Below are 265,043 nucleotides of genomic sequence, written 5' to 3'. Positions count from 1 at the left end.
CGTGCCTTGGACTTTTTTACGCAACATTTGGAAAAATATGTGAAAAGAACACATGCCCGTTGTAGAACATTTAGAAAATGCGGGAAATTACTCAGAAGAAAATAAATCTCGTTTCCTGTGATGCCCCCACCATCGCTCCAGTGACGGGCCGTTCATAAGTGTCCTGATCATGAGCCGGGCAAGCCCTACGTGGAATGCAGGAAAATGAACAGAACGTGTCCTCTCCTGAGCACTCTGGTCCTGGCTTCTAAGCATAGTCCCTCGGAGATGGAGGTCAAGAACCTTCCCCCACTCCATTCATTTCCTCTGCTGACCCATCCATCTAGCACCCACCGTATGCCCATTCCGTGCCAGCCCGTGCCGGGGGCATAACCGCCCTCCGCAATATTGCTGGGTTTACGTCCATGTCTCAGACCCGCACCGTGCGGCCAGGGTCTCCGTCTTCCGTCTTGCTGGGTGAGGGGACCATCGCCCCACCTCTGTGCCACTCTCTGCCTGTCCAGACTTGCTCTAAATAAACGACTGGGCGTCTTTCCGTCCCTCCTGTTTACTTAGCCATGAAGGGTGTTGTTGAACGCAAAAGCCAAAATTTCTGCTGACAGCAAGGCAAGTCACCGAAACGTGTCCTTTTAGGGTAACAAATGTTTCTGTGTTCCAGCAGAGAACAAAGCTTTTGCGCTTTTTAAAAAAAAATCAGGTCAATTACTATATTGCTTTTAGCTTCTCGATCTTGACGGATTGAGTACTTACCTCAGCATATTGAGGATCCTAGGACAGCTTTCCTGGTGACCTTCTCCCTCCCTTCTAAGGAAAATCACTGCCCTAGAATTTTTGAAATCTTCATGAAAGCAAAATGTCTGGAGTGAACAGTCCTTAAAAAGATGTGAAAGCATATTATTATAAGATTTTTCCAGCGATAAAATGGGGTTTATGCGCCCGACAAAACACACAGACGCGTACACAAAATGCTGTTGTCAGGACATTAGAAACAATTAAGCCTCTATCCTCTTTTTACTTTTAAAGGGTTCTGTGTAATTCTAAGGTTTGTTTGCTTTTATTTTTTCATCCAATTGTACAACCTTTGATCAGCTAGCTCTTTATTTTATTTTTTTTTAATGTTTATTTATTTTTGAGAGAGACGGAGACAGAATGCAAATGGGTTGGGGGCAGAGAGAGAGGGAGACACGAATCCAAAGCAGGCTCCGGGCTCCGAGCTGTCAGCCCAGAGCCTGACGCAGGGCTCGAACTCACGAGCCGTGAGATCACGACCTGAGCAGAAGTCGGATGCTCAACCGATGGGGCCACCCAGGCACCCCATCAGCTGTCTCTTTAAAAAGTTATTATTGTATATAATACCACCGGGAATAATCTGTAACCTTGGCTGCTCCCTTTAAGCTGGACACAATGCTAAGTGCCCTGCCTGCCTTGTCTTGTGTCTTCCTTACAATAATCCTCACTTTGAGGTAGGTGCCGCTGGCCTATTATTAACCCCATTTTACAGACGAGGAAACTGAGTTTCAGAGAGTCGAAGTAACTCTCCCACGGTTACAGAGTTAGGAATGGAAAGAGCTGATCCTCGAACCCAAGCGCCCTGACTCTAGAGGCGGCAGACTGAATCCCCACACGGTCGTTGAACTTTGAATAAAAAAGAAAAAAATCACGTATGCAACAACAAAATGGAATTCATGCCTACGGCTTCCGTTCAGAGATAACCACTTAGCGCCTCCGTCTTCTTCCGTTAAAAAATGTCTCTCCTACCATCATAGAATGAACAGGTGTCGGAAGCCTACTGTGCTCATCCGTGAGGGCGCCGGTGCAGTGGGAGAGCGGGTCCGAGAGGCACTGGAGGCCCTTATGCCTTATAGGCACCCAGGAATGTGGGAGAAGAGGCTGAGAAAGACCCAGAAGTGGCGAGCGTCCCGCAGGGCGGCGGAACCACGACGCCTGGCTTTCTTTGCTAACAGGTGGAAGTCACGGTCACCTGTACCAGATACACGTTTGCAAGTGAACACGTTCCCTTGAGAATCAGGCCCTGACGAATCGTAAAAGGAGTCGAACAAAGACACTATTCCATAGAGAATGAAACGTAGGTAACTTCCTGCCGGCCTGCTCTCCAGGCTAGTGGGACGTTGAAAGGACACATGGGCATCCATTCGCCTTAGTTCCAAGGTCTTCCTCACCTTCCCACTGAGGATCCCGGCGGCAGAGCCCTCCCCACCTTGTCCACCTGCCAGATGGACCTGGACCTTGGCACCTTCCCCCGAACATCCTGCCCCTGACAGGTGTCTCTGCCCCCTCGCCCAGAGACGTGCTCTCCGCTCCTCCCGGCTCCCCAGGGCCCCGAGCACCCCCCCGCCTCCCCTTCCTGCAATTAGGCCCCTCTAGCCCCCCAGGACCCCAGGACCCTCACGCTTCTTCTCAGAGACCCGATACAGATGGATGATTCTGGAAACAAAGCATCCAAATTATGAGGAAAAAAAAAAAAAACCCACAACGGCTATTAATATGGTTAACGTATCCATTTGTTCGTTGGCCAAAACATTTCATTGCACTTAAAAACGCTATGTCACTGTATGCCTATCTGGAGCAGGTTACAGAGCGCGCCCGGGAGGAGCCGTGCCCACCGTAAATTAAGTGAGCTCCTTGCAGCCAACGATTTCGAAAGCACAAGAATAAATATGTTCCCACGTCTTTGCAAAGCAAAGCGTTTGGATGTGCGGTGAGGGTGCGTTTAAGAGGCCGGAGGTCACGGGAGACGAGGCCGCCAAAGGCAAGACCTCCCGGCCACGGGCTAACTTCTGTCCCCCTCCAGTGACGGAGAGCAGAGAAGGGCCCGTCCCAGGGGGGGGGCATCCAGGAAGCAAGAAGGTTGGGGGCGGGGGAAGGACAGGCTGATCCAGCCAGCCAGCCAGCCTTGGTCTGGCACATCAACTTGTTCATGGGGCTGAGCAGGTGCCTGGGGGAACCGCACTTGACCCACTTACCCCGAACATACCGGGAACGGCATCCTTTTCCTTTGAGGCCTGTGGCCATGCGTCCAGGGGGGCCATCAGCCCACAGGCTGTGCAAGCACTGATGTTTCCTGGGCTAGGGGGGATGGAAGGAGGGGGTTGCGGAGGAGGGGACCCTCTGAGACCCTTTTCACCCCTTACAGAAAGTGATTCATGACCTGACAAGGTGCCATGACCCCTCAGCCAGGCGGCTTTTCAGAATCCCTGAAGAGGGTGACTCCCCCTCCCGGGAGGGGTGCTGAGGACCCTTCCCGTGTATCCTTCCGGCCCCAGCTCTTCTCTGGGCTCTGGACTCAAACCCCCAAACATCTGCAGCGGGGTGCCCCCAACGCAGCACGTTCAAGGCTGACCTCCCCTTTCCCCCCCCGACCCCTCCTCCTCCTCCTCCACTGCTACCCATTTCCATTCCTGCCTCCCCTTCTGCTGCACCACGCAGACCGGAAATCTTGGGGTCACTGTCCTCCTGCTCCTTTGCGCCCTGCACCCCACCCCCCACCCAAGCAGGCTCTGCACCGTCAGGCTGCGAGATCATGACCTGAGCCAAAACCAAGAGTTGGACGCTTAACCGACTGAGCCACCCGGGGCCCCCCCGCCCCCCGCATATGAGCATATTCTTCCTGAGTTCTTTCTTTTTTTAATGTGTATTTATTTTTGAGAGCGAGAGAGGGAGACAGAGAATCCAAAGCAGGCTCCAGGCTCCGAGTTCAGGATCGTAGCAACTTGAAGGTTACTCGTGGCAGCTTCACTTTCACCCGGGCTCATCTCGCGTTTCTTCCTCAGCCTCGCACCCCTTCCTGCCCTGGCCTCTGAGCTCCAGAGGCAGGGACACAGCCCCGGAAAGCTAGTCTCGGTGGGATGAGAAAGGACAGTGAGCTCTGGCCGAGCAGTTTGTAGCGGAAAGACCTGGAAGCTGAGGGCAGGTTCCTTAACTCCTTCAAACAGGAACGTGCTTAAGTCCAACCATCACCCCAGAGCACCTGCTAATCACAGAAGGAAAGTGTTCCCTTGTGACAGACATGTCTGCGGTGACCACCTTAACCCGGCCATACGTCCTGGCATCAGCCAGGGAGGACAGCCAAGCGTAAGGAGCTCCCAGTGAGCCCCTCGATGAAGCGTTCTTACCAAAACTATGTGTAACCTGAGTGTGATCAATGCGTTAGACCCAACTTCCAGAAATAGAGGGGAGAGGGGGCCGCTTGGGAACAAGGGGATCAATCTGGAAGGAGGAACAGTCGACAAATCAGACAACCTGATCTGATCTCTTTCCAAAGCCTGTGTCATGGGGGTAGGGGTGGGAGGTGGGGGAGGAGGTTCTGGGTGGGAACAGAGGACTGTTGGAGATTAAAAAGTAACGGAACACGGGGCTCCTGGGTGGCTCGGTCGGTTGAGCGCCCACCTCGGCTCGGGTCATGATCTCGCGGTCAGTGAGTTCAAGCCCCGCTTCAGGCTCTGTGCTGACAGCTCAGAGCCTGGAGCCTGCTTCGGATTCCGCCTCCCTCTCTCTCTGCCCCTCCCCTGCGCACGCTCTGTTCTGTCTCTCAAAAAAAAATGAATAAATGTCAAAAAAAATTTTTTTTAATCTTTATAAAAAAAAGTAACAGAACGCAATCGGCAAATGTCATATGTGACCCTTCATTGGATCTTGGTCTTTGGAGAGCTACAATACTATAAAAAGGCATTCTGGAGACGTGGGTATCAGATGAATGGGGAATCAAATGATAGTTGGGAATCGTTCTTTATTTTTAATCACATTTGGTGTGATAATGGTTTTGTGATTACACAGAAAATTATCCTTGTGTTTCTGGATGTCTATGCTGAAGAATTCAGGAGGAAATATCATGGTGTCTAGTTTATTTTGAAATGCTTTGGAAAAAACTACATTCATATATAAAGTGTATATATATATATATATATATATTCAAATATATTCATGACAAAATGCTAGTAATTCTGAGCCGAGGCTTGCAATTTTTCCACTTGTTTGAAAAATGTCCGGGGCGCCTGGGTGGCTCAGTCGGTTAAGCAGCTGACTTCGGCTCAGGTCACGATTTCGCGGTCTGTGAGTTCGAGGCCCGTGTCGGGCTCTGTGCTGACAGCTCAGAGCCTGGAGCTTGTTTCAGATCCTGTGTCTCCCTCTCTCTGATCCTCCCCTGTTCATGCTTTGTCTCTCTCTGTCTCAAAAATAAATAAACGTTGAAAAAAAATTTTTTTTTAAAAAAGAAAAAGAAAAATGTCCTAGCCGAAAGGTACAAGCCCCTTGGCGGGGGTGGGGGGCTGAGACCCCGGCACGCGTTCCGCTCTGTAATCCTGAAATCAGAATATAATAACGTTTCGTCTCCAGCGAGGCACCCGTCCCTGCAACAGAAAGGACTCAGCTGGGAGAGCTCAGCTGCCTGGCGTGTATGTCCCTTTGTGGTGACAGTCCACAACTTCTGTGCACCGGAAAGGGCAGAGGGAGGTGGGAGGCGGTAGGGCAGACCTTCACCGCTGACTTTTCCGGATCCTCAGGACCCTAGGAGTCCAGGAGGGAGGGAGGGAGGGAGGGAGGGCAGGATCGTCCAGGTAAAGACACAGAACTGAGTGTAACTGCAGGCTTTAGAGGTGACTGACCAAAAACAGAGGTTCCGGGGCTGGAGCCCCTTCAAAGCTGTTCCCGGTGACAACCAGCTCATAACAGGGCCCCCCGGGCCGGAATCCAGCCCATCCATATGTCTTCCTGGGGCCTTCGGTGGTGTTTGCTCGAAACAGCTTTTTCAATCTGAACACAACACACATACTAAGCTACACACGTCTCTTGCACAGATTCGACACAATGTGGAACCAGCGCCCCCCCCCCCCCCCCCCGCCGGCCGAGAGACACAGATCGAGCGACATGACCAGCCCTCGGGACCCACTACACACCCCCAGAGGTAATTGTGCTGGCTTTGATTAGTTCTGCCCATTTTTATTTACTTTTTTTATTTGTAAAAAACGTTTATTGGGGCGCCTGGGTGGCTCGGTCAGTTAAGCGTCTGACTTCGGCTCAGGTCATGATCTCACGGTCCGTGAGTTCGAGCCCTGCGTCGGGCTCTGTGCTGACGGCTCGGAGCCTGGAGCCTGTTTCAGATTCTGTGTCTCCCTCTCTCTCTGCCCCTCCCCTGTTCATGCTCTGTCTCTCTCTGTCTCAAAAATAAAAATAAACGTTAAAAAAAAAAAACGTTTATTTATTTTTGAGAGAGAGAGAGAGAGAGACAGGGTCCGAGCGAGGGAGGGGCAGAGAGACAGAGGGAGGCACAGAATCCGAAGCGGGCTCCAGGCTCCGAGCCGTCAGCATAGAGCCCGACGCGGGGCTCAAACTCATGAAACCGTGAGATCATGACCTGAGCTGAAATCAAGAGTTGGACACGGGGCGCCTGGGTGGCTCAGTTGGTTAAGCGTCCGACTTCGGCTCAGGTCACTATCTCACGGTATGTGAGTTCGAGCCCCGCGTCGGGCTCTGTGCTGACTGCTCAGAGCCTGGAGCCTATTCCAGATTCTGTGTCTCTCTCTCTCTCTCTCTCTGACCCTCCCCTGTTCATGCTCTGTCTCTCTCTGTCTCAAAAATAAATAAATGTTAAAAAAAAAAAATTAAAAATAAAAGTTGAAAAAAAAAAAAAACTCATTTCCAACGGCAGTTAAAATTTTATCGGAACTCTTGTCCTCAAACGAAAATCTCCTCGTGTGAGTTGGACAGAAGTTGTTGAGATAATACTTGTAATCACGGCAAGCACTTGAACGGACTTCCTTCATGCCAGGGACTCTTGTAAGCGCCCGATCAGTGAGAACTCACTCGTGCAGGGCTCACAACCAAGCAATAGGGAGGCGTTATCATTTTCATTTCACAGGTGAGGGAACCGGAAGGGAGCGCAGAGAGGTTAAGAAACTTGCTCAAGGTCACCCAGCAGGGAAGCGTTAAATCCCTGATTTGAACCCAGCACTCCGGACACAAAGGGGACCAGAGGCGGGTGGAGGAAGCTTGGGGGGCAAGTGGCCGGAGGGTAGGGTGAGATTAATAATAGAGTCAGGGGACGTGGGGAGACAGAGAGAGAAGGGGGGAAAACCAGCACGAGCTGGAAGGATCCTTTTGGAGTCTGGTTTATGAGAGGTGCTGGGGCGGCCCTGGGGTCTGAGAACTGGGGAGTCAGGGGGAGAGGGGAGAGCGTGCCCATCCCTAACAGGGGCCCTGGGGTCTCCTCCAGTGGGCTGAGTGTGAAGACGGGCCCCTGGGGCCCTGGCGTGTTGGGAGTCCCACTTACATACTGACAGTGGAGCTGTCACATTGAGGCAGGGAGTCCTATCCCTGCGTCCTACCCTTTGCCACCCTCGTTCCAGGCCCCGTGATCGCGTCTACAGAACACCTGGGTTTCACACATTGCGATCTAAAAGCCACGACCCTAGACCACCTCTGTCCCTCTGGCTCCTCTGCTCCTGCCGGGACTTACCCCCTTTACCCCCACGGCCAAGGCCACGGAGAGCACGCTGAGGCCCGAGGCTGCTGCCACCCCCCCACCGGGCAGCCATGAGAGGCCCGCGCTCAGACCCTCCCCCCTCCAGAACCCTTGCTCAGACCTCAAAGTCTCTGCCACGTGCAGATCCCAACCAGCCAGGTGACCTTGAGCAAACCTCTTGCCCGCACCTCCGGGCCTTGTCTGCAAAACGGAACTGAGAGTAACTCCCCTTTGGAAGCCAAGAGCCTGGGGCTGAGAACCTCTTAAGAAAATTAAGAAGAGCCAGGGGACACTGAGCACCTACAGGAGAAGACGGCTGGGCAGGCCGAGCCATCACCGCTTTGACTGCCCTCATCTGACCAGGGAGAACACGGAGGCCCAGAGAGGTGAAGAGACCGGCCGAGGACACACAGCGAGGGAGCGCAGAGCCGAGGCTAGGACGCCTGGCCTGGCCCTTGTTCCTCTTCCTCCTTACCCCCGGGGAGCCAAACCGCACTGGGAGCCTCTGCTGTGGGGTGTGACCTCTCTGAACCCCCACACCCCCATACATCTTACAAACAAGGAACGCGAGGTTCAGAGGGGCTGAGTCCCCTGCCCGAGGCCAGCCAGCCATCCACATGGGAGCTGGGGACCCAGGTGCATGTGACTCCACACTAGCCCAGCACGCAGCCAGCTTCCACCCGGTGCTCAGACGCTGGGCTTCTCTGCCCCCACCTGTCCCCGGACCCGTGATTTACCAGTAGGTTCCTCCTGCAGCCTTTATCTGCGCGCCTCCCCCTCATCAGCGCCCCCACCCCCACGCCCAGGAGCCTCCAGGCTGCGGGGGCAGGTAGCTGCAGATGTCCCGGCCCCAAGTTGCCCTCTGCTCCTTTCGGGTTCTGTCCCTCCTGGGAGGGGAGGGCAGGACAGCTCTCCTCGCCTCCCAGGCGGTTGGCAGAGCTGTGGTTGCTGCTGTGTCTTCCGGCAGCCTGGTGATGGAGAGATTATTTCTAAGCCATTCCCGTCCCCCCCCCCCGCCCCCGCCCCCGCGCCTCTTGCAGGACCACACTGGCTGTCCCCGTGGGGCTCCGAGTGCAGAGCCTGCCGTTGAAGCAGGACAGCTGGCTGGCTCCCAGCACGAGCCCCTAGGACTCTCACCTCTCACCGGGGAAGGGGCTTCTGGGTCCTTCTAGAAACCCCAGCCCACTGCCCCAGGGCCGTTCTGCAGCTGCGGGAGAGAGAGGTGCAGAATGAACGTCCCTCTGCTTCCGGGAGGAGGCAAGGGAAGAGAGGTTGGAAACTAACTCTGCCAGAGACTGCCGTGCGTGGGGTTTTTCTTTTCTGGTTCATCTCCACCACAAACCTGGCTCTTCCCTGGCCATCGGGACACGGGCTCCCCTTGCCAGGTAGAGAGAGAGCGGGAAAAGGGCTCCCAGAGACAGGAAGGTGAGTTCAACTTTGGGGGAAGAAGTTAGTGTTTGCTGCAGGGGTGGGGGTGGGGGGGTGGCTCGCAGGACGTGTGACATTCTGGGCCAAAGCGCTGCTGTTTTGAATGAATACCTTTCCCTGCCCGGGACAAGAGCTGCGTGTGCCGGCTGGGGCAGGGGGGTGGGGGAGTGGATTGCAAAGTTGGGTTTGTGCAGTGAATGCAGACAGGGCAGGATTTTTTTGAGGGGGGGGAGGGGGTTGTCTAGAAAGACACACACACACACACCCCCACCCCCCCCCGGCTGGGAGACAGAGTCCTGGGTTGGACTTGGATTCGCTCTGTGACCTTGGATGAGTCACTTCGGCTCTCTGGGTCTGGGGTTTTGGACTGGGAAACGGAGAGCACTTGGGAAGGACTCCCCGGATTTCAAAATAGTTCTCTCTGCAGGCTGCTCGCCTTCCTCTGGCCACACGCCGTAAAGGAAGTAATGCATACAGAGTAACAGAACGCTGGGTGGTGAGCAAGTGTGAAACGCGCAGGCTGTGATTTGACTCTTCGCTGCCTGCCCGAATCCAGCTGGCGCTGAAATTGAGAGCAACTTTTGTTTCCATTCAGCCGCCGAGTTTTTGTCTTGATTGGAGTGCGTTTTGGAATGTAAGGTTGTAGAAGCTCTGGAAACTGCCCTGGCTAGAAGCGGGAGCGTGGGGAACGGTGGCAGGGCGCTGAGGCCGGGAGAGGTGGCAGAGACGGTTTTTTAAATGCACGGGTTACATCTCAAGCCCTCATTCTAAGCCAAGCGCTTCGAATAGGTCTGAGATGGAGCGCCCATTAGACGTCCCTTCGCTTTGCAGAGAACAGAGAGGGGGAGTACCGGCTCAAGGTCACACAGCAAGGGTGGCCGAGGCAAGCACCCCGGGGAACACGGAGGGGGGGCGTTGTCGATGGCAAAAGTCCTCCAAAGGAAGAGGCAAACGAGGCCATTGCGGCGCGGCTCCTGAGAGTCAGACGCTGGGCTTAAGCACAGTCACATCCTGTTACTGAACCTTTCTGGGCCTCTGTTTGCTCATCTGTAAAACGGGGAATCGTTCACCCTGTGGAATTGTTGAGATGCGTTACTATAGAGGAAGCGTGTCGATTGGTGGCCGGCACCTCAGAAGCGCCCAGAAGCGTTCTGAATAAACACTTCCTGGACATCACTGCACGGAACCCTCCCCGTGCCCAGTGAGGTGGGGGTACTCAAACTACCCCAGCTGTCCAGACGAAGCAAAGGGCTCAGAGAGGCTGAGCAATCCACCTGCTGTGGCAGTCCGTAAGGGACCAGAACCTGGCAGTGAACTTGAGACACCCTTACACTCTCAAGCTCTATTTTAGCAGCTGCACCTCCTAAGATTGGTACAAGTCTTGTGCCTGGCATGGGTGGAGTTAGATGGGAGAGGTGAAGCCACGTGCCCAAGACCGCAGAGCCTGGAAGGGGCACAGCTCTGACCTGGGAAGGGACGTCCTCATCTCCTTGGGTCACTGATAGCTCCCAGGCACGGAGTAGGTGCTCAGTAAGTCTCTGTTGGAGGATTTGAAAAATGAACCCTGCAGATGCAGTGGTGAAGCTGCATCCGGGGGGTCGAGGACCCCGCCCTGAGGTTGATTTCTCCCTCTTGTCTTACCTTCCCCCTCCCCCCCCCCCCACCCGGTGCAGGACGTCTCCAGCAATGTCCATGCCCTTCAGGGCCAGGGGCGTACCTCCCGGACACCGCCACCGGGGCTCCTGCAGCCCCCTGGGTCAGCCGCTGCCCGGCCCCATGCAGCCGCGCTCCCTTAAGGGGCTCTACTACCGCAGGGCCCGCAAGGTGGGCGCGCTGGACGCCTCCCCCGCGGCGGACCCGGAGAAGGAGATCCTGGTCAACGTCGGGGGCCGGCGGTACGTGCTCCCCTGGAGCACGCTGGGCGAGTTTCCGCTGAGCCGCCTGAGCAAACTCAAGTTCTGCCGGAGCCACGAGGAGATCGCGCAGCTCTGCGACGACTACGACGAAGCCACCCGGGAGTTCTTCTTCGACCGCAGCCCCAGCGCTTTCGGCATGATCGTGAGCTTCCTGGCGGCCGGCAGGCTGGCCCTGCTGCGGGAGACGTGCGTGCTGTCCTTCCGGGAGGAGCTGGCCTACTGGGGGATCGAGGAGGCCCACCTGCGGCCCTGCTGCCTGCTGGAGCTGCTCCGGAAGCTGGAGCAGCTGCGCGAGCTCCGCCAGCAGGAGGCGCTGCACCTGCGGCGCGAGGCGCGGCGCCCCCCCGGGGACCCGTCGCGCCGGGGGGTCTTCATGAACTGGCTGCGGGAGACGGTGGAAAACCCGCGCTCGGGGCTCCCCGGCAAGGTCTTCGCCTGTCTGTCCATCCTCTTCGTGGCCACCACGGCGGTCAGCCTGTGCGTCAGCACCATGCCCGACGTGAGGGCCGAGGAGGACAAGGTGAGTGCTCCCCGCCCCCGGGGCCCCGCAGGCTCCAGGCCCGAGAGGCTTAGGGCCCGTGGACCGGGCTCCCCTATCTTTTTTTTAAAAAAAATTTTTTTTTTTTTCAACGTTTTTTTTTTTTATTTATTTTTGGGACAGAGAGAGACAGAGCATGAACGGGGGAGGGGCAGAGAGAGAGGGAGACACAGAATCGGAAACAGGCTCCAGGCTCCGGGCCATCAGGCCAGAGCCTGACGCGGGGCTCGAACTCACGGACCGCGAGATCGTGACCTGGCTGAAGTCGGACGCTTAACCGACGGCGCCACCCAGGCGCCCCCCCCGCCCCCCTATCTTTTAAAACAGCGGAGAAAGATTATCGCCCAGCGCGGGGCTGTGTGCCCGGTTAGATCAATGCCATTGGGAACGTTTGGGGGGAACGTCTGGGGATGTTTTTGGTTTTGCTTTGTTTTGGAGGAAAAGGCGCATGAAGAGCCTAAGGCCGGCAAAAGTCACGAGGTGGCTCTGCCTCTTGGTGGCCTCTGTCGACAAAGCCACCCCTGGGCTTCGTGTGGGTCGGGCGGGCCCAGCTTGCCTCTCCCCGCTCCGTGACTGCAGGCACATTGGTTCCCCTCTCTGAACCTCAGTTTCCCCCTCCCGTAAAGGAGTCGCGTCGCTGTGAGGGTTCACACGCTCCGTGCACGTGTCATGTGTTTACTGAACAGCTACTCTGTGCCACGAGCTGTCCCTGGCCAAAAATCCCTGCCTTCTGGAACCAGTGTCCTCAGGGGCATCTGGGCTCCACATTCAGGTGGAGAAAGTGAGGCACGGGGCGTTTAGCTTTCTTGGAGTTACAGAGCAAAGGCCCTCAGTTTTCCTGCTTGTTACTTGGCCCCTGAGCCTCCCAGTCAGGCTCCCTGGATGGGGAACTCCGAGCTGAGTAAACTTCTAAGTGACTCTGCCCCCCTCCTTCCTTGCCAGGGGCCAGGTAGTCTGAGAAATGAGATACGAATTCGATATTTTGTTGGAAAGTTTACTGGAGAGCTTCAAACTGAGAACTGGATTGTTTTCCTAATTTAAAATGTTGTTCCTGTTCTGCTCTTACATTCCTCCATGGCTCCCCATTACCCTAGTTATGGAACTTGCATTATGGTAGACAGGGAACTGATAAATAGAACACACGTATAAGAAAATGTACCCTGTGTATCCACAACCGTTGTCCGTGTACAAAACTTCTCTTAAAGACAGAGCCCAGGGCAATCTGGTAGGATCAGAGAACTTTCCAGAAAGAAAGGACTTAGATGGAGAACCAGCCCCTGCCTCACACAGAGTAGGCTCTCAAATATTTGCTGAATAAAATGTATCTTGTGCAACCGATAAATGTTTTGCCCTAAAGCAAACCAACCAAAACGTTTTGACTTTCAAATAGCTTTTTTCTCCCCCGGGAGGGGGGGGGTTGGGGTGGGGGAGGAGGACTATAGCTCCAAACAGAGACATTGTTTTATTTTTTTTATTTATTTTTTATTTTTTATTTTTTGTTTTTTATTTATTTTTGGGACAGAGAGAGACAGAGCATGAACGGGGGAGGGGCAGAGAGAGAGGGAGACACAGAATCGGAAACAGGCTCCAGGCTCCGAGCCATCAGCCCAGAGCCTGACGCGGGGCTCGAACTCACGGACCGCGAGATCGTGACCTGGCTGAAGTCGGACGCTTAACCGACTGCGCCACCCAGGCGCCCCTTATTTGTTAGCACCAAATGATGTGATTTTAGAGCTTGCTTGTTCACAGAAATATTTACACGTAGACACTGCAGTACAAAATTAGGACAAAAAAAGTGGCCTCCGTCCCCCGTCCTCACAAGGGTACTCTTGATCCCAGCTGCTGAGAAAGGACCCCTAGATTTCCATAAACTTGTTCCTCAGGGATTTCCCGGAAGCCAGGATTTAAACCCCCCCCCCTCCCCCCGCAGAGGGACGAGGTCTTTTCAAAGCCTAATGCTTTGAAAATGACTCAGGGTGTGAACCCAGGCTTGGTTGGTTGGGGACTCAGGAGATCAAATCAGAGGTCGCTGGGAGGCCCGCAGGACCAGCAGCCCCCTCCCACCGCCCATCTGGGCCCAGGAGCCAGGCTGCTGGTTCTGCTCTTGGGGCAAGAGGGCTTGCTGCCCTCAAAAAAAGGGTGTTTTTTTGTTTCTTTTATTTTTTAAATGTTTATTTTTGAGAGAGAGAGGGAGACAGAATCTGAAGCAGGCTCCAGGTTCCGAGCTGTCAGCACAGAGCCCAACGCGGGCCTCGAACTCACAAGCCACGAGATCGTGACCTGAGCTGAAGTCAGAGGCTTAACTGACTGAGCCACCCAGGCGCCCCTGTTTCCCTGTTAAGATAGTCATTTGGAGCTCGGGGAGGCTGGGGAGGCTGTCTTTGTTTTTTCCAGGCCGAGTCCTTACATTTACATAAGGAGACAATGTTCTTTTCACCACTGCCTGGGTATTTTGTATTTACCCTCGGGGACGGGACGGTTAGCTGGCCAGCTGCTTCTGGGGGCCATGCTGTCCTGGGGGACAACATCCGCTCAGATGAATTGACACCACATGAGTGGATAGGAGTGCCAGGACTGGGACCCACAGACCTCCTCCATCAGGCTCTGTGCAGGGCTGGGAGGCGGGCGGTTGGGGGGGGGGGGAGGGGGCAGCTTTCCTTTTGCTTTATCTTCTACCTTCTTCCAGCAAAATCTCTTAGAGTCAACTTGGCAGTTGGGAAGAGGGGTCTGCACTGGAGGTCGCAAATTAAAACGGAAGCGGGAGTGGGAAGTGGGGGGGGGGGGGGAGGCAGGGTAGACAAGAAGGGCTGAGCCGAGTCCCTAAAGCAGTGGGAATGGTGCTGGTGCCTGAGAAGCGCTTAGTGAGTGTTGGTCTGAGGAGACACTTGACAGGAGATCCCAGCAACCGACCTTCCATTCCTTCCACAAGCTACCGAGGGCCCACACGCTGCGTTCTTCTAGGTGCTGGAGGCAGGAACGCAAATTTACCTTCTTGGTGCGATTGCGGTCTTGTGTGGGGCCCCGCGTCTACGAAGTTCCCGCACTTTTCCACCGCTCCCTCCCCAGCCCTCCCCCGTCCCCAGCCCCCCCCCAGCCCCCACCCCTCCGCTTTCCGCCTCCACGGACTGCCCCCTCTCCACACATTTCCGTGCACGTGGAGTCACGCACATGTGGCCTTTTGGGACCGGCCTGTCACTCAGCGTGGTGTTCTCAGGGTCCGTCCGCGCAGCAGCTTGTGTCTCATGCTTCTCGTGGCCCAGTAATAGTCCGCGGTCTCAGCCACCATTTGCTGAGACACCCCTCCAGCCTCCCCACGGGTCCGTGGAACCCATGCCGCAGCGGCCAGTCGTCCCCTGCCCCTCTCTTGAATCCTGCCTCTGCTTCGTAAACGGCACCTCGCTCTCAGCAGCTGCTCTGTGTTCAGTGACATTCGGTGGTTGCCCCGGGGAGTTCTTCTTACCCTAGCTTCTTGGGTTTGGGGTTCATTCCCCTCCCCGCCCAGCCTCCTCTCCCTGTATCCCGGGCCGGCAAGAAGTATTCCCTGTTTCCTGGGCAGGACCCGCTTTTCCTGACTCATTGCAGCTGATTCTTCCTGTTTCGTCACGCTCGCCTGTCTCCATGCCCCTGGCCCCCGTCTGCCCCCCCTGGGCCCCCGCTTCCGGAGCCCCTGTGTCCCAGGGCTGGGGAGCAAGGCGGCCGGGATGGGGGAGGAGAGAGAGGGTCAGGAAGGGGCATCACGGAGGGGAGAGAGGGCAGAGACCCAACTGGCTCCCAGGGGAAGCGCAGAGGCCGGGAAGAAGAATGAGTCAGCAGGGCGAGGAAACAGCCCTGGACCCAAGGCCAAGGCCAGGGCACAAGTGGAGGAATTCACAGGCAGAAGGGAGAAGGCCCGAGCTGCTGTGTGGATGCGGGCCAGCACCGAGCTACCAGGAGGCAGGAGGTGGCCAATTCTGGCCATATTTCCGAGGCCCCGGGGTGTGAGGAAGGCTCCAAGGTCAAGCCCTGGGCCCCAGGTCCCTCCCAGATGGAATTTCTGGAACTGGCCGTCCCTGCCCCTGCAGCATCTGCGGGGGCAGCCTGTCTTTATGGGCCCCCAGGGACAGTGGCCTTGCCCTCGGGAGGCCCTGGCCGTCCTCTGACCCCAGAGCCCCTTTACACAAGCCCCGCTCCCAAGCTCGGGGAGAGGGTTTGCGGCAAAGCTGTGGGACCCCTCAGTGGCTCGCCCAGAGGACCCGACCAGCTCCGGCTGGAGCCTGGAGCTGGTCGGGTCCTGCCTCCTTTTTTATGAAGCCATTATAGTCCACATCCCAACATGCACCCTTTTGAAGTGCACCCATCAGCAGCTGTGGAACAGTCACTGTCCCAGAGCATGTCGACCCTCCCGCAAAGAAACCCCGTCCCTGCTTCCGGCGGCTCCCCAAGTCTCCCCCGCCCTCCCAGCCCCTGGCGACCACGAATGTCCTTCTGTCTCCCTGCGTTTGCCTTCTCTGGACGTTTCACAGAAATGGAGCCCTGCGGCGTCTGGCCTTTTGGGTGCGGCTTCTCTCACGGCGCGTGAGGCCGTGAAGGTTCACCCAGGCTGTCAGCACTTCGTTCCTTTTCGGGGCTGAGTGATAGTCCGTCGTGCGGAGAGAGCACGTTTTGTGGATCCGTCCGTCAGCCGACGGGCATTTATGCTGTTTCCACTCTGGGCTGCAGAATAACGCAGCTATTTTCCGGTGCTTGCATGCTGGGTATATACCGGTGCCTTCTGATATCTGCCCACGAGCGGGATTGCAGCTCGGGTAGCAAACGTGTGTTTAATTTTGGAGGGACCACCCCCCCCCCCCCCCGTTTTCCAAGCAGCTGCGCCGGAACACTAGAGCCTGTGACATCTTCACAGCCTCGGCAGCCCTTGCTGTGTCCTGTCTTTATAACCCTCGCCTCCCCACGGAGTGTGGACTGCCATCCGACTGTGGTTTTGATGTCTGACCCTGATCTGTGCTTCGCCTTTTCGCGGTGGAAAATGCCAGGCGTTTACAAAGCAAGTGGAATAAGGCTGAGCCCTCACGTACCCATGACTCTGTTTCCACGATGAATCAGTCTTCTCTCTCCCCTCCCTGCCCACCCCGATCGCTGATTCTCGCTGGCGTTCGTCTTGGTTTTACTCTGCAGTCTTATAGGCCCAATGGACATACGCTGAGACGGGCCTTGGCTGTGCAAGGAACGGCCAGTGCACACCCGTGTGACCCACACCCCGCTTCCCCGAGCACAGCGCCCATCTCCCCAGGGAGCTGTCCCGTGTCCCTCCACAGCCGGTCCCCACCCCACCCAGGGGTGGCCGCTCTTTCGGAGATTCTGTCCACCACCTCGAATGTCACATAGACGGAAACGCTGAGGGCGTGTTCTTCTGCGTCAGGCTTTCGTGGCCCCACATCCTGAGCGTGAACGCCCGCGGCGTGGCCTGGCTCGCCCTCTGGTCTCCATTAGGCCTGATTCACCCTCTTCACCGTGTGGAGGAACCAAAACGAGAGACGAGGCCCTCCAGGAGGGTGACCAGCCGTCCTGGTTTGCGCGGGACTCCGCGGGGGCGGCGGGGGGGGGGGGGGGGTGTCCGGTGACCTGGGACTTTCTGTGCTCAAATCAGCAAAGTTCTGGGCAAACCAGGATTCGTTGTTCACCCTACCTGCAAAATACAACCAGAAGCTTCCTCCGAGAGAGAGAAGAGGTAACTTTTTCATTTCCTTCCTATTTTTCTCCGAACGTGGCTGGCCTGGGAATTACTTGCTCAACTCAGGCCCCATAAATCCCCGCCGCGAGGGGGGCATTTCTTGGAGGCCCAGTGTGGGGAGGGTGGTTTCAGGGTTTGGGCAGAGCAGCCGTGCAAGGCAGAGTTGAGGACAGCTTGCTGCAGTGCAGGGAGGTGGCCGCAGGGAGGTGGGGGCTGCGTGCCTTGAATAGCCAAACGCCAGCACGGAGGCGGAGGGAGGGCCCACAGAGGCTTCTCCACCTCTCCGGAGTCACTTTCTTGAGCTGTTGGGTCCCCGGTCTGGAAGGGTTATTCCCAGGCTACCAGAAGTCCCTGCGCCAAGGGCAAAACGCCCAGAAGGTCAGCGACAAAAGCAGCCTCGTGGAGACAATCCGGCCCAGAGTCTGAAACACTTCCAGGTGCCCCTGGGTCCCCTGGAGGGCTTGCCAAGGTGCAGATTCCTGGGCCGCACCCCAGGGCTTGATTTTGTGACCAGAGCCCAAGAATCTGCATTTGCGACAAGCCCTCTGGAGGGATTCCAATGCAGGGTGTGCCGAATCGGCTTTGAGAAATACGGCTGCTGTTCTGAGCTCCTTCTTGAAAACTGAAGCGCAGAGAGGGGCAGTGGCCGCTGCAAGGTCACACAGCGAGTCTGCAGCTCCTGGGGAGTCAGGGTCCAAAACTCGTGAGCACTCCCAGGATTGTGAAGCAAACCCCAGGCGGCGCAGGGGGGACAACGGGTTCGCAGCCGAAGTGGAGCCACAGACGCTCTGGGCTCCGTGCCCTCAGCAGCCCCCTCCCCGGCTCCCGCCTCCACCCCTTCAGTAGACCAGACAGAGGTCCAGGGAGAAAGCTGCCCGGGCCCGGACAGGCAAGTCGAGATGGGGACAGAGCACCCGTTTCTCTTCCTCTAGCGGCCAGACATAAAAAGCATTTCATTTCCATTCAGTATTCCAGGCCCTAGAAATAATTTCTTTTTCCACTTGAGAGCTTTTAATCCAAAGAAAACTACAGTTGTCAACATCATGCTTTTCACTCAGGCAACTGGCTGTGGTCACTCATTCGTTCCTTCATCCATCATCGCGATGTGTGTGTGTGTGTGTGTGTGTGTGTGTGTGTGTGTGAATACTTGAAGTCAGGTTCTCAACTCTGGCTCTTCACTAGAATCATCCATGGGACTTCTGGAAAGTTCTACTGCTCAGGCTCCAACCTAGATCAACTACATTAGAATTTCTAACGGTGCCTCGGTGGCTCAGTCGGCTGAGTGACTTCAGCTCAGGTCACGATCTCACGGTTCAAGGGTTCGAGCCGCGTCGGGCTCTGTGCTGACGGCTCGGAGCCTGGAGCCTGCTTCGGATTCTGTGTCTCCCTCTCTCTCTGCTCCTCCCCAGCTCGTGCTCTCTCTCTCTCTCTCAAAAATGAAGAAACATTTTTTAAAAATTAGAAAAAAAGAATTTCTGGGGTCCTGCCCCAGACATCAGGATTTTCCAAGCCACCAGGTGAGACTTGCGAGTCTTGTTGAGGTGTAAAGTCCGATTCCTTGAGGGATGGGGTGGGGCCCGAGATTCTGGGTTTCTTCCCAGCTCTCCGGGGAGGCTGATGCTTTTGGTTCAAGGACCATACTTTGAGTGGCACAGGGGCTCGTGGAACTTTCTGTCAGGAGCCAGAGGTGGGGAGCACTAACCATGCGACAGCCCCCCCCCCCCAAGCCGGAATCTCCCGAGGGAGACAGACCCTGTGTGAATAGTTGCAGTCACACATCAGAGGGCTGTACCCGGGACCCGGGAGCCCTCTCTGCCCCGCCAGCCTCTGAGCTCCCAGCAACGACATCTGCTTCTCGATCACGCCACCCAGAGAGCCTAGGAGCCCGGCACAGGGGGGAGACCTCCATGCATTTTTGTGGGATGAGTGAATGAGGGGTGGCAGGCGGGGCAGTCGCCAAACAGCGTCTAGCGGCTGAGAGCGCGTCTCCTCTCTGCTTGTGAGCTCGAGCAAGTCCTTTCGCTGCTCGGAACCACGTCCTGGGCACAAAATGAGGTCGCGCTGCCCGCTCACGGCATCACCGTGTGGCCCACGTGACAGAACTAGGGTGGCTCACGGTACACAACAGGGGCTTCTGTCAGTGAAGGTGAAGGTTGGCCGCTGTCACAAAGAGGCCCCAAGCAAGAACGGCTCTGGGCAAATAGGTGTTGATTCCTCCGGCAAAGAGAGAGAGGGGTGAGAGGGCAGCGCTCGTCTAGCGACCCAGGATCGTTTCCACCTCCCTGCCCCCCCCCCAGTGCTGCCACCCACCCCCTCATGCAGCGTTCTGTCGCCTCCCCAGGGTGAGTGTTCTCAGAAATGCTACTACATTTTCGTCGTGGAGACCGTGTGCGTGGCCTGGTTTTCCCTGGAGTTCTGCCTGCGGTTCGTCCAGGCCCGGGACAAGTGCCAGTTCTTCCAAGGGCCCCTGAACATCATCGACATCCTGGCCGTCTCCCCGTACTACGTGTCGCTGGCCGTGTCCGGCGAGCCCCAGGAGGACGGCAGCTGGCCCGGCGGCGGCTCGTACCTGGAGAAGGTGGGGTTGGCGCTCCGCGTGCTGCGGGCGCTGCGCGTCCTGTACGTGATGCGGCTGGCGCGCCACTCGCTGGGGCTGCAGACGCTGGGCCTCACCGTGCGCCGCTGCACCCGCGAGTTCGGCCTCCTCCTCCTCTTCCTCTGCGTGGCCGTCACGCTCTTCTCCCCCCTGGTCTACGTGGCGGAGAACGAGTCCGGGAGGGTGCTGGAGTTCACCAGCATCCCCGCCTCCTACTGGTGGGCCATCATCTCCATGACGACCGTGGGCTACGGGGACATGGTCCCGCGCAGCGTGCCGGGTCAGATGGTGGCCCTGAGCAGCATCCTCAGCGGGATCCTCATCATGGCCTTCCCCGCCACGTCCATCTTCCACACTTTCTCGCACTCCTACCTGGAGCTCAAGAGGGCGCAGGAGGAGGTCCAGGCGCGCATCCGCCGCCTGCAAAACGCCGCCACGGCCAGCGAGCGCGAACTTCTGAGTGACGTCGACGACCTGGGCCCGGAGGGCCCCGCCTCGCCCGCTAAATACCTGTAACTCCAGGCCCTGCAGGGAAAGGGCGCCCTCTGCTGACCGGGCGAGAGATCACCACGGTGGAGACCATCTGGTGGGACGTTTCTGGAGCGCCAGGAGCGCTCCCACAGCTGGGAGGGGCGCACGGCCACCGGGCTTGGCCTGTCGTGACGCGGGACCCCTCTGGCCACCGCGAGTCCGGCGGACCTTATCGACGCTCCTTGCTTTCTCCTCTCTCCCCGCCCCTCGCCGAGCACATCCGCTCTTTGTTAGGTCAGTCAGTCATCCCGCAGTCTCCTTCCTTCCCTGTAGGGCTCCACACCCCAGGCTGCGTTCCAGATGCCCACAGAACCGAGCCTGCAGGACTCCATTCCTCCCCTAAGACCCGCTTTGCGGGGGCCTCCCTACCACCAGGGACTGGAGGGTCCGGTCACTGCGAACCCTTCTGATCAGATCCCCCCACCACGGCGCATCCTATCGTGGGCTCCCGCAGGGCTCAGTATGTCCCCTTTACCCCAAGATGTTCCATTTTCCCAATGCCGCTGCCTCCCCGCCCCCCCCCCCCCAACTCTGGAAGCTCTCAGCCAAGAAGGCAGAAGTGGCCTCTGCGTTAACCCCTCTGGGCCAGCTGCGCTCTGGCTGGGACGTTCTCCAGGTGGCCAGTTCTTGGCCTTGACAGAGGCTCACTCTTGCAGGACCTGCATTGCCCCTTGAGAGAACCGTTCCTGCTGCTGGATCCCCCAGCGCTGCAGAAGCCGCCCCTTCCCACCCTCAGCCGGGCCACCACGGGGGGCGGTATAGCTCCGGTGCGGAAGTGAGGGCACCCTTCCGATCTGCCCCTTGCCGCCTCCCCAGACCGGGCCCTAGCTGCCAAAGGGTACGTTCCTCAGCTTATATGTAAATGTGTTTGTCTATTTATCCGTTCGTTCATGAACTCACAGGCCCTTTGCGTCCCAGGGAGGAAGCGGATGTAGGACCCAGCGGCTCCAGATACGGGCAGGGGGTGCGGGGGGCCAGAGCCATGAATCCCGAGCAGTCAGCCCACACGGAACATGCATGTCAAAGTGCACGGCTTTGCAAAAGGGCCCAACAATTTTATCAGCTCTTCAAAGGAACCCATGCCTCCCTGTGAAAGGATACGAAGTTGTTAAGTAAATCAACTCTCGTATTTTAAAATGGAGAGACCAAGGCTCAGAGAGGGAAAGCCACCTGCCCAAGGCCACACAGCCAGTTTACTTCCTTAGATCTGCCCCTCCGGAGTCCCAGCGGGACACTCTCTCTAGTGTATCAAGCTTCAGTTCTTAGGCTTTTCTGAAACAGTGCCCAAGCCCTCCCAGAAAACGTTCAAGGTTAAGCGTGTGGCAAGGATGTAACTTTGCCCCGCTACCCTGAGCAGAGTAAGCAAGGTGGTCTTGGGGGTATGTCGGGCACCAGCTGTCACCCTTCCTTTGTCCTGTCACAGTGGACAGGCAGCTGATTTCACTGGGCCTTCCTTTTCTCACTGATGCTGTGGAGAGGTGGGACCAGACGGTGATTAAAGCCCCTCCCGGCTTGGACAGTGTGGGATTCTGGGAAGCCGAGTTCATTGCAACAATGTATGCCACAGAGGGGCAGGTTGGAGACCAGAAGAGAGAGAACACAAAAAAAGCAAGCCCTGGGCCCTGACTATCCACAGAGCTGCTCCCTTAGCAACAATCAAGTAGTTCAAGTTTGAATCGAAATTCGCTGAGATGTCCAGCTACCCTCCCGGTTCCTACCCAGCCACCTGGGCTCCTCCTCTCCGCCCCCCTCCCCCTCCTGCCTGGCTCTGGGCTGTACCTACCGGCTCCAAGCCTCTCGCCGGGAGTACTGAGCATCACTTACTGTATAATTACTGGTCACCAGGCAACTGATGTTTTCACATTTTATTTGGGAAACATCAAACACAAAGAAGTTGCAAGAACAGGAAGTGTGTACCTCTGAACACCTCTTTTTTTTTTTTTAGTTTTTCATGTTCATTTTTCAGAGAAAGAGAGCACGAGTGGGGCAGAGAAAGAGAGGGAAACACAGAATCTGAAACAGGCTCCTGGCTCTGAGCTGTGTCAGCCCAGAGCCCGACGCGGGGCTCAAACCCATGAACTATGAGATCCTGACCTGAGCCGAAGTCGGACGCTCGACCGACGGAGCCACCCAGGCGCCCCTATTCCTCTTTTTCTTTTTTTTTTTTTTTTAACACGTGGTACCATTTGCTTTATTATTTGGAATTTTTTTATTATATACAAATGGTAGGTTTTTCTGGACCATTTGAGAGTAAGTTGGCTACAGCATGGCCCTTCGCTTCTAGAACTTTAGAATATAGTCCCTGGAAAGCCTGTCGGGAAACCATCTGTCCGAGAGGGGACTGGGAGTCTCTGGAGGTGACAACCAACAGAGCGTGTGTATGTACGTGCATTTCACAATGCCAAGTGTCCGTGATTTCTTCGGGTTCTCAAAGGAATCCATGATTCCCCCCCCCCCGAAAATAGGAGAGGAAGCTCTAAGGTAAACCACTGCCTTCGTTTTAAGCTGGAGAGCCAGGGAGACCCGGAATACTTTGCGGGAGAAGGGGGCGATAGCTGTTCTAAGAGTAAGAATATTTTTTTTACAAAACCACAGTACGGTTACCAACATGAGCACGTTTACCTTCAATGCAATGGTTTAATCTAATCTACTGTCTGTTCCAATTTTGTCAGTTGACCTAATAATATCCTTTATAGCTTCTCCCCCGACCAGGATGGGTCCAGCATCGGCTGGATAAGGCGTTTATGCGGCCTATCTCTTGAGCCTCCCATAATCTGGGCTGTTTCCACAGCCTTCTGTGGGATTTCTGACACGAAAATTTTGGATGAATATAGCCCTTCCTTTCTAAAAAAAAATTTTGTTTAACGTTTATTTACTTTTTTTTTTTTCAACGTTTTTTATTTATTTTTGGGACAGAGAGAGACAGAGCCTGAACGGGGGAGGGGCAGAGAGAGAGGGAGACACAGAATCGGAAACAGGCTCCAGGCTCCGAGCCGTCAGCCCAGAGCCCGACGCGGGGCTCGAACTCACGGACCGCGAGATCGTGACCTGAGCCGAAGTCGGGCGCTTAACCGACGGCGCTACCCAGGCGCCCCAACGTTTATTTACTTTTGAGAGAGAGACAGAGACAGGTGCGAGCGGGGGAGGGGCAGAGAGAGGAGACAGAGAATCTGAAGCAGCTCCAGGCTCTGAGCTGTCAGCACAGAGCCCGACGCGGGGCTCGAACTCACAGACTGCGAGATGCTGGCATGGGAGTGGAGAGGCAGAAAGGGAAGGCCAGGCCTGCACAGGCCACCTGTGCGAGGACAGTGTGTCCCCCTTGCAGATGAACTAGTCCGTGAGGCTTGGAGCTGGACTTTTCTCTTCGCCTCTGGTCCCTTCCCTCCTTCCCCGACCCTGCCAGCTGGGAGCAGTGTGCCGCACAGATTCTCAGAACCTGCCCGTTTTATGAGTGCGGACGAGAAGCCTCGGGAAGGGGGTGTAATGTGTCAATTCACACAACCTGAGCTGAAAGAGCTGGGATGGCCTCAGCTCTGTGCCTCACGACCCTCGGCCAGCACCTGCCCGACCCGGCATTTGACCTCTAACCAAGGGGCCCCTCCAGGAACGTGATGTCAGCTAAAAATGAAACAAAGGGCTGTCCCCCAGAGCCCTGTGGCTCCCTGGTCATCCGAGGGGCCCCGCCTGAGACTGCACTCAGCCCAGCTCTGCCTTGGCAGTGGCCTGCACCAAACAACACGTGAAAAATGTGGCGAGACTTTGATAAGTCACCTTTGCTCTCGGGGACAAAACCAAGGGCGGCAGGGAATGGAACGAATTTGGGCGCCCCAAGCTACAATTAGCCAATCTTGCTGTTCCAAAGGCTTCCACTGTACTTGGCCAATGACCAGCTTAAAATAAGATCCCCTGGGGAGCTCGGCAGTCCCAAGCTTCAGGGGTCCCCTGCCCGCACCACCCCCCCCCCCCCCCCGCAACTCCAAGAGAAACATTAAACGATATTAAAAAGTGATGTTGTGGCTTCTCTGCTGTATCGGGGCAGGTCTGGTCACGGGGCCGCTGGGTGAGGGGTGGTAGGGGTCAGGGGTCATCCACCCCTGGGCCACAGCTAAGACCGATTGGGAGGGACAATAGTTGGTTTCCGGGCAGTATTGCTTAACTGTCTGCGATGTGCAGGGTGTTGTTCTAGCCCGGCAGGTGCTGGTGTGGTCCTGAGTAGAGAGGAAGCCGGGACGCAGGAAGTCAGACCACAGATAATTCCAGAAGGAAATGAACTGGACCAGACCAGCATGGCTCGTGGTAAGTCCTAGGAAGGAAGAGCACAGTTTGAGGACGCCAGTGACGTGGGGACATGCTGGGGCCCAACGTGGACAGGCTTCTGAGGAGGTCTCACTCGGTTCTCCCAGGTCTTTGGGTTCCCCCAGAAGCAAACCCTGAGTCAAGGATATACGTGCACGTGGTTTGTCCGGGACCCTGGTAAATACTGGCTGGAGAGAGAGAAGCGAGTCAGGGAAGGGAAGGCAGTACACCCAGGGTGTGGGATCAGCCCCTCAGGCTGCTAGAGCTCAAGCCCGTCCGCACTCCAGTTGTCTGGGAGACAGTGTACCCAGGAAAACGCCAAAGGTTTATTGTATGAAAGTAAATTTCCTGTCATCCGGATGCGTATTCCGGTGTCCCAACAGGTACAGCTTAAACACTTTTTAGGACAGACCCAGAAATACCACTTAGGGATGTTTCGTTTCCAAATACGGGAAACCCTATTTAGACTTCGTTAAATAAGCAGGCAAACAGACAAAAGGAGACAGACTGGCTCTTATAACTGAAAACCCAGATGGAGTCAGGTAGGGCTTGTTCCAGGTGTTTGGCCAATGTCATCAATATCAAACAAGCTCAGATTCTCTGCATCTTCCCTCTGCCTCCCTCGGTGTGTCAGCTTCACCCCCAGGCTCCCCTCATGGCTACAAGATGGCTGCCCAAGCTCCAAGCCTCACAGCCCTCATTCCATCAAGCCCACGGAAGGCAGAAGCCTTTTGTTCCCCCAGAATCCCAAGCATGTGTTTTCATTGAGTCCTACTGGCTGAGTGGTTTACTGCCACAGCCCTGAAACAATTTCTGTGGCTACACTGATGGGTTTACTTGAGTTGGGGCTCGCCCTGGAGCCAAAGATAGGCTCAATCAATCCGGCCCAAACCACATGGCTGAGAATGGGGAGGGTGAGTCTTCCTGGAGGAAAATTGGGGCACCGTTCCAAAAGAGAAGGTGCTGGGCAGGGACCACATCATTCTGGACAATCACAGCGTCTATAGGGTGCTGGCTGCCCCCACCTTCTGCCCCATCACTTCACACACATCCCTGGATTCTCATGGTACCCTCTGAGGAAGGTATGATTATCCCCATTTTACAGACAAAGCAACTGAGGCTCAGGGAAGTTGGGTGAATAGCCCGAGTCACCTGGCCAACAGTGATGGATTCCGGATTTGAACCCAGTCTGGCTGGCTCCAGACTCTATGCTTTTTTTTTTTTTTTTTTTTTTAACGTTTATTTATTTTTTTGAGACAGAGACAGAGCATGAATGGGGGAGGGTCAGAGAGAGGGAGACACAGAATCCGAAACAGGCTCCAGGCTCCCAGCCGTCAGCACAGAGCCCGACGCGGGACTCGAACTCACAAAGTTGATGCCCAACCGACCGAGCCACCCAGGCTCCCCAAGACTCTCTGCTCTTAACCTCTACTTCCTACTGCCTTCCAGAAGCCCCTGTAATATATATGTATATTCCCAATGGGCTCTCTCTCACGATAGACATGGTGCTAAGATCTAATCCTCCCTGTAAGACAGTATTCCACAGGGAGGATATTCGGTCTTTGAAAGAAGCAGGCTTCCTGGTCCAGAGGGAAGTCCTGGCCCTTGGTTCTGCTCTGGGTCTCACACACTCACCAGCTCAGCTCGTTGGTGGGTTTCAAAGTTTATTTATTTAGTAATCTCTGCACCCAACGTGGGGCTTGAACTCACGACTCCAAGATCAAGAGTTGCACGGTCCTCCGACTGAGCCAGCCAGGTGCCCCAAGGGTGTTAAATATCTGTCAAAAAGCCCCCGGTCTCTGAGAGTCTCCCCTGTGTGAGGCCCCCGGCCAAGACTTCATGCACCTTATTTCGTCCACGAAGCGACCTCTAACAAATGAGAACATTGAGACACGGAATGGTCCCACAGATGGTAAGGGCAGAGTTGACATTGACACTCAGCTTTGCCGGTTCCAGGGCCTGTCCCTGTGTTACCAACCACCTGGAGGCTGTCCTTTTCCCTTCCTGGTGGGGCCGGAGGCGGAGGCTGCCACAGGCTTGCCAACATCCAGTCCTCTTCCACATTTCCAGTTTCCCTGCAGGTAGGGGAGCCACGGCCAAGGTTCCGGTTGGTGGAATGTGGTGGAAAGGGTGTGCGCCATTGTGGCACGGGGCTACACGGTCCTCTATGCTTTCCCTCCTGCCTTCACCCCACGAGCCCTGCAGATTCAGAGCAATACTCCAGGCCCTAAGCCAGGCGTCAGTAAACTACATCTGCCTCTCCTGTTTTTGTAAATAAAGTTTTATTGAAACACACGGCCCTTTCATTGCCTACAGTGCATTGGGGGCTATCACCACAGAGTCAAGTCGTTGCAATAGAGACCGTAGGCCCACAAGTGGAAATATTTACTTTCTGGGTCTTTATGGAAAGTTTGCTGGCCCTGCCCTAAGTGGTGTGGCCCCAAGATGGCCATCTAATCCCCTGCGTCAATTGCACCAGCGGGAGAAGGGTTTCTCCCGAGTAAGCCACGGAAATTGCGGGGTTGTATGTCACAGCGTTTGGTCCACCCTGCATCCTGTTTCCTGTAGCAGCTTGTAAAGGCGTCCTCAGGTCAGAGGTCCACACCAAACCCTGGCCGCTGGCTCTGGCAGGGGTAAGGAGCCTCTGTGCCCAGTCACGTTGGCCGGGACCAACATCCACACGCGCTGTCTTCTCGACCAGCACCAACTCTAGGCAATGAAATGTTTTTCTTTCCTAATGGCCCCAAGACACTTGTTCAGTCCTGTACATACATCTCAGAGCCATCAGCCTGTGTGATGGCCCATTTTTTTTTTAAATTTATTTTGGTAGAGATAGAGCAAGCGGGGGAGGTGCAGAGAGAGAGAGGGAGACAGAATTCCAAGCAGGCTCTGTGTCGTCAGCGAGGCTCGAACTCACCAACTGTGAGATCATGACCCGGGCCACAATTAAATGGAAAATTTCAGAATCTCGTCTGACATCATACTCGAGCCCGAGGTTTCTATTCTCTCTCTGGAACCAACCCCTGTAAAGAGGACATCCTATAATTCATTCATTTCCATTCAATGCTGGTTTATCAGGGATCTTCTATGTGGGAGACCCCTGCCCGGGGACACCGGGAGAAACAAACAGGGGGCCCCCTCCGGGAGCTGGGAGCAAGACAGGCCTGACAACAGCCGAGAGCCAGGCACACCACTCTGCTACCTTCCCAGTTCAACCACGGAGATCCCCACAGACTATGGCATCAGTGGCTGACTCACTTGCAGGGGGGCTTTCTTTGAGTCGTGCCCAGCGAGATCACATCACCTCGCGATTTAAATACGGGGGCAAAACTTCACCCCCAGGGGATCAGGCCAAGAAGACATGAACAGACTCTCCATTTCCAAAGCAGCCTTCGTCATCGTCCTCGCTGTGCGAAATGAGGACTGTCTTGGGAGGAAGGGCTCGGACAGGCAGATTTATGCCACGTGGGAACAAATGTTCCTTACTTAGCAGAACACAACAGAGTTAATGTCACTTTGAATAACTTGTTTACCCAGTGATTATGTGATGGATGGAAATCAAAAGCCTCATTGCATGAAACTGCAGCGTGGGGTGGCTACTGTAGGCACCGCCGGGGTACAAAAAGTAAATCAATTTAAGTTATCTCCCGGGGACAACAACGTGTAATAAACGGGCTAATTAATAGGCTTGGGTGTTTTAAAAATCCTCTCGTCCCTGAAAACAGTAACCAAGAGAAATCATTATTTCAGAGTCGGCCCCTGAGAAGTTTTCTTTTAGAGAAATAAGGCCTAATGGGTAAATTACCCAGCAGTTTCCTCGGGCAAATGAGATAACCGGAGCTTACCTGGCTTTGGGGCCTCCCCCCTGCTTCAAACTGGCCTGGGCGCAAGCGCATTCCTGAGCACCAGGGGCCAAGGCAGCCCCTCCCCACCCTCCCCCTCCCCTCCCCTCCCTTCCTCCTTCCCTCCCCCTCCCTTTCCTCCTCCCCTTCCCTTCCCTCCCAGCTCCTCTCCTCCCCTCCCCCTCCCCCCAGCAGCTTCCTGGGTGTTCTGCAATCACACCAGCTGGACCACTTTCTTTCAACTGCACCTCCCACCTCGAGACCACGACCAGGCAGCCCTCCTGATTACTTGTCTAGATGCGGTGACCCAAGTACGCTGAGGTTAAGTGGCTGGCAGAGGCCACACACACCCAGGGGCAGAGGGGTGGTCTGGAGGGAGGGGACACCATGCCAGGATTTCAGCATCAGCACTGGCCTGGCCCCGTTGACCCAGCTTTCCATGGCCCCCCCGGGGGGAGCAGTCTGTGGTCCTGAGGCTTAAAAGGGCTGTGGGTGCAGGGAGCCTCGGGCCGCAGGGTGTGTGGGGCCAGGGAGTGGGGGGGGGGGGGGGGGCGGCATGATTTCAGCCATTCCTGGCCCCAGGTCTCCAGACGTCCCAGTGGCCCGTGCACCTGTTCCGTGGACACTGTCCAGGCTGGCGGGGTGCCCAGGTGTCCAGACACGTGCAGGTGCGAGGATGGTCTTCCCTCCCGAGGCCCTCAGGGTGAGCCCCCCTCCGCCGGCTCCCTGCAGCCCCCTGGAGGGAAAGCGAGGAAAAACGCCCACCAGGCCCTGCTAGGCCCGCAGGCCCAGGCAATCCTTCCATTCACCCAGGCGGAACAGCTGGGGCGGCACCGCTCTGCACGACCCCCTCCGTCAGCTCCCCAGGGCTGCCATAACAAGTACCCCACCCTCGGTGCCTTAAAACAGACAGTTATTCCCTCCTGGCTCTGGAGGCCGGAAGTCCGAGGTCAAGATGCCGGCAGGGCTGGTTCCTTCCGGAAACTCTGGGGACAAAACCAGCCCGCGCCTCCCTCCCGGTTCTGGTAGCGGCTGGCCATCCTCGGCGTGCCTTGGCTTGTGGTCCCAGCGCTGGCGTCTCAGCGTCCGTGTCCACACGGCCTCCTCCCTCTGTGTGTCTGTGTCTCCTCTTAGAAGGACGCCAGTCATGGGATTTAGGGTCCCCAGTCCCGGCCTCCCCTGGAGCAGGCAGGCAGGACTGAGCCACAGCTGGCACCACAATAAAGTGACTCTGTGTTTACAAAAACCAGAGGCCCAATATGGAGTCGCTTAGCCTGAGTTCCCACACCGAGGTTTGGGGTTTAATTCATAATCTCACTGCAGTTTCACTCTCCCTAGAAAGGTAGCCTTAACTGGTCAGTCAGGAATTTTTCAACCAGAGCCAGTGAGTCGGCGACCTGGGTCCCCTCTACCCCCCCAAAGAAAGAGGAGGTAATCCGAATGATAAGACACTTTGCTTCTGCCCCTAGAAAGTTCCATGCCTGGGATAATCCTTTTTTGTTTTTTTTGTTTGCTAATAACATTCTTGCTCTTCCCCTCCTTGTAGAAAAACTTTCCATCTTGTCCAACTCCTTGGAAGCCCTCTCTGCTTGCTAGGGGGCCCCGCCCCACTCATAAATCTGGAAGTGAGAGGGCTGCAGGTGACCCCCTCCTTCCCAAAAAAGCCCAGCAACAGCTAGAATCCCCCAGAAACTGCACTTTTATTTAAGTCCCGGTGTGCCGTAGTCCCCACCCCCCCACCCTGTAGGCCCCTCCCTGTAACCCCAATTTCTCCCATGCACCCCCCCCCCCCAACCCTTCCCCAGAGACAGCAGGGTCCAGCTTGGCTCGGGGACCTCGTCCGCTTCAGCAGGTCAGTTTCAGTCTCTGAATTTGTCCACGAGTGGTTTTGAGGGCCAAGCCCCCAGGCCCTGCTGGTCCAGGAGGAGAGACAGCTGCCTGCGAGCGTCCTGGTAGGGTCCGGCCTAGGACAGGACAGGAGAGTGGGGGGGCGCGTGCCTGCTGGGGGTGCGGGACCGAGGGGCTACAGGGGTGGCAAGGCGCTGACCTTGGCTGCCTCATAGGTCTTCAAGGCCAGGAGGCAGGACTTCCCGAGAGCTCTGGCAGCCTGGCGGAAGGCCCGGAGAAAGGCTGCCTTGCAGAGGCGGGAGGGAGGCCCAAGGGAGGTCCTGGAGTTGGAGAGAGGAGGTGTGAAAATCCCAGATGGCAGAAAGACTATCAGGCCCGCGCCACGCCTCTCCTGCCACCTCCTTTCTCGCCCTGGTGATCTTGGGTTCACGGGTGTCACAGGGTAGGTAATGGAAGCACTGGCCACGGTCCCAGAGCTAGGACTAGAACCAAGCTGGGGACCAGATATACTCTCCCTCCCCGTGGGCAGGGAGACAGGGACCCCTCACCACCAGCCCGCCCGTCGGCCTTTCTTACTCGGCCTTCACACGCCCGGTGGCCACATCCACAACCTCAACGTCGGTGTCCCCCAGGCTCCAGTTGAGGCTCAGGCCATGGCAGGCACTGGGGGTAGGATCCGAGGGGGCCACAGGGGGCCCTGCAAACAGGTGCAGCGTGGTACGGGCATAGGGCCCCAAGACCCCGTCTAGGTTGGGCCGGGTGTGGATGGCCCTGCTCAGAGTTGGGGGGTCGTGGCAGGGGTCGGCTGTGGGGACAGAGGCACGGAACGAGGTCTGAGTCACACACACCCCACCCAGAGCCCACCTTCCACCCTCACCACAGCTCCCCCCCCCCCGCCCCCTCCCCCACCAGGGGCCTCACCCAGGACCAGGCTGGTGGCGTAGAGGGGAGGCAGGAAGTGGGCGAGCAGGGCGCCACCCAGCCCTAGCACGACCCAGCGTGCCAGCTTGTCGCTGGTGGAGAGGCAGCCCACGTGGGTGTCGCGCAGGGCGGGCGCTACGTAGCTCACGGGCCTCAGCTCCCCGCAGATGTGGGCCTGCATGCGGGAGGACGGGCTGTGCAGGAGGCTGCCCTCAGCGGACGGTGGGAGGCTGCAGGGGGGCAGGGGGAACGCAGGCACCGGACGCGAGAGTCAGGGCTGTCCTAGCCCCCCCATCCTGCCCTCCCCGATGCAGGCAGACCGAGGGACCCCCCCACCCCGGACCCCCAACATACTAGATGTCATGAGCAGCTCCCTTGGGGGTGTTGCTGATGTACAGGTGCAGGAAGATCCGGGGCTTGAGGGCAAAGGGGGGCCCGGGCCCAGGCTGGGGGGCCAGTACCGACCGTTCCTTGCCCTTAGGGCCACCCTGTGTCGCCAACAGGAGCTGCCGGAACAAGAACCTGGGAGAGGCAGGTGGCGAAGCAGCTGGGGCCGTGGGGCCCCGCGTCCTGCCCCGGGGCTGCCCCCGAGTGCCTGCCCTGCCCGTCCCTCACCTGCGCAGGGCCCGGCGGGCCACCACCAGCCCGTGGCCGTCGTGGAGCTGCCGGCCCGAGAACTGCAGCCGGCGGGCACAGCTGCTACTGCCTGTACCCAGCGCCACCAGCTGGTAGACCTCCTTAGCGTGGCCCCTGGCGCCGGGGACCTCTGTAAGGCGAGGAAGCGGAGACATGCCAGCCAAGGCAGGGGGCCCAGGAGGGGGGTGGGGGCTGCGGGGCGGGGCAAGCCCTACCTCTCTCCAGGATGACCGCAGCCACAGTGCCCTTACAGGCCCAGTATGGGGAGGTCTTGTCCACCAGACGGTCAAAGCCGGCGCTGACCACGGCCGCGCAGCGCTGCTCGTGGGTCAGGATGTTCTCTGCATGTGGGGGGGAGGGGGGAGGGGGGAGGTGGGGGCCCCGCAGGCTGTGCCCCTCTCCTCACCACGGGGGCCGGGTCAATGGGGGCCCACCTACCTACACTCAGAGGATGGAGTGGAAGACTGCTGGGGGTCTCTGGGGACTCTGGAAGAGAGACAAGGGGGCAGGTTGCCATGGGTACCAGCGCCTGCCCTCTGGTTTTTTGTCCTTCTGGAAGCCAAGAAGTTCCATCGGTGGGAGTGTGATCGGATCATCTTCCAGAAACCCCAAATTCCTGGGCTGCCCCTGGCCGGCCGGCCAGCCCTGCACCCCCGGGGGGGGGGGCAGGCTTCAAAGGAATTAGGGCAGGGGTCAGCTCACATCCCGCTCCCCGGCTCCCCACAGGCCAGGTCCTGATGCCCAGATGGTCTCTGCGACACCCCAACCGTGCACACGCCCCCACTGGGGTCACCGGCCCCCCTCACCTGGGCTCCCCAGCTGACTCCGGATGTAGCGGAGGGCGGAGAGCGCCGCCTGCTGTCTGGCCTCCGGCTTGCTGCTGGCCTTGACAGAGGGGCAGAGCAGGCCATCCACCTCTGCACACACGGAGAAGGGGAGGCAGGGGTCTGAGGAAGGAGGGAGGGGGGTGAAGCTGCGAGCCCACGGTCCATCCCCCAGTGGGCCCATCTGAGCCACGGCCCCCCTCAGCCGCTTCCTCCTCACCCCACCCCTACCCTCACTGCCACCTATTGGCCGTCGGGCAATTTTGCCACAAAAGAAAACCACGAAAAATAAGAGGGGGGCATTCACTACAAATGACATAATGACACGTGAAAAATGAGTAGCAATATTAAAAAGACTACCACAAAATACAACACGTTTGAATGCACTCCAAACGTGTAGTGTGGATCCACGGCAGTCCTGCACGAGGAACGGATTTCGTTCTGGGGACCGTGGCCAAGGGCTTGTGTTCAAAGCCCCGCGTTCACGCACGGCATCAAATGGTTTTATCTGCTCGCTGATTCTGCTCCTCGGTCGGCAGCACGCTTTCTCTTTCTTGGCTAAAACGTCTTCCTTCTTTAAGAGAGGAATCCGTTTCCAAGTACCGGGCTGCCTGCAACGAGCCGAGGTCTGGACTCCTGTTGCGGAAGCCTTAGCGCAGAGATTCACTCCCTGTGGGAGGACATCCGGAATGCCCCCTGGCGGGTGCAGGAGGAGCCCTGGCATCGGAGAAGCTCCTGGGGCCGGATTGACCACAATGGGGCAAGTGAAGACACCTGGCGGACCACCCCCCCACAACCCCGCCTGCACTCAGGCCTCCCCCCCCAGCTAACGGTGCCCATGGTGGGACAGAGCACGGGCCTCCCGGTGCACCCCTTGGTGCAGCCAAGGACAGGAGGTTACCACGTGCGCTTGTGCCCAGAATCATAACCTGAACCCGGTCCTGGGGAGACACATAAACCCAAATGGTAGGACTTTCCACGAAACCACCAGCCTTTAGTCTCCAAAAACATCAATTTTCCTGGAGACAAACACGGGCCGGGGAGTGGTTTCACATAAAAGGAGACTGAAGAGACGTGGCAGCTACACGACAGGTCACGCCGCGTGCGAAAATGGTTATTACCGAGACAACCGGCAAAACGCGGGTGTGAGTGGTCGTTAGGTTACAACATTACATCAGTGTTCTCGTTCCCGAATTTGATCACTCGCCGTCGTTATGTAAAATAATGTCCTTGTTCTCAGGAAATACACTTAGGCATCCAAGGGGTAAACTAACTTTGGTCAGAAAAAAAAAATGTATTTATATATACATTAAGAGGGGGAGAGAGAGACATCCACAAAACGAAGGTGAAAAGGCTAACTGGATCTCGGTGAAGAGCTTCTAGGAGCTCTTCCTTACTATTCCTTACAATGTTACCAAATAAAAGCTAGAACTAAAAACAGCGCCCACCCACATAAACAAGGGGCAGGGGTATCCTAAGCAGAAGGGAGAGGCGATATAACCCCAGTGGTTCACACAGTGCAAACCGGCTACAGCCTCTCTGGCCTCAGCCTTCCCGTCTGTAACGTGGGGACAATACCATGCCTCTCTTAAGGAATAGTCATGAACGCTCAATGAGTTCATGTGGCCGAAGCCCTTCCAACAGGGGCCTGGCTCATGGCCCAGGACCCAAGAAGGTGAGCTATGATCGTCTGTGCTGAACCCGTCTTCTTATTTTCTGCATTCTTGATGCTTCTGAATTTGGGGCTTTGATCCTGGAGACCGCCTCTCCTAGGACTGGCTAACTCCTAGAGAGGACAAACCACTTCCCTGCAAACGCACCTCTGACACAGAAACCAACCAATCCAGAGCTCGTACCCCGGCCACCAACCCTAGATCACCCCACAGACAGGTACTGGGCAAGTAGGGATCCCCTCATAAGCCCAAAACTTACTCAGTGCCTTGCTTTGCACAATCCTAGGCTTACCCAGCGTACCTACCCTGCCTCAACCATTCCTTCCCAAGAAAACCCCAACAAAGGCCCTGCGTTTTTCTCTCTCCCCCCCCCCCTTCTGCCTCCCAACCAGTTCTGGTCCTGTCCCCTGTGGCCCTATGTGGTGAGGTCTGTCACCTTTTCCTACGGATCTGAACTTCTTCCTCTTTGACGGTCATTTCCACGCCTGCTGCCTTACCACCCATGATGAAAAGAAGACCCAAGTACGTTTTTAATACGGTACCTTTTGGGCTATTCACTTGGGGTTCTCTTCGGCAGTTGTACAAACGCACCCAACAGCTGGACAGATAACTCTCTTACCATCTCCTTAGAAACTGGGAATGCTCTGGCATAGGGGAACCTGGTTTTGGGACCTGGGGTCCTGCTCTGTGTGTCTGTGTCAGAGGTGTGGGGGGGGATACACTGGGGAAGAGGAAAGGACAGGGTAACGAGTACAGCTCCATCCAGGGCTGCCATGATCACACTGGGCTTGAGAAGTCACTCTGGGAGCTACAATGTCGGCATGGCAACTGTAATTGCATGGACTTAGCCCTCAGAAAAAAACAGTGCAGAAAGGCTGGGTGGCTTGGGCCAAATCCCTTAACCTGCTGGAACTTTCAGAGGGCGACTTGCTGAGACCTCGCCAGTTGGATGTCTGGGTGGGGCACACAGCAGGTCTCCAGCAGGCGGGCTCCAGGCTCAGGCCCAGCTCATGGTCCCTCCTCCACCCAGGGAGCGCTGCGATCGCGGGCCTTGGGGCCTCACCTGCCGTCTGGTCCTCTCGGAAGACCAGGGAGACGCCCAGACTGGCTGCATACTGGGTGAGCAAGGCCACGGCCTGGCCTGGCGGCGGGTCCTTGAGCTGCAGGCCCAGCTGTCCGGCCGCCTTCTGGAGGTCCCCGGCGGGCCCTGCGGGCAGGACAGAGACCCTGGGGGACCTCCCCATCCGTGCCCCCAAGTCTTCCCGTGCCCGGGCTGCCCCCAGCTCCCTGACTCCGGTCCCCGCCCTGGGCCCACCGTCCAGTGCTGCCGAGGCCTGGGGCTGCCCGTCCCTGTCGTCGTCGTTCTCCACACGGGGGGCGACCGCAGGCTCCCAGGGGTCTTGGCCCAGGCTGGCTGAGGGCTGCCAGGGGCTGGGCCTGGGGTTGATTTGCAACGACGCCGCCAGGCGAGGCTTCCTGCGGCCGCCGTCATCCGTGCCTGGGGCGGCGCTGGCTGTTGAAGCCATGGCTGAACGCGGGGACCCGAGGGGACAGCTGACCCAATCTCGCTCTGATTGCGCCCTTTTACGCACGTTGGCGCGGCTTCACGTGAGGAGCACGGGGCTCGGCGGACTTTGCCTGGCAAGCCCCGCCCCCACCTCGCTGCTGGCCAATGAGAGCCTGCAGGGCTATGTCGGACAGCCTGCCCAGCCAATTGGAAGGCCAGCCTCCTGGATCTCAACGGCCAGGATGCGGGGCCCCGGTTGAGCGATCTCGCCCTTCCTGGGCGGGGGGCGGGGGGACTTCAAGCAAGGAGTCTGGAGGGGAGGAAGGAGAACGAGGTTCCCGTTACGTGTTCTCCCAACCCCGAGTGGTCCTGGAAGTGAAGACCAGGGAAGGGGCCTGGGGATGCGCATCCAAAGCCTCACCCTTGCTCCCGCCCCAAGATGCCCCCAACTACACTCATCACACCAGACCGCCCCCAACCAATAAGCTTGCGTGGGGTGGGGGTGGGGGGAGTCCTTAGGTGTTATCAATCGGAGCAGCTGCCCAGCATCTGAAGGATCTGCTTTGGAAAACTTCACTGGAGGCCTTCCCCAAGCCTCTAGCCACAATTAACCATTTGGCACCCCCGGCATTTTTTTTTTTTTTTTTTCGAAGGGGTTTTAAGTTGGCTTATAAAACTACCACCGGACAGTAGATAAGGGACTAGGGATGAAGGAAAACTAGCAAAAACAAGATGAAGTTAGAGATGAGGACAATTTACACACGGTCTATGATGCAGTACGCAATTGTTTTAAGGGGCCACAAATTTAACTGAGTCTTACCGGAGCCAGCGAACAGGAAAATGTGACCACTCGGTTCACAGTCCGGAAGATCTGTCGCCGTTGCCGCTGCTGCTATTGATTGCCACCTTTGGGTCTGACGGTGCTAACCAGGGAGAGTGGATGCTGGGGCAAAGAAGGAACAGTTGGTGGATCCAGGGACGTTTGACCTGGGAAGACGGGCAGGAAAGATTCACGCGCACTGGAGAAAAAGTTCTCAGACACTTAGACTGAAATCAGACCCTTAGAAATTGATCTTTTAAAAATAATCGTTCTCAGGGATCCTGGGTGGCTCAGTCGGTTAAGCATTTGAATCTTGATTTCAACTCAGGTCATGATCCCAGGGTCCTGGGATAGAACCCATGTCGGGTTCCACACTGCGTGTGGATCCTGCTTGGGATTCTCTCTCTCCCTCCCTGTCTGCCCCTCCCCTGCTTGTACTCTGTCCCTCTCTCTCAAAATAAACATTTAAAAAATATTAAAAAAATAAAAACAATGGTTCTCAAAGTGTGGTGCCTGGATCAGCATCACCTGGGAATTCATTAGAAATGCAAGTTCTCGAATCACATCCCAGACCTACTGAACCAGAAACTCTGGGAGTGGGGCCCAACAAACTGGTTTGATAAGCCCTCCAGGGGATTCTGTTGCACGCTCAAGCTTGAGAGCTATTGGGTTAAGATAATGGTAAGATTTATGATTGCATGGTAGTTTTTAAAGCGTGACCCCCCCCCCCCCACACACACACACACACATAAGTGCAATCAGCATCCACTGGGAATTTAGCAATGCAAAGGATCGGGTTCCACCCCACCCAGTAACTGTTTTACACGCCGGTCAAATGATGCCAAGGAAGCTAGAACTTGAGGAGCAGTGCTTAGAGCTATATTTGCTTGACCACTGGGAGAGTTTCATGCACTCTAGGGGTACATGTATCGCTGGTTATAAAGCCTGCTTTATACATCAGATGTGAGGACAATTCTTTGGATTTCTACTCACTGATTCAGCGCTTGGTTCATAGTAAGTGCTCCGTACTCAGGAAGTGTTTGTTGAATGAATTAATTTAATACTGAACAGCAAGCCTGCAGAGATGGGATTCGAATCCGCATCAAACTGACCTTCATTACACGGACCCGAGGGGACGGTATATACTTCTACTGTCCGAGGTGCCGCCTCCATGACCATTCTCCCTCCACCCGGGAGGTGGCGCTCCGCGGCGGCCGCGCAGGCCAGGCTGGGAGGCGGGACTTCCTGCCTTCAAGGGAGCACTTCCGGCCCGGCCCGGAAGACCGTTAATACCCGTGGTGGTGCCGTTCCATCTCGGGCGCTGGAGTCGGGGGGTAGTTTGCGGGCTCCCTCGTGGCGTGCGGGTTAGGCAGGTGCCCCGCGGAGGTCCAGGTCGCCGATGAGCACAGCAGAGCCCGGGCCACGTAAGTGCGCGCGCCGCCCGGACGGCGGGGCGGGGGGAGTCTCCGGGCTGCGAGCGGAGCTCCGGCTTGGTCTGTGCGCGAGTCCGCGGGCTCCACGCCGTGTGGCTTTGGGGACAAGTTCCCCAGCCGCCGCACAGGGGGCTGGCAGCTCCTGCCTCGGGGTGCGGTGAGGATCCCACAAATGCAACGCGTGGCAGCAGCCGTCCGGCACACAGCGGTTCCCGCGGGGCCTCTGCCGGTCGGAGGTGAGGGCGGGAAATGAGGCTGCCTCGTCCGGGGGGCTTTTCCGAGCTCGTGGGCTCCACCAGCGCCCTCTGCCTGCCTGGGTTTGTTTGAGGCTGTTTGGATCCTTTCTCGTCGTTCATTTCTGGATTTGTTCTTTCAATTTATGTGCACGAATCGCTACTGTGGAGCGTATACCGAGGCCCTGGGAAGAAGTGAAGTCCCTTCCCCGTGGGGGCTGTTGGAGCAGTTTTGAATCAAATAGCTGCATCTGTAAATATCTAATCATACATCGCAGTGCGTGCTCTGGAGAAAGTGCAGGGTGTGGGGGGTGGAGAACCTGCCCAGGATTTTGTAGGTGGGTGGGAAGGATGCTGATGTCGATTCTCAGCGGAGAGATGGGTGTGCAGTGAAAGGCAGTACGGCGAAGAAATCCCTAAGGAGGTCAGTGTGCTTGGAGCCCAGGCACAAGAGATGAGCTAGACGTGAGCTGGAGATGTGTTTGGAGACGTGCCCACGCTGGTTTATCAGGGATGCAGCCCCCTCTGGGAGGCATGGGTACTCCCTAACTGCCTTCAGGACAGAAGGTCCCGGGGAAGCCAGTGTTTTGCACAAGGGTTCACTGAGCCGTTCTTTGATTCCCGCCACTGCCCTCACCTGTTCTGTTGTGGGAAAGGGGAGGACGGCAGCAGCCAGCCCCGGGAACCCTGCCCTGGGAGAGCTCACAGTCTGGCAAGACTACCTAGAGTGAGGCTGATGTGCCATGAGAAACACATATTCGTTCATTCGAGAAGCGTTTATCCGCGCTTCCGCGTGACAGGTGTTTTGCATGAGATGCAGGGGTGTAGGGGGATTACAGAATAAACCCGTAAAACGCAGTGGCAGTTCCAAGGGACAGTTTGTATCTGGCAGAGCCCTTTGACGTAAATCTATTTTTTATAACTTTTATCCTTTAGACATGAATTTACTATTATTTAGTTTTTTAATGGTTTTTTTTTTTTTATTATTCATTTTTGAGAGACAGAGGAGTGCTAGCGGGGAAGGGGCAGAGAGAGAGGGAGGCACAGAATCCGAAGCAGGCTCCAGGCTCCGAGCTGTCAGCACCGAGCCCGATGCGGGGCCCGAACTCACGAACCGTGAGATCATGACCTGGGCCAAAGTCGGACGCCCAACTGACTGAACCACGCAGGCGCCCCAAGGCATAAATTTCTTATTAATCAACACACAGTTGCATTTTCTGCAAGGTACTGTACCCGACGGTGGGAAGACAGATGAAGAGGACTCCTTGGCTTTGGGTGAACTTGAGTTGGTCTTGGGAGCGTAGCCTGGGATGCAGGGCGTGTAGCCTGCAAATGTGTGGTTATGACGCGTGACAGCTATGGTACAAGCTGACCCCTGGCCACCGGGAACCCCGCAGGGCGCTGTCAGGTTCAAGTCTCTGAGAAAGCTCTCGACGCGTGGTTCTTGTTTTCCAGGATGGACTTCCCCGGCTCGCTCCCACCCACGTTGTTTAGGACCGGCCCCCTTGGTGTGAGTAACACCCCTGACCTGTCTTTCATGTGCAGCTGGAGAGACGCGCTCACCCTGCCTGAGCCCCTGGCCCAGAACTCCCAGGTGAGGATAGCGGGGACAGCCCCGGCAGCAGCCCCTCCACTGCCCCCCTCCTTTTCCAGCATTCACACCCACCGTCAGGATGCAGGGTGGCTTTGCATTAGTGCAAATCTGCCAAGACACAAATCTGCCACGCAGAACCTCGCCTTGGGGTTACGGAGGATGCCCTACTCTCCCCAGAGGGTTTCCTGAGCAGGAGCTGTCGCCTCGCTCGTCCCCCCCGCCCCGCTCAGTTTTTCCCACATTTGCCCGGCAGATGCTCACTGATGAGCCCCTCCAGGGTGCCGGGTACCTTTTTAGGCCCTGAGAATCCAGCGTGAGTAAGTCACATACACCCCCTGCCTCTGGGACTAAGGGTTCGGCTGAGTGAGAACAGACCAGTGGGGAAAGGATAAAATCATTACCGAGTATGATAAGGGCTCTGAACCAGCACAGTGGGGATGAAGGGGGGCGGGGCGGGGGTGCGTGGGAAGGGATGAGGCGGAAGGGAAGGAGAGGCCTCTGGGACAGGAAGGACAAGGCTCTTTGCCTGGAAGCCCGAGCCATCTGGCTCCCCCTCGGAGACAGGCTGCCCAAGGATTATGCCAGGTGGGCGGGCCTGTGGGCTCCCCAAGTAAGTAACCGCGTGGTGTCCCGAGCAGAAGCGAGAGTCAGGCGGCACTCGGGTCACCGGTAGTGGCACGGGGGCTTCTTCTTTGAGAGCCAGCGCGGCTGTGGGTCAGAAGTGCAGATTGGCCCCAGGCTCCTGGCCTTTTTCTTGGCTAGCTGTGTCCTGGGGCCAGGCTCCCTGGGTCTCCATTTCTTCGCCAGTAAAGCACAGGGACCGTTGTACCAGTGAGTTAATAAATGACACATGCCAGCGCCTGGGACCGTGCTCACGGTGTTGTCGGGCTTGTGTTTCCTCAGAATGGGGTGTCGTGCACGGCCGCAGCCCCGCTCTGGGAGCCGGAGACCCCCGGGCCCCTTCCCTTGCTGCCTCCTGGTCCCGGTAAGGATCTTGGTCCTCCCAAGCTGCTCCCATGTCACTTCTGTCCCCCACCCCCCCACCCAAAGGCCTTCCCTCCGGTCATCTGGGACACCTGGCTCCACTTCTGGGCCCTTTCTGGTTCCCGAGACGAACCCCTTCCCCAGCCTCACTGTTCCCTCAGATCCCTGGGACCCTGGGGTGACCGCCCGGGACCTGCTTTTCCGGGGAGGTATCCCGTTCCGAAGAAAGCCCCGGGCCGTGCTGGATGTGACAGAACAGGTGGGTAGGTGCACGGTGGCCAGTGTCGTGTGCCAGGGCTGTGCTTAGTGACCTGGCCTCCTCTCCTGCAGCTCAGCCGCTTCCTGTGGGACCACGGGGACATAGCCTTTGCGCCCCTGGGGAAGCTGATGCTGGAGAATTTCAAACTAGAGGGAGCACGGGTGAGTAACCCCGGTCCCACCAGGAGAGAGGCTTCCCCGCTTCTTGGGGTAACGTCGGCTGTGCGAGCTTGACAAGGCCTTTCCACACAGAGCCATTCTAAGAAGAAGACAGTGGTCAGTGTGAAGAGTCTGCTCCAGGACCTCGGTGGACACCAGCCCTGGGGGCAAGTGGCTAGTGAGAAAGGCCGGGCTCAGTAGGCCTAGCTGGCGGGGGTCGGGGGGGGGGAGGGGGGGGTTGGGTGGAAGGAGCCAGGGCACGGACGTAGGTTTCTGTCACGGTCGTTTCCCCTGCCCCGTGCAGTCATGAGCCATAGTCCACACCCAGCTGGAAGTGGAAGAGAGAATTCGGTTCACGGACCGCAGGCATGGCTGCATCTGGGTGCTCAAGTAACGTTAATAAGGCTCTGTCTTTTTTTTTTCTCATCCACTTGGCTTTGCTTGGCTTATCCTAGACGAACTGTTTCTAAGTGTCAGTGAGAGAGCTTTTGATTTCGAGGAAGAAACCCGGTGTCTTTCCTGGGGCACCAGCAGAAGTTCTGGGAAGGGCGTGGTTGGCCTGGTCTGTGCGTCTTGCTTCTCTATGAGGCAATCACTGTAGCCAGAAGTGACATGTGACCACCCTTGCAGCGTGCGGGGCGGGGCGGGGGGGGGGGTGCGTGGCAGGAATAGGGTCGTTTCCCAAAGGAAGAGATTCTGGGTCGATGGAAACCGCACCTACTGGCCTGGCCTCCCTTGGGATGGAACCTAGTCTTCCTCTCTGTCACTGCCACTGCCGCAGCCTCACCTCCTGCCCTTCTTTTGTCCCCAGGTGTCCCTGGGCTTCCCTCAGCTTCCGACAGCGCCGGTTCTCCATCCTCGGGGGCCCCGTCCTGGGCACGTCTGTGGCCGGCCTGCTGGGAGAGCTGCTGCATGAGGAGCTGGCCACGCGGTGGGAGCGGCTCCTCCTGGACGACGCGTTTACCGGGGGCGCGTTGGCCTGGGTGCCCGGAAGGACGCCCCAGGTGGGACAGTTGGTGTACCCTGCGGGAGGCGCCCTGGACAAGCTGCGTATCCTTTCCCGCCGGGCCAGAGGGCGTGAAGGCGGCTCCCCGTGGGGCGAGAGATGCCCCCGGCATGGTCTCAGGGCAGGATGTCGGGGGCTCGCGGTGACCAGAGCTCACACACTTGTCCTTAGCGAGAGGCCCAGATTTCCAAGAGGTCAGCGTGGCCCCAGGTGGTGACCCCCAGGCCCTCGGCGACCCTGGCCACATCCAGCTCCGAGGGCCTGTCCGGCAGGTGGTGACCCACACCGTGCAAGGGGAAGGTGAGTCCCTGGGACACCCCCTTCCTCCGTCCTTTCCCCCTCACTGACCGGCCTGCCGCCTGACTCTGACCCTGACCCTCTCCACCCCTCAGCCCTGCTGGCTGTCCGGTCTGACTACCACTGTGCCCTGTGGAAGGTCAGTAAGCAGGGGCGCCCCGCCCCCCTCCGGGTGCTGCAGATCGGGAAGGGGGCCACAGGGATCAGCCTCAGGTGAGGGGCTCAGACGGGCTGCTCTGCGAGGGGGTGGGCGTGGGAAAGGGGAGGTCAGCTAACCCCAGTTGTGCCCCGCAGCCCTCACCTGCCTGGGGAGCTGGTTGTCTGCAGCCGTTCGGGAGCCGTCTGTCTGTGGACCCCCCAGGATGGGTATGCCCCCTTCCTGTGGCAGTCCTCTACCCCGGCGCGTCCTGGACCCCGGGCCGTGTCACCCTGGTACCCACCCCCCCATCGGTCCCCGTCTCCCCGCCCACGGCTGGCCCGTCTCCCCAAGGCTGCAGCAAATTTACAAGGACCCCGAGACCCTTGTGTTCCGGGACCCCTCTCCCTGGCGCTGGGCAGACTTCACGGCCCATCCCCGGGTGCTGACCGTGGGTGACCGCACCGGAGTGAAAATTATCGACACTCAGGTGAGGGGAGGGGACCGGCACCGGCACAGCAGAGGGACAGAGGGGATACATGGGGGAGGGCAGGGCCGGGGAGGGGGCTTCCCCAGGGGGCCACTGGTGGGGGGGACTGTCAGGGGTCTTGCCGCGGCCCCCGGCTGCGCGGGGGAGCTGACCTGGGTTCTTCCCCCAGGGCCCGCCCGGGTGTGGTCTGCTGCTCTTTCGTGGCGGGGCAGAAGCAGCGTGCCAGAAAGGGGAGCGTGTCCTGCTGACCCGGTACCTGGGGGGGTGCGGCCCCGAGCCCCTGTGCCCCACGTTCCATCTCATCCTGACCCAGGTGAGCGGTCCCTTCCCTCCTCCCCCTTACGCCGTCCCAGACACGATGGTCAAAACAGGAATCACAGAGACGACACCCCGGAGACTCTTCCGATGAGTTGATGAGCCCCTGAAATGTGCTGACCGGTGGGTGGGACCTCCCCGCGGGGAGGACACATCTGAGCAGAGCTTTAAGGCAGCCCCAGGGATGGCCCAGCTGAGGGAAGAAAGGCGTGGGGTGTCACAGGGCGTCTGAGATTCCCCCGAGGGCCCGCCCCCCGCATCCCCCAGGAGTCTTGGGGTGTTAGTAGGTGTGTGTCGAGCGTAGGTTCCAGGCTCGGGCGGGTTCGGGGAGGGCCCAGTGGGTTCCTATGTGACAAGACTCCTCTGCGCCTCTCCTGAGAGCCTGTCCCTGTGTGGCGCTCGGGGTGACTGACACACCCGGGAAATGCCTCCCATATGACGCTAGCCGGGGGTGGGGGGAGAGGCGGGCAGGTCAGCCACAGCGCTGGGTCAGCTCTGGGGCCTCGGCTCATCTTGAGAGCCGGGATACACGGGGGACACAGAGCTACCCGTCTCATCAAACACTTCTCTCGCGCCTCGGTCGCGTGCCCCCTTCGGTCATGGGCAGTCACCCGTGGCCCCCTGGGTCTGGTCGCATCCCCTCGGTCGCAGTGCCCCTTGGTCGCGGCCTCCCCCACATTCACCCCCATCGGATGCCCCTGCAGTCTGGTCATGTACCCTTGGTCGTGTCCCACCCCCCCACCCCCCCACCCCCAATCACATACTCAGTCACAGCCCTGGGTCTCTCTGTTTCTCGTCGCCCCCAGTTCTCGCTCTACCTGGTGGATGAGCGCCTCCCCTCGGTGCCCCTGCTGAAGTGGAATCACGACCTCCCCTCCGCCCCCCTGTTTGCCCAGCTGCTGCCCCCGCCCCAGCCCGGGCACGCACAGCCACTGCTGCTGGGGGGCCAGGGCGGGCACCTGCGGCTGTTGCAGCTCGCAGGTGAGGGGCCGGCCGGGGCCGGGGGCAGGGGCGCAGGATGATGGGCGGCCCCTCAGCTCCCCGTCCTTCCTCCAGGAACGGGGGCCTCCGCGCCCCGGCTGGCGGGCCCCCCCCAGTCTCTCCCGTCCAGCAGCGACTCCCTCTCCGCGTTCCCCCTGCTGGAGCCCAAGAGTCAGTGGCGGCTGCAGGAGCGTCTGAAAGCGCCAACCCTAGGTGCGCTGGGGCAGGGGAACGAGTGGGGGTGGGGGGACTGCACCCCCCCCCGGCCCCGGCGTCACCGTCACTCCCATCTCCAGGTCTGGCTGCCGCCCTCCTGCCCTCTGCCTCCGCGCCGGTCCTGTTTCTCTTCCAGCTTTCCGCGGCTGGGGATGTCTTCGACCAGCGCCTCCGCCTCCAGGCGGACCCCGGGCTCGCCTCCGGCGCCCCCGTGGCTTCCTGGACTCCCCAGGCCACCGCCCGCTGCGGCCGGTGGCTGAAGGCCCTGCTGGAGGTACCCCTGCCTCCCCCCGTGTGGGCAGCACCCAACTTCTCCCACCGCCGTGTGCTAGGCTGCGTGGAACCGCGGCAGATGGAACAGAAGGTGCCGGAGGGTCTCCGTGCGGCCATGGCCGAAGGGCGACTCCTGCTGCGGAGGGACCTGGGCGCCGTCCGCTCTGCGGAGCCACCCCCTGCCCCCGAGCCAGGCCCCGAGGACGAGCTCAGTGCGCGTTTGGAGGCAGCCTGGGAAGGCCGGGCGGCCGCCTGGTGGGAGAGCCGGCAGGGCGGGAGCTCGGGGCCCGGGAAACGGCCCAAGCGGCACAAGCGCCGGACTCAGCTGTCCGGCACCTTCTCCTCGCTCAGTGGCCGCCTGGACCTCTCGGACGCCACCAGCCCCCCCCGCAGCCCAGACCGGACGTCCCCTGAGGCCGGGCCTCGACCACCGGTGACCCCGCCCTCCCAGGAGCTGACCCAGGAGCCGTGGGCTCGGGGTGTCCCCTCGGAGAGGCAGCAGACGCTCCGGGACTACATGGCCAAGCTACCGCTCCGCGGGGACCCCCCAGGAGGCGTCTCCTCACCCCTGTCCCAGGCCTCCAGCGTCCGGGCCACCCCCTCCAGGCAGCAGCCCCTCCAGGGTGGCTCAGCAGAGCGGCCGCTCCGAAGGCACACGCTGGGAGGTGCCGCCGTGCCCTCTTCCCAGACCTCCAGCGGCTGGGCCACCCCCTCCAGGCAGCAGGCGCCTGTCCCCTCCGGTTCTCAGCCGAGGAGGAGGAAGCCCCGCATGGGCTTCTGAGGCCCCGGGAAGCTGCTCCCCCACCCCGAGAGCCCTTCTTCTCCGACAGCCGCCCCTTCCAGGCTGGAGCCCAGGAAGTGGAGAGAACAGTCTCCAGGGGGCAGACCTTTCTGCTTCCTGGAGGTCACGGGACTGCAGGAAATACCCCAGAAATGATCGGGAGCCAAGTCAGAGCCACGGGGACAGCAAAATAGTCGTTTCTCCCCGTTTATGCTTTTGCTCGAAGTTCCTTCCCGACCGCATGTTGCAAAGGCCCCGGTGGTCTCGTCGACCCGTGCAAAGGCCTGAAGGTCCGTGTTGTTGGGATTCGTTCCCTGCAGGGGACAGTGTTGCGCTTAAAAGCAGGGGCCCCGTCGACATTGGGGTCACGGTGCGGGTGCCTCGCCGTGCTCAGGGAGGCTGCTGGTGCCAGTTAGTTGGTGTTTGTTGAGCAGTTTCGACCAGGATCTAATGTTCTCTATGGGGAGACGCTCGGTCCTGCGTTTAGGGATTGAATAAACTCGGCCGCTGAGCCCGAGCCCGGCAGTGTCCCTTTGCGTGGCTTTTGACGTGTAACGTGTGAATTGACGTCCTCCGAAGCATGTGGCTCAGTGAAAGATCCTGCTGTCCTGGGGGGAAAAGGGGCCCCCAGAATGTCACAGGACACCAGGACTTCGCCCAGATTTCTTATCACACGTGAGGAGAAGACTGGTCCTTTTCTCGGGGCACCTGAGGGAAAGAGGCGCACACGACTCGCACAGATATTAAATAACACCCTGACTCGGTGGGTCCTGGCGTGTCTGTAATGCTCGTGGGAGACGTGCGTGGTTACACAGTTCACACCGCGGAGGATGGGGGGGCGGAGGGGGGCGACACGTGCTTTGAGTGGGACTGCAGTCCCACTTGGCCGTCTGCACTTGGGGGGGGGGGGGCGCCAGCATGGGGGGAGCTGGGTACCCGGCGCCCTCAGCAAGGGCTGCTCTTTGGAAGCAAGGGGAGGCCGGCCAAGGGTGGCTGCGCCCACGGGGGACCCTGGTCACAGGCTCACCGTCCCCGTCAGTCTAGGGGCGGAAGGGTCACCTTGGGGTTCAGTCCGAGCCAAATTCAGTGTCCTCGCGGCCTCCCGCCTCGGGCTCTGCGAGCTCCGTCTCCAGCCGTGGCCCGTTCTTCTCGGCGATGTTTCCTAGTCGGGAGAGAGGGTAACTGTGTTCTCTGGAGACGTGGTCAACCCCCATGTCTTCCTGCGCGTGGGCCTTGAGGCAACCACGTGAGCTGGTGTCGGGAAGGGAGCCTGGCAGGGGCGCCTGGGGCCCTCAGTCGGTTAAGCAACCGGCTCCTGGTTTTGGCTCAGGTCGTGATCGCACGTTTTGTGAGTTCAGGTCCCGGACCAGGCTCGGCACTGACAGTGCGGAGCCTGCTTGGGGTTCTCTCTCCCTCTCTCTGCCCCTCCCCTGCTCTTGTGCGTGTGTGCGTGCGCGCTCTCTCTGTCTCTCTTTCCGTCTCGAAATGAACGAGTGAACTTAAGGAGAAAAGGAAGAAATCTGGTTACCAGCTAGTGTTGGGTGAGAGCAGGAACCGTCTGGGCTCGACAGAGAGCCAGCGACAGTTCCTGAACTACTTAGACCCACCCCGTTTGCCTGTTACCCGCTTCCCCAAACGTGCGTTTCCCCGGCCACGTGTGTGGGCCCCCGGCGCCAGGCCAGGCTGATGTGTTGGTCTGTGACTTCACGTGCCCCCCCCCCCCAGCCGGCCGCCCCCTGCCTGCCGAACCTCCCTTCCCTGCCGGCACTACGCCACTCGTCCGCGCGGAGGACGCCACTCTCCGGCCAGGGGTCGCTGTCATCTTGTCCCACGCTCCCCACCCCCCCCTCGGAAGCCTGGGTCTGGAGAGGCCGAGGATCGGGCAGGGGCGGGGAACGACAGACACAGGCTCCCCAGGCCCCCGGAGACGCCCGCTTGCCCGCCCAGGAGCGTGTCAGCTGTGCGGCCGTCCGCCCAGGCCAGCGAGTAGCAACGTCAGAGCCATACACGGACACGATCTACAGTGGTCTCCGTGGTCTGTTGTGATTGGCCCTCTCCAGCCCGCCGGCCGCCCTCCCTGGGTCTGGGGTAAGCGGGTCGTGTCCCCACCATCCGAGCCTCGTAGGGTGGCGTTACCTGGGGGAGAGGCTGAGAGTAGGCCGCTGTCCCCGTCCTCACTGGAAGGGGGCGGTGCGGTGTCCCTTCGGCAGGTTGGGGGCGTCGGTGGTTGGCCTGAGGGTCCCTCGTCGTGGAGCTCTTGAATCAGTGGGTGTGGGGACTTAGCGTCCCTAAGACTTGGGGTTTCGAAGACCCTCTTTGCTGTTGCCACTTTCAACATGCCTGTAAAGGGCGTCTCAGCCTTCCTCGAGGTGTCCTTGGGGATTGCGAATATGTTTGAAAGGGTATCTGGGATGTTTTCCAGCTCTGGGAGTGAGGAGTAGTCCAGCTCAGGGTCACTGTCGTCACTCGAGCTCGAGATGGCTGTCACCTTTGGAGCGCACACCTGTTGAGAGAGAAAAGACGTGTGAACGTTTCTGCTTTCACGGCGGTCACGGTCAAATGCCCGGCGCTGATTCATAAAATACTGTCGTCACGCACAAGAAAGGCGTGCGGGAGCCCAGCACCGTGCCCTCGGGCAGTCGGGCGTCAGGACGGATGCCCTCGGCCAGCCGTCCGGAGCCCCCGGGGCGGAGCCGAGCTCCCCGGCAGGGGCGCGGTCCTCTGCACCTCCTGTCGCTGTGCGGCCACGCTCGCCTCGCCCGCCCTGTGCCTGCCACGCCAGCCCTCCCGGGGCTCCAGTTGGGCTCCGCTCTGAGCCTCGGCCTCGGGCTGCCATACGCTCCACCCGATGTGGCCCCCTGGGGACGAGGCCCCCACGAGGACTGTGGTCTCGTGTGTGTTTCCTTCCTCCGTGATGAGCTCCTGGACGGAGACGGTGTCTCACGCTTTCCTCTCTCTCGGGCCCCGGTGATGCTGGAGGGAGGCGGCTCCGGTCCACCTGGGGGACCCCATCCTGCCCTGGACGCTCGCCTTCCCCGTCGGGAGTGTCGCTGTAGGACAGACGTCCCGAAAGCGAGCGTACGGTACCCGAGAAGGACAGAGACGCGTGGTCAGGTAGTTATGTATGAGAAGCAGGTACTGGACGTCGTGACACGCTGTGCCCTCGGGAGGACCTCACAGAAGCGGGCGACGGTGGCAGCCGCCCTTCCTTTGGTGAGGGACGGCCGAGGGCGCAGTGCCGTGGCACCGGAGCGCCTGACTCGCGCCAAGGGGCCGTGCCCCGTTAAGTGACAAGCCTGGGGTGACGGGACACGAGGTTCGTGCGGGAAGGCGGGGCTGATGACCTCGTCCTGGCCGTCCAGAGGCTCGCCGGCGTCCTTGTCCTCCAAGTCGGGCAGGTCCTAGAAGAGCAGAGAGTCCCCGTCACCAGGCGACGCGCACGCAGGGGCGGCAGGGGCGTGCGCGCGGCCCGTGGCCCGGAGAACTGAGGAAGGACCCGACGGGCCACCGTGCACGCTCTCACACACGCGTCGGGAACCCAGACCGCAGCGATGACAGTGACCGAGGTCTGCGGGAATGGCTACCTCTCGCCCCGCTTCTCTGTGGCTTTAGAGACACGGCCCCTTCGTCTGGGGAAAGTGACGGGGCCCGAACCCAGTGCACCACGAGTGTACCGGTTCCTCACTCCCTTCCTCTGTACAGTGGGGTTGATGATGGCACCTACCACCTCGCAGAGTTTTGGAAGGTTCAAGCCATCAACACACACGCCTTTGAGACCAGTGCCAGGCAGAGTAAGAACCAGAAGTATTAGCCATCTTCCCGTACACAGCGGGTTCTCCAATTAATCCTGTTTTGTTCCTTAGCATCCATAGGCTCGGAAAACTAGAGACCCACTCTGGACGTGGACCGCGCCGCGTAACTCTTACTGACTCGCGTGCAGTCGTGAGGTTTGCCAAGAAGGAGGCAGGGGCAGGCGTAGCTGTGCGCATGGGTTTAAGCTAAAGGGGCCCGCTCGTGCCCAGAGAGGCTGTCTGGTGGGCATGGAAATAAAGGGGTGAGAAATGCCACCCCACCTCTTGGCCTGCCCCCCACCCCCCAAACACACTTCCTGGGGATTCTGACAAAATGTGTGAATTCCCACGCTTCCCATTCCTGCAGGCCAGAGCATTTACGACCGGTCCCCAAACGGAACATCTGGCAGAAGGGGTGTTCTCAAGGCCAAACGGGCCCTCGGTCAGGAAGCCGGAGCGGCCACGGGCCAGGACGATGGCATTCGCCGCTGGCTGGACAGCCGTCCCCGGAGGAGTAGAGGCTCCCGTGATAAATGTCACGTTCTCCACAATTCTGCATGAGGCTAGCGGGACGGGATTGCTTTGCAGTGTACCTCCCGGGGAAACCTCTGGGCCAGCCCGGCTCAATCTCGACCGTGCCCGTGTACGAACCCCCGGGGAGGTCGTGTTAGAAGGCGGGTCTGGTCACGAGGTCCGGAGTGAATCCTAGCCAGCTTGGGAATGTCAGGCCTGTTGGCCGCAGAGCGCGCTTTGGGGCGTGAGGGTTTTGAAGGTTTGGATGTGATCTAATAGCAACTGTCAAGAGGACACTTCTCTCCAGATGCAGCTCTCTACGTACATCGATGAAGAGCTTCTCCTTTGCCTCCGATTTGGTGGTTCCCAAGTCTTCCTCTCCATCAAGTCCCGTGCCTAACGCACCCTCAGTGGCCGCAGTCTGGGGGGGCGAGTCTAAGAACAAGCACAGAGTTATTAACCTTGGGGCTAGTTGCACGCGCGGTGGTTGGGCTGACAAGCCCAAGAAGAGGGGGAGGCCAGCCCCTGGGACGGAAGCCGCGAGAACCCCCAGATGAGGACGGGGCTCTGTCTAAACCAGAGGCGAGAGGAAAAAGCCTCCCTCTTGCTGGAACTCGGCAGCGACTCCGGCAAGATAACCGTACCAGCCGGTGAGCGGCGCAGAATACGCAGGCGCCTGGGAGGAGGCCCTGTTGGGGCCAGAGATTTATCAAGGAGATAAAGGCCGACTGGGGAGACGCGGGGGAGGCAAGCTCGAGAGTCCAGGGTCCCGGCCCTGCCCAGGAGGGGCTGAGCCCACCACCCACTGGGACCGCCTGTCCCCGCTCACGGCACGAGTGTCAGGTGCCCGCTGATAACGTGGGGTTGCCGGGGACCGTGGAGTGGGGATGGGTTCCTCTTCCTCCTCGAGGCTCCTACTCTCCCAGGTCCCCCAGGCCCTATCCGTGGTCCCCCAGGCCCTATCCGTGGTCCCCCAGGCCCTGTCTGTGTCCCCCATGCCCTATCTGTGGCCCCCAGGCCCTATCCGTGGTCCCCCAGGCCCTATCCGTGTCCCCCAGGCCCTGTCCGTGGTCCCCCAGGCCCTATCCGTGGCCCCCAGGCCCTATCCATGTCTCCTAGGCCCTATCCGTGGCCGCCAGGCCCTATCCATGGCCCCCAGGCCCTATCCGTGTCCCTCAGGCCCTGTCCGTGGCCCCCAGGCCCTATCCATGTCCCCCAGGCCCTATCCGTGGTCCCCCAGGCCCTATCCGTGGCCCCCAGGCCCTGTCCGTGGCCCCCAGGCCCTATCCGTGGCACCCAGGCCCTATCCGTGGCCCCCAGGCCCTATCCGTGGTCCCCCAGGCCCTATCCGTGGCCCCCAGGCCCTGTCCGTGGCCCCCAGGCCCTATCCGTGGTCCCCCAGGCCCTGTCCGTGGCCCCCAGGCCCTGTCCGTGGCCCCGTCCTCTGCTTGCTCTTGAGTCTCATGGCTGCAGGCAGTCGACATCAGCAGCTCAACTTTTCTTGTCACACTTAGGTCCAGTTTGGCTCAGAGCCACGTTGGACACCGATTTAGCATGAAACGAGGAGGCGGGCAGAGGGTTTCTGTGGTGGCCTCTGTGGACGGCCCCGGGCTGGCCCTCTGGGCCTTCACTCACTAGGCCCGGCGGTCACAGTCTCCACGTGGCCATCCCTGTGGCTCCTCGGAGGAGAGCCGGAAGCTCCTCCGTACTTGTAATTACTGCCGTGGTCTGCCTCCCCACCCGGCCGGCCCTTCCTCCCACACCCCTTGTCCTGTTCATGGCACTGTGGTCGTAGTCAAGGCAGGGCCAGGGTCCTTTTGCTTCCTAAGAAACGATCTGCTTGGGCATCGTTCCGGGAAAAGGTGGGGCAGGGAAGAGACGAACAATTATTGGGCACGTCGCTTCCGCACCGTGGCAGACAGACCATTTTCATTTCACGGGGGGCTGAGACAGGCTCAGAGAGGTTTTGGGGTTTGCTGACGGAAGGGTCGGACGTAGCTTTGATCGCAGGGTGTCTGCAGAAACAGCACCGCTTTCCTGCACGCGGTGTGTCTCAGGGAAACACGGGTCATTCTCAGACCGTTTTCGTGACCGCCGGGACTCGGCGGACTCCTCCAGGGAGAGTGTAATTCGAGGCGGAAGGTGCCGTATTTCCACGGTGGCGGTGACGGCGGGTGCTGTGCCCTCCGCTCTCCTAGCGGCTCCCTCTGCCCCGAGATGCAGACTTCCGGTGGGGCTGGGGCAGTGACTCAGGCGACCATGCCCGGATCTCAGAATCTGCACGGGAAATTCAGCAGGGCTGGTCACGTGGTTATCTCTTGGTTCCCTCCGTCCTTCAGTTACGAGGCAAGACTGTCTAACGTAGGAAAGGTGAACGGAAAAGCAGTTTTCTGAGCATAAGGTTTTTCCGTTTAGATTTGCCTTTCCTGGGGCTGAGTCGTTTGACTCAAAGTGGAAGGAGGATCTCCGCGCTCTGCCAGCCCAGCTCCCCTCTCAGGATGCGCGGGGGGCACAGAAAACAAAGGCCGTGGCCCTCAGCGGCCCGGAGGGTCAGCTTCCCCGTGTGGTCACGCCTGTGTTGTGCCTTTTAAATAACAAGGCCTGTCATATGTCCACCTGTCGGAATCCTGGGGAAAAACCCTTCTGGTAGGCCTTCTCTTCGAGGGAACAAAGATGACCAGGCCCTGGGGTTGACGGCTGCTGTCCGGCAAAGCCAGGTCGTGGGCATACAAAGCAGCCCGGGTGTTTCCCAAGGAAAAAGTTATTCAGAACAAGTCCTGCTTCTTAGAGAAGCATTCCAGCCTCGTGGCAAAGTCTGAAGAGCGTGACCGGCGTCTGAAGAGGGGCGAGCTGAGCACCAGAGAACGTTTTCTTTCCCTGACCGAGGCCCTTCAGATGTAACTCATCCCTGGGCAATTCTTGGGTCTCAGGCGCAGCATGTCAAAGGCGAGGCTGCGAGACGGGTTTTTCCCACGTTACTGAAGACGAGGGCGTGGCTCTAAATCCCCGTGGATGGTGGGGCAGTATGGGGGGGGGGCGGGGAGCAGGGTGGGCCTCAGCTGGGTGAGTCGTCGAGGCTGGTCTGCTCTGTTCAAATCCTTTAGCCGGAAAAGGATTCACCCCTGCCTGGCACTCGGGGGTGTGGCCCTGCCCCTCTGGCTGTATCCTCGATGGTCTGGGGACAGGGTTACTCCTTGGTCTCTCCCAGACCATGGGGACCTTCCTTCTGGGATCCCTGTGTTCTGGTCAGACCAGTTCAACTCCCCGGCCAGACCCCCAAGGCTGCTCAGGGGAACAAAATGTTCCCCGTCTCTCAAGGCCCTATAGACGGGGCATTTTCCAGGTCTGGCTCCCTTCACCAATGCCACAGCCATAGGGCAGCGTCGTGGGTGAGTCCCGGGTTTATCTGCTAGTTAAGCAGGACCCAAGGAACGCGTCCGGAACCTGCCAGGCGGCCTGCTGTGCCCAGATCTGCGTGATTATTTTTTTTAATTTTTAAATTTTTAAAAAAATTTTAAGAGAGGGAAATTTAAGAATTTCAAATTTAAAAATTTAAGAGAGAGAGGGAGAGAGAGCGAGCACAAGCGGGGTAGGGGCAGAGAGAGAGGGAGACACAGAATCCGAACCAGGCTCCAGGCTCCGAGCTGTCAGCACAGAGCTGGACGCGGGCCTCGAACTCGTGAACAGCGCGATCATGACATGAGTCGACACTGGACGCCTAACCGACTGAGCCACCCAGGTGCCCCAAATGATTATCTTTTAGATATAACGGATTCAGTAAAATACACCTTTCGTGTTTCCCCCGTGTCTTTTGACCTTGTTTACCAGAAAATGCAGTTATGGCCCCATTATGTTCCCATGGGCAGTGCTGCTCTAGAAAGTGAGACATGTATACTTCATCCTAGAGACACAGAATCGGAGGAGGTGGAAAGTAGCCCGGCCCCCACAGGCGCGTGGCTCAGAGGCCGTGGTCCCCGGGGACGCATGGGTCCCCGAGGGCGCACGCGTGTGGCTCTCCGCTCCTTACCTCTGCAGGCAGCTCCGGGGGCGGCCGGCTTCAGGGTCTCCTCCAGGGGCGCCCCCCCTGGCCCCTGGCCTTCAGTGGCTCCGGTGACGTCCACGGGCAGCTCCCCCACGAGACCCGGCTTTTCCGGGAATAGCTCGTCCTTGGCCTTGAAGCTTTCCCTGACAAACAGCTCCGTTTTCTGCCGCCGCCCTCCCTCCTCACCAGGCTCTTCCTTCCCTTCCCCGGTGGCATCCACGTTGTCCTTCTCGTCTGGCACCGGCTCCTTCCCTGAGCAAGAGAAGTCCGCAGGTGAACAGGAGACCTCCTGGGGGGACGAGATGGTCTAGACGTCTCTCGGGGACACGCAGCGAATTGTGAACGGGGCGTGAGCTCAGGGGACTGTCGGGGACACGGCAATGGTGTCCAAGAAAGCGAATCAGCGGAGCTAAGGGTCCCCAGAGGGGCCACTCGGAACGCCGTCTAGTGGAACGGGACACGGCCTTGAAGAAAACAGCTCAGGAGGCTCTGAGGAGATGCGCGCGGGAGCATTCGGGTTTCCGGACTGTGGGGTGTTCTACGTCCAGTGGCTCAGCACAACAGGACTCTCTCTGCGTGTGCGTGTGCGTGTGTGTGTGTGTGTGTGTGAACGCCGAACACCATCCAGTCTAAACGGACACAGCTGCTTGTTTCCCCATTCTTTAAGCTCTCCTGAAAATTTGAGAACTACCCAAATAAACAGTTTGGAAAAGGACAAAATACTATAGGAGAATGTCTACCTCGTGGAACATGTGTTATGCCAATTTCCCACGAGAGGCAGAAGGCAATAGGATCATGCCGGTGTTCTGTAGGAGCACACACGGGTCCCACGCGTGGGGAAGAGCCACGAGGTCCTTCTACGAAATACTGGGTGGTTCTTCCCGCACTTGTTATTAGCGCTGCTTTTCTGTTTTCTTTTTTTTTTTTCAGCTTATTTATTTTGAGAGAGAGAGAGAGAGAGAGAGAGAGAGTGTGTGTACGCAAGTTGGGGAGGGGCAGAGAGGGAGAGAGCAGCCCAAGCAGGCTCTGCACTGGCAGACAGAGCTTGACCCGGGCTTCCATCCCACCGACTGTGAGATCGTGACCTGGGCCGAGATCCAGAGGCAGATGCTCAACCGACCGAGCCACCCACGGGCCCCACTTTTCTGTTTTCCACGTGTGGTTGTAATTGGGTGAAACACAGCAAATGTCATTTAAAACCCCCCATGGGGACTCCAGCCCCTCTACTGGGTACAGGATGAGGAAGGGGGTTTTTATTTATTAAGGTGCCTTGATGACCGTCCCTAGGATCCTGCAGGCTAGTGTCGGGCTTGGGCCAGCACAGACCCAGGACCAAATCCTGGCGGGGGCATCAGGTGTGGGCGGGCGACTCTGAGTCCCGGATTCGGGCCAGTACATTAGGGAGGCAGCGAGGGGGTCGTTTACACCCAACCCGGGAGTGGACAGAATCTCGAAATCGGGTGAGAGAGGTCAAGGCGAGGAGACAGATTCTGAGATCCTAGAATAGGCCACAGGGTCTTTGGGGCCAAGAACCTTTCCCAGGCCTGCTCTGGTCCTGACAGGCCGGGAGTAGTAGCTTTCGAGTAGCTTTGGAGGGCTGAACAAGTTTCATGCAGGCACCCAGACTGTCAGCTCTGGTCCGAGCGAACCAGAGGGAACACGATCTGTGCCACAGAGAAAACGTGCTTCATTCCCGGCTCCCAGAACTGCGTTGTCAAGGTGGGACATGAAAAGGAATACGGTACGGATTGTGCTCCCTCCCACCGGGAGGGACTGCGAAAACATCATGCCCGGTGACAGAAGCCAGAGGCAAAAGGTCGCATCTTGCAGAGAGTTCCACATATGTGAAGCATCCAGAAACGGGCGGTTGTCGGGGGCTGGGGGAGGACGGAGAAGGGAGTCCCGGCTCACGGGTACAGGCTTTGGTTCCGGGGTGATGACGATGCTTTGAAACTAGACGCGGATGCGGGTTGCACAACGCTGTGATTGTGCTAAATTCCACCTCAAAATGATTCATTTTACGTTATGTGAATTTCATCTCCATTAAAAAAAAAACCAAACAAACCAAAAAGGTCAAGGGCCTCCGTGTTTTTCCATGGTGATTTGCACAGAAGGCCTCTCTCCCGCCCGGGGCTGCACCTCCCTGCCTGGACCTTTTGCCACGCCCCCTCCCCCCAGGAGCCACCAAGCTCATGACCCTAGCAGCGCTTCCATGACAGCTGTCTGCTGTCTAGCCCACCACCTCCTGTCCCCTGCCACATCCAGGCTGGTCTTCAAGGCCCTTTTGCCAGGATGTCACCCAACCTAGCTAACCTTGTAGGGTTTCCTAATTTACAACTTAAGTCTAAACAGAGGTGCCCGGCACCCCTCTTCACCTCGCCAGGGCCGCTGCAGGCTGCGCGGAGGGGCGGAACCGGGCGCTGTCCCTGCTGGGATCTGTGACCGTGTCCGCGTGCTCACCGTGTAAGCACACGTGCCCGTGCCTGGCGTTGGTGTGCAGACACCTATTGACGCCCCCTCCCCACAGATGGGCAGAGGACGATCTGTGTGCAGTGAAATAGAGCAATAGAGTAGTAATAGACAACCTTAGTATCCGTCTGACTGAGGTACGGGTTAAAGGCACTGACTAAGCCCGGCGTACAGATGCTGGCTGATGTTACTGCTGTTAGCGGCCCTACATGTGGGGCGCGTGAAATCCATACAACTCCACGTTGCTTTGATATGAATTCCGTGTTCATTTGTGGTAGACGGAGTAATGGCCCCACAAAGGCGTCCACATCCTAATCCTAGAACGTGTGAGTATGTGACCTCGTGTGGTAAAAGGGACTCTGCTGAGGAGATCAAGGACAATGGGGCGATGATCCTAGATGATCCAGGGGGGCTCGATATCACCACATGGATCCCTAAGAGAGGGGGGGCAAGGGAGTCAGAGCTGGAGAGAGAGTTGAAGGTCTTGCAGAGGGAGATGGAGGAGGGGCCACAGGCCAAGGGACGTGGGCACCTCTAGAAGCCGGAAAAGATGAAAGAACAGATTCTCCCTGGGAGCCTCCAGAAAGAGCGCAGCCCCGCCCACATCTTGATTTTAGTCCCATGAGACCATGTCAGACTTCTGATGTACAAAACTGTGATCATAAGTGTGTGGTTTTAAGCCCCTACATTTATGGTTATTTGTTATGGCTGTCATAGAAAACCAATGCATCATTTATTTTGGAAAACTAGGCTATTTTAACACAACTGTGCTTTCACCACTGGGAAGAGCTGGGGGCAGGTAGGTGAGGCCACATGCACATGGACCAGAGAGGTGTGAATGAATGGTCAAAAATAAATCAATCCCGGGGGCGCCTGGGGGGCTCAGTCAATTAAGCATTTGGCTCTTGATTTCGGCTCACGTCACCATCTCACAGTTGATGAGTTCAAGCCCTACAATGGGCTCTGCACTGACAGCATGGAGCCTGCTTGGGATTCTCTCTCTCCCTCTCTCTGCCCCTCACCCTTCTCACACACACTCTCTCTCTCAATAAATAAACATAAAAAAAAAATCACAGAGTTGAAAGACCAAGTTCGCCAGCCCAGATCTCTCTCTCTCCCTCTCTCAATAAATAAACATTAAAAAAAAAACCCAGAGTTGAAAGACCAAGTTTACCAGCCCAGATCTCTCTCTCTCTCTCTCTGTCTCTCTCAATAAATAAACATTAAAAAAAAATCCCAGAGTTGAAAGACCAAGTTCGCCAGCCCAGATCTCTCTCTTTCTCTCAATAAATAAACATTAAAAAAAAAATCCCAGAGTTGAAAGACCAAGTTCACCAGCCCAGATTTCTAGTCTAAACAGAGCCCCGAGCGTACCTTCCTCCTGGCTGGCTTTCTGCAGTTTTCTCTCCTCTGCCCGCTGCTTAATCATCGCTAGGGCTTCGATGCTGTCTGTGATCTTCTTCCTCTCTCTGCTCTCCCACCGCTCTCTCTCTTCTTTCTCAGCTGCGAGCCCGCCCCTGGCCCAGGCCTCGGCACAAGCTCTGTCAATGAGGACAAATAAAAACACCAGAAACTGGGAAGGTTTGAATTTTCGCAGGTTAAAAAGTCAATTCAAAACATACACTGTCCGACCAAACTTGCTCATTTCCCTCAAATCAAACTGAAGGCACATGGGACATGTGGCCACAAGGATTCCAGATAACACGTGCACACCTATGCCTTTGATGGTTTGCAAAACCCTCCCGATGTGATGCCAAAAGAAGCAGCAACAAAAGAAAAACAGAGAACTCGGGCTCCGTTGATATTAGAAGTGTTTGTAACACAAAGAATACCATAAACGAAGTAAAAAGACAACCCACAGAATGTGGGAAAGTATTTGCAAAGTATAGGCCTGCTGAAGGATGTGTAAATAGAATACATAAAGAACTTCTACAACTCGACACAAAGACAACATAATTTAAAAATAGAAAAAAAAATTTTTTTTTTAAATTTTTTTTTTCAACATTTTTTATTTATTTTTGGGACAGAGAGAGACAGAGCATGAACGGGGGAGGGGCAGAGAGAGAGGGAGACACAGAATCGGAAACAGGCTCCAGGCTCCGAGCCGTCAGCCCAGAGCCTGACGCGGGGCTCGAACTCACGGACCGCGAGATCGTGACCTGGCTGAAGTCGGACGCTTAACCGACTGCGCCACCCAGGCGCCCCCAATTTTTTTTTTTTTTTAATGAAATCAGAAGCCACAGATGGGGAGAAAATATTTGCAAGAAAGATAACTGGGAGATGGCATCTGTCTCGAACAAACAACTATGACAACTCAAAAAAAAAAAAAAACCACACACAAAAATAAAACAGGCAAATGACCTAGACACGTCACCGAAGAAGATAGGCAGATGGCAAAAAAGCTCAGCATCCTATGACATTAGGGAATTGCAAATTACATCGATGAGATCCCACATCACACCGACTGGAAGGACTGAAACTCCCAAACACTGACACCAGATGCTGGCGAGGACACCAAGCAGGGAGTCGCTCGTCGCGGTGCTGCTGCTCTGGAAGGGAGCCAGGCAACCTCAAGGCTAAACGTAATCTTCCCAGGGATGCCTGGGGGGGGGGGCTCAGTCTGTTAAGCATCTGACTTCAGCTCAGGTCATGATCTCACAGTTTGTGGGTTTGAGCCCCGCGTCGGGCTCTGTGCTGACGGCTCGGAGCCTGGAGCCTGCTTCAGATTCTGTGTCTCCCTCTCTCTCTCTGCCTCTCCCCTGCTTGCGCTCTGTCTCTGTCTCTCAAAAATGAATAAATGTTAAAAAAAATTAAAAAAAAAATAAACGTACTCTTCCCGTACAAGCCAGGGTGATGCTCCTAAGTATCCCCTCAACTGAGATAAAAAGAGATGTCCACACAAACACCCACACACGAACATTGGTAGCAGCACCCTTCACGATAGCCCCAAAGTGGAAACAACCCAAAAGTCCATCAGCAGATGGATAAATACAATGGGGCATTTCCAAATGGAATATTATTTTGTGACGTTGTTTTGGAACGGATCACTGATACATACTGCTGTGTGGACGAGCCTTGAAACGATTTTGCTCAGCCGATCACGAAAGCCCACACGTGGTGTGATGCCATTTATATGAAACATCCAGAAAAGAAAGAACCCACAGAGATCGAGAATGAGGGATATCAGCTAATGAGTAAGGGTTACTTTCCTGGGGTGACAAAAATATTCTAGAATGGGTGTGGGGGTGGGCACACAACCCTGAATACACTAGAAAGCACTGACTTGTACCCCTTGAATGGGTGAATTGTTCTAGGGGCTGGGGATACGGCAGCAGGTGACCCAAGAGGTGATGATACTCGCTGTTAGAACTGCCCTTTTATGGGGAAAGACAGACCCTAAAGAAGGAAACAAGTATGCCAGAGGCTGATGTGTCCACAGAAAAGAAATCCGGTTAAAGAGACCCCAGGTGGAAAAGGTGCTTCCGAGATGAGGGGTGGGGTCGGGAGGGCTTAACAAGGTGACGCGTGAGTAGACACCTGCAACACCAGTGAAGTGCTTCCGGGGCACGGAGAACAGCCGGTGGCTCGCTCCATCAGCCAGGGGTGGGCGCGGTTAGAACTAAGACCCAGGGGACTCGGGGCCCTGAGCCAGAGCGTGGGGTCTCACCGCCAGGGGTCCGGATCCAACCCCTGTTCACCCTTCCCTGCGGGGTCAGCCCTGCCCCGGGTGGGGCTCCCGCTCTCTCCTCTGAGCCCAGCTCTGCTCAAACCCCACGTGGAACAAGGACGCTGCGGTCACATTGTCCCCCCCTTCCAGGTGAGGAATGTGAGGCCGGGGACGTTAGCGAGCCCCTCCGAGCGGACAGAACTCAGACTGCCCAGAAGCAGGCGGTTTTGTTTTCTCACCTGGTTGGAGAGGAGGCTCTCACTTCTATTGGAAATATTTGTCTGTTGGATTTAAGTTTGCGAGTTCAAGAACATATTACCGGCAGCCCGTACTACTGGGGGCTTACTCTGAGAATCAAAAGGGACTTAAATTAAAAACACAGATGAAAGTAGTGAGTCCTGGGAGTCCTGGGTTCAATATTCTTAATATAAGGAAGAGCTCTTAGCAACCAGGAAGGAAAGGGCCTCCAAAAGGAGCGCGGGAGAAAGTGATGGGCGGAGACGATGCCCCTGCCTGACGCCCGACCCCATCAGTTACCCCCAAATAAAATGAGATACAGTCTTCGCTCTCCGGTTAACCCGGCAAAGATTTCTTTCACGCGGCTATGTCTGCTGAAGTTATGAACTTTACAAACTTGCTAAAAAACAATTAGAAAATACTCACAAGTGCCTTTGAAAAGGCTCAAACCACAGTCCTTAATCCAATAACACCACTCCCAGAATTCCGCCTTATGGAAATCAGCAGGAGCGAGGCCGGAGACTTATATTCGAGGATACTCATCAGGGGATTACGAAAAAGCCAATCTATGAATAAGCGCTTGAAAACAGGGAATTTCTTATTATAAACAGTTATGCAGCCATCAAACTTGTTTCCTAAGAATGTGTAACGATGTGCGGAAATGCTCCCAAGTCCGAAATTTGTACGAGTTTGCTGTTAAGTGTGCACAACAATTCTGTATTAAAATGTGAGCCACAGGCTCCCCCCCTCCTTACCTGTCCTTTGGGAAAACTGGTCTGTCATCCAGATAGGTGAGATGTTTTAGTCGTACGGTGACTGTCCTTCGATAGTTAGCGATGTGCTTGATAACGGGGTTTCCCATCAAATTCAGTACACGCTGTAAGCATGAACCAAAGCCGTTACAAAAACAGGGGTGTGACTGAAACGTTTCACGCGTGCGGTGCTCTGAGAGAACAAAACACGGTGCGTGTGCCCACGCCATCTCCTCGCGACTTTATCAGGGAAGCCGGAGGGGTCCCCTCACTTTTCTGTCCCCAGGGCTGATGATTATAGAGCAGCGCTTTCCTGCGCTTGAACTCCAGATCTGGAATCTCACCGTCCTTCCAGAACAGCCTCGGAAGGCACATCCGGAGGCCTCTCCGCGTCAGCGAGGGCCTTGTTTTGCTCAGCCAAGCCCTTCTGCTGACATTAACCTTGGTCTAATTGATCGTTTTCCCTCTTCCCCGGCCAGCACCCATTTGAAGAAAGCATACACCGCAGCTAGGCGGACAGGAAGCACTGACTTATGGAAAGGATGGAAAGTGCTGGATGTCGTTGGACCAGCGAGGCCCCCCCCCCCCCCCCCCCCCCCCCCCCCCGTCTTTACACACCGTCTCCTCCTTCCTGGCCTGCGAAACTCAGAGAACTAACTGAGCGGCCAAGGTGATATCCGGGAGCGCCATTTAAAACTAGTTTGCCTGGGGGCGCCTGGGTGGCTCAGTCGGTTAAGCGGCCGACTCCAGCTCAGGTCACGATCTCATAGTCCGTGAGTTCGAGCCCCGCGTCGGGCTCTGTGCTGACAGCTCAGAGCCTGGAGCCTGTTTCAGATTCTGTGTCTCCCTCTCTCTGACCCTCCCCTGTTCATGCTCTGTCTCTCCCTGTCTCAAAAATAAATAAAAAACGTTAAAAAAAAAACCAAACTAGTTTGCCTGAAGGCGTGAGTTTTCTGATCTAAAGTGGTTTGTGTTATTGGTGAAAATAAATAGACCATACGCTAGTTAACGTAGCATTCCCCAAACATCATTCTCATACCGCCTTCTCCATTCTCATGGTGTCTTCAGGGGCCAGCGCCGCAGGGCTGGGGTGGGGTGAGGGGGGGGGCAATACACCCAGGGGCAGGCACTAAGGGGCTGCATTGCGTGGGGAGGATTTGAAAGCGATCACAACGTCACTGTAAAGCAGACTGCTTTTGTCACGGATTGAGCTGTGTCCCCCCCCCCCCTCCAAATTCACGCGTTCAATTTCTAACCCCAGCATCCTCAGAATGTGGCCGAATTTGGAGATAGGGCCTTTAAAGAGGTGATTCAGATTACATGAGGTCATTGGGGTGGGCCCTTGTCCGGTCTGACAGGTGTCGGGGATTGGGGGATAAGAGGGGATTCGGACACACACGGAGGGAAGGACCTTGTGACGACGCAGTGAGCCGTCTGTCTACAGGCCACGGAGAGAGGCCTCAGGAGAAACCAGCCCCAACGACACCTTGATCCTGGACCTTCTACCCCCCAGAATCAGGAGAAAATGCATTTCTGTCACTTAAGCTGCCCAGTGTGTGGTACTTTGTTACGGCAGTTAAGCAACGAGAAAAAACAAAAAGTATTATACGACAGCTTCATATTATCGCCGTGTGCTGGCAGTTCTAAACTAGCCCTTCTTGACCAGCTACTCAGATTGTTCCTGAACTGTGATTTGCTTACCATGCTTTAAAGCGACCCAGGTTTGCCTTGCACATCGATGCCCTAAGCGGTGAACAGTGAACTCAGGGGTTTTGGGTGCCCCTTGTAACGCTCTCCTTGTAAATTTCCTTGTCATACTTTCCTTTCCTCGGTACACGTGACAGCAAGGGTTAAATCGTATCAGACACTGTAGACATAAACCCGAGTTCATGATGCCACCAGGAAAGAAAAGCCGTTCATTGTCACCATTAGTGGTCGCTGGGTTCTTGACCCCCTTCCTCGAAAATCGATGAATAAAAAGAATGAACCAGACCTTCATCCCGGCCTTTTCTGTGTGAACTACGCATGGGGGAGCCATTAGATGAGGGGGTTCCCGGTTGCAGAAGTATGCCAGCTAATGTGGCAGGGACATGTGGTCTGGACAATGGCCACCGCGTGGCTCCTGAAGGAATGGCTCATGGAGGCGGTGTCGTGTTCGCCAGTGGCTGCTACACAACCGGGGGGTGGGGGTGGGGGGGCCTCAACCGCCTGCAGCAGGCTGACGACATGGGGGGGGGGGCCACCAGGCTGTCTTCAAGTTCCACGCAAGAGAGACAACCAGACATGACAGGCCCCGCGCCGTGCCGCAGCCTGGAGCTGCACTGGACCGCTGGGACCTCCGGCCCCATCAGCATTTCACAAGAAACACGGGTCCAGCAGAACATGCTAAACGACACCACGGGGGTGCAATCAACCAAATCCGGAACGTGGCAAAGTCCTGAAAGGGGAGCCGGCTTCTCTGGCGGAGGAGTGAGAGGGGCCAGTGAGGGGTAACTGTGAGCAGTCAAGAAAGGAAGTTCTCGTCTGCCAGCGGCCCACGCTGAAACGTTTGGGGGTGAAATGACCCGGAGGCTGGGCATTCAAGCTACTCCAGCTCCAAACACCAAGAGGACAGACTGGGAGAAGGAAGAGCCCGGAGGAAAGGAGGGAAGAGAGGTTCGGTATCTAAAGAACGCAAGTCTTGAGCGTGTGTATGTCTTACCAAGTCAGGCATGCTCTCCAGGACGCCCAGGATTTCGGGATCACTCAGCTTATTGTGGGAAAGGTCGAGGACGCAAAGTTTCAAACACTCCTTTAGATGCTGAATGTCTTCCACGGTCTCTAAGTGATTGTGGGCCATCTGGAGCGTGTTCAGGACCGGCAGGCAGGCTGGAAGGTGAGGTGGGCAGAAGTAAGCAACAGGGGTATACAAATCCTCCAGAACCTCCCCCAGGGGAAAGGGGTGGGCGCAGGGGCACAGAGAAAGACCCCTGGGGGCGGGGGTGGGGGCATCTTACAGAGGTTTTCAATGGTCTTGATGAAATTGTTGCTCAGGTTGAGGGCATCCAGTTTCTGCAGAGGCTCTAAGTTCTCGATTTTACGAAGCAAGTTCACTTGCAGGAAGAGACATCGCAATTCGGTTTGGGCCTCCAGATTCTCGATTCTCTGTATCCCGTTGGACTCCAGCCAGAGGCAACGCAGCCCCGTGTACTCTTCCAGGTTCTCGATGCGATCGAAACCTGGTGAGAAGGAAGGGGGCGTCCGAGGAGCTCGGGGTCACCCTTGTGTATGCCTCCCTGCCCAGCATCCACACCTCCTTCCGCCGGGAACACCACGGCCACCTTCCTTGAGGGGCATTCCTCTCCTGGGGCTGCCCCATGGCTTCCTGGGGGGCCAAACAGAGTCTTAGCAGTTCACTGGGGGCCAGTCACACTTAGCCAAGCGGGGCCAACTTTGATAGCTGGGAGGTTTTGCTGGGTCCGCTGGAGAGAGGTGGTCTTTTCGCTGGGACGGCCAGTCGGGTAAGGTGGGGCCGAGCCCTGTAGCAACCACCTTCCCTTCACGGCCGGGAGTGAGTGGAGGTGATGGGGGGCCTTCCCGAAATGAGCCAGAAGCAGGTCCAAGCAGGGGAAGACAGCCAAGGGAAGCCGTACCATGAGCGTGGGGACCCGGCTAAGCCTGAAAGGAGTGCTAACTGTGGGTTTTGTTTCCTTCCATTTTTCAGTTTTATGAGCCAAACTTAAGGTTAGAAAACATTTTCTTTACTTTAGTAACTCATTATCAATTTGTAGTTCATCGTTCCTCTGCTCTTACGCAAAGCCTTTGAAAGGTTATTTTTTTGCCCAAAAAAGTTAAAAAAAATTTTTTTTAATGTTTATTTATTTTAAGAGAGATAGAGAGAGACTGAGTGCAAGCGAGGGAGGGGCAGAGAGAGGGGGAGACACAGAATCCAAAGCAGGCTCCAGGCTCCGAGCTGTCAGCATAGAGCCCGACGCGGGGCTCGAACTCACGAACCGTAAGATCGTGACCTGAGCCGAAGTCGGATGCTCAACCGACCGAGCCACCCAGGCGCCCCCCTGAACAACTTTTGATTAAAAAATTGTAGTATCGCTGATTAGCCAGAACGACCCAGCAAAGCTGTTCCTAGATTCCCGGCCCTCAGAAACGGTACCAGACATTGAATTTGTTTTCATCGCTAGGTTTGGGGACAATTTGGTCCATGGCAGCAGCAGAGAATCCAGGGACTCCTCCCTCCTAGCTCTTGTACCTTCTGACTCTCTCCCCTAAGTCCAACCTGTTGGGTCCTCTTCTTCCAACCTCTTAAAGATCGGTCCCCTCGGGATCCGCCCTGCGACATCATCCCATTCCCTGCGATTCCTACGTTGGGTGCAGAATTTTGGAGGGGGCAACGTGGAGATGAGGAGGCCAGTTAGGAGGCCCTGTGTTTCTTTAAGAGCCCTTGGGGGCCTTCCTGGCCTGGTCTGAAAAACGTAAAGTCCTTTAGAAAATATAAATCAAAGATCGCAACACGCTTCCCTGGTATCGGTACGGGCAGTGGCCCCCTTTATAAACTCCAGTCAGGGAAGACTTTTCGGAGAAATACTGCTTTTCCGTAAATCTCCATTCAACTCTGAAATTTCTACCTTGATATACTTTGAGAACTCCAGAGGATCCCAGCAAGACACTTTTGATAACTTCGGCCTGATGCGACACTTCTGGGCCAGGTCCTTACCTTAAAACTTTTTTTTTTAAATGTTTGTTTATTTTTGAGAGAGAGACAGAGAGCAAGCAGGGGAGGGGCAGAGAGAGAGGGGGACACACAATCCAAAGCAGGGTCCAGGCCCTGAGCTGTGAGCCCAGAGCCCGGTGAGGGGCTCAAAACCATGAACCGTGAGATCATGACCGAGCCCAAGTCAGGCACTTAACCGACAGAGCCCCCCAGGCGCCCCCAGGTCCTTACCTTTAAAGTGTAAATACAGCGTGTCATTCAATGCTGGGGTAATGTAAAGTTGGTGTTGCTTGCAGAGTTTCTGTATAAAACGTTTAGTCATTCTGTTCCATGAGAAACATGAAAAGGAAATTCGTTGCAATTTGTCAGCAATTTGAAATTTCAATTTGCAATACAGTCCAGAACTTCTCCCCCAAATTCCAAAATATCCTACATGCCTGATAACTAATTTTTTTTTTCTTCCTGGACTCTTTTAAGTTCTTTTTCAGTACGCCTTTTTCAGGGCCTCGTCCCATATCATCACTTTCAGCAATCTTGAAAATTGCCGTGTAGGTTCTAATAAAAATACTTTCGACGGTGTCATCAAGAACGGCCAGAATTTCTTTCTCCAGGTCTGGCATTAAAGTTTAATGCATTGTGGTTAGTTGTGCCACAGAGGCAGCGCCGTCCTGACTCCCCTACCAATTCTCAGACACCAGGGCCGGCTCTTTAACCTCCCCGAGCCTCAGTTTCCTTATTGATACAAAGGGGCGGTCACACGATCTTCCTTCCTCAGTAAATGTGCGCTGGAACTGGCAGCAGCATGCCCACATACCTGGGGCCGTGGTCTCCCTTGTCATCTGTCTGGTGTCCTAAGTGACCGTCTGCCCCGCTATCGCCACTCTGTTTCTGCTCGCTTGGGTAGCGTACGTCAGAAGGACCCACACGTGTTTCCTTAGGATCATTAATTGCTATAAAAAAAAAAAAAAAAGAGAGAGACTGGTTCTATAGAGGTCAAGAAGGGTAGAAAAAAAATTTGCCCAATTTCAGCTTGATTAGTATCTGTGTTTAGTATGGAACGTGGGTGACAGTTTGTAAAGCATCGGTAAGGACCGCGGGAAGTTTGCTTCCGGGCACGTCCTCTATAAAAGCTCTCGTACAGGTGTGCAAGGACCCGTGTGCAAAGATATTCATTTCTGCGTTACTTTTAACAGCCACAGAGTGTCAACAGTGCAAACATCCATCCATAGCGACTGGTTATATAAAACAATGGATCAGTAGTCTGCCTTGGAAAAGAAGCCACTGGAGCTACATCAATCAATATGGACAATTCTTGGGGCGCCTGGGTGACTCAGTCGGTTAAGCATCCGACTTCGGCTCAGGTCATGATCTTGCGGTTTGTGGGTTCGAGCCCTGGGTGGGGGTCTGTGCTGACAGCTCAGAACCTGGAGCCTGCTTCGCATTCTGTGTCTCCCTCTCTCTCTCTCTCAAAAATAGACACACATTAAAAAAATACGGATAATTCTCAGAAACGTGTATGAAATGAAAAAGCAAGTTTCGCAATAAGCCCAGGATAACATTCATACAAGTTTAAAACATACAAACCAATGCTCTGCACTGTTTAAGGATATATTACAGAGACAGAGGTGATTGAATTCATACAAAATTCTGGAGAAGGGGAGCAGAGAATGAACTGAGGGCAGGAGGCCAAAAGGAACATCAACTTTATCTGAAATGCCTTATTTCTTAAGTTTAAAAAAGACTTCAAGCAGAAATGATAAAGTATTGATCATTTTCAACTCTTAGGGACAGTGCCTGGGTGCTTGTTATGATGTTCTCTCTTCTTTTGTAAAAGTTCTCGAAAGAAAAACCACAGGAAAAGAAACAAAAACGGTGAAAATATCGTTGGTAAGAAGAGAATGAGCACATTCAAAGGCACTTAATTTTTTTTTTTTTTAGCGGTCAATCAAAACTGGCCAGTTCAAATGCACTTAACCTTTAAGAGCCACTGGCGACTGCACTCTGTGTTCCTGTGGTCTATCGAACCACAGTAAACACTCCGTGTGTGGGGCTGTGTCTTACACTCCTCTATTTCCCACTGCACACAATGCCCAGCCAAGAGAGGCACCAGATAAGTGTTTGCGGAATAAAGAGGAGGTGCTCCATATACGTAATGATTGATTGGTTGCATGAATGACAAGAGCTAGCGTTGATTAATGGCCCACAGTAACCCAGCAACCTAATCATGATTATCCCTGCTTACAGATGAGGAGACTGCCCCCAAAGAGAGGTTTAAACCCTGGGCTGGCAGCCATAAAGCTGGTTCGTTGCAGAGCCGCAACCCATACCCAGCGTGAGCAGCTCCAAAGCCTATCTCTTTCCAGACGGCTACAAGGCTTCCCTACAGCTCTTTCATACAGGGCTTGCCTGGACAGGTCAGTGCTCAAGACATGTTTGTTGACTGCGTCCAAAAAATGAAATACAAATCAGGTAGTTTGTCTCATCGTTAAAAGATTTCCCTTAGGAAATGGAGCGGCGAAATGGGAGCAGAGGGTGAAGGCTGTCTTCTAAACCCATTCTGGGAAACTCTGTGGAGGCAGTCACCCACTGACCCTAGAATCACCAGCTCGTCACTCACTCTCTATCACGGACCAGGCACTGGACTGGACATTGAATTCGATCAGGAAATCCTGCCCCAACACAGCCTGCGGTCTAGAAGGGGAGAGCCTTCGTCTTACACGGTGGTAGCAACAAAGAGATACGTTGAAAACATGGAACAGGTGGGCGATGGGGGAAGGGGGTGTTGGGCAAGGGCTAGCGCTCCGGAGTCGGACTATGCAGCATGAGTCTGTTCTGTCATTGACCGAATGAGGGTGATCCATTTGGAACCAGTTTCAAAACCTCTTTAAGTCCGTTTCCTCATCTCTATGAACTGGGGGAGGAGCGCCTGCCGCTGAGGGCAGGGTGTAAGGCTCAAACACGGTGAACGCTGGGCACGCATCCTTTAAAAAGTGTGTGCCGCTCCTGTTATTATTACTGTTGTTCCCGCTGGCTGGGAAGGTCAGGTGTGGTGCTGGGGGCAGCCCCTCGCCCCCCCCTCGGCTCCCTGGGGCGGCAGTCGGCACCTTCCTTGAGGCCCCCCAGGTCTGCGTCCCCGTGGTCGCTCGCCGACTCCTCCACGCTCGGCTCCTGCGCGCAGCCCTGCTCCGCCGGCCCGTCCACCACGGGCTCCGAGGTCTCGGGGAGCATGCTCATTCCGGAAGCACCGAAAGCCCCGTTCCGTGGGGTCGCCACTGCCCCCGGCCCCGCCAGGGAGGCCCCGCTCTCCTCCTCAGTCGACCACTCGCGCCCGAATCGTTGGCTGCCCGACGCTTGCCCGGTTTCCACGGCAACCGCCGCGCACGCGCAGTAAGGTGGGCCGGCACGCAGGGACGCCGGGGGCGGGCCCCGCAAAGGCTCCGCCCCCGGCGCGGGCGCGTGTCACGTGGGGCGCGGCCCGCGGCAGCTGCGGCGGCGTTGAGCGGGGCGGCGGTGGCGGTGGTGACGGGGGTGACGGGGACGGCGGCCTCGCGGCTCTGGCGGGACCGACTCGGAGACTGCGCCGCCTCTGCAGGTACCGCGTCCCCTGCCCCCCCCCCCCTTCCGCCCCCCGCGCCCGGCCCCGGGTCCCGAGCCCGCTTCGTCCCCCTCGGCCCGTGCCTCCCTGTGAGCCCCGCCACGCCCCCCGGGACCGGTGCCCCTCGGCGCCATCAGCATCCCGGACCCTCGGACCCCTTCGTCTCTCCGTTCCCTACGACCCCCGCCTCGGCACCCTCCCTTCCAGACTCATTCCTTCAGCCCCGCGGCTCCCCTTCCCCACTCCCATCCCGGCGTTGCACCCCGGGGGACCCCCGTTCTGGGCCCGCCCCCTCCCCAGGGACCCCGAAGGTCTCGCGCCCCACCCACCCCAGCTCGGCCCCTCTGCCCCCAGCCCCCAGCCCGGGGCTCCCCGCGAGGCTCCGAGAGTCACCCCTTTGTGCGCGCTCCTTTATTCTCATGTCTGAAGGACTTGGAGTGGGATTTGTTGTCGTCTTTGTTCTGAATTAGGAGTAATTGAGATTAAGGGAGCGCCTGAAGAAAGGCCACCACCGCTTCCCCAAGCGCGGTGGTTTGCTCGGGTGTGCTGGGCGCCGCCAGGTGCCGGAGCGGAAGGGTCCTGGTCCCTGGTTCAGAGGAGCGTGCAGCCCAGCCGCCCCAAGACCTGCAGCCCCCGCGGTGATGCCAGCCAGATTCCCGCCTGCGGGGGGGGGGGTGTCTCCCAGTGGGGCGGCCAGCCAGGGCTCTGGATTTTGTTAGACCTTGATTCGAATTCCCGTAAGGTCCTGCGTATGTCACTTTAACCTCTCTCAGCCTCAGTTTCCCCATCTGTAAACTGGGGGGGCTGGTGATGATAACTCTGCCTCCTAACGTTGGTGAGGAAACAGTGAGGTGTCAGGGCTAAAGTCCTTAGGGGACTCTTCTGCTTTGAGCCAGCTCTTGGTTCTAAGTCCCCGGCCACCACAGATAGCCCGTAGCTCACGTTGCGCATCGAGTTATAGCTGCTAATAGCTAACATTTAGTGAGCCCTTAAGTTCAGGCACTGTTCTAAGTGCTTTGTAAGTACGAGCCCCTTTAATTCTTGTGATCTCAGGCAGAAACTATGATGTCGGTGTTTACAGGTGATGTAAGGAAAGCCCAGAGGTGAACTAATTTCACCTTCATCCAAGACACAGCTCTTAGGATCCGACTCCAGGAAGTCTATTTTCAGCGTCTGTGGTTTTAGTCACTACAGGAATATTCCAGTAGCGTGGTGTTCAACAAATCGGCATTTTTTTTTTTAGTGCATATTAAACATTGACATAAAATTCATATTACAGAAAATTCACCATTTAAGGTTTTAGCCATTTCAAAATGTTCTTTGTAGCGGCATATTCACTGTCTCCAGCCATCACCACTTTTTAATTCCAGAACATTCCCATCATCCCAGAAAAAAAAAAAAAAATCCTACCCCGTCAGCAGTCACTCCCCATTCCCACTGCCCCCGTGCCCTGGCAGCCCTAACCATCTACTTTCTGTCTCTGATTTGCCTTATCTGGACAGTTCCTGTGGATTGATTCGTATGATTTGTAGCCTTTTGTGTCTGGCTTCTTGTACCGAGCAGAGTGTTTTCAGGGTTTGAGTAGCAGGGCGCATCGTACTTCGTTCTTTTTATTGCGAATACCCCACCATGTGGATTGGCCACATTTTGTTGATCCATTCATCTGTTGATGGTTGTTTCCACGTTGTAGCTATTGTGAATAGCGCTGCTGGGATTACGGCTGTACAGGCTTCTGTTGTGAGTGTAAGTTGTCTGGGGTGTATGCCCAGGAGTGGGTGCCACTGTTGTTTTAATTCCTCTTGCACAAATGGAGACCCAAAACCCAGGACCGTTGGATCTTGGACGAGGACTCCCATGTTCTGCTCTTTCCACTGAGCTCCCCGTGAATTCAGGTTAGCCGTAGCCTCCAAGTTGGCAAAGGAAGTAAGGAAATTCCAAAAAGTCATGCTACGCCAATAATAACTTGGTCAAAGTGCTGACCCAGAAGTTGAGAAGCTTCTTACGTTTTTTTTTTTTTTTTTTCTCCTCAAGAGTGAAATCCGAGCTGTGAACACAAAGCAGTATTTGATCTATTTGTTACAGAGATATTGTATATGCAGCATCATGCTAGGTGCTGAGGAGGAATTTTAAAGATGGGTGTGATCCCAGCCTCACACCATCACCGAGCTGCAGGAGAATTAAAGACGTAAATCTGAAAAGCAAAGTGGCATAGAACGTTTGTGAAAATAATACAGGGAGATTTGTTTATGTCTCGGGGCCGAGAGGGGTTTCTGAACTGGAGGATAACACAGCACAAACCATACAGGAGAAAGATTGATAAATTTGACTACATTGAAATCAAGACATTCAGTTCGTCAAAAGCACCGTAAAGAGACAAAACGTACGGAGAAGCGGTGTCTAGAATACAGAGTGAAAAGGAAGACAACACGGTAGGAGTAAGGGCAAAAGCCAGGAACAGGCGCTTCACAGATGAAGAGCCCCAAACAGCACAGAAGCATCAAAGGATGCAGTCAAGCTTATTAGTAACCAGGCAGCGTAAGTTAAAACCATAGCTCCCGTTTCACAGCCACCCTGTGGGCGGGAGGCGACGGTGCCAGCCATTGGGGAGGGGCGCTCCCTGACGGGCGTGGGGATTCGCCAGATAGACCAAGCCACTTGGGCAGTGCCTGGTTGAACATGTGCGCGGGTGCCCTGTGGCCCCAGCAGCCTGACTCGGGCACACCCCTTCGAGGGACTCTTGGGCACGTGCTCGGGGGATGCGCACGAGAATGCTGCCGGCAGCTCTCTTCGTGATTGTCGAGCCAAAAGCCCAACCCAAATGCACATCAGCGGTAGAACGGGTGTACGGGCCGTGGCGTGTCTGTGCTGTGTGTTTGTGTGTAGTGTGCAGCAGCGAAAAGTCTGACCTACAGCTCCCGGGGTACGTGTGAGTCTCGAGAACAACGTTGAGTGAAAGCGGAAAGTCACCAAAGAACATACACGCTTTGATTCCTTCATATAAAGTTCAAAACCAGAGAAAACTGAACACTTTCTTTCAGAATCCCTGCTGGGGTAAAAGTACAACTATTTTATGTTATTTTTTTTACAAGGGAAAGGGAATGGTGATGTCAGAATTCAGGAGAGTGGTTTCCCCCAGGGTGGCAGAGGGGATATGATCAGGGAAGAAGGGGGGGGGGGGGCTTCTAAGACTGGTTTTATTTGTGAAGGAGGGTGACCGCGTGGCTGTCTTGTTATTCTCTGAACTATGCATAATGGGTTTTAAAATGTGTGTATTTTTCAGTTTTTCAAGCTATAGAAAGATTAGTTTTTCAGACACATCTGCCCTCCAGAGGTCTGTGCTCTAGTTGGGGAACCAAGGGATGAAGGAAACGGTTAACGCAGGGTGGTGTGGTAAGGGCTACGTGGGCAAGACAGGAACTCGGGGCCTGGGCGGGGGATGGGGGGGTGGCTTGGTACAGTGGCCTGGGAAGGGGAAGGGAGTGGCACGGGGCTCCCCTTCATCCCAGGCCTGGCGTGTCCTCGGTGTTGTCCGTGAGTGCTGGCATGGAACTGGGACTTGAGCTGGTCTTGGGAGGACGGACCAGATTTGAGTGCAGAGAGCAAGACAGATGCAGACTCTATGAGAGAAGTAACATTCCTATGAAACGCCGTTAATGAAAATAAAGTCCACAGCCCTGGAGCTTTACAGAAAAGCTGGGCAATGCCGGCTGTTGACGGGGGGGGGGGGGGGGGGGGGGGAATGCTTCGGGTCTACCCCTCTCAGGGGAAGATCGTAGGAATCTCGGAGGCTCTTTTCCTGATCCTGCATACACTAGAAGGTTGTGCTTTAAGGGATGTGCAGGATTTGCAACTTGTCTCTTTACTGTCCTAGAAACTAGACTTGATGGTCTATCTATCCTTCCTTCCATCTGTCCATCCATCTTAATTTCCTATTGCTGCTGTAACAGATTACCGCAAACAGTGGTTTAAAACAGTGCAGATTCATTCATGCTTCTGGAGGTCAGAGGTCTGAAATCCGTCTCACTGGGCTGACGTGAGGGTGTCAGCAGGGCTCTGTCACTCCTGGAGCCTCTGGGGAGAATCTGTTTCCTGCCTTTGGCAGGTGCTTGAGGTGCTGCATTCTCGAGGTAACCCCTCTCCCCGTCGTCAAAGCCAGCGGCCTAGTGTCTTTAAATCCCGCTCGCTGTCTCCTTCACCTCCGCTTCTCGATCGCGTCTCCTCCGACTCTGACCTCCTGCCTCCCTCCTGTAAGGACACGTGTGAGCACGGTGGGCCCGCCCGGATCATCCGGGATCATCTCGCCTCGAGGTCCTTAACTTCATTCCATCCTCCAAGTCCTCTTTGCCACGTAAGGTGATGTATTCATGAGGCTTGAGGATCAGGATATGGACGTCTCCGAGGGTCGTTATTCAGCCCGCCACGTTGCCTTTGTTTGGTGGTGAGTTAGCCGTCTTTCCCCGTCATGCTTGCTTCATTGTCCTGGGAAACGTGGCCAGCCGGCCTGATGCTCCCCCGGGCCTCATTCGTTTAGGTGACGTGGTGGTGGCGGTGTTGCAGCCAAGACTTCTCTCTCTGAACTCCCGGAGGTTTTTGTGGGAGGTTTGCCTGCCCTCTTCGCTGCTAAGTCGCAGCAGCTAAACTCTGGGTCAGGAGGATGTTACTGGCCGCAGCACTGCTTTGAAGAGGTGACTTTGCTCCGTGCAGGTTTTTTTTCTTTTTAAAGCAGGCTCCATGCCCAGAGTGGAGCCCAATGTGGGGCTTAAACTCAAAACCCTAAAATCGAAACCTGAGCTGAGATCAAGAGTTAGATGCTTAACTGAGTGAACCACCCAGCCACCCTATTCTTTGCAGTTTTGACCATAATTTTCCCATGATACTTTTATGTTTGCAATATTCCCTTTAGAGGTTTTTTGTTTTTGTTTTTTTTTTTTTTTAACAAGGTTTGTTTTAGGACTTTTTTGGGGAGCAGTTTTAGGTTTAGAGTAAATGTGAGAGAAAGGTACAGGAATTGCCATATACTCCCTGCTCCCACCCACACAGAGACTGCCCCGTTGTTTTTGGTTTTGTGTGTGTGTGTGTGTGTGTGTGTGTGTGTGTATTTACTTTTGAGAGAGAGATAGAGCATGAGGGGCAGAGAGGGGAGGGACGGAGACACAGGATCCGAAGCAGGCTCCAGGCTCTGAGCTGTCAGCACAGAGCCCGATGCGGGGGCTCGAACTCATGAACCACAAGATCATGACCTGAGCCAAAGTCGGATGCTTAACCAACTGAGCCCCCCAGGCTCCCCTTGAGACTGCCCCATTGTTAACATCACTCACCAGAATGGTACCTTTTTTTTTTTTTTTTTTAAATGTTTATTTATTTATTTTTGAGAGAGACAGAGCACAAACAGGAGAAGGGCAGAGAGAGAGGGAGAGAGAATCCCAAGCAGGAACCACACTGTCAGCACAGAGCCTGATGCGGGGCTGGAACTCATGAATCGTGAGATCATGCCCCGAGCTGAAATTGAGACTCGGATGTTTAACTGACTGAGCCTCCCAGGTGCCAGCACCCTTTTTTTTTTTTTTTTTTTTTTTTAATCAAGGCTGAACCTACACTGAACATCATAATCGCCCAAAGTTCATAGATTACCTAAGAGACTTTTTATGTGTTTGATGAATTAGTCCTGGGACTGTTGCCTTGCAGAAGTAGAAAATGCCTAACAGGTGATAGGGAACTGCTCCCTTCCCGTTTGGGGGACAGTTCCGACTTTTCCTCACCTGTTTTTCTCCCATTTTGTTCACTGATGATTTAGTTTTCTGTAGAGGCCAGAAAACAAAGCTCTGTAACATTTTTTACAAGCAGACTGTGTAAAGCTGATCATTTGACCGTTTTCCTGTTGCTTTCCAAATGGGTTTTTCCAAGTTTCAGGCCAATACCTACCTGCGGGAAAAGTAACTAGTCAAACCCTCAAAGCAAGTTAAATGCAGATCAATATCATGCATATCTTGGTAGGCTTCTAGACTTAAATGTGTAATAAGCTCCTTTAAACCTGGGTTTCCATGAGGTTTCCTGGAAGCTAATGGCTTTGGGGGAAGTCTTAATTTCTTCCTTCATTAGAAAGACATTATTTTCCATCATGTACTACTTACTGAAGGGTGGGGGAGGAGGTTGAGAAGAGGGTGTCAGGAACGTCTGATCTCCTGTTATTTTCCATTTATTGTCCATCTGGGTGTGAGCGAATGTGTAGAAACATGTGATGTGTCTGAGAAGCAGCGGGAGTCGGTCATAAAGCCATGAGCTCGTAATTCAGCCTTGCCTGTCCCCGTCTGGAAGGACCAGGGCTCAGGGCCCCACACCTCCTGCCTGCATCACCACAGCCGCCTCCCTCTGCTGCCAACCTCCTTTCACAACAAAACCGATCAGTCCCCCACTTTGCCATAAGGAGCTTAGTAAGTCCACACGCTTCTGTTTGGCACGAGGGCCTTTCACAATCCAGCCTTCCCTCCCCAGCCCCCTTTCCACCCCTTGGTGGACATCCTGTGCTGTAGGCCTGGAGAACTTGTCGCCATTTCCTGGCAGGCTGGACCTCTTGCAGTGCCGTGCCCTTGCCTCCTTCTCTCCGCCCAGGAGGGCCTTCTACCCTCTTCAGCAGGGCCCTCGCCACACTGCCCCGGATCGCTCTGTTTGATCTTTCGGTGAATCCCTTGTACGCAGGGGCGGCAGGGGCTTAACTGTGAAGGCTCGTCAGTGTTTGACGCTTAGGTGATCATTGCTGTTCGAGTAGTTTGGTTTTCTGATAGACTTGCCTACAGACCAGTGACTATGCGTGTTTAGACTTTTGGGAGGTATTGTTTATTATTCACAAATAAATCGGTATTTGAATTTGTCGCTCTTCTGTGAGTTTGGTGGGTGTGAGTTAGCTCTATCCATGTTGAGCTGGATCTGGAGAACGATGACATTGCACTTCTGTCCCTCAAGCTGTAGACCAGGCCTAGAACGTGTCAGCCCTCTGATTCTCTGTGATTTAAAAAACAATGTAGCAAAGACAGTGCACGTTTAAGGTCTTTGCCTGTGGTGGAACTGTGATGTGAAATTCCGTCACGGTAGCCGCCTGGTAGGACGGCCGAGGGGGGTCTGATGGTAGAGCCGGGAAGCCAGACCGTGCCGGGTCCAAGGCCCTGGAAGCTGCTGCTGCCACTTCGCCTTTGGAGTTGCTGCGTCTTTCTGCTGCCCCTGAGCAGGAGGTCCTTGGTGGGTTTTGCACACGGGGTGTCTCTGCAGAGGGTTGGGGAAGTTTGCGTGGTGGTCCCCTCCCGCGCGGAGGCACGAGAAAGCGTGGAGGCTGAGAGGTGAGCTGGAGACCGGGTAGTGCGGCTTAATGTAGCAGCCGGCTGCTGAGCTCCTGCTGTGGGCCACAGCTGTGGAAGGTGCTGGAAGAACAGAGAGGAATAAGGTTTGCTCTCAGTCCTGGAGGAATTCAGCCTGCAGGGGGGTCTTCAAAAACAAAATGGTTTGGGACCATGTCCAGGGCGCAAGGAGGGGAAAGGTGTCGCAGAGGTCGCTTTGCTCTGCTCGTTCTTGAAGCACCTGCCCCGCTCCCAGGCCAGAAGGGGCTGCTCCACATGCCGCAGGCCACTTCCTCCCGCCACCTCCGCCACGGCCACACGGGTGCCGCGTGCCTGGGCGCAGGTGGGCAGCCTGAGTCTCCAGGAACGTGGACTAGAGGGGCCGGGCCTGCACAGGTGGCGCGGAGGAAGGTGGATTGTGGGGAGGGGACAGTTGGGGGCCCCAGGAAGGCCAGACGGACACCACGGAGGCAGGATGGCCAGTCCCCTCACCCTCCCGGACCCGCCTGCTCCCTGGCTGTGTCCTGAGCTCCCGGCGTCTCTGCAGAGTGCCGTGTTTCCTGGCTCACAGAGCTGGTTTATTTCCACTTTGCGAAATGTTCCTTAGGACACAAGGTCCGGGGGCAGCGGGGACCGTCCCAGCAGGGCGTCTCCGTGGACAGGTGAGTGTCTGCCGTCCTCCGGGGTGAGGAAATGCTTTGCTGCCTGCACTGGGACTCATGGCCGAGGAATTCACGTGTTTTCTTACTTTTTAAACACCTTGATCTTAGGTTTATATAAAGTTTTCCCAGCTGAGCTGTGAGGGCAGAAGGAAGCACTTTGTTTCACGTTAGTTTTTGTTCACAGGTCGGCCTTAAGGGGGCAGAGCGGAATATTCCTGAAGAGCCAGAGCTGGCAGCTGGGAGGTGAGAGGACACCAAGGTAGGTAATGGCCTCGGCAGAAAGTTGTGAGTCTCCTTTGTGGTCAGACACCTGTAGCTAGAGCTTTTCTTCACAAATGTTCAAATTCTTGGAGAAAATTGTGTCTGAGTTTGAGGCAGGAGGACGTCCCCTTTACCTGGCTTCCCATTAGTATGAGGACATTCGATGAGTCACACTTGCCCTTCTCCTCTCTAGCTGGAACCTCCGTGCAGTTAGTTCCACCCAACCATTGCTTTGGTGATAACCCCCTAGATCTTGAACCATAAGATTTAAATTTTCACATTGTTTTAGTATCTTACATATACACCCACCTGTATTGGGAGGAGAGATGTAATATTCTAAGAACCTGGATTTTTTTGTTGTAGTTTTGTTATTCCTAATTTTATTGCATTTTGATGGAAAAGTAGTAGTATATACAAGTCTTATTTTTTGCGTTTGTTTTCCTCGTGGGTTAGCATTTGGTTAGTTAGGAAAGAAGGCACTTGTACACTGTTAAAAAATTATGCCAGGAACTTCCACAGATGACGGTGTAAGGTGGTATCTCATCTTTACGTTCTTGGAAGGAATGACTGGTTGGGTCGCTTGGTTAGAATCGTGCACTCTTGAGCCGTCGCGGCCATCGTGAGCACCTTGGTAGCACATCAGGTCAGGGGCGTGTCCCGTCAGCCACCTGCCTCATCCGGGACTGGGCTGTGTAGTGAGATGCTGAGCAGGGACCCTGGGAGAGAGTGACACGACACTCCCTCGGTTCTAGCGTCTGGAACCTCGGAGGGGCATTCGTGGGCAGCGGGGGAAGAGTGGACCTACTTCGGGTAGTGCGGTCCGACAGTCGGGACCGACAGTCCCGACGCTGAACGCATTTCAGAGGATTTGGAAGTCACTCCAGAGGCTTGTGGCCTTCTGTGTGGCAGATTGATCGGGACAGGAGGGACCTCTTGCGGCCAAACTTTGTTGCTCTCGATACTTCGTATTTTAGGAAATCTCAGCCCGGGTAGTTCACGGAGAAAAATTACCCCAAAGGAGTGTTTAGGTGTTCTCACGTTATGAAGTATTTGGTTTGCGTAGTTAATGAAATTTACAGTGTTTCCTCTTCACGGTCGATTTTGGCGTTCTTGTCGAAGGAGGTACGTTTCTGTGAACAGAACTCTGGTATATGGCTTCACCAGTAGGAGATGAGATGGGCCAACTTCAGCATTTTCTGTTATTTGGGGAAAACATTCCTTTAAGGCCAGAGCAGCTTCATTAGTGATCTGGTGGCTGTGCACAGCTCACTGCTCGAGAGACCATCCGTGTGGTGGCGCATTTGGGAACCCCACTGCCCAATCATCTCCTCAGTTTTCTTTCCTATTTCTTTGTGACTTTGTTGGTTTGTAGTTCTGATTATACATTCACATCTGCATCAGTTTATATGTATTCAACACGTACCTATCTATATTCAGCAGGCTTTCTGTTATTTTGTGTGCCTTTTATCACAGTATGCTGTCGCTCCTATAATGTGTGCTGTTGCCGTGGCTAATTGGTTTTCTCCTGCGTAGCTCGTTTTCACTCTGCAGAACTTGATTGAGCTCAAATTACATTGCAGTGGAGTGGGAGGGAATTCACTCGCTCCTCCTTAAGCTTATGCCTATTTTTGATGCTTTTTTGGGGGGATTTTCTTAGTTTCAGGAATCTTTTTTTTTTCCCTATTTTAATGGGACTTCTAAAGAGGGCCCATTCCCAGAAATGTTCAGTATATTTTGGATTAAAGTCATTTGTCTTTTATGTAATAAATGCTATGTCCTTGTGTTTGTGCGTGTGAGTTCCTGTTAATTTAATTGCAGTCTCTTGTGATCTCTTTGATATCTTGTCCGTTGCAGACAGCACACGGTTGGATCTGGCATCAGCGGTCCCCAAGCCTGGTCTAGGACCAAGTTCATCAGCCTTGGTAGTGCCTGACTTTTGTCTGTCTCGGCAGGGTCATTTCTCATCACGGGCACACACAGACCAGTTCATATGGCATTTAGAATTGTTCTTTAGGGGCGCCTGGGTAGCTCTGTCACCCTGACAGAGCTCAGAGCTCTGACTTCAGCTCAGGCCACGATCTCACGGTTCGTGAGTTTGAGCCCCACGTCTGGCTCTGTGCTGACAGCTCGGAGCCTGGAGCCTGCTTCGGATTCTGTGTCTCCCTCTCTCTCTGCCCCTTCCTCACTCATGCTCTGTCTCTCTCTCTCAAAAGGAAACATTAAAAAAATTAAAGAAAGAAAGAACGAAAGAATTGTTTTGTTAAATGGCCTTCTCTTTTCTTGGGTACAATTAATTAACTCCTTTGTGAATCCGTAGCATGTGTCATGGTACCTGGAACATAGTAAGGGCTTTGTAAATGCTTGCTGCGTGGGTACTTACAAGAGCGAGTTGTGTTGGACTCTTTGTTCGGCCGTAGGGAGCAGGGCAAAGGTATTGGTGCCCCGGTGACCTCAGTAAGATAGAGGCGTCCTGCTCTGTTGTCGCTTAAGAAAACCAGTTCTGGGGCGCCTGGGTGGCTCAGTTGGTTAAGCGTCCGACTTTGGCTCGCGTCGTGACCTCAAGCCCCGCGTCGGGCTCTGTGCTGACAGCTGTGCTTTGGATTCTGTGTTTCCCTTTCTCTCTCTGCCCCTCTCCCACTCATGCTCTGTTCCTCTGTCTCTCAAAAATAAATGTTAAAAAAGAAACTTAAAAAACAAAAAAGAAAACCAGTTCCTCGGGTGTGGGGAGCACCTGTTTTATAAAAATTTATGTTTTGTATATTATTTATTCACAATATCATTTATGTGAACGCATATTACAGCTTAGTTTTGTCTCACATGGATTGTAAGCTCTTTTTGGCCAAGGCAGTGTCTTAATACTGCCTCTGTTTCTTCTACTCTGTCTCGGCGTGGGTGGTGGGCCTCTGCACTGGCTCGATTTGAAGAAAGCAGGGAAGTAAACACACCTCTCAGCTGTTACATGAATTAAAAGTCTGTCTGTCACTGTGCTGGGCGAGGAGCTTTTTTAGGGCGCAGAGCATATTGTGTTTATCTCTGTATCCACAACATGTAGCACAGTGCCTGAATTTTTGTAGGAATTTGATAGCTCTTGGTAGTTATGTTGACTAATCTCTTAAGAAGAAAAGGGCTTTATGAGCTGCAGATGTTAATGAGATTATAAATGGATTGGATCCATGGGTTACATGCGTTTGAGACATTACTGTTAGTCGAATGCATGATCGTCAAGCTCTGATGTCCTTAGACGTCTGTCTTCATTCAGACTCCGTGTGTTCCTTTAACTTAACTAAGCAAAGCACGGCTCTCTCCCTCCCCTCCCCCCCCCCTCCCCCGCAGGCTGCCATGGCTGCCGTTGACAGCTTCTACCTCTTGTATCGGGAGATCGCCAGGTCCTGCAATTGCTACATGGAAGCTCTGGCCTTGGTTGGAGCCTGGTATACAGCCCGGAAAAGCATCACCGTGGTCTGTGACTTTTACAGCCTGATCAGACTGCATTTCATCCCACGCCTGGTGAGCAGAGCAGATCTGATCAAGCAGTACGGAAGATGGGCAGTCGTGAGTGGTAAGAAACGTTCTAATGCTAACAGTAGAAGCTTTTCTGTGTGTGTTTTAAGTCGGGTGCCTTGCTCGAGCAGTTACTGAATTCTGTGGGAAGTTTTCACGGGAACATAGTTCCGTTGTGATCACGCTCACATTTTCTTACTGCCCTCCTCTCGGAAGGATTGTCCTGTGACGTCTGCCTCTCCTTCTGCTCTCCTGTGTCCGGTCCTGCCCCAGCCCACCTTCCTACCTCTTGCTTTTCCTTTGGCTCTGTTCTGAAATTGTCCTTAGAAATCGTCACCGCTTTCAGAAATGCTTCCCTTAAGTTAAATTTCATTTTCATTTATCAGTTTCCCAGGAAAGTACCTCCCAGCACTCTTTCAAGCCAGATATAAGCTTGAAAACCATTCTCTGCCGTGTTTCACAATCAGCTCGGTGGACGTGAAATTGCCCTTCTGGGGTTTATTTCCAGTGTGAGCCCTTCTCTGCTTAACCCCGGAAATGGGGTATTTAAGGTTCCCTGTGAAGGTTGCACCCGAGACGATCGTGCTCACGTGCTGTGACTTGGGTCGCAGGTGCCACGGACGGGATCGGGAGAGCCTATGCAGAAGAGTTAGCAAGCCGTGGTCTCAATATCATCCTGATTAGTCGCAACCAAGCCAAGTTGCAGATGCTGGCTAAAGACATCGCTGACACCTACAATGTGGAGACCGATATCATAGTGGCGGACTTCAGCAGCGGCCGGGAGATCTACGACCCGATTCGAGAAGCCTTGAAGGACAGAGACATCGGCATCTTGGTGAATAACGTGGGCGTGTTTTATCCCTACCCCCAGTATTTTACTCAGGTCTCCGAGGACAAACTCTGGGATATCATAAACGTAAACATTGCCGCGGCCAGTTTGATGGTCCACATAGTGTTACCAGGAATGGTGGAGAGAAAGAAGGGTGCTATTGTCACCATCTCTTCTGGCTCCTGCTGCAAGCCTACTCCCCAGCTGGCTGCGTTTTCTGCTTCTAAGGTAATGTCTTCCCGATTGGAAAATGGCATCAGAAGGCAATAGGACCTTTATTACGTGGTTTGGTCCGGTTTGCTGAGCTCTTTGTCAGCAGCTCTCATTGACTGTATTTTTTCCTGAAATGGTAATCAGCAAGCCTTTTTTCTCTCCTGAGTTTTCTTCCACCTTCCCCCCAAATTAAGTCTTGACCCCTGCTCTGTTTTAACAGGCTTATTTAGACCACTTCAGCAGAGCACTGCAGTACGAGTATGCTTCGAAAGGAATCTTCGTACAGAGTCTAATCCCGTTCTACGTGGCTACCAACATGACCGCACCCGGCAGCTTTCTGCACAAGTGCCCGTGGTTGGTGCCTTCGCCAAAAGTATACGCACACCATGCTGTTTCTACCCTTGGCATTTCGAGAAGGACCACAGGATACTGGTCCCATTCTATCCAGGTAACAGTATGCGCTCGGCTCTTGTAATTAGGTTAATGCATCCTGCACCTTTCTAAATGATACATGGCAATCTGATTGAGGCCTACCGCGGAAACGTGAGAATTGCAAATTCTGATTCTTAAACCTGACGCTCTTAGTGGTTCTGGTTAAGTCACTAAATTCCCTTTTGTGAAGTTATTATTTTATCAAGAACATCGAATAGTTTCATCTGTGTGATCCCTAAGAGATGAGATACGCTGCTTTCATATAGGTAGATGGTAGCAGTGTAAAAATACTAAGTATTTACGTGGGGATTTCAAAGTAAAACAGATTCTCGTAATGATTGAGAGGGTGCCTCTAAATCAGCAGTGTAACCCACGAACACGAAACCAAGGTCGGTCTGTATCTCACATAACCATCGAGCCAGCTAATGCCCCAGCGTATTCTGGAACTCATTTGTTCAAGAAGCATAGACTCTACTGTTGAGTCTCCTGTTCAGGCGTGACAGAGGTGTGGGTCTTTGGTAGTTGAAGGAGTAACCTGGATATTTGAAAATTTGGTTCCAGGTATTCGGTAGAGAGCTCGTGATTTGTTAGAGCAGACTCGTGGCGGAATTGGTAGGCACGCCCTCGTTTAGAATGGTTGCTCTTTGATATGTAGTTTCTTGGTTGCCGAGAAAGTATTTTTGAGACTGTTTGTGCGTAAAGATCGTTAAATTTGTCATCACCAAATTCTTAGGTAAGTAAATCAACAATTTTTACTTTTATCAAAAGATTTGGCGAAAAGTTTCTTTTTTTTTTTTTTTAAATTTTTTTTTCAACGTTTTTTATTTTTATTTTTGGGACAGAGAGAGACAGAGCATGAACGGGGGAGGGGCAGAGAGAGAGGGAGACACAGAAGCGGAAACAGGCTCCAGGCTCTGAGCCATCAGCCCAGAGCCTGACGCGGGGCTCGAACTCACGGACCGCGAGATCGTGACCTGGCTGAAGTCGGACGCTTAACCGACTGCGCCACCCAGGTGCCCCAAAAGTTTCTTGAATAAAAAGGAGTTTTACTTACGTGGTTGTTTCCAGGCCCTTCATTCCTGGAGAAAAGCAGAGAAAGGCAAAACAGTAGTTTTCGAGGCCAGCGAACGTTGAAGTTATGTGAAAAATGAAGACCTATCAAGGACGGGATGGGGCTTAGCCGTGGCAGATGTTTTGACTGCATTTATAAAACACCCACATTTTAATGATAATTAGTTCACGTTGATGAACTCTTCTTGAGAATGTATATTTTTCTGCCCAGAAAATCTGTTAATTCCTAGAGTAGCTTTTTGTACAGAGCTGTTAAAACTTTGCATGTTTGTCTGTTTTCGTTTCTATTTTACTCAAATTATTTTCAGCATTATCACTTTTTTTCTTCTTTTAAAAATTCTTTTATTTTTTTTTTTGAGAGAAAGGGAGAGCACGAGCGAGTGTGCACACGTGAGCAGGGAGGGGCAGGGGTAGAGGGAATCTTAAGCAGACTCCATGCTCAGTGCGAAGCCCGACGTGGGGCTCAGTCTCATGACAGAGAGATCATGACCTGAGCCAAAATCAGGAGTTGGACACTTATCCAGCTAAGCCACCCAGGTGCCCCACTTTTTTTGTTTTCAATTTTACAACAAAGATTTGATCGTTAATCACTGTTTTGTCCATAGTCGGATTCTCGGATAGCTTTAGATGCTGTGATTTTTTCTTTCTAATCATCATCTCTTCCGAATACGGTTTTCTCGGGTCGCAAAGATCAAATTTTGTTAAGATTTCCTTCCTCTGTCAATTTTTAGGGCCTGAGGAATTGACTGGGTGAGGTTTGATGTGCCCCACGTACCAACCGTATGAAATGTTGCTGTTTGTCTCCGTTAGTTTTCCATATTTCGAATGGAGCAAGAGTAGATACACCGTGTTGGGTTTAGAATCTTGGAAATCCTTGATGAAGTCGATGAAGGTAGTTTCGGGATCTTTCTGAGACCCGTGGGTTGCCGTGAGTGGCGGGGAGGGACACAGAAAACGCACGCTCCCCAGATGCGGCGGCAGGTGGATTGGGCCCGAGGAGGGAGGTGTATTTGTCAGTCCGTTTATGGCAGCAGAGACGTGGCTGTTCGTGAGTGCTGGGGGGAAGGGCTGTGTGGAGAAGAGTGGCCTACAGATGGGAGAGAAGGCGTGGTGCCGGAAGCGAGGGCAGGACCGAGGGCGCAGTGGAGGGGAGGTGACGTGGGCCTGGGGACAGTGAGGAAGGCGAGGAGGCCGTGGAGGCGAGGAGGGGCTGCTGTCTGGTGGCTCCTGTGAGGCAGGGGGCTTGGAGAGAGAGGAGGTATGGAGGGGGGTGTGGGGGGTGGGGAGGGTGCCGCGTGCGGGTGAGTGACCCTTGTGGGACCCGCTCCTGGGACAGCCTCTGGAGTAATTTCACCACCCTTTACTGAGAATGCAGTGTATTCAGCGATGGCTGCCAAGTGTACAAAAAAGGCTCTTTCTGATGCGCTTGCACAGAGGTCGGGGGGGTGGCGGGGGGAGGTGTCCTCATTCGTTCCCCGGGCCCCAGCCCTCGCGGGTGTCCGCAGAACACCGTCCGACACAGGAGCCGCGTTCGCTCGCGGCCGCACCTTTTCTGCGTTCTTGCCGTCCATGGAGTTGAACGATCGCCTCTTCCCTGCGTTACACTGGTTGTCTTAATGATTTGCGAGCAAAAACATAGAAAAAAAACGATTTGGACTTAAAACAGCTAGAAAGGAGTCCGGTGCCTTTCCTTTAATTGCTAACTAGTGTTCAGCGTCGATTCGGGAGCACTTCTCATCGCAGAAGCGGCACCAGGCGGTATCGTCCGCTTCGGAGCACAGAGCGAGGCCGACGGAAAAGCTGATAGCTTTCTGTCTGTGGGTCTTGACGTGAAGGCCAGAGATACTCTGGTATGTGTTAGGCTGGAAAAGCCATTAAGTCCACAAGTTGACCAGAAAGGGTCTTGCTCAGGGGCCTGGGGGCTGTGCTCCTGGTGGTCCGCTGACCGAGCCACGGGGACCGGCAGGCGGGGTGGGGCATCTGGGCTCTCTCTGCTCGGAATTTCTCCCCACGGTGGGCGTATTTGTTCACGCGTGCCGTGTGTCTGTGGCTATTGGAAAAAGAAGACGTGGCGTTTAGAGGAGAGGGGAGCCGGGGGTCGGTGAGGAGGCCCTGGAATTGCGTCTCGAGATGTGGTGAGGGGCCAGGGGAGGCAGGCCGGCAGCCGTGTCAGAGGTCACGGCCCCCCTTGCCCAGCCCAAGTTCCCGTGCCGGTTGCCGGCCGGGAAGGGGACTGCGCACCACACGGCTTCGGTGCTGCTGTGTTTCTTCCTTTGGAATAACTCTGGTGCGAGGATCCAGCCCAGGTTCTTTGGGCTCTTTTCCATCTTGGCTCTTCCCAGTTCTTACCCAGGCCCCACCCGCGCCGGTCTCTGAGGAACACGGCATCGGCATTTTCATTGCTGATGCAGGTTTGCAACCAGCCGAACACGCCCGTTTGCTATTGAGTTTCTCCTCTGGCTCCGGGTCCTCACGTCTTACTAAACAGCAGTCCCCGCGGGGACTACACTGCGTCCGGATCGGTTACTGTTGGCTTTTGTCTCAGGAGAAAAGCAGCTCCTTTCCTTGACCTAGACAGTGGGTCAGGGTCTGAACATGCACAGAGCCTTCCAGAGCCCGAGACCCAACCCTCCCTTCCCTCCTTCCCCGCCCCCCCCAGACACACTCACACTCACCCCCCTTGTAAACAAGTAGGTGGGTCGCCCCTTTAGTTTCTAATCTGCCAGTACACAGGGGGTGAAGTTCTTTCCTCTTCCAGTAGCTCTTTCCACGCTGCTACCCAGGGTGCTAGGACCCCACTCGGATAAGTTGGGAGATGGTGTGCCGGTGACGTCTCCACATGCAGCACGTCAGGACGGTGGCACAGTGCACCCCGATGCTGGTCCCCTTGCGGTAGACAGTGGTCAGGGGTGGAAATTAAAAACGAAGATTCTTAGGTGTTCATCCCTCCTTCACTGGATACATACTGCAAAAACGCATCGTAGTCCACCCTTACCAGAGGGGGCCTGAAGCCAGAGATGGTGCCGAGCCCTGTAGAGACCATGTCCTTTCCTGTATGTCCGTACTTACGATAAAATTTAATTGGTAAATTAGGCACAGTAAGAGATTCACAACAATAGTGATGAAATACAACAGTTATAACAACACTGTAATAAAAGTTATGTGACCCTGGTGTCTCTCTCTGTCTCTCAAAATACCTTACTGTCCTGCACTCGCCCTTCTCGTGATGACGTACAAACGCGGTCTCTCCGAAAATACCTTGCTGTTCGGTTCGCAGCCTTCTTGTTGTTGTTGTGTGCCTCTGTGAAGAGAGGGAGTGAGGTGAGTGACGTAGCGTTAGGCTGCTGTTAACAGGGTGAAAAGTCAGGAGATCGTCTGCTTCTGGACCACACTTGACCTTGACCTTGACCTTGACCGTGGATAACTGAAACCATGGAAAGCAAACCCGGGACGGCAGGGGCACTGCTGTACTTGGAAGAGGGGCTCCAGTTTTGGCTCCTGTCCCAGGCTCCTGTGTGTTTGAGTGCGTCCCTACTCCCGGCATCCTCTTGGACTTCCTGGAGCCGACTTCCTGGATCTCCTTGGATTTAGAACCTTTTGCTTTAGAGCAGCAGCTCCTGGGAAGAGGATCCAGGTATTTTCCCCACAAAATCCTGCTTTGCAAAGAGGTCCAGAGAGACCTTAGTTGCGTCCCCAGAAAGTTTCCCGTGGCTCCTGGCCGGATACTGGGCTCCTGTCTGTGAGGCGGTGGGCTGGTGCTTCTCTGGAACCTGCAGTGGACATCCGTGGCTCCACGACTGTCATCCCACAGGTCATGATACTGGACCCCCCTCCTGTTCATTGTGGCCTCCCCACAGTTGTACGGTACCCTGGGTCTGGGGTGACCTCTGTTATTTTCGTTCTGTTCAAGGCTAGAATTTTAGCGCTTGCCAGCCGTCTGCTCCTCTCTCTGTCTTCCTTTTCCTTTTCTTTTCCCTTCTTCAGAGGCCAAGTGTCCTGTGCTCTACCAGCCGAGCCAGCCAGGCCTCCCATTCATCTCCTTCCCTACCGTACTAGTAGAACTTCCGCTCAGCGCAGTCCTGGACGAACTTGTCAGCGTAGCGCGGGGTTTTTGTCCACCTTGGCACGGGTGGCATTCGGCATTGGATAATCCCTTGTTGTGGGGCTGGCCTGGGCATCCCTGGCCTCTACCCACTGGATGCCAGTAGCACTGGCACCCCAGTTGTGACAACCAGGAAGGTTTCTGGACATCGCTTTATATCCCCTTGGGTGGCAAAATGGCGGGGGTGGGAGTCCCCGGGACAGGGCGGCATCGGTAGGATTCTCCCCCGGAGTGCCCAGGCCGTCGTCCTCACGGCTCAGGTCTGTCCCACGGTCCCGGTGTTTTTGACTCACTTCTCTTGTTGAATTTCGCCCCATCCTGCGCCTCAAACCTTTTCCCACACGGTACTAGTCACCGATGCATTTATCCGTTTCAACTGCCTTTCGTTCCTGGAGTGGTCTTGTCCTTCTCAACCAAGTGACCACCCTATTCATCTCGTGTTAAGTAAAGATGGACTCATACTCCTTCCTGCATGTGCGTCTGTCCAGCCTCATTGGCGGGGGTCGGGGGGTTGGTGGGTGGTGAGCGTACTTACATTCCCATGGAGTCTAGCACAGGTTCAGATACAAAACTAGGTGTTTGGTACAAGAGCACCTGAGGGCTTTTTCTTTTTTTCGTATTTAATTTGGTGGTATTTGTTGCATTAAGTCATATACTGACATTGAAGTGTCTGTGCTTTGCATTCTAACCTTATAACCTTTTTCTCTTTTATTTTTAGTTCCTTTTTGCACAGTATATGCCCGAATGGCTCTGGGTGTGGGGAGCAAATGTTCTCAATCGCTCTTTGCGTAAGGAGGCCTTATCCTGCAAAGCGTGAAGCCGCGTGAAGGTTGGGAACTTTTGCCAGCTCGCGGGAGCCTGCAGTATTCTGACGTTTGGAAGAACACATTTACCTTCTGTGTTTTCTTTTATTACTGAGTATTTAGCATACTGTTGACTCATCGTCTGCAAAGCATACGTAATACTTTGAGAGAATGCTGCAGAGAAACCTCAAGGGCCACGTCACATGGATGGTACAGAAGTAAACAACGACTGAGGCACGAGAACTGGTTGGGGGAACCTAAATTTTGATGCTTTTTTTTTTTTTCCCCTCTAAGCTGTCCAAAAGCCATGCGATTTACGTTGTTCTATGAGCTGCAGCAATCTCGATAGTGAAATATAATACGACTTGTCAGCTCTCGTCGTTTCGAGTGTGTTTTTTTTTTTAAGGGAAATTATCTATTTCAGTAGATGAATTATAGTATTGATTTTCAAATGTTCATCAGGAAAGACTATCGAAAGGTGTGATTTTGTAAGATTGCTGGTGTAATTAGCAGTAGGACCCTGTATCATATTGTATAGCTCTGTTTGTGTGTGAAGACGCTCCACTTCAGGCGGCATTTCACTAGAGGCCATGTGCGTATGTGTGTTGTGTACATCCGGACAACTTGATTTATGGTTCAGTTACTTTGGAAAATACATCTTGTTAAGATGGCCTCACGTGGAACCTTACGGGGTATTATAATTCTAGATTACTCCTCTTCGTACTAAATAAGCCCACCCAATTTTGTGTTATAGGTTTGCCGTGTATAATATCATACATTCTGTTCTTGCTTTTTTTTTTTTTAATCTACTGTGAAATTAATTCATTACTAGATTTGGACCTATAACGGTTGACCCTCTGTCATCTCTCGATTTGTAATTGCTGTGGATAAGTAGTGATTTTCAGCCTCTGCCCCATTTTATAACTGAAGTTTAGCCCTTTAGAGCTTATATCTGGTTTTCATATCCTTTTCTATGTAATATTCTCTTACAGTGGCGTCATTGGAGTAAACGTCAAGTACTTATGGCATTGTTGTTAAAACGTGGTCAAATTATGTGTGTGATAATGATGTATGTATTAGAAGCTTGTTCTTGGTTCATGTAATGAGTTTACACGTTATAGTGAACGCTCTCACTGATGTGAAGATCGTTAGGCACAACCCCCCACGATAGGAGTTGGCGCTGAAACCTCCCGTGAAATAAATGTTTTTGGCTCGGATCTTACAAAGCCAGACGTTTCTGAGGACCGCTCTCGAGTGCTTTGGCAACCGTAGATCGCCACGTGGACGTGACGGTACGTGCCAGTTAAGAATTGGGGGTCTGTGATTGGGACGCTGAGGCAGAAACGAGTAAATGGGTTGAAATCAGGACTTGTACGGAATTGTTTTCTCCTGAGATGGTACTCCATTATGAGTCAGGCCAGAGCACGCTTCGATGTCTTACCCACGATTTCGCCAGTGCTGTTGCCTCAGTATTTCCAGATCTGACACGGACTCAGAAGATCAGTGATTGAGTTCAGAAGCTCTTCCACTGACAGACCAGGCCTTCGTTACACAAGAGGAAGACCTTCACACGTGAAAACTTAGTAGCGGGATCACGCGGCACTGAGCACGTTGAGGGAGTTAGCGTGGATGCCTTCGTCACAGGTGGCATTTTCCCTCCCCAGCAGTTAACATACGGTCATTAAGACTAGAACAGAGTTTGCTTTCATGCCACATTGACCTGAAGTTTCCATTGACATGTAGTAAGAAGCAGCAGCTTGATGTAAAAACACCCCGTTTATATCTAAGCTGTTATGTGGTGAGGTATCGAGTTGCCGTTATGTGATGAGAACAAGTAAATCATGTCCGTGGTGTTGTAAAATTCTCTACTTGGCAGGACGTTTGTAAGAAAGCTGCTGCAAAGCTTGTGAAAGATCAGAATGAAGAATGTTCCTTAGGTTTCTTCTTCGATAAAATACGTTTTCCCAGAGCTCATTTGAGAATCAGAATTGGGCCCACTGCGGATGGGATTTCTTAGGAAGAATGTGGGAACTTAAGAACCTTTGAAATAATCTGTGAATGGAAAATTTAACAATAAAAACTGTTGCTTCTCCTTCCATTGGAAGAGGTTTTGCTCTGAGTAATTGTATTTGGAATGAAAGATTTTTTTCCCCCATAGGAACAATTCCCTTAAAATTACCGAAAAATAATTGAATCTGTGAACACTTGTGGTAGTAATTCATTAAAAGCTGCTAATTCAGCAAGAAAATGGTCCATAACCGCATGTCTGTTAAGTCTTTCAAAACGAGTAAGTTGATGTTTTGCTCTCATTCTCCTGATAGGTTGAGTGGATAGAGCTAGGTTTTGATCATTGACTTTGGCGACATGGAGATCACTACTGGTTTTGCCCCGAGCCCTTTTGTCTGGATGAAAGATAGATTCTAGTGGGTTCAAGAAGGAGCGGAAACTGGGTGGCTCAGTCGGTGGAGCGGCCGACTTCGGCTCGGGTCACGATCTCGCGGTCCGTGAGTTCGAGCCCCGCGTCGGGCTCTGGGCTGACCGCTCGGAGCCTGGAGCCCGTTTCGGATTCTGTGTCTCCCTCTCTCTGACCCTCCCCCGTTCGTGCTCTGTCTTCCTCTGTCTCGAAAATAAATAAACATTAAAAAAAATTAAAAAAAAATAAATGAACTTCTAAAAAAAAAAAAGGAGCAGAAAGAAAAGGAGACAGCAAGGAGAGACAGTTCTGTTTTGTTTGTTTTTTTAAATGTTTTTAATCTTTATTTATTTTTGAGAGAGACAGAGTGCAAGCGGGGGAGGAACAGACAGAGAGGGAGACACAGAATCCGAAGTGGGCTCTAGGCTCTGAGCTATCAGCACAGAGCTGGATGGGTGGGGGGTGGGGTGGGGGGTGGGGTTCGAATTCATGAACCGTGAGATCATGACCTGAGCCAAAGTCGGACACCCAACCAACTGAGCCACCCAGGCGCCCCAGGAGAGACAGTTCTTTTGAGGAGTCTTGTTCTGTTTTAATCTCAGTTGCTTAAAATCTTGTCACATTTGGGAACCAGAGGGTTAGGTGGTATCCTCAATCTTGATATCGTGGGCCCTCCTAAACCAAGTCCAGTCTGTCTGTGTCTCTGTCTCAGGACTGGCTTGGCTGTTACTCTTTAAAATAGCATTTAGTCTGAATAAAGATTTACCTTCCCATGGAATTTGCAAATTCTTTATCATACACGTAAAACATGAAGTTATTTTAGAACCTGGAGTGGTGGGAAATGGCTAGACAAGGAGCCTAGGGCTCTCATCCTTTCGTAGTAGATTTCTAAAACACCTGTCTTGTGCCCCGGCCCCCTTCAGTTTGTAGGGTTCTCAGAAGCGGGCAGCATTGTCCTCTTGCCTGCTTTGGGGCTTGACCATCACATGACAAGGATGTTTTCAGTTCACTAGCCTACCCCTAGTTGGGTCGTGTGTTCAGTGGCACAGTGACTTAAAGGCCTGTTAAAAAAGAACCTTGGCTGAGACAAATTCACCCCACCGTAGAGCACTGAAGTTTTTTGTTTCAAGTTTATTTAATTTGAGAGTGTGCAAATGCATGGGTGGGGGGAGGGGCAGAGAGGGAGAGACTCCCAAGCAGGCCCCACGCTTGGTGCTGAGCCTGATGCGGGGCTGGATCTCCTGGTCATGAGGTCATGACCTGATCCAAAATCAAGAACCAGGCACACCCACATTTAAGTTTAAGATCAAGTGCCACCATTACATGGTGGCAGCATGGGAGTGCTTCACTTTGAGGATTTATGAATGCAAGAGTCAAGAATTCTCTGTAAGTTGCTAACATTGATGCAATCTCAGAATGGGGAGAAGAACTTCATCAGGTGTGGGCGGGTCTAGCGACAGTCATCATTGTTTATTGAACATGGGTGTGTCCAGCCCTGTGTGTTTCCTTTAACCTTCATCCTGGAAGGTAGGTGTAAATACCTCTCTGGGGCAAGGAAGGTGGGGTACAAAGGGCTGAGGTACAACTTGCCCAAGATCCCAAGGCTAGTTGGTGATGGTGTATTAATCTAGTGTATTAAATCAGCTTGGTTAAATAATGATAAAGGGACTATGAAGTGCTGTGCTTTCTTGTCACGTTGGTGCCATGCAGCATTATCATGGTGCTGTGGGAAGTTCTAAGATATAAACGGTTTATCTGATTATAGCACATCATTTTTTTACAGAAGCGTTACCTAAAACGTGCTTTTAGTTCCCCACTTGTACCCAGAGCCAACATGCAGGCCTAAGACAGCTCGTGATCCTAGTATCTAAACCACGCGGGCATCTCCGGGGAGGCCAACGTTTCCGAGTTTAGCGCACTGATCCTGTTTCTTCCAACAAGGAAAACCACTGGGCGTCAAGGGGTCCCCGCGAAGTGGGGCGAGGAGCGGAGTCCGGAGCGGGCAGGCGGGGTTGGGACAGGGATTTCGCACGTCAGGGGGTTGATCCCCGAGCCACGGGCGGGCCGCCTCCCCGGGCCCGTCGCGTCGGGCAAACCGACAGGGGCTTGCACAGTGCGTGCCTGGGGGTGGGGCCCGAGCCTGGCTCCGGCTCCGGCCCCCGTCAGTCCCCGCGAGGAGGGTGAAGGGGTAGGAGCTCGCAGGCGTTTGCGTCAAGTGCCAGCCGTTCCGCCAGGGTCATCCTCCCTGGTCCCCGGCTCCGCGGTGCCGCTTTCGGGCCCCAAGGCCCAAGGGCCCACAAGTAGCCACCCCGAGAGTCCGCTCCCCCGGCCACGGCCGGGTCCTCGCAGCCTGGCCACGCCCCCCACCTTCCGCCCCGTCCCGGGCCGCAAGTGTCGCGAGACCTGCGTCCGTCCTCCCGACCCGGGCCCGGCGGCCCCCCCTGCGGCCCCCGGCTTCCAGAGCGCGCACGCAGGCCCGCGCGGGGCACGCAGGGGACGCACAGCCGGTGGGGCTGGCGCTCCCAGGCGTCGCTCTCCCCGCCCCGGTCGCGCCGTCTCGCGAGAGTTGGGAGTAAACAGCCCCGAATGGAGACGCGAGGCGTGTTCGCTGCGGAGGCGCCGTTATCCCGGGCCCGCGGGACCCGAGCTTGAGGCGGTCGGAGGTAGGTTAGGAGGCGGCCAGCTGCCCGGAGCGACGCCCCCTCCCCGACTTGCGCGGCCTCCCGCGCGCCCGAGGCCTCGAGGGCGGGGGTCTGCGCCGGCGGCGGCCGGGGCCGGGGCCTCGCTGCGCGCCTGGACCCGCCGGGAGGGGCGCGGGGCGGGGGGCGCGGGCGGACGGACGGGGCGACGAGGGGCGCGGGCGTTTTCCCGCACCCGGGACAGCGCGTGCGTGCTCGGCGGGCTGCGGCTGGTGGCCCTGCTCGGTCCCCTCTGCGGGCTCAAGCGCGGTGCTGGCTTGCTCGCCACCCCCCCTCCCCCCAGTTTTCTTTCGGTGAAACAAACTTCGACGGCCTGAAACCGTGTGCCCGGCCTCCCTCGGCCTCCCAGCGCACCCACGGTCGTGGGTCGGCTCGCGCAGGGGGGGCCGCTGTCCCATTTTCGACGACCTCCCTTCTTTGCACTGTCCCAGTCTGAACACCTCGCCGAACACCCCGATTTTCAGGACTGTAGGAAGCTCGTGGGCAAGGGGGGCCCGAGTGACTCTTGGGTTCTGCTCTCAGGACCGGCCTGCCTCCCAGACCTGCGGGATCTTACAGTCTTGCCTTGCCCTGTCCTGTCGGTGCTACCTGAGACTGTTCTAGATGATCAATACCGTTTTTCGTTAAGACGTTTACCCTTGTTTTGGTGAGAGCCTCTGGGAATCTCGGCCCGTTGTGTCTGTGCAAATTAGGTTAAATATTTACGTTTACTTTAGGTTCTGGACGACACTTCGGAGGGAGATAGAGTGGCATGAGATCGCAGCGCTGAACTCCTTAGGATTTATTTTCCTGTGGCCCTCTGGTCTTACTTAGCTGTGCTAGTAAGCACCGCTCCCAATGGCGGGCTCTCAGTTTGCATTTGTATAAAAAACGAGGAGCGGATTCTTCCCACCTTTTTTTATGAGCAGCACACATTTTATGTAAATGCCTTTATGTCAGAGTTTTTTAGAGGCAAAATCTACATACCATAGAATTTATCTATTTTAAGGGTACTTATTCAGTGTTTTCCCCAGTAAACAGAGTTGTGCAGTCATTACCACAGCCCACTTAAAAAATGTTTTTTTAGTGTATGGGGTGCTTGGGTGGCCCAGTCGGTTGAGAGTCCGGCTTTGGCTCAGGTCATGATCCCACAGTTTGTGGGTTCGAGCCCCGCGTCGGGCTCTGTGCTGACAGCTCAGAGCCTGGAGCCTGTTTCGGATTCTGTGTCTTCCTCTCTCTCTCTCTCTCTGCTCCTCCCCCCGCTCGTGCTCTGTCTCTCTCTCGAAAATAAATAAACATTAAAAAAAACTTTTTTTTAATGTTTGTTTATTTTCGACACACACACACATTCTCTCTCTCTCTCTCTTTCTCTCTCTCTCTCTCAGTGGGGGCGGGGCAGAGAGAGAGGGAGACGCAGAATCCAAAGCAGGCTCCAGGCTCTGAGTTGTCAGCACAGAGCCCCACATGAACCCACGAAGCACCATATCATGACCTGAGCCGGAGTCACATGCTTAACCGACTGAGCCACCCAGGTACCCTCACAGCCCACTTTTAGAACATTTCTGTCACCCCAGAAAGATCGCTGGTGCCCATTTGCAGCCACTGCCCATTTCTGACTCCAGCCCCAGGCAACCACTGATCTGCTCTGCCTCTCTAGTCTCGTCTCCTGAATATTTCCTACATCGAGGTGGGATTATATGTGGCTTTTGTGTCCGGGAGTGGCCTTGCTAGGACTCCTGCCCATGAGGTCTCTCCACTGCCCTCCCCACGCGTCTCTTATAATCAAGAGTTGGTTGTGTCTGTGAAAAACGAGAAACTCTAATTTGGTGCTTGCAGAGCCTTTGAAGCACCCGGGGCCCCATGGGATCAAGCTGAAGCTCTTCTAAGAAGTTTTTAACCTTCCCTTCAAATTCGCATGTTGTGTGATTCCAGAGTGATTCCATCGCTCTGCCCTGCCCACTGCCTCTTCTGTGCGGCAGCCACTGTAATTGTCACAAACAGAGTAGTGAAAGCTGGGAAGGGTGAAAGTTTGGGTATACTGCACCTGGTTTCCATTAGCGTCCTAAACGGGGATTTTAGCGGGAGGTTCACGACTGCCTCTTTGCGCGAGGAGAGCGTGGAGATATTACTTTATATTTTATTGGGAAAGTTTGACAACTCCAATCCTTGGTGACTTGAAATATTAGGGATGGGAGGCTAGGGGCACCTGGGTGGCTCCGTCGGTGAAGCATCCGACTTGGGCTTAGGTCACGATCTCACGGTTCATGAATTGAGGCCCCGCGTCGGGCTCTGTGCTGACAGCCGGGAGCCTGGAGCCTGCTTCGGATTCTGTGTCTCCCTCTCTCCCGGCCCCTTACTGGCTCACGCTCTGTCTCTCTCTCCTTCAAAAATAAATAAACATTAAAAAACAAAACAAAACAAAACAAGATGGGAGGCTAGACTTTGCATTTGGTGTTTGGGTGGGTGGCGGGGACTTTGGTCTCTTTCGGCGTCTTGCCTAAGACAGGCCAGGAGGTGGTAAAAGGGGACAGGTCAAGTTTCCCTTCCCTGTGACCTAATGACGTGCAGCGGAGATCTGTTAACTATCTTGAGGAGGTCTTTGCTTAAGGAAATGAGCTTCAAGTAACGTGAGAGTACTAAGTCCAGAGGTGCCTCATGCAGCTAAGCCAATAGTGAATGACCGAAGGGGAAAGAGAGTAAGGACACGGGCACAGCACCTGTGAAGGAACAGGCAGTAAAGGGCAGTGTAGACCTGGGCCTCTTCACTCTGGTGCTGTTGACTCTTCGGGCTGAATTATTTGTTTTCTCCCCCTAACAAAGCGTGCTAATGGACAGAATGTGCCAGAAGGAATGGTTCAGTCAGGCTGAAGAATACACCTTTCTTTCAAGATAGTGTGGTTTGGCATTGCTTAAATGTTAGCCTATCAAACAATGGCAGCACAGCCAAGTACGCAATGAGTTACGAAAGTGGTACTTTTATAGCCAGGGTTTAATTGAACTGAATGCTACCCTTTCGTGGCCTAAACACAGTTCAGTTTTCTCTAGGGCTGTTTCAGTAAAGGCTCATTAAAAAGCTGGTGTATCTGCATAATCAGAGGACCATCGGGTGATACAAGTAGGTAGTTTTCCTCCCTCCTGAATTGCGTTCTTACTTGCAAAGAAATGATTTCAGATATGCTTTAGCTTATAACCACGATTGTAATCTTGGTGACATTCTTTTCTAATGCAAAGTAGGAGAACCTCAGAGCTGGTCAGACCAGTTGTTTGCCTGGGTAATACATTTTGTGTATTTTGACTCGTTTTTCACGCAAATCTCCTTAAGTGTTGTTCCTGGCATACGTTATTTGAACTGTTAATTTTCCACTTAGTATTTGATGTCAAATATTTTTTGATTACGCCTGTGTTAGAGGCATATAATTCTGGAAAATCCATCGCTATGCAGATACCATCTTTTAGGCCATACCTTTGTATGGGAAGTATTCATAGAAAGTAAATCCAGGAAGCCATGGGTCCAGTAACAGCCCTAACTAGGCCCAGTGAGTAGGTGATACTGCCCATGATAAGCCTGTTCAGAATGAATGAGTGAAAAGCTTGGCCTGAAGCTGGGAGGTAGACACAGACTGATTTTTTTTAACACGGTTTCTAGGAAATCTGTCCCTTTTAGGCTCTGCTGTCTGTATAAGTAAAACTAAATCTTTGGGGTTCCTGGCTGGCTCACTTCGATGGAGTGTGTGACTTGATCTCAGGGTCATGGGTTGGGCATAGAGATTATGTCCTTAAAAATAAATAAAATGTTTCAATTTATTAAAGAAAACCATAATCTTTAATTTATTTGGAATCTTTAGGCCACGGTCTTGCCAGAAAATTTGTTTTTCCATAAAACTGACTTTAGACGGTTTGATAGTTTAATGATGAAAGCGTAACGCATACTCTTTGTAAAAATGTAAATAAATAGAATTGAGAAAATAGCTCCCTGTAACGATACCGTTGAAGGGTAGAATGAACCACTGTTAACCGACTGGGTAGACACCTTTTCATATTCTTTTTTTCCTATGCATATAGATACATTATTTAAAAGTCAAGATTTGGATCACCCTGTCCGTGAACTGTTTCACTTAATATTTGCACGAACGTTTCCCCATATTCTTTGGGAAATCTTTCCAAGACCTATGGCCGCTCTAACAAATTTCTACAAACTTAGTGGTTTAAAACCACACATGTTTCTTCTTTCACGGTTCTGGAGGTCAGCAGTCCAAAATCAGTCTCCCTGGGCTGACATCAGGGCGTCACCGGGGCTTCGTTCCTTCTGGAGGCTCTGGGCAAGATTGTTTCCTTCCTTTTTGGGTTTCCAGGGGCACCTGCATTCCTTGGCTCCTGGCCCCCGTGCCCTGATTACCTCAGCCTCAGCTTCCAATATCTCATCTGCTACTTGGTGGAGGAGTAGCCCCGTGGGCCTGCCTCCCTCTTGCGATTACATTGTCCCGCCTGGATAATCCAGGGTCCTCTCCCCATCTCGGGAGCCTTAGTTTAATCACACCTGCAAGATCCCTGTGGCCGTATAAAGTAACATGTACAGGCTCTGGGGAGGAGGGTGTAGGTATCTTTGGGGAACCACTATCCAGCCTTCCAGAGGAACATAATCTGAAATTGCTACACAGCATTCCATAGTATTGGTTAGGTAATTAATTAGCTAGTCTGTTGCACCTTTAGATGGTCTTTAATTGTTCCCGGTTATAATCTTTGGGTATAAATCATTGTATGCTTTCAGATTCACACTTCTATGGAATGAATTTCTAGGGGAGGTTTTAGAAAAGCCGGGTAACCTACCACTTACAGGTATGGCCTCATGCCCAACACACGAGTTCCCAGCCCAGCTTTCCCAGTCACAGCTGTGTGGCACCGGGCGGGGTGATGAGCCGTGGGTGGGGGTGGGGGGTGGTCAGTAACAGGTGGTTAAGATGAAATGAGTTAATACATGCAGATTGCCTAGAGTAGCACCTGCCTCCTGATGAGTGCTTGGTGTGTGGTAGTGTTTGTTGTGTCACTGGGTTTGTTAGAGAAGGTTTTTGCTTCCATTTTTAAGACTTTTAATACATATTGATTGGTAAATTACAGTTCTAAGAGGTTAACAGGAGTTTTTTTACATTCACCAGCGACACATGAGAGTCCTCATTTTATTGGGTTGAATTCTTAAACATGATCTGTTTTATGCTGCGTGTCTCAATTTATGTCCTCAAAATGTTACTTGATTTTTACAGACACGCAAGACACATAGAGACAGACTATGTTTGTCTCTTTGTCTGTATTGGTTACCATAGTGGGAAAGGGTTGGAGGGGGCAGATGAAATAGGGAAAGGGGACTAAGTTATAACTCGTTGGGGGATGCAAAAGGTGCAGCCTGCCTTGGAATAACTTCATATGGTGACGGATGGTAGGTAGGCTTATGGGGATCATTTCCGATGTGGAAAAATATCAAGTCCCTGTGATGGACACCTGAAACTAACAGGATATTCCCCGTCAATTGTGCTTTGGTTTTCAAAACGTTACTTGGTTGTTATAATGTAAATTATGTAAACACTGGTGTCAGTTTTAACAAATCTACCCTGAATCTTTTCAGGGGCTCTGTCAATTCATTAGAATGAGAAATAGTTTGAATTTCACTTTGATTAGCTCAGTCACGTCTGTTGGGATGCGAGAACGTCATTCTGTATAGCAGTTGATGCATGTGAGTCTGTTTGACGTGGTATATAGTCTGATTATGCACACGGTGGGCAGCAGACTAATGGAAGAGATTAAAATTCCTTCCCCCTTTTAAAAAGTTACTACTCCCGTCCTTCTTATTCATTCCTAGAAGCTGAGGCTAAATATGAAACTTTTTTTTTCTTCTTTTTGCATACTTTGGAAACAGTTTCAACCTACTAGAAAGGTTCCAACAACAGCACAAAACTTTTTTTTTTTTTTTTTTGTCTGTGAACTATCTGAAAGTGAGTTGCAGACCTGATACCCATTATCCTTTGATACTTCATGGGGCATTTCCTGCAAGCAAAGTCCTTCTTACATAATCAGAGCACAGCCTTCAAAATCAGGAAATTAGTCTTGCTACACTCCTGCTATCTGCTTTCAGGTGGCCCCGTTCGGGTTTGCCAGTTGTTCACTAATGTCTTCACAGCAGAGGGACCCAGTGGAGAACCTCGAGTTCACTTTCCGGTCATGTCTCTCGAGTCCCCTTCCATCCGCAGCCGCGTCTCCGCCATTCCTTGGCTTTCATCTCCTTGGTAATTTTGAAAATTCCAGGCCAGTTCATTTTGAAGAGTGTCCCTTGATTTGGATTCTGATGTTTCCTCCTGAACTGATTCGGGGTGTGCATCTTTGGCCGGAACCCCACAAGTGATGCCAGCCTCTTGCAGTGTGTGGATGTGGTTCCATCTGTCCCACTGCTGGTTCACTTGGTGAAGCTGGTCTTCTGTAGAGTTACCCCTTTTCCCTTTGGAAATGAGGATTTTTGTCGGCAGGCGTTCTGGGACTATGTAAATGTCTCGTTCCTCCAACTTTCAATTTATTTATAAATGTCATCATGGACTTTTGTGTTTTATTCAGTGAGTTAGGATCTGTTATTTTCATTATTTATTTTGACGTGCAGATTGTCCCATGCCGGCCTCTGTGTTCCTCACACTCCCATTATTCTTTGAGTGCTTTCTCACTTTCTGGCACGAGATGGGCTGGACTCACCTGCCCAGTCTGGAACTAGCTTGTCTCCAAGGAGCCTGGTCTCTTGTAGCACAGAATGGCCTTTAGAAAACCAGTTCTGGGCACTAGATGGGCTCCTCTTGTTGGGGTATCACTGCTTCCGTGTCCTTGCAGTAGGCGGAGCTAGGAAATGTACATGCACATGTTCGTATGTATATATGTACACACACGTACGTATTTGTTTCCACATCTGTCTGTATATCGAGAACCTTGAGTTCACCCCAGTACTTCCCTACTTCATTCTGATCCTGCGTGGATCTTGCAGGTTTTTTCCTTTTTCCTACCTGTGACTTCTCTGCAGTAAGAAAGCTGCTTCCTTCCCGTTATCTGTAAGTATTTATTTGAACAAATCAATTTTCTCTTTCACTGCCATCACCCCTCTCAGGCTCCTACTCTCCTCCCCAGCTGCCTGTCTGCCACACACCTTTCTCGCCCTCTCAAGACTCCTTCACCCCACACCAGGCCACCATGGCTCTCCCACCAGCACCTACCTTCTTGCCCTCAACTCACTTATGCAAAAGGGGAAGGAGAAAAGCAAAGACAGAACTCTTGTTAGTTTCTTCTTGAGCACCTGGGTGGCTCAGTAAAGTGTTGCTTTTGGCTCAGGTCCTGATCTCACGGTTCGTGGGTTTGAGCCCTGCTTTGGGATTCTCTCTCTCCCTCTCTGCCCTTCTCCTGCACACTCGTAAACTTAAAAACACAGGTTGCTTTTCGTGTGTGTATAGTCTGTGTCTGTATTTACATGCTCTGTGCTTACTGCTACTTACCTGCTTGCTGCTAGATGGTGAGCCTGTCTTGGGGAAAATGCTCACCAGGTTTGCGCTCTGTAGTGAGAGGCGGGGGGGTGGAGGTGGGGGGATCCATTGTAGACGCAGGTGAGTAGGTGTTTTAGACGAGGAAGGTGCAGTCTGTGCCTTCGAAGGCCTAGGGGAGCAGTCATTGGGGACCGGTATCTTTAACACGAATAGGCAAGGGCCCAATGCCCCATGCCATTGTTCACCAGCCTCTGTACCCCCAGTGGCATTTTTGTTTTCCTCCAATGAAACTTATATTTTGAAGCCTTCTTATTCTAGGGTTGGGAAACCATAAACTTCAGTATCAGTGTCATAATTTTTATGGGCCATCGGTCTTTGAAAGGAGTGTTTTCTTAGCACCTAGCCATTAGAGGTGCCTGGGTGGCTCAGTCAGTTCAGTGTCTGACTCTTGGTTTCGGCTCAGGTCATGATCTCAATGGTTGGTGCGTTCGAGCCCTACCTTGGGCCCAGCAGTGTCAGTGTGGAGCCTGCTTGGGATTCTCTCTTCCCTCCCCTACTCACTCTCTTGACCTCTCTCAAAATGAATAAACAAAAAAACCTTCAAAGAATCGAAGCAGGTCAGCCATATCCAAACAAAACTGGGAGGGGTCTCCTGCCATGATTTCCAACCCTACCATTATCTCCATGGGATTTTTCTGCTCGAGGGTGTCTTCCTTCCAGCCACCGGTGGGTTTGGAGGCTGGAGCAGGCTGCTGTTCACTACTGTGGCCCTTTTGTGGAAGGAATCAGTGACCTTTAAATTGTTAAGCCAGCAGTCTCTTCTCATTTGACTACCCTTCATCATGGAAATTCTTTTTCACAGATTTTGGGGGATTTTTGTTTTTATTTATTTTTAAATGTTTGTTTATTTGAGAGAGAGCGAACAGGTTAGGGGCAAAGAGATGGGGTAGAGAGAACCTCGAGCAGACTCAATGCTGTCGGCACAGAGCCCAGTCCGGAGCTCGAACCCATGAACGCAAGTTCATGACCTGAGCTGAAATCAGGAGGCGGACGTTTAACCTGCCCCCCCCACCCCCACCCCCACCAGGCGCCCCTAGGGTGTTCGACCTCCCTCTTCCCTTCTGCCCTGAGCCATGCTTCCCCACTGCTGGTGCTCACCCTAATTTTCGCAAGTTCAGAGCTCCGTTCCCGCTCGTGCCCCCGCCAGCTTTTCCTGCCCGTCCTCCGTCTCGGTCAGGGGCAGACGCCATCTGTATTTGGGCGAAAGGTCTCCGTTCGTCCTTGGCTCCTTTCGTGTGCGCCCCCCACATCTGTTGTCAGCAGACCGCCTCACCACCTCCACGTCTGTAACCTGCTCCACGTCCTCGCCTCTCCTGCCCTGCCCGGAGCCTCTGGTCACATCCTGCCTTCCCTCCCTTCGGCCATGACCACGAGGCCCTCCCTGTCTGCCTCCCCTTCGGTCACCTGTCCCGCCCCCTCTCCTGACCCTCCCCCCTCCCTCCTCCCCCCCCTACTCTGGCCACTCAGGCCTCTGGGCTTTCCTCACACAAACCGGGCCTTCTGCACTTGGCTTCCCCACTGCCTGCAGGGCTCCGCCCCCCTGGCCCCCAGCTTCCTCAGAGCCCCCTTCCCAGCCTGGCGAGACTGGCGAGACTGGCGCGGCGCTCCCATCCCCACCGTCCTGTTCCCCTTCACCCTTTTTTCCTCTTCTCACAATAGAGGTAGATGTCACTGGCTAGATACCACATGTGTTACTCGTGTATCCCCCCCCCCACACTTAAAGAGAGAGACACACACACACACACACACACACACACACACACACACGCCCGCGCGCTGGGTCAGCGCCCTGAGGTCGGGGTTTCGGTTGGGTTTTGTTTGCTGCCCTGGTCCTGCTGCCCGCTCGGAGCCCGGCCGTCCGGCCGTGTGCGGTGTGGGACTCGGACCGCTGAGCCGAGCCGCCCGGCAGCCCCGCGGGGCTCCATTCTCCCTCCGCACGCCTTCCTCCTGGTGCCTGCTGCACGGCCTGCTCCGGGCCCGGGGCCGTCCCCCGCCCCCCGCCGGCCTTGCGTCTCCAGGTTGGTGTCGCGGGGCCTCCCTCCCGTGCGGGGAGCTTGCGGGTGCTCCCGGTCTGTGACGTAGTAGCTTGTTCCGGCTGCCCCTCTCCCCTCCCGTTTCCGTGACTTCCAGCCCTACCAGCCCCGGCTCTGCCGGAGCCCGCTGCCCTCCACCTCATCAGCAGAGGCCTCCCGTCGGACCCAGAACGACTCTCGGTGCGGTGTCGTGGCCCCGCGCGTGCACACTCCTGCGGTGGCGGCCCGCGCTTTGCTTAGCCCTTGGCGTTCACCTCCGGCCTCCCTGCGGGACCACACCGGACACTTGGAGAGCACGATACGAAATTGTATGGTGTCATGAGCAAACGTAGGCAGAACAGCTTAGGGACACTGCGGTGTCCCATTTTCCAGAACCTACAAAGTTTAATTTTTCTGTTTGGGAGAGAGCCTATTACCTTAGGCGTTTTTAAAGTTTAAAACCCCTCTAACCTTTTCTTCCCATTTCTCTGTCTTTTAAAGTCAGTCACCTGCCTCACTTGTACAAGAACATCAGCCATCTCTTCGATGTGGGCTAGATGGCATGAGGTCGCTGTCTGTACCTGTGGGTGAATTATTTTGGATCAGGTTTAATTAAAGTGGCTCTGACACAGTTAGGTCTAAGGTTTGCTCACTAGTATCGCTTGCTAATATTTGTAATGTGTAGTCCAAATACGTCTTAGATTGTTTGGCTTGAGGCAGGAGACGTGAAGGGATTTCTTGTGTTTTTTTTTTAAAAACTTGCCTTAATTGAATGAGAGACCCATTTAAATCTTTTCCTCTATAAGTTCATTTAATATAACATGAGAACTCTTAGTACCAGCGATGAGCTCTGTCTTCTTTGACCAGTAATACTGTAATTAAGTGAGGTATGTGCTTCATGTAATTGTATTCTGTGATATCTCATCACTGCAAGTGTCAAGTGTTAATAAAAATTGGGGCTCACTCCCAAGTGGATTGTGGCTTATTTGGTGTCCCCTGTTGCTTTCCTTTGGTCTTTCCGTTCTGGTCTTTGGTTTTAATTTCTTTGTTCTTGTGGTTGGCATTCACATTGCTGTTCTTCGTGTTGATATCGAAATAACTTCTAAAATTTCATTTCCATCTGACGAGCTCTGTTCAGCCATAGTCTCCAGGGCCAGAGAAGGCCTGCTTTTCAGGATCGTGTGTTGTGACAGCAGTGAAATCCTAAATATCAAACTTCCCAAACTTCTTTAGGTACTCTAGCTTTATGAGTATTTTCCTGTGTATAGATGCACATACAAATAGTTCCAGAAACCACAAAGTCCTTGTTGCTCTAAAACACCAGATTTCTGCCTGAGGAATGGATTTTAATAATTTGGTACCTCTCTTTAAAGGGGGCTGACTCCTGGTCCTAAGGGTGTGTGTGTGTGTGTGTGTGTGTGTGTGTGTGTGTGTGTTTAGAAACAGGTAGCAGTGTGAGGCCTGTCTTATTTCGTTGATTTGTGTTCCCCTTGCTGGATTATTTATGTTTCTGGTGGGATCAGTGAAAACTCAGTGGGATTTTTCTGGGCATGCTATTGCTTTGTGTGTGTGTGTGTGTGTGTGTGTGTGTGTGTGTGTGTGTGTGTGTGTTTTACTGCTGCTCCATTTTTCGTTGTGAAGAATGATCATTTCTCCTGCCATTCACGTATTGGGAAGGGATCTGTGCCTGCGTGAAATTTAACACTCCGATGACACTTTTCTCTGGCAGCACTTTCTCTCACAAGCTGTCCTCCCGTATCACTTCCCAGTAAAGAGGTGATCTGGTTTTATAACCTATTTAGTAGCTTAGATTTCTTCAAGGTGAGGCTTCATGTAAAATAAATTCGGTGACTGTGGAAACCCTTCTGTGTTCTCTTCATAGACTTGGCAGAAGAAAGGTGTCATTTAAGTAACTTTGCAGCATAGTTTTTTAAAAGACAGTGGTAAGTGTTTGACTTGTCTTTTGTTCTTAGAAGAAGAAATGTTCTTCTAAGAAGAAAATGTTCTTAGTAGAAGGTTAGGCTGTAGACCACGCTCCTGCCTGAAGAGTTGGAGAAATGTAGGGGGCTGGGGAGGAGCCTGGGGAGGACGGGCCGCGAGTGAGGAGGATGGTCTGCGGCAGGAGCGGGGTCCCTCCTCCCATCTGGCCGCCAGGGTGGACAGTGTTCCTGGCCTTGCCCGCCACGCCCCTTCTTCTCCGTGTCCTTTCTTATCTTTGACGCCGGCTTCAATCTCCTTTTCCCCGGGAAGAAGTGAGCAGTAGCTAAAGAAGGAAACGGTAAGGTGTCGCGCGCCCATGCACGTCTGTCTCGCGTCCTCACTGGGCATCTTTGGGCCCTGGCCCCCGCCCGGCTCGCTGTGTTTTGCAGGCCGCCAGGGCGCCCCGAGTGACCGCCGCCCGCTCGACCGTGGTTCTGTGCTGCAGATGGCGTGTAGGACTCACTTGTCTGGGCCGCAGTGAGAGGCGCCTGAGGCCCAAGATGGAGAAGAAACGAAGAAAGAAATGAAAGCCTCCTTTCAGGCCAAACCACAAAAGGCCATGAAATTTAACTTTTATTTACGTCGGACAAGACTGTAAAACGGCCGATCAATGATGTTTCGGCTCTTCGCCGAGACAAAAATTGACTAATAATCCAGGAAGAAAAAAGTGCGATTTGAATATATGAGGTTTTATGACCATAGTCACTTATGACCATGAAGCTTGTCAACATCTGGCTGCTTCTGCTAGTGGTTTTGCTCTGTGGGAAGAGACATCTGGGTGACAGACTGGAGAAGAAGGCTGCTGAAAAGGCCCCGTGCCCTGGCTGTTCCCACCTGACTTTGAAGGTGGAGTTCTCCTCAACGGTCGTGGAATATGGTAATGAGGTTTTAAATGTTTGCCCTCCCCCCCCCCCCGTTTTTTTTAAACTTAATTTCAGACATTGGCTTTTGTCGAAAAAGACCTTTCCTTCTTTTCCACGGTCATTTTAAATGAGGTGAGCTCACAGTGCTTGGATGTTCGCGCTACTGAAATTTGCTTTCCCAACATAGGTAGTTTCTGCGAGGCAAGGAGATTGGCGTTTGGAATTAGTTCCCTAAAACCTGATTCTTGGGAACAGATGCCAATTGTAGCTGCTGAGGGTGGGGAGTTGGGAGGTGCTGACTGCTTGTGTGGGGAGGCCAGATGTGAACAAACCAGTAGTCTGCTAGAATCCACTTGAAATTTTGTTACTGTTTTCAGTAAAATAAAACTGAATCTTTATCTCTGAATCCCTTTTTTGTATTCCAAAAACTTACACGCATCTCTTTGCCACATGTGTGAACTTGGGTTAATATTCGCTTTTTGAAAAATAGCACAGGTATCCCATTTTGTGTGATGTCAGGGGATTCGTACAGATCGTTTTAACTCAGGGCTCCGGAAGCTGCCATCCAGGGCATTTAAACCAGGCTTTCAGTCTTGCTCCTACCGTAGGTTTTGGGATCTGTAAAGTTTTCTTTTACCCGAGAAATGGTAGCCTAGCTACGATCTTCCATTATAATACATGGCCGTAAATTCTCATTTTTTTTTGTGGTCCTTGATTGCAGAATATATTGTGGCTTTCAATGGATACTTCACAGCCAAAGCTAGAAATTCTTTTATTTCAAGCGCCCTGAAGAGCAGTGAAATAGACAACTGGAGAATCATTCCTCGAAACAACCCATCCAGTGACTACCCTAGTGATTTTGAGGTGATTCAGATAAAAGAAAAACAGAAAGCGGGGCTGCTAACCCTTGAAGATCATCCCAACATCAAACGGGTGACACCCCAGCGGAAAGTCTTTCGTTCGCTCAAGTACGCGGAGTGTGAGTATTGTGACCTCGTCTCTGTCGGTTTCTGCCTCACGTGGGTTCAGAGAGAGAACGTGCATTTTCACAGGTGATGCGCCCCACCACCCTGCCCCTGACCTTCCCGTGCACCGTTCCACGCTGGCAGAATAGCGGAGAAATGGTTCGATACCCGAGTCCCTTCATCTGGTTTTGTCAGTTGTGAATGTCTTCTTGCCAGGAATTTAAAAAACGAAAAACAGGCTTCCTGCTGTTCTGGTGGGAAGAAATCTGCCAGTTTTCAGTGGAGGACGATAGTGGTCCTTGCTGCTGCTGGAAGGGATTTTCACCCGGTGCCCCTCGGCGCCTGCAGACCTGAGGCCCTGCGTCCCTCCGTCCTGAAGTGGGAGACGGTGTCTTTGACTCTCCTCTTGGGTTGTGATGTGCTTCTGTCGGTGTGGGGTTTTTTTTGGTTGGTTGGTTTGAGAGGCAGGGATGGGCGTAGAGAGAGGGAGAGAGAATCCCACGCAGGATCCGCACCGTTAGCGCAGAGCCCGATACGGAGCTTGAACTCACAAACTGCAAGACTGTGACCTCAGCCGAAATCAAGAGTCAGATGCTTAACCAGCTGAGCCACCCAGGCGCCCTTGTGTGTTTGTTTTTAAGGAATCTTGTAAAACATCCTTTCTCTGGGTTTCATTTTGTTTTTCTGAGCACCTCCTGACCTTGCCCAGGTTAGCTGGCCCTCCTTTGAGCCCTCAGCTCTGCGGGTGTGAGGACGGCAGCAGTTTGATGATTGTCCTTTCAGCTCGAGGGCTTCCTCCTTCCCCTTTGTCAGTAACTTGGGCTTGTCAAGATAGAGTTTGTTCTTCAATACTGAATTGCTTATTTATTACATAGTGTTTTCCAAAGCTTACTTATTACCAAAGAAAAGTTTTTTTTCCCATTTGTCATAAACTAGGGTAACAAATCGTGAGTTCCGGAATCATTTACTGTCATTTCTTTCATGGGAAGGAAGGAAATAAAATTTTGCTTTTCTCCCTTTGTCCGTCAGGTGCTAGGCCCGAGAGCCGCTGAGGTTTAGAAACAGCACCAGGCGTTGGGGGAGCCAAGCTCCTGTGCACGTAGCGGGACAAGCCGGCTCTCAGGGCGGCTGCGGAGTTCCGGGGTCTCGCTTCCTCGAGCTCTTTGTACCGGTCCAGATGTTTTGTAATGCCTTTGCTCTTTAAAACCTCAAAACAATTCAGGAAGATAAAAACAAAACAAACCTCGTACAGTTAGCCAGATATGTGCGTTGTACCTTTTTAGTGTAGACGGCTCCAGAAGGTTTCAAGAAACGTGGACATTTCTAATTTCAGCACAGCGGTCATAGAATCTCAGGGTCGGGTTCCCTTCCGTATGCCCTCCTCCCTGGTCGTCAGGTGTGGCGCTTGCCAGCGCGAGCGGGAACCGCGCGCCTCACGGGCCGGTCCTGTCGTCATCTGCTGCCTTGTGCGGGAAGCACCTTTCCTTTCAGCTTCCACTCTTCTCGTCCAGCAGACGGAAGAGAGGCCCCCTGTCTCCTAGGGTTCTCACGGAAATGAAGGAAAATCGTGCACGTGTGAGAGCTTAGCAGCATGTGTAGGATGTAAATAGACACGAAATGCTGCTTATTTCTCTGGCTCTGTTGTTCAGAGGCTCCGCTTTATTTTGGCTGGAACGTGTCCCACCCTGGATCCCATCCCTGGCTCTGTCCCTGGCTGTAAGACAGAGCTATCCTGTTTCCCACACGGCAGTGCTTATACTGCGAGAGTCCACGGGGCTGCCCTTGGCAGATTCTCCTCCCCAGATCCGTTAGCGGTCCCTGCAGTGATGAGGGTTCAAGTGCCCTCACCCTTTGAACTGCTTTCCTTCCAGTACTGTCCGGTTCTCCTAATAAATTGCTCTTCCACAGGGAAGCCCGGAGCCGAGCTCATTGCCTAGGTGGGGGGGTCTGGTCTGCGTCGGGTAGACGGCACCGCTCTGCCGTCGGCACCCCCGGCGTGGCCCCACGCTGTGGGTTCCGAGAGCAGAGTCACCGTGGCGTGTCGAGTGCGGAATAATTTCCGTTGCTCTGTGCAAAGAATTACTTAATGGGATTGACAGGATTATATGTTTTTCTGGCTCCCTGCACTTTCATGGGGGAGCCTGATGAGACAGGAGTAAGAAGGGAGTCGTTTGCTATAGAGACAGAACTTGAGGGACGCCTGGGTGGATTCTGTCGGCTAAGCGTCCCGACTCGATTCCAGCCCAGGTCATCATCTCACAGTTCGTGGGCTCATGTCCCACGTTGGGCTCTGTGCTGACAGCGCAGAGCCTGCTTGGGATTCTCTCTCTCCCATTCTCTCTGCTCCTTCCCCCCCCCCCCACCCCGTTCTCTCTCTCTCTTAAATAAACGTTTAAAAAAACACAAAAACTTCAGCGGTAGTGTGGACGTGCTCTTCTGAAAACTGATTCGAGATGCAATTTTTCTTCATGGTACCGGGGTCCTGAAAGTTAAGGGTGGCTTTCATGGTGTTTCTTTTGCTTTTTTCTTCCATCTTCAACAAAGTAAGGTAGGTATTTACAGATAGTGAAATTCATGGTTTTCAATGCGCAGGTTGGCAGGCGTTGGTAAGTGTGCAGTCGGCTGTCCATCCACCGGCAAAATCCAGATACGACGCAGCTCATCGTCCTCAGAAACCCCCCAACTCCTTTCTGGTTTTGCTGTTTGAAAGGGGACACTGGGGACACTCTGGTCGGCACGTTGAGGGTCGGGAGCAGTATACGCTTGGGAAAAGGTCCTACTGATGTTTGACCAGAGACCGGCCTGATGGGCTCACGTGTCTGTTGTTGTCCCAGAAGCCCAGTGCTGGGACCCATCACCAGTGGTCAGTGGTCAGTGGCCATTTTATTGTTGTTTTTTTTTTGTTTGTTTTTGTTTGTTTGTTTGTTTTAAACCTTCTGGTTCAATGAGAACCAGTTGCTGAGGAAAAATCAGGCAAATCTTATTTTTCCAGTTTTAGTCGCGATGGACTTTATTTCTTTAAACGTTATTTTATCGGCCCCGCTGTGCCTTCCATCAGTTAGAAAATCTCGGGCAGGGGACTGTTGGGGGAGCATAAGGATCGCGGACTGACGTCCCGTCGGTGCAGCCGCAGGGAGAGACCGCCCTTCCGCCACCCGGGCCGTCCAGGGGCGGTCGTCCTCCTTCCCTCCTGGCTGCCGGGTCGCTGGCGAGCGGCTCCTTTTCTGACCCCTGTCCCCTTGGCTCTCGCCGACCCCGCAGCGCCCTGTAACGAGACCCGGTGGAGCCGCAAGTGGCAGTCGTCCCGGCCCCTGCGCAGAGCCAGCCTGTCCCTGGGCTCCGGGTTCTGGCACGCCACGGGAAGGCATTCGAGCCGGCGGCTGCTGAGGGCCATCCCGCGCCAGGTGGCCCAGACCCTGCAGGCGGACGTGCTGTGGCAGATGGGCTACACAGGTGGGTGCCTCCGTCCCCGCGCCTGCCCCCCGCCGCTGCCCCCTCTGCCCTCTGCTGCGCGGGCGTCTCTCCTGTATCGCTTCTGTACCGTCTGCTCCACGGGGTACAGGCTGTGCATGGCACTGGGGACCTCCTCCTGGGAACTAAAACTCCCGACCAGCGCGGCCTTTCCTCACTGATGGATCACGGCAGAAAACTCCTCTCCTGACTGCTGTGGGGCTTGTACCCTGACCCAGACAGAAGTTTCTCCAGCCCCCATCTGTCATGCCGGTCTCGGGGTCCTTCCCCGTGTCCCCCCAGCCTTGGAGACCCTTAACGTCTCCCTTGATTTCCTCAGCTCCCGCCCTGCAGAATGTCCTAGACACTTAGACGCTCACGCCTGGTGGACTGACCTTTTATTAAGTGAGCATCACCTCGTGGTTTTGTCCTTTTAGGATGAGAATTCTTCACAGAACAGATTCTCTCTAATCAGAAGAGCATTTTCTGTCCCCCTAAGCCAAGTGGTTTCCGAGATAACGTGTGCGTCATTCGGACGTAAGCAGTAGGTGTCGGTCATCTCCGTGTGATCGATTGCTCCACGTAACGCCCATACGTAAACGCAGCTCTCACACCGGAAAGACCCCACCTTCCTGACGTCTCTTAGCTGTTAAATACCACGAAGGTCCTATAGTTTTTACTTAGTCTCTAGAATTTCTTGATCTGGCAGTATCCGTCTCAGCATCCGTGCCCACAGCTTTTGGCCCGTGTCCGAAGTATAGCCAAGTGCACAGTATAGTGCTTTTCCTTAAAAAGTGATCGTCCCCGCTTGCCTCCGGCAGCCCCCGTGTCAGAGGTCATTAGCGAGCAGCGTCCGTGAAGGCCTGGGAGTAGTGTCCCCTCTCCTGAGCGTGTGTGCCCTGTTGGTGGCCTTCGCTCTCCGTGGCCTCTCTGAGGAGATGAGGGCATGGAGTCCTGGGGGAAACCACTGCTTTGTGGAGGACGGAGCCCTGGAGACAGTTGAGGGGTGTCCCCAGACACGCCCTGAGAACCTCAAGTCTTGTTAGCCGCAAATCAATGGTATCCCCCCTCCCGCCTCCCCCCAGCATCCCCTTTTCCTCGTCTTGGCTCAACCGGTTTCCCTGGAGCGCCTGACCTGACTCGCGCAGGGCGGGCTCTGGGCCTCTGTGACAGGTCATTCTTTCGGAGTCCCCAGGAGGAGTAGATTTTATGGACAAAATCCAAAAAGGTGATTTGTCCAAACACGATCACGCTTGCTTGTGTTTTGGAATCAGGCGCTAACGTGAGGGTTGCTGTTTTTGACACTGGGCTCAGCGAGAAGCACCCCCACTTCAAAAACGTGAAGGAGAGAACCAACTGGACCAACGAGCGAACACTGGACGACGGTGGGTGGTGATGCCGTGGCGTGACCCGGTCTTTGTCCCTCGCTCCTGCCCCCGGTTTTATGGGTTAAGGGTACGGTTTTCCGTGTGCTGATCCCACAGCCGGTGCAGCGGTCGCTGAGACAAACCCAAGCTCGTGTGCCTTTGGGCAGAAACGTCTCACCATCCCGGGCTGTCGGGGGCGGGGGTAGAGTGTGAGCAGCGAGGGCTGTCTGGCGGAGGAGCACTTCCCGCCCGTCTGGGAGGGGGCGGGGTGCCAAGAATCGAGGCGGCTGCAGCGTGGCTCCGTTGGTCCGGGGCTCGGGGCAAGAGAGCCCGTTTGAATCGGCGGCTCGAGATGTTGTATCTCGGCGCATGCGATCAGCTGTGTTTTACGACCGTTCTCCTCTTGGTCTCCAGGGCTGGGCCACGGCACGTTTGTGGCAGGTGTGATAGCCAGCATGCGGGAATGCCAAGGCTTTGCTCCGGATGCAGAACTTCATATTTTCAGGGTCTTTACCAATAACCAGGTAGGTGTTTCCGAGGACTCCCAAAACTTGAGGAGCCGATACCGAAACGTAGAAAGTAAAACACGGGAAGACACGCGCTCATTTAGAAGCAGCAGCCGCCTCGATGCCGAGCTCCTTCCCGTGTCTCCCACGGGCCCTGCCGTCCCGCCACTGCCCCTTCCGTGTGGCTTCGCCCTTCTGCCACCACGCCTCCGTCGGCCTCCCGCGAACCCTGAAGACCCCACTCCGAGGGCCGTGGTGGTTCCTCCCCGTCTCGTTCCTTCCTGGGCCCCTGGGCCCCCACGTCCGTGGGCACGTTGTGCTTCCTAGACGAGAGAAGAAGGGCACGTTGGTGTTTGCCACCCCTGCTGTGTGGTGACGGACTCGAGGGCTGGCTCTGTACCACGGCCCCCGGTGTCACGCTGGGCGGTGTGCTTCCCGACCCCGCTTCCTCGCCTCCCAAATATTTATGGAACGGGGGAGGGTCTTCGTGTTTACTTACTTTTCAGATTTTATTTTTGCGTAGATGGTAAATAGCTCAAAAATATCTGAAGGCAACACGGGGAAAATCCCCCCAACCCTGTCCCCGCCCGGCAGGGGGTTTCCCTTACACCTCACGTCTCCCCCGTGACAGTTTCTCCATTTCATGTATCGCCTCTTCCTGGAATTTTTTTTTTGCCTGTACAAGCAAACGTAAACACGTTTTGTTTTGAAAAGCCTTTAAGAAACAGAAATCTTAAATTCTTAAACAAATACTTAAATCCCTTTTGTACTAGAAGTTTAATTTAGTATTTTATAAAAACATCTGAACGGTGATACAGAAAGCCATTTGACTCTGCCAGGAAATGGAACATCAGAGAAATAATTTTGTGAAATAACTTTTTTATGAGGTTTGCCCTTCAGTCTGTTGAGGAATAAAGAACCTAGACAAATACGTTAACCTACGTAGAAACTCTCAAAGGGAAGTGTCTTAGGATAAATCCTCTGAAGGAGGGGCAGTTACAGGCTTGGGGGTTCACCCCGGCAGGTGTACGTTAAGCTGAGGAGCTGGACGTTCAACCCGGAGAGACAAGCCACCCTCAGGATGCGGCTCTCCCTCGAGTCCAGCTGCAGGGACTAAGAATTTCCAGGTGCCAGAGTTTATATTTCGGAGCACTGTTTGTTCTTGGTTTTTATTTCTGAAATCGAAGTTAACGCGTCACGCTGCTTCAGAGGCTGTACTCTGCCCTTAGCAAAAAAACCCTCTTGTGGCATCTGGAGGCTCCCTGAGGCCCCTAAAGTCGTATTTGGCCATTGAACTAGGTATCCTACACCTCCTGGTTCCTGGACGCCTTCAACTACGCCATCCTGAAGAAGGTGGATGTGCTGAACCTCAGCATCGGCGGCCCCGACTTCATGGACCATCCCTTCGTCGACAAGGTGGGTCGTGTCCCCGCACAAAGGACCGTGCGCCTGATGATGCCTTCTGCTCTGAGCGCTTCGTCCCTGCTGTGCTGGTGGCCCCTCACCCGCGAGGCAATTGCCTCGTGAGGACGATGGGCGGTGGCGCGAGCTTCGGGGACTTGTGTTGGAGGCCGCACGTTGTGCCGTGTTGGTTTCTGCTCCGAACAGCGCCTTTCTGCACCTGCGCGGAGAGCGGGCTCCTCCGTGTCCATCGCAGGCCTCACGATGGACACGTTTTCTCAGGCCCGTGATGAGGCCCGTTTTCTCAGCACCGCGAAAACGCCGGTTGGCAGACATCCATGCCTGTGAGGGTCTAGTGTTACGTGTTCGAGGGCACTCTTCTTTTTCGAGGATTATTTCTAGGAGTCGTAGGTATTTTTGGATAGTTCTGTGTTGATTGTTTGAGAGCGGTATGTTTTCATAATTAAATGTTTGCTCGTCCCGTAGGTGTGGGAATTAACGGCTAACAACGTAATCATGGTTTCTGCTATTGGCAACGACGGGCCTCTATACGGGTAAGTATTCCCCACAGGGATGAGTTGGAGGTGCCTTTCCCCCCTCAAATAACTGTAGATCTGTGGTCTGACTCTGTGTCTGTCTGTCTGAAGCTCTGTATCGTGGGAACGTTCCGCTCACCACCAGCCAGACCGTGCAACGAACCAGGTGCCCGCCACCCACTGCCTCACTGGTCAGCTCGGGCCTGTCTTGTTTCTGTTTGTTTGTCTGTTTATTTTCTTATTTTGCCGTGATCAGTTTGGAGGCCCGCAGTTTCCGTTCTACTTAAAAAAACCAAAGCAAAACACCCAGAAAAGTGAAGCTGCTAGAAAGGAGTGGATTCTGCAGTGTTTAGCGAGGCCCGCTCTGTGCGAGGCCTGGGGGTGAGGCGGTAGACGGGACGGGTGCCTTCTTAGGAAAGACGGGGTTCAGACGCAGCAGGGCGGACGGAGGTGAAAGTGCGGGTGGCGTGACACACCCGGTGGCCTCTGAGGGTTGACACGCGGGGCCGGTCGGAGGGGAGCAGGGGGGACCGCTTGTGCCGGGTCGTCACGGTGAGCTGAAGCGGCGTGGGAGGCGAGACGTCGGCCGGCGGGTCGCAGGCAGTATGCCCGTGTCTGCTCGGGGGCCGCTGTTGGCTCTCCCCCGCGGCTCCGGTTTGTATTCCACGTGATGTGCGTAAGTCGTCTCTGGCGCTGACACGCTTCTGCAGCGGGACGCGCGTCTTCCTCCTGGTCGGGTTCCCGGGATGTGCGCGGTTCGGTGCCGTGCGGAGGGCATGAGGTAACCACCGAGGAGGAGGAGGAAAGGCAGAGGCCGCCTCCCCCGCTCTGCAGTCCCAGTGCGGGGGGGGGGGGGGGGGGGAGGACGTGCGCGCGGCGGCCCCGCGTCACTCGCCGCGTCGTGCGGCGACATCCCTGGGCGCGCGTGCCAGGCCGTGAGGGCTGACGGACTTACACAGAGGGCCCGGGCGCAGGGTCAGGCCGCACCGTATGAGGTCGCCATTTGTCCAGGTCAGAAACTGCCTGTGGGTGGCAGGGTCCCGGCCCGGTAGTTGTTAGTGATGTCATCTTCTTGTGCGGGGGCCCGGGGTTCTGGAGCGGCTGTGCTGCCGGGCGTCTGTGCCGTGTGTGACCCGCAGGGTGACGGGCGTCAGCCTCCCCGAGCTGCGGCTCCACCACGAGGAGCGTCCGGTACCGGGTCATCGCCTCCGGTTTTCTCGTTTCCCCGTTTCACGTGTTTCCCTTTGGCCGCCTTTCCCATTTCTGCCCCCCGCCCCCCCCAGAATCCAGCCTGTGTCCCACCGGGGCGATGTGGGGTCATGCTGTGGGACAGCGCAGGCCGTGGGGGCCTCCCGTCCCTGGGCCTCAGCCTCGCTGCCCGTCACGGAGGCCCGAGGCCACCGTGCTCGGGAGGACGGCCTCCAATGGAGGGCCCTGTGAACCCGGAGCCCCCAGGAGCGGTACCTTCCTTCTTCTTCCTCGGTGTCGGTTCCTGCTCGTCAGATGGATTCTAGCAGTTTTCTTATTCAGGAACCTGCAGGGGGTTGTCGTTGCCTAATCACGTCCACGCTTTTCTTTGTGGTTTTCAAACACTTCGGCCTCATCTTGACTTACGTTGTGTTGCTGTGATTTGTTTCACTCTGATTTCTTTGCAGATCTGTGCACTTGAGGTATTAAGGAGAACTAGGTGGTTTTCCTCTGCACCTTGTCTGGCGTGTGAGGGGCTCAGGACGAGGGCCTGGGGGGTCGTTCCCGGGTTCCCTGGGAGGAAGGGAAGCACCGTGCAGGTGATCAGTTGAGGACCGTGACTTCCTGAAGGTGGCAGAGAAGTGTGGGATCTGGTAGGGACGGGACGCACACCCTGGGAAAGTTTGAAAGTGAAATGAGAACGTGTGAGTGGGTGCTGGTCATGATCGCGTGAAGTCTCGTGCTGGTCAGAGGAAGGGTTCCTCTGATCGCAGAAGCACGAGGGCGAAGTGCGTCTTGGGCCGCAGGGTGGTAGATAGGTTGAGACGGAGGGAAAGAGAGAGAAGGTGCTCCGTGTACGAGATGATGGCCTCGGCCCAGCACACAGGTAGCAGAGAGCGTGGCCTTTGGACAGCCATGAGGAGCCTCAGGAGAACCTAACGCCATCTCGGGTATTTCTGGGAGTATTGGTCCTTACCTGAATGACTCATTTGAAATTACCTCTCGGGGCACCTGGGGGGCTCAGTCGTTTAAGTGTCCGACTTTGGCCCAGGTCATGATCTCACAGTTCGTGAGTTCGGGCCCCGCGTCGGGCTCTGTGCTGACAGCTCGGAGCCTGGAGCCTGCTTCGGATGCTGTGTCTCCCTCTCTCTCTGCCCCTCTCCCTGCTCGTGCTCGTGCTCTGTCTCTGTCAAAAATAAATAAACTTAAGAAAAACATGTTTTTAATTACCTCTCTTCCCTTGTGTTTTTGTGCCTCGTTGTAGCACTCTGAATAACCCTGCTGACCAAATGGACGTGATTGGAGTGGGCGGCATTGACTTTGAGGATAACATCGCCCGCTTCTCTTCAAGGGGAATGACGACCTGGGTAGGCTTGTCTTCACCAGTGGGATGTGGCACACAGAACCGTGTGTGTTCGCGCCCTGGGTGTGTGCGTAGGTGCGCGCACAGAAAGCCGCTGGGGAGGAGGCCGAGGTGTGGGTGCCTGCCCACAAGAGGTCTGGCCCCTCTGTCGTCTGCCGCTTTGTGGTGACATGCTAGGCAGGGGCTGGTTCCAAGTGGTGCTTCTGCGGCCGCTTCTTTGTAACAGACCTCTGAGTAACTCACTTTTAGGTTGGTCGGATTCACCCCCCCCAGCCCCCCGTCCTACCTGGGGGAAAGGTGAGCAGTCCTCCGTGCCGGGTGGCATGGTTTTTCTAGTGTCAGGAAGCAGGAGAAGCCAGTGAGAGCAGCTTTTCAGCTCTGCTGCCTTAGAAATCATTATATTTAGCTGGAAAAATAGAAGTAACTCCAGAAAGTTCATTACTTCAGTTACTTGGGGTTTAACTGTGCCTCTGAATCGTCCTGCTTTACCCACCCCCCCCCCCCCCCAACACAGCCCCCCGGAACAGGGTTGGAAGTGAAGTTAGCTGCAGCACTTGGGTCCTCCTCCCGGCCTCTCACGGGGCTGTGAATCATGGGCCACGTCTTTGGCCTTTCCCCAGGCCTTGTTTTGTAGTGGCGTTGTGAGCGTTGTTCCTGACGGGTCTGCAGAGCTGCCCTTGAAGGCACCTTTGCTCAGTGCCCCACATGGATACGGGTCCAGTGTCGATTTGTGTTGGAGTGCCAGGAAAGATTTTTCACTTCAGCTTGCTGTACTCCTTTCTCTCACAATGTAAGATCCTGTCGTAATTCATGTTTTGCCTCCGTTTCCAGGAAATTCAAGAGAGTACTCCGTTAAAATCTTTTTTTTTTTTTAAACACTTTTTAAGTCTATTTTGAGAGAGAGAGCAAGTGGTGTAGGGACAGAGAGAGATGGGAGAGAGAGAGAATCCCAAGCAGGCTCCGCACTGTCAGCGCAGAGCCCAATACGGGGCTCGAGCTCACGAACCGCGAGATCATGACCTGAGCCGAAATCAAGAGTCGGACGTTTAACCCACTGAGCTCCCGGGCTCCCCAAGAGTACTCAGTTAAAACCTTGAGTTACTCCTGCAGTTAGTTACCTGTGCTTCCTTCCCCTCTGAAATCCCAACTGAAGTCTTCAGTATTATTCCCTGTAAAGAAACAGTTTCCTTTTTTAATTTTTGATTTTAATTTCCTGATCTTTTTAACGTGTCTCTAATTTTTAGTTTAGAGATAGAGCAATTTCCAGTTTCTAGTATTGCAGAGTTTGAAATAATCGCTTTTGTTTTATGACCTGACCCTTTTGTACCGGTTACTATAAAACGTGCCAAAAATCATTTTCTACGTTGTCGTTTCGGCTGATTTTTTTCTATCGCAGTGAATTCTGGACCAGAGCCAGCGTGTTAGTAAGGTTGCGCGATTGCGCTGCCTGTGAATCAGTCCTTTCTCTGGTTTGGTTCTGTCCCCTCGGAACCGCGTGCAGCCGCGTGCCAGTGGTAGAGACCAACTGCTTTCGTTTGTAGGAACTCCCAGGAGGCTACGGCCGTGTGAAGCCCGATATTGTTACCTACGGTGCTGGAGTGAGGGGATCCGGTGTGAAGGGGGGCTGCCGAGCCCTGTCGGGGACCAGCGTGGCCTCTCCGGTGGTCGCCGGGGCGGTCACCTTATTGGTAAGGTGAGTGGCGCCCAGCGGAGAGAGCGGGGTACTGGCAGACCACGAGCTGAGTCGTGCTCGTCGCCAGCTTATGTTTGAGGGTCGGGAGCACCCCGCGAACCTTGCCGCGCCTCTCTGTCCCCGCGTCCACCCTGTTCCTCGTAGGGGACTCGGTGACAGGCGTGTGAACATACTGTGAAGTCTGATCGCAAGGCAGCGTGTGAGGGCACAGGGCCTGCTACCGTGTTTGTGTCTGGTTTTGTTCTGGCTCGTTTCTGTTTACTATTTTGGAGAGCGCAAGCAGGGGAGGGGCAGAGGGAGGGAGGGAGGGAGAATCCACATGGGCTCCACGCAGTCAGTGTGCAGAGCCTGATGCGGGGCTCGAACCCGTGAAGACTTTAGATCATGACCCGAGCTGAAATCAAGAGCTGGATGCTAAACCGACTAAGCTACCCAGGCACCCCTGTTCTGGTTTGTTTTGTTAAAGACTTATGTTCTAAGAGTGGTTTTAGGTTCACAGCACTATGGAGGAAGATCTGGGATTCCCCATGTACCCTGGGCTTCCTTTTATTTAGTTTGTAACAGACTGAATTGGTGCCACATTTGTAGTTGTTATATCGAAACGAGTGTATATCAGGCAGAGAACAAACAGATACTTTCCTGCCATATTCCTCATTTCCTTGAGGATCACTTTTTAACGTCCTCTGTTAGCTAAGGAGCTGGCTCATCAGGCGGTGGGACTGACAGTTTATGTAATTTATTTATTCTCTGTCTCATTGAATCCCTCATCGCTGGATTAGAGCTTAGTGTTTGTTCCTTGATTTTGCACATATTGAAATTGGAAGACTTTCTTAAAGACCGTTGACCAGAATTCACACTCACGTGCTTTGACTTAGTCAGGTGGGCTGTGTTCCTTGTTCTCGAAGCTACAAAGAGATGTCTTTGGAGCTAGAATATATTTTGTATTTTCCCCTCAGATCACTGTCTACTTAGATGAGGCTTTAGCTGAGCTATTGTATTGTGGTAATGGGAAACTGTATATTTGAAAGTTACTACATTCTGTGTTTAAAATGAAAGTAAAACAAGGAAACGGTAGTAAACGTTTTTATGTTTAAAATCCTCTTTAAAAAGTTACTGTTGAGTTCAGCTTCTTTTTTAAAGAATATTTTTTTTTTTTAATGTTTTTTATTTATTTATTTTTGGGACAGAGAGAGACAGAGCATGAACGGGGGAGGGGCAGAGAGAGAGAGGGAGACACAGAATCGGAAACAGGCTCCAGGCTCCGAGCCATCAGCCCAGAGCCTGACGCGGGGCTCGAACTCACGGACCGCGAGATCGTGACCTGGCTGAAGTCGGACGCTTAACCGACTGCGCCACCCAGGCGCCCCGGTTGAGTTCAGCTTCTAATGCCTGGGATTTTTTGTGTTTTAATTGGTCATCTTTGATAAAGGTAGATTTCCAACTCCGTTCTCCTTTTCCCATCCTCTCCTTAGGGGTCAGGGCCAGATTCCTGAAAACGCTGACCCTGGCCAGAGTGGTCTCTGGGGAATAAGCATACGCGTGCCAGAAACCCTCTTTTTTCCCAGCTGTTCCCTTCACCCTTGTTGTGTGCAGAAAGGAGGAGGGGAGGGCAGGTGGACTGTGGGTACCAGGTGCGCTCGGGCTTGCACGCTCAGCGGAGGGGAGCGTGTCTCTAGGGCTCCTCGTGGCCACCCTGGTGCTTATGGGAACAGAGGCCCTGGCTCCGTCCCCGCCGGCTGTGACTGCGGCCGGGGCTGAGGTCTCGGCCGCACTGCTGACCCCGGCACACCCCTCCCCGTGAGGCAGGCGGGGAGGTGAGGGACGAGGCTTCCGTTTCTAGCAGCTTCTCTAAAGACAGCTGCTTCCAGCGTCAGGGACGCCTTTTGCTTTCCTTCTGCCCCTGCGGCAGGTAAAAGTGCCACTTGTGGGAGCTCAGAAACGCGCCTGGGGCATCAGCTCGCCTCCAGCCGCGCAGCGCTCCTGAGGAAGCAGGACCTGGCTGTTGGTCCGGCCTGTTCACGCTGGGGTGGGGGCTTGTGACGGCTCCTGAACTTCTAGCAGCCCTTTGTTCTGTCATTGAGAGTCCACCCTGGGCACCTGGGGGGCTCGGTCGGTTAAGCGTCCGACTTCGGCTCAGGTCACCATCTCACGGTTCGTGGGTTCGAGCCCCGCGTCGGGCTCTGGGCTGACGGCTCGGAGCCCGGAGCCTGCTTCAGACTCTGTGTCTCCCTCTCTCTGCCCCTCTCCTGCTTGCGCTCTGTCTCAAAAATAAATAAACCTGAAAAAGAAAAAGAGCCCATCCCATCTCACCTCCTCTTTGCTCACCTCAGATTTTCCATCCAGGGCTATCAGAAATTCCGCCCACAGTTCCAAGACCGGCCACCATCATAGAAAGATATTCACAAACTGAGGAAAGTCTGTTTTCCTTGGTACTTGGGAGTTAAAATTTACTTGCACGTATGATACACAGACATACAAAAATGAGCATGTTAGTGTACTGATCGTTGATGCCCGTGTGTTAACACTAAGTTCCCGGCCGGGTAGAGCCGTGCGTTCTTTTGTCCAGGTGCGTTCTGATGACGCAGGGCTCAGGCCGGCCTCAGGTGTGGCAGGTTTTGTCGGGCCTCGTCCACCTGTCGTGTCTCGCACACAGGCCTCTAGAACAAAGGTGGGCCGAGGCCGTTTGCCTCCTCAGGTGCTGGACCCCGGCCGCGTCCTGCAGACTGCTCTCGGGGACCCATCTGTTTTCCTTTCCTTCTGCCACCAGGGGATGCCCCAGCTTGTCTCCTTCCTTTTACCAGCAGGCCTCCCTTCCCCGGGGGAGCCGGTAACTCTTACCTGTTCTTGCCTCCTGTAACGACACCCTCTGAGGTCCGTTCAGTTGAGTCATGGGGAACATACGTGTCCCCGATAAATTTAGGATAAAGCCGTGTGGGAGGCTAAGAAGTAGTCAGTCCTGAGACAGGTGCAGAAACGAGCACATGTTCTCCGTGTCATCCTGCCGGAGCTTTCCCATAGAAGCTCCCATTGTAGGCAGCACAAGATCCGAGGCCACGTGTTTGCATGAACACACATTAGGGGTAGTCCCGTGTCCCTCCTCCTCTTGAGCGAGCGTGAGCAAACACGTGATCTTCCCTCCAGCACAGTCCAGAAGCGAGAGCTCGTGAACCCGGCCAGCATGAAGCAGGCCCTCATCGCGTCCGCCCGGAGGCTTCCAGGTGTCAATATGTTCGAGCAAGGCCATGGCAAGCTGGATCTGCTCAGAGCCTATCAGATTCTCAACAGCTACAAACCGCAGGCAAGGTCGGTGTGCCTCCTTTAGTTAGGCCTTTCCTCTTCCCTGGGCTCTGCGGGTGCTTCTCCCTCCACACAGGATATCAGCCTCAGACCGGGAACCGATCACTGGTTACATGACATGGGACCCTCGGGGCGGGGCTTCATACTGCTGCTTCTGCAAGGGGGCTGCCCGGCTGCGCTTGGACCGCCTTCCACGTCCTCACGTTCTGTTACTGATAATGCAGGTGGTTTAAAGTACTGATTTGCCAACTTCTTTTTGTTTTATTTTTTTATATTTTTTAATGTTTATTTTATTTTTAAGAGAGAGCACGAGTGGGGGAAGGGCAGAGAGAGAGAGGGAGACAGAATGTGAAGCAGGCTCCAGGCTCCGAGCTGTCAGCGTGGAGCCCAGCTCGGGGCTAGAACCCACAAACCGCGAGATCATGACCTGAGCCGAAGTCAGATGCTTAACCGACTGAGCCGCCCAGGCGCCCCTCTTCTTTTTACTTCTAAAGTGTTCTTTTGAAATCATCTTAGGTTTGCAGAAATTTGTGAAACTGGTAAAGCGTTTGCCACATACCCTTTACCTGGCCCCCCCGACGCCAGCACCTTCGCTGACGGTACTTTGCCCGTTAAAGCCAGCGAAGAGCCCTGTGCTGTGAGGGACCCACGGACTCGGCCCCCAGGCGACCGGGCCCCGGAGCTCCATGTCCGTTCGGCCGGCGTCCGGGCCTGTGCTCGTTGCCCGGCCTGCCCGGCCTCCTCCAGCCTTGGCTCTCTGTCCTTTGCCGTCCCTCGTGACTCTGACGCCTTGGGGAGCGCTGGTTACTCCTTTGTAGGCAGCCTGCCTCTCGATGGAAGTTAGTCTGATGCTTTCTCACGATTAGTTTGAGGTTATGTGTTTTTGGTCAGAGTTGTTTTTTGCTTTTAATTTTGAAATCTTCATTTGAAGCTGTTAGATGCACAGCACAGTTTCACAAATAGTGCGCGAGGACTGCATCTTACGTGACGTGGAGCAGGCCTCAAAGCCTGGAGGTGAATGTTGCCCTGAGACCATGCACTGATCTCCAGACTGTGCTCACGTTTCCCCCACTGTGCACCGCGGTCCTGTTCCGGGTGCAGGATCGGCCACTGTCCCGCGATGCGTTTGGCGGGCCCGTCTCCCCGGTCTCCCGTGGGGATGCTTCCTCGGTTCCCGTTCCTGTCATCGCCGGTGGTGTCCGTTGGCATCATGGGATGGAGGCGGTCGCCAGGGTGGGGGCGGGGGGTGAGGTCCAGGAGATCGGCTGCGGGGAGGGGACAGGAAGAGTCCGAGCGCTGCGCAGCACAGGTGTGAGCGTGTGTCTGCCGGCCGGGAGCTCTTGAAGCAGAGTGGCCCGGTGGAGGAGCCTGTGCCCCACGGGACACGCCCGCTCCGGTGCCCCTGTGTTCAGCCCTGGCGGGGAGCGGCCGAGGGTCCGTCAGCCGTGCTCCTGCGGCACGTGAGCAGCGAGGGCTGGTGGCCCCGTTGGTGGCCCCTGCCAGGCTTCTCTGCTGGGTCACCGCCTGTGCCTCTGTGACTGCTGAGTGTCTCGTGCGGACACGCTTGGAGGTGATCTTGTTCCTAACGTCCTTCGACTCACGCGTTCTCGCATCCGTGGCTGGTTCTCGCCTGTAGCGGTCTTGCTGTGGAGACCGCCTCGTGGTGATTTTCTGTTTTTCTCATTCCTTCCATGTTTGTCCGTCGGAATTCTCCTCTGAAGAAAAGCTGTCCCTTTTCTCTCCTTTACTTACTTACTCAGTTATTTATATCCGCGTGGGCCCTTGGATATTTAGTTTACTCTCTGGATTATGGTGTGTGAGTCATTGTTGATCTTGCTGCTCAGATGTCCCGGATTTGGCTCCCGGAGGCTCCTTGTAGCCGGCTGCTGTGCCTTTGCAGCGTGTCTCCCTCGTTTGAGCGCTTTGTCACTTTTTGGCAGCACGGGATGGTCACACGCTTCCAGCCCCAAGGCTTGGTGTTCGTTCTCGCTCCACGCGGCCCTGGCCCTTCGATGGGAGGGCGCGCTCGGAAGCAGGGCCCGGCAGCGGTGCGTTCCCGGCCCCTGTGGCCGTGGTGGCTCCTAGGCCCTTTCGGCGCACGGCCGTCCACACGCCGTCTGCGTCTGTCCACGGTTCTCGTCCCAGGCTTCCCTCCCCTTATGTGGAATGGCTTTCTCCGCCACGTCACCCACAGGAAGTTTACCTATTTGCCCAGTCCTCGGAATCCCTCCCGGGTAGTTTGAGAATTGCTGCCCCCTCCCTGTGTGAAAGACAGATGTCCTGACTCGAGTGCAGGACTTGTGTCTAGTCCTCCCCTGTGGCTTCCCAGCTTATGGTCCTGCTGTGCCCCAGGGTTCCTTGGGATCCTTCCTTCCGCCCGTCAGTGGCGCTTTGCTGTTCAGTTTTAATACAGGTGAGTTCATTAGTTTGTGTTTCTTTGTGGGGAACCCCCCGGCCCCCCCCCCCCCCCGCCCCTCGTGGTTGATTTCAGCGAGTTGTGTGTCAGGACGCGAGACCTCACCCTGGCTCTGCCGTCAGAGGTGTGCACGAAGGGCCCCGCCCACCCCTTCTGTCCCTGCTCCCACCCCCCAGTGTCTCCACCCTGACTGTGGGTGACAGTCTCGTTAGTTTGGGGTTTGTCCCTCTGGTATTTCGTTTTGCACAAACGAGCAGATACACATTTATGTTCCTACATCCCTTTTCTTACGTTAATAAGAGCGTCACTGCAAGTGCTTTTTTTTGTTTTTTGTTTTTTGGTTTTTTTTTTGCACTTTGTTGTTTTCACTTCACAGTACTTGGAAATCAGTCCGTGTCAGCCCATCTTTCCTCTTTTTACAGCCGCGGAGCCCAGATGGTACGTGTGCTTATGTGGGCATTTACGTTACTTCGGCTATTTTGTAATCATAAGCTGTTGCGATGAACGGTATTGTGCCGGTGTGATTAGTTTCGTTGGAGGTGTGTCTTAAGGAAAGTTCCTGGAGGTGGGATCGCTGGGTCCCAGTTGAAAGCGTGGGTGGCTTTGTGAGGTCCTGTCCTGCTCCCCGTAGGAGGGTTGTGCCCCAGCCCCACGGGAGCGCACATACGTGACCCAGAGCCCAGCCACAGGATGTCCTGTCGCGCTCTCCTTCCGGCCAGTCGGGGGGCGCAGAGGGGCTCACGGCCGCTTTCACGTGTGTACCTCCCGTTCTGAGTGAGGGGGACGCTGCGTTCACGGTGAGGGGCCACATTCACACCTTTCTTGTCAGCTGTCTGCTCATTTCTTTTTCCCGTTTTTCTCTGGGGCTTTTTTCCCTCCGTTTCTAAGAGTTCTTTACAACTAGAGTTACCGACTCTTCGTCAGTGCTAGACTGCGGTCTTCCTCTCCGTGTGTCGTTGCCTTTCTACTTGCGTGCAGTGTTTGTTGCTGTTCGGTGTGTTTTTCCAGTCGCCACGTCGGTCAGGCTCTTGTTATCGGAGCCACAGAAAGCTTCTCCCTGCACTAACGTACGAGGATGCCACCCACGCCTTCTCCTCCTGTGTGTTTGCTTTCCTTTGTGTGCTGGAGACTCTCGGGTGCGTGTGCAGTTTATCCTTGTGCGTGGTGTGAAATACGGATCTAACTATCTTTTGCCACGTGGCCACCCGTTTGTGAGTTCTGTTTGTTAAAAAGTCCGTCTTTGCCCCAGTGATTTGCGAGGCCGTCACCTGAGACCCCGGGTCCAAGGTGTTCACCGGCTGGTCACGTACTCATTGTCTGGCCGGCCACGGCCTCTAGAGTTCTAGAAGGGTGGAAGGAAAGAGGTGTTCCCCGCTCATCTGGCTGCGCACGAGCAGTGTGGGCAGCCCAGCCCAGTGGCCTCTTGGCCCAGGGGGCGTTGCAGAGCCAGTTCCCTGGGGCCAGCCCGGCCCTGCTGCACGCAGCCCTCAGGTACCCGTGCTGACGCGCCCCCGCGGCTGTAGCGCTTCCTCGGCCCTTTGGTGACGCGCCCTGCTCTGACGCTGTGTTCTTTGTTTCAGTCTGAGCCCCAGCTACATAGATCTGACTGAGTGTCCCTACATGTGGCCGTACTGCTCCCAGCCCATCTACTATGGAGGGATGCCAACGATCGTCAACGTCACCATCCTCAACGGCATGGGCGTCACGGGAAGAATTGTAGACAAGGTGACGCTGCTCTCTCGCTTGTGGTGAACTTTGACATGGCCCAGCCTTTGTGCCTTGTCCCTTTCTCCTGACGTTAGAGGACAGGTTCTCTGCGCCCATCCAGGCTGCCAGGGTGTTGGGCGCAGTGGTTTGTTTTCTGCTGAGTCCTTTACAGATAAGCTCGGGATAAGGTAATGGAAGCAGTCTGCTGCCTTGTGACTTTGGCCTCTTGAATTTGGCTCCTGAATAGACTAACTGCACTTGATTCTTCATTATAATTTCTCACCCGTAATTAGCGGCCCCCTGTAATTACCATATTCTTGAGTGAGCGTGAGTGGGCCCCCGAGTTGAAAAGGTGTGTTCCTTTCTTGAATTTTGTTCCTATGATGTGTCATGCTTGTTGCATAAACATTATCATAACAGTAAAGGACAGGAAAGGAGAACACAAAAATCACTCCTAGCCCCAGCCCACGAGCATAGCCACTGTTTGTAAAACATTCTTTTCCAGCCCTTACCTGAAGGACGTGTTTTTGTTCTCTGTGCAGCAGATAGAACTTAAGCCCCCCCCCCTTTTTTTTCAGCTCTCATTATATTGTAAACGTTGTTAAATGTAACTTATGCACAGCCCCAAGGTACCTAACAGCTGTGTAGTATTACATAGAATTATTCAGTCATAATTTACTTACTACCTTTTTAACCGAAAACGCTTTTATTTTAGCCTTCAGGGAGCAATCTGTTCTTCTTTTTCAAGATAATCATGATTAGCTTACAGAAATGGGCATTTACAATGCAGCTTTATATAATCTGAACGTTAAAGGTTGAACGAAATTGGTTTAGTTGTCGTTATAAGACAAAACAGTCTAACACAAGTCAGGGAAATCCATTCGTACTCGGGTCCTTGTCGTCAGCATTGTTCCAGTATTTCCATTGAGCAAACTCTGATCTAATTTAGTAAGCCTTTCTTCCCGTGTGATTTGGTACAGAGTCGTCAGGGGCACCTGGGTGGCTCATTTGGTTAAGCGTCTGACCTAGGCTCGGGTCAGGATCTTGCTGTTCGTGAGTTCGAGCCCCACATCAGGCTCTGTGCTGACAGCTCGGAGCCTGGAGCCTGCTTCAGATTCTCTGTCCTCCTCTCTCTCTCCCCCTGCCCCGCTCATGCTCTGTCTCTCTCTCTCTCTCTCTCTCTCTCTCTCTCTCTCTCTTTCTCTTTCTCAAAAATAAATAAACAGTAAAAAAAAAAATTATGATTGGTGCCTGCCTGGGTGGCTTAGTCGGTAAAGCGCCTGACTCTTGATTTCGGCTCTGGTCATGATCTCATGGACTCAGGAGTTCAAGCCCCACATGGGGTTACATGCTGACAGTGCAGAGCCTGCTTAGGATTCTCTGTCTCTCTGTCTCTCTCTCTCTCTCTGTCTCTCTCTCTCTGTCTCTCTCTGTCTCTGTCTCTCTGTCTCTGTCTCTCTGTCTCTCTGTCTCTCTCTCTGTCTCTCTGTCTCTCTCTCTCTGTCTCTCTCTGTCTCTGTCTCTCTCTCTCTCTCTGTCTCTGTCTCTCTCTCTCTCTCTGTCTCTCTCTCTCTCTCTGTCTCTCTCTCTGTCTCTCTGTCTCTCTCTCTCTGTCTCTCTGTCTCTCTCTCTGTTTCTCTCAAAATGAACAAATAAACTTAAAAAAAAAACTTAAGAAACCAAGTCGTCAAATCTCAGAAACCTACCAACCATTTCCTTATCATCCTTCTTCACAGTATGAATTCTTTATTATTTATTTATTTGAGAGAGAGAGTTGGGGAGAGCGGCAGAGGGAGAGAGAATCCCAAGCAGACTCCACACTTAGCGCAAAGCCTGATGCGGGGCTCGATCCCGTGACCAGAGGAACCTCAGGTCACGATCACAGCCGAAACCAAGAGTCAGACACTCAACTGACTGAGCCACTGAAGTGCCCCACTCAATATGAATTCTTTTTTGTTTGTTTATTTATTTATTTTGAGAGAGAAAGAGAGTGCCGGGGGGGGGGGGGGGCGGACAGAGAGAGAATCCCAAGCAGGCTCTGCACTGTCAGCTCAGAGCCAAACATGGGGCTCGAACCCTCGAACCGTGAGATCCTGACTTGAGCTGAAATCAAAAGTTGACGCTTAACTGACTGAACCCCCCAAGCACCCACACAGTATGAGTTCTTGATGTTAAATTTGTCCGCAAGCGCGGAGGCAGCAACTGTGGCTGGTTAGTGTCGCGTTAGCCCCATGGCTGTGCTGTAAGTGGCCTGCATCCGTCCGTAATTTGCTTACGGGTTCCCCCTGCTCAGACAGTTAGGGGGTTCCAGCTATAAACATTCCACCGAATATCTCTGCTTCTATGGTTTCCTTTTTTTCTGAATTGTTTTCTTTTTTTTCTTTTTTTTTTTTTTTTTGGGGCAGAGAGAGACAGAGCATGAACGGGGGAGGGGCAGAGAGAGAGGGAGACACAGAATCGGAAACAGGCTCCAGGCTCCGAGCCATCAGCCCAGAGCCTGACGCGGGGCTCGAACTCACATACCGCGAGATCGTGACCTGGCTGAAGTCGGACGCTTAACCGACTGCGCCACCCAGGCGCCCCCTGAATTGTTTTCTTAACGTAAACTACCTGGATTGGAATTCGAGTCAGAGGGTTTGGATGTGATCGTAGCCCTCGGTTGGTACATGCTGCGAATTCTTTCCAGAGTTACGTCTGCTAAGACTGCTGCGGGCAGTGCTGCCAGCGGCCTCCAGAGGGCGCCGGCTCCACTGCCCGCACGGGGTGGTGCAGCCCTTTTTTTCTTTTTAATTCCATGAGGTTTTTAAAAATCGAGATAGAATTCACATACGACAAGATGCACTCTTTTAAATCCAGTGATTCAGTTAGTTTCCAGTATATTTGCAAGTAGTAATTGCAGCCATCGCTGTTCTATAATTCCAGAACATTCTCATCACCCCAAAAGGAAACCCTTGTTAGCAGTCATTCCCCACTCTCCCTCCTCCCAGCCCCAGCCACCTCCCAACACGCTTCCTGTCTCTCCGCGTTTAGCGGTGGAGGACAGTCCATATACACGGGGGCCCGGGCGTCTGGCCTTTCACGCAGCCCGTGGTGTCTTTACGGTTTGTCCCCTGGTGGCGCATAGCAGTGCTTCCGTCCTTTGTAAAGCTGGATGATGCTCCCCCGCGTGGATGGACCACGTTTGCTTAGTCATCCATTGGACGTTTTTGGTTTGTTTCTAGATCGTTCATTTTTTTAACGTAAAAACTAAGGATGAGGGGGCGCCTGGGTGGCTCAGTCGGTTAAGTGTCCGACTTCAGCTCAGGTCACCTCAGATCTCACTGTTCGTGGGTTCGAGCCCCGTGTCGGGCTCTGTGCTTGGAGCCTGCTTCGGATTCTATGTCTCCCTCTTTCTCTGCTCCTTCCCTGCTCTCTCGCTTGCACTGTCTAAAAAGTAAATGTAATAAAAAACATTAAAAAAAAAACTAGAGAGGATCAAATGGGTATCTCGCTGAACGTGCATTTCAGTTATCTGGGAGTTCACTGTCTCCAGGTTTGCCCGCTACCTGTATCACCTCTTGTGTGAGTTGACTCCTCATTCCTGCGGCCGGTTTTTTCTGCTGGAATTTAGGTTTTCTCAGGCAGTGTGAACAATGTCTTTCTGTCCTAGAGAAATTAGCCATGGATGTGTTTTATGCAGCAGTTTCTCCCAGATTACTGTCTTTTTCTTTTTTTCTTAAATTTCTTAAAGTTTTTTTTTTTTTTTTTTTTTTTTTTTCTTAAAGTTTTTTTTTAACGTTTATTCATTTTTTGATAGAGACAGAGCGTGGGGGGGAGGGGCAGAGAGAGAGGGAGACACAGAATCCGAAACAGGCTCCAGCCTCCGAACTGACCACACAGAGCCCGACGCAGGGCTCGAACTCACGGACCGTGAGATCATGACCTGAGCTGGAGTTGGACGCTTAACCGACTGAGCCACCCAGGCGCCCCCCCCGCCCCGTCTTTTTTTTAGTACAAGTTGTAGTATTATTTGCTTACTTATTTTTGGTTTTGTACAAGTTCCACACTTTGATATGGTTGAGTTTTCATCTTTTGTGATTTTTATTGTTTCAAAAATTAGATACTTCATTTTCCAAGATTCGATAAAATCTCGATTTTATCTTCTAACGTTCCTTTTATGCTTGTAAAATACTTAGTCCTCTGATCACCATTGAGTTAATTTAATATATGGCCTAAGAGATGGCTAAAAATTAACTTTTCTGTTGGTCGCCAGTGGTTCCAAGAGTGTTTATCACAGATCCCTTTCTTTCTTCCTTGTTTGTGATGCTGTATCCTGCAAATATTTCTCTTTTTCAGATTTATTTGTTTGTTTGTTGTAAATATGCTGACTCACTTGGGGACAATATTGCTCTCTGGCTTGCGAGGGAAATGAGTAATTTAGGTTGGTTTGAAATACGGGTTCATTTCCTAAGAGGAAATCTGTGTTTCTTCTAGACGTCTCCTTTCGTGCCTCTTTCCTCAAGATTAGGGGGGACTGAAGGGGCCGAGCCCCCTCTTCCTCTGGGCGTCGCGCAGAGACCTCTCCCTGCCCAGCCAGTAGCTTTGCAGTCTGAGTCTGGACAGTTAGTCCGTGCCGTTGTATTATTTTATTCCTTTAAGTTAACGTTTAATGTGATTCTTGAAGCATATACCGAATTGGAGTCTGTTCTCAAATTGGACGGTTTTCATTTATTGACGTTCTTTATCAGATGGAAGTTCTCTGCCAAAGCGTGTGTCCTCCGTTTTTAAGGTTGGGGAAAGAATTCTCTTTAAAACTGGAGGCTGCCCTCTCTCTCAAAATAAATAAACGTTTTGAAGAATACAAAAGTACAAAAAATAAAATTGGAGGCTGCCCCAGATAGTGGTTTCTAGACTTTTCTAGTGGATGACGTGCCAGACGTCCTGTAGTCTGCTTTGGTTATAGCTTGCCTAGGGTCTGAGGATAAACTCGACTTTGCAGTACGTAATGAAATATTAACGCAGGTAACTCAGGAGGTGAGCGTTTCACGTCAGCCTTTGCCTTTGTCCTCCAGCCTGACTGGCAGCCCTACTTACCACAGAACGGGGACAACATCGAAGTGGCTTTCTCTTACTCCTCGGTGTTATGGCCTTGGTCAGGCTACCTGGCCGTTTCCATCTCTGTCACCAAGAAAGCGGCCTCGTGGGAAGGCATCGCGCAGGGGCACGTCATGGTCACCGTCGCTTCCCCGGCGGAGGTGGAAGTAAGTGTGGGCCAGGGAGGGGCCCGTTCTCCCGACCCCCGCACCGTCTCCTGCCGGGGTCTCGGGGTGGGGAAGCCTGGTTGGCGGACGTGTTGGGCTCCCAGGCCGTGACCCGTGCTCCCCGGGCCTGTAGAGCCGCCGATAAAACCTACTCGGCAGCGGGCAACGCTGCCTCCCGTTCTGTTGCCGGGCGACGGGAGATTCCACCGTTCTGGGCCACGTTTCGGGTCCACAGTGGTTGCAGAAATGTGCCTTCTCCAGGAGGGGTCGTGTAGTCTAGGAGTTTTTAGGAACAGGGTGCTTAAATTTTACGTCATAAACTCTTAGACGAAGAATTTTAACGGGACGAGTTTTACGGTTCTTTCTACCGTCGTCAGTAGGAATTCTCGTGTTCGAGGTATTTGCGTGAAATTGGTAGACAGTGATTTTTTAAGCCCGAAGGTTTCTTCTGAGCCCAAGGGGCCATTCAGATTTTTGTAAATTTCGTTCAGTCAAAAAGTGGTGCAGAGCAGACGTCAACCGTGAAGCTCCCGATCAAGGTGAAGATCATTCCTGCTCCCGCCCGGAGCAAGAGGGTTCTCTGGGACCAGTACCACAACCTCCGCTACCCGCCCGGCTATTTCCCCAGGGACAACCTTCGGATGAAGAATGACCCTCTGGACTGGTAAGCGGCCGCCACGGCAGGACCGAGGGTCGCCGCCCCCTCGGGGGGCCCGACCTCCGCGCCCCCCACACGCGCTCAGGGCGCTCCGTGCTCCTCCTTCTGGACTCCTGTCCTGGGCACTGGAACCCCGAGCTCGCCCTCCATTGCCGTCTTCCCCTACTTCTGCTGGATCTGTCAGCAGATCCTGTCAGCCCTGCCTCCGCAGTGCCTCCCGGATCCTGCCCTAGGGGCCGCTGCCACCCACCCTGCTCCCCACCCGTCACCCCCGCACGGGCCGTCGTCATTGGCCGCACGGCGTCCCAGCCTCCTGGCCAGTCTCACTGTGCCCTGAGTCCATTCTCCACGCAGCAGCCCTGGTAATCCTGACAAGCAGAAATTGGGGCACAGTCGGCCTAAAACTCTGCGTGGCTGCCTATCCAGACTTCCTCACGTGCCAGACCCCCTGGTCTGTCCTCTGCTCTCCAGACCCTGCCCCGTGCAGCCCCCCAGCCTGCCCTCCTGGCCCGCCCCCCGGCCTGCCCCCCGGGGCATCCGGCTTGGCTGCCTCCGGGCCTGTATGCCAAGCTCACTGCGGCCCTCGTGTGAGTACCGGGGTCTGTGGGGGGAGGAAGGAGCCCCGAAAGCTTGGAGCCGGCCGCTTACAGGTGCGGTGTGCCCTCTGAAGACGTTTCTTACTAGAGGCAGGGGGACAGAAGTGGTGAGAAGTTCGTAGGTCGAGGGAAGGCGTCCTGGGGAGGCACACGGGCTCAGCCCTGTGCAGGAGCTGGCTCTGAGGGGCTGGGGCCGGGGGCTGGGCAGAGAGAACGAGCCCTGGGCCCCTGGCGCCTCCGTGGGGCGGGCGGGTAGCGGCTTAGGTAGAGGGCACGGTGGGAAAGTGAGCGCGTTCGGGGGAAGGGACGGGGAGGTGACCGCGTCTGCGAGGCACGGTTGGCATACTCCCCAGCTGGGGCGGCTTGTCCGGAGCCTCTGCGTCCCCGTGCTGCATCTGGGCGGCAGGCAGCTCTTGCCACGGATGCCACCGCCAGCGTGACGCTTCGGCGTGCTTTACGCACCAGCTCTTGGACCGTTCCTCCTCCTCGTGGCGTCTCCTTCGAGCTGTGCCACACGCACGACTTCCTGTTACCAGCCGTCTTCCGTGCGAGCCCAGAGGACGCTGGTCTGGAGAGGCCGACTTCTGTGCAGGGGCCGGAGCCCCCCAGGCCTCTGCCGGCCGTGAGCCGCGCTCCTTCAGAGGCGCCCGGGTTTCCGAAGGGGCCGCGTGGCTAAGCCTTCACCGCGAGGGGAGAGGGGTCACCCTCGCGCGCGACTTCCTGTTTTTCAGGAACGGTGACCACATCCACACCAACTTCAGGGACATGTACCAGCACCTGAGGAGCATGGGCTACTTCGTCGAAGTCCTCGGCTCCCCCTTCACGTGCTTCGACGCCAGTCAGTACGGTGAGCGGCCGCGAGGTGCCGGCCGCGCGTGGGGAGGTCGGCGAGACGAACCGTGGGGTAGAAGAGGCGGCGAGGGAGCGGGCGCGGGGCCTCCTGGTCCTCGGGGGGCTGCGGCGGGGCTCTGGGGCAGAGTGGCCTTGTTCCCTTCTGGTGGCAGTGGTGGTGACCTTCAGGTAAAATGGGACCTGCCAAACTGGGGACGAGGACGTTTGCACGTCTTTTGTTTATCCTGTTTTCATTAAACTGGCGTCGCGTTTTGCTTCTCGAGTGGGTGAAACGTGGGTACGTCAGGGATCACACGTGACACGGAGGCCAGGGTAGTTCGTGGGTGTCTGTGCCTTTGGACCCCGGTCCCTTCTTGCTCACCCCACCCCCTTCTAGAGTGCCCGCGGGGCCGCAGACCGAATATTAGCACCTGACAGCTTGACACGTGGGCGCCACCGAAATGCTGTGTTTCTGAAGCAGTGACGCCCGCGGTTCCGAGGCGTGACTCACCACCGGCACCTTGTCCCTCAGGAACCTTGCTCATGGTGGACAGCGAAGAGGAGTACTTCCCCGAGGAGGTGGCCAAACTGAGGAGGGACGTGGACAACGGCCTTTCGCTCATCGTCTTCAGCGATTGGTACAACACGTCCGTCATGAGAAAAGTCAAGTTTTACGATGAAAACACAAGGTAGTAAGAGCAGTTGGTATCTGGCTTTTCGGGAGTGAAATTCTTTGCGGCCGGTACAGCAGATGACTGGCTCGCTGGCGGTCCTCCCGGCCGTCGGATGCAGGCTCAGACGCTCGGGCGGCGCGGGCTCCCCTCCCGCAGTGAGACGTTCCCCAGAGAGTCGCTGGCGGGGTAGGTCCGCCGCTCCTGGATGCCGGCGACAGAGCGAAAGGTTCCTTGCCTTCCCTCGTTGACCTTCGATGCTTGACTTTGGCTTTTCTGCTTGCTCTTTTTCATGCTCCCGTCTCTGCTGTGGAATCTATACACGTGTAAATGGGTCGAAGGAACCGTTATTGCAAGGAACCTTCCAGTAAATTAGTTCTTGGTCAAGGATTCCCAGGGTTTTATGCATGTGTCTCCATCACCTCTCGAATTTTCTTCCTCAGAGTCTGCGACTTACTCGCACTTCAAAGGCTCCTTCCTCCTCTCTTTGCTTTCGCGGACCCTCTCAGGCTCCAGGCCCTGTGGCGGTGTGCGTAGGGACCTGCTGCGCGTTGCGTGTGGTAGATTTATCTGGGGTTTATTCCGCACGCTGGCTGGAGCACGTACGCCGTGTTACCACTCAGAGCAGACAGGAGCTTACAGCTGAAACCTTAGTGTGCGCGGGCAGGACTCTGCAGGGGGATTCGCTTCGTCCTGAGAACACGGAGCGCCATGGGGGGGTTAACCCCTCATGACCCGCACCCCTCGTTTCTTCCGCAGGCAGTGGTGGATGCCGGACACCGGAGGGGCTAACGTCCCTGCTCTGAACGAACTTCTGTCTGTCTGGAACATGGGGTTCAGCGATGGCCTGTATGAAGGGGATTTTACCTTAGCAAACCATGACAGTAAGGTTTTGCGTTTGTTTTTTAATAGGGGCGCATTCTCTCTTGAGATGCCCGAGTGGAGGCTGTGTGTGTTTGACGTCAGGGTTTCAGAGGGAGGGAAGGGTGTGATTGCTAAAGAAGTAGGGCCGTGGGGAGAGCCGCTGTCTCTAGGAGCGACTTCTGTATTCTGTAGTAAAGCTGGGCAGTAACACCGCTGTTGTTTCATCCAGACTCTTAAAAAGAATATTTTCTGCAGCATTGGCAACCTTAGCGCCACCTGTCTGCTGCTTTACATGCTGTGTGTTCCCAGAGGAAGTACCTCCTGGGCCCCCCGCGAATCAAATCCCATTTATGAAATCACTTTGCACGTCCCACTTACATTTCCCCACAGATTAGCTTTTGGTAACTGGCTTCTAGAACAACATCCTGAGCATTATTGTAACTGGCTGTGCTCGTCCTGACTGAAAGTTCAGACTTCTCAAGTCTGTTCAGAAACTGTACGTTAATAGCATTTTTTAACTTGAATTCTGACGTAATTACTTGTTACTTCAGCGTAACCAGGTGTTAGCAGCCTTTGTCTTAAAATTAATAACATTAGAAAAATTATCGTATCTGAAGAGTGCATCTTAGGTCAGTGAGTAGCTCTTGATAAAGCGTTAAGCATCTCTGTGTCACTGTAACTCTGAACTTTCTAGTGTATTACGCGTCAGGATGCAGCATCGCTAAGTTTCCAGAAGATGGCATAGTGATCACACAGACTTTCAAAGACCAAGGTAAGGAATGCTGCTTTGGTTGCTTTCCTTTTTTTTTTTTTTTTTTTTTTTAAGTAGCGGTTTTATTGCCTATAATTCACATTTGCTTTTTTAATTTAAAAAATTTTTTTTCACATTTACTCTTTTAAGGTGTACGATTCTGTGATCATCGGTGTATTCACAGAGTTGTGCAGCCATCACCGTTGTTTGTTTCCAGAACATTTTTATCACTCTGTATCTATTAGCAGTTTTGTTTTTTAAAAAAACTTACTGTGTTGGGGCGCCTGGGTGGCTCAGTCGGTTGGGCGTCCGACTTTGGCTCAGGTCATGATCTCGCAGTTGGTGGGTTCGAGCCCCACGTCAGGCTCTGTGCTGACGGCTCAGAGCCTGGAGCCTGCTTCGGATTCTGTGTCTCCTCTTCTGTCTGCCCCTCCTGTGCTCAGGCTCTGTCTTGCTGTGTCTCTCGATAATAAGTAAACGTTAGAAAAAGTTAAAAAAAAATAACTTATTGTGATATAATTTGCATGGTACCTACTTTAGGCAAGACTCCTGGGTGGTGGCTCTGGGGGCTGCAGAGATAGAGAAGTTTGAATCTATGTGGATACTGATCACTGCAGACTAAATGGGGTTTCCCGCAGGAGGGCAGGTGTTGAATATTTGCAGACTTTCTTGTTTATTTAAACTACCTTCAGAGTTGCTTGAAATTTTTGTTACTGCTTGTGAATTATTCTTCTGTGACTGCCAAGATCACTAAAATTTTAGAAAACGTCGACTGCATTTTAAAGCTCTTAACTGTGTACGGAATATTAATTACACAGTCATCTCTTAAAATTTCCCTAAGAATTGGAAGAAAATAGGGGCGCGTGGCTGGCTCGGTCAGTAGAGAGTGGGACTCTTGATCTCTCGGGATTGTGAGTTTAAGCTCCTCCTTGGGTGTAGAGGTTACTTCAAAATAAAATCTTAAAAAAAACCCAAAGAATTAGAAGGAAAGAAAGATATTCCCTCGCAGTTCTGGTTCTAATGAAGTTTAATGTTTGCTGTAATTAGAAGTTAGGGAGTTGCATTCGTTGAAAATGACAAAGCAGAATTTCCTGCTTATCTATTTGCGTTTCCAAGATAGAATCTACTTTTGTATTGCCTGGAGGGATTTTTTTTCCTTTTCATCGAGTCGAGGTCAGTCTGTGAGCAGATCTGTGTTTAAAAGGTTGCATTTTAACTGCAGGTACACAAATGATTCCGTCTTCCCCGTCACTGGCCGGGTTTACCATGGGTTAGTGGCCCCTTCTGAAGTCTGTCTCTGCCCGCTGGTGGTGTTTCTGGTGCGGGTGTCAGCAGCGGCCTCGTCATCAGCCTGTTGCTGCCTGGTTTTGAGGGGAGAGGAATCACAGTGGATGTGAGGGTTCCTACTTTATTGTGTTCTGTTAGTGAAAATAAAAACGAATTACCTTGAAGTCTTTTCTGAGGGGTTTTTTGTATCCAGATGACCTTTTAGTTGAATAATCCTTTGGGTACAAAATACGAATTTGACAATCTGGGTTATGCCGGGTCGAAAGGGACCCTTGTCGGAAACGAACCTGTGACCACGCGGCCTGTTTCGTCGGTTTTGCCGTTCTGTCTTTACCTCCAACAAAGAGAATCTGGTTTTCTCTTCCGCTCTGTTCCTGCCGGGATTATCCACAGAGAGCAGGAAATGCCGTGTCTTGATAGCCGCAGACGTTTCAGACGTCACCAACGCGGCAGGTGGCGAGATGAAGATGTACGGCGTCTCCAGTGCAGAGGAAGGCGTTTGCTGCAGGCAGGGCTCGACTCTCAGATCACGTGGGTCACCGGCATCTGCCGTCCGCGGCACTTGTGCGCCTGTGACTTCTTGATTCGTTAGACGCCGTAACCTGTGTCATCGGGTTGGGCAGAGGTCAGAGAGCTCTGCTGTTGGAACATTTGTAATTGTGACACAGATATGACAGGTGTCGTAAATCTGCATTTAAAGCATACGGGCGGAGGATCTAAAACGTAGTGACGTTTGTCCTGACTTTGAGTAGTGAAACACAAAGCCGGGGACACGTAACCAAATCCCCAGAGGTGTGTCTGTGCTGAGTGGCTGGCCGCCCCTGTGAGTGTAGTCCCAGGACAGAGGCCTGGAGCATGGTCGGAAGGGACAGAAAGCCGCTCTTAGGATTGTAGGTACCCTATATTGCCGTTTCCAGGGAACACGTCAGAGGACCGTGTGGAGGTGAGTTTTGCTAAAACCCAAATTCGTGGCACTTAGGACGTTGTCCTTTGTAAAAGCTCGCACTGTCGTGATTGGATGGTGGAGTTTGCTGTGATTGTCGGTGCTGCACGGGCTAAATGTCAAGTGGCAACTGGAAAATCATTCCTCAATGTTTTTTTGTGGTGCTGTTATTTCAGGATTGGAGGTCTTAAAGCAGGAAACAGCCGTGGTCGAAAACGTCCCCATTTTGGGACTTTATCAGATTCCAGCGGAGGGTGGAGGCCGGATTGTGCTGTACGGAGACTCCAACTGCTTGGATGACAGTCACCGACAGAAGGGTGAGGATTGATGTGTGGCCGAGAAGCAGACTGGGATTCGTGACCATGACATACCCCCCTTGTCCCTGAAGAGGCACCGGTAAGGTGCTGGAAAATAGAGGCCTGCCCGTGAGAGCCAGGTGGGCAGGTCCCAGCTGCTTGGGTTGTGTGGAACTGTCGCTGGGTACCCCTCCCTGAGGAAGCCCCAACAGACCGCATGCGCCGCCTTCCCCTCGAGCTGTCGTCACCAGGCGGGCGGGGGCCAGGGCCGTCGCATTCAGTGGAGTGGCTCTCTGCCTGACCCGCCCCAGCGTCCCCCTCTGGCGTCTGCATGTGACAGGCACTGCCACACGGGGGGCCCTTCCCGGGCCGGACCCGCTCTTCCTGGAGGGCTGGCGCCTGGCTCCCCTCCCAGACTTGGGGATTTGGCTGTCGCGAGCCTTCATCAGTGTGGGTGTTTGGTATCCCCGTCGGGGGTGGGGGGCTCGCACAGGGGGACTGGTTCTTAGCACCCCTGTTCTTTGTCAGCGTCTCTCTGTGCCGCCTCCGAATTCGGGGGTTTGAGTCTGAACGCAGTTTGTGTCTCATTTTGTAAAGGAGGAAATGGGGCGTGAAAAGTGGGGCGTCTTTGGCCTGGCGAGGCGGCAACAAAACCAGGTCCTGGAGAACGGGGCTGGGGAGGGGGTGGGAACCTCACGTTTGCAGATAGGGCAGATAGGGGACGGCCTGAGCGGAGCAGAGAATGAAGGCCTGGAGCGTGAGCTGGGAGCTGTGTGTTCCTCTCTCTGGGTGAACTTGAGGTTGAATAAATTCCTAGCGTTTTGTGTAAATCCTTAGAACGTGGCTGGTCTTTTTAAAAAGGTTAAAGTCACAACTGAAAGGAGATTGATGTTTTATTTCCATAGAGGTTTTCTTTTAAGACCGGAGATCTCCTGGTAAGAGTCTTTATTAAAATTTTAAGTGCCGGAGACGGCTGTTGTGGTTCTAACACTCACGGTGGCAGTGCTCTGAGCACGTGGCCAGAGCGCCCTTGAGTGAGCCAAGTGCCTGCTGGTGTCGTGTGGCGGGGGCCCATCTGGTCCCACGTGGCGGCAGCGGCCGGGTGTGAAGACACGGCGGCACCCCTGTCTCCCGATGAGAGGACCCTCTGTGTGGGTGGCGGCCGGCGCCGAGACTCCCTGCGCGTCCCACAAAGCGGCTGACTGTCCCGTTGGCGTGTGTCGCGCGTGGGGCCCACCGGCCCAGATTACTAGACTCTGTACCTGATCTGTCACCTGCGGTGGCCTCGAACCCACCTCCCAGTGGAGTGCACGCTCTGGTCTCTGCTGTGCCCTTACAGTGCAGACAGGACAGCCACTGGCATTGGCAGGAGCTCTGGTGCCCCATTTCTTTTCTCGCTTGGACTCCTGTCGTCTGAGCCGTTCTGTCACAGGGTCTGGCCGTCCCCGAGTGGGCTCCGTTCTGTCCTCATCGCCCAAAGCCGGGTGGCGCTTGGGCCGCCTGTCCAGCCCCGAGCCCGGTGGCAGTGACCCACCTGAGCCCTGGGCCGGGAGTGAAGCCCCCAGTCGGGTCCTGTCTGTCGTGCTGTGACCGGGGAGATTGTGCGCTTCTCAAGAATAGGCGATCCCCCGTCTCCCCTCACTCGGGGGAGGCGGGGGGCGGGGGGGGCTTTTATTTTCCTGTAGGACTTCCTTAGAAAACTCTGATCCCTAAACAGCACGCCCGTTGCACCCACAGACTGCTTCTGGCTCCTGGATGCGCTCCTCCAGTACACGTCGTACGGGGTGACCCCTCCCAGCCTCAGCCATTCCGGGAACCGGCAGCGGCCTCCCAGCGGAGCCGGCTCGGTCACCCCAGAGAGGATGGAAGGTGAGTGAGCCCATGGGCGCTGGGAACGGGGCCCGGTAGCGGTGCCACGGCTCCTCTCCGCCGTTCCCCCGGGAGCAGAGCACACGCTCACCCCAAGGCCCTCCACTGCCCAGCCCCACAGTCCTCGTTCCCCCTCACAGAGCCCTGGCTCCCGGGGGTCTCTGGGAAGAAGGGCCCACGTTCTGGGCGCTCACGGGTGCCGGGCACTGGGCCGGGCGGTCGTCACGCGGATGTCCTCACCAGGCCTCTCAGAACCCGTGAAAATAGAGCCCGTTCTTTCCAGTCCTGACCTGGAAACGCAGAAGTCACGGGTCGGGGAGGAGGGGGTGAGCCGTGGTGACCTGCGGCCTCGCCTGCTCTGCGTAGGGCAGGGCTGGCCCGAGTGCGCTCGGGTCCTCCCCGCCAGGACCGCAAAGAGGGTAGCGTGAGCCAGATATCCGGTTCTGCGCCTTCTAGTGGCCACGTTGGAAAAGGAAAAAGAAGCAGGTGAAATTCATTTCAGTGAAATACGTTGGCCCGGTTCACCCGAGCGTTACTGCTTAAACATGTGACACTCGACCCGTGTCGCTTGCTCAGTAGCCGCGTGTGGCTGCAGCACTGGACGGTGCAGATCTAAAAAATAGGAAATCTGGAAATGCAGTTTTTGCTTTTGCCTGAGAGTTAAATACTCCAAAAGAGGAAGACGGTCTTCGAGAAGTCTGTGTACAGGTTAGATTCCTCAGGTACAGCCTCGTGCCTGTGTCTGTGGTCAGTAAAGGTCGCCAGGCCCCTGCCCCGCGTACACTGTGGCCACCGTAAAGGGAGTGGCCGTCCTGCTCGCTCACTCTCGGTGATCACCCGTCCCCGGGGCACCGCTCAGCGCAGGCTCCCCCAGCCTGGCAGACAGGTTCACGGGCGCGTAGCAGGCCCGTCGGCAGGGGGGTCTTCCCCTTCGTGTCCTCCTGACGACCGTGGTGTTCTGTTGTGTTGACTCTGCCGCAGGGAACCACCTGCACCGGTACTCCAAGGTCCTCGAGGCCCGTCTGGGAGGCCCGGAGCCTCGGGCTCTACCGGCCTGTCCACACCTGTCATGGGCCAAGCCACAGCCTTTGAACGAGACCGCTCCCAGGTGAGTGCCTTGCTGTGCTTTTCCGCTCCTTCCGCGGGGTTTGTGATTCATGACTTTTTTTTTTTTTTACGAGGGAGAATGGAATTTTACTGACATCGTTATCAAGTAATCAGATCTTCCAGCTTGTCATGTTGTGATGATATTTAAGTTGGCGAGCCCCCGTGTTGACCTTTACAACTGTGCTCTCTGGTGGCGTCCTGCCTAAAGAAGTGCTTTGGGTAATGAGCATTTTGTTAGATTTGGTTGATTCCTGCTTAAAAAGCTGAGGTCTGACAGTGCTGTCCCTTGAACAGAAGCTCTGGCTCCTCCGGCTCAGGCTTCAAGAGTCGAGCGCTCCCTCTTTGTGACGCGGGTTCTGGAGCGCCGGCGGGTCCTTCTGTCGGCCCGAGGGGCCGAGGCTGCTCAGGGTAGGGGTGCAGCCTGGCCCGCGGCGTGCCGTGCCCTCACCCCCGCGCCCGGTGTGGTCCCCGAGGGAACGACTCCCGCCGCGACAGGGTCCTCGCCGCACCTGCGGACGTGGTGTCCAGACTTGGCGAACCTGCCCGGTGCTTCGTGACAGTAGCTCCGTCCGCCTCTTCGTCCGCCTCCTTGCCATTCTGAAGCTGCAGCTGGAGTTACCCCTGCCGTTCCTCTCCGGGCACGACAGCCAGCTCAGCGCGCCGGTTCCCGTGTTTTCTCCCCGACTCCTCCTCCCTGTTTCCGGCAGGGAGGATGCGGGCTTGTGCTGACGTGGGGTCGTGGCGCAGTGAAGCGGGGGCCCGTGTCCCGGGGCAGCTTGGGGGGCAGACCTCGTACGAGTCTCCTTCGAGAGATCACCCCCGCCCCCAACCCCGCAGGCAGCACGCCTCATGCGCCCGGCCGCTCAGGCACCCTCGCCGGGCTGTCCGCCGAGCTTGGATCTCAGCGGGCACGGGCATTGGGGTGGCCGGGGACGGAGGGCCACCGTCTGCTGTGAGCCACCAAGAGGAGGCTGTCCGCACGTCCTCGCAGAGCACGGGGCGCACTGCTCGGCTAGAACATGCTCGGCAGAAGAGTGCGGGGCCGGAGAGTCCTCCTGTCTTCGTCGGCTGTTCCTTCCCGGAACTGATTGTGGAGTGTTTTTCCATTCCAGTTAACATCCCATCGTTTAATCGTTTCTGATGAGATTCCATTTTTCCGTCCCACTTACTCATAACCTCCCACGATCCTAGCGTCCAGACCAGACTCCGGTTCCGGCTGTGGTCAGCAGTTCCCACTGGGGACAGTGTTGGCCCAAGTTCCCACAGCCCGTGTTTTTTCCCCACGCTGCTGTTGGGGACTCAGAAACAGATAAGGCCTCGCTTGGTCTGTATTTGCGTCCACGTCCGTAATCTGTGAGACGCCAGCCGGCTGTCGGGAGGCGTGCGGTGCCTGGGCGTTGCCAGCCCCGCCGGGGATGGTTCTTAACACGCCCGCTCGGCGCAGCCTTGTCTCACACTTCGCATCCCGTTGAAAATTATTCTCGGTCCCCAGAGACCTAACTCTGGGTCTCGATTGTGAAGCGAAGAGACGTGAGACCGTGTCGGGCGGCTCCAGACAGCCCTTGAGAGGCCTGGTGTCCGTCAGCCCCGTGCCGAGTGCACGTTTCCGTCCGTCTCTGACGTGAAGACCCATCTCTCGGTGTCTTTGCTGGACATCCGGTGTCCGTCGTTAGAGTGGCCGCACCCGAGAGGAGCCGTGGGCAAGGTGACCCCTCCCTCCTTCCATCAGAGCGTCACCAACTGCTCAGGCGACGGTGCGGCACAGCCTGCCGTCTGCACGGTTGTTCAGCGCGGAGGTGCCGTCACCAGATAATTAAGTTCCGGAGCTGGATCTCACTGTCAGGGGGAGCTCACGGCCCCGCACACATCCAGCTGCAGGTCGCAAAGCTTCCGTGGCACCGATCCCATAACAGCGTTGTGAGTTTCATTTTTGGACTGATGAGACCTGAAACATACGGTCAAATCCTGGGAGGCCGAACAGACCGCTGTGCTCACTGGCATCCCGCCAGTAGGTGGTGCCGAGGAAGCCCCTCCCCAGACCCGCCTCGCCCCGTGCCCCTTCACCCCCCACCCCCGGTGCCCAGAGAGCCGGGCGTCTTTGTTTCCACTTGGCCGAAGTGAGAGACCGGCCTTTTCCAGGAGAGGGAGAAGCAGAAAAACGGGGAGTTCGTGGTCTGCAGACACCCTTTATTCCTTCCCCCGAGCTGGCCAGAGCGGCCTTCGGACGGCCTGTTTGCGCCGGCCCCTCTCTTCTCCGGGTGTGGTCCCGCCAGCTCGGCCCGCCTCGGGGTCAGGAGCCGGAGTAGCAGCGCTGCCGCCACTGTGAGCCCCACATGGGGACAGAGCACGCGTGTTTCCTTCCTTCACGCCCGGCCCGGCGGCCCGCCTCTCCCGACTGCTCGGCTGCCGGGCGGTGGCCGTGAGGTGAGGGCAGAGGCGGGGTCTGGCGCCCGGCGTCCCTCAGAGGGCAGGCTCCCCTGCAGACACCTGCACGCGCTTTCGGCCGCCCGGGTCCCCGAGCCCCGGCTCCGGCTCCCGTCCTCCGGCTCCTTCCAGAGGCCAGCGCGCGCTTTCCTCTCCCGCCGCTCGGGGACGTGGCCGCTAAGCAGAAACGGGCTCTTGGGGGCCCGTTAGGAACCCAGTGGGACTGAGCCCTGCTCTGAGTGCTAACAGCTCGTGTACACGAGGTGGTTCTGACATTTCTGTCTTGGGACCTGGAAGCCGTCCCCTGTGCGCCACGCAGCTGGACCTGGGTGTCGATGGGACGTCGCTTTGCCTTTCTCTTTAAACCAGTTGTTATTTCTCAGGCGTTGACTGAGCTTCGTAGGCCAGTGCAGCCGCTTATGTTTATCTTGTTTTAATCCATTTCCCTGAAGTAATCTTTGGAAACATCAGAAGCTGCTCTCCATCGACCTGGACAAAGTGGTATTACCCAACTTTCGATCGAACCGCCCTCAAGTGAGACCCTTGTCCCCCGGAGAGAGCAGTGCCTGGGACATTCCTGGAGGTCAGTTCTTCGGGGCTTCCTTGTGCTAGAGCCTGTTCTGGTTTGTTCTGGTACCCCCCCATCCCCCACCAGGTGGGCCAGAAGCAAGCCTGAAAGATGAACTAACACGCCATGATCCCTTCAGAACTTTCTGCCTGCGTTTTCAATATGAATTTCTTTCATGGTAGCCACGTGTTACGCTTAAACTTTTTGCAGTAGGGTAATTTGCATACTCTCTTTAAAGTTTTGCAAACAAGGGTGTATTGTGTGTCCCAGGGAACGCCTGCCATCTGCTGGTCTTGGTCCCAGCCAGTGGCTGAGCCACCCTGGTTCCTAAACCCTTACTTAGCCCAGAGGTCTCCACGGATTGTCTGGTCTGGCCCACCTGGGATGGGGCTTTACTAGGCTGGGATCCTCCATTAAAAGTAGCTTTGTGTCCCTCAGTTGCTCTGACGTGGTCCCCTCGTTCCACATGACATGGAACGTCCCCTACAGGCAATGGCTTAGGGACTCGTTTTCCCTTACCCGGTCCTTCCAGCATGGCGTGGGCCGAGTTTCTCTGGGGATCCCTGTGCTCTCCCCAGAGGTCACAGCTTCCCAGGGCCTACTGCTTCTGGGAATTGGCACCATGGCCCCTGTGCTCCAACCCTGGGAACTTTGTGTGGTGACACCGAGCTCCTGAGGGCCTTGCCTGGAGTCAAGGGGCTCACTGATGATGGTCCGTTCTGGAACCCCAGCATCGCCCGGTTACAGAGTCATACCGACAAACCAGGGATCCTCCAGTGGCCGCTCTTGTTTTCTAACCTTGTGTCCCACGTGTGGGAGATTTTCCCAGGGGTCAGGGACTCAGCCAGCCGTCCTGCTCCCTGCCTGGCCTCCCCGCTCGCCCTCCCTCTCAGCTGCTCCGACACCCGCACCTCCTCTCCTCCCCGGCACCCACACTTGTCCGTCTGCCGGCGCACTTAGGGGAACAGAGCAGCTCCGCGCACCCTCACCGTGGGTCGTGTGTGGTGGGAGGAAGGCCATTCACGGTGGGTGTGGGGAGGGGAAGGAGCAAAGACCTCGGCCCCCAAAGCTGCTCATCTGGGAACCTGAGGTCACTTCTCCTGAGGTTCGAAAATGACGTTTGCCCCACGGGCCCGGTTAGCGCAGTCAGCGTTTTGTTTCTGACGCGTCTGCCTGAGACCGAGCCCGTGGCCGTGGCCATGCGGCTCGGGCGCTGCTGACGCTCCCCCTGTGCTCTTGCAGGGATCATGCCCGGCCGCTACAACCAGGAGGTGGGCCAGACCATTCCCGTCTTCGCCTTCCTGGGAGCCATGGTGGTCCTGGCCTTCTTTGTGGTGCAAATCAACAAAGCCAAGAGCAGGCCGAAGCGCAGGAAGCCCCGGGTGAAGCGCCCCCAGCTCATGCAGCAGGCGCACCCGCCAAAGACCCCTTCGGTGTGACGTCACACCCGCCGACCGTGACAGCCAAAGAGCGCCTCCGAGGACGGCCGCGACGGGCGGGCGGGCTCACTGTCCCCGGGGGCTGATCCTGTGTCCAGCTGCGGCGTCCGGGGGTCTGTCCTCGGTGGGCCACCCGCGTGCAGGTGCGTGTCGCGGTGGCCGGCGCCCTGCATGAGGGGCTTGCGGCCCCGCCGCCGGGGAGGCCTCACACGGTGGCCACGCACCGAGAGGGAGGCCACGTTTACACAGGTGAAGGCTGCAGCCAAGCGGAACTGTGTTCGTCCAAGGGCGTTTTCTATATTTATTGTTGGGAAAAGTCACTTTAAAGGCTTGCGCTGTTTGGAAACAAAGCTATTTTTTTTGTCCGGGGAATGCGGTTTTTTTACTGTCGCATCATGAGGAATAACACAGATTCCGTGATCTCCTTTTCGATGGAAGGACAGACTGAGATTGGAAGGAAACTCGCACAAATCTGTGAGACACAGACCTTGGCTTTATTTTTATAAGTATCGATCGCCATCCTGTTTTGTAAGTTGGGGTCTCGATTTCACCATTGTCGGTGAAGAAAATTTTCAATAAATACGCATTACCTGTATGAAGCTAAGTAGAAGGGTGTAGGAGACTCTTTTTCCGCCCACCCCGTTTCTCTGCAGACAACCTGGAACGTGTCCGGGTCACCCTGCAGGGGCTGGGGTTTTTGCCGTCCACGTTCATTTTAAGGTATGACTCACGTGCTAACCATCCTCCAAAGCGTCCGATTCGGTGGCTTTCAGTGTATTTGCAAGGTTGTGTAACCGTCAGCCCTGGGATTCCAGGACATTTTCATCAGCCCCAAAGGAAACTGTTGTCATTAGCAAATCAGCCTCTTTTCCTTCCCTCCTGGCCCGTGGCAGCCCCTCACGTGCTGCCTGTCCTGAACATTTCCCACACGTGGGATCACGTGACCAAGGCCTTGTGCTGCCCCTTAGCGTATTTTCAAGACACGCCCGTGTGAGAACATGTCCAGGGTGTGGTGGCGTTTCTGGGCCCGTGCACCAGCCCGCTGTGCGGACGGACCCCTGTCGTGTGTGCGCCTCGGGGGGTGGACGCTGGAGCTGCCCCGCTGTGTGGCTCTTAGGAGTCCCGGTGCTAAGGGTATTCGGGTACGGGCTTCTGTGTGGACGCCGGTTTTCAGCTCTGCCGGGTGTGGTCCCCAGGGGCGAGGGGCTCGCCGCGCCCTGTGTCGCTTTTGGGGGAGCCGTCAGACTTTCTGGTCCGAAGCGAGCACACCATTTGATATCCCCAGCAGCTGGGCACGAGGCTCGGGTTCCCCGCGTCCTCGCCCTCCCTCGGCCATCTGAGCGCAGCAGCCAGCTTCCGTGTCGGGTGGTGTCTGTGCTGGGGTTTGGATTTGCGTTTTCCTGAAGCTGAACGACGTCGAACGTCTTTGCGTGTGCTTACGTCCGTCTGCGCATCTTTAGAGAAGTGTCTGTTCTCTAAAGCCAGTTTCAGCTGGCTTTTCTTTATCACAGACCCGTAGGAGCGCCTCGTGGGTTCTGGGTCCGGGTCCTCCTCGGTGTGTGGCTGGCGCATCTGTCATTCTGTTGCTTGTCTTTCCACTTGGCCTGGTTGGCTCCTTTTTGAAGCATGGAAGTTTCTAACTGTGATGGAGGCCGTTTTACCCACCAGGTGCCGTTTGTAGGAACCCAGAGCCTAATCCAAGGGAGCCTGCTGATTTTAACCCTTGCCTGTCCGGTCTGTTTTCTGGGTGCCAGCCGGCTGACCTCGGCCTTCGGGTCACAGGTGAGGATGCGCTGACCTGAGGGGTAGAGGCCGTGTGGCATCAGGGTGCCGAGGAGGTCCTGGGAAGAATAAGGCCCAGGCCGAGGGCTGAGGGAGGAGTCACTAAGGCCCAGTGCTCCCTGTGACGGGCCATCCTTGGAGGTCACATTGGTGACCTTGCAGTTCTTAACTGCACTCTGTGGCTATTGCCTCAAGACTGGAGGCGTTGCGTAGGGCCCCACCAAGCTCTCTCTGCCCCAAGCAGCCCCCAGGGCGGGAGCATTTCGCACAGGGCAGCCTGTGTCCTCAGGTGAGCAGTGACCGGAGGGTAGCGTCGGCCCATCAGAACAAGGGGCTTGTGCACGGTCTGTCATGGGGCCTCTGGTCCCCCGCCTATCCTCCACAGGCAGGGACGGCTCCCTGCCTGCTCCTTCGGACCTTGAGGGCTGGCCCGTGGCCCGTCCTCATCCCGCAGGCCTCTGCGACAACAGGTCCTCCGAATGAGGACATGGCCTCGGCGTGAGACAGCAGGCTGCAGGAGCTAGGACTGGCTGGGGCACCCAGGCCTTGTCTCAGGGACAGCACACCTTCAGATTTTTTCCAGGGAAGCCTGAAATCTGGAGTATGTTGGCAAATGATTGAATTAGAGAAATTTTTTGTGACTTAGGCTGTCCTTCCATCTCTGTTGCAAAGTTCTCCTAACAGCAAGGGCAACGTGGTTGTGGAATTAAGTTCTAGACCCCAGAGCAGTGAGCTGGGACAGTTAATCTCCACGCTGGTTGAAGGCCTTGGGTGCACCTGTCTCTGGCGACTTGGAGGTCTCATCCCTGAAAGATGGAACTTGGATCTGGCAGCGTCTCCTGTTCATGCCAGGATCCTGCACCTGGCCTTCGAAGTCGGCATTCGCATGTGTCCCTGGCCTTCGGGGCTGGCTCTCCCGTTTAGATGGGGTGGACCTTGCCAGCCCAGCATCGAGCGCTCTCACGGCCGTCTCAGGGCGCACACGTGTGCAGTTTAGGTTTGGGCGTGGGGTCGTGTAGGTGGGGCAGGACAGGAGGAGGACAAAGATCGGACAGGCGTGAACACAGACCGCACACTGAGACCAAGTCACAAACAGAAGAGTCGTTAGCACACCAGGCTTCTTAGGGACCAGCTCCACGCAGGGAACCCGCCTGGGGTCTGACGTGGCAAAGTGAAGTTCAGCAGTGACCACGTGAAGACCGTGGCGGGTCTTCAGATACAGGGTGGCTTCGTAGCATCCTGAAGTTCTGGGTGCGGATGGGGGTGCCCAGGAACTGGCAGCTGTTCTGTGATCTGCCTGCCCAAAGTGCTGCGATAGAGGTGTAACGGAGAAGGAAGGAAGGTGGGTCCTTGCCGGTCTGCTAGCCAGAGGGCTGGCGTCGGGAGCCGTGTGCCAGGCTCGCTGTGCATTCATTTTTCCTCTCCAGGCACAGCTGGGGGCTCGGCGGCGCGGGTCCCACCTCACAGAGGCAGTGGCAGCCGGAGAGGGGCTCCGTGCCTTGCCCAGAAGCACACCATTGATGCATCAGGATCAGAACTAAGCCCGAGCGCCTCCCGTCAGGGACAGCGACACACGGGGAGCATGACGAGACGCAGAAGCATTGGACGGAATCGGCGGGGGGGGGGGGGGCAGGGGACGAAGCAGAGTGGGGGCTGAGCTGAGAGTTCTTCATGGGGGAGCACTTACCCAGAAAGGGACTGAACCGGTTGACTGGGGCCCGGAAAACAGGCCCTCCCCTAGAAGGGGCCTCAACAGGCGCTTGCCCTGGGGATGGCCGGGTCCACCCGGAGGCACGTCCTGGAGAGGATGTCCCCACCTGGCACAGGTGTTGAGCTGCAGCCCTGGCTGTAGCCCCAGCCCGCGTGGAGTCCAGCTCCAGCCCGGCCACTCCCCGCTGTGGGCCCTCTCCTCACCGAGTGGCACTCAGGCGTGTCAGGCGTGGTCGGTGACAGACCATCCCATGGTGACAGACGTGCGTGATGGCTGTGGGCCCGAGCTGGGCCGCCTCCCTGCTTGTAGGGGACCCTTCGTTGCCCTGGCGTGAGCTCTCCTTGTCCCAGAGAACACCTACACCTTTAAAACAACAAAGACGAGCAGTCAGTTCACCACGGCCACAGATACACCTGGGATTCCAGGAGGCCCTGGGGCCCCTGAGAGGCAGGTTCATCCCTAACCATGTGAGCTCTCGGGAGCCAGTCAGGGGCCCTGTCTGCATGAACCCTGAAGGCGCCGTGTGACAGGAGTGGAAATGGGGACAGCTGGGTGCCCCCGCGCCACCCTCAGCCCCACCTGTGTGTGGGACGCGAGGGTCTGAGGTCTTGCACCTGCCCGTAACCGTCCAGTGCTCCCCCAGGAGGAGGCCCCGTGCACGATGGCCCCGAGGGCACCTGCCCCGGCCACGTGTGCACTCCCTGCGTCTGCTGGGTGCTTACCACCCGCCTGGCATCGGCCTGTGTCTTTTTTTTTTTTTTTTTAAAGTTTATTTATTGTCGAGAAAGCATGCACTAGTGGGAGAAAGGCAGAGAGAGAGGAGACACAACCCAAAGCAGGCTGTAGGCTCTGAGCTGACAGCAGAGAGCCCGAAGCGGGGCTCGAACTCATAAACCGTGAGATCATGACCTGAGTGGAAGTCGGACGCTCAACCGACTGAGCCACCGGGCACGCCACACCGGCCCGTGTCTCATGTGCCTTGTGCCACCTGGGGGTCCCAGCACCGTGTGATGCTGTCACCGCCATTTCTCAGATGAGGAAACCACGGTGAGACCAGCATTCGAAGCCCAGCTCTGACCTGGGCCTGAGGCCCCTCAACACAGGGCTCCTTCCCCTTTCCCTATGGCGGGAAAGATGCCCACTTCCTGGTAACGATGGGGGTGCTACTTAGATTTAGATCTGCTGGACACAAAATGGAGTCCGGGAGTCTCATAAATAGATTAAAAAGAAGCGTCCAGAGAAATAGCAAAATTCTCGTTTTTTTTCTTAACGGTTGGTACTACCCACATAAGCGGATATTAACACACAGGATGTTGGTTTCATCTGTTGGCGGCCCGAGGGCAGTGCGGGTGCGTATCTTAGAAATACAGATTCCTGGGCCTCGCCCCAGACCTACTGAACCATAGGCTGCGTGGGAAGAGCTCAGCAATCAATTTTAAAAGCTCCCCAAGGTGAACCGCTGGCATACGACCCGGCTCTCCCGCGGCTGGGCGTAGACCCAACCGAATCGCAAGCAGGTGTTTGAGCCAAGTGTGTACGTGGCAGCCCACGGCCACGCGACTCCCAACAGCCAAAAGCCGCAGATGAGCCAGAGGTGCGTCCGTAGATGAGCCGAGGAGCAGAAGGTGACCCGTCTGGACGCCAAGGAATGAAGCGTACTGATCGCAAGCCTCGAGACCGCCCTGCTGAGCGGAAGAAGCCTGACACCAAAGGGCACAAATTGTGTGATTCCAGAGCAGGCAAACACAGGGACAGAAAGTGGGCGGGGCGGGGGCAGGGACCGCTGACGGGTAAAGGGGTTTCCTTTGGGGGACAAAAGTCCTAGAACGGGGTGGTGGTGACGGTTGCACAACATCGTGAGTATATGGAGTGCCACCTGGCCACACGCTTGAGGGTGTTAAGGTGGTGGCTTGTGTGTGTGTGACATAACCACCAAAACCCCCACGTCTCCCCAAGGGGTTCTGGTACCAGGCGAGGTGGGAGCCCCTGGCTTGGAGGCTGGGAGAGGCCGTCCGGCCGTCTAGACCCCAGCGTCAGCACGGGCCCAGGGGTCAGAACCCGATGATAGAGCCCCTGCAGGGGCTGGGCGCCCTTCTCACCACCTTGCCCCTGCCGTGGGCCTGCTGTCTGGCTGCTGAACCCCCCCAGGCACTTCCTCCTCTGGCTGAGAGGCAGGGTGCCGTTCCCTCCCTTCCCCCAGAGCCAGATTCTGAGACCGGGCCCTCATTAGAGGGAGGGGACAGGACAGCGGGACTTGCCAGGGCCGTGCCCTGGGCCCTGTGTCACCTGGAGGCGCAGCCTCCACTCTGCGGAAGAGTGTGGGGCGGGGGTCCACGGACCTCCAGCCTGAGGGGCGCCGCCATCAGGGCCCTGGGTGCCCGGTGGACCCGTTTCCTGCTGCCGCGGTAACAAGTTTCTGCAAAGTTGTGGCTGAAAACAAAGCATTTTCTCCTGCGGTTCTGAAGGCGGGAAAGCCAGAATCAGTCTCACGGGCTAAAGTCAGGCATGGGCAGCGCTGATTTGCTCCGGAGGCTCCCGGGGAGAGTCTGTTTCCTGGCCTTTTCCAGTAGCGGGTTCACCCCGCCCAGGGTGCTGCCCTCGGCCAGGGACAGACGCACAGACGCTGGGGGAAAGGAGGGGCTGCGGGCTCAGGAGCGCAGGTGAGACAGGGACCCTGCCTGCCCAGAGCTGAGCTCCTCCATGCGCCTCAGCAGCTCTTGGGGAGCTTTCTGGAAGCCCAGATGCCTGCCACAGCCCAGACCAATGTCATCTGAAGCCCTGAGCCATGTGAAGAGTTCCTCCAGTATTCTCATGTAGCCGGGGTTCAGAACGTTGTTCCAGAAGCCCAGAATCAGGCCGAGGTAAAGACACATCGGTACCGATGGTGGAGTTTGACATGCCCCGTTCCACACACATCTCTCACTCCTGTGCCGAGAGCACAGAGGAATTCTCAGGAATCCCCGGAACAGCCCTGTAGGGTGGGATCTGCTGTGATCCCATGTCACCAGTGGTCCCAGCGAGGCCCAGACCACAGAACCAGTGCACAAAGGGAGCCAGGGACTCTGGCTCCTGGGACCTGCCCTCATCTGTCTTCCAGAACATTCTAACGGGTCTGGGGAAACAAGCGAGGTCACTCTCTCCCTGAAGTTCTGAACCTGTCATGTGGCCCGTACTCTGGAGAAAAGAAGGAGCTGGACCCTGGAGAACAACCCTTGATGACAGGCGCTCCCGTGCGTGGGCGCCGGGCCGAGCCGCCACCTGCCTGGCCCACGGAGGCGCCAGCTTGCCACCTCACTGGCTCCCTTGTGCTCCAGAGCCGCCCGCCCACACAGATGGGGCCCCCAGGGCGCCTCTCCACAGCCCAGAAAGGTCACGGCATCCCTGGGAGGCCGGCAGAGAGTATCAAAGCACCTCAGAACTAAGAGGTTTTCCTCCTCGAGTGGAATTTCACAGCCTGGTGGCCAATTTCTAAGTCATGCACGTTAATGGGCAGCTAATGAGGTATCCAGGCAGGGACCTGGAGGTGCCCCAGGCTCGCAGAGCCCAGATTAGGGAGTACAAAGCCAGCCGCTGGTGAGGGAGGAAGCTAAATCATCTCTCCCTGCGCCTCGGGGTGGATGTGGGCAGAGGGTGCGAGCTATGCGGATTTTGAGCCCCAACCCGGCTTGGTCTGCGCCCTCCACCTGCCGCCCCCCCGTGCCGGGCATCCTCCCCATCGGGCCGGGCCGATGACCTCCCTGCGCTCCTGGAAAACCTCCACAGGGAAGAGGTGGGGCTGAAACGCCTGGTCCAGCAAGAATGGCCTCTCCCAGGTCCCTGGGGGACCCCAGAACCCAGAGGCCTTCCCGGGGCCCCTGGCTGAGCCTTCACACAGGGACTCCCTGCTCCTCCGATGCCTCCCTTCCCCTCACCTTCCTCCAGGGAGCCCTCCTGCAGCTGGGGTCTCGTGGTCACCCCTCCTACTCTTTGGACCCTATTTGTCTAGTCCTGGTCTCTTCATACGTCGGCCTTTCCTTCAGAACGGAGCCCTTCTCTTTCGCCTCTGACTCGCTGTGAGTCTGCGTGCGTCGAATGAGAGTGCACTCAGGCCCCAGCCCCATGGGGCGCAGTGTGCCGAAGGGTGGCCCCTGTCGTGCTGAGTAGTGTGCCCTAGAGCCTGTGGATGTGACCTTATCTGGAAAATGGGTCTTCTGCTTTGCAGGTGCAGTGAGGAAAGGATCTCGAGATGAGATCATTCTGGAATGTGTGAGTGGGCTCAAATCCCAGGACAGGTCACCTCCCACGAATAGGAGAGGACACAGACACGGGGCGGGTGTGGGAAGATGGCACCCGGAGGGACGCCGGCACCAGCCCAGCACCGCCTGGAGCCCTTAGGAGCTGGAAAAGGCAGGAGGGATCACGCCCTGGAGCCTTTGGAGGGAGGGCGGCCCTGCTGGGAGAGAATAAATTCCCATTGTTCTGAGACCCCCAGCTGGTGAGTTTGTTAGGGCAGCTCCAGGAGGCTACTTGCGTGGGGGAAGTCACGCCTTTTTCTCTCTTCTGGAATCCTACTCTCACTCTCTGATTCAGTGCCTCCCGTCCTGGGCGCTGGCAGCCGGGCAGGGTGCGGGGTGAAGCAGGTTTTGGGATGACGCAGCCAGGGTTGAACCCCGGGCCGGTCACTTGCCAGCGGGCTCGTTCTGAGCCCCCTGCTCCACCTGCCTGAGCTCAGTGCCCGCTCTGTGTCGAGCACTATGGTGTCACCCCCTTGGGATTCGCTGTGGGGGACCCAGTGAGACGCCCAGCGCCGGCTACAGGGCCCGGTTCCCAGCATCGCTCACTCGGTGAGCGCCGGTCCAGCTGTGCGCTCCCGGGCCACAATCCCGGCTCCCTTGTCACATCCATGCCTGCCACTCAGCAGGTCAGACGCTCACTCAACGCCTCTACGCGGAGCCTGCAAAGACCAACAGTCTGCTGGTGACACGGTCAGGGGATGGAGACCGTTGGAAACCACATGGAGACAAAGCCCTGGGCGCTGATCTGGTGTCTGCCAGATAAGGACTGATCAGGTGAGGCTCTGGCTCCAGAGATGGTTCACTGAAAGCCGCAGTCCTTAAGAGGGGGTCCCTGCACCCGCTGTATCCGCGTCACCGGGGAGCTGGGTAGGAATGCAGATTCTCAGACCCACGGAGTCAGAAACCGCTGGGTTGTCTGTCACACAGCCCTCAATCTGGGTTGTCACGCACCCTCAAGGGGACTCGAGCCCGGGTGCCAGGAGTAAAGCAGGTTCACATTAGAATTCCGGATGTGACCTTCGTGGACCTGTGTTTTCCCGAAGGGGACAATTTCCTTTCCATCTCAGCGGACAGCACAACAGGTCGGAGAAGCGGTGTCTACTCAACGTCCGGTCCCAGACCAGCAACGCCCGCCTCCCCGGACCTCGGAAGTGATGTGGTATCTGGGCTCCACCGAGGGGACAGTGAATTCGAATCTGCCTTCTGACAAGACCCCAGGCGATTCAACGTGCACATTCGTTTCAGGGGCCAAGCACCTGCTGACTGCCTGGGCCTTTGCACGCACTTGAGTCCACAGCGGGCCCCACAGCCCACTGCGAGCTGCAAGGTGGGCACATGGAGCCCTTTGTGGATGGAAACTAGGCTTGGAGAGATCACATGGTCTAGCTGAGCTCCGAGCTCTTAACCAAGCCCCCCTTCCTCAAACTGGGGGGCCTCGGAGAGGGATCCTGGGCCCAGGTCATTGACTGAGATCCGGTGCAGGCCTGCCCCTCCTGCTCTCCCAGCTGCCCTCCATCAGACCCTCAGCAGCCAGGAAAGCCCCGCCTCCTGGGAGGGGCCTTCACCCGGGTGGGGGAGGGGAGGGCGTCTTAAGACCCCCCCCCTCCTCAGGCTGGCAGTCGCAGACGCTGCAAGCTCTGGGGACCGGTGGCTCTGACCTTTTGTCCTCGTTCCCCTTGGTGTTGAGACATGACCCCAACACGTGCTCTCTAGAGCTCCCTTAATTCCCGAATCATCTCCCCACCTCGGGCACAGCTAGAACCTTCCTTCTTCCACCAGTGGGGCCCAAGAAATGCCGCTGAACCAGCTGGAGCGAGCCTGAGCCCTGTCCCTGATGGCTGACAACTATCTGATCTTGAAGTCTGGATTTGGGGGTAAGGGTGAGGGGCTGGGGTGGAGGCTCGGGAGAGGAGGGTAGGAGGTGCCCCCGTGAGGATAAACTGGGGCCTGGGAGCGGGTCACTTAAAAGGGCAGCCCGAGGCAGCCCGTGGCGTGGGGCTGTTGGGACAGATGGGTGACTCTGATTTGGGGAGCAAGACCAGTCATAGCCAGGAAGGCAGTGTGAGGACTGCGCCTCTCCCCACCTCCCCCCGCCTCCCTGCTGCTTCTAGCCATGGAGGGACCGACGGCCGGCAGCCCAGGCCTCACGGAGAAGCCGGTCCCCGCGGCCACCGGCCCCTCTCTTTCCTCGCTGGGCGCTGTCTTCATCCTCCTGAAATCCGCGCTGGGGGCCGGCCTGCTCAACTTCCCCTGGGCCTTCCACAAGGCGGGTGGGGTGACCCCCGCCTTCCTGGTGGAGCTGGTAAGCACCTGCGGAGCATTTTTCGGGGCGGGGGGGGGGGGGGGGGGGGGCGGGTCTCCTGGGGTGGGATCCAGACTGGAATCCTCAGCATCCCTCCTGAGGGGCTGCCTGTTGTAGAAACGACCCCTTTGGAGACTCCCGTTTGCGTCCGCTCTCTGCTCAGCTGCCGCGGGCCGGGGTCCTCCCACCGCAGCCCCGAGTGGCGAGCACCCCTAGGCTGTTGAGGGTGGGGGGTGGGGAGGCGCCTGCCTCAAGTGATCATCTGCAGGCGGTCACCTGGCCAGTCGGCTCCTCTCACCGGCTGGTTACAGCTCGATGCTGAAAGTTGAGCTCTGTGTGCGGTCGGATCGGGTGTAAGATGCTGTGACCCCCACCCCCCCACCCCACACCCGGCCTGACCCGCCGCCCGTCACAGCCGTGCGGCCAGTCCTGCCAGCTGCATGTGGAGCCTGAACTCCCTTCTAGAAAGGCCAGGGCTGCACAGCCCCAGCGGAGAAGGGCCGGTAATTAGCACAGCTTCATTTTATCTGCGAAGATTCTCTTTCCGCAGCTGATAGCAACAGCTGAGTTGTGTGGGGAGCTGGTCCACAGACGTGATCTTAAATGCCTTTTTATGGCGGCCAGCTGATCGTGGCCACGGGGCCTTTTCTGTCCTTCGGGAAACTGCCCGGTCCTAGCTTTTGTAGTGTCCGGCCTATGAAAATAGGTAACCGTGGGACGATAGGGCAGCAGTTTCTTTGGGGGACAGGACACGAGAGAGCTCCGGGGCACGGTGGTGGGTTCTCAGTCCTGACGGGTTAAGGTTGTACAGGTGGATCGGTTGTATCTCTTCCAACGATACGTGTGTTCTTTTAACCCACAACCCATGGGATTTTAGGAGAGTAATTGAGACTCTCTGGGTTTCTGAGATCTCATTTATCCAATTGGGGCAGGATAGTAGGAATCCCAGGTGCAAAGACATACAGCCCGAGAGGCCTGGACAATCGCTTGCCCTGTGGCTCTGATCTCCAGGCAGGGGCGGGCCTGGTAGCACATTGGGTAGAGGTCCCTGGTCTCCAGGTGGCCTGTGTGGGTGACAGGCCTGGTGGAGAGTGATATCAAAGTCCCAAGGGTCTGGGGCGCCTGGCAGGGTCGGTCGGTAAAGCATGCGCGACTCTTGATCTCAGGGTTCTGAGTTCAAGCCCCATGTTGGGCCCCGAGCCTACTTAATTTAAAAACAAAAAAAAAACAAAAAAAACCCAAAACCTGCGGGGCAGCTGGCTCGGGTGGTGGGCTGGGGGTCACCCTGGCCCCACGGTCCTGCTCCGCAGGTCTCCTTGGTCTTTCTCATCAGCGGGCTGGTCATCCTGGGCTATGCTGCCTCTGTCAGCGGCCAGATGACCTACCAGGGTGTGGTTGGAGAGCTGTGTGGCCCGGCCCTGGGGAAGCTGTGTGAGGCCTGCTTCATCGTCAACCTGCTCATGATCTCCGTGGCCTTCCTCAGAGTGATTGGGGACCAGCTGGAGAAGCGTAAGTACTGGCAAAGGAGTGGGGGGCGCCCCAGGGGGGCTTCTGGTTGATGAGCGGGATGTGGGTACTGGGGGGGCCTTGGGGGGACAGCAGAGGCCAAGGCCACCCCTGAGCTCCTTACATTGTGGCAGAAGGAGTGGTAATGAGCACCCTGGGAGTCATGGAGGGGGAGGGGCCCTGCTGGATGTCTAGTGGGGAGAATCCAGTTTACAGATGGGGAAGCCAATCCAACTGCAGAGAAGTCCCTTTGGAGAGCGAGCCAGTAACACCTTGAATCTGGGGATGGGACGTCCAGGCCTGAGCCCGGGCCCCCTTGGCTTCTCATCCCCCATGGACCATTTCCCTGCAAACTCTGCTAGCCACATCGTGCCCGCTTTGATAGGTTTCCTTTTTGTTCTCTTCAGCGTATTTGCGAATTCTTGCTGGGATTTCTTCCTGGACTCACGGGTGTTGACGCTTGTGTGGTTCAGTTTCCACTTAGTTGCGGAGTTTCCTAGATCGCTTTCTGGTTTCTGCCTTAGTTGTGCCACGGTCGGAGAACACGCTCCATGCGGTTTCAGTCTTTGGCCTCGGAGACTTGCTCTGGGCCCCCGCGTGATCAGTCTTGGTGGGCGCTCCGGGGGCCCTTCAGGGACGTGCCTGGTGCAGTTGGGCGGAGTGTTCTGGAATGCTGCATCGGCTCTAGGTGCTCCACGGCTTGGATGAGATCCTCCCGAGCCTCCCTGATTGTTTTTCCAAATGGAGTTACTCCCTCAGGTGGTGAAAGGCGAGCGTGCAAATCAGCTGTGTTTGCAGGTTGGTGTGTTTGACCCTTGAATTCTGTCCATTTTGGCCTCCTGGTGCTCGAAGCTCTGTTGGCAGAGGCTCCCACCCGTGAATTGTCCCGCGAGGATCGTGAAAGATCGCCTCTCGTCTCTGGCAATTCTTTGCCTTCAAGTCCAACCTCTCCGCCACCCGTCTAGTCCCTCCAGCTTCCTTGAGTGTTTGCTTGGCTTCTCCCCCTCCTCCCACCGCCCCCCCACCCCCCCCGCCCGCCGGGTCTTTGACTGTGAACCTAAAGGTAACTTGGGAGTTTCAGGTATGTTTCCTGCGGACGTCACGTAGTTGGGTCTTGCTTTTTTCTTTCTTTCTTTTTTTTTTTTTTTTTTTTTAATCGTCCCAACAGTCTCCGTGTTTAACTGGAGTGTTGCAATTTTTAATTGGAAGGTGGTTAGCCATACGCTTGGATTTTGGTCGTCTGTTTTGCTATTTCTTCTGTCACTTGAACCAAAGGCCCCAGTGCTGGGGGTCCCGAGGTTCCAGGTGCCCGTGTCTGGGGGGGGGTTCTTGTATCCCGAAAAGCATGGAGGTTGGCGAATCTGAATCTCCCAGTGGATAAAAGGGGCACACAGAAGTGCCCTGACTCTCGGCGTGAGGTGGAGGTCATGTCCGGTTCCACCTCTGGGCAGAGGTGGTTGCACCAGAAGGCAGCTGGAGTGATCAGAGCAACCTTGAGGACGCAGACCTCCTCCACGGGCTCTGGGCAGATGGCCTGGGGTGTGCTTGTGTGTTAGTGGTTAGAGGGTTGGGGATGTGTTGTCTCTGCAGGCTTCTTGGCAGGGGGGCCAAATAAAGACTGGGGGTGCCTGTGGCGGTTGGGGTGCTTGGTGTCCTTGTGTGCAGTGGGTACCGATGACTTAGAAGTGACAGGTGCTGAAAGATGTCAAGGAATGTTCTAGAAAGTTGAGGGCTCGGGAGGGGCTGCTGGAGCCCAGATATCCGAGCTGGGATCCTGGCTGAGGAGATCTAGATGCAAAAGCGGGGCTTGTGTCCCTTCCCAGAGGCCATGTGGGTCTGGCACTCCCCAAGGTATCTGTGCACCTCTGGGTGCGTGCATTTCCCTGGCGTCTGTGGCCCGGAATGCCTGCTTTGCTCTCGTGCCTGGTGCCTGTGTAGAGTGACCTCGGGGTGGGACCCTGGGACCCCTCCTCCCCGCCCCCCCCCCCCCCAAGCCTTGCAGAGGTTCGGTAGAAACAAGCTACTAGGGTAAGGTCTTGGCTTCTGTGCGTGGCTGGCTTGCATTTGGTGAACAAAGAAGGGTCACAGTCCAGCACAGCAAGCGCCCCCAAGTGGGCCGTGAAGCATCTCTCAGCTCCCAGCCCTCCGCAGCAGGGCTGTGGGGACCTGGGAGGAGGGACACCCCCCCATCCTACCCCCCTTTCGAGCCCCAGGCCATCTTGCTCCTCCCCCAATGCTCTCCCCTCCCCCACGGGCCTTGCCTCTTGTGTCAACTTCAAATTCTGCATTTCGTTGTGGTGGTGGGGGGGGGGGAACACCGGTCTGGGTTCTTCCGTTCCCCCTACTGAGAGGTTGGTGGGAGGCTGGGAGGAGTGTGTGTCCCTTGCCCCCATCAGCATGGGCTCTGAGACAACGTTGGCCCAGCAGACTATGGCAGATGTGACATGGTGCCCGTTCCAGGCCCAGCCTTTAAGCGGACAGTTTCCCCTGGGATCTTCGGGAGCCCTCAGTTGCCCCGGCCTAACCTCCTGGAGGGTCCTTGTGGGAGAGACCCCAGGACTGCAGGGAGGGCTCAGGCGTCCCCACCAGACACCCAGTGTCGAGCCATCGCGGACCCTCCAGACCAGCCTACCCGTGGGCCGTCCACGCACCCCCACGTGACCCTAGCTGGTCCCATGCGGAGCAGAACTGGCCGGCTCAGCCCTGCCCTAGTTCTCCTCCAGTCCCTGGCGTGTGACAAAGTCGTCGCTCTGGGCCACTGTTGGGGGGGGGGGGGAGTTTATCAGGGGGACGTTTACTGGCTCTCAGTACCAGCTCCCCCCCCCCGACAGGCTCATGAGCAAACAGAAAAGCATCTTTCATGAGCGGATCAGGGCCCAGGTGCCTCAAGGGCAGGCCCCTTGGCCTCTTCCTTGTTGCGGCCCCTCTAGCAGAAGGTCACCGAATGGCTGTTGAATGAACCTGCGGCAAGGTTGCTGCCCCCGTGGTGGCACGTGACAGGTGGGGCTCCTTGCCCCGGCCGACCCCGGCCGACCCTGGCCGACCCTGGCCCGCCCGGGAGCAGGGACCCCTGTGGCTGGGGCTCTGTGCCTGGGGGGTGCTGGGGCCGCAGCTCTGAGCGGTCCCCACCCTCTTGCCCTCCCTGCCCTCAGTGTGTGGCTTCCTGCTGCCCAGCGCCCCCCCGGCCCCGCAGCCGTGGTGCGTGGACCAGCGCCTCACCCTGACCCTGCTCTCTGCGCTGGTCATCCTGCCCCTGTCCGTCCCGCGCGAGATTGGGTTCCAGAAGTACACCAGGTACGGGTGGGGCTGCGGACGCTTCCCTGCCAGGGTCCCCACCTGTGCCGGCGTGTGCAGGTGGGGGGGTGGGGACGGGGGGTTCTTTCTGCCAGGGATTAGGGGGGCGGCCAGCTCTGGTCCTCCCCTTTTGGAGAAGAGAAAAAAGAGGGACAGTTACCCAAGTAGCACATACGCGGGGTAGAAAACAGAGATAAACAAGAACGTGTATTGACGTGGCTGCTATTCTGTGATTTCATTATTACAGATGGTTTATGTGCACAGTCACGGGGAGACCCCAGATGTACACTTGGGTTCCACCTTGCAGTCTGAGGTGTTTTGGGTTTATTTTTTTTTTTAACGTTTATTTGTTTTTTGAGAGAGAGCACAAGCAGGGGAGGGGCAGAAAGAGAGACACAGAATCCGAAGCAGGCTCCGGGCTCCGAGCTGTCGGCACAGAGCCGGACGCGGGGCTCGAACTCAGGAACTGCACGAGATCGTGACCTGAGCTGGAGTCAGAAGCTTAGCCGACTTAAAACTGCCCCTTTATATATACTTTCGGAAAATAAAAAAAAAAGCTTGGCGAAAGGACTCACCTGAGTTTGCAACCGGCCTTCCCCTGTTGCGTCGTGAACGCCAACAGACTTTTTACCTTAGAACTAGAATGGGGAGAGAGCACGCGGGGGACCCAGGTCCCCTCTGGGCTCCAGCCCTTGCCTGGCTCTCCTGTCGTGTCAGCAAGGTCAGGGGCGCACCCCGCTTTGGTGTGGCCGAGCCGAGGGCGTCCCGGCGTGGGTGCCACATCGGAATGCTGTCTTGTTGGAGAGGTGGGGGCTCCCGAAGCTCTCGGACCTGACGGGTGTCGGCCTGGCCGGGAGCTCGACGCTTCTGACCCCTGGGCCTCAGACAGGCTTCCCGCTGTCCCCATGCCACAGACACGGAAATCGAGGCTCGGAGCAGTGGGGACCTTGCCCGACACCTAGCCGACGTGGGCCGCGCTGGCCCTCAGACGGTGCTCTGTGTCACCCCGGGCTGTGTGTGGCAGGACCCGTGTTCCCGTGATGGGGTGGCTATACCGCGGAGGCCCCTAACCGTGTGTTCCGTGTGTGTCAGCATCCTAGGCACCCTGGCCGCCTGCTACCTGGCCCTGGTCATCGTGGTGCAGTACTATACCGGGCCCCATGGCCTTGCTCGTGAGCCCCGCCCCGCACAGAGGTGAGTGTGAGGGGGCGGCTGTTCATGGCTTCCTGCGTGAGGCCAAGAGGTGGGGGTGGGGAGGGGCTGTCCTGCAGAGATGCTGCGTGGTGCCGACGGCTTGGGGTTTGCTGGGAAGCCACTGCGGGGCTGAAATCAGATCTGCTCGTGGCAGGGCCACCTCCACGGGCACGTGACCAGCAGTCACCCAGAAGGGCCCTGCACGTGGCTGAATGGCCTGCTGTTGCAATCCTGAATTTTTTTTTTTTTAAAGTTTATCTTTGAGAGAGACAGACACACACACACACACACACACACACACACACACACACAGAGTTCGAGCAGGGAAGGGGCAGAGAGAGAGGGAGACACAGCATCCGAAGCAGGCTCCAGGCTCCAAGCCGTCAGCCCAGAGCCCGCCGCGGGTCTCGAACCCGGGAACCGTGGGATCGTGACTTGAGCCGAAGCCGGGCGCTTAACCGACTGAGCCCCACCGGGCACCCCGCCATCCTGAAATTCTTCCCTGAACAAGGTGCCAGCGTGTTCATTTTGCGCCAGGCTCCACGAACTTCATGGCCTCTTCTGGCTGACCGTTGGGAAGCACGACCGCAGAGAAGAGGCTGGGGCAACTCTGAGCTTTGGGCTTGAGGGCTGGGAAAGGTGGCAGTGCTGTTTCCTGGGGTGGATGAGACGGGAGCAGAGACAGGGGGAGGAAGTCACGTGGGGACATGTTATGTTGGAGGCGGTTCTGAGACCTCCGATGAAGACGTCAGGTGACCCGTCAGACCTGCGTGTCTGGAGGTCAGAGAGGGGTCCGGACTGGAGGGAGAAAGGCCGTGGGTGTTGGCCCCGAGGGGGCATTTGAGGCCGCCAGCCCGGGTGAGAATGGTACGCTGAGCCAGTGGTGCTCAGTCCGGCACCAGGAGGTCAGGGACAGGAGGAGGAGGTGTTGGGAAAAGAGAAGGAAGGAGAAGGTGCAGAATGGGTTAGCTTCTGGCGGGGTGGGGCGGGGGGGAGCTCTCACTAGCGCTTCGAGGGAAGAATCCTTCCTGCCCCTTCCAGCTTCTGGTGGCCCCAGCGATCTTTGGCGTCCCTTGGCACGTGGTTCTATCCCTCTGTCTCTGTTTCCATCATATAGGACCTTCCCTTGTCTGTGTCTGTCTGTTCTTCTGGTGACAACACCACCCCACTCCAGTGTGACCTCAGCTCGTTTTCCCTCATGACCTCTACCAAGACCTTGTGTCCAAACAAGGCTTTGTTCTGAGGTTCCCAATGGATATAAACTTGGGGGGATGCTAGTCAACCCAGTGTAGAGGAGGATCGAAAGTGGGCCTCAGCAGTCGGTGAGCAGAATTTCAAGAAGGTTGGGGTGACGGCCGCCAAAATGCTGTTGCTGGGTCACGTAGGACTGAGTCCCAGCTTTGAATTGAGCCATAGAGGCTACTGGTGATGTGACGAGAGCTTCGTGAGGGCGGGAAAAGGGGCTGAGGGTCCCAGTGGATTGGGCCCAGGGAAGAGAGTTCTTCTGAGAAGGGGGAGAGAGGAGTGGGCCGGAGCTGATGGGGGAACCAACACCAGCAGGTGCTGCTTATATCTCACTCCGCTCTGTCCCCCCAGGTGCCAGAGGCTGGTACCCAGAGCTTGTCAAAGGGAGCTGGGGGTCCTCATCCGGGTGCCCCTGCGGGGGGCCGGACCTCAAGGCTCTGCCCTGTGTCTGGCTCCGTCCTCTCAGGCAGTTTGGGCGGTGGTCAAGCCATCCTTGCCCTATTGGATTTGATGGATGCTGCCAGTGCCCCCAACCTCGATGGAAACGGAAAGTTGGGAATTTCTTGTAGCCCTGTCCTCCGTGGAGAAGGTCAGCTTAGCAAATGTGAGCACAGGTGTCTTTAGAAGATGCAGTGTGTCACACGCATCCTTTCCCTGGTACTTGAAAAGGCTGTCTCACAGCCCGGCTCAGCTACGTTTCCCTGGTATTGTTTAAAACTCCTCCTCAAGTGGCGGTTGTGGTGAGTTGAACTTTTTGTGACAAACCCCTGTTCTTGTCCGTTTGCAGCCCCTCCTCCTGGACCTCCATGTTTAGTGTCTTCCCTACGATCTGCTTCGGGTTCCAGGTAATGGCCGCGTGCGGGTGGAGGTGCGTGGCTTGGGGGGCTGTGGTGACTCTGCTCCCTCGGCAGAGGGTGGCCCTGTGTCAGGAAAGAAGGTAGAAGACTCGCTACGGGGCAAGGTGGGTGGTCTCCTGGAGGCTGTGTGTGTCGGTTGGCATCTGGGCTCGGTGAGGGGTGAACCGCTGTCGAACCTGGGTACCCGGCCTCTGCCGACACCAGCAGCACATCTGTTGGGTCAGCGGCAGCGTGTGGGGCTCCGGAGCTTGTTCCCTCCTCTGAGAAATTCTCCCGGGGCCATCTCCCTGACTGGGGACCTGGTGCCACCCGCTTAGACGGAACGCCTTTATGCAGGTGGCTGCTGTCCCTGGCGCCTGGGGGAGGAAAGATCCTGACTCGGGAGGCGTTCGGGGGCCGGGAGGCGTACCGGGCAGAAAAGGGGAGCTTGTGACGGAGTGGCACAGAGGGAGGGCGTGCCGAACTGTGGGAGGCGACAGGCGAAGGGGAGTGGGTTCAGCTAGTGAGTCCGGGAAGGGAGGGGGCCGCAGGCAGGGGTGAGGTGGTGGGAGAGCTGCAGGGGTGAGGTCGGTGCCCCCCCCACCGTGGTGTTAGAGGGGTGCAATGGAGGCCGTGGGCTCCTCCCCCGAGGGGGTTTCCAGTCGCCTGGCAGGTGCTCCCTGACTCGTTTCATCCATTGTTGATTTTAGGAAAGCTTCGCCTCCATCCTAAGAACAGCCGCCCCCGCCACCCCCAGACACCCCAGGCGGGTCTCAAAGTAAAATCGAGTTCGCAGGGGCAAGTGGTGTTCGGCCCGACAGCTGTGCCTTCTCGCCTGACTTGTTCCTCCCCTGCTCTGTCCTCCAGCTCCTGTTTGTGCTTTTTCCATCTTGCGTTTTCTTTGAGGATCGTTAAAAAAAAAAAAAAAAACAACAACCCTGGAACGTTTCCATTTATCCTCTTTATAAATCAGTCGAAATATCGCTTCTGGGGCTCAGCAAGCCGCTCGCAGGAACGTCTCCCATTTCTTCTCGCACGCCCCATATTTTCAAAGAGCTAAAGCGACGATTTTGTTGTCAGCGGTTTGGACGCGGCCTTCATCCCTCTCTCCCGCGCCCGGGCACCATATGGTGTGGCAGGCTTGCGCCGCGGGGGCCGCTTTCCAGATGCTTCCGAGGGCTGCCCCCCTCACCTTTGCCTCGGCTCCGTCAGCCGGTTCTCCTAGCAACCGGGGCCTGGGCTGCGGTTTCCAGGGACACGGGAGGCAGCGATGAAGAGCTGGGAGAAGACAGACGCGAATCGCAGGGTGGGGGTGGGGCTCAGGCCAGAGGAGACCAGGATCTGGGGGTGCGGGGGTGGGGGCGGAGGGCAGTTGAGGGTGAAGAGGGAGAGAGAGGAGGAGGGGCGGCCTGCTGGAGGGGTGGCGCGGGAAGGGCAAGTCTCCTGTTGGCCTCAGGAGCTCTGACCTGGCCAGACCGCTCCCCGCCCCCTCGAGCGAGCAGCGGGGCGCCCCGTCCAGCCTGCAGCGCAGCGCGAGGGCCGTGGAGGGGCAGACGTGGGGCGCGGGCTCAGCTCCCAGCCAGCTCGCCACCCCCGGGACTTCTGCGCGGCTGCTGTTTTTAAACAGCCGTGTTGAGGTCTAAGTCCCGTGGCAAACAGTTCACTCATTGGCCGCAGGCGACTCAGAACACTGGCGACGCCCCGAAAGGAGCCCTGTACCTGGGGCCGGCCGGCCCCCATGCCCTGGCACCCACGTGTCTCTCTGCGGATCTCTTTCGGGCGTTTGATTCTAAGGGGGTCCCTTGGTTCCGGCTTCTGTCCCCCAGCGTGCTGCTCTCCACGTTCGCCCCTGCCGTGCCCTGTGCCGCTCGCTGCCCCCCTTCCTGTGGCTGCGGGGTGGTTGTCGGCCGCATTGAGTGCAGCCGGCAGACTGCTCCTCAGCCGGTGGACGTGTGACCTGTTTGTGCTCCCCGGCCAGTGTGCTCCTTCGCCTGCCGTTTCTCCTGCCCTGGGAGCAGAGAGCCAGTGCCATCCCAGCCCCTGTCCCAGCCGGGCAGCCCTGTCCTTGGGAGTCGTCTAAAATCTGGTGTAAAAGCAGGAGAAACGGCCCAGGGGTCTTGGGACAACCTGGGGGGAGGGCTGGACGATATCCTGCCACAGCCGAGCGTCTTGTCCCCCCCCCCCCCCCCCGCGCTTGGCCGTGCCCTGGAGACCCCCACTGCGTGGCGTCCTGGGCGACCCCAGAGTCTGTGGGCCTTGGGGGTTGGTGTGTACTCGGGAGCGGGGATGGGGAGACAGTTAGGGAGACCCCCTGTCATGGGCTCTGGGCCGTTCTCGGAGCCATGCAGATGTACCTGAGAAATGCCATAGGGGTAGGTACAGGAGGCGGGAACCTGGGTCCCCTGGCTTCCCCTGGTTTCCCCTGATTGAGGCTCCCCTTGAGGATAAAGCCCCCAGGGCCTGGCTGAGCCAACCTGCAGCCAGCAGGCTCCTGCAAGGTCAAGGCGGCCTGGGGCAGGAGTGTCGGGGGGAAGGGTGTGTGCGCTCAGTCTCCCCCGTACGCGGCCCCTGCAGGGGAGTTGGGGAGTGAGTGTGTGTGTCCCCCACCCCTCCCGAGGGTGTGCCCCTCCCCATCATGCTCCACGAGGCAGGGGGGCTATGTTTGCTTGACTACGTGGCATCTCACACTGGCACCAAGTGGGACTGTTAAGCATTTGAGTGCTGGGGAGTCGGGGGTGGGGGAGGCTTCCTGCTTGCTGGGTGGGTTAATGGGTGTGTAATTGAGTCCCCCTGGAACATTCTTTAGCTATGGGCCGGGCTCTGTGTGTGGCCTGAGCTCAGAGGCATAAGCGAACCCAATGTCCTCGCCCTGATGTAGCTAACAGATCCTGAACAAGCAAACCCAGAAGTGGTGGGGAGGGGAGGGGAGGGGAGGGGAGGGACACAGGGAGGAGCTCAGTCCTGCTGGGGAGAGCTTTCTGAAAGGAAGGGTAGGTGCTGGCCGTACCAAGAGAGAATCCCAGGTAGAGGACCCAGCAGAAGCAAATGTCCTGAGGCAGCAAGGAGGAACAGAGGTGAACTGAGCTCAGGGGGTGAGGAAGGCGTGGCTAGCAGCCTGGAGAGTGGGCAGGAGGAGGTGATCCACATGTTTGGTTTTGATCAGAAGGGAGTAAAGAGGCTGATGTGTGGAAGGAACCATAGAACAGTCTGGAAGCCATAGGGGGCATCAAGATAAAGTCTTGCCTCTCAACCCCGGCTGTGTGGCAGACAGGGTCTCCTGGGCTGCTGGTGAAATGCCGCTGCCCAGGTCCTGCCCCAAGTAAATGAAGTCCTTGACGTTGCCCATAGGTGTTTTGTATTTCAAACTCCTCATGACATTATTAAGTATACGTGAAACATATAAATCATGGCTGTGTCTATTCCCGTGCAACCCTCAGCCCAGTCAGGATCTAGAATGTTCCTGGTAACCCCACAAGCTCCCTTGTGACCTGTCCTGCTCCACAGCAGCCCCCTTCTGTCACCGGAAGCGGTAGTTCTCGACTAGGAGCAGTTCTAGGGGGCCATTGGGCAACGTCCAGAGACGTTTTTGGTTGTCACAATGAGGGCGGAGGTGTTCCTGGTGTCCAGTGGGTCCCCACCAGGGATTCTGCCCAGTATCCTGCAGCGCACAGGACAGCACCCCCCCCAGATGTCAAGGGTGCTGCAGTCCAGAACCCTTGCCCCAGGGTGGTTAACTTGTAACCGGAACTTCATGTTCCCAGAAACACGTTTTCTCGTCTTGCTCAGCGTTCCGGCCGCGAGGCCGTCCTGTGCGAGGTTGTGTTCGTCCTTCAGGGCTGTGTCGTATTTCCCGGGTGACCGTCTGCCGATTTTCCTGCTAGACTTTCTACTGTCGGCGGACCCATGGGTGGCATCCTGTGCTTTGGGGCCCGGAGACGTTTGAGGTGGCTCCCGGTGCCTCGGGCGCCCCCTGAGCCCTGCCCCTGCCTCGCAGTGTCACGAAGCCGGGGTGTCCGTTTACTGCAGTATGACCCATCGGAGCCTCTCCCATTGGGCCCTGGTCTCCGTGCTGTCCCTCCTGGCCTGCTGCCTCGTCTACTCGGTGACAGGTAAGGCAGCACCAGCACACCGCGGAGCTGGGCAGGGGGCGCGGGAGACCCCGAATCACGTGTGCCCGAGGAGTGCTCACCGCGTGCCCGGCCGCGCCGTGCCGGGTCTGGGAGGTGTCACAGCCCTCGTCCGTTTACTCCTGACCCCCCTGGGAAGTCCCCATTTCACGGAAGGAGTAGCTGAGGCTCAGACGGCTTCCGTGGCTTGTCCGGCAGGGCCCCCCGACTAGACGTGCAGAGCTGAGACCCTGCTCGTACGCTCCACACCCTGCCACACAGATGTCCGATGGGATGGTAGTGACCGTCGCGTGGCATGATCTCTGGGTAGCGATCAACAAAACGCCCTTGTGGCTTTGACGGACGTGGGTGCCCACAGACCTGGGTTCCAGGCAGAAGGGTCTCCGAGGGGTGCGGAAGTGGGCCTCAGAGATGGCTGGGACCTGCTTAGGGTCACACAGCGTGCCCCTGGCACAGCCCAGGTCTCAGGCCTAGGCTGACTTCTGGCTGGCTGCTTCCCTCCCGCCCGGGGCTTTGGAGCCCCTGACCCGGGGAGCCCTTGGGCCGCTGCAGTGTGCCAGCCACTGTGGCCCACCGTGGTCACCCAGGAAGCTTGCTGACCCACGACGCCGTCAGTTGTGGGAGGACAGCACGGGGACGCGGCTGCCGTGTTACGCAGTGCCCGCTGTCCGCGGCGTTCCCCGTGCTGTGCCCTCCGTCCACGTCTCCCGCCGGCACGGCGCCCTTCTAATCCGCCCCCCTCCCCCGGCCTTCCGCCCTCTCGGCCTCCCAGGGGTTTACGGCTTCCTGACCTTTGGGGCCGAAGTTTCTGCGGACATCTTGATGTCTTACCCAGGCGACGACGTGGTCATCATCGTGGCCCGGGCCCTCTTTGGAGTATCCATCGTGACCGTCTACCCCATTGTGCTCTTCCTGGGGAGGTGAGGTCCGGCCCGCGGGGCCCTTGTATGTCGGTGCCTGCTCCAGACTGAGCCGCGGGAGGGTCGACGCGGCCCTTGGGGAACGGCGCCCGGTGACGGGCCGGAGCCCCGCTGGGTGTGCACGGTGCACGGTGCCCGGTGGGGGCCGGCGCAGGGCTGGAGCCGCCCGTGGTGTGTGGCCTTCAGGTCGGTGATGCAGGATTTCTGGAGGAGGAGCTGGTGCCTGGCGTGTGGGCCCGGGGCCCTGGCGGAGCCCTCGGGGCCGTGGGTCCGGGTGCCGCTGACCGTCTTGTGGGTCGCCGTGACGCTGGCCATGGCCCTGCTCCTGCCCGACCTCAGCGAGATCATCGGCATCATTGGCGGGATCAGCTCCTTCTTTATCTTCATTTTCCCGGGTGAGGCCCCTGCTCGGCTCGGCTCTGCCCGGTCTCCCCGTGGGGGACTCGAGGGTCTGGAGGGTGGGAGCCCCGCAGAGGCTTTACTGACCGGACACGGGCCGTGGACTGTATGTGCCTTGAGTTAAACATCTCCGTGACCCTCGATGGGCATACCCGCTGGGAGTGCTGTTGTCACCCCATCCTGCAGGTGGTCAGAGAGAGGCCCAGCGGCCTCCCGGGGCGGGGCGCAGGGAGTGCCGGGTCAGCCTTGGCCTTGTCCAGTCTCCGGTGCCACCGTGCACTGTGGGATTTCTTTTTTTCTTTTCTTTTTTTTTTTTAACCTTTCTGGTCACGTGAAATTTACGTGGTTCAAAGGTGCCCTGTGAATGTCATCTTCTTGTCTTGGTCCCCGGACCTGGGAGGCAAACACGATCTCTGCGACGGGTGGTTTCGTACAAAACCTTCCCCGTGTGGGTGGCTGGAGCTCCAGTCAAGGAGGCCTGAGGCTTTTTGCAGCCTGGGGACCCCGGGGGACCTCCCAGAGGAGGCGGCGCTCAGGGCTTGTCGTCGGAGAGGCTCAGGGGGGCCGAGGTGTTAGGGGGATGGTGAGCTGGGTCCGTGGGGACGGGCTCTCGAGCTCCGGGCCGCTCTGGGTTCAACAGTGGAGAGCTGGAGTGGCCCCGTGTGTCCTTTGCAGGTCTGTGCCTCATCTGTGCCGTTAACGTCCAGCCTGTTGCTGCACGCGTCAGGTAAGTGTCCCCAGACCAGGGTGACATCGTGGGCGCTTGAGGGGCTCAGAGGGAGCAGAATGGGAATGTGGCAGGGCCCACGGAGGTCACGTCCTGCCGGTGAGACGAACGACAGGCCACGGGGCTTGGCTTGTCCACGGTGACACGGTGTCCGAGCCAGGAATCGAACCCCTGCCAGCCACACTGGGGCCCGCCCACACGCTACGGGTGCTCAGCCCTCCCTTGCCCTCAGAGGGTGATCGTCTCTGCTGTGGCACAGGCGGGTCCCGTTGTGCGGAGCCCTGCGTTGTGGAGGCCGTGTGGCCGGAGGGGTAACACTTTGTGTCTGCAAGGTAGCGGGTCTTGGCTGGACCCTTGCTCAGTGCCCGGCCCTCAGTCCTCTCCTTACGATACCAGGATACCCATCCTCCAGACGAGGGGGCAGACGCTTGTCCACAGGCACGTGACAAGTCAGGGCGGCGCTGGGACTCAACCCGGGCTGACTGGGTCCGGGCCTCACGCCTGCCTCCTCCCTGCTCCACGGTGTGGGTTAGACAGAGGCTTTGGGGCTCCCCCTCTTTCCCAGAAGAGGGCCCTCATCTCCAGGGTGGCCTGGGCTATGACTGGGGCCCTGTCCTTTGCCCTCGAGGGGCCCAGCTGACTCCCCGGGAAAGAGAGTGCACGCACGGGTTTGCCACACCTCAGCAGGGGCCTGTGTGGCTCTTCCTTCCCTTCCACAGATGTGGGAACTGAGGCCGAGGCAGGTAAAGGGACACCGTCCTATGTTTGCCGGGGCGTTGAGCACAGCAGAAGTGCGTTTTGTCCCAGCCGAGGCCGCACGTCCACAATCAAGGTGTCGGCAGGGCCAGGCTCCCTTTGAAGCCTCTGAGAGCCGCTTCTGTTCTTGCCATTTCCTGCTTCTGGTGGCTCCAGGTGTCCCTGGCTGGTGGCTGCCTCACCCCCATCTCTGCCCCTCTGGGACTCTCTGCCTCAAGTCCCCATGTGCCTCCTTTCTATAAGGACACCTGTCACTGCCCTGAGGGCCCACCCCAAACGCAGCATGATCTCCTCTCCGGATTTTTAACTTCGTTACATCTGCAAAGACCCTGTTCCTCAATTAGGTCACGTTCACGGGTTTGGGGTGGACACGAATCCTGGCGACTGCCATTTAGCCCAGGACAGATGCTCCTGTGTTCCAGCAGCCGGGGGCTTGGGTCCCCCCACCCCGGAGGCCAGTGTCTCTCTCCTTCCCTCCCGCCTCATCGAGCCCCGGCCTGGTTTTCCCACAGCCGTGGGCAAGGCTTCCTTCCCTTCTGGGGGAAGAGCTTTTCTGGATGTCTCTGAACCTGACTCGGGCTTGGGGCGGCCGCGATGGTCTGGGACCTCCTACATGCAGCTGTTTCCTGGCAGTGGTCTTTGAAGGCCCTGCTGCTTCTGTTTTGTGCCTTGATCCAAGCTCACAACAGTTGTTACTGGTGGGCTTTGAAGGTATTTTTAACTCTAGAGCTGCCGTAGGGCCTCTGATCCCTCAGAACCTCTCTAGGAGCCTGCAGGCCCGAGAACATTCCCCACGCTCTCCCCACCTCCGTATTGGGGGCGTTCACGATTCTGTCTCGCTCGAGACCGTCTTTCCATAACATCGGGTCCTGTGGCCTTTGTTAATGGGGCCAGAAGTGTGTCCGGCCACCCTGCCATCTGTAGGAATTTCATTTCCTTGTCTGCACGGTCTCTGTTGGTGCGTCGGGAAGCTCGCAGATGTGGCCTCAGTGGCTGTCAGGGCGACCGCCTCTGCCCCCGTGGCCAGCCGCTGTCCCCATCGTGGGTGACTTCGGGCTTTCTGCTCCTTCATCGTTTTCAGGGGGGCTCCATGCCCCTCCTCCTGTTGCCCCCAAAGGGAAGGGACTGGAAAAGGGTCTCCCTCCCCCAGGGGAGGAACAAGGTAAACAGAGGCAGTGAGTGGTTTTAATCGCAGGGGGCCCTTCTCTCCCCTTGTCTTGGAAACCCCTCCCGACAGGTGGGGGGGAATACTATGGGTTTTCCTTCCAGCTTGGTGGCTCTCCTGGCTTCGTGTGATCAGCCTTCGGCGTGCCCTTGGCTGGTCTGTGCAGAGCTCCGGAGGAGAGCGTGCTCGATGTGTATTTCTTGGCCTGGCAGGTGCTGTTTGGAGGCGTGGGGAGTGGTCTCCGTGCTCGTGGGCACCTTCATCTTCGGGCAGAGCACAGTGGCAGCCGCCTTGGAACTCCTCTGAGCGGGAGGGGGTCGGCCCGGCCCCCATGGCTGCCCTGGTGCGGCTGCCTGCGTCCAGCTGTGCGACCCGTGTCCTTGCCTCATAAAGATGCTGGAGAAATGGATACCTTCTGCCTCCTGAGGCTGCTCATTTGGGCTTCTGCTGGTTCAGAGGGTTTCGGGCTCAGTGCCGAGGAGGGCGGATTCGGGTCCTCGGGCCGCCCCGACAAAGACCACAACCTGGGGGCTTCGAAGGGCAGAAGGGTCCCCTCGCCGTCTGGGGGCGGGAGCCCGAGATGCAGGTGTGGGCAGGGCCGCGCTGCCTATCGGGGAGGATCCCCCTGCCCCTTCCAGCCTGCGGTGTGGCTGGCCATCCGTGGCGGTTCTTGGCCTTCCCTTCCGGCGTGGTCATCTGCCCTGTGTGTCCCTCCAAGTCTCTTTTTTTTTTTTTTTAAAGTTAGAGACCGTGAGATCCAGTGGGGGAGGGGCAGAGGGGAGGCGGCTAGAGGATCCCTGCGCTAACAGGAGAGAGCTGGGCGCGGGGCTCCAACTCGCGAACCGCGAGATCATGACCTGAGCCGAAGTCGGACGCTTAACCGACAGAGCCACCCGGGAGCCCCGAAATTTCCCTCCTCGTATGAGACCCCAGTCATTGGATTAGAGCCACCTTTGTCCAGGGTGACCTCATCTGAATTTATTTCCTTAGGGTCTGCAAAGATCCTGTTTCCAAACAAGGTCACAGTCACAGGTTCTAGGAGTGGGGACTTCAACCTAATACTTCTGAGAGACACAGTTCATAACAGAAGTAGGGGCTGAGGCCCAGGGAGCCCTGCTTTGGCCCGCGCTCCGATGGGAGGGTCCCAGGGATTGTCCCTTTCCCTCTGGCTGGACCCGAAGAGCCTGGAAACCCAGTGAGCTGTGTGCGGTTCCCTCCCGCCCCCCCCCCCCCCCCCCCAATTCCAGGTGTCACGCCTGCGGCTGAGGGCGAGGGGCCCAGAGGTCTGCCCCAGGGTCAGGGTCAGGGGAACGGGGGTGGGGGGGAGAGGCAGCATGCGGCCCAGCTGCTCCTGGGTCGCTGTGCTTGCCAGCACTGACCCTCTACGGGGCCTGGGGTGTCCTGGAGGTCGGTGCATTCGGGCCGCTCTCCCTCTGCCTTGGGACATCTGCCGGAAGCCGGCGGTTGGCTGTGGCCAGATCCAGGAGGGGCCGACGTTTGACGACCTCTCCCTCAGGGTAGGCAGTGGGCCGGGCTCTGCTGTGTCGTGTGACATGTCCCTGGCCAATGGTGCCAGGACCCTTTTTGTGTTTTTTTCCAGCCTGTCCACCTGCATGATTTGCTTTCAGCTCTAACTCACCTGCCGTCAAGTTCACCCGTGCAAAGTGTACGATTCAGTGGGTGTTAGCCGAGGCACAACGTTGTCCAGCCGTCACCAGCTGGATGTTTTTGTCACCCTAGGGAAACCTTCACTCATTAGCAGTCACTCCCCAGCCCCGGGAACCGCGAATCTGCTGTCTCTGCAGATCTGTTCCTTCTGGACGTTCTGTACGAATGGACTCGTTCGATACGCGGCCTCCGTGTCTAGCTCCTTTGAGGTCGCGTAATGTTTTCAAATTCATCCATTTTACAGGGGGAGGCAGCTGAGACTTGGAAAAGTCCAGGCTGCTTGTCCTGTGAGCTACAGAGCTGGGGTCGGGACCAACCGGGGTGGGGGTGGGGTCACGTTCCGCTGTCCACTTTCTTTCTAGTGCACACTCCCGAGTGGCCAAGGGGGTGTGACCGCATCCACCCAGCCCCAGGACGGGGATGCCCCTGCTGCCTCCTCCGCCCTGGTTGCCTGTGTAGACTCTGACCCAGTAGTTGGGGCACCAGCGTCTCCTACACGGGCCTTCTGACCAGCTACACACCCTGCCACACACCGTGGGTCCGGTGGCCACGGAACCAGGACAAGGTGCTACGGCAGAAGTGCCCCACAGCCAGCGGTGAGAACGGAGTCATCGATCAGTTGTCCCCTAGATGCTTCCCCAAAGTGCTGCGGCGGTGGCCGGGAAGGCTGAGGCCGTGGCGGGGCCATTCACGGAGTCTTTGAGAAGAACGAAGTGTGGTCGGGTGAGGGTAGGACCATAAAAGGGGGGCATCGCGTGAACTGGCTTTGGACTCAGACTACTGGCTTTGAGCGCTGGCCCTGCCATTTGTGATGTCAAAATTTGGGGAGTTTATGAACCGCATGTGGGCATCTGGCATGATGTCAGGTGGGCTCTCTGCGAAAAGAGAAGGCGATAACGTATCTACGGCAGCCATGTGGGGAGACCTGGGCAACGGTAGCTTTATTTCCAGAAAACCTAGGTTGAGACTAGGCGAATAGTGAGCTTCCTAGCAGCCAAGGGAAAAGGGAAATAGGATCCTCGGGCTCATCCAAAAGCAGGAAAGGGTAACAGGGAGGATGAGGACTGACAGTGCCGAGAGAGAAGAGACTGGGGCTCTTCAAGGGGTGATGCAAACCACCACTGGGGACGATAATTTTCATCTCAACCTGTGTCTGGTACAGATGTGATCCTCATAGGACTGTCAGCTCAGCCATCATCATGCAAGGACACGACGCGGTCAGAGAAATGCCGGCTGGGCCGTCACCCTCTGATGTCCCCCCCAATGGAGGTACGAGCTGACCTGGGGCTGTCCTCTGACACTAAGGGACTCCCTCAGGTTTCTGACCGCAGCGGGAAGGAAGGGCTGAAGGGGTGTCCCGGACCCAGGGGACCATGGTGTCACGGAGGGCTTTGGGCATGGGCTCCGGGTCTGCAGCCTGCCATCTACCAGCTGTGTGACCTTGGCCGGCCCTCGTGCTCAGGTTGCTAACCCAGGAAAACCACCTTGGGGCCTTGTTCAGCCTCGGCGTCCTCCCTCCGGTGGGTCAGCACCCACTCCTTCCTTCTGCCTCCTGGGCCTCAGTTTCCATCCTCTGGCTCTCCTCCAAAACAAAGCCAAGGACAGCTCCTCCCCCTGCCCCGGGATGGCCGTGAGGGTGAGTGGCAATGGACTTCAAGAGCTGGCGGCACCGAGCCTGGCCTGTCACCGGTCCCGGGCCACGGTGACACCTACTCGTGAGCGTGGAGACCCTCTTGTCCAATACTAGCTGCGGCCGAGACCGAGTGCTGTTTCGGGGGTACACTGATTGGCTCTCTGCCCTGAGGGGCGTGGGGGGAGCACCTTGTTGCTGGGTCAGGTGCCCCCAGACAGTCGGGCAGGGACACCAGCCCCGGGTGCTGCCGGTCCCCTGAGGACCTGCCCCTCTTCCCCACAGGACCGCCCCCGCACGCCTCTGGCGGGAGGTTCGGGATTTGAACTGGGCACAGCAAGAATGTCGTCGGCCATCGAACGCAGGTGGTGAAGGTCTCCATTTGGGCAGGTGAGTTGATTGGGGTTTGGGGGGGGGCGGTTAATTGAGGTGAAATTTATATAACACAAAATTAACCATTTTCACGGGTGCGAGTCAGGGTCGATCGGTGTTGTGTGACCACCGTTCGTTTCAAATGACTCTCGTCTCCCCAAAACGAAAGCCCATCCCCCTCAGCAGTCGCTCCCTCCTCCCTCTCCCCCAGCCCCTGAGAGCTGCTCATCTGCTTTCCGTTTCTATTGACTTAACCGTTGCAGGCATCTTGTCATGTGAGTGGGATCACGCGCTGTGTCACTTTGTGACTTGCTTCCTTCACGCGGCATCCCGTTTGCAAGGGCCAGTCGTGTTTGGCACGGGTCAGTATTTCCATCTTTTTTTGTGGCTGGATAATACTCCGTTGTGTGGCTGGACCTCGTTTTGTTTGATCCTTTGTCAAAGGGTGTCGTTTCCGCCTTCTGGGCCGCTGTGAATAAGCCGCTGTGAACATTCGGGCACAAGTATTCGCTTAAGTGCACTTTGCTGTGTTTGGGGCACAGCGTGTGCCTGGGAACGGAACGGCTGGGCCCTACAGTAACGGTCGTCACGTGAGGAACCTGACTGGGGTCTTCCGGTGCCGACCCGGAGCCGTTCCTCCCCAGCTGTCTGGGCCGTGTGGCACCGGAGTTCGGGCACGGGATGGGGGCCGGCAGCCCTGGGTCTGCATCCGGGTGGCGGCATTTGCTTGCTGTGTGACCTCTGGTGAGTTACTTGGCCTCTCTGTGTCCCCCCCCCCCCCCCCCCCCCCGGGAACCTCCGGCTCCCAGGGTGACACAGGCAGCCTGCGTGCCTGGAAGTGACATGCAAGTTGTGGGAGCTCTGATGCCTTTTAGGGTGGAAATCTGTTCTCCTCAGAGCCTGCTCCCACCCCCTCAGCATCCAGGGAGGCTCCGAGAGCTCGTGGGCTGCAGTCAGCAGAGATGAGCCAAGAGCTAGGGCCAGCGGGCGTCATGGGTAGCACAGTGTAACCCGCCCAGCTCCCGGGGATCCTCGGCTACACCCCAGAGAGCCTCAGCCCTCTGAGAATATTTTTTTAAATGTTTTCGACAGGGTGAGCACGAGTGGGGGAGGGGCAGAGAGAGGGAGCCACAGAATCCGAAGCAGGCTCCAGGCTCCGAGCGGATGGCACAGAGCCCCATGCGGGGCTCGAGCCCCCAAACTGTGAGATCATGACCTGAGTCGAAGTCGGACGCTTAACCGCCTGAGCCCCCCCAGGGGCCCCTCTGAGAATATTTTTAAAACAGCTGAGCTCAGAGCAGCCCCCACTTCGGGGGCGCTTCCTGAAGCTGCCGGTGGGACCCAGTGACGCACCATTCTTGGGGGCCAGGCAGTCTTCAAAGAAGGGTCTCCCCCCCCTCCCCCCTGCCCCACTTTCCAGATGAGAAACGAGGGGCTCTGAGAGGCTGGCTGCGAGCACCTGCAGCTCGGACCTGCGCCGCTAGGATTCAAGTCTGCTGCTTCTGCTTCCTACGAGCCCGTGCCGTGTGGGTTTTGTACAAAGGGCCAGCGTCGAGCCCGGCCGGGAGGCGGCAGGCAGGAGCCCGAGCTGGCGCGGGATGGCCTGGGCAGAGGACCTTCCCAGCAGTGACTGCTTTGATCCCTCCCCCTGTCACAGGCTGCCTGTTCCAGGCACATCCTTGGCCCCGGGGTTCCCACCTGCCCTGGTTTCCGGCCTCCCTCTGTCTCTGCCCTCCCTCCTGCCTCGGGAGGGGGATCCGTGGTTCTCGCTTTCCTTGTCCTTTGCGCCTTTTGTGTAGGACACGTCCTTTGCTGCTAGCCAAAACAGGGGATCGAAGAGGGGAAGTTAGGAGATGGCAGAACAGGGTCTCTGTCTCCTGTGTGGTTGAATAGCTCGTTGATGGGTGTGCCAAGACTGTGCCCGGAGCCGTCTGGCCTTTGCCCTTGGCTCCTGGGACGTGACCTCTAGGACTTTGGAACGTCCCGACCCCAAACGTCTTTGTTGAGCGGGGGCCTCAGCCCAGAGGTATCGGCTTGACCTCCGGAGGGGCCGGAGGACTGGCCTCCAGTGGAAACTGATCCCTGAGGTTCAGGTCGGCTCCTTGCCTGTTAATACTCTATGCACGTCGTTGCTGGGACAGGAGGGGACAGCTGTAAGCTCTGTGCCTGGCCGCTCGTGGACCCCGGCACGTCTTTCCTTGGCTGATTTTAGTCTGTACCCTTTTGTTGCTGGGTTTTGGGAATCCTCATGCATTACCAAGCCAGAGGGTGATCGTTGGGGCCTCCGGGAACTTTGTAACAGGCAGCAACTTGTCAAAACGCGTACCGTCTTACAGATAAGGAGACAGGGTGTGACGTGGTCAAAATTTCACGGCTAAAAAGGGGCCCCAGACCCCGTGACAGCTTCACTCCTCTAGCTGCCGTCACTAGAGCACACGGAAGGAAAACACAGCACGCGGCCGTTCCCGACCAGAGTTTATTGGGGCCTGACGGCCGAGCACGGCACGGGCTACGTGGGCTCTACTGTCCTGTGCGGCCCGGGCACAGGCCTAGGTTGGGCACTACAAGGCCTCGGCTCCTACCAGGACGCTAAGGCAGTGGCCAGCGGAGGGGAGGGTCATGCGCGGCCACTGGGGTGGGGGTTCCAGGAGGCCGCCCTGCTGCCCTCTGGCTCCAGCAGGGGTCTGGCAGCTCTGAGGCTGCTCTGCCAATGGGGGTGGGGGGGTGGGGGGACGGCAGGGCTTCTCCTTCACTTCACACAGCAGGGAACTACATTCTTGTCTGGAAGTACAGTGAAAAGACGGTGTGTGTACCAAAGTTTCTAGAAAACAGGGGGCAGGGTGGCAGGTTCATCCGAAGGCCTCCGGGAGGTGGTCAGTCACGGCCCAAGGTGCACCAGGCAGCTGGGAAGGGCGGGGGGAAGACACGTGAGGCAGAGCAGGTGGCCTCCTTCCCCAAGGGGACCACGGCCAGGGTGGGAAGCACATGTCCAGCTTGTGGGGAGGTGCTCGCTGGGGGCCCTAGGAGCCAATTCCAAGGGGGGGGGAGGTAATGTCTGGGGGGAGGGAGTAGGGGTACAGGGGGGCACCTAGAGCCACCCTGACACTCTGCCCTCTCCCTGCAGCCGACTCTCCCACTCATTGGGATCGTAGCCCTGCCCTTCGTGTTCAAGGGCTGGCCTAACACTCCGGCCCTGGGTCTCCCTCCTCTCTAGGACCCCCTGCACACCCAGCTTCCCTGTACCTGGCACCAGGATCCAGGAGAAGGCCTCAGGCTGACTCAGCGTGTCCACCTTGACGTGCCGGAAGGCCTTGCACACGGGGCTCTGCAGGTGCCTGTGAGTCGGGGGATGGGGGGTGTTGAGCCTCCACGGGAGCTCGCGAGGAGGCCCTGCCAGAGATGGGGGGGCTTCCCCTGCCCAGGCAGCCCGGCTCGGCGCTTTCAGCCCTCGGGGGAGGGGAGGCTGACGGCTCTGGCCTCGGAACAGCCAGTGAACAGCCAGGTCCTTTCTGGAGTTTTAGCCACAGGGGTAGCAAACGCGAGCAACCTCGGCCACCAGGGTGGGCCAGGAACCCGGGTTCAGAGCCCAGCTGGGGGAAAGGGGGTCCCTCCAGATGGACATAGAGGCGTTCAGGGCCCCTGTGGGCCCCGTGAGGCCAGCACTCTGCAGCTGGAGGCCCGAGGAGCCAGGGACCCTTGGTGACTTGCCCTCCCCACCCCCCCCCCCACAAGGAGGCTGGGGCAGACCACTCACCTCCTCCACTCCTCCTCCGTCTCCCAGAACTCGTAGACCACGAAGGTGAGGCCATCAGCCAGCCTCACTGCCGCGATGCTGGGGAGAGAGAGGCTCCAGCTGGAGGGCTGCCCCCCAAGAGCCTGGCAGAGGCGGGAGGGGCCCCCCCGCACTGCCCCTCTGGTGTGTTCAGTGAGGATCCCCACCACCTCATGCCAGGCCCGGTCCCGGAGGTGGCCAGGAAATAACGAATCGCAATGAAGGCCTTACCGCCATTTAAAAACCCCACCTTTCAAAATAAAAACATCTTCCTCCTCCTGCCTTCTCTGTAATTGTTTCATTTAATCCTTAAAACTCTCCCGTGACTTGAAATTGACCCAGCAACGGGGCGGGGGAGGTCAAGCACCTGCCCCTTCCTGTGTGACCATGACCTGTGTGCCTCCAGGGCCTGGAAGAGGAGGGAAGGGACTCCCCTGGTGAGAAGGCGGCTGGCCTGGGGTGTTGGGTTCCTTCCTCTCTAACCCTGGCCTGACCCACCCCCCACTCAGAACACAGCCCGAGCCTCCAGGAGGAGAGCTCTCTCTCACGGGTGCTGATAGCCGTGTAATTCCAGGTAATTCCATGTTTCACCGGACAGGAGCCGGAAAGCAGGACTGCTAATGGCATCGTTAGTTCACCAGCTCCAGCCTCCGACCACACCTGGAGCCGGGGCTCCCCCCCCCAACCACCAGATGCACGTCACCTGCCAGTCAGAACCCATGGCCCTTTGCGCCGCTTGACAAAGGTCATGGGGGCAATGGGGACTATCTGCATTTGGTTACTGGGGGATGAAAGCGAGCCCGGGGACCGCATTTGCTGGGACGACGGTCATTCCACAGGCGAGAAGCCCCTCGGCGTCCTGCTCCCCCCACGTTCTCCCCCCACCATGAGCTCGCGATCGCCCACCTGCACGACTGCACCTGGCCTGCCGTCCTAGCGTGGCCCGGAAGGACCTGTACGACGCCCCCACCAACACTGCTGGCCGCCTCCTGACCTTCCCGCTGGGCCCTCAGCACCGTCCTGTCAGTTCGCCTTAGGGCCTCTCCCCGCCCCTCCCCCATCCCAGCCGCTAGCTGGTCCCGTCAGCCCAGCTCCAGAGCCCAGGTCACTCAAAGACCCGCCCGGACCGCGGGGCCTCTCCTAGCCGCACCCGTCCCCACTCACCCCTCCTTCACACAAAGGAGACCTGACCGGCTCTGCCTTCGGCTCGAGCATCTCCGACACGGTCCCTACCAGCCCCCAGTCCTTTCCTGTCGTCACAACCGGGCCGCTCGAGGCGCTTGCTATGTCCCCAGGTCTCGGCTCCAGCCGATGCCCCCCGCAGACCGCCCTCCCCCCGGTTCTGCGGCCGCTCCTCGCCCGGCCTCATGCACGTACGGCCCCCCCACCTGGATCAAGCAGGTCACTCACTGGAAGCAGGTCCTGGCCCCCGCGGTCCCCCGCAGGTACTGGCGCAGGGAGTCCACAAACTCGCTCAGCTGCTCGGGGCACACGGCCATCTCCTGCCGGACCAGCTGCAGGTGCCGTGGGGACACAGGGGAGTGAGCACCCGGCCACCCCCGCTCTCCCTGCCCGAGACCCGGCCTCCCCAGACCTTCCTTCAGAGAAGACAGGACAATCGGGCCAAAACAGAACCCAAAACCCCTCCTCACGCGAGGGCTCATTCTTACGCCAAAAGTGGCGAAAAAGAACGAGGACCGAATGGCTAAAAGCAGACGACAGCCACGCCCAAGCAGGATACCACAGGAGGGTGTGCACAGAGGGGCTCTGCGGCCGCCAGGAGCTGCCCGCCCGGCACTCTGGTCCGAGACACCACAAAATCAGGGCCCAGCAAGATTCGCTTCTGGTCGGGTCAGTGTGTGGGGTCACTGTCCCGATCACTTCGCCCCGGGGCCAAACTGTTGTTGATCAGAGGACACTCCTGGCTGGAGAGGCGTTCAGGGCCTAGGGCCGCATCTCCCCTCTGGTGGTCCCAGGGGGTGACACCAGGGGGTGTCAAGGACCAGGAACTCAAGGATCCTGACTCCGGCAGGGATGGGGCCACAGGAGAGGGACAGGAAGGGAGCAGGCCTCACCATGTTGGTGCCTTCTTCATCTGAGAGGCGCTGCTGAAGGTCAAACCAAAGGGTCTGAAACAACAAAACACAAATTCGTGTCGGAGACCGAGGCCCGCTCCCCCAGGGAGGCCTCCAGCACTACCACAATGAAACCGGAGAGTCCAAAGCCAGCAGAGAGCTCCAGCCTCTCCACCCCAAGGTTCCAGGGGCTCTGGAGTCCCCGGGGCCAGGCCTCGCTGGGCCGCCTACCCTCCAGACACAGGGCCGGCTCTGAAGGAGGCTGGGAGGCCCGGCTGGGAGACGGACCAGAGGAAGTGGCACAGATCCTTTCCGGCCTTGGCATCTGAGAAGCGCAGAAGCCAACCAGACCTAGGCAGAGGGCATTCGGCCAGGGGCGGGGTAGTCTTGGGACAGGACAGTTCTGAACCCAGGATGCCGCTGCCAGCGGCCCCGAGATCCCCCGTCGGCTGGCCAATCACCCCACGTCAAGACCCCCGGTGCCCCGTGAACCTGATAATGGTCTGAATGGGGTGGTTGTGCTAACACTGGCCTCCGGCAGGCCTCGAGCTACATGCTTCACGAATACATCTTGTCTAACTTTCCCGACTCCCGGAGGTGGGCGCGGCCCCACCGTCAGCTCCAGGAAAGCAGGAACCCCGGGCGCGCTGTCACCGACACACGCCGGAGTCCAGAACACAGCCCCCGATGGGTACTCGGCAGTTTCGCAGCGCACGGCCCCGGGGGTTTGAAGCCAGGGCTCTCTCCCCCGGACCCACAAAACCGTGATTCTTCTGCAACTCGGGCGAGCGCCCGGCACCCCATCAGCCCCACCCAGGCAGCGCCAGGCCCAGGTTGGCACGAAGAGGGCGGAGCCCCCTGCCGGCCCCGGATTGGCCCCCGCGGGCGGCCCGGACCAATCAGAGGCCAGCAAGCGGGGCCCCGCCCCGTCTCCAGGACACCCAGGTGCTCCGCGGTCTCCAGCCAGCTGGTTGTTAAGACGACCGGAGGCTAAAAATAAGCTTCAAAGAACCTCCCTCTGGAGGCGCTGGGAGTTGTTATGACAACCCGGCCTCGGGGTCCCGCGGAGCCTTTCCCACCGCTCCCACTCAGCTGCTGGCTTCACGGGAGGGGGGTCCCACCTGGGCCTCAGCCCACCTCCCCCCAACCCCCGTCTCCAAGTCTGGCCTCAGCCCCCCTCTGCGTGGGGGGAGCCCCCCACCCCGCCCCCATGAAGCCCTGAGAAACCCCAAGCCCATCAAACTGCTTTTTTGCCCTTGCCAAAAGATGTCAAAAAAAATTCAGAAAAGCGGGAGAAATGTAAACTCGCTCAACCGTACGGTTCGGAGATGCCCGCCGGCTTGGTTGATGTAGGGGTGCTGGTCCCGTGCGTGTGCACAGGTTTGGCGTCAGAATAGGGGTGACAACGCCTAACAACTGCTAACATTGCAATGCTCACGATGGAGCAGGCTCCGGGCTAAGCCATTAAGGCTTCATGTTCTTGGGGCGCCTGGGTGGCTCAGTGGGTTAAACGTCCGACTTCGGGTCAGGTCATGATCCCCCGGTTCAGGGGCTGGAGTCCCAGGTCGCGCTCGGTGCTGACAGTGGAGAGCCTGGAGGCTGCTTCAGGGGCTGTGTCTCCCTCTCTGCCCCTCCCCCACGTCTCTCTCTCTCTCTCAAAAATAAAATATTAAAAAAAAAAAAGACATTTTCTTTAATCCTTACAACAACCCCATGACAAGCGCTAGTCTGAACATTTTCTCTGTGGTTAGAGCAGGAATCTGAGGCTCAGAGAGGGCAAGTCACTGGCCCAAGGTCACAAAGCTGCTAAATGGTACAACCAGGATTTAAATATGCGCAATCTGATACCTGAGCCCTTTGGTAAACCTTTAGGCAACCTGTTCTCTTTCTTCCGACACATGGTCATTGTTTGGGCTGAACTGTATCCTCTCCCAAATCGTAAATTCCAGGCCCATCTCCCCCCCTCCGCCCCCCCAGCACCTACGAATGTGACTCTGCCTGGAAATAAGGCCTTTGAAGAGGTAATTACGATGAGGTCACATGGGTGGGGCCTAATCCAACGTGACCTTGATGGTGTCCTTGGAGATGAGGACAGAGCCGAGCATTGAGGGAGGATGCGTGAGGACACAGGGAGGAAGTGACTGTCCTCATGCCCAGGAGAAGGCAGCCCTACCCCCAGCCTGAGCTCGGACTTCTAGGCTCTAACGTGACTGAAGAAATGGCCCCGGTTTGAGCCCCGCCTGTGCTACGTGGTCACGGCGGCCCCGGGAGACCAATGCGGTCATACCGCGAGGACCCACCGAGTCGTGAAACAGCCTCTGAAGACAGGACTCGTGTTTGAGAGATCTAGGAGAGCCTCCTCATTCCAGAGGACTCTAAGCTCTCCTGGGACGCCGCCGGGACCCCCCCCGGCCCTCACCCACCACCCTGCTGCCTCCTGGCATCCCCAGGCTGGCCTGAGAGCAGAGGCGCAGGGAACCCTGTCCCCTCCCCGCACACGCCCCTGCTGACTCTGTGTTCCTTGAGACGCCCCTCCTGGCTGCCCCTTGCCCAGGGCACCTCTCCAGGACAGGTACGAGGGACATCTTCCCCCTAGTCCTGGTGGCCAGGCTCCCAGGCTCCTGCCCAGACTCCAGGCGATGCTGCACCTGCTGGGGGCAGCGGAGGGGGCGTGGCTCCGCAGGCTTACCTTGTTCTCCAGCCGCCCTATCAGCTCTGCCAAGCGGCTGATCTGGGCTTCGAGCCCCTCCTCCTTGGGGTCCACGGTGACTAGGAGACAGGATCGGAGATGCTCATGGGGGGAGGGGAGGGCAGCCCCCTCCCCCACGCTGTCCCAGTCCCGCTTGGAGGCCCAGGCTGCATCCGGGCCGCTGTCAGAATCCCCCCCCACCCACCCCGTGCTCCCCACCCCAGGCCGCCACACTCTCTCACCAGGCGGAAGACTCTTCCCTTGTTCCGCGGCCCCCAGCTTGTGGTTGGGGGCCTGGGGGGGAGCGGGGCCGGCACACCAGGTCTCCGCTGCACCGTGGCTGGGTTTGCTGTGGTTCTGTCTGCAGTGTGAGCGGAGGAAACACACGCTGTGAGGGAGGCCGCAGGGCCCCGTCCGCTCTCAGCAGCTTTGGCAAACGTTAGGCAGCGGCCGTGAGCCCAAACACAGTGCACTTGACCCGGTCTGGCCCTGTTCCTGCCAGGTGGGCGTAATGGCCTCTGTGTCTCGGCAGAGTCGTTGAAGCCCGAAGGCAGGTGACTTCACCAAGACCACCCAGCAGCTGGCAGGGCAGTCAGGATCGAACTTCACTGCATTCTAGGACCACACGGCCCGGCCCCGTCCCCGGGAGCGTCAGTTCCGGGGCTGGGGTGACGCTGAGCCAGGCCCCCACCCCACTGCCTAACTCGCAGCACCCCCTCCCCCTCCCTGTGCGGCGGGGAGCCCGGGTCTGTGCCCGCGAAACAGCCCGCCTCTCTGCAAAAGGGAACCCTAAGACACGGTCCAGAGAGACCATGGAACAGGACAGAAACATCCATGATCCTGACCTCAGCCGGGCCCTAGAGAGGGGTCAGGCCCGTCCCCCGTCCCCTGTCTGCTGCCCCCAGGCACACCGGGGTGCACACAGGTCCACGGCCCTGGCACGCCCTGCCAGGCACACGCGGCTCACCCAGCACGTGCCTGGCACGACAGTAGGGGCTCAATCGACGCTCGGTGAATTCCCAGACACCCGCGTGCCCAGAGATGCTGGAAAACTCACCGCAGACATCCAGATACACCCAGACACACACAGCAAACGCGCCCTGTGCCCAGCCCCCCTTCTGCACCTTGGTGCCTGCCTCTCCCCTGTGCCAGGGGGGCCACCCCAGCCTTCCGGGAGACGGCGGAGGCCACGGAGTCTTTGAGGCTCCACAAACCAGTGGCAAACTGCGGCGGGAGTCCCCCAGGGGCAGCGGGGCTTTGAACCAGTGGCTGGTGCCTGAACGGGGTGGCCTAAGGGGACTTTGCAGCCCGGAGCTTAAAGAGCTGAGATTTGGGGCAGTTTGAGGTCGGAGTTTGTGTCGGGAGGTGTCTCCCCTTTGTGAACTGCCCCCCCCCCCCCACCAAAGTCCCACAGGAAGGTCCCAGCACAGGGGCGGGCAGGTGTAACCGCCCGCCACGGAGCTTACGCTGGGCAGGAAATCAGCTACAATTGGGCGGCAGCCTAATCTACAGCAGGAGAAAACACCACGTTTTTCACCGAGAGAGTGACCCCAAAAATGAAGGAAAGCGAAGTGTCAGCTTCCAGAGCTGTGGCCGTCACCACCGGGGATGCTCAGAATCGCGGAAGCAGAGTTCTGGGCTCATTCCAATCCGGCAGGCGCAGCCCGGGGCCCGGGATCTGCATTTTACCTTTCCCAGGTGATCTGCCCACAGGGGCTCAGAATAAACAAATTTTGGGAACAGTGTCACCGAGCAGCCTTCGCGACCGTATCCGGTTGGGACCAGCCCCCGCCGGCCAACATTCACATGCTCAACCCCCCCACCCCCGCACTGGACAGCAACCCATATCCTGGCCGGGGCGAGCCTCTGGCTGTGAATGCACGGCCGGGCACAGCCATCCGAGGCCCAGCAGTGTAGACATCTGGCTGTTTTTCTCGTCTACCCGGATTTCCTTACGGCCCCTCTGCACCAGACGCATCGGCTGCTCTGGAAAGAAAGGGCGAAGGAGACTTGGTCTGAACTTGGGACGGCAAACGTGAGGGCTGGTGACCCCAGGGCCTGGCATTGCCGGCTGCCAGGAAGGACTCCTCCTCTCTGGACACCAGGCTTTCCCTTCCCGACACGGCGCTCTGCCTGAGTTGGGACCTCAGGGCCTTCTCCCCGGCACTCCGGACGCACGTACCCCATGCACACCTGGCATTCTTCTACGCGCACGCGGTCTCGTTCAGTCTTCACACGCACTGAAGACGCAGGCACGGGATCGTCCCCACTTGACAGACAAGCGCGGCGCCCGGCCCAAGGTCACTCAGTCCCCAAGCACACGACCGGCCCCAGCAAGCAGCAGGTGGCCGCGTGTGCGTGTGAGACACATGCCCAAGTGACCCTGCGAGGTCCCAGTGACGCACCGGATCTGGCTGGTCTGTTCTTCAATGGCCTCCACCGCACTCTCCACGGAGCTCAGCAGCGACTGGATCTGATTGGCCGTCTCCTTCAGGAGAAAGCGGGTCACAAACTGGTCCACGTTGCTCCCGCCCTCGTACACCTGTGGAGGGAAAGAAAGGGGCACACGTGGGAAAGGGGTTAGGGAGGGAACTTGGGTGTGGGGTCTGGCACAGAGCGGGATCGGGGGGGGGGGGCACCTGGGGCTGGTGTCTCTGTCTTGCAGGAGGAAATGGGGACCCCAGCGCCTCCAGCTTGGAGCATCAGGGAAGGGGCTATGGATTCAGAGATGGCGGTTTGAGCCCTGGCTTCCCCATGTACTCGTTCCTGCCCTCTACGACCACGGTTGGAGTCACTTTAGTACCTATCCTACAAGTCCCATGGGGGACTGGGTGACAGAATGCGTTAAAATGCCTGGCACAGGCCCTGTAACATAGCAAATACTCAACGAGCGGCAGCTGCTGGGATAAAGATAATGTTAATACTGACGATCGTGGTGGGTGGGGGGGAGGAGGAGGAGGAGGAGGAGGGGGAGGAGGGGGGAGAAGGGGGAGGAGGAGGAGGGTGACGACAGCGATGCTGATACTGGGGGAGATGGGGAAGACTATGATGGGGAGGGGGAGGTGGTGATAAGGGTGGTCGTTGGTGGTGCTGTTCTTGTTGACAGGGGTGAAGTATGTGGGGAGAAGAGTAAGTGACCCTACCCCCTCCTTCCTCCCAGGAGGCTTCCTTGGCCTCGTGGGCCTTCAGGATGCTACGCAGAGAAATGAAGGAAGACTCAACAGCGACCGGCTGGGGAGGTCCAACTGGCTCCTCCCAAGAAAAAGCCCGAGACTCAGTCTCAGAAGCCTCCTGCCGGGTCCTCCCCTCCCCTCGGGTCAGCAGGGAGCCTGGGGGGCACCCAGAGACGAAGATTCAGAGGCCACGCGGAGAAGAACTCAACTCGAGGGAAAAAGAAGGAAGAGGGTTTCCACAGACTTCGCGGTGGTGCGGCTCTCCCCTTTTGTCAAGAGTCTGCGGCAAAGACCTTCCCCAAGGCTTCCGGATCCGGCTGAGAAGCCTTTACGGCACAAGTGAGGTTCTGGCTGAGCCAGGTCACTCAAGGATGGTAAGGATCACAATGGCACTGTGTTGGGGACGCTGGTCCCTGAAACCCTGTGCAACTCTCCTGCCTCCTCGGCCGAGACCCCACCCTCCCCAGCCAACCGCCCGGCACTTTGGAATTCCGCCCGGTCCCCGGCAAGGCGTGGAAAAACAGGGTTCTCAAGGAAAGCAAATTAAACCATCCATCACTCTGACTGGGAATTAATTAGCAACGAGGGCACAAGGGAAACACGGCTGGAGACAGAGAGGGGAAACAGAGGCAGGGGAGGGGAGCACGGGGAGGAGAGGCGCACACGGGGAGGCGTGGAGGTGGCCACCCTACGCCAACACCGGAGACGGGTCCCGACGACGCAACGGTGCCAGAGAGTACGTAAGGTTCTGCTCGCCTAATGCGTTTCGATTATTGATTATCCTCCCTAGCAAATAGTTGAAACCACACTCAATCCGGTGATCAACGGGCCCTGGACAAATGAACGGCCAAAACGAACGAAAAGATGCAATGTGGTAAGAAACTGAAACGCAAAGAGAAAGCCTGCTAGGAGCCATCAAGCAGAAAAATGAGCTGAAGTTAAGTGTGTTAAGAGCACTCGGCTCAAGTGACTGAGGGTGCAGCTAGCGATCCGTGAGCATAACCCGTTAGCTGAATTCCAAAAAGACACGTGACTTTCAAAGGACTAAAAATGCAGGGACGTCTGGCTGGCTCGGTTGGTTGAGCATCGGACTCTTGATCTCGGCTCAGGTCACGATCTCGGGGTCGTGAGATCAGGCCCCGTGTGGGGCTCTGCACTGAGTGTAGATAGAACCTGCTTGGGCTTCTCTCTCCCCCCGCCCCCACCGTCTCTCTGCCCCTCCCCCATTCATGGGCATGCGTACACGCGCGTGCACGCACACACTCTCTCCAAATAAAAAAAAAAAATGTTTAAATTTTTAAAGGACTCAAAATGCAGCTTTTACGGATTTCTCCTCCACCATAATCAATGCCTGCCTCAGCCAACAGAGCAATTCCACCGATTCCAGAGGGAAAGGATCAGATCTGGGAATCGCGTGTCGTGTAGACACACGACTCCTCTTCGGGGTATAGGGCGATATTCGGAAATCTGCAAATTTCTGACGTGTTACCACATGAGCACCTTTCTGGCAAAAAACTGCCTAGGAGTCTCCCCCCCAAACACACACATATCTAGGGCTGAGTCAAAAAAAACAGTCTTGAATAGGGAAGTCATGGAAGGAAGGGGCAGTGATGGAGCCGATTAAATGTAAGGGTGCAGGGTCAGGAGACGAAAACGTTCATCGGCGATAGTTTAATTGCAGTCACACTGGATTATGTCAATAAAGACCGGAGAAGTGTGGAAAAAAAATACCTGAAAATCTCAAAAACGCCTTGAACTCCTCAAAAGGGAGTCGATGTTTCCGATTAGCTAGGGATAAAAACACAATGAGGAATGTTCACGGTGCCAGGGGTGCCTGGGTGGCTCAGTTGGCTGAGGGTCATCCGGCTTTGGCTCAGGTCGTGATCTCACAATTGATGAGTTCGAGCCCCGCGTCAGGCTCTCTGCTGTCAGTGTGGAGCCTGCTTCGGATCCTCTGTCCCCCTTTCTTTGTCCCTCCCCGGCTTGTGCGTGCTCGCTCGCTCTCTCTCGCGCGTGTGCAAAAATAAACATCCTAGAAAGAAAAGGGGCGCCTGGGTGCCTCAGTCAGTTAAGTGTCCGACTTTGGCTCAGGTCACAATTTCGCAGTTTGTGAGTTCACGCCCCCCGTCAGGCTCTGTGCTGTCAGAGCAGAGCCTGCTTTGGACCCTCTGTCCCTCTCTCTCTCCGCCCCTCCCCTGCTTGCTCTCTCTCTAGCAAAAAATTCACAACACCTGTTTCAGAGGTTGTCCACGAAATGAAAACTACAGCATCTACCCAAGACCACAATCAATGCTCTAAACAAAGCTGACCACCAAAAGGTCACAGGTCAAACGGACAAGGGAAGCACACAAAACGGGAATCGTGAGAGATTACGAGAGCAGTTGGAACAGACCGATTACGACAATAACGAAACGCGGCCTAAATTCCCTCACGTAAAGATACAGTCCCAGATTTGATGAAATGAGACCCAAATGGAGGCACATCGAAACCAAAACAGCACCGAGAGATTTCCAAAGAAAAGTCTGGGCAAAAGTCCTGTCACCAGATTTGGTCAAATGAAGAAGTTGCACGAGAAGATAGGATTTAGAGAACACAGTATTGCACAAGGTGAGAAGGGTCACAAAACAACGGCAAAAGGCATTCTGCACAGCAAGGGCAGGATGTCACCGCACCATCATGCAACCGGAGAGGATACTGCTCCGGTGGGGAACATGGGAACATGGGGAACATGGAGGTGGGGATTCACATGGACACAGGCACTGTAAAAAAAAATTTTTTTTCAATGTTTATTTTTGAGAGAGAGAGCGCGCATGAGTGGGGGAAGGGGCAGAGAGAGAGGGAGACACAGAATCCGAAGCAGGCTCCAGGCTCCGAGCTGTCAGCACAGAGCCCGACGTGGGGCTCGAACCCACGAGCCGTGAGATCACGACCTGAGCTCAAGTCGGACGCTTAACCGACTGAGCCACCCAGGCGCCCTGGACACAGCCACTTTATAAAGCAATTGTGCTTTCTCTCCAGAGCCTTGCACTGTCGCAGACGAGGGGTCTGGAGTTCTTTCTTGTCCAGCAAGAGAGCGGACACAGAAATGAATATGAGAGAGGCTAAAGTCTGGGAGGAGACAAGAGCCCTGAACAGGAATTTCATCTCCGTATTTGAGTGCTCAAGATCTTACACACGTGGTGAACATGGAGAAAACAATCGGACAGTAATCATTAACTTGTGTGATTAAGAAGCAAAGGGTCTGGGGGGGGTGGTGGGGACAAGCGGTGTTTGTGATCAAGGTACATTGGCATCAGATGGAAAGTAATTTCCTGCAGGTGAGGGAACAAGTTACTCGTGATCCCGGTACAATATCGCGCTAGCTAACCTCTGGTGCTTTCACCCAGTGGTGGCAGCTTTCCGCTCTAAGCTTGTTTCCAACCCATTTAGGTAAATAGAACCTATTTCCCCACATTGCACGGCTCCTATTCTTTGACTCAGTCATTCCATTTACGATAATCTGTCCCTAAGAAATCGTGCAAAATGAGCACAAAGGCTCATGTCCCGAGGTTAGTGTATATTCATATTAGCAAGAACCTGGTAATCATCTAATACGCCCCAAAACAGAGGAAAAGTAAATTTAAGTAAGAATGTTTAAAAAAAAGATGCTTCTGGACAGTTTTAATCACATAGGGAAAATGCTAAGATATTAGGTGGAAAAAGTACAAAAAATAAGTTTTGTACACAGGACAATATTAAAATATGTTAAAGAAACACACATGGGAAAAAAGGTTCCGAAGTAATAAGAAACATGTTAACTAACAGTGGTAAGGAACAGTGGGAGTTACAAATGGTTTGAACTTTTTCCTTATACTCTTCTTTATTTTCTAAATTTTACAAGCTGAATATGTACCATTTATATGATAAAAAAAAAATAAAGGTCTATATGCATCAAACAACATGCCTAAAAACCTAGTAAGGAAAACCATTAAAAACACAGAGTAAATAATTTGGTGTGACAAATTAGCTCTTCATTGTCCCATAGGGGAGATAAATTGGACGATAAGTAAGGATGCAAACACCATTGTTAGGGGCGCCTGGGTGGCTCAGTTGTTTGAGCATCCGACTTTGACTCAGTGTGTGAATTTGAGCCCCACATAAGGCTCTCTGCAGTGCAGAGCCTGCTTGGGATTCTCTCTCTCTCTCTCTCTCTCTCTGCCCCTCCCCTGCTCACATGCTCTCTCTCAAAAATAAGTAAAACATTAAAAAAAAGAGCATTGTGAGGCAAATGTGAAGGTCTTTTTTTTTTTAATTTAAACAAATTTAAAAAAAAATTTTTTTTTTTTCAACGTTTTTTATTTATTTTTGGGACAGAGAGAGACAGAGCATGAACGGGGGAGGGGCAGAGAGAGAGGGAGACACAGAATCGGAAACAGGCTCCGGGCCATCAGCCCAGAGCCTGACGCGGGGCTCGAACTCACGGACCGCGAGATCGTGACCTGGCTGAAGTCGGACGCTTAACCGACTGCGCCACCCAGGCGCCCCTAAACAAATTTTTTCATGTTTATTTATGAGAGAGAGAGTGAGCAGGGGAGGGGCAGAGAGAGAGAGAGGGAGAGAGACACAAGGCAAATAGGAAAGTCTTTATTTTTAAGTTTATTTAAAAAAAATTATTTTTTAATGTTTATTTATTTTTGAGAGAGACAGGGCGTGAGCAGGGGAGGGGCAGAGAGAAAGAGAGGAAGACACAGAATCTAAAACAGGCTCCAGGCTCCGAGGGGTCAGCACAGAGCCCTATGCGGGGCTTGAACTCGGGAATGGCAAGATAATGACCTAGGCCAATTTGGATGCTTAGCCGCTGAACCACCCAGGTGCCCCATAAGTTTAATTACTAGACAGAGGGAGAGAGCGAGCACGAGTGGGGAAGGGACGGAGCGGAGAGGGCAAGAATCCCAAGCAGGCTCAGGCTCTACACCGACAGCTCAGAGGCCGACGCGGGGCTCGAACCCACAAACCGTAAGATCGAGACCTGAGCTGAAGTTGGAGGCTCACCTGACTGAGCCATCCAGCCGCCCTAGTGTGAAAGTCTTTAAAACCGACAAGAAAGATTACTGGGTTTCCTATCCGCAGGCCCTGTGGGTTAACTAAATCTTCCCTTGTTTGGGGGCTCCTTTTAAAACTCCGCAGAATGTAGAAGAGAGATGATGCTGAAAAATAACTCTCATCCACAGCGACGCACAGGAATTTTGTCTGGCGGAATGCAATTGTCGCCGTCACTGTGGACAGTGCCCGGTTCTGCACCGATTCACAGATTCGCTCAGAGCTCCTAGTTGCCTCTATCCATGGTGCGTGGCCTTGGAATTTTCCTTTGAGCTAGCTGTAACATCCTGCTGGTTCTCACGTTAACTTAGGAGTTTTTAAAAATATTCATGTTGCCTTAAAAAAAAAAATGGGGGGGGGCAGCAGAGCACGTGACTCATGATCTCAGGGTCATGAGTTCAAGTCCCACACGGGGCGTGGAGTCTACTTAAAGCTAAAAAAAATTGGGGCACCCAAGTGGCTCAGTCGGTTAAGCACTGGACTTCGGCTCAGGTCATGATGTCATGGCCTGTGGGTTTGAGCCCCGTGTGGGGCTCTGTGCTGACAGCACGGAGCCTGCTTTGGATCCTCCGTCTCCCTCTCTTGCGCTGCCCCTTCCCCACTCCTTGCGCGCGTCCTCTCTCTCAAAATTAAATATTAAAAAATTTTTAAAAATTAAAAAAATTAAAACTTAAAAAATTAGAATATTCAAGTTCTGTATATTGAGAATAGAAAACTAAGACAACGTAATTCTTTATTTCCGTTATTCAGTCATGATAAGATCATAAATTAGATCATGAGTACCTTAAAAATATTTTTTTTAACGTTTGTTTTTGAGAGAGAGAGACAGAGAGAGAGTGTGAACAGGGGAGGGGCAGAGAGAAAGGGAGAGACAGAATCTGAAGCAGGCTCCAGGTTCTGAGCCATCAGCACAGAGCCTGATGCGGGGTTCACACTCACGAACCGCGAGATCATGACCTGAGCCAAACTCCGACCCTTAACTGACTGAGCCACTCAGGCGGCCCCATCGTGAATACCTTTTCAAATAAATAGTGGCAATATGGTAAATGATATAAGGATTTTGTGTGAAAATCGTACCCCCAATCCAAATAGATGTAAGTAAGTGATATGAACTCTATTTCTGGGATTAAAAAATTATTGAAGAAGATTCCCACCTGCAGAGAAAAAAAAAGGCTCAACTGATTTTTCTCAATTTTGAAACAAAAATTTACAGTGGCTGGTGTTGTCGTTAACATCCGCAATACAAATTAAAAATGTTGGTGCTGAAAAAATGAAATAGCTCTACTTGTACGAGAGAGAACGTTTCACCTTTTTATAGTGTATCTTTTAGGAGCGTATACGTCATAACAAAGAAAAGCCAAGTTATTTTCCCATTTCATGCTCTGAAAAGATCCAGGTCGTTGTCTCAAGCGTCCAAGAGATCATTAAAAAAACAGCTTGGGGCACCTGGGTGGCTCAGCTGGTTGAGGGTCCAACTCTGGATTTCGGCTCAGGTCATGATCTCACGGTTCATGAGTTCGAGCCCCGCGTCGGGCTCTGTGCTGAACGCTTGCTCAGAGCCTGGATCCTGCTTCGGATGCTGCGTCTCCCTCTCTCTGCCCCTCCCCTGCTTGCACTCTGTAAATGAACTTTACAAAGTTCCCTGAAAGTAAATGAACTTTATTGAACACGCAGTGCCTGTTTTGTGCCAAATAAGGTTTGAGATTTTTGAAAAAAATCATCGACAACATACGACGCATAACTGATCACAAAACCGAACACGGCCGTGATAGGTTTCGGGAAAACTAGCTAACACGGGCACAGAAAGTGACATTTCACTGAAGCTAGGGTTGACCTTGGAAAAAACTACTAAGAGACTCTTCTCCCCCCGTTTATACCTCGACCCCAGCCTCGTGGATAAATTCTTTCGGTCTCTGAACGGAAAAACGACTCTGTGATAGAGAAGCAGATTCATACACAGCAGATATTCAAAAGGCCTCAATTTCTGAGAGAGAGAGAGAGAGAGAGAGAGAGAGAGAAATCGCTTGGCTAGCGGGAGGGCCAGTTCTATCACAGGTTGATCACAGGAAGTGAAGGATTGTTCCACAGAAAAGACTCTAAAAATAGAATCCGCCCCATCAATCGCTTCAGAAAAATCACGTAATCACAACGGCAATTTAAAAACTTCACTACCACCTCCTAAGACAAAATTTAACGAAGGGAAGGCAGAGATAATGTTTTGCTTTTTTCCCAAACAGCCTGAGAAGGATTCTAAAAAAGGAGCTGGTATTAATATTGTAATTAGGGGAGAAATACTGGAGACACGCGCGTGAAAATCAGGGGCAAAACAAAGAGAGCTGAGGTAGCACCGGGAACAGGACTTCAGAACGGCGGGGGGGGGGGGGGGGGGGCACAGAGAGATCGGGGGGCCGCACAGCAGAAGTGAGTCAGCGCGCCGGTTTGCAGCTCACGCCAGGACTGCGCAGCAACAAAAAGCAAACGGGCCAACCCAGGTCGGTGACGAAGCGTTTGAAGTAACCAGGGAGCTGAGCTGCGTTTCTACCGCCGGAAAGCAGTTCGAAAAAAAACGCAAGCGAAAGAACTGCCCATCACGGCTGCAAAAACCATCAACTCGGCCGCTAAAAACACACCATCACGTGCGCGTGCTTTCCGAGCGCCGGGTGTCCGAAACCGGTCCGAGGTGAACGGGGAGATAGGAAAATGCTCTCCTTGGTGGGGAGTTCGGTGTCCCCTCTGAACAGTTCACGGCCAAAGACCAGGAAGTAACCACGCGCGTTCGTGTCGTCGTGAGACGGCACTGCTGGGAAGGGGCTCCATCTCCGGGAGCCCCGTGGGGCCGGGCGGTGAGGGTCCCGCAGCCCGTCCGGAGCCGAGCCGGGCCGACGCCCTTGTCCGCGCACGGATTCCAGAGCCTGGGGTCCCTTCCACCCACCGCCCAGCTGACACATTCAGAGCGTCCAACCACAGTCCGGGCACACGAACGAAGACAGGCGACCAGTCTCACACGATATTAAAATACGCTCGAGAAAAGCGAGACTCGTGACGGCAGGACACGACCACAGGAATGGAAACGTGGGTTGAGTGGAGGCGCACGATCAGGCCCAGCAATTCTGAGACCTGCGGGAAGACAGGGACGCCCTAACACACGGCAGAGGACCCCCTGAAAAACCCGAAGACGCTGATACATCTGACGCACCGAGTACCGTCTGAAACACACACACACGGAATCAGTCTTACGTCCGCCTGGGCATACAGCAGGGGCCTGATGAGAAAACAGTCACCTCTGCTCTGTGCCAGGCCCCGAGCTAAGCACCTGAGAGACCTTATTTCATTCGACCCCCGTAAGGGACTCTAAGGTGAATGCTGGAGAAACTGAGGCCCGCCGGGGGGCAGCGACTGGCTCGGGGTCCTTCAGCCAGGTCTACATGTCCCTCCCGTGTGTGTCTTGCCCCCCCGCCTCCCCACGTGCCTTGCTCAGCGTGCGAGGCTCCCCTCCCGGCTGACCGAGCCTCCCGTCACCCCCGGCCGGGCCCGGAGTCCGTACCTCCTGCAGGGTTCCTGACCCCACTCCCTTCTCCTTCCGGCCAGCAGCTGTGGCCATCCAGCTATGGACCCTGCAGGGATCACCCTTCCGAGCCTGTTTCCAGAGCTCTGAAATGGGGGCAGCGACAGGGTGACAGTGGCCACGCACAGGGCAGCAGCGAGGATTAACCTGAGCGTTGAATCCCGGCCATCGCGGGTCCTCGGCCAACTTAGCGCCTCTTCTCCGGACGCAGTGACGGGACACGGCCCCCCCTGGCCCTCCAGCAGCCACCAGCCCAGCGGGGTGTGGACTCGGAGGCTGGGGGACCGGCTGCTTCCGTCCACGTGCGCTTCAACAGAGAAGGCGCGACGTCCGGCCCCCACCCTGGCCCCGGCCCCCTGCCTTCTGTCCTCCTCCAGGGCACAGGCTAACAAGGGGGTGACAGGACTGGGGGCTGAGCCGCTGGAGCCACACGGAAGACCTCTCCCCAGGCCACGCGGGGGTCCCCGCACCGGGCCTGCTCCCGCCGCTCCTCACGGTCCTGCTGCCTGGACAGGGTTCACACACCGGACACTGCCTGAAACCTAGATCGGGTGCAGACGCATGAACGCGCTCCTTTCGCTCCCCTTCCTGCCTCGTAACCCGGGGGAGAGGGCGAGATCGTTAGGGTCCACACCTGTCCGAGGACCGTGGCGGGCTCCGGCCGGCTGCCGCTCCCTCTCCGCGATGGCAGGTCCGGGGCCGTGCCCAATTCCGGGACAGGGCCTCACGCGCCAACCTGCCGCTGGCCAGGGCCGGTCACCGACCCAGTGCGTTCACTTCACAGTTGAACCCGGCTCCCTGCGGGAGCCCCAAGGAAAGCCCACCCCGGACCCAATCCCTGTCGCCACAATTCCAGGCACCCTGGGGTGAGGACGTCCCGTAAGAACCCTAACCAGCACTCAGACCTTGGAGCCCCAGGGCCGCCCACGCCTACCCACCTTCTTGGTGTAGCCCATGGCCTTCAGAACAGAGTGATTCAAGGTCTCCAAGGAGGCCAGGACGTCCTCATAATCCCCCATGTGGTCCACAAAGTAATCTGAGGGAGGGGAAAGCAAAGGTCAGGGGTCACAGGAGGAGGATTCTACCCCAGCCCTCGGGCCTTCCCGTGCATCCCACCTGTGCCCCCGGGACTCCCGGGTCCCCTCCCCCGACCCCAGTCCTGGTCCCTGCAGATCGGGCACCTACCACACAGCTCCTTGGTGTCCACGTGGCTGCAGAGAGAACGAGGGAGACTCAGGTCAGGCCTGTCCCGTCCCGGCCGCCCTCCCCGCCCCCCTGCCCCAACAGCACGCAGGGCCCGCAGCTCATCAAACACCTGCCGTGCCTCCTCTCTGGACCATCCTACGTGCCGGCACCTGAGCCAAGTTCACAGGTGAGGCGCAGCAGGTAAAGGATGCCCTGCCCCCCACCCGGAAGGACAGAGCAGGGATCCACCTCTGCGTGACCTCTGACCCCACTACCACTCATTTCCTCTCCCCTGCTGCGCCGACCGTGTCCCGAGCGCATAGGACCAAGAATGGGGCTAAGTCAGGGGCTGGGCAAAGGGAGGGAAAGGGACAGAAGGTGGAGGGCCCAGGACTCTGACAGGCTGTCAACAAAACTCAGGTGACACGCCGCCCCTCGGCATCCCTGCCGGCTGGGTCCTGGGACAGCCGTCCTCGTGCCCACCCCAGCCCTGGGGTCCCGCAGCCCCATTCCTAAGGCGTGGAGAGGACTGGGCCCTTCCTCGGAAGACGCTAAGCACCGAAATGCCACCCAGGCTGGTGAAGGTGCACGTAGCAGCCTCAGAGCAGAGACGTGACGGCAGGGTGTGCTGGGGGCGGATGCCAAGGGACCCGAGCGTCTGTGCAGTTCTGGGAGCCTTGCCCTGTCTGGGCGCCAGCTCCCTCACTGAGAGAGGAGGGGCTCCCTGGGGTAGAGAGCTCGGGGAACCCCAGGTGCCCAAGATGCTTTCTGGGAGAAGGCTCCTGGGGCCCCATAAACCTGGGTTCAGAGGCTTTGCCAGCCCTGTCTTGGGAAGCTCCTTGAATTCCCACCACACGTCAAATGTTCTGACGAGTCCCGCAGAGAGGAAGCCTGTTTCGGTTGGGCTTAAACTAGGATTTTACCACTCTTTCTGATCCACGTGAACTGTTTTGGGCAGAAAACCTACTTAGCATCCCAAGGAGCAAATGTTTATAGGTCACACCCCAGGGAATGCTGGAGAGACTCATCCTAGAAGTCTTTAGAGTTCTGACCTTCTAGAAGGTCATGGCTAAACTCTCTGACCGATGCCTCCACTCGCCCTGGCCCTTTCAAAGCTCCCTGGGGATCACAGAGGCCTCCATCCGTCTCTAGAAACAAAGCCCTTCACTGGGTCTACAGCAGAAAGCTGTTTCTTTGACGCGGCCTTCCTTGGACAAGGACACCTGGCCACCTGGTCCCCAGCCTGTGCCTCCCAGGACACTCAGCCCCGGCCTCTGGTCCAGGTGGCTACTGTGCTGGGTCCCTTGCAAACAGGCTTGGTAGCAGCTCCTTGTCCACACTAGGCCAGTCTGTCTCAGGGGACCCCAACTCATCAAATCTGCTTCACGCAGCACCCCCCGCCCCCGGAACTCGGGTCCCCATCGCCTGAGCGGGGCCCGAGGAAGGTGACCGGGTGGGGGGCGGAGAACGGGGCTGGGGCATCCCAGGCAACGAGGGAGGCTGCCAGGTCGGGCAAGCGTGAGTGGAGCATACGCTTGGCACTTGACTTCGGGGTGGGTGAGGCCAGAGTTTCCAGTTAGTTCTGAGACGCAAGCTCGGGGGGTTATGACGGGTTGCCTCGGACACCGAGCTAGAAGCCGGGTAGAAGGGAGAGTCAGGGTGCGTATCTGGTCGGTCGGGTCGAAGACAGGACCGGTGAGGACCAAGGTGATAAGAGTTGACCCTGGAGCCGGGGTCACTCACACCAGGGCTTGAGTTCGCAGAAGGGTGACGTCACTGCCACTCTTCCCTTTTCGTTACCCTGCGTCCGTGCTGCAAGACGTAGGGTCTCTTCTTCCGTAGCCACGTGTGCTCAGAAGACAACTTTGCCAGCACAACAGCGTCCTGCCCACGCCCCCAGGTCACTCCAGCCGGCAGTGGGACGGGGGGTGGGGGGGTGGCCAGACAGATCCGAGGTTTGGATCAGCCAGCGTGGGGGTGTTTCAGGGGTCCTGCTCCTCCAGGGGGGTGGGAAACGGAGACCGCTCACTAGCTGCCGAGGAAGAAGCTCCCCCCGCCCCACACCCGCCGGACGCCCCTGCCCCGACAAGAGGGACCTCGCTCACTTGGTGTTGTCAGAGTCGATGGTGTGGAAGAGAGCCTCCAGATCCTTGTCATCGAGGACGCCATCTGCGAAGAAAAGCTGGAACTCCTCCAGGGACAGCTTCCCATCGTCTGCGAGGGAGGGAGGGAGGAGAGAGAGGGCAGCCGGTGTCTAAGGGATAAGACATCCCAGATCCCGACAGTCCCCCGGCCACCGCACCCCAGCCAGATGCTCTGTGCCTGCCCCGGGACTGCCCGAAGTGACCAGCACCCTCCGGCGCACAGAAAATCCCTGCCTTCTCCAGCTAATTCCCAAGCCGACACATCAACACCCTCTCGCAGCTAATCCCTGAACCCACAGCGACTACAAGCAGTAGCCAGTTGGCTCAGGCTCACGACGGCCACGGTCAACACACACACAGCCCCTGCTCCCTGCCGGCTCATCTCTCCCCTGATTCGCCCGAGCACCTGCGGTGGGTACCATTGAAGGCAGCACCACGGCAAAGCCGGGCCGTCTGAGGACCCTTCTCTCTTGCTTCCAAATGTCCAGACGACCCCCCACCCATATCTGCATCATCTCCAGCCCCAGCACCCAGGTCCTGACTCAGGGGAGGGGACACCCTCTTTCCTCTCTGCCCCGTCCGCAGGGCAGACCCCGGGCCCACACCTTCACAGCTGCCAGGAGGGAGGGACTTCTCACCCTGCCACCACGATGACACCAAACCGATGACACCAAACCGCAAGGCAAGGAGGGGGCGGGCCTGGCGGGGGGCCAGCCTCTGTCGTCCTGAGATGGGAGGGGCCCCACGGGTCACTGAGGGGCTCCAAGCAGCCAGCGACTCTGGGAGAGGCCTACCGAGCTCCCACCCTCAGCAACTTGCACTTGGGCACACCTGCTGCGAGCTGATCTCTGCCCCCTGCAGCCACGACCCCTTCCTCAGGGAGCTCACGCTCCTTAAAGGAGCCGCGTCTGCGGCGGGCAGTTGGAAGTGAGGGAGAGGGCAGCCCCCAGCCCCTCCACACAGACCTCCTTCCATTACTTCCAGCCAGGCTGCAATCAAAGCCCCTGCAAGCCCACGAGGGTACGTCTGCATGGGTTAGAAAGGGATGGCCCTCCTCGGATGGGAGGAGAGGCAGGTGTGGCCCCGTATCAGGACTGGGCCGGGCGCAGAAGGCAGGCTGGATCTGAGGTCCTCCCTTCCATCCGGAAGGGGCCCGACCATACACGGCAGGCCCAGCTGGGCCCAGAGCAGAAGGATTCTCTTGTATCGTATTTTTTAAGAGGTTTTTTTTTTTTTTTTTTAGTTATCTATTTGAGAGAGAGAGAGAGAGAGAGAGAGAGAGAGAGAGAGAGAGAGAGAGAGAGAGGGCGCTGAGCAGGGGAGGGGCAGGGAGAAAGGGAGAGAGAGAAGCCCACCCAGGGTCCACATTGCACGCTGAGCCCGACACGGGGCTTGACCTCATGACTGAGAAACCATGACCTGAGCCGAAATCAAGAGTCAGACGCTTAACCGACAGAGCCACCCAGGTGCCCCTTTTTAAAGATTTTACCTTTAAAAAAAAAAAGTTTATTTTTGAGAGAGAGAGAAAGAGACGCAGAGTGTGAGCGGGGGAGGGGCAGAGAGCGAGGGAGACGGAATCCAAAGCAGGCTCCAGGCTCCCAGCTATGAGCACAGTCTGACCTGGGGCTCGAACTCACGAACCACAAGATCACGGGGAGCCGAGGGCGAGTCTGCACCCTGTGGACGGGTGCTGACTGACCGGTCGTGGTGGCCAGGGGCACAGAGTCGGGGTGGGGGGGATCTCCCTGCCCCCGTCTCCTCCTGCCTGTCCTGCCCGGGCACCTCCATCCGGGGTGCCCTGTGGAGGGCAGGCAAGAGACGCCCGCCGGGCCTCCCGAGCATGGCCTTCCTGGCTGACATTTCCCTTCAATGTCCTGCCACAGCCCGGATGAACCCAGAGCGGCTAATGAGGGGAGAAACACCTGCCCGGGCTTGTGTGCGATCAGAGGCACAGCCCCGGCCCCCCCACTCTCAGCAAGGACCCCCGAGTGGGCGGCCGTGTGCGGGTGTCCTGGCTAATGAGCACGAGCTCAGCCTCTGTCACGGGGACCTTTCAAACGGCCGCAGGCTGCCAGCGTCCACGTCCCTGGGGACAAACGCACCCTGGCGCCCGGCGGTCTGCTGGATGCCCCGCGCCGCCCTTCCAAGGCCCCAGACCCCTGACCCTCGGCCTCCCCTCGGGAGCCTCGACGGGTCTCTATCTCAGCGCAGAAGCTTCTGTCCCGGGAGCCGTCAGCACGGGCCGGCCCAGGGCGCTCGGCCCTGGGACCCCAGGGACTTAGGGGAGGGGACCATACACCGCCTTGCACCCCCCCCACCCGGCATCTGCCGCAGCGGACGCCGGGGGCAGGGACTGCGTGAAGCCACTGCGTGCGTAGTTCTAGCCGCACTCACTCCCGGCCAGACGTGTTCTCGAGCCAGGCTGGACGGGGTCAGAACTGCCCAGGCTGCTCCCCAGCCAGGGGTCTATGGTCCCGCCCCTGCTCGGTCTGGGCTTCGCTTTTGCCGTCTGTAAAACGGGGGCGGGTGCTTCTTACCCCAGCAGGAGCACAGTGAGGCCCCAGTGAGGTGCCTAATGGGTGCCCCATGGCCCCTGGCAGCTCCCCGGATGGAAGGCACACGTGGGAACCCCACACCTGTGGGCAAACCACGGCGTCCGCGGCCATGGGCCATGCTGGGCTCAGGGTCTCCCATGGCAGGTGTCCCCGGGTCCTGTGCCGGCTCCACCAAGGCCCTCTGAGAGGGGACTAGTGTCATCACGCCCACTTACAGATGGGGAAACCGAGGCCCCAGCTGACTGGCCTGAACTCACAGAGCTGCCAAGTGGCCGAGCCGGGACTCGAACCCAGGAGTCCCTGTGACACAGAAGGGACTCTTCCCCGGAAGCGTCCCTGGAACTGACATCACACTCCTGCATTAACCCTGGGGACAATCCCCCCAGGGCCACTCGGCAGTGGCCAGGAAGACCCGAAGCCCCGGGAGGAGAATGGGCTCGACCCCTCTGGGGCCCATGGAGCGAAGTCAGGGGACCCCAGAGCAGTCCCTGGGGTGGAAACTCGGCCTCTGACAAGGCAACAAGTGACGAGGAGGAAACCCCACCTGTGTCTGAGGGCGGCCGGTGAGCCACCTGCCCACGTGTGCCACACACATACACCCACACACACAGGGCCACGCGCACTCAGTGTGTCGAGCGGCAGTTACAGAGACACGACCGTCCGGACCCACGGACACCCGCCGGGAGACGCACAGCCAGACCCACAGCGCTGCGCCCCAGGGTCGTGCACCTGCGCCCCCCCCGCCGCCGGCAGACCCGTTACCCGTAAGCCCGCAAACGTCTGCTGGGGACCTACTGCGTGCGAGCATCGGGCCCACGCCAGGGACAAGCCCCGAGTCCTGCCTGTCAAGTGCTCACGACGTGCCACGGGGTCCTGGCCAGCACATGACGATGGCCACGCGGCCCAGGCCACTGCACTCTGAGGTCTCCAGAGAGATGCCCGTGTCAGGGATCAAGCCCCTTGACCTGCTCTGTAGCCTCTGAGGCTGCTTGAGAAGAGCTGCCACGACCCCTTCTCGGGTCACTAAAGCCCCCCCCCAGCCCCCTCCCTCCGCCCTGCTCCACATGGAGCTGCTGTGGAGAGTCCTGTGTCCCAGTCAGCCTGGGAGGTGCCGCTGTCATGCCCGAGGAGGGGGACAAGGGATGGAGACCCCTGGCTGTGCACCCCAGCCCCCGAGGCCTCACGTCGCACCCCCCACACCATGGGGGGCGCGGGTCAGCAGTAACCGCCGGGGTCAGGGAGGGAGGGGTTCGGGGGACCCGGGTGAGAGCTGCCGCCTTCAACTCCAGCCCGGGCAGGAGGCGCTGGGGCCTGAGGGCCCTGGGGACAGGCACCGGGCCCCCTGTCCCCCACCCTGCCCCCCGGCAGGGGCCCTGACACTTGATCAATTCTCCCAGCGAACAAAACAAACCGCGAGTGAGCCCTGCTTGATTCTCTCGGGAACCCTGTCGCCACATCTCCTCGCTCCACAGCCAAGGCAGTTAGGTGAGTTAAGCGTTCTCACCCCACTTTAGAGATGGGCAAGACCGAGGCCTGCGGAGAGACCGTGCCTTGGTGACAGTCCGGGGAGAGTCGCCCGGGGCCCAGCGATGAGGACAGCGGTGTTTACGGGAAGTGGTACTGACTTGTGCTGCAGCTGTGAGGCTCAGACGGGCCTTGCGAGGCTGGGAGGCGGGAGCCTCTCCGAGAAGTCAGGAGAAGTCTGACTTCTCTCTGCTGGCCACGACGGGCCACTCACGTGGCTGGGCAAAAGTTCGGGGGTCTGCAGCACAGCCTTGACTGCCTTCGTGCAGCTGGGTGGCCCCGGGCAAGTCACTTAACCTCCCTGGGCCACTCCGGAATCGTCAGGACAGGAGCGGCAGCCGTGAGCGTGTGAGGTCGCGGTGAGGAAAGAGGCACCAGGGCCGAGAGTGAGGCTGGGGGCTTCCGCGAAGGGTGGTCCCTGGGCACCCCCCACCCCGGGCTGCTCTGGCCCAGCCCAGCTGCGTGAGGGCGATGATGGTTCACCAGCACGTCCTGCACGACAGACGTCTTAGCGTCCCAGACGGCCACACGCTGAACCCCCGCGGCATCCCTACCGCGCGGGAACTACGGGAATGCCCCCAGACGCAGATAGGGAAACTGAGGCACAAGGCAGCACCGGCCCGTGGTGTTCTGACCTCTGAGGCCTGTACTTGTCACCAGCAGGTTCAAGGCCGTCCATGCCCCCACCCCTCGGCCCTCCCCCCAACCCCGAGGCGCCGGGACAGGAAGAGCCGGGGCCTCCTTCAGGGGACAGCCCGGGAGGGGAACTCACCGTTTTTGTCCGCACGTCGGAAAATCTGCAGGGAAGAGAGGTGGCGTCAGTGAGGGGCCCAGAGGGGCAGGCGCCCTCCAGCGGCCTCTGACTCATCTCGAGATCCCCCTCCTCCCGGGAGGAGACCCCGGCTGGGATCCAGGGCGGGAGGGATGGGAGGGATGTTTCAGGCGGAGTCCTCCCTGGCGCCGGGGAGGAAGCAGCGCCCACTCGCCTTCTGTGCCGCCAGCCCACCCACGGCCGCACTGACAGACACGCGCACGCACACGTGGACACACGCACGCTCACACCCAGCCGCGGGCCCGCGGGTGTGCCTCCGGAGCCACTGGTCCACGCGGCTTTCCCACCGTGCCACGCTCGGTCACACGCTCAGAAGCCGTGTCCCGTGGACGCGGCCACACGCCTGGCACCATCGCACCCCTCGGGGAGCCCCGGTTTCCTCCAGCGGGGTGGCTTAAGTCTGAACGGAGGCGTCTGCTAAGGGGACCTGGCGGGGGGGGGGGGGGGAGCCTGGCGACTGGACCCCCCAGGGGCAGGACTGGATTATTTCTCGGGGGGTGGGGGAGTGGGCGGAAGCAGGCCACCAAGAGCTCAGAAAACCAGGTGCACTGCAGGTGCAAGTCTCTGGCTGCCGTGGGAGGGGATGGGGGGGGACAGCCCAACCCCTGCCCCCCAAACATGAGCTGAGACCCCATAACCCCCCCCCCCCCCCGTGGTATTTTTGGGAGCGGATGAGCCACACTGATAAGAAGGGGGAGGGGGAGGCTCCACCCCCTCTGGCCATGCTACCTTGGGCCCAAGCCCTCAGGCCAAGGACAGATGTCCCCCCCCCCCATCCCTCCTAGCACCAGACATAGTGACAAACTGAGGCAGCAATTCAGGAAGGGCTTCTCAAACATCACCCCCTCCCCTTAGCTGAAACCCTAGTCTGGGGTGCTGAGCAGCAGCAAATGTGGCTGGGGCAGAAGGGGGACAATTATCAGAGCACCGGGGCCCTCCCCCAAAGCCCCATCGTGGGCACTCCACACCCTTGCCCCTGACTGCAAAGTTCCCCGAGGCCAGGGTCCCACCCTCAGGTGCCCCCCTCCCCATGCCTCAGGCAAGTCAATGGTGCAGACCACGTGATGTGGCTCCGGGAGTCCGCTCATCACCCCATTTCCTAGATGAAGAAATGGGGTCTCGGGGACCCGCACACGCCAGCTTGAAGAGGGCACCGGAGCTCACTAACCCGTACTGTTAGAAGCAGGAGGGGTGTGGACAGGGCTTCCCTACAAGGGCAGGCCCAGAGCTTTCGCCTCGAGAGCTAGGCTGGGGGTCCTGAGGGAGAGGATCCATCTGTGCATGCGTACGTGTGTGTGTGTGTGGGTGTGTGTGTGTGTGTGTCTGGGGGCGAGGCAGCCACAAGCACCCACGGCACAGCTCGCCCTTCCCCGCCCAGCCCTCTCTGCCTGGAGCCAACTGTGGGTTCCAGGAGACAGGAGGTTCGGGAGGGGAGAGGAGATCTACGCTCCCAGCCAACCATCAAACACAGACACAACTCTCCCAGAAACCCAGCCCGCACAGGACCCTCCTCGGGACACGCACATCCTAGGCTCTGCTGTTACCGGGTGGGGGTGGTGCCCGGGACAGAGCCCCCCTCCGCCTCCCCCGGGGAGCCTCCCCCCACCAGCAGTGAAATCTCCCTCCCACTCCTCGGGAGTGGGTGGCAGGATGAGGTGGGCTTCCCAGAGGTGGGTGGCTTGGGTCCCAGGGGGAAGGGGGGGCTTGAGTAGAGGGTATGGAGGATGGAGGGGGCTCCGAGTGGAGGAGGGGGTCGTCGGGGCCGGGATCCCAGAGGTGTCCAGGCTCAGAGCAGATGGGGATAGTCCTAGCTGTACTGAAAGGAGAGGGGAAGACAGGGGTGGGGAGGGGGCTTCACTTTCAAAGAGGTGGTGGCTGGGGTGGAAAGGGGCTTTGGGGATGAGAACACAAGGTCTCAGGGTCTACCGCCAGAACGAGGAAAGGGAAACCCGAGTTAGGGGTTGGAAGGGGGGGGGGGGGTGGTCTCAGAAAAGTAGCGATTCAGGCGATGATCCAGGATGGAAAGGAGGAGGGGGCCGGAGGCGGCAGGTGCTCGCATCCGCCAGCGGATGGGGGTAAAGGAGGAAGTGCAGGGCTGGGGAAAGGGTAAGGGCTCGGCCAGCTTAAAAGTAGGGGGGCGGTGGCCGGCAAAGGGCTCCAGGGCTCGGAGAAGGTGGGGATCCCCAGAGGTGGAGGGAGGGGGCGGGTGGAAGGGGATCGTCCTGGTCCGGCGACAAGACTAGACCGGGATGGAGACCCGCCGGGACTTGCAGGGGCTGGGGTCGCGCTCTGGGACGCAGAGGGGCCGGGTGCGGGTCCTGCTCCGGGCCGCCGAGGGGAAAGCGCCCGGGGAGGGGGGGGGGGTCCCCCGCCGGGGGAAGAGGGGGCCTCGCGGGTCCCGGCGGGGACGGAGGAAGGCGGCGTCGGGAGCGCCCCTGGTGGGAGGAGGGGGCTCGGGGTCCCGGCCGGCGCGTACTCACGTCCAGGATGACGGCGGTGCCCCCGCGCGGCGAGCCGGGCCCCGGGCCGGGGCCGGGGTCCGCGGCGGGGGCGTCGGGGGCGTCGGGGGCCAGCGGCGCCCGGGGCTCGCCCATCCTGGCGCCCACCCAGCGCAGCAGCCCGCCCAGCGCCCGGCCCTGCGGCGGCGGCTCCCGGAGCAGCCTGTGCGCGCCGGCCCTGCACAGGCGCGCCGCCCGCTCGCACATCGCGCCGCGCCCGCCGCCGCCGCCGCCCGGAAGCCCGCCGACCCCCGCCCGGCCCGCGGCCCGCCCCCGCGCGACCCCTCCCCGCCGCCGCCGCCCGCGCCGCCCGCGCCGCCCCGCCCTCCCTCCCGCGGCCCCGCGGCCGCGGCCACCGCGGGGACGGGCCGACACCGGGGGACTGGGCGGGGGGGGGGGCGCTCCGCCCGGACCCCGAGCCACGTGCCTCGTGTCCACCGCCCCACCCCCTCTGCCCCCCCCCCCCCCCCGGGAGCCGGGCGCGGCGGCAGAGGGCTACCCGCGGGGGCGCGGTGCTGGGCGCCGGACCCCAGCCCCGGCCACGGAAGGGGCCGCCCGGTCGGCGCCGGGTTGAGGGGTGGGGGGGGGGGGGGCGTCTGGCTGCGCGGCAGGGGGCGTCCCTGGGGGCTGTCCCCCGAAAGTCTCCCGCTGCCCCCCTCCCGCAGGTTCCCCCCACCCCACCCGCGGCGCCTCCGCAAGGGCCGAAGCGCGGGTGTCCGGCGAGTCCGGAGCGCCCTCTGCTGGCTGAAGCTCCCGAGATCGGTGCCCAGGCGCTGGGCCTCCCCCAGCACTCCCGCGAGGGCCTGCATGCCTCCTCAACCGTCCCCCACCTCGTCGCACAGCGTCCAGACCAGTCTTTGCACCAGAACACTCTCTTCCTCTCACACCCCTATCCATCCATCCATGCATCCATTCATCTATCCATCCACCCGTTCATCCATCCATCTGGCTGGCCATCCATCCATCCATCCATCATCCATTCATCCATCCATCCGTTCATCCATCATCCATCCATCTATCCATCATCCATCCATCCATCCATCCATCCATCATCCATCCATCCATCCATCATCCATCCATCCATCCATCCATCCATCATCCATTCATCCATCCATCCGTTCATCCATCATCCATCCATCTATCCATCATCCATTCATCCATCCATCCATCCATCATCCATCCATCCATCCATCCATCATCCATCCATCCATCCATCCATCATCCATCCATCTATCCATTCATCCATCCATCCATCATCCATCCATCTATCCATCCATCCATCCAGCCATCCCTTCATCCTCAACGGGTCCGAAGGATGAGTTAAGGAGCATCCACTAGGTCCTAGGCCCGTTGGAGGCACTGGGTTCCACAAGTGAGCAGAACAGACAGGGCTGGGGCGGGGGGGGGGGTGTCCTTGGCCTCCTGCAACCTACACCCTGGTGGGCAGAGTCAGATACGGGAGCGATTCCACAGATAAACCAACCCCGAAAGCTGAACTGCCATGAAGAGGCAGAACCTTGGGCCGTGAACGGGGGACTATCCTGGTGGCTACGGAGGGGCTCGTGGCAGTGGAGGCTTCCTGGAGGAAGTGATGGGCTTAGGCTGAGAGAGTGGAAGGAAGAGGAGTCAGAGAGGAGGGAAAGTGTCCTGGGCGAGAGACCGGCCCCTGCAAAGGTCCTGTGGCAGGTGCAAGCACGGGAGCATGAGGGACTGAAAAGCGTGTGGCCGGGAGGGAGCGTGGGAGAAGGGCCGGGACTAGACTGGAGGGGTGGGCAGGGGCCGTGAAGGCCTCCCCGGCATACCATTTCCCCGCACACAGCCTCCCCCCGCTTCCCGCCCACAGCTGTACCCCCATGTGCGGGACCATCCCTTGTCACACAACTCCCCCGCCCAAGGATCTCCCACATGGCCCTGTGCCCCCCCCCCCCGCCCAGACACCCAGCCCCCTCCCCACGCAACAGAATCCTCAGACACACGAGTGGAGGCAGGCACTGGGTTTAATTGGGACCTGATTCTGGAAGGAGCAAGGCCTGCAGTCCTCTTGGCTCTGTGCTCAGCCGGCCCTGGTGACCCCGGCTCGTACCAGCGGCTTTCACCCCAGATCCCAGCCTACGCCGGCCCGCGGCTTCTGTTCCCGGCCCGGGCACTGGTCTGCGCGCAGACTGCCTGGGTCCCCCACTCATCTTCATCGGGGAGGCCTGCTGCATGGGCTCGCGGCCCCTCTCTCTCCCGCCAGGGGAGGCCCCCTCCGCTCACTGGGGCGTCTAGCTGGGCTGTGTAATCTCCCTTCCTCTTTAGGGCCTGGGGACGAGGATGCCAGGCCGGGTGTTAGGGTGGCTTCCTGGCCTCCTTCCTCAGCAGGGAGCTGGCCACTGCCAGGGCCCCGCCCTGCACGAACCGCACGAAATTGTCCCCAGCCAGCGGCCCCACGGCGTACAGGCCCTCCTGGCGGGTGCTCTGGTAGGTGAAGGGGTCCACGTCGATGGGGTTCCTCTTGGCGCTCAGCGGCTGGTCGGGGTCCATGGCCAAGTCAGCGCCCGCCCCGGGGAGGAAGGAGAGGTCGGGGTGGGAGCCGATGAGGACCAGCACCAGGGCGACCCCGAAGACTTTCTGGAGGCCGTCGCGGTCCCGGAACACGGCCTGGCGGTCGGCCTTAAAGAGCAGCAGCCGGTGTTCGGGGAGGCTGAGGTAGCCCTCGTAGGGGCTGGGCGACAGGATGGACTGCTCCCGCATCATCTGGTGCACCTTGTGGTACTCGGGGTACAGCATCTTGGGCAGCTGGTTGAAGACCAGGCCGGGGTCGTCCACGGGCCGGCGGAAGGTGTGGATCACGGGGATGTTGCAGTGACGCGCGTAGAGGACCGCGTCGGCCGCCGACAGCCCCGCGCCCACGATGAGGACGGGGTCGGAGGCTGGGGTTACCGCGCCCGCCCTCACGGCCGCCTCCAGGGCCGCCAGCTCATAGTGGACGAAGGGCAGGGCCTCCCCGGGGATGCCCAGCCGCGCTGGGCTGTCCGACGTGCCCGTGGCCAGGACCACGTTGCGGGCGCACAGGGAGAAGGGCCGTCGGCTCCGGTCCTCGGTGGTCACGAAGCCGCTCACCTGGAAGAGGGGGCTGGGCTCCCGGCCCCCGGAGCCGCCGGACTCAGGCGTCCCCCACTCCACGGCCGTGACCACGGCGCCGGACACAAAGTTGCGACCCAGGTCCTTCTTGGTCACATAGTCCCTGTAGTAGTGAGCGATGTCCCCAGCCGTGGCCCGGCTGTTGCGAAGGCCTCTGAAGGGAAGGATTGGGGAAGCGGGGGTGTCAGAGGGCAGACTGGGGTGTGGGGGCCACAAAGGGGCCATCGGGGGGGGTGACCAGGCCGGCAGTGGGCAGTGGTGAGGGCTGGGGTGAGAGTGTGGCCACCAGAGTCAGGTGGCCTGGGTTCAAATCCCAGCTCTGCTGCTGGTGAGCTCTGTGCCTGAAGCCCTCCGTGCGTCAGTGTCCTCATCTACACAGCGGGGAGGACGGTGGTGATGGTTCTAGTTCATGTGGTTGCAGAGAGGGTTAGAGGGTCATGTGACCAGAAGCTTTAGGAAACAACCTGACAGGTAGTAAGTGACAGGTTAAGCCTCAGCCACTGTTATTACTCCCAAGGACTAAATAACGACCCACGTAAAAACGGTGGGATTCCGGGGCGCCTGGGGGGGCTCAGTCGGTTGAGCGTCCGACTTCAGATGGGGTCACGATCTCGCGGTTTGTGGGTCCGAGCCCCGCGTCGGGCTCGGTGCCGACAGCTCGGAGCCTGGAGCCTGCTTTGGAGTCTGGGTCTCGGTGTCTCTCTGCCCCTCCCCCACTCACGCTCTGCCTCTCTTTCTCTCTCTCTCTCTCTCTCAAAAATAAATAAAGATTTAAAATGTTTAAAAAAAAATAACGGGAGGATTCCATGCCTATAAAGTTCAGAAACAGGGAAAACTGATCCACGGGGTGGGAGGGGAAGGAGAGGTCCCCCCCGGGCAGGAGGAAGGGGTCTGTGATGGGGACTGTCACCATACTGGGGACCAGGATGAGGAAGCCTTCGGGGGCAGGGAAGCTAGTTCCTGACTCTGAGCAGCTGAAATGCAGGTGTGTCCGCTTCGAGACATTTCCTCTGCCTGTGTGCCTTTGAGTTGCGCCCTTTCTGTAAGTAGGCTGTACTTCAGTAGACAATAACCGGGTAAAAAATAACCCGGGTACAGCACTGAGCATCATCCCCAGCACACACAGCCACAGGAGAGACTGTTTTATTGCAGCATTGTTACTCTTGTCGTCGCTGTTATCACCGCCCCTCCCAGGGCAATGACCGCAGGGCCGGGATTGAGGGTGGCTGAGGTACAGGCTTGCCATGGTCTCAGCTCCTCTCTCCAGCGACCCGTGCGACCTGAGGGGACTCAGCTTCCCCGAGTGTGGGCGTGTCGTTAAGGAGGATCTCACTGCAGGAGAATCCTCTGTGACTCCCCCAACGGGACCGAGTGTGGCGCGAGCTCACGCTGTGTCCCCCGAGGCTGTGCCTCGTGGCCCAGCTCGCTAGCCTGCTTCTGAAACTGGAGCCCTGGGGTCTGTTTCTGTGAACTTGTCACTTGCCCTTCTCGGAGTCAAAATGGTTTCAAAGAATGGGCCTAAGGTGTTACCTCCAGGGTTCCTTCTAAGAAGGGCACGTGGGACAGAAGGAGAGCCCCGGGACCGGGCAGGGCTTAGGAACCGTGGCAGCAGCAGCCCAGGGGTAGGGAAGGAACCTGCTGTGGGTGTGGGCCTCCCCCCACCCCGCCTCAGCTCAGGGCCCCCGCTGTGAGTAGGAATAGTCACAGGAGTAGGTGGAGACGTGCTGAATCGGGAATATTACGCAGCCATGTAAAAGGCTGGTTACGAACACTGTCCTCACGGGGTGAAATCCTGAGGCCAGAGCGTTAAATTTAAAAGTAGAATATAAAAGGAGGGGCGCCTGGGAGGCTCAGCTGGTTAAGCGTCCGACTCTCGATCCCAGCTCAGGTCACGATCTCACGGTTTGTGAGCGAGAGCCTCGAGCCAGGCTCTGTGCTGACCGTGCAGTTCCTGCTTGGGAGTCTCTCTCTCTCTTTCCCTCTCTCTCTTCCCTTCCGCCACTCGTTCTCACACTCTCTCTCAAAATAAATAAGAAAACATTAAAAAAAAAAAAAAAAAAAGAAAAGTAGGCTATAAAAGGGCACGCCTACAATTACAACCTAAGTTCCCATCTGTCTGTTAACACGTCACGACGCTAGCCTGGGTGTCTTCCGACCAAATCTGCAGGGACACAAAGGCTTTGTGAAACGGGGTGGCTGGGTGGGAGACAAGAGGCCTGTGAGGGGCAGAGGGGACAGGGCGTCACCACCCGCGCGGCGACCCCCCTCCGACCCCGAGGCCCTGGGCAACTTTCTGCCTCGCTCCCCAGGCAGGGCAGGGGCTGGGACTCGTTTGTTCAGGGAATGAGCTGTTCCCCCAGGATGGTCAGAAGTGTGCAGGGAGGTCACGACGGAGCAGGAAACAAGATGGAGAGAACTACCCATTCCCCCCCTCCCCCCACCATGGGCTAGCGACAGGCAGGGGCGTGGGGGTGGGGGGAGCCTGGTCGGAGCCCCAGGGCAGGGCCAGCTGTCCCCCTCCCACAGGGGCTGAGATGCTGCCCAGGCCCCCCCGGCAGAGGCTTGTGGGCCAGGCGGGAGTACTGGGGGGGAGTCCTGGGGTGAGCCCAGCCCCGGGCGGCCCTCTCGCCACCGGGGCCTCAGTGTCCCGCCCCGGGCAGGAGGAAGGGCAGCGTTGGTGGCCCTGAGCCCCTTTCCCTCTGGCTCCTGGGCTCCGCATGGGGGCAGGCCCAGGTCACCCCGCCCTCCTCACCCTCCGGGGCTTTCCAGAACTGCCTCACCTCCGCTTCCTGCATATCCACTCCTTGACCTGCAGGTCTGGGAGCCCCATCCACTGGCCTTGGCTAAGGGTCACCATGGAGCCTTCAATGGACTGTGGGCAAAAGGAGTCCTTTGGTCCAGGCCTCTCCTAGCCCCTAGCCCAGCAGGTCGGCAGGGGGTGGGAGGCCTTAGCTGGGGAGGGGGCAGAAAGGGCAGGTGGGGAGGGAGGCAGAGGGGCGGTGGGTAGAGCAGGAGGGGGAGGGAATAGGGAAAAGGCAGGAAATGGAAGAGTCCTAATCTTTGGGAGGAAATCTCTCCGACACTCCGGGTAGACTGAGCCCAGATCCGCCCCCCCCCCCCGCCTCTCCCGGCCCCCACTCACATGCCAGGCCCCCCCAGGCAGGTTCCGGCCTAGGACCATGTGGGGGATGGCTCGCTCCTTCTGGTGCTTCCAGGTAAGAACGGACTCCATGTTTCCCCCGAAGTCTGTGTCTGGGCGCAGGAGGGCGTCAAAGAGCAGGGCCACGGGGCTTTGGCACCGGCCTTCGAGGCCTTCAGACAGGTAATCCAGGTCCTGGAGGGGGTGCACGGGTCAGAGCGGCCACTGGACCAAGGCTGCCCGGTTTTGTATTCCCACCCTAGTATCAGGGTGGCCAGACAGACCCGGAAAGTGCTGCCTCTCACTAAGAGATAAGGCACGGCAGCATGTTAAAGGCTCTGACAAGTCCTGCAGCCGAATTTCCCTGTAGTTTTGCCAAACCCGAGCATCTCTCAGACTTCCTGGAGTAGGAACGTCTTCTCTGAGGAACCGGTGTCCTGTAGAAGGCATTTTGAAAGATGCCGATCTAGACCAAATGCCAGCTTGCTTCCTCATCCACCAGCTTGAGGGTGGGAGGGGCTAGGAGGAGGGGAAAATGCTGGGAGGAGGAGGTGGCCAGCCAGCGGCCTTCTGGAAGGCCAGGGGCGTGGATGGAGGATTGGTGAGCTCCCTGGGGCAGGGGCTAGTGAAATGAACTACCCAGGGCGGAATTTCTCAACTGTGCGGGGCCGGCTCGCGCTCTGTGGCGGGAGCGTGTAGGGTAACCGCCGTTGTGACAACCGACGTTGTCCCCGGGGATGGCCGAGGGGGCCCTGGAGAGCAGGATCGTCCCCCGGTTTACACCCGCTGGTCTAGGGGACGTAAGGGAAGCTGGTGTCGCAGCTGCCGATCGCGAAAGACGGCCCTGGTTCCTGGCACGATTTCCGCGCCGGCCCCTGCGGCCGCTGGCCTTCCTCACGTGGTCTTGTGGTCTAACCACCGCGTATTTTTATTCTTGCCCTGCTTCCCCAGGGTGTCCGTGCCCCCTGCCCCATCCCCAGAGCTCTGGCCCACCTGGTCCAGGAGGGAGACCCCCGGCGCCTCGGCGAGCTTCCTCTGCAGCAGCGGGTGCGGGTGGACGGCATCTGGCCTCACGTAGGGGGTGTAGCCGGACAGCAGGTAGGACAGGCAGATGCCTGAGGGGCCGTTGCCTGAGGAGACAGGGTGGGGTCAGAGGTACCGAGGGCTTTGGTCTTGAGCTGACTTGTCAATCGATTGGCTTTTCGTTCGTAAAAACGGAACGTCTATTCCGCTGTTAGCCAGCCGGCCACTGTGCGGAACAATGGCCAGTGACTGAAGCACTGAACGATCGTCGAGAGCCTACTACGCGCCGGGCGCTGTACTCTTGTACTACTCTCACGACAATCGCTGACATTTATCGAGCACTTGCGATGTGTCAAGGGATTTTAACAACCGAATAATAGGAAACTGACCGATCCCCCCCGCCGGACCGGGCCCCGCACGAGGCCCTGTCGTGCGTGCCTCGGCCCCCATTCTCTCCCGATAACATTCGTGGGTGCACGCTACCCTTTCCCCCTTTCCATCCCCGGAGGGAGCGGGAGCTCAGAGAGGTTGAGTAACTTGCTTGTGGTCACACAGCAACGTGACGGAGATTCTAAGACCACTAAGAACTAGTCCTGTTAGCCCAGAGCTGACCGTCTGAGATGTCACATAGACGAGTAAAATATTAGAGCACAGATTGTCCCGTGCTCTGCAGGGGTGAGAGCAGGGGCGCGGAGGAGGGGTGCGGAGCCACCTGTGGGGGTCTCTGCTCCCCGGGCCTGAATGGCTCACACCGCCTGTGCGTGGCACTTCTTGGGCATTTAACCTTGTGACATCGTTTCTTATCGGTCTTTCCCCTCCTCCTTATCTTGTGCTGCTGAGAAGATTACTCGTGTGTGGAATTAGGACAAACCGTATGAAATCGCTGACGTTCACCTCTTTTTGATTTACGGAAATGGCCATTTCGGATCTCGGCTCGCACAGCGGAGGGGCCGCCCGTCTCCCACTGGGCAGCCCTGAGGCAGGAACCACATGCCTCAGCCGTAACCCCTCATGCGGGCACCTAGCACAGGGCCAGGCGCAGGGACTGTCGTGGGCTTAGGACCAGGCCTCCCCCCTGCACCCCCCTCCTCCGCTCTCGCCGGGCAACCTCAGTGATGGTTCTGCTCTGGCCCCCTGGGTTCCTGGAGGGATTACAGGGAACGGGAACGGCATTTTATAAGCTGCTGGGCACCTCATCAGGCACACCGTGAATGCTCAGCGGCCAATTTTTTTTTTTCCCATTGAACTTTTATTTTTTTTAAATATGAAATTTATTGTCAAATCGGTTTCCATACAACTCAGTGGCCGATTTTAAAGGCAACGGTGGTAAAGAAAGGCCAGGCCTGGGCTTGCCTGGCTCCTGACCTTCCACTCTAGGGGCTCAGCGTGTCCCCTCCCCCTGCCCCGGGCAGCACTCACCGATGATGAGGACTGGGAGGGGCTCCGAACAGTCGGTGCCAAGGTGGTCCCTCCTGCGGCTGTTCATGGCTGGGGCTGGTGGGGGGCTGGGAGCCGGCAGCTGATCTGGGGGAGAGGAAGGGCCACTCAGGTGAGCCTTGGGTGTCATGCAGGCACTTCCCAGCTATGGGGTATTGTCCTTTGGCCCTCAGGGTCAAGTCCAAGATCCTCCCTGAGGCCAGTCAAGATGCCACTCCCCTGCTCCTTCTCCCCTCCTCGCACCTGCTCCGTTCCAAACAGTCCCCTCTCCCGAGCCGGTCACTTCCACATCTGAGCTGCACCCCACTCGCCCCATCTCATCGGCGGGCAGTGACAACACCCAAAACTTCCCGTCCACTTTCTGCAAGGCCTCTTCTTCTCAACCCAGGGGCAAGCCCTGGCCGACAATGTGGTGACAGCCACCGCCCCCACCCCGGTCCAGCTCTCAGGTCTCTGAGCAGCCAGTGGACTTTGGAGCCATCACCCGGCCCTAGCACGGCGCTTCCTAGCTGGTGACCAGGGGCCCATTCCCGGATCTCTCTGGGTCAGGCTCCTCGTCTATAAAGTGGGAGTAGCAGTCTCCACCCGGTAGGGCTGTTGGGGGACACAGTGAGGTGACGGCCGTGAAGCACCGGCTGGAGCAAAATGTGCTGCCAAGAAAGGACCAGGGCTCACTGCCTGCTCCAGGGGGCTCGGTTGGAACAGGTGGGCTTGTGGAGAATTGCCCCACCCCTGCCCTGGGGAACTAGGTTTGGAGACAAGTCTTCCAAGCTGGCTGGTCTCTGGAGCACCAGCGCCCCCTGCTGGCCGCAGGCCCGCATCACTCACAGCAACGCAGACCCCGTTCTTGACGCTGCAGGTGCAGAGGAGGCTCCAGACTCACCTTCTCCCTCCACGTCCCCCAAACCCAGCTAAGAGGGGCCCCCGGGCTCGCCCACTGTCCACACCCTGCCGTCCTGAGGGCCCCAAGGCAGCACCCACATGAGTGCGTCAGGAATGGGTGGCCGTTAGCACCGGCCTAGCTCCTTCCCGTGTTCTGCTCATACGGCCCCACGCAGAAAGCTCTGTCAGTTATGATCCCATTTCACAGATGGCGTAAACTGGAGCCCAGAGGGGACGCACAGGTCGCTCAGTGCCACAAAGCTGCCTCTTAAACCCAGGGCTAACTGGTGCCAGGCTTTGCCCGGGTGCACCATGCGTGACCCCGGCCAGCCCCAGGGAGACCCGGGGCTTGTCACAGGGTCACACACACGTACAAAGTGAGTGGGTGGTCATATGGCCCCAGGGAGGGGGGCCCAGGGTCACTGCCGTCAGAATTCTCCCGGAGAAGGCGGAAATCTGGATTTCTCCGTGCATTCTCTGATTTGGAAAAGTGGGCGACTAATTCACACTCGTCCAAAAAACCGTGAATAGCCGACGGAATGTGACGGAGCGAGGATACGACTTCTGATGCGTGCGCAGTGACAGAAACAGCAGCCCCCACTCCCAGGCAGGCCCTGAGAGGTGAGCCGTGTCACCTCCACCTGGCAGGAAAAGGGAGGCTCGAGGTTAAAGGATGTCTCCGGAGTCACATGGCGGGAAGGGGCACGTCAGGGGGCACGTCAGGGACTCCCTCCTCGGTGCTCTCGGGCCCCCTGAAAACAGCCTTCCATGCCGCTGCTGGGCCCAGGGGAGAGGACTTGGGGGTGACCCCCCCACCACTAACAAGAACGACACAAAAGGCTAACACTTCTGGACTTCTATGGAGCTGGCTAGGTAGGGACTTGGGGGTGACCCCCCCCACCACTAACAAGAACGACACAAAAGGCTAACACTTCTGGACTTCTATGGAGCTGGCTAGGTAGGTACCAAGCATGTTCTAAACACTTTATCCACATTAATTTGATTCTTATTTAATTAGCAGCATGCACTGTCATACGTACTCTTAGGCTCACTCCCATATTACAGATAGTCAAGCTGAGGCCAGTGAACCCTTCTCCAGAGTGGAGTGTGACGGGGGCCATTCCCAGCCGGGCTCATCCTTCTGCCCTGTCCCCTCTGCTGGTGGGGAGGGAGGTCCACGTTCCCAGCTGGCAGGGAGCAGTTTCTCACTAACCGCTGGGCACTGGGTGAGCCTGGTGGCCCTGGGAAACAGGATTGTAGTTCCCAGAACACTTTCTCCCGGAACCGCCAAACAGCCCCAGGGCCCCACCCCTCCTCATGACTGTCCCCAGGAACAACAGGGACCCAGGTGATGTCCTTGCTGAACGCTGTGCCTTAGCAACTTTCATTCTCATGCAAACCCACTTCACTGATGTGAAAACTGAGGCTCAGGGAGGTGAGGCCATGCCCCTGAGGTCACAGAGCCAGTGGGTGATAGAATGAGGGTTTGGCGCCCGTGGTTTGGGTTCACCTAGACCCTCCACAGCCCCCCGAAACGAGCACGCAACCTGTTCCCAGGGACCCGAGCCCGCCCTGGGCATGCCTGTCCCCTCTCTTGCCCCTTGAGCGTCCCCACCCCCAGTGAAGAGGGGCACTCCCCGAGCCCTCGTTTGCCCTCTTCTTGTGCTTCCCGGAAGGTGGAGGAACCCAGTTACCACCAGGGCTCTTGGGATCCGAGTCCAGGGCTCCCAGCGGCCTCTGGATGCCACCCATGTGAGGTCACGACCCAGGGGACACTCCTGTGCAGCGTCCCAAGGTCCTGAGCAGCCAAAAGCTCTCATGACCTTGGAAGAAGGCACACACTGCCTACTGACAGCAGGCGACCTGAAACCACACCCATCCCAGTTATGCTTTCTAGTGCTGCGGTGTTGGCATGGCCACCTTTTTAATGTTAACTTTTTCTTTGAGTGCCCCCCCCCCCCCCGCCCGGCCCGCGCTGCCTGGACAGCAAAAAAGCTCCCATGAAAGACTGACTCTAACTCCCAGAAGCAAATCGGCATCAAAGGAATGGAAATAATGGCATCTGTAAATGATGTTTCTTTGAAGTTTGTAGCACAGGCACTTTCCGGGGGAGGAAGGCTTAAAACTGTTCGGAGACGCTGAGGCACCAGTTTGGCCGCACTTATTGGGCACTTCCGGTGGCCCTTTGCTCATTTGACTTTGATGACGCCCCCCACCCCGGGGCACAGAGGCGCCGTCTTGCCTGGAGAACGTCCGAGATGATGGCCTCGAGTGCGAGGCCTGCCCGTGGATAACCGGGGAAAAGACTGCACGATGACAGTTGCCACCAAGAAAGTGACACGAGGCTGCGGGGCAGGGTGAAGGTGGGGGGGGGTCCCTCGACACAAGGGCCACTTGCCGGCAGCCTGGGCACACCCCCTGCACCCCCTCCCTTTGGAGCCTCCCCCTCCTGAGCCCCAGGAGTTCAGAGGCACCCAGACCCCTGGTTCTCAGCACCCCAACCTTCTGTCAGACGCCAAGTGCTGGGGACCCCCCGGGGCGACCCGGAAGGCCGGGAGAAGCACCCGGCCCAGCAGCCTGGCTGCAGGACCCAGGGGCCTCGCGGGGCAGCGCGCCGGGCTGACCACGCCTCTTTCCTGCCAAGAGCAGCATCACGTGGACCGGCGACAGCGGCTGCGGGGACGGAGGGTGCCAGGCACCTGGAGATGGTCATGGCCCGCAGGGGCGGAGGAGGAACCCGGCGGCGGCCCGGCGGCCCGAAGAGCCCCTTAGCGGGGCCCGCCGGCCCCCCTGCCCAGCCGCGCCCCTGTCTCCCGCCCCCAGGCCACTCACCTGACCCGCAGGCGTTGCAGGGAACCCGGGGAGCCTGACCTGGCGGGCGCCTGGAGGGCCGGGGTCACAGAGCCACCGGGGAGCGGGCTGCCTTTGCCCCGTGGGGACCCGACCGAGCAGGCTGTGCGAGTCAGGGAGGCGAGGGTATTTCACGGGCTGGGAGGAGGCGGGCGGGCGGGGCGGGGCCAGGAAAATCACTTTCATAAGCGTGAGTCAGCAGGGGCCCCTGGATGAATGAACTTGCACCAGACCCAGGACCGGCCTTAAAGGGCCGCCACCGGCCAGGGCGGGGGTGGGGGTGGGGGTGGCCAGGCTGGCCCCCACCCCTGGGGCTCAGTCAGTAAACGGAGGCCCCAAGGGACCCCCAACCGAGCCAGCCTGGCCTTTTCTCTTAGGGAGGGAAGACAGCCTTCCCAAAATTGGAGGTGGCCCTTGTGTTGGGAGTGGAGAAAGCCACACACCCTGCTTGCACTTGGTGGCCACCCCCCCCACCTCCCCCCCCCACTCCCCGCCGGCTGTTCTCCACTCCGCCTCACCCGACCCAGTGACCAACCTCCTGACATCAGCCTGCCCAGGGTGAGACCCCGGGCTCTGCCACTTCCTGGGCGAGCTGCCTCAGCTTCCTCATCCCAGAAACGGGGCTGGCTAACAGGCTTTCCCCCCTGGGCTGGGCGTGGTATGTAAGCGATATCACCCTTGGCTCCCTAGTTCAAGTCCCCCTTTCTTCCTTATTCTTTCTCTGCACGCCTTACGGTTTGCTGACCCTTATTATTATTTCGTCGTCTGTCTCCCCAGACCAGGAGGTGGGTCCTGCGTGGGCGGGGGAGTGTTTCCGTGTCTGCTTTATCCCGAATCTAGAATGCTGCTCTGCACACAGTAGGCCCTCAAGAAGGAAGGAGGGAGGGAGGGAGGGAGGGAGGGAGGGTTGGGACACTATTTGGCCCACAGACCTCAGTGCACATTAGCTGTGATTTTCATTATTGACGTGAATGCCGCCCCCTCGTCCTTTCCTGGCTGGGGGGGCCTGTGGCAGGCAAGGGGGAACTCGCCTTGCGTGCAAAATTTAAGGGTGCACTGAGAACACTCAGTGATGAAGAAAATAGTATTTTAGTGCAAGGTTTTTTGGAAAATCAAACCTAGGGGCGCCTGGCTGGTCCAGTCGGAGGAGCGTGCGACTCTTGACCTTGGGGTCGTGAGTTCGAGACCCACATTGTGTGTAAAGGTTACTTAAAAAAAATAAATAAACCTAAAAAATCAAAAAACAATGCCAAAAGTGAAGGATACACAAAAGATTACAATTTCAAAACCAAACAGGATCTGTAACCGTGCCGAGCCATATTGGAGCCTGAGCACAAAGAAAAATCAGAATACTGATGCTGTCTTCATTTAAAACCTTGCTATGTTTCTTCATCTTGGATTTTTGGCATTACTCTTGATTTTTACAAATACTGCAGGAACACAAGACCTGTGGGTCTTGATCATGGAATGCTTTGGTGCCCCTTATAGTTTGTGCCCAAGGTGATGTCTCTCTCCTGGTCCTGGTGGCCACAGGGGCTGGGGCTGGGGTTCGCACAGCACAGGGTATGCGCAGGGAGGTGAGGTGGGGGGACGAGGAGGGCGGGGACCAGGTCAGATTGTGAGGCTCTACTGGGGACAGAGTGTGGTATCCCACCAATGAAAGACAACCTCTGAGGATACAGAGTCCCGCTGAGACCGGCAGGGACAGATGGACCGACAGAAGCCACGGAGTGGGGGGAGGAGAGGATGCGGGAGAGGGAGAGAGGCAAGCTGGCACAGGGAGGGCTGGGGGCTGGGGGTGGGTGGAGGGTTTGGGGGGCAGGGCGAAGAGCAGCCTGAGAAGGGAGACCCTAGGCTCAGGGAGGAGATTAGGGGTCATGAGCTGGGAAGGCGGCCCCACAAGGCTACGCCTGAGGGGAGCCCCTGCCTCCGGCCTGCGCTCTCCTCCTTGGGGGCTCCTGGGTATGTGCCCTGTGCCTGGGACCCCACTCTCAGAAGGGCCCTGGGCTTGCTTTAAAGCTCTGCTGTCGCCGCTTTAAAATCCTTATTAGGGGCGCCCGGGTGGCTCAGTCGGTTGAGCATCCGACTTCAGCTCAGGTGATGATCTCGTGGTTCACGGGTTCGAGCCCCGCTGACAGCTCGGAGCCTGGAGCCTGCTTCACGGATTCTGTCTCCCTCTCTCTGCCCCTCCCTGGCTCATACTCAGTCTCTCTCTCTCTCTCAAAAATAAATAAAACATGAAAAAGTAATAATAAAAAATAAAGTCCTTGTGAATTTTTGAATGAGGGGTCCCTCATTCTCCCAATTTGCACCAGGCCCCACAGATCGCATGATGGGCCAGACTGGGCTGCACCGAGCATGGCCTGCTGGGTGCTGGGTTTGGGCGCAGCCCCCCGGGCTGGGTGATTTCTGCTAAGGCACTGCCCCCCCTGGAGCCTCGCTTTGCCCACGGGAAAATGGCACCCACAGTCGCGGGCCCCTGAGCAGCAGTGCTCCGCGGGGTCCTATATGACACGGTACATAGCAGGTGGGGGGGGGGGGTCAGCGGGAAACCCACTGCTCTGGGCTGCGGCTCCCTGGGTGGCTTCTAGCCCCTTGTAGGTGTGCTGTGTGACCTTGGCTGTGGCCTCCCTCTCTGGGCCGTGGCTGTTTCCAACGGCTGTGGCCGTTCCAGCCGTGGTCTTGTTTCTAATGCTCCCCGACACTCTGAACGGGCACCGTCCACGCACCAGGAGCCCAGGGACAGCCTGGGGAGTGCGGCTTCCACAGACATACCTCTGCTGCAGGCTGTATCTTTGCCCGGCCGCCTCGTCGTCTCCACCTCCCCATCCCAGGGCTCTGGTCTGGAACTTCCAGTGTGTTTGGATGTGTAAACTGAGGCAGAGAGAGACACCCCGGGTCAGAGGTTCCCACTTGGAGCGTCTCAGCCGACGTGGGGCCAGGATGAGGTTCGGGGTCCAGAAAGGAAAGCCTGGGAAGGAGGTGGGCGCCCGGGTCCCCCATCTCTGGGTCTGGCCTGTCCTTCCTCCTGACCTGCCTCGTGGCCCCCGCTAGCCCTGATCCCTTTTCCGGATTTTGAAAATCTGCTGATACAGAGAATTGTGGGCGAGATGTGGACTTTCTTCCCCGTCGCCTGTTTATCTGCCAGGAGATTGTGGGAAATAGAATGTGTTGACTTGCTTCCAAAAAGCTTGGCCAAGACATAGATAAATGTCACGGGTGACAAGGGGACGGTGGTTGGGGACCACGGAGAGGGAAGGCAGGTCTGTGGAGGTTGACTTTGGGTGACTGGCTCTCTTGGGACTCCACTGGGTGCCCCGACCCCTCCACACCTGCCCCGTCCCCTTCAGCATCTGGAATATGAACGCCTGGATCCAGATGTGCTGAAACGAAGGTTGCAAGACGTAGCAAACACAAATACAGGCCCTCAGGCAACCGAACTGCAGATAAGATACAAGCTAGGAGTGTAAATACATTCCATGCAATATTTAGGATGCACTTAGACGAAACAATTTTTTTTTCATTGTTTATCTGAAATTCAGTTAATTTCAGCCTCTATTTTATTTGGCAAATCTAGCCGTAAGCATAAAGTACACTAGGTTTTTTTATTTTTTTTATTTTTTTTATTTTTTTTATTTTTGGGACAGAGAGAGACAGAGCATGAACGGGGAAGGGGCAGAGAGAGAGGGAGACACAGAATCGGAAACAGGCTCCAGGCTCTGAGCCATCAGCCCAGAGCCTGACGCGGGGCTCGAACTCACGGACCGCGAGATCGTGACCTGGCTGAAGTCGGACGCTTAACCGATTGCGCCACCCAGGCGCCCCAGTACACTAGGTTTTGAATAGCACAATTAAAAAAAAAAAAAAAAGGAAGGGAAAATGTCTCAATCATTTTTATATGGGTTACATAGTAAAATGAGAATATTTTAGACATCTTGGGTTAAATAAGACAAAGCATTAAAATAGTGTTCACCTGTTTCTTTTTACGTGATTAGTGTGGCATCTGGAAAATGCATGCATGTGGCCCTTTTTAGGCTTTTACTGGACATTGGCACCTGCTGCTGGCTGGTCAAGCAAACCGGGACATTCCTGGATTTAGCAGCGAAAGTCCCGCCGTGTTCCAGGAACACTCTCAGTCCTTGAGGAATCACACCCATCGGGCGTCCGCAGTGCAGCAAGCAGCCGGACAGGGTGACTTGGGAGAGGCGTTTCCCTTCTGAGCCTCAGTTCTCCCATCTGGGCACTGGCCTTGCAAAGCTCCCTGCAGGTGCTTGGGTGCTGGGGAACCAGTGGAAGTGAGGACAGGCTGGCTTCGGGGCACTCCTCTGGGGGTCCTGACATTGGAAGGATCCCCTGTCAAAACCGCGATTTCTCTCTCCCCGCAAAGTCCTAGGACTATTCCCAGGGGCTGCTTCTGGCCCTTCCGCCTCCCTTTCCCCGTGGCGGCTCCCAGAGCACTGCCACTAGCCAGGCACCTCCAGGCGTGGACAGAAAGTGCTTTACGTGCAGCTGAGGCTCAGAGAGGCCAGTCTGGAGCCTGAGGGCACACAGCATGAGTAACAGAACTGGGGCTTGAGCCAGGGGCTGGGACTGCAGAGTCTGGACCCTTCCGGGGAAAAGGAAGACCATGAACTAAGGAAGGCACAAAGTCTCCTTCCTGCCTGGAGCACAGAGGCATGGCCCGGGAACTCTCCCGAAGGGCCTACCTACCACCACAGTCGCCCTCTTTCTGAGGTGCCCACACCGTAAGGCGTTTCGGGGACGGATGCGTTTAATCAGTACACGGGTCCAGTGAGAAAAGTCTGCACGGGACTCTTATTTTCCCATGCTACAGGTGAGGAAGCTGAGGCCCAGAGAATGTAAGATGCGACCCCAAGTCACGGCGTGCGGTTAGAGTGGGACTGTGACCGGGTTCTTCCAGCTGCCCTGGCACAACGGGACCAGGCTCTTCCGGCACATGACAGTAGAGCTAATATTTGCCTTCCCCACTTACAGAGCTTTGCCATCACCTTATCTCACTGACTCCCCACAACCAGGGGGTGGGCAAATATTTTCAACAACAAGTTTAGTTTACAGATGAAGAAACCCAGGGGGACTTGCCCAAGGCCACTGTTTCCAACGGGGTGGCAGAGGGGACCCGGAATGAAATCTGTCTGTCTGGTGGCAGGGCCACGCAGGCTGCCCCAGGACAGTGGTGGGAGCTGCCAGCGGGGGTTCACGACCCAGGGAATCACCACAGATGCCTGGGGAGATGAGGTCAAAGCCGTGGTGGGGAGGGGGGGCTGGGCCCTCTTCCCACCCACGGAGAGAGCTGGGGTGGGGCTCCGGAACCACAGGCGGAGGGTGGGGTTGACCCCCAGAGGAGAGTCTGACGGCGGGGCTCAGCCCCAGCCTGTGGCCACACTCTCTGCCTCCCGATTCCCCCTCCTCCTGAAAAGCCAGGGGGAAAGTTATGGCAGCAGAGTCAGTGTACCTGCCCTACAGTCAGGGTGGACAGGGGGTTCTGCCCAGGAATGAGACAAATGGGGACTCTGACCCCATCACTCTCAGCTGGGTGACTTTGGGCAGGTGACTTAACCCCTCTGAGCTTCCACGTCTCGCATGGCAGAGCAGAACTGTGGAGCCCCGCTGCGCATGGGCCTCGCCCGGCGAGGACCTAAAGCTATACCAACGCCCAGGCCTCGGTCCCAGAGATTCTGACCTCGCTGGGCTGGGGTGCAGCTGGCTCCGGGGAGTCCCCGTGTGCAGCGGGGGCCGGGAGCCTCTGCCCTGGCAGCTGCAGGGGACGAGCAGAAAGCCTCTGGCCCCGGGAAGGAGCCCCTCCCACCTTGGCGGCCGGTCCTCTGTCAACCGCATTCCGCATGCATGCAGCTGCGGGGAGAGTCACGAGGCCTAAAAGAGGAATCGGCTTCAGAGGAGCCAGACCACCAGGACTGCTGGTGACCCCGGTGGGGGTCTTGCCGGAGTCCCAGAGAACCACCGACTCCACCACTGGACGCACGGCTACGTCCCCTTACTCATTTACCGCACGCGACTCACGTTCCCCGACTCGGTTCTAGGCCACCGCCCAGGCATCTGCTCCGCCACACCGTGAGCCCGGAATTCCGGGGACCCCCCCCCCTGCGGGAAACAGCTACGATAAGCCAGGAGACCCCCTCCCCCCACGTCCCCCCCGCAAAGGCGCCGATACTAACAGCAAAGGCCGTGAGCGTCTCCCGCGCCCCGCTGCTGACGGTGGGTCTGCGCGTGGTGGCGAAGGCCCAGCCTTTGAAAAGTGCAGGTCGGGAGCCAAAGCCAACGTGGAAGTTGAGGGTGATAGAAACAGGAGAAGCGGACCGGAAACGGTGGGGATTCCTGCCAGACATGGGGGGCCTGGGGGCAGGAACCTGAACACATTGGGGAGAAAAGAGGAAGCCGGGCCCACAGCGGAGGCCAAGGAGTCTCAGCTGGATTTGAATTCGAATTCCCATTACCTTTGCATAACAGACACCAATAGTCATCCTAAGTGGAGACAATTTTTTTTGAGCCGAGGGCCTTCTGTGTTTTGTTCACAGATGAATTGCAGGCGTCCAGCACGGGGCCTGGGACACAGTGCTGGCTCAGTAAACAGTGACGGAATGAATTAACGAGTCTCGTTGCTTCCAGACTTTCCAGATAGCCTCTGGAAACACTGCCGAACGTGAATAAAGCCCTCTTTATGTCATAGGCGCATGGACGGGCGTGCCTGACGTATATTTCAGTCTTAGGTGACCACTGGGAATTGGCCGAGGTTGAAGACAGAGCCCTGTGGCACACCAGTAGAGGTCCTTCCTTCCTCCAGGAGACACGGTCCCCCCATCGGCAGAGGGGAGAACACAGTGTCTGTGGAGTCAGAGACCATGGGTTGTGCATTAGCTCCGGATGTGTCTTTGGGGTCGTTACTTCACTTCTCCGAGCCTCAGTTTCCTCATCTGTAGTACAGAGGTGATAATACCTGTCCCCCAGGTAGCTCATGGGTCCTCAGGGAGGCTGTGGGTCCTCAGGGAGAGGCGGACACCCCTCCCCTCTGTGTATCACCATGCGGACGTTCTCATTCTGGGCGGTCATTTACATGGACCTGCTCGTTTTCCAGCCACCCAGCCCAGAGCCCCACTCCCCGCAAACGTCCTTGAGGCCAGTGGTTCTGGAAATGTGGTCCCCGGACCAGCAGCAGCAGCACCTGGGAACTTATCAGAAACGTAGAGGCTCAGGCCCCCGCCCTGGCCCCACAACCTGCACTTTCACGAGGCTTCTGGGTGATTCCCTCCAGGTTTTGATCCACTGCTGAAGGAGAGGATGAGAAATTCCATCAAAGGCTCTGCCTACGCCTGCACAGTCCTTTGACTTGACTGCTCTGGATGAGCCCACGCTAGGCCCTTGGGGGTGTAGTGCCTCTCTCCCTACAGGCTTGTAAATCGTAAGTAACCTGCATTCTAGGGCTGGAGGTTTAGCTGGCGCCTCGTCTGTCGGAAAACTGGGGCCCCACCTCCTGGTCCCTGCCCTTGAGGGTCCTGCCGTCGACCTGCAAGCCCCAGGCCCCTTGGCATGCTGAGAAGTAGGCTTGCAGCGGAAGGAAGCCCCCCAGACTCTGGGCTGCCGGGGCCGTCTGACCAGCCTTTCCAACAAGCTTCTGGGCCCTTCCAGGTTTATTGTCCTGGACCCAGAGGCCAGAAGCCGAGCTGGCGCTCCTGAGCTGTTTTGTCTCTGGCGTCTGTGGCTTTTGCCCCTTGGCCCCGGGGAGCGGGGGGTGGGGGTGGGCATCACTCGCTTTGTTTCATTTGGCCCACGTGCTACTAAAAAAAGCCTTGTTTGCCACCGTTATCAGCTTTTACGGGGCCTTGTCTTCTCGGGCAGGTGGGGTCAGGGCCTCCGGGATTTAACTTAGTGTCATGTGATCGGACCTTTCCCAGCGACAGGACAGGACAGGAGAACAGCTCCAAGAGCATTTTGCACGTTTCCCTGCAGAACAGCACTGGTGCCCAGCACGGAAGTCCTACGAAGACGGCCTCGGGGCTCCAGGGCCCAAGTGGGAGACGGGATTCCGGAGCCCCGTCCTTTCCCGCTGAGGCCCCACAGGCCCGCAGAGTCTCTTGCAAGCTCACAAACTGCACATGAGAGCCGGCACTCCCCTGCTGGACCACCTCCAGGGGCTCCCACTGCCCTCAGGCCTCAGATGCAGGCAGGCCCCTGCTGGAGCTGACCGGAAGGGCCTCCTCGCCCTCCTTCCAGGCGCCCAGGGAGCCCTGCTCTGCCCGCCATGCCCCTGCCCCTGCCTTGCTTTCCTGTGGTTCTGGGCAAGCCTCTCCACGCTCGGTCTCCACTCCCGCTGCTCCGACTAAGCAGGGCCACTGGGGCTTGCGTTTCGTAGACGTGCGCTCTGTTAACCATTGGAGCCCCCCCAGCCATGAACCAGATGAGGCAAAAGGTGACAAACGCTTCCGTGCCCAAGGGCCCAGAGTCGGAGGGGAGAAATGAGAAGGGGCTTTGGAGGGCATTCGAGGGTGGGGGCGATGGGTGTCACAGCAGCCGCTCTGGAGAGGTCGCGTGTCAGCTGAGGCGTGCTCGGCCACTCAGAGAACCGGGGTGGGGCGGTCTGGGGGCGCAGGACACACGTGCTCCCAGGAGAGGCCCCAGGGTGGGAGGTGGTTGCCTTGTTTGAGGACGGGAGGGTGAGGGGGGCCCTGAGGGGCTGGGAGACAAGCTCGGCTGCAGCGGGGAGCCCCCGGAGGCCCTGGGCAGAACGGGGGCTGTCCAGTGAGAGCCGAAGCTGCCTTGGACCAAGGTACCGGCCGTGTGGGTGCAGAACGGATGGGATCCATTTTGGAGCCAGCGTCAGCGGGACTTGGTGACAGACCGACACTGGAGGTGAGCCTCTTGCCTGGCTCAGCGTGAACCACTCACCCCTCCGAGAGCAGGGCCCTGGTGTGTGCACCTGTCAGTCCCTGTGGTGTGGATATTCCCACCAAGGCGGACTCAGGCTACCCGGTCCCCGCCCCCGCGGGCCCCCTGGGGGTGAGCAGGGGCAGGGAGGCGTCAAGAACGTTTTCCTGATGGGGGCCACGTGTGGGACGGTGGCAGGCAGGGCATCCGCTTTGGGGAGAAGCCGAAGAAGGGGGGAGACGGGGGTGGGGGTGGCCACGTACGGTCTTGCGGCCTGAGGTGCCTGTGGACCTCTCCAGCTGGGCACAGAAGGCCGAGGCGCGGGGCCCGAGGGGTCTCGGCTGGGGTGTGAAGCGCGGCCGCTGCTGGCAAAGAGACGACGTCAGAAGTCTGGGGATCGGGGGAGGTCGCGGAGGGAGGGCAGAGGCCAGGACAGAGCCGTCGCCGTCCCCGTAGCACAGCCTGCTCGGGTGCTTGCGCCCCCACTACCCCGTGAGGGTGGCGCCCTCTCTGCGGCGGAGCCCAGCGGTGCTTAGAGGACGCATCTTCATGGGGCCGGACTGCCCCCCTCTGGCTGCGACTCTGGAGCTCCCGGGGCCTCGGGCAGACCCCGTGAAGATCTTGCAAAGCAGCTGACGAGCCCTCTTGGCGTGGGGCCCAGGGCCGGGGCTGGGGGGGCCGGAGCAGGAGTGGCACCCCGGGGGGAGGGCCGAAGGTGGGGCCAAACGGGATGAAAGCTAGGACGTCGTCCCTCCCAACCGGACCCCAGGCAGGTGCTCGGCATTTCCCATCACCCTCCGAGGCAGGAGCTCTCCGCGGCAGCGGCCACATTCAAACCGAGGGATGGGAGACGGGGAGGGGCAGCCCCCTCGCGGCGGCCTCCCTTCCCCATCGCCCAGCTCCTTCCATAGGGCCTGCGCGAGCGGGTTTCCGTTTGGAGGAAAGGAGACCTACTTAGTCTCCTTCGATACCACCCTGAGCTGGAACCAAACGGAACCCTGGCTGGCTCCTGGCTGCTGGTCGCGATCACCGCCACCGTCTCCAGCAGCAGGAGGACAGCAGGATGGTTCCTTGCCTGCACACCTGTGGCACGCGGGCCCCGGGACGAGCGGCCGGGACAGAGGTGCCTCTCTGACTAGACAGGGGCCCCGCCTTGCCGCATCCGGCAGGACCTGACAGGCCCCAGGCCCCTTGCACCGACTTCTCCCCAGCGCGCCGGGCAGCCTGCCACCCGACCCCCTCTGCCGCCTGCCCTCTGCTGCGCAGGGGCGGTGCCGGCGGCGGGCGCAGTCGGGTCTGGGCAGGGCACTGGAGGCCCTGCATGTTTGGTGCCGTGGAGAAGCAGCCCGGCTGTCTGGGCTTGAAGAGATCTGCTGACATGTGTACTGCACAAGCAGAGCCCCCGACACTCCTCCCCCCCGCCCCCGCCCCGGCCTCACCTTGGGACAGTTCCTGCACTCGAGGCGATGCTGGCCTCAACGGTGGAATCCACGGCATGGAGACTAAATGTCATCAGGCTGGGCCTGGCTCGACTCCCCTCGCAAGTCCGTGCAAGGATGGGCTTGTGCACCTCTCTCTGGCGGTCGAGGACTGCACTCCCGAGTCTAGCCTTCCCTCTGCTCCTGTGGCCTCCTGGCTCTGAGACCTCTGTGGCTCACCGAGGGCCTAGATGTTTCCTTCGCCCGGGTGCTCCGGGACAGAGTCCCAGGCACGAAGATGTCTGTGCTCAGAGGGAGCTGTCCCAGGAGCCCGGCACCCCATCTCCCAGGTGGAGCAGCTCGGGTCAGCGAGGGGAAGCGGTTCCTCCGGGGTCACACAGCAGGAGCGTGCCTTGGAATTCAGCCAAGACCCCTGGAAAGGTCTGTGACCTCTAGGGAGGGAGCTCAGAGCCCCCCTGCCCTTCAGGGACTCAGCAGGAATTTCTTGCTGGGCGCTGTGCTGAGAAGCAGGCATACGATGGGGGAGAAAGACACAGACCTTCCCTCAAGGAGATGATGACCCGGTGGGGAGGTTAAGTCCATAGGCGTGCTCTCACAGACTGACCTGTTGGGCAGCGTGATGAAAAGCTGCCCAAGACAGACAACTGGGCTGGGAAGCGGGAGGGGGTATAAGAACTGACTAGGGACAAAAGTCTTGCAGGTGAGGCCAAGAGCAGGTGCAAAGGCCCTGAGGTTGGAAGGAGAGTTTTGAGAAACTGAAAGGGTGGTGTGTCTGAGTGCGGGGTGGGGGGTGGGGTGGGGGAGGCTCACAGGAGCCGGATCGTGCAGGCTTGGTGGCCATGGAGGGATTTTGGTCTTTTCCCCAAGAGCAAAGGGGAGACCCCGGAGGAGGGTGACGGGATCAGGCCTGCAGTGTGAAAAGGTGGTGGGGAGGATGAGGGCAAGCATGGGTCAGGTGCTGTGGCAGCCGTCCCAGGAAAGAATCAAGGCTTTGGCCACTTCCTGTTCCCAGGAAGAAGCTCCATCTGGGACGAGCCGGATTCCAGGATGCTGTGTGTGCGTGTGTGTATGTGTGTGCGTGTGTTGTGGGGTGTGAGGGGCAGATAAGAAAGGTCAAAGTGTCGGTGGGTGGGGCTTGCCATGGGGAGAAAGGTCACAGGGCATGTGGGTGTGGTCCTCTCCATCAACCCCTTTCCTGACTTTTGTCCCCATGCATTCGTGTTGCCTACTCTGGATCTGGACACCAATGGAACCTCACAGAATGTTGTCTCTCGTGTCTGGATCTTTCGCTCAACTTTGTGGCCCTGGGATTCACTCGCACGGATGTGTGGGTCAGTGGCTCCCGCTTTTTTATTGCCGGGCAGAGTCCCACAGTGTGCACACAGCACAGCTGGTTTATCCATTTCCTGGGCATTTGGCTATTTCCAGCTTTTTGCTGTGACTGTTCCCACGCGAGCCTTTGTGTGGACATCTGCTTTTGTTTATCTGGAGCAAAGCGGAACCACTGGGTCACAGGGAGGGCGAGTGTGCACACGGCTTTCTCTCTGCAGCTGCGCCCCGGCTGGCCCCCACCGGCCCCAACACCCCTTGGAGACCAGCCTCTGCCCTTAGGGGAAAAGCCTGGCACCGCGGGGGCCCTCCCATCTCCCCAGCCGAGATGCTGGCTTTCTCCCACCTTGACCCTCACGTTGCTGCCAGACCGAAGGCTCACGGTTCCCTGAACACACATCACTTCTGTCCTCCTGGATGAACTGTCCTTTCTACCCGGAGCACACGTCCCTCCAGTGCCCTCCTGGGGACAGCCTCCCGGTGCTGTCACATCTCACTGGAGCATCTTGGCGACCCACTGACGTTCCCCAGGCCCTGACCAGCGTCTTTGGCCCACATTCCCCTGGTTCCCGGAGGCCACTTGTGCTCAGGCTCTCCTGAGGACCCCGGGCTTGCCGTGGGGTGGGGATGCCGTGTGGCCGGGCCACTGATGGTGACTTTTTCTCCAAGCTCACACACAGGAGGCCTCGGGAACCGTGCAACAGATGAGTCAGTGAGGCCGAGTCTGGGTGGACACACCCAGGTGTAACTCCCTTTGGGCAAAGCACACACGGCTTAAGTGTGCACCTCGATGAATGTTTGCACACGTGTAGGCCCGTGTGACCGCCGCCCAGGTCAAGACGGGGAACACGCCCCGCTCTCTGTCTGAGTTCTGTCCCCAAAGATTAGCGCTGCCTGTCCTTGAACTTGCTCTAAAAGGTATCACACAGGATGTTCTCTCTCGTCTCTGCCTTCCTTTGCTTGTTCCAGACGTCGCCTCGGAGAGGCAGATCCCAGGAGCCTGAATCCCTTGGCCTCAATGGCCAGCGTCTTTGTCCCCGTGTCATTGTTTTCCTCTCTCTGCCGACATCTGTCTTTCCACTTGTCGCTTCTGTCCTCAGCCCGGGTGGACTTTGCCAGCAAGGCTTCTTCCCCCAGGGCAATGCCCTGGCCTCGCCCCCGGAGGGGTCCTGAGCACTCTGTGCCGACCTTCCGGTTTCCTGGGCCTCGGGGGGGGTCCCCTCTCTGCAGACAACGTAAACCTTGACCCACGGGTGTCCCCTTGGTCCACCTGGCCACACGCCTGGCTTGGTGTGATAAAACAGCGCGACCCTTTTATTTGTGGGGGAGCAGCCTTATGGATCAGCCCACCCCGGTCGGTGCGTTCTCAGGATCAGCACCCAGGAGCTCAGGACGCTCTCAGGCCCCGCACCAGACTCACTGTCTAGGAAAACTGTGTTCTTTTGTTTTTCCTAAATGTTTGTTTATTTATCCTGGCAGGGGAGCGACAGAGAGAGAGACAGAGACAGAGAGAGAGAGAGAGAGAGAGAGAGAGAGAAAGAATCCTAAGCAGGCTCCTGGCTGTCAGCACAGAGCCGGACGTGGGGCTCGATCCCACAAACCGTGAGCTCATGACCTGAGCTGAAATCAAGAGCCAGACACTCAACCGACTGAGCCCCCCAGAACCCCTAGAATAACTGTTTTCTTTCCTTTCCTTTCAATCCCCCGGTACTTCTGACATCAGTCGTGTGGGTGTTTCCCACACCGACCGGTTCTCACACACCAGACGGGTGTCCCACAGTTCAATTCGTTCCGATGCTAGCTGGAGCCCGCACAGACCACAGGTTACAGGCTCAGTCCCACAGATGCCCTGAGGGCACACACCAATCGCGAGGGGTGGGTCCCCGGTCCCCCACACTCTGTCTGACTTGGCTCCGATCGGAGGTTCCCACGACCCCCTCCCCAGGTTCACTAATTGCTAGAGCGGGTCACAGAACCCAGGAAGACGGTTTCCTTACGATCACTGATTTATTACAAAGGCTACCGTAACGGACACCGATGAACGGCCAGATTGAGAGATGCATAGGGTGATGTCTGGGAGGGTCCCGAGCACAGGAGCTTCTGTCCCTGTGGAGCTGGGTGTGTCCTTCCTGGCACAGGGACGTGTTCACAACGCATACGTGAAGGACTTTTATGGACCCTTGGTCACACAGGCAGGATGGACCAAGAACTCAGCCTCCAGCCCCTCTCCCTTACCAGGAGGATGAGGGGTGGGGCCGAATCGTGGTCTTTTCGGCAACCAGCCCCATCCTGAAGCTGTCCTGGAGCCACCCAGGGTCACCTAATTGGAACAAAGGACGTCCCCATCACCCAGGAAAGATCTCACCAGAGCGTCTGCGTCGGAACTGGGGTTAAAGATCGACTCTTAGAATCAAGGATGCTCCGAGCACGTTTATCAGTGAGAAAACCACAAAGGTTGGAGGCGCTCTGGCCAGGAGCCTGGGGTAAAGACCAAATGACGTATTTCTTATGATATCGCAACGCCACCTCCGGCGGATCAGAACATTGGGCAGGGGGCCGGCAGTCTGTGTTCCCGCAAGCCCTCCAGGGACCGTGGCACAGCTTCGGCCTGCAGACCACTCACCCTTGGCATGTGAGGGTGCTGGCAACGCATCGGGCAGAATAGGAACATCGCTTTCTTAGAGTAAGAAGATGCTATCGTTATCCTAAGGAATATGACAGGGTTTTGCTACTCGGGTCTGACGTCCTCTGATACGTAATGTGAGCCCTGGCCGGAGCCTCCCCAGTGGAAGGGCCAGTTCCCAGCTGGCTGCCCGGGTCAGCGCTGAGGAGGCTTGAGACCCCGCACAGATGTCCACCCCACACGGAAGGAGACGGGGGTCACTAAGTGTCTTCTGTCACCCTGACAGCAGAGGCCTGGCACGCCAACTGCGGTCCATCGGTTCCTCCCGCACCTGTTCCCTACCTGCTCCGTCTCAGTCTGAGCCCCGGGAGCCTGGTGCCCTGACCAGCTGGCTTCCGGCTGGGTTCCATCAGCGGAAGTCAGGGGCAGGAGGGCAGAGGGCAGAGCAGCCGGCATGGTGAAGTGCTTGGCATGGGCTCAGCCGCCAGTCTGGGGGCAGGGGAGGAGGGGGGGGCTCAGCCGCCAGCCTGGGGACGGGGGGCACTGTGGGGAGCCCTAATCTGCAGTGTTGGCCACTTTCCGTGGTGTAAATGCTCCCATCGGAGTCAGTTTCAAGCTAGCGACGTGCCCACCCTGCATCCGCGCACGGAGTCGGGAAGAGGCCCGAGGGAGCGTGTCACCACACAGATCCGTGGGCATAGACGACCTCGTGGCCACAGCTGGCAGCAAACTACAGCCAAGTCATCAAGAAGCGAGGAGTTCTGAGGATGGGTTTTCTTAGTTTTGAAGAAGATTCATTAATTGTAAGTTTATAGAATTTACTTTTTAACAATGGGTGTGTTTACCAACTGGCTCACGAAATTCCCAGGAAATTGAACAATCGGCCAATCAGCTCTTGCAAGTGGCTATGAGCCGGTCTGGGCACCACTGGCCGGGTGACAGTCTGGAGAAGCCTCTGCGGCCCCGCTTCAGCCCTCTCATGCCCCTCCCCGGTCCGGCCTCATTCAGGTCCAGGGACACTCTTTCCCCTTGACCCTTCACCCCCGGGGACAGAACTGGCTTCCTGCTTTGCCATATCCCCACGGCGCCCTGATGCCTCTTACTCCCTTCCTGCCTCCCCTAAAGGGCGTTCTGGGGGTGGGAGACAACAGAGCAGGTGCCCACCCCTGCTCGAACCCCAGCCTACCTCCCTCTCTTTTACTTATCAACCTTCTGCATAAAAGGTCACCGGAAGAAACGATCCCGAGCCCAGAAACCAGAAACCCCCGGGTGCACGGCGGGCTCTCCTCGGACAGAAGGGCACTCTATAAAAGTGGCCGTATCCCCCAGGCACCGCGGGTGGGTGTAGCAGCTGGAATGCCCCCTTGGGAGGCAATGTGGCCACGTCTGTCACGACAACCATGCACATGGCCGGGGACCCGCCGATCCCTTGTGAGGTATTTGTCTTAGGGGCAGACTTGTACCCATCCAAAATGATGTGTGTCCGAAGTCATTCATTACAGCTTTGTTGAGAAGGGCTGAAAATGGGATGCAGCCCAAGTGCCGATCATTAAGAGACTCGTTAAATAGGTTCTGGCACATTCTTCCAATGGAGCATTTTGCAGCCGCTCTTTATGGAACGACATGAAAGGTGCCCTCAGGAGGTGGCAGAGCGGAGGCGGGAGGGAGAAGAGTGGGGGCAGGGGAAGGACACAGGAGGCCCACGCAGTGCCTCTCCCCCAGGTGGGGACCTGTGGACTGACTGTTCCCTCCAAGCCCGTTTGCACTTTCTGAGAATCGTACTGTTCCCACGCACTATGCCTGGTCAATACACAGACCCAACTTGAACAGAAGCAAAGAAATGCTTGCGGAGTTTCACGGACGCCCCCTCACCGCCTGGGACCCCAGAACTCAAGCTGGCCAGGGCAGAGGCGCCCCTCCAGGACCTCTGCGTGACTCCGTGGGGGCAGTGAACCCGTGGCCCCAGGAAGGACCCTGCGGTGGGGACTTTTCCCTGGTCCCAGGCTTTCGTGCCCACCCCCCTCATCCCCACTCTGCTCAGCTCAGTGCCCACCTGAGAAAGAGAGCGCAGGGAACTGGGGGTGTGGTGGGGGCGCGCCCAGCCACACCGAGGGCTTGTACGCCCGGTCTACAGAAAGCCTGATTTCAGGGGGGGTTTGCCTTCCCCTGTGACTCATCCGATGACCTACATAAGGGGTGGCTTTAGAGCAGCAGCATTTCTCACGCTCACTGACCACACACCCATTCTTGGTGGACCATTTTGCACAACTGGTGTTCTCTGGAACGCTCTTCGGGGACCACGGGTTAGACGTCTGCCTGAGTAACTACCTAAAGGCCTGGACACCAGGGATTCAGTGAGTCAAGCACACCGCCCGGGGCACCAGCACCTCCATCCCCCAGCCTGGTCACCCACTGCAATCACCGAGGCCGTCTCCAGAGATGCCGACTGAGTTGATTGATAAGGGGGTGTGGCCCGGGCACTGGGAGCTTAAAAACTGGCCCCGGTGCTCCCCACGTGCAGCCGGAGTTGAGAAAACGAGTGTTCCAGAGCTGGGGTCGGTGGCAGGAGCAAGAGGACGGTCCTTCTGTGCTGCGATCTGGGGTCACATCAACAGGGGCATCGTCCATAGGAACTGGGGAGGGGGACGGTCCTGCCTGATTGGGCCGTGATCAACGGTATTTGGTTCTGAGCCCCACATCTTACCAGAAGCAGCTGACAACGGGAAAATGTCCGGAAGAGAGGAATCCGTATGGCGAGAAGGTTCAAGATTGGGTCTTAAGGGGCTCACCCTAGTCCTGCTCTTTCTGGAGAGTTCCTGTCACAGACACAGAGGTGACAGGTGCTCCATGGGGCCGTGGACACAGGCGCAGGGCCCCACATCTGCCCTTAGCGCTTTCGAGTTAGGGCTTGTCCTCGAAGCCACTCTGGTCTCTACCGCCCCGCGAGGCACCTGCTCCAGGAGAGATCCCCGAGACGGGTGCAGATGTTGCGGGGGGAGAGGCTGAGAGGGTGGCAGGGGCCGATTCTCTCAACCTGACCAGTGACTCCCCAGGGTCATGTGGGGGGACCGGCTAACCTGAGGCACAGCTCAAGGAGTTCATGCGTACTTGAGAGGTGGGAGAGAGGTGAGGGGTCAGGACGACCCTGCGGGCGGAGGCTGGTGGCGGGGCTCTGTCCCCCGGGTGAGGGCACACAGACGGCCTTGCTGTCTGTGCTCACTGTTGTATTCCCTGCCCGGGACGGCTTGGCTGAACGGATGGGGTATCAGGAGCAAGAAGAGATCTGGGTTTGGCGGGGGGAGGTGAGTGGTTAGGAAATGTGTCTGAAGAAGTGACATTTCCCCTGCGACCAGAAGGGCAGAGAGCCAGCCACGAGGAAAACACTGTAGGTAGAGAACAGCACGGGCAAAGGCCCTGGGGCTCGCTGGTTTGGTGTGTGTGTGAGGCCAGCCCCCGGACCGGGGGTACTGGACTCTGGGGGCGGGGCCCGGGGGATGTTGGACAGGCGGGCAGAGGCTGGCCACACGGGCCAGTGTGGTGAGGAACGCGCCTCAGGGGCTGCCTCCCAATGGCGTGACCTGGGGCGAGTGGCTTAAGGGCTCTGGGCCTCAGTTTCCTCACGGGCAAAGTGGGTTTAACAATAGCGACGACCGCACAGGACCCGGAACGGCACCAAATACGGAGAACGGAGCCTGGCTTGTGGTAAGCTCTGCAGAAATCCTCGCCGCCCCACTCCCCCTCCTCCCCCTCCTCCTCCTTAATGGAGGAGCCCAGGAGACAGAGCCGGGCCCAGAAACCAGGTCAACCGGCTCGGGGTTCTGCGTCTTCCCCATTCCGACTGCTTCCTCCCACCTCTCCCTGCACACACACCCCGATCTGGAAGAGTCTGCCCCTGGCAGAGGCCCAGGGCTTCTGGATCCTGTCCAGGCCCCTAATTGGGAGCTTCTGTGTCTCTACCGCTGTGACCGCATCCCTGGAAAGAGGATCTGGCAGGGCTGCCCACCGTGGCAGGCTGTGCGTGTCCCAGCAGGCCTGCCGCCTCCTGCCTCAGTGGGAAGGAGCTGGAGCGTCCCCCTGCGTGGTCCTCGGGCTCTGGCAGGGACCGCGAGGGGCAGGCGGCGACTGGCGGAGGGAGGGTGCAGCCCGATGGGGCAGGGAGGCTCCGAGGCCGGACCTCTCCCCAGAATCGCCCTCCCTCCCCTCTGGCTGCATCGAGTCAACCCGGACTCCTCTTTCGTTCACACCCAAGCTATCGGCAAACCCCATCAACGCTCCCTGCAGACACATCTGGAGTGTGATCCCCTCGCGGCTCCCCCGTGGCCACCCCGTCTCCGCCCTGGGCTGTCGCACAGCCTGCCCGCTGAACGGGGCACCTTATACAGGTCCTGCTCTGACCACGGCCCATCGTCCACACAGCTGCTGTGATAACCGATCCGCACACAGCCAGACGCTGTCCCTAGCCTCGGGTGACTTCCTCCCACCAGGGCTCCGCACCAGTCCTGTCTGACCCGCCCGCCCGCCTCTCTGCCCTTCCGGGCTCCTTGCTGCCTCCGGCACACTCCCACCGCAGGGTCTCCGCATTTGCTATTCCCTGGGCCTAGGTTGCCCTTCCCTCAGACGTCCATGTGACTTGCTCCCTCAGTTCATTCAGGTCTCTGCTCAAGTGTCTTCTCAGTGAGACCAGAACGGCCTGTGTAAGAGAGAAACTCCCACCCTCCTTATCCAGCTGGTTCCACCTGGCCCTCCCCACCCGCCCTGCCACTGTATGTCCCACACGCCGACCTACTTGTTCGTTTGTTTGTCTGGATCCCCACCCCGGGATGCAAGCTCCCAGAGGGCGGGTGTTTTGTCCGTTCCTGGCGGATCTCGAGCCTAGTCCAGGGCCTGGCACACAGCAGGGGCTCAGTAAGCATTGTGACATAAACTGGGCCCCTGGGCGCTCCTTAGCAAGAGACCACCAGGACGGCACTCCCCTGGGCTCCTTCCTCTGGGGCTGACCTTTCTGTCCCTGGAGACACGGCGTCAGAGGGGTCAGCTCCTACCGGGCGCTTTCAAGCCCCTGGCTCCCGGAGAGCTCCCCCCGACCACCCCTTCCCGGTGGGGGGAGCTGGCTGCTTTCTGGTCACAGAGCTGGGGTAGGGCACATTCCATTCATTCAGCCAGCCTGACGCTGCTGGTGTTGTGTGTGGGCCAAGAGCACCGGCAACGTGATCATGCTGCCGGTTCCCGGCCAGGCTCGGAGATCAGAGGGGACGGCGAGCCAGCAAAAGGCAAACTAAAGCAGTTTGCCTGGGTGCGCTCCACGGGGCTGGACTTTCTGCGGCAGATACCTGGGTGTCTCTGTGCCATCCTTCCTCCCCCATCTACTGGCAAGTGCTCGGGGAGCACCCGGCCTGAGGTCGACAGGGCAAGCTTCTCCACGTGAGCAGTGACAATACAAGGCCCCGCAGCTTCTCCGAGGTGGTGTTCAGACGGAGACGGGAGCAGGGGGCTGAAGGGTGGCTCCCCAAAAGATACACTCACGTCCTAACCCCAGGAACCTGGGCGTGTGACCGTATTTGGGGAAAGGATCTCTGCAGATATGACCAATTAAGGATCTTGGGTTTAGATCACGACCGGTTTAGCACGGGCCCTAAACCCAACGCCAAGTGTCCCTATGAGAGACAAGCGGATTTGACAGATAAGGGGAAGCCTGGAGCCCCCAGGACTGGCACCGGCAGGAGGATCCTCCCCCAGGCCCTCTGGAGAGCTTGGTCCTGCTCACACCTCCGGAACGGGGGCAGGACAGGTTTGTCGCTATAAGCCCCCTGCTTGTGGCTCTGTGCCACCACGGCCGTGGACATCGCACAGCAGGGACCACGGGAGCGTTAACGTCAGACCGAAAGACAATTGGGTCCAGGACCCCTTTCTCCTCCCAAGCGGCAGGTTCCCCGCCGGCTGGACACCTGCTCCCAGTCCAGAGCGTGGGGTGGGGGGCGGGCAGGGAAAGTGGCTCTGGGGGTGGTGGCAGTCAGTGCCTGGGCCCTCCGGGAGCACATGCTCAGCTTCCCGTCCACCCCAGATGGAGTTGCCAGAGGCCAGGGACCAAGGGAGCACGTGTGGTGCGGCCCACGGCCGCAGCCTCGAAGCCCCCAGAGCTCTGCCGTCAGTCTTGGAGGCCGTCTCAAATGGGAACACAGATCTCATAGGAGCCACGTTCTCCCAGCCACGGGCGAGGGACCCCAGCGTGCGTGAACACGGAGGCACGCTGCGCCCCAGAAGGGTGGGTGAGAGAACACCCAAGACCTGGGATGGGAAGGGGGCACCGCTTATAGACCACTCACCCCACTCCGCACTTCACCTGTATCACATCACAAGGTTCCCCGGCTTCCCCACCAGGGAGTTGCAGTCATAGGATTTTACAGACGAGGGAGCAGCGGCTGGGGGCCGGGGGCTCAGGGGAGCGGAGGCCAAGAGCTGGGGTAGAGCAGGGCTGGAGCGACCAGCACAGACGAGGGCTAACCGAGGCCTGGATGCCGCGCAGCCCAGCGTGGGACTCTGGTCTGGGTCTCGGCGGGGGGAGCTGGGGCTCCGCGTTTTCAAAGCTGATGCTCATGGGCGGCGAGGGGTGACCTACCCCCGTGGCCTTCTCTCCCTGGCCCCGGCATGGCAGGTGGAGGGGGGCTGCTGAGGGCCTCTCGTTGAGGGCGTGGTACTGGGAGCCAGAAGGGGTCGGCGCCCCGAGGAGAGCCCCAGTGCCCAGCCGTGACGGGGCCGGACCGCAGAGGTCGATGCCCCGTTTCGAGCGTCTTGTGCACGGACGCGCAGGGATGTGCCGGGGCCTCCCACGGAGGAGCTCCACACACCCCCCGCGGCTCCGTGTGGGACGGAGCCAAGTGAGCACATTTTACTGCCGGGGAAACCGAGGCGCGGGAGTCGCGGTGCTTTCCCGAGACCACACGAAAGCAGGTGCTGGGGTTCGCCCAGGCTGACCCTACAGCCCACATACTTTCTCCAGGACTGGAGGGCAAGGGGGCCTGGAGCCCGCTCCTCCTCTCTGGCCGGGCCAGGCTCCACCCCAGGCCCCACAGCAGCCCTGGAGAAGTCCCTGCCCGTCCCCGCCGCTGGCCCCCTCCTTACTTGGTGGCAAACAGGCTGGGTGCTGCAGGGTGACAGGTGACCAGTGCTGTCGGGGAGATGGCTTTCCTCCGGGCTCCCCCGCCCCAACCCTGGCTTGGATGGAGCCACAGGAGAGTGAGGGACAAGAGGCCAGGCTGGCCTGTTTGTCGCATCACAAAGTCCTGCCCTGGGCTGGTCCTGGGGGGGTGAGTCGGGGGAAGCCTCAGAGGGGTGCTCTCCCAGGGACCTGGCCCGGCCCAGCTTCCCTCTCTGCAGCAACTCCACCAGAGTGTCCGCAGCCTCCGTGGGGGCACCATGAGAATGGGCACATCTTGCCAAGATGAGCCCCAGGCGAGAGGCCCGGCAGCGCAGGCTTCAGAGCCTGGGTCCGGGGGGGCAGGCACCGCCGTGGTCAGCCCAGCATCATGACCTGTGCACCTGCTCCGCGTGGCCTGGAGCCAAGGTCTGAACCTCTGGAAGACTCGGTCTCCCCATGTGCGGTGTGGGAGCAGACCCAGGACACCAGCCCGTGCGGGCATCCTGGGTATCTCCAACAGGTGGCCCTCTGGGCCCCGGATGGAGCAGGTGTTCTGTTTTCTGGAGCTTTCTGGAAGGAGCTGCAAACAGAGAAGCAAGACCACAGCTCGTGTGAAAAGGAGGCACTGGGGCCAGCAGGATCCAGAAGGAGCCAGCCCACGGGCAGCAGAGAGGGTGGACGGGGCAGACGGAGGAGGCCGCCCGGAGTCTGGGCTTGTCACTGCCATTCGAGAGAGCCCGTGAATCGTCTCGTCCAACGTTTCCAAACGTTTTCCCCCTGCAGCCACAGAGGCTTTTAATACACACAAAAATTCTCATTTGGAATGCCAGTAAGAAAAATTCCCAAATGAAAGAATTATTTTACTCCTTTACATCTATCTGTTTTAGAAATTAAAATTTTTTAATGTTTATTGATTTTTGACAGAGAGAGAGAGAGAGAGAGAGAGAGACAGAACATGGTGGGGGAGGGGCAGAGAGAGAGAGAGAGGGAGATACAGAAACCGAAGCAGGCTCCAGGCTCTGTGCTGTCAGCACAGAGCCCGACGCGTGGCTTGAACTCACAGACCTCGAGATCACGACCTGAGCCAAAGCCGGACGCTTAACCGACTGAGCCACCCAGGCGCCCTGTTTTAGAAATTACAACGGATGCATGCACTTAGTGTAAATTCAGGAACGGCCGCACAGCCCAGAAAGGATGATGCCAGGACTGGCACCCATACCTGGGTTCAAACAAAGTATGACCCGGGCTCTGTGGTCACGAGTGGCCCGTGGCAGTGACAAAACGGAAGAAGGCACCTGTGGAAAGCATGGTTTGCGTGTGTGTGGAGGTCACGGATGTAACAACGATGCCTGGACACAGTCACGTCTGGGGGGATCCTGTGCACCATGTCCAGATGGGGGGTGCGGTATGTGGCTCATAAACAGACCAGCACCACGGGAAGCTACACTCGGCCCCCAAAAGATCTCCCGGGCTCCCACCGGCGGGAAGTAAAAGCTTGACGACGGCCAGGATGTGTCTCCCGATCCCGGCAGATACCCAAGCTTCCCTCTCCCATCCAGCAGTGCCTTTGTCGGATGGGGCGGCCCAGCCGAGCAGCCCTCACGGGCTGGGGGCCCCGTGGCTTTTTGATTCAAGGGCATAAAGCAAGAGACGTGGACCGTTTGTCTGGTCTCGGCTGGTGTGAGTGCAGGGGTGGGGCTCAGTTTGGAGCGACAGGGGCGCCACGTGGTGGCTGACGGCTCTCTCGCGTGTGTTTGCGAGACGTGAGGCCGCACGGGCCCCCCGGGCTGGGGCCCACGGCTACTGCTGTTTGCAGTACCTCTCGCTCCTTTTCAGGCGTTTGGCCACCGGCTGCTCCACTGGAGGGCGCTGGCTTCGTGACCCCGAGGCCTTGGGTTAAAATCTTCATTTTCAGCCAAGGCTGATTTGACAATCACAAAAATTGGGAACGAGGGGCTTGGCGTGGCCGGTGCCTGCTTCCACAAGCCGGCCTGTTGCTGTGGCTGCGACCAAGAGAGAGCTGAGCCACGCAGATAAGAGGTTGCAAATGACCGGTTTTAGGCCTTTCATCAGAGGCTTTTCATCAACTCAGAGGATTTGGGGAAAGCGCGGGTACAGAGGGCTTAGCAAAGCCCAAAGCACCGTGTACCACAAGCGAACAGGTTGGTGGCTCCAATGTGCCAAGATCGGATACGTCACATCGCTGAATAGGCTGGTTTTGCAGCAGTCAAGAAGCTAGACATTTGGTTTTTAAGCAAAAGTTTAATCAAGCAGCTGTGGCGCTCCGGAAGGCGCAGAGAGCCTGGACAGTCTCCCGACGTCACTGCGCCACTGGCCACCGGGTCACACAGGGAACTGCCCACTTCCTGGACACGGAGGGCGGGTCCCCAGGCCAGGACACCTGGTTCTGAGTTCTCCCTGCCTGTGGCTGTCCCTCTGGTCCCTGTACTTCACATGCCTGGAGAACCTGCCTTCGATGAGCCCGAAGGAAAAGTTCACTTTGTGTGTCTGGAGACACAATCTCCGGAAATGTTTCCCGAAGTGTGAGACGGGCGCCATTCTGCGGGCTCTTGAGGACAGAGCAGTGATCTCATGGAGGCCTTTCCCGATCCTTGCTCTTTCAAAAGTCTTTTGGGGATTTTGTGAGTCCTCGGGGGGAACACCTGTAAGTCCGCTCGGTGCCTAGTCTACCCATAATCCTTCCTGACGCTTACTCGTCTCTTCCTTGAGAGGGGAGAGGGAGAGGGAAGGCAGCCATATCTGACCAGAACTTAAGAACACTGTTTGGTTTTTACCATTATTTGGGCTCTCAACTCCTACTTGGTGACAGGAAACACTGACTTTTTACTCATGGCAAGGATATAAAAAGTCACGATGGTCACCAAATGACTGCAGTTTGGGGCCACGGCTCCTAAACTCAGCAGGATTTGTGATCTGGGCTCCATGCCTGAACCAAGAAGTCGTGTCCTCGGTCCTGAAGGACTGGAGAGGAGGTCCTCTGGGACAAATGGCCCCATTCCTCCTCCCCCGTAAATGACCTCTGGCTCCGCCTCGGGGCCCAGAGAGCTCGCGGTGGGGGTGCCTTGGGGAAGCCGGGAGCAGCAGGCTTGGGAAGCCCCGGATCATGCAGGGGCCCTGAGTGCTGTTACGCAGGCCCCGCAGGCACCGTGAGAGCTCTGGGTGCAGGTGTAACACCCGGGCAGGTGGTTACCAGGGGAGAAGGGAGATCCAGCGCCGAAGCCCCGGAAAGGAAGGGGCAACACCGCCACCTAGTGGCGAGCAGGGCGGGCGGCGCCCTTCATCGGCTGATTCAGACCCAGTGGTTCCAGGCGCGGTATTTTTAGCACTGGACAGTCTCTGACCCCGAGGGACAGCGGCCCGAGGCAGTACTGGGACTCACCACTCCTTGCCTCTCCAGCCATGGCCTGTCACCATCCAAGGAGCCACCACATCTCAAGAGCCTGCTGTGCGGCAGGCACTGGGCTGGGCTCCGACCCGCTTCTCTGGTCCAGCCTCCCATGCAGCCCCAGGAGGGGCCGCTGTGACATCAGCGCGCAGGTGCAACCCTGCCTTCACAGCCAGGTGACGGGATCCGGGGACATGGTCTGGCTTGGGAGCGGTGGGACTACGAAAGAGGACGGTCTTTTGAATTTCCCTGTGTTTGAAGCGAGGTGGCAGGGTCACTGGACGAGCAGGCCCCTCAGCCCTCTGGCCTCAGTGTCTTGTGCTGTGAAACGGGGACGGAGGTCTCCACAACTTGCAAGCCACGGCCCTGATTACGCCTTCAGGGAAGCGCAGTCCCCCAGGGCAGCCGGGGTCATGGTTCCTGGGCAGGAACTGAATTTGGAGGAAGGGACAACCCATTGTCCCGTGGGTTCCAGGGGGAAGGAGGGCTGTGCCCTGGTCCCACACTGTGCCCCAGGGCAGGACACATGCTCAGGACACTGTGAGGGCCAGGGCCGAGGGCCAAGCCAGGCCAGAAAGACCCTGCCTCTACGGGGATGAGAGGATTCGGCCCAGGAGCACAGCAAGACGACGAGTGCAGTCAAGGCCAGGCGTCCCTCTCTAGGTGTCTGGATGGGAGGTGGCCCTGGGACCCCCGTGTGACCTGCAGCCCAGCCCGTGCTGGTGGAAGAACCAAGCAGGACCCCGGCCCTTAGGGAGCCTCTACCTAGGGGAGGACACACACACACATACACACACACACACACACACACACACACACACACAAACGTGCCTTGCTGAGAAGGCTATAATGAGGGACAGGTCCCCGATGTGAGGACAGCCTGTTGGGGGGTCAGGGGCACTTCCTGAGGGAGGAACATTGGACAGAATGCAGAAGATGGGAGTCCCTCCCCTGGAGGTGGCATGGAGAGCCTTTCAGCCTGAGGGAGCTTCATGCTCTGGGCACAGGGAGGAACACAGGGAGTTCTGGGAGGAGCACGGGGAGTTCCGGGAGAAGCACGAGGAGTTCCAGGTGCTGAGAGAAGGCCGCAGACAGGAGTGCCCAGGACAGTTCTGGGAAGGCTGTGTGTGTGTGTGTGTGTGTGTGTGTGTGTGAGAGAGAGAGAGAGAGAGAGAGAGAGAGAGATAGAGAGAGAAGGAGAGAAGCAGGTAGAAGGAAGGAGTGAGGATGAGGGAGGAGGGGGGAGAGAGGAGGGGGAGGAGGGGAGGAGCGGGGAGGAGAGGTCTGATTTGCATTTCAAATGGCAACTGTGTGCTGAGGTGGAAACAGATCTGGAAGCGTCCTGCATAGACACAGGCCAGTGGGGAGGTTATTTCATGTAGGAGATGACAGAGACAGGATGCAGCCCGGGCTGGATCCCGGGGTGCAGGTGGGACGTGGGGGAGCATGGGACAGCACAGTCTGGGTGGGGTGACAGGCTGGACGGCTTGGGGTGGCCTCACCGGGAAGGGGTGAAGAGCTGGTTGTGGAGGGTCTGCACGTGGCCGTGACCACGCGGAGTCCACAGGATGGCAGGGACACGCGGGACGTCGAAGCACACGCTCGTGTCTGGAGCACTGCGCTGTCCACACACACACACACACACACACACACACACACACGTCGTCGGTGGGCGGCCACAGAGGTGACTGTCCATACTGGGCCACTTCTGAGAGGGAGGGGAGGGGACACCGTCTTAGCAGCCGTTCCAGGACCACAGCGCCTCAGAGACTGCTCCAGGCCAGGGGGACGGGGGTCCGTGCTGTCCTCATGAAGACGTGGGTGGAGAGGAGACCCTCCAGGGGAAGGAAGGGGCTCCTGGGACTAGGCCTTGAGTGATCTGTAGGGCTGGGGAGGCAGCAGGCCGGCCAGGAGAGCACGTGTCCTTCAGGGCCCGGACAGTGTCTGGGGAATCCCACAGCCCACAGAGCACCTGCTGGACTCGGCCCCCTGGAGGGCGTGGCCAGTCCCCCCTCGGGGCAGTCTGACCCCTCTTAAGGCAGCTCCCGGGTCGCCCTCCACCCCTGCCGGTTACCAGGCAAGGCTGAACCACGCAGACGGGATGTGCCGTCCGGCAAGCAGCAGTGAGAAGTGTGCTTCTCCAGTGGATGGGGAGTACGTACTGGGCCCTTCCATGCGCCAGGCACCACAGGAAGACCTGGGGCTTTCGGCCTCTGTCCCAGCCTCGTACTAGGCTCGCCCCTCCTTCGTCCTGCTAGGAACTCCTCTGGCCTTTTGGCGGCTCACGGCTAGTAAGGGCAGTGGCCGGAGGGCACCACAGAGAGGGCCAGCCTCCAGCCAGACGTCCCAGAGGACCTATTCCCTGTCTCCAAGCAGGGCCATCACCGTCCTGCCCTGGCCGGGGTGGAGTCGGGTGACCAGAGTGACCTAGGGACGCGGTGTCTGCGGCAGAGGCCCAGCGGGCCCGGCCAGAGCCGGAGGAGGAGGGGGAGGGGAGGCGGGGACCCGGGCGGGAGGAAGGCCTCTCCCGGGGCTGGCTGGTCCACGTACCCCGCTGTGTGCGGGCGGCCCTGCCTCTGCTTGCGGCTCCTAAGCCCCTGTTCCTTCCGCCCAGAACTAGCTGGCACTGGGCTTACATCCCTGCCGTGCAGGCAAACATCGGCGAGCCCTGTAGTTCCACTGGAGACGCCAACAGCCAAAACCAGAAAGAGACAAGACCTCCGAACCCACCGCCATTTCCTATCGTGCTTTCTTGGGGGCACTGACGGTGTTGTGCAACGGCTGGAACATTCCAATCACCAGGCCCGAAAAGCCCTGACAGAGGCAGAATGCCTGGACGATCCCACGCCACACACCCCCTTTGGAGCGCTGAGCAGACACCGCCCCGCCCGTGTCACGCTCCCTGCCTGTTTCGCACGTACCCACCCCCCACACCTCTTCCCGTAAAACTCTAGGTGTCCATCTCGCCGGGGGGGGGGGGGGGAGAGCTGGGTGGTCGAGGCTTGAGCCTCCCACCCCCCCACCCCACACTGCTGGCCCCCGAAACGCATCCCTCATCTCCTGAGGGACTGGCTTCTCTTGCTCAGCAACTGTGCTTCTGGTTTGTCCGGCCCCCGTCGGGATCCCCCGGGATGGGCGGCCGGCCCACGGCAGCACCCGCCTTACCCGCTGGTTTGCAGCTGGGATAGATAGGTCGCAAAACCGAACAATGTAAATCATGTAAATGATTGACACTTTGGGAGAGTCCTGCCCGGGACCCATCCCTCTTTGCCACCTCAGTGTCCTGACATTCCTTGTCCTCGTCACCCAGCCGGCCCGGCTGCCTTTCCGCCTCTGTCCCCTGTCACTCCTGCCAGGTGGCCGGGTGTCTCCTCTCTGTAGGTGGGTCAGTGCGGTGGGGAGGCAGACTCGAGCCCTGGCCAGGCCCTGGGCCTCCCCGCTCCTCCCTCACCAGCTGCTCAGCCCTCCGGGGGCCTCACTTTCCTTGCCTGTAAATGAGAGACACTCCCTCAGGCTTCACGGTCGGGAGGTCGGGAGAACGAGCGGCCCGGAGCGGAGATAAATTCTATTTCTTGCTCCTTTCCTGGATGCTCAGAAATCAACGACATGAGACACGCGAATGCATTTGGAAACAAAAAACAAAGGCAGGAAGGAGACCTGGGATCCCGTCCGTCAATTTCGCTAATTGCAAATAATGCGGAAACTGTGGTGAATGGAAGCCATGGGGCAGCTGTCCGTTCTAACAGATCAAAATGGACTTCATATTCCCATGAGGGCTTTAGAATCCAATTAAAAATCTGAGAGACATTCCCTCCATTTAAATCTCAAATATGGCTAATGCTTCATTTCAAACAAAGCCCAGAATGAGCTGATCCTTGCAAAAATGTTAGGAGATTCCTCCCCCACCCTTTCGAGCCACATACAGAGTAAGGAGAAAGCACTCCCCCTTGCTGGGGTGTAATGCCCCCGGATGGATGCCGGAGGGAGGGCAGAGCTGTGCAAGCCCTTAGTGGCTCTTGATCCGGAGGGCAGTGGAGGTCCGGCCCTGAGAGGACACAGGGAGGGAGGGCAGGAAGAAGGGGAGAGGGAGGGGTGGTGGAGAGGGGGAGAAAGAGCAAGCAGGCATCAGTGACTCCCCGGCCTTGGAAGTTCCCGCCTCTTCTTCCCCGGGGAACAAATTACGCCACTTGGTCACCTCTAGAAATTGTCAACAGAAGCCAGAAAACCGTCATTCTAATTTCCAGGTGAGGGGATGACAGGATCCGGAACCTATACCCAGGTGAGCATGATGGTGGTCCCCTCCTCCGGGCTTCTCAGCAGCCCTGACGTACCCGTGTGCTGTGGCTCCCCCGTGTACAGATGGGGAGACCGAGGAAAGTGAGGCCGGGCGGCTCCAGCCGTTAGGCCGCGCACTGCCTTTCAGAACAGGATGGGGCCACGAGCAAGTGTGAGCGGGTCGGTCCCAAGACCGTCAGCATCCCCGAGTCAGAATTAACCCTATCTCTAGCAGACCTGAGGACTGAGCCTGTGGCAAACCCCTTGTGGAGAGAGACGGGGTGGGGGGGGGCGGCAGGGGTGGGGGTGTCTGAAGCACAGACCCCCAAGCAGCGAGACGAAGGTATCGGAGCTCCGACCAGCGGTTCAGGGGGAGGGGAGCAGAGCCTCTCCTCGGATGGGGTCTGAAGGGGAAGGTGGGGGACACGGAGGGAGAGCAGGCTCTACGGTTGGGGGGGCGCGGAGCACAGCTTCAGGCCTGAACCTGGCGCGCTATGGAACCCAAGGACAGTCACGTACTGAGCACCTGCTGTGAGTCTGTCCCCTCTGTGGGCACTTTGCAGGGGAAGACACTGTGGTCCGAGGGGCTGTCCAGAGTTCCCTGAGAACAAGCGCACTGGAGCCCAGGTCCGGGAGACAGCGCCTACACCCGCGTCCCCCGCGTAACGATGTCACCTGGGCGGTGGGCAGTGACCAGCGGGACGTAAATTCACGACGCGGGGATCCAGTGACCTGCTGCAGCCCTCCGAACCCACCGCTGCGGGGCTATTTTGCAAAGGATGACATATGTACACCTGGGCGGTCTGGTCGTCCCTCACAGGGAGCGGTGAGCCGGGCCGTTTGAGCCGCCTCTGCCCTCCTGGGGGCCGTGGGGTTGAACAGACCGTAGCACACAAGGTGTGAGGTGAGCGTCGGCCCAGCGCGGCACCACGAGGCGGCCCGGCTCCCTCCCTTCGGTGACTTGCACTGACGCCCGGAGACAGGACGCCCACCCACCCGCGTCCATCCATCGCAGGCCGTCTGGGCTGCTGTGACAAAAGATCACCGACCGAGTGGAGGCTGGAGATCCAAGGTCAGGGTGCTAGCACGGCTGCGGGAGGGCCGTCTTCTGACCTCACATGGTAGGAGGGGCCGGGGGCTCCGTGGGGCTGCTTGTTAAGGGCACTGATCCCCACCTCCCAATACCATCACCTTTGGCGGGGAGGGTTCGAGGTAGGAATCTGGGGGGGTACAACGCTCAGAGCACCGCACCACCCACATCCGCCCGGCCGGCCAGCCGGCCCATCTTACGAAGCGCCGGAGAGGATCATGACAAGAGGCTTGACAAGAAAAAACCACCCCTGGCTGTGGCAGGAGCCGGGTGACAGGCACGTGGGTCATTAGGCTATCCTGTCCGCTTCCGTGTATTTGGTTTGAAAAGTTGCGCAAGAGGAGGCTAAATAATGCGAGAAGGTGTGAAACGCGGGGGTGCAGGGTTGGGGTCTCAGGCAGGCAGCTCTGGAAGAACTCTCCCCGAGCCCCTCGAGGGCGAGGACCCCGGGCCTGGTGGGGCTCCAGAGCTCAAGCATTAGATTAGCTGGGGGCCAAGTGGAGCAGCACCAGAATGCTGCCCCCAGGATCCAGGGAGAGAGAACTTTCTAGTGGCGACCACCATCACGCCGTTCATGATCAGGCAGCAGCCCCACGCGGGAGGTGACGCACAAGGACCGGGGGTCGGGTCTGGAAGATGAAGGGCACGGAAGGCTGGGGGACCCGTCTGCAGGAGTGAGGACACGCACACACGGACACCGCACCCCTCCCACAACCCCGGACGCCGCCCCTCCCTGCCTCTCTGTCCTCACACTCTCCTTCACGGGACACCCGCACCCGCCCAGCCCGTGAGGTCTCGGCTCTCGGAGGTGACCACACACACCGTCTTAAATAACCACCTATTTAATGCTTCGCAGAACAAAACCGTTCTGTACTACGAGGATCACTGGAAGCCTGCAGCACCGCAATCTTCGTCTCCGATCCGGTTTAAGCCCCAGGCAACCACACCTTGCGTGCTCGGCGATTTCGGCAAACGGTGTGCAGTCACGAACATTTTCATACATTCAGCATCTCCCAAATCTAAGCGAAATGGAGCACAGCCCGCTATCCCTGTGCGGCGAGTGGAGAGAATCGGCTAAGACAACCACGGCTGAATTACGTTCTAAGCTCGAGGGAAAATCTACTCTCACCCGGGCCACCTGCCGGGGTCCTCGCGAGGCTGCCCGGTCCACCGCGGGACGACAGCCAGCAGAGATTCTAGACCTTTCTAAAGTTGGAGGTGCCACCGCACCCCCTCTGGCAGCGGGCCAGGCCGCTCTTCTGGGGAGAGCACACCCACCCACCCCGCGTCCACCGGAGCCCCCATCGCGCGCCAGGCACCACGCCTTCGCTCTCTCGCGATGGGAGTTAGGACACAGCCTTCCGGTGCGGCCCTGCTCTGGGCAGGAGAGCGCACTTCAACTCTGCTTTACTAAAAAAGCCTCTTTTGATCCATAATCCGCCACCCCAACCCCCCCAACCCGTCCAGAAAATTATCCTTTTCTGAGTCAGAGACATGGCTTGAGGGCAGGTTTAAAGTTTGCTGTTCTTGTGAAACTGGGCCACAAGGCTGAGCACCTGCTCGGAAGCCTTGATGTTCTTGGCGCAGAGGTAGCTGGTGCTGTTGGCGGCCGTCTCCTCCAGGTAGTACCGGTAGTTGACCATCAGGCCGCAGGAGCCGGTGACGCCCTTGAGGCTCGTGTCCGCCAGCCAGTTGAGGCGCCACAGCACCGCCCCGTTCTGCAGGTGGAAGTTTGCCACGGGGTTCAGGGCGTAGCCCCGGTGCTTCTCTCCGTACAAGTACCAGGCACAGAGCCTCATCAAGGGGGCCTGCAGCACCCTGACCAGCTTCTCGGACTTCACCCACTCGCTGCTGCTGAGCGAGACCTTGAGGGTCTCGTTAACGGGACCGCCTAGGATCTCCGAGATTTCTTTACATTCGGAATCTGTGAGCAGTTCACTCCTCCCGTGCTCCTTTGCTTGTGAGTTCAGGAGCCCCAGAAGCCACTTGGTGAAGCCGGGGATAGGAGACAGACTTGAGAATGTCCCGAGATGAGGAAACTCTCTCTGTAGGGCACGGTTGGTGGGGAAGGGAAGGTGGAGAGAACACACACACGTAACTCAGCAGGCATGTCACCGAGACGAAAACGCCTCTCCACGTATCATTCGCGCACCGTTAAGGGCTGCATGTCGCTGTGTGGTTTACCACATGCCCTCTGGGGTGCATTTTCTCCTTTCGAGGGGCACTTATGAAGAACCTGACATATGCCAGGCCCTAGAGAGACCCTGAGTCCCCAAGGCGAGCCTCGACGACGGCTGCCCTGCCCACGCCACCTGTCAGAATGGCCAGTCAGGGGCCCGGCCCGACCTGAGCAGGGGCTGCTGCTGAGAAGTGGGGCACGCAGTCTTGTGACCGCACCTCCGGAACATCTGGTCTGCCGTGCCCCTCCCGGGGACTGCTCTGTGGCCACACAGCCCGGCCTGCCATTTTACCCGGTGACCGTGTACTGAACAAATCATCGCTTGCAGAGCTAGCCCACAGTGGGTGTGGACTGTGGGCCAGAAGGCGGGGGGGCACCGGGGGTTTCTCCATAGCAGACAGGACGGTTCATGTTCAAATTACAGCGACATCTCAAGGACAAGTTTTTTGTTTTTTTTTTTTAAACCCAGCATTTTCTGATTAAAAATGTAATTTATGGTCACTACAGGTGAATTTTTTTAATGTATGATGGAAGGAAAAAAAAAAACCCCAAAACTACCATAGTCCACAAGTCTGAGATAACTTAGTCTCTAGGGTTGATAAAGTGTAACTCCGTCTTTCTCCGGTTTTTACGCGGGCGAGGCATTTAACTTCTATCCCTGCTTTCTGAACTTACGTTGTGACAATTTTCTCCTTTTCATTCAGAATCCAAACACATAACTTAACAGAGTAAAAGATAAGACTGTACCAGGGTTCTCCTAACCGTGTTCCTCTCGAGTGTCTGCCTTTATAAACCGCGGTGCAGAAGAGTGACACGGCTTTTTGGGATTCTCTCTGGTGACTTTCTGGCTCGCGGCGGGGTGCTGTGACCAGCCAGCAGGATGGCTACTGGGCTGAGGGGCCAAATCTGATCGATTCAGAAATTGACTCTGCGGGTGAACCTCCGACTCTGCCTTTCTCACCGATACGCCCCCGCCCCCCACCCCATTCATCAACACCTCAGCAAAGAAGAAGGAAAGAAGAAACTTAAATTAATTAGATGTGGCTCCTTATCGCCTCCAGGGAAGAAGTGACAGAGAGTGATTCTAATGAAGCTGATCGCCTGCTGAACCCTGAGTTCTCAGATTTAAGATTGATTATGAATTTAATGCAAAGCACGCTGGTGTTTTAATTCCACTCTGTCGTTCTCCACGGAAGGGTTTCTGCTGCAGCGACACTGCTGAAACCACGCAAATAGAAGGATACCACTCTCAGAGCCAATTATTAGCCACCTAATTCTTTTACCTTTAATTAGATTCTGCCCATGGCGCTTCACTCAAGCCCCTTAGGAGAGAGTTTCAAAAAGCTAGACCCAGACAGAACCTGAGCGTTTCTGCTGTAGGATGGCGAGGGGCTTTTCCCAGGGTAACGGACAGAAGTTATTACCAAAAAAAAAAAAAAAAAAAAAGAAAAAAAGCCAGCCAGCATATCTGCCCCCAAGCTGCCGGGTCTAACCTCGGCACTGCCTCCGTCCTGAGTGTTCTCGGGGAGCCTAGAACGTGCCAAGGGCCGTCTGGCCCTTTCGACCTCTCCTACCTCCCTCTAGATCCCCTCTCGTCCCCCATCCCCAGGGGCTGACACCCCCTGCCCCCACACGGTTCCCACCTGCAGCTCCTTAAGCACTCGCTTGACGAGGAAGGTGCCCAGCTCTACCCCCTGTAGTCCGGGCTGCGTCAGGCTGATGGAGTAGAAGATGGCCGCAGAGATCTGGCTCCCCTCCTCCGTCTCCGACGGGGGACACTCCTTCACTATGGCCTGGAAAACACCACGGTGGTCATGGTGGGCTTGGGCCCCCCGCTTCCCACGCCTGCCCTACCTCTTGGGGCCGGGAGAAGCCAGCGAGGATGGGAGCCTGGAGGCCTCGGCCCCGTTCAGGGCCTCGGCTCTCGAGACCCACGGCCTGTTCCGGTTTGAGACCTCTCCAGAGGCGGCAACGCACGGCCTCCCTGGGTTGTTTGCTCCCCCTGCACTGTTTCTATCGCAACGAACTTCTCACCAAGCAATGCATGTTCCCTTTGCCTTTTCCGGGCCTCTGTGCGGTCAGAGACGGATGAATCTCCTCCCTGCCAGCACCAGACGTAACCCGCCGACCCGGCTGGTAGGCCAGCGCCTCCCTCTCCGTGGCTGCCCTGCGTGGGCCTGACCGTTCTACCCTGCAGTCATTCTCGCTCCTTGTCTCTGAACTCTGGGCTTTCAGATTTCTCAACAGGCCATACGTAATCCCATAAAGTCTTTCTCTCAGCAAGTTCACCTTTCCGTACCCTTTTGATTTTGTGCTACGTCCTTGTTTTTCCTTGGGGAAAACACACATCCGTACAGACACGCACACGAAGTAATGCAGAAAGACTCCTACTGGGAAGTCCCTTAGCCAAGGCTGACTTTATTAGCTCTGAGTTCTGGGTGTGGTTTTCTGAACCTCAACACTCTGAAGGTCACCGGACAACAGCGGAACGGCAGGCGGGGACCTCCAGTTTGCTTCGAGGCAGGTGCACCAGCTTGCTTCCCAGAACGCATTTAAGCTGCTAACTTCCATCAGTGACAGCCGATTCTGGCAGCGGGGGTGTTCCCTCCACGAGGTCTGGGAGTCCACGAGCTTTGTGAAATTGTGTGTGGAATGTGTGGGTCTGCTCGTGTCCCCCGGGGGACGACATCCTCGAGCTTTCACCCCCTGGAGATGCTCAAACGGTCTTTCCTGTGGCTTCTGAAGAGCTAAGAATGCCGCTGCTGTAGGAAGGCGGGGTGGATGGGGACAAAGGGCCAGGGACACCCCCCGGGGCCGCGCTCTGACAGCTCGGTGCCACCTGGGTCAGGATGCACCTCTGCCTCATGCCTACTCTTCACCGTGTGAGGTCGCCTCCGCTGTCTTTCTGGAATGCTGCAGGTTACCTTGTGTTCCTTGCTCAAAATGTTCCAGCAAGCCTTTTTTTTAAAGTTTTCAAAACACAAATGAATCTTTCTTTGGTTACACAAGAGACCGCATGATGTCAACGAGGCAAAACGTGTACGCGTGAGGAAGAAATCACAAGTTATTCCCAAACCAAGTCCTGCTGTTAACCTTCCGGTGACCTTCCAGTCTGTCCCATTGGCGTAGGTGCGTGCACACTTCAAAACACACACACACACACACACGCACGCACACACACGCACACGCACACCCTGTGCACGCGCTCTCTCCCCGCGCCCACGCGCCCCATTCTCCCACGCCCTGAGCGCTGGGGTGGAACCCCGGTCTCACCCTTACTGGTACTGGGATCGTGGGCAGATCTCCCAAGTTACCCTAAGCCTCAGTCTCCTCGCGTCCATGAGGACAAGAATAACAGGAGAAACGCTGAATGCCCAGGGTGGCACGAGCAGGGACGCGGGGACATGGCTCATGAGCTGACAGGCACCCAGCAAACGCTCGATCCCTATATGCTTAAGCGCACACTGAACATGCCGGTCTGGAGCCTGAATTTCCGGCCGTGCAAGACCCGGACAGTGAGCAACCGTCCACGCTCCCAGGTCTGAGCATCACATGGGGAGAACTCCCCAGAGTGGAGATTGTAGGTCGCACAGAACGCACGTCTTCTATGTTGACAGACATCGCCAAACTGCCCTCAGAGAGGCTGTGGCAGCTTCCAGCGCGTGTGGGTCCCGCAGACGCAAAATTCACGAGGGACTTTCTCCGTGGAGGTCAAGAACACCCGCCCGCTGGCCCTGCTTGGTCTCTCCACCTTCTGATACCATGAAAGGCTGCCTGGATGCCCATCCTGGGATCTGGTATCATCTTTCCAGCTTCCGGACCGGCCACCCCGGACCCAGAGCCGCAGCCCACCGTGCCTCGGGTTCTGACAAGCCCCAAGTGCCCCCGGGTCTCCGCTCCCTCGCCTGCTTCACCCTCCCCGTGGTCAGGCCCCTGCTCCCAGCCCCCGCACTGGTTATTCTCCAGCCCCGGCAGGAAGGATCTGCACCTTCCTGTCCACCCCAGAGCAGGCAGCGCCTGCCAAACAGGGTCCCGTCTCCTCGGCTCCCCGGGCCGAGCTCTGGGCCCACCTCAGACATGCCGCACGGTCTGATTTTCAGTGTTTTAGTCACGGGTCTTGAAACCCGGTCCCGGGGCCCCGTAACGACCACTAAAGTGTTGAAGGATGCACCCTTCTTTCCTTAGCCATGTCTTAGCTGCAGGTCGATGTCCCCAGAGGAGTGCCATCCTTGTTCTGGAACTGTCTATACACGACGTGTCTACGCTCTGTAGCCACAGACTGGGAGACTTTCTCTAGCCGATTCAAAAGTCCACAGATGCCTGGGGCAATCTACTTCACAAGGCGGGGGACACAAGCACGTTTAAAACAGCGTCAGGGACTCTGCGACGCGGCCCTGAGCCGGCCGGCCGCGGGTACCTGGATGTTGCTGGAGATCTCGTTGGTCAGCGCCACGTGCAGCACGACCAAGGGCTCCTCGGGGCTCGCACAGTGAGAAAAGAAGTAACACCGCCTGTAAGGCCCGACGCGTCGCTTCATATCCATCCAGTTTTTCACAGGATGCACGGCCTCAGACCTGGGGGAAAGTCAGAAAGAAGTAAGCCAGGGGGACAGCTCGCAAGGCACGCAACCACTGCCGATTCCTGTGCGTACTGCCAAGGGAGCCTTGGCGGCTCGGTCAGTGAGGCCCAGTCCTCACTACAGTCCATCCGTCCTTCGCATGCAGCTTCAACAGGCCTGCCAGGAAAATTCAAAGAAAACCGTTTTAATGTGAAATAGCACTGGCTGAGGGGAAGAGCAGCTAACGACCCTCGGACCCACAGACTGCCCCCCACTTCTTAACACCTGGCCTTAAGGCTACTTTGCAGGCCCCGGAAGCAGATCCTGACACGGGCAACCTGAGGATGCCTGCACCTCCCGGCGGCTCTCTCCTCCGAGTCTGCGGCGTGAAGTCCGTGCTGCAAACACGCAGCCCGGGTTGTCCAGCGGCCTCGTCAGCCACGCGCTGTTTGCAACGTGTCAAATGGGAGCCCCTCGGGTTTGTCACGCTTCAAAGCGCAACCTTTCGCGAGCCTCGGTGTCTATAAGATGGCACGGGCACCAAGACCCGCGAGGGAAGAGCGGCTCCTGTCCGTGGGGACCGCTCGGGCTTCGCCGTGTCCTGGGCACGCGGGGACCACGCCCCACACAGCCCATCCAGAGACTTACGCCAGGGAGGTGCCGTCACAACTACGGGAGGCAGATGCCGTTGGGGTCACTAACGCCAGGAGTCGGCCCAGCGGGACCCTGTGGCTCTGAGAATGGGGTGTAAGGAGAGGCGGGCCGTGCACTTGACCACGGGCCACACACGTTGTGCCTGGGCCACAGCGCTCGCGGACAGAGGCCGGCTTTCAGCTCCCGTTCAGGAAAAGTGACAACTTGAATACTTACTCGCTGATTTTCTGCAGGACCTCACACGGCGAGTGCCAGGTGACCCGTTCCAGGCTCAGGAACCCCGAAGAGAACCACTCTGAGAGCATGCCCTTCAGCACTCCGTTCATCTCCTGAAAGGGAGAACACAGGGTGCTGGCTTCTGGGGACAGGCCGGCCAGCCCGCCTCTGTGCCACCACCAGCCGACACGGGGGGATCAAGCAGGCAAGAGGGACGCGAAAGCAGACCGCGGGGTGCTTCTCCCAACGGCTTCCTCGGTGACAGCTCCGCGGGACTCACCCCACCCAGGTGGCCGGCACCCGGCTCTCGCCCCGCCCGGCCACCCCCGTCAGTAAGACCTCAGCGGGAGCTTTCGATCCGAGCGAAGCTGCCCAATCGGACGGCGTGTTCCAGCTCACGCGCCACAGTGAACGCGACTGGAACTCGTGAAGTCGACAGGTGCGCCACGAAGGGGACGCTAACACGGGGGGCGCGGGGATCAGGACGTCCCCCTCTCGGGAACATTCTGGGACGTGCCCAAACGTCTCGTTTCCTGAGAGGGGCAAGCACTGGGGGTCCGGGCACCATATCCGTCAACTCAAAGGTGCGCGTTTTCACATTGTAACGTCTCTGAAGTCGGGATTCATCTTGCAAACGATGGCGGGGTCGCCGCTTCACTCGTAGCATTTTTTTCTACCTTAGTGGGACATAGAATAGAGTGTGTCGGGCAATCGGTGGCTTTAGATGTGATGAAATTATTCTAAGTTCACTTCACTGATTACACCTAATCTACTTCTGGAAGTGAGGAGCCAACTTTACCACCCAAGACACGTGCGCCCAGAAACCTTTCAAGCAAGAATGGAACCGGAGGCACCCAGGGCAAGGCAAGGGCGCAGGGGCAAACCCAGCTCGGTGTAGCCCACTGTGACCGCACTGAACATGTAACCACAATAGGCTTCCTGACGGCTCGAGCGAGAGGATGCCGGGGCCCCAGACACGGCTGGTTGTTCCTCAACAGCTGTTTCCTTTCCTTCCAAATCAACAAAAGTCTTATGCTTTAGGCAGGCACATGGCTGTCCAGGTTCAAGATCACACTGCAGCCAGGGGCAGTCAAAAGAGCGAGTCCTGGCCAAACAGATGTAAGCAGAAGTAAACATGGCAGGAGCATGCCCTTTGCTCATCTTTTCTTTGTTCCTCTCACCGCAGCCTGGAAGGTGATGTGATGGCTAGAGCTAGAGCAGCCATCCTGGGCCATGAGGTAACTGTGGGGAGGAAGGTTTTTTGGGGAGAACAACAGACGGAAGTCTAGGTCAACTGAGGGCATCACAGAACAGAATCAGCCCTGGGGTGTCTACCTCCAGACTTTTACATGAGAGACAGACTTCTGTCTTATTCAAACCACCATTATTTTGGGTCTCTGTTATTCACAGATGAACTACATACTAACAGATACACTGAATGTTACTGAATAATAACATACATCTCAGTATATCCAGTACAGAATTGACAGAGAGCTACCACCGCAAAAGCTGTAAAAATGTTCACGTTTTATTCCCTGATAAATGAAAGGACTCACAACTGTGTCACTGGAGGATAAGCTTGAAGTAAGTAAAATAAAGGGTTGGTGGCTCTGAAAAGCTTTCAGAATGAAGTAAGATCCCTCTTTAAATATTTAAGGCCTGGGGCACAGAACCAGCCACCGATTTGTTCTGTGGGACCCCATGGGGGCGAAGAGGGAGGTAAATTTAGGACCAACAAGGGGGAGTCACGGACAGATAGACTTGGACCGAATTTAATGTAAAGGAGAAGTCTGGAATAGCCAGGGTTGACCAGAGATGCTATCCGGGGAGAGTGAACATCACCACGAGCGGGGACCAAGGGCAGGGTTTACAAGGATTTGGTGGAGCCGTTCTAAGGATTTAATGGTTGGACCAGATGCCCTTTGCGATTCTCTTTAACTCTGAATTCCATAACCCGGTCTCCCTCCCTCAGCTCCACGCTCGGTGAGGGCAGAGGTGGCTTTGACGTCACACCACTGGGTCCACAGGCATTCAGCGGGCTCTCCCACGTGGAGGACGGTTAACAGACTGATGTCAAACGAAAAAGGGGAGACAGACTAGAGAGTGGAGAGGATGAAGGGGCAGGAAGGGAGGCCAAGAGAGGCCAAGGGCCAGGCATACAGACGGCTGCTCATACAACTGTATTCACAGCACTGGATCACAGCGGTTCTTAAACTTCCCGGGGTCCTCGCGTGCTCGAGTGCTTGCTAAAAACCACAGACGTGCTCCCCAGAAAAATGCACACACATTCCTCAATTTTTGCACCCAGTTTCCTGGGAATCGTGGATGCCTGTGAAACTCATCTATGGATCATCCCCGGAGGCTCACAGACGCCGGACTGGGAACCTCCACACTGGACGGTTGGGACTGGATCGGCCGAACTCCACGGAGGATGTGCGGGCATCTCCAGCGCATCCCTAACAGGAGAGTGCGGGACATGCCTGGCTTCGGTATCGATTCAGGATTAATTACGAAAGAAATGGCTTGGCTGATGAGAGCTCGCCCTCCAAGGTCTCTTCGTTCTATTTCAGGCTACCGACGGCTATGAAATGTGACAGTGCTACATGAGAGCTGGGAATCTAGGTGAAAGGGCACACGTCCCCAGGCTCAGCGCCCACCGGCCGCAGCTGTCCCTGCTGGAAGGCACCAGCGGCCCGAAGGCTGTGGGATCACCGACAGCAGGAGGGAGAGAAACTGCCTAGGCTTCTCGCTCATCAATTCAGCCATCAGTTGTCAGGTGTTCGATCCAAGACTCCCACTCACAACTGCCGGGGATGCCAGTCAGCGTGGGCTCAGTCTTCCGGACCCGCCAACGCCTGTTATCTTGGAGGACACTGAGCGGAAGGCCAGCCAGCCTCCCCTTCTGGCAGAGAAAAAGCGGTCCCCCACCCTCTCTTCTGGGGTTTTTGGCTATCAAGATCTCCCGATGTCTGGAATGTGGAGAAAAGCTAGTTTTCACTGCTCGGAAGCCCTGAGCTGGGCAAGCGGGCCCGAAGCACAGGACAGGGTCACAGGGCCACAGCGAAGACATTTTAGGTCTGATTCCAACTGATAGAGGCTCCCCCCCCCCACCCCCCACCCCAGGGGACTGGGGCAGCCTTGATGAACTACAAATAAGGTCCTTTTTAGTTTAGCTAAGCACAGAATTTAGGAGAGCCAACAAGGACCTGTGTTCACTGAAAAGCAGGACATGTCACTAAAAGAGGCCGGACGACAAGGTGTCCGGTGCGGCCCGACATCGCAACGGTGGGGACGCTGGCCCGTCCGGCACGAGTTTAGCCCCCTCCCCACCGTCAAGGCCTACACACCTTTCACCCCACTGGAATTTCTCCGCTCAAACTGCCATCAGGAAACCCTTCGGTTTTCTAAATGCCAACTTCCCTCCGGTGTCCCCAAACTGCTGGACAGTGCTCAGACCTAGAATATGGACTCAACTCAGCCTCACGGGGGACTTTCTCCCTGAGAAACTGCACTCTTCAACCCCAAGAGGCCTTCGGAGACGCCTCCGGAGAAAATCAAAAAGCGTCTAGACCACACACACAGCAGGCGTGCGCTGATCCTCACAGCCCAACGTCCGGTAATCACAACCCCCGGGCAGAGACCAAGAGCCGGACAAACCGTGCCCTCGTCTGTAAACCTTATTTTTAGCAGAGCTGAACAACCCTCACAGCATTTCCTGGAAGAGAAGCAGGCTGACCTGGAGCGTAGCAGCCGCCGGCGCAACCTCTCACGTCGGCACACGGCCAAGGGGCTAAAACCACCAGAAACCACGACTGTACCCAGTGCATGGCCGTGGGCCTCACACTAGCTGGCTCTCCTGAAAATGCCACGGCGTCCTACAGGGCTCAGCACCCAACAGCGTGTGGCAGACACACATCCCGGGGTAAACGCTCGGGGCTGAGTCCGTAGCAGCCCGCACGGCAACTGGAGCGTGTTCACGTGACTTCCTCTAGCGTGTCCGGAAGTCAGCAGGTGCCGGGGAGCAGCACAGCTGTGGTGAGGTGCTGTGTGCCCACGGTGAAGGGTGCCGCGATCTGAGGCACTGGGGGAGCAAGCTCCCTGCTCCCCCAGCATCACGGGGCACCCCAGGCCCCTGGCGCCCGAGACTCCTGCCTTAAAGCTTTGCGTGCCAAACTTCCAGTACTTTCTGACAGTGTATTCCTAAAAGCAGAAAGTTCTAGCTGCGTCGCCTCATCAGCTTGGATGCAAAATCCAGAATGTGGGAGGAGAAATGGGAGATTCTGGCGATAGAGTACAAGGCCGGATCCCAGTGACATTTTCTAGGGACAGAAAAAATGATTCTCTGAACGACTTAAGTGACAGGGGTTGAGAAAACTGTTACGTGACTATGTGGGACATGGGAGAAGGAAACCCATGGATTCAGCACTAACGGTGACATGCACTAGATACAAGGCCAGAATTTTCAGGCAGAGAAAGGCAAGAGGAGTGACTCAGCACCTGGAAGAGGCGTCTTGTAGCCAGTGTGTCCAGACCACACGCGGAGGCAGAGGTCAGGCTACAGTTGTCATCCTTTGTCCAAGAAAGATCTTTACTCCACATGACTTTCTGCCTGTGGGTATGCAATGTTTCTTCTGTGTGTGCACAGCCTTGGTTGAAAAAACAAAGGAAGCCTGAACCCCGGAGGGCCTGGTGTCGCTGCCAGCTTGGGATCTCCCTGGAGCACGCCCCTCTCCCCCAAACAAGTCTCAACGTCACAGCTTCCAGCTGCCACCTTCCAGCCTGCACGACAGCCACCTTTTCTTGTGTGGGGAAGAGCAAAGGCATGGACACATTCAGTTAACATCTCACAGAATCGGAGGACTCAGAACCGGATGGGACCTGAGAAATCACTGGGGCCAACACCCTGAAATCGGCAGTCCAAGGGTCTGACACAACGCCTCCGTTGGCTGTGCAGAAACCTTCCGAGCCCTCTGGGCTTCCCTCCAGGCTCAAGGCTCTGTGTGGAATGGTCTGATGTCAAGACAGTTGGGAGCAGTATGTGCTGACCTGCTCTTGTGGCGGGGGACCTGGGAGTCTCGTCTCATGCATCATCCAGCCTTTTGCTATGCTAGACGTTGAAGACAAGGCTCCCGGTCTTCAAGGGGCTGATTACCTAGTTGGGGTGGGGGAGGGTTGGAGGAGTAATACATCTCAGACGCTACATTCTGTGGTTAAGGTACAAAATGCAGGTGAGGTGCACAAATAATAACGTAGCCTGTGAACCGCCAGACCAGGTAAGGCCACCTTGCACTGGAGTGTTGGAAAGGCTCAGTGATGAGCAGCTCCTACTCTAACGGGCTTCCCAGGCAAGAATGGCGGAGGAATGTGTGTTCAGGAACTTTCCGTCAAAGAGCCGGCGTGGCTGCAGAGAGGTTCTGTGGAGGGGGCGAGAAATGGACGGTACGGCTGGCAATGTCCAGGGTGGTTTGGCGTGAACCAAAAATGCCGGAAGAAAGACATTACATGTTGGTCCTTCCGGCTTTCAAGGGAGTAAAGACCGACTTGTGGTGTCAGAGAAAGATGAGCACTGAGGTTACTCATGAGACGGAAGTTTGTACGTTTACTCTTGGAAAGAGCAAATGCAGTCGCAAGCAGAGAATACTAATGTATTCTCGTGTATCGACGTGTACCGACCAAGTACACAATTCGGGAGTCATGAGGACGGGGCTCGAGTTCCGGCTCTGCACCCTGGGCACTGCACTTGACTTTGACAAGCTTTAATCATTTCCTCTGTACAACAGGTCCCTATGGCTTGCTGGCAAACGAGCAAGTGCATGAGAAGCACTTACCATCCACCGTGACTGCTGCTAACTCTTCCCGTACTAGAGTGGAAGCTTCTGGACCGAGTGACCTTAGTGCCAAGACCATGTCCAGTGGTCACAAGTCACACAGATGGATGGACAGACAGGTAAATGATTTCATTCTGGGACAGGCGACATGTTACCCAACTCTTCAGTCTCCTAGGCAGTAAGAATCAAGTTTCAGAAAAACCACCATGGAGCGCTGGTCCCTGCTTCAAGAAAAAAATAAAGTATGCTTGGATTGAAGACTAGACCCAAGCAGATGGGAATGTACACGGTGTGTCGAACACAGTCTCGGCCATTCAGACCGGGCTTGAGCCAGAATCATGATCAATTCAGATCCTGGCATTATAAGTTAAGCAGCCATCATGAGTAATCAAATCACAGCACTATTATCACTGAAAGGAACCCCATCCTTAACGATACACGATCTTTCGCACATAGATAAAGTCTTTCGCGAACACTGTAACTCCCGCAGCAGGACGTGGTTATAAAGCGTACTACGAAGAACCCCAGACTTAAGATGTGCATCGGTGATCGGAGACATATCTATTTGCTCTAAGTTCTTGGTCAAGTTTCCCCACCTCAGTGTCTGCCTCCTTAACCCACGTAAGAATAAGGCAATGAACATGAAAATTACTGTGCCAGTGTTAGAATTCTAAGTGAATTAGGACATAACCGATCAACTGCTCAATTTTTTAAAGCGAACTGCACCTTAAAAAGTTCTTAACATCAGACGCTTCTTGCAACGTTTACATCATTTTTTGGTCGTTGTTCACTAAAAGGGCAGGTTAGTGGTCCTTTCGTATTTAATACCAATAGTATAAGAGCACTATATTCGCCTATCGGAGATCTTTCGTGTCGTTATTTAAATCCTACGGTATTTACTTGCATCCAACATGAGCCCACCGTGCTACGCACCTGATTACTCAAGTACTCAACTTGGAATCATCACATTTCAGGGCTGAACTCAGGAAAGTGAAATGTCCTGCCCAGCCAGGCGGCAGAGCCCAGAGACATCATCTTTGTGCATTCCAAAGGGTTTCTTATAGACGAGGCTTACACACAGAATGAGTGTGCAGCTAACGTGTGCCGACACCACCTGGGTTTTTGGAGGCTACGTGGTGCTCAGTTTAGTACTGGTTCAAGTATACCACATACAGGAAACTCCCAGCTAAAACAGTACAAAAGAGACTTCGTGGAGCACACTAACCAGGAAGGAGGAGTGACAGTCACGTTACAGGCAGGCGGTGCTGAGTTTCTAGTAAACACTACACGGTCAACAATGGAACCAGGCAGGGATTCAGAAAGCCTGGGAAGGAAGGGGACGGGGCAGGGGTTCAGGGGGCTGTAACTCTGGGCAAAGTGTGCGCGGCTTCGGGCTGGGGAAGGTGGAGTGTTTGGGGCTGCAGGGGCAGGTGAGGACTCTCCGGGGAGGGCCATCAAGATCGAGGACCTGGTGCAAGGCGTGGGGGCGGCCCGGGGCCAGGCCTTACCCGGACGTGCGGCCCCTCCACCAGCTTGAGCGCCTGCGCCTCGAGCAGGTCGGCCCGCAGCCGCACCAGGAAGCGCACGCCGCCGTCCAGCTTGCTGATGTGGTGGAAGAGGCCGCGGTAGCGCGGCACCAGCGCGTAGCGCAGCCGGTCCTCGGCCTGCAGCAGCACGGCCGCCTCCCGCGGCTGCTGGCGCAGCTGGAGCACGCCGGCGCTCTGCTCGGCCACCTGGCCGTGGTCCACGCCGAAGCCCCGCGCCAGGCGGCTCAGCAGCTCGGCGCGCTCGGCCGCCTCGGCCAGGCCGCCGTAGAAGCTCACGAAGTCCGCGCACTGGCCCTCGGCCGGCGCCGGCGTCTTCTCGCGCAGCTCGTAGGCCGGCGTGGCGGGCACTGCGCGGCGCAGCAGCTCGTCCATGGCCCGCTCCAGGGCGCCCGCCTCCGCCGCCGCCGGCCCGCTCGACAGCCGGGGTCCCGGCGGCCGCGGAGGAAGCCGCAGGGGGAAGAGACGCCGAGCCGTCAGCGCTGCCCAGAAGCCTCTCATGGCGCCGCACGGCAGCTACTTGAGGACGCCGGCGCCGCGGGGCTTCCGGCTTCCGGCGCGCGCCGTCCCCATTGGCCGAAGCTGGGGGCGCGGGCGGGACGGTGGCCAATCGGAGGGCGGGGGGTGGCGGCGGCGCGGAGCCAAGTGCTACCAAAGGTCCCGGCGGGGCGGAGACGCGGGCGTGCCTCGTCCCTTCGCCACCCAAAGTCACCTCCCCTGCCGCTGTCCTCTTGCCCCACCTGCTCTGCTGCCTGCGTCTCCCCTGCTCTGCTACGTGCA

General features: G+C 57.0%; 10 protein-coding genes and 1 non-coding gene across 25 annotated transcripts; 5 read left to right on the top strand and 6 right to left on the bottom strand.

Annotated features, from left to right (window-relative positions):
• Positions 1–8,576: 8,576 nt before the first annotated feature.
• KCNG4 (potassium voltage-gated channel modifier subfamily G member 4) lies at positions 8,577–20,203 on the top strand. Of its 2 annotated transcripts, XM_058707300.1 has the most exons (4): positions 8,791–8,902; positions 9,333–9,539; positions 10,579–11,341; positions 19,411–20,203. In XM_058707300.1, coding segments are annotated over exons 2-4 (1,536 nt in total). In that variant the 5' UTR covers positions 8,791–8,902; positions 9,333–9,537; the 3' UTR covers positions 20,182–20,203. The 2 variants fall into 2 exon arrangements, with proteins under 2 accessions (XP_058563284.1, XP_058563283.1); XM_058707301.1 differs by lacking the exon at positions 9,333–9,539 and having other exon boundaries at positions 8,577–8,902.
• A 9,927-nt stretch (positions 20,204–30,130) lies between these two features.
• On the bottom strand, positions 30,131–37,835 carry ADAD2 (adenosine deaminase domain containing 2). Of its 4 annotated transcripts, XM_058707198.1 has the most exons (13): positions 37,557–37,835; positions 36,564–36,730; positions 35,552–36,112; positions 35,300–35,443; positions 32,546–32,686; positions 32,178–32,225; positions 31,955–32,080; positions 31,719–31,869; positions 31,458–31,625; positions 31,104–31,333; positions 30,759–30,987; positions 30,382–30,502; positions 30,131–30,298 (listed from the first exon to the last, which is right to left on the bottom strand). In XM_058707198.1, exons 3-13 carry the CDS (start codon positions 35,760–35,762, stop codon positions 30,194–30,196), a joined length of 1,674 nt encoding a protein of 557 aa, XP_058563181.1. In that variant the 5' UTR covers positions 35,763–36,112; positions 36,564–36,730; positions 37,557–37,835; the 3' UTR covers positions 30,131–30,193. The 4 variants fall into 4 exon arrangements, with proteins under 4 accessions (XP_058563181.1, XP_058563177.1, XP_058563178.1 ...); XM_058707194.1 differs by having other exon boundaries at positions 35,300–36,112; XM_058707195.1 differs by having other exon boundaries at positions 35,300–36,112; positions 36,564–36,686.
• On the top strand, positions 37,834–46,482 carry TAF1C (TATA-box binding protein associated factor, RNA polymerase I subunit C). Its single transcript, XM_058707189.1, has 15 exons — positions 37,834–37,987; positions 39,685–39,823; positions 40,727–40,808; positions 40,969–41,066; positions 41,138–41,227; positions 41,318–41,391; positions 42,036–42,274; positions 42,414–42,530; positions 42,623–42,740; positions 42,822–42,893; positions 43,018–43,153; positions 43,323–43,466; positions 44,275–44,449; positions 44,525–44,662; positions 44,746–46,482. Exons 2-15 carry the CDS (start codon positions 39,686–39,688, stop codon positions 45,717–45,719), a joined length of 2,595 nt encoding a protein of 864 aa, XP_058563172.1. The 5' UTR covers positions 37,834–37,987; position 39,685; the 3' UTR covers positions 45,720–46,482.
• Positions 45,913–69,261, bottom strand: DNAAF1 (dynein axonemal assembly factor 1). 4 transcript variants are annotated; one of them, XM_058707190.1, is made up of 13 exons: positions 69,003–69,261; positions 66,713–66,848; positions 66,130–66,221; positions 64,187–64,408; positions 63,892–64,058; positions 61,194–61,315; positions 57,909–58,075; positions 54,051–54,317; positions 50,349–50,458; positions 49,064–49,120; positions 47,856–48,222; positions 46,779–46,881; positions 45,913–46,427 (listed from the first exon to the last, which is right to left on the bottom strand). In XM_058707190.1, the coding sequence occupies exons 1-12, from the start codon at positions 69,130–69,132 to the stop codon at positions 46,787–46,789; spliced, it is 1,932 nt and encodes a 643-aa protein (XP_058563173.1). In that variant the 5' UTR covers positions 69,133–69,261; the 3' UTR covers positions 45,913–46,427; positions 46,779–46,786. The 4 variants fall into 4 exon arrangements, with proteins under 4 accessions (XP_058563173.1, XP_058563174.1, XP_058563175.1 ...); XM_058707191.1 differs by having other exon boundaries at positions 45,913–46,319; XM_058707192.1 differs by having other exon boundaries at positions 45,913–46,033.
• Positions 69,262–69,349: 88 nt separating this feature from the next.
• HSDL1 (hydroxysteroid dehydrogenase like 1) lies at positions 69,350–90,799 on the top strand. 2 transcript variants are annotated; one of them, XM_058707204.1, is made up of 6 exons: positions 69,350–69,490; positions 77,668–77,742; positions 81,078–81,303; positions 81,857–82,302; positions 82,508–82,735; positions 88,611–90,799. In XM_058707204.1, exons 3-6 carry the CDS (start codon positions 81,084–81,086, stop codon positions 88,707–88,709), a joined length of 993 nt encoding a protein of 330 aa, XP_058563187.1. In that variant the 5' UTR covers positions 69,350–69,490; positions 77,668–77,742; positions 81,078–81,083; the 3' UTR covers positions 88,710–90,799. The 2 variants fall into 2 exon arrangements, with proteins under 2 accessions (XP_058563187.1, XP_058563188.1); XM_058707205.1 differs by lacking the exon at positions 77,668–77,742 and having other exon boundaries at positions 69,368–69,490.
• Positions 90,800–93,629: 2,830 nt separating this feature from the next.
• On the top strand, positions 93,630–146,240 carry MBTPS1 (membrane bound transcription factor peptidase, site 1). The gene is made up of 23 exons (XM_058707188.1): positions 93,630–93,771; positions 105,730–106,217; positions 106,925–107,182; positions 110,430–110,621; positions 111,893–112,003; positions 112,400–112,509; positions 113,791–113,907; positions 114,379–114,446; positions 116,881–116,983; positions 118,521–118,672; positions 121,814–121,975; positions 125,966–126,110; positions 131,144–131,332; positions 131,824–131,996; positions 133,318–133,433; positions 133,950–134,106; positions 134,848–134,972; positions 135,647–135,724; positions 138,110–138,250; positions 139,967–140,098; positions 141,080–141,206; positions 144,082–144,212; positions 145,440–146,240. Exons 2-23 carry the CDS (start codon positions 106,049–106,051, stop codon positions 145,634–145,636), a joined length of 3,153 nt encoding a protein of 1,050 aa, XP_058563171.1. The 5' UTR covers positions 93,630–93,771; positions 105,730–106,048; the 3' UTR covers positions 145,637–146,240.
• A 15-nt stretch (positions 146,241–146,255) lies between these two features.
• Positions 146,256–172,283, top strand: SLC38A8 (solute carrier family 38 member 8). Of its 3 annotated transcripts, XM_058707199.1 has the most exons (14): positions 146,256–146,356; positions 147,305–147,418; positions 154,649–154,730; positions 155,183–155,277; positions 155,515–155,705; positions 157,016–157,214; positions 160,364–160,505; positions 161,598–161,699; positions 163,732–163,789; positions 167,775–167,889; positions 168,680–168,827; positions 169,014–169,222; positions 169,902–169,953; positions 172,087–172,283. In XM_058707199.1, exons 4-14 carry the CDS (start codon positions 155,238–155,240, stop codon positions 172,178–172,180), a joined length of 1,350 nt encoding a protein of 449 aa, XP_058563182.1. In that variant the 5' UTR covers positions 146,256–146,356; positions 147,305–147,418; positions 154,649–154,730; positions 155,183–155,237; the 3' UTR covers positions 172,181–172,283. The 3 variants fall into 3 exon arrangements, with proteins under 3 accessions (XP_058563182.1, XP_058563184.1, XP_058563183.1); XM_058707201.1 differs by lacking the exons at positions 146,256–146,356; positions 147,305–147,418 and adding an exon at positions 147,444–148,019; XM_058707200.1 differs by lacking the exons at positions 146,256–146,356; positions 147,305–147,418 and adding an exon at positions 153,113–154,177.
• A 5,723-nt stretch (positions 172,284–178,006) lies between these two features.
• Positions 178,007–206,905, bottom strand: NECAB2 (N-terminal EF-hand calcium binding protein 2). 2 transcript variants are annotated; one of them, XM_058707203.1, is made up of 13 exons: positions 206,618–206,900; positions 204,078–204,102; positions 199,188–199,296; positions 197,083–197,108; positions 196,836–196,933; positions 186,486–186,622; positions 184,323–184,441; positions 184,081–184,160; positions 181,393–181,445; positions 180,727–180,840; positions 179,299–179,376; positions 178,788–178,879; positions 178,007–178,447 (listed from the first exon to the last, which is right to left on the bottom strand). In XM_058707203.1, exons 1-13 carry the CDS (start codon positions 206,840–206,842, stop codon positions 178,419–178,421), a joined length of 1,185 nt encoding a protein of 394 aa, XP_058563186.1. In that variant the 5' UTR covers positions 206,843–206,900; the 3' UTR covers positions 178,007–178,418. The 2 variants fall into 2 exon arrangements, with proteins under 2 accessions (XP_058563186.1, XP_058563185.1); XM_058707202.1 differs by lacking the exon at positions 178,007–178,447 and having other exon boundaries at positions 178,633–178,879; positions 206,618–206,905.
• TRNAS-UGA (transfer RNA serine (anticodon UGA)) lies at positions 190,141–190,225 on the bottom strand. Its single transcript has one exon. It is a non-coding gene; the product is annotated as a tRNA-Ser (tRNA).
• Positions 206,906–208,614: 1,709 nt separating the features above from the next.
• Positions 208,615–255,988, bottom strand: OSGIN1 (oxidative stress induced growth inhibitor 1). Of its 4 annotated transcripts, XM_058709057.1 has the most exons (7): positions 240,498–240,551; positions 221,865–221,963; positions 215,340–215,444; positions 213,891–214,027; positions 212,901–213,092; positions 212,539–212,630; positions 208,615–209,912 (listed from the first exon to the last, which is right to left on the bottom strand). In XM_058709057.1, the coding sequence occupies exons 3-7, from the start codon at positions 215,404–215,406 to the stop codon at positions 208,964–208,966; spliced, it is 1,437 nt and encodes a 478-aa protein (XP_058565040.1). In that variant the 5' UTR covers positions 215,407–215,444; positions 221,865–221,963; positions 240,498–240,551; the 3' UTR covers positions 208,615–208,963. The 4 variants fall into 4 exon arrangements, with proteins under 4 accessions (XP_058565040.1, XP_058565039.1, XP_058565038.1 ...); XM_058709056.1 differs by lacking the exons at positions 221,865–221,963; positions 240,498–240,551 and adding an exon at positions 255,881–255,988; XM_058709055.1 differs by lacking the exon at positions 221,865–221,963 and having other exon boundaries at positions 240,498–240,554.
• MLYCD (malonyl-CoA decarboxylase) lies at positions 250,111–264,798 on the bottom strand. The gene is made up of 5 exons (XM_058709052.1): positions 264,228–264,798; positions 256,892–257,004; positions 255,881–256,037; positions 253,107–253,256; positions 250,111–251,329 (listed from the first exon to the last, which is right to left on the bottom strand). The coding sequence occupies exons 1-5, from the start codon at positions 264,762–264,764 to the stop codon at positions 250,796–250,798; spliced, it is 1,491 nt and encodes a 496-aa protein (XP_058565035.1). The 5' UTR covers positions 264,765–264,798; the 3' UTR covers positions 250,111–250,795.
• Between the last annotated feature and the right edge of the window lie 245 nt (positions 264,799–265,043).

Source organism: Neofelis nebulosa, chromosome 17, assembly GCF_028018385.1.
Source record: "Neofelis nebulosa isolate mNeoNeb1 chromosome 17, mNeoNeb1.pri, whole genome shotgun sequence".
NCBI classification, from domain to species: domain Eukaryota; kingdom Metazoa; phylum Chordata; class Mammalia; order Carnivora; family Felidae; genus Neofelis; species Neofelis nebulosa.
The sequence above is the reverse complement of the archived record's forward strand: the minus strand, read 5'-3'. Positions and strand labels throughout refer to the sequence as shown.

Coding starts and splice junctions, on each gene's coding strand:
- ADAD2 (XM_058707194.1), bottom strand. CDS start 35,762: ATGGCTTCAACAGCCAGCGCCGCCCCAGGCACGGATGACGGCGGCCGC. Junction 32,226..32,545: donor GAGTCAGCTGGGGAGCCCAG/GTGAGGGGGGCC, acceptor TCTCTCTTCCAG/AGTCCCCAGAGACCCCCAGC. Junction 30,988..31,103: donor CGCCACCAGCCTGGTCCTGG/GTGAGGCCCCTG, acceptor CTGTCCCCACAG/CCGACCCCTGCCACGACCCC.
- HSDL1 (XM_058707204.1), top strand. CDS start 81,084: ATGGCTGCCGTTGACAGCTTCTACCTCTTGTATCGGGAGATCGCCAGG. Junction 82,303..82,507: donor CTGCGTTTTCTGCTTCTAAG/GTAATGTCTTCC, acceptor CTGTTTTAACAG/GCTTATTTAGACCACTTCAG. Junction 82,736..88,610: donor ACTGGTCCCATTCTATCCAG/GTAACAGTATGC, acceptor TTTTATTTTTAG/TTCCTTTTTGCACAGTATAT.
- MBTPS1 (XM_058707188.1), top strand. CDS start 106,049: ATGACCATGAAGCTTGTCAACATCTGGCTGCTTCTGCTAGTGGTTTTG. Junction 112,510..113,790: donor GGGTCTTTACCAATAACCAG/GTAGGTGTTTCC, acceptor CCATTGAACTAG/GTATCCTACACCTCCTGGTT. Junction 121,976..125,965: donor AGCTACAAACCGCAGGCAAG/GTCGGTGTGCCT, acceptor TCTTTGTTTCAG/TCTGAGCCCCAGCTACATAG.
- DNAAF1 (XM_058707190.1), bottom strand. CDS start 69,132: ATGAGCATGCTCCCCGAGACCTCGGAGCCCGTGGTGGACGGGCCGGCG. Junction 58,076..61,193: donor CCAGTTTTCCCAAAGGACAG/GTAAGGAGGGGG, acceptor CCTCATTGACAG/AGCTTGTGCCGAGGCCTGGG. Junction 46,882..47,855: donor ACTCTCAGCCTCTCCCCCAG/GTAACGCCACCC, acceptor TCTCCCGACTAG/GAAACATCGCCGAGAAGAAC.
- OSGIN1 (XM_058709056.1), bottom strand. CDS start 215,406: ATGAACAGCCGCAGGAGGGACCACCTTGGCACCGACTGTTCGGAGCCC. Junction 212,631..212,900: donor TGCCTGGGGGGGCCTGGCAT/GTGAGTGGGGGC, acceptor TTTTGCCCACAG/TCCATTGAAGGCTCCATGGT. Junction 209,913..212,538: donor TGGATATGCAGGAAGCGGAG/GTGAGGCAGTTC, acceptor CCTTCCCTTCAG/AGGCCTTCGCAACAGCCGGG.
- SLC38A8 (XM_058707199.1), top strand. CDS start 155,238: ATGGCTGACAACTATCTGATCTTGAAGTCTGGATTTGGGG. Junction 161,700..163,731: donor GAGCCCCGCCCCGCACAGAG/GTGAGTGTGAGG, acceptor GTCCGTTTGCAG/CCCCTCCTCCTGGACCTCCA. Junction 169,954..172,086: donor CCTGTTGCTGCACGCGTCAG/GTAAGTGTCCCC, acceptor TTGGCCTGGCAG/GTGCTGTTTGGAGGCGTGGG.
- KCNG4 (XM_058707300.1), top strand. Junction 11,342..19,410: donor TGAGGGCCGAGGAGGACAAG/GTGAGTGCTCCC, acceptor TCGCCTCCCCAG/GGTGAGTGTTCTCAGAAATG.
- NECAB2 (XM_058707202.1), bottom strand. CDS start 206,842: ATGTGCGAGCGGGCGGCGCGCCTGTGCAGGGCCGGCGCGCACAGGCTG. Junction 204,103..206,617: donor GCACCGCCGTCATCCTGGAC/GTGAGTACGCGC, acceptor TCTTCCCTGCAG/ATTTTCCGACGTGCGGACAA. Junction 180,841..181,392: donor GATGAAGAAGGCACCAACAT/GGTGAGGCCTGC, acceptor TGTGTCCCCACG/GCACCTGCAGCTGGTCCGGC.
- TAF1C (XM_058707189.1), top strand. CDS start 39,686: ATGGACTTCCCCGGCTCGCTCCCACCCACGTTGTTTAGGACCGGCCCC. Junction 40,809..40,968: donor CTTGCTGCCTCCTGGTCCCG/GTAAGGATCTTG, acceptor CTGTTCCCTCAG/ATCCCTGGGACCCTGGGGTG. Junction 44,663..44,745: donor TCTGAAAGCGCCAACCCTAG/GTGCGCTGGGGC, acceptor TCCCATCTCCAG/GTCTGGCTGCCGCCCTCCTG.
- MLYCD (XM_058709052.1), bottom strand. CDS start 264,764: ATGAGAGGCTTCTGGGCAGCGCTGACGGCTCGGCGTCTCTTCCCCCTG. Junction 257,005..264,227: donor TGGAGGGGCCGCACGTCCGG/GTAAGGCCTGGC, acceptor TCTCCCTTTCAG/GAGATGAACGGAGTGCTGAA. Junction 256,038..256,891: donor GTCCTGCAGAAAATCAGCGA/GTAAGTATTCAA, acceptor ACTTTCCCCCAG/GTCTGAGGCCGTGCATCCTG.